Source organism: Rhipicephalus sanguineus, chromosome 7 (assembly GCF_013339695.2).
Source record: "Rhipicephalus sanguineus isolate Rsan-2018 chromosome 7, BIME_Rsan_1.4, whole genome shotgun sequence".
NCBI lineage: Eukaryota > Metazoa > Arthropoda > Arachnida > Ixodida > Ixodidae > Rhipicephalus > Rhipicephalus sanguineus.
In genome coordinates, this window is record NC_051182.1 from 70,270,368 (window position 1) to 70,558,725 (window position 288,358).

The 288,358-nt window shown below is 45.9% G+C and overlaps 8 protein-coding genes and 1 long non-coding RNA gene across 11 annotated transcripts; 5 read left to right on the plus strand and 4 right to left on the minus strand.

The window, feature by feature from the left end:
• Window positions 1-8,374: 8,374 nt before the first annotated feature.
• Window positions 8,375-32,589, minus strand: LOC119399522 (ras-related protein Rac1). Its single transcript, XM_037666330.2, has 5 exons — window positions 32,265-32,589; window positions 14,905-14,976; window positions 12,811-12,928; window positions 11,829-11,891; window positions 8,375-11,177 (listed from the first exon to the last, which is right to left on the minus strand). The coding sequence occupies exons 1-5, from the start codon at window positions 32,297-32,299 to the stop codon at window positions 10,887-10,889; spliced, it is 579 nt and encodes a 192-aa protein (XP_037522258.1). The 5' UTR covers window positions 32,300-32,589; the 3' UTR covers window positions 8,375-10,886.
• A 535-nt stretch (window positions 32,590-33,124) lies between these two features.
• On the plus strand, window positions 33,125-69,880 carry LOC119399523 (WD repeat-containing protein 13). Its single transcript, XM_037666332.2, has 14 exons — window positions 33,125-33,332; window positions 34,580-34,635; window positions 37,118-37,200; window positions 45,233-45,287; window positions 52,836-52,960; window positions 53,963-54,045; window positions 54,709-54,843; window positions 58,638-58,804; window positions 59,386-59,445; window positions 59,937-60,020; window positions 63,433-63,491; window positions 65,409-65,531; window positions 65,964-66,085; window positions 68,002-69,880. The coding sequence occupies exons 1-14, from the start codon at window positions 33,254-33,256 to the stop codon at window positions 68,181-68,183; spliced, it is 1,413 nt and encodes a 470-aa protein (XP_037522260.1). The 5' UTR covers window positions 33,125-33,253; the 3' UTR covers window positions 68,184-69,880.
• An 837-nt stretch (window positions 69,881-70,717) lies between these two features.
• LOC125759307 (uncharacterized) lies at window positions 70,718-73,597 on the plus strand. Its single transcript, XR_007416874.1, has 2 exons — window positions 70,718-72,239; window positions 72,405-73,597. It is a non-coding gene; the product is annotated as an uncharacterized LOC125759307 (long non-coding RNA).
• Window positions 73,598-78,356: 4,759 nt separating this feature from the next.
• On the minus strand, window positions 78,357-114,250 carry LOC119399524 (adenylosuccinate lyase). The gene is made up of 10 exons (XM_037666333.2): window positions 113,767-114,250; window positions 110,837-111,040; window positions 103,195-103,239; window positions 102,245-102,324; window positions 98,315-98,533; window positions 95,759-95,849; window positions 92,789-93,006; window positions 89,634-89,814; window positions 84,648-84,824; window positions 78,357-78,575 (listed from the first exon to the last, which is right to left on the minus strand). Exons 1-10 carry the CDS (start codon window positions 113,899-113,901, stop codon window positions 78,489-78,491), a joined length of 1,437 nt encoding a protein of 478 aa, XP_037522261.1. The 5' UTR covers window positions 113,902-114,250; the 3' UTR covers window positions 78,357-78,488.
• LOC125759308 (uncharacterized) lies at window positions 87,596-88,687 on the plus strand. The gene has a single exon (XM_049417744.1). It carries the CDS (start codon window positions 87,596-87,598, stop codon window positions 88,475-88,477), a length of 882 nt encoding a protein of 293 aa, XP_049273701.1. The 3' UTR covers window positions 88,478-88,687.
• Window positions 114,251-115,087: 837 nt separating the features above from the next.
• Window positions 115,088-152,972, plus strand: LOC119399525 (uncharacterized). 3 transcript variants are annotated; one of them, XR_007416875.1, is made up of 5 exons: window positions 115,521-115,664; window positions 119,027-119,107; window positions 122,144-122,174; window positions 134,275-134,745; window positions 152,958-152,972. XR_007416875.1 is itself a non-coding variant. In XM_037666338.2 (4 exons), exons 1-4 carry the CDS (start codon window positions 115,262-115,264, stop codon window positions 134,464-134,466), a joined length of 324 nt encoding a protein of 107 aa, XP_037522266.1. In that variant the 5' UTR covers window positions 115,088-115,261; the 3' UTR covers window positions 134,467-134,907. The 3 variants fall into 3 exon arrangements, 2 of the variants coding, with proteins under 2 accessions (XP_037522266.1, XP_037522265.1); XM_037666338.2 differs by lacking the exons at window positions 115,521-115,664; window positions 152,958-152,972 and adding an exon at window positions 115,088-115,281 and having other exon boundaries at window positions 134,275-134,907; XM_037666337.2 differs by lacking the exon at window positions 152,958-152,972 and having other exon boundaries at window positions 134,275-134,907.
• A 38,300-nt stretch (window positions 152,973-191,272) lies between these two features.
• LOC119398755 (uncharacterized) lies at window positions 191,273-192,067 on the plus strand. Its single transcript, XM_037665573.1, has one exon. The coding sequence runs from the start codon at window positions 191,273-191,275 to the stop codon at window positions 192,065-192,067; it is 795 nt and encodes a 264-aa protein (XP_037521501.1).
• A 36,143-nt stretch (window positions 192,068-228,210) lies between these two features.
• Window positions 228,211-229,887, minus strand: LOC125759117 (uncharacterized; the record flags this gene model as incomplete). The annotated part of the gene is made up of 2 exons (XM_049417414.1): window positions 228,211-228,239; window positions 229,005-229,887. Coding segments are annotated over 2 exons (912 nt in total), but the record flags the coding sequence as incomplete, so codon positions are not given.
• Window positions 229,888-245,480: 15,593 nt separating this feature from the next.
• LOC125759198 (uncharacterized) lies at window positions 245,481-247,073 on the minus strand. Its single transcript, XM_049417607.1, has 2 exons — window positions 246,697-247,073; window positions 245,481-246,275 (listed from the first exon to the last, which is right to left on the minus strand). The coding sequence occupies exons 1-2, from the start codon at window positions 246,926-246,928 to the stop codon at window positions 245,932-245,934; spliced, it is 576 nt and encodes a 191-aa protein (XP_049273564.1). The 5' UTR covers window positions 246,929-247,073; the 3' UTR covers window positions 245,481-245,931.
• Between the last annotated feature and the right edge of the window lie 41,285 nt (window positions 247,074-288,358).

A 288,358-nucleotide genomic window follows, 5' to 3' on the forward strand; every position in this document is an offset into this window, starting at 1 on the left:
AGTTTATCAAGGAATGAGGTATTTGCTTTATGACTGCACGATAACTTACCGTTTTGACGAACTTTTAATTCCCGTCTTGTCGCAGCCACACTGTCTGCAGGCTGTGTTACATACGCAAGTCTGGTACTGTGATTGTCTTTGGAATAGCCCAGTTATTACTTAGTGGTGTTTTAGTTATTTGACATATTTTACATCACTATGCTCACTATCTCTTAATGCGACACACTTCAGTGGCTCTGTATTTTATTTGGCGATACTGAACAAATCACTACAAGTATCTTGTATGTTTTCAGACAGATTTGGTTTGATGTAAACCAATGTTTTCTTTAACCTTTGGCCACAACGTGCTAGGCACTACCTCCATTTTTATTATTTCCCACCTTTACTGTTACTGAAACAATTTTGGTTTCATGTGACATTCTTTCAGCCCCGCATAGACAAAGCTTTCTGTATTTGCATTGTCAGACACTCTTGCTTAGGTACTGATGCGACATTATTCCTTGAGGCAACGTCCTTTAACTGTAGAAGTGGCTGCATAGTGTATATAGGAACATCGTTGTTTGTACAAAATGTTACCATTGCCATACTTTTAAGTAACTAACCATTCTCAGCAATATATGTAATTGTTGCAAGTGCTCTTAGGTACTTTCTTGCTGCCAAAACTTCATACTTGCTGTGCGATGGTTTCATCATGTCTTCATGAATCGTGGAAAAAACTTCAGCTCTGATTATGCCATGTATATGTGCAGCTGTTGGTCATTGTGCTAACTTGTTGAAGCAATTCATGAAATGTATTTTTAGCTGCTGCTACTTTCATTGGCGGCAGAGATGCAATACTCACTGAGAGACATTTCAATTTTTTATCTGTGCCTTAGAAAAGCTTTTAGTAGTTCATATGTCGTGTAGCGTTATTTTTTTTTGTGTGTGTTCTAAGTCATCGCAGCTGTGAAGTTCACTGTGTTCACTAGAGTAGAAATGATGAGATTAATAAAGTTTACACAAACTGCGCTTGCAATGTGTGCATGTTTTTCTTGTTATAACAATTATTATGGATTATAATTAGCTGCAGTGGTGAAAGACATGCACATTCTTAGAAAGTGATCGATTACGAATTTCCGCGCTTTTGGTTATCTTCAAAAAATTCACCGTAGTTTTGATTTCCTCTAGGCTTGTACATGTTTGAGACAATAAGTGACCGGTTGCAATTACTTCAGTCAGAAATGTTATTGTTTACAGTAGCCAGATGCTGTCTTATGGAGGTAGCTAATGAATTACTAATGTGCAGTAGATCGCCAAACCTGATGCACATGCCTGTCAATATAAGTGGACAGCACGCACCACCATTGTGTTTCATTTGACGCCGATTAACTCCAGAAAAGTAGTTCACGCCATGGTCTAACTCAAATGGAACTGCTTGCACCTGGAAATATCCTGCAATTTGGCAGTGCCACAAATCATGCCAGGAGCCTCGCATCCAAGGACAGTCTCTCTTAACTATTATGCTATTTCTGCAGGTCTTTAATGAATAAACCTCAACTGTGAAGTGAAGTGCTAATAAAAGAGAGACAAAAGTACAGTTGCAGTTTGATGGTGCCTTCTAGGAGTTCCTCGTAAAAGTTGCAGGCGTGCTTATGTATAGTCACGGCTTGCACTTTACGAACGTCGCAGGATTAGGGAATTTGTATAAAAGAGGTTGGGAGCTTTCAAATGGGAACGGGAAAGCGCAGCCATGGGCGGAAGCCGAATGTGGTGCATATAATACAGGCCCTGCGACTAGCCCTTAAGATGAAACGAATACAGAGCACAAGGTTTGACCACAGAGACGTGCGCATCCATCAAGCTGCCGCGTTGCATGGCTGTGGGTATGCTAGTGTCCACACCACATACAAATGCTAAAAACTGCATCCCCTGTTACAAGCTTGTCTTCTTAATAAACAGTTACATGTAACTTACCACAAAGGAGAGTCATTGAAGTATGACCGTTACTGAGTGAAAATGCAATTGATTAAAAGTACTGGATTGCACACAAGCTAGGGATTTCCGCCCTAAACTTTATCACTCTTCGGTGAGTTTATTTGTGTTGACGAACTTTCACCAGACATGCACTGAAGCCTAGCAGGGAGTGGTGGCACAAAATAAACTGCTGTTTGTGCAAAGTTCGCACACCCAGCATACCTGCAGTGTACTACATGGCTAGAACAAGTTAAATGGGTGAATAGGGATGTTAAGTGTTCGGCCTGATTGGGAAAGGGGGATGAAGAGTGCACATGTTCCCACCCTCGTCAATTGGCTCGTGTGGATCCTGCAATTCTGTCGCACTGAAGTTCGGAGCAGGCTTGGACTAAGGTATAAGCTCCTTTGACCGGCATTTCAATTTCTTCCAAAGACTGCCAAAAAAAATAAACGGTGACAAAAGAACTTTTTCTGCTGCTCAATGTTTGCAGAAACTTTGCACCGTTGCAGAATTGTGGATATTGCTAGGAGAAATTCCGTGAGACGTCTTTTCTTAGGAAACAACCTTCGAGTGTGGTGTATTTAACGACAGGCAGCGGTGATATTGTTTCATTTTTGCTTGCGGCAACACGTAAGCACACTGTGCGTACAAGCTCGCTCAGGGTGATCACTGATCACGCAAGTACATTGTGACGCTAAGATGGAAACCGGGCCGCAAAGTCGTAACAACCCAATTTCTAAGAATAAACGTGAATGGACAGTGTACAGTTGCCCAAATCTGTTGCGAGCGCGAGCGACTACTTTTCTGTGCGTTGGCGAGCATGAGAGAGCCAAGCTGCAAAAAAAAGGGTGAGGGTAAATGCCTGCTCACAAAGCACACTCAGCAGCGCCCATTTGTCAGCTGGGCTGTTCGTTCCCCATCTTAGCGCACTTCAGATAAACAGGCAGCATGAGAGGGTGAATGGTTTTGCTCGTATTTAATGTTCCACAGATGAATGTGGCAGCAAGCAATTGAGGCAATAAAATTTAAAGATACACCATATGCCCCACTCATGGGATAAGCTGAAGAACATGGTTTGTCTGACGTGTGCTAAATGGAGCGACGTCCTTAACGGAGCCCTGCAATGTTTCTTCGTCTGTCTTCTGTAGCACTGGAGTGTGTGTAGTGTTGAATACCGAGATGAATGCAATAAGAATGATCAAAACTGCTGCACGAGAACTCAAGTTTTCAAATTTCAAAACCCCAGCAGACTGAGAAAAAGCATTTCCTTTAGCATTTCACTTTGCCGCTGACATCAATGGCTGGTTCCTATTACTGCGCACCTCTTATAAATACATACTGGAAGTCTCGCCTCATGGTGGCTGTTGCGCAGCCCACCTAGAGCGGTTATACAATTGCTTTGCCAATTTGATACTCAAAAACAAATCCTTTTGTACTTGAGGAAGCATAAATAATTTTTGTAATTTTTAAAGCACAATAGTATGGCCCAGCTGGGACCATATTAATACAGTCAACCTTGTTGTACCTAAGTAGCATCAGGACCATAAGTTAGTTTGTTATATTCGATATTCGTTGTAATGGTAGAGATAGAAGTTGGCTTTAACAACGCAGCGATCTGGCTCACATAAATATCCAAAGTACAAAAACGCATTACTCAAGGCTTCAAATCCACTATAAACAAGGTAATCCTTACCCATCTCCTGTGGCATTCTAGGTACCACAACCACTCAAATGCACTTTTTTTCCACCCTGGATGACCAAAATTTTTAACCACAATTTGAACCAAATTTTTATGTTACAACCACATTTAAAAAAAGGGGTTGTGAATTGTTTTTCAATATTTATTTTCCTTTTAGGCAACCTTTCAAGTTTGAGCCTTGTGCAAACCAAATATTTTTTTTTGTTACAGCAGACATCACAGTGGCTTGTGTTCTTGGTTTATTACAAAAATATTAAATCTCACTGAAAATAAGTGTCACCAACCAAAGTTTATAGTTCGTCCGCTATGACCAATACTTTGCTATATCAGTGCTATACTGGCGTTCCGACTGTATTAGATGCGACTTGAGCCAAGCCAATCAAAATGCCCAGCCACTGTCATCATTGCACCGTGATGAAACGTCCCTTCAGGACACGAAAATAGCTGTCGTGCACCATTGTAGTCTGAAATCAAACAAAGTTGTTTCTTCGTTGAAATACAGTAAAACCTCGGTGATACGATCACGGCTCGTACGAATTTCGGGGTGATACGAATTTTTCTGTGGTCCCGGCCAGGGCCCATTAGCCTGCAAAGTATTGGAGTACGGTTGTTGCGAACCAATTTTCACCCGGCGACGTTTGATACGAACGTACGCTAGCGCACAGGTACGAGCAGGGGCTGCCCGCGCTGTCGCGAAAGACGCGGCAGTCGCGGCGGGTGCGGGCATGCGCGCTGCGCGACCGTCAGCGGTGCGTAGTTGCCTCAGAGATTGTGCGCTCGAATCTTGGAGGCCTTTATGCGCCTTCGCGTTTAGATTACAGGTGGCGTTGACGTCGTGTTTTCTTTTTTTTCCACCGCGTTGACGTGTGCGGCCGTGCTCGAGGCAGCAGCGTCTTTGTACTGTGTTAACACTTACCTGTCGCGTCGATGCAAGCCATGTCCTCGCAATCAGACGTTCTATGAAACAAGACTGAAAATTGGGCTGCGGGTTCATCATGAAGTCCCATGAAAGGTGGACGAAAACCCCAAGAGACGAAGCGGACGGTCTTGGCGAAGGAGCTAGGCCTCGCAGCGTACGCGCACACATGCCAACTCTCCGATTTCCGCGGGAGACTCCCGGATTTTGAGCAAGCCTCCCGATTGTGCGGGCACGGCTGTAAATCTCCCGTAACGCAGCCCCCCCCCCCCCCCCCCCCCACCACCACCACCACCGTCATAAGAAGGTAACAGCAACAAAGGACAGCGATTCTAAAATTTTACGCCCTTCATCTATCGCGTGCAAAGCGCTTCTTAAGGTCACTTTCGCCGCAATACTTTATTGTTATGCAGAAATGCGTAGTAAGATTACGAAGGGGCTACTATCGGTAACGGGTCAAAACACACCTGGTTCATTGATTACACACGCGCGCACGCACCGTATATTTACGAGTACTAGTATGGTCGTTGACGTCTGAAAACCTTACTGGCAATCATTCAGAGCTGTTCATGACGTCGGTGCGGCCCTGGGAAACACTAAATCAAAACGTATGCGAACTTTCTTTTGTCGCATACTAATTTTCCATGTTTTCTGGTGATACGAATTTCGGATGATACGAATATTTTTGGTAACCCCGCGAGATTCGTATCGCCGGGGTTTTACTGTAAAATGACAACTTTGGTTTCAACGTGGTCACTTGCTCAGCGATATCACTGCATTGCACAGTTCCAGAAGAAGCGATGAAAACGACGCTCTTAATTTGTGTTGCAGCACCCCTTTAACAAGGAACAACCTAGCAGACGGTGGGCCCAACTGAGTACGCTTTGTGGGCACGCGTTTACCCTCACCCTTTTTGCAACTTCATAATATCAAATGGTGCTGACAAAGAGAAAAGTCGGCACTTGCGCAGGGCGAATCAATAGCGAGTGCGTATATTTTGGCACGAAATCCACTGCATGAATACATATAAAAAAGATCAGCGCATGCTTTTACGTTAAGGGAGCACACATCACCACGATGAATGTAAAGGTACTGACAGAACTACTCGAAACAGCCAAGTGCACTGGCCGAGTGCGCCAGTGGAAAAAATAGTGCCATGATCTCTGCATGTGCTGCATCCCCTGCATGGAAGCCTCGGTCCCTAGTGCATAACGATGTAAAAGGCAGCGCTAGAATGAATACAAAAGGACGAGAAGAAGACAAAACATGCGCTGCATCGTTTTTCTTCTCGCCCTTATGTCTTTTGCATTCGTTCTAACGCTGCCTTTTACAACATTATAAAACCAAACCAGCTTGCCCACCTATCTGTTAGTCCCTAGTGCATCTGGGATGGCACTGCCTTGCGCCAAAAGGCAAAGATAAGGTGCTTCTTATTGCTAAGCAAAATGTCGGACCTTGCCAACGCCAGTTGCAGTCGCGCGCCATAAATATACTACCCAGTCAGGATAGTGTTGTCGAAAAGATAAAAGGTGTCCAAGCATCTCAAATGCGCATGTACACACAGCGTGTTATCACCACAACTGCGCAGCCTCCCTATCAAAACGCTAAGATGCACCTAATGCAAGCCTTTTGGCTCAAGGCAACGCCATTCCTGATGCACTACAGAACAAGACGTACGGCTATGTGTTCTCTGGTCTACATTGCTTACTAGAATGTTTCATGTCGGTGATTCGCTGCCCGGGTGACACGACCCAGTGAGGCAATTGCTCAGCCTTTAGTTGTGGCCCGCAAGGCTATTTTGTAATGAATTTTCCCTTGAATAAACCAAACCATACTGTATGGAGCGAGACTTGCTTGTTGGGGAGACTGTGCACGGGCAGGCCATTGCTGAATTCTTCCACTGCCATGCTCCACCGGCAAGTGGCCACTTTTCCAGTGCTATTCTGTGCGCACCCGTATGTATAACGCGACTCACATCGTCTCAGCCATCGCCATCTCTTGTGGGTCTTTAGTCAAAAATAAACCACCCCTTTAGCTCTCTTACCAAAATGCATAGCCTACTGATCCTGCAATTTCACTAATCAACTGCTTAAGTATTTAGTATTATGAATATCTTACGATTATCAATCAACAAATATACGAGACTGAGGGCACGTTCACACAGATGCCTAATTCATGCGACCGAATTGGTCACAAATGGCCCCTTTGGTCGAAACGTGACAATGTTCATGAAGTGTACCACTAACCAATTCTCCAGCTCTGCAACTGGAGTTACAAAGCTGCTGAACCAATCTGTGGCACAGGAACATGACGCCAGAGTCCAATTACCTTAATTATGATAATTAGCTTACTTGGCCTAATTTACATATTTGAGGCTTGGTATCGATTAGCTTGCATCCCAAGTCAGCCTAAGTTTAATTAGCCAATTAGCATTAACAAGGCTCATTTTTAGTTTTAACTAGGCTTAGCTCGGCTTATCTTGCCGAGCTCAACATGACAGCACACCATAATCTTAATTACGACTAATTAAGCTTAACTGTATTAGCTATAATTCTTAATTAGGATCGATTAGGGCTAATTAGGATGACAGCTTACTTATGCTTAGATAATTAGGTATTAGCATGCTCAACTAGGCTTAATCAGGCTTGGCTATGACTAACTTGGCTTAACTAGGCACAACTTGGCTTGATGTGGGCACACCGGCATGATAATTTCTTGTCTGCATCGCGAACAAGAGAAATGCCTGGCGTAACAGCCCTGGTGCAAAAGTACTAGCGCATATGCCCCACAGAAATTAGGCAAGCCCCACTACTTGCCACTGGTCCACTAAAAATGAAGGGACTGTCGGGACTCACCCAGTGATGAACACAGGGGTCACGTTTCAGCTTCACTGGCTAACCATGTGTATGGAGTGCTTAGGCGGTGACTTTTGTTTTGTCCACTTAACGCGCTTTGTTCAGATAACTAAGAGCTACGAGTATGGTGGGTTTCTCAGGAGTAAAGGACCCCTTGTTGGGTAGACAAAGCAGGTGCAGTGGGGTTCAAACAAGGCCTATGCTCATGTGCTACATCGTCTCCTGTGCTGCTGTTCCACGCCAGTAATGTTTGCACTAGCCAGCACTGTCAGCAGGGTGGGTCAAGCAGCCCTGCCAGTTCACCCACCCTGCTGACAGTGCAGACTATGAAAATAGTGAACCAGAACCCTGCGTTTTTTTAAACAAATAGTGCAGTTCACAGAACACTTATGCTGCACCGCAGAAATGAATATCTGGGTGCATGGTAAAAGAAAGGGCATGCAAACATGAACACAAGAAAGAAGACAAAACACCACACCACGGCATTTGTGGTGTCTTGATTTCCTTCTCGTGTCCGGGTTTGCATGCCCTTTCTTCTATCATGAACACGTAACAACTAACTCAGCCCTCTGATATTATCAGCTGGGTGCAGCATCTCATGAACTGCCTAATATATAAATTAATAATTATCAACGTCTGGGGTTTCACATGCCAAGACCACGATATCATTATGAGGCACACCATAGTGCAAGGCTCCGGAAATTTCGATCATCTGGTGTTCATTAACGTGCACCGACATTGCACTGTACACAGGTCTCTAGCATTTCGCCTCCACTGAAATGCGACCACCACAGCTAGGATCAAACCTGCGACCTTCAGGTGAACAGCTGAGCACAATAACCACTGCGCCACCACGGCGGACCACCAGATAGTATAAAGCTTTTCCTTAAATAGTGCATGATCAAGACTGTGGCGCCCCCCACCAAATAAAGAAAGACACTACACGTGACAATGTTTGATAAACAACCGTATAATTCGTTACAGTAACTGAACAATAGCGCAACATCTTGACAGGCCTTTCTTCACATGGTTTGTACAGCATTTCGTGTTGTCTTTGCTTGACAGAGCTGTTGGTACGTCAAGAACAAACGTTGCGGCACCTCACATGCGCTGCGAACTTTGGGCAATGCTCACCGCTTGCGCATTGAAAATAAAATTAATTCAGGAGCAGAGTGGAAATGATCAAATTGAAAAGAAAAAAAAAATAACATCACCAGCACAAAGCCACAGCCGAAAAATGTTAACATGTGCTTTTGCAAAGAGGTGGGAGATCTAAGAAAAATAAAATTGGATCCCTGCATTTCTACTGCAAATAGATGTCCTCGCGCCGCAGCACACCGACGCATTTACTGCATAATTGTCGTAAAAAAAAAAAAACAACAAAATAACATCCTGCTGTGAAATGCCGCGCAATGTTCTATTTACATTCAAAACAAAACTACCAACTGAGTTTTAATTATGAAATTCAGACGGGAGGCTAATTAAATCACTTCTAAACTGATCCTAAACATTTTTAAGTGACTGACGAAGCCTCCATGAAACAGAGGCCAGCGGTAGAATCAGGATAATTAAGAATGCTTGCACAGTCAAAAAAGGCAGTGACCGTGTACTCAAAAAGCCCCCCAAAAAAAAGATCGACCACAACACTGCTGGTTAAATAAAGGCACAAAAAAAATTCAACACTTTATATCAGTGAAATATCTTCCGAGTGAAATGCTGTTCCTAGTTTAAGCCTCGCGATTTCATTAGGCAGTAGCAAAGGTCCAAAGTATACAACATACTTCTTGCTGTCCTAAGCCTATATATGAAAATTGTTTCTTTTTTTTTGTACAAAGAAACCACGCTATACATGTAAGATGAGACAGGAGCACGTCCCTTCGAGAAACGGTGGGAGGGCGAAACAAATAAGGACAAAGAAAAAAAGCGAGTAGAGGCGTCATTTCTGACAGGATGAGAGTGCAAAAAACGCACGTGCAATTACAGTGATGAAACCCAACAACTGTCAGAAAAGTTCATTCCGATAGTCACAACAGCCTTGGCATCGCGCTGCAAAAAAAAACAATTCGGCACTGAGATGCAATGCAAGCGCCAGTCCCAACCGCGGGACGGCGCGGCGTCCATCCTTCAAAAACTTCTGCATCATACCTCGCGTCAGCCAGCGCCCGTTACAAAGCCACTCTATTTTGCCAAGCCAAGTCGCTAGAGTACCGGCTTGTACTTACGCCATCTGTCACATTTGGCAACTTGTCAGTCCGGAGAAAAAAACAAAAGAAAGGTCACGGTGCCCTTCATCAACTAGTTAGGCCTAACAGTGCGCTAACCCTAAATCGTGGCACGAAACAGAAATTGCACCGAACTGCACACAATTTCGTGTGTGCCGCACATTTGTCAGGCGATATGTTTCACCAACTCCCGCAGAACAGCAACTGCAGGCATGGCGGCGTCGCAATGCCACTCAACATCTGCCATTGATAGGCAAAGAATTAGCAGGCCCTCGATATTTTTAAGACCTTTTGCATATCTAAGCTGTCGTCTGCAGGCAGTGCCACCCATTCATTTCAAGTTTCCTGTCACAAACAGTGATTGGATGTAGGCAAAACTCACATCATCGTAAGTCTGATGCCAGGTTTCCAATGCTAAGAGGAGCCTTCTGCACTCTAGCTTGGCTAGTACATGCATAAAAAAGCAACCACACTTCAAGGATATAAAACAGACTGGTAGCATGACACAAGCTAGCCTGTCAACGGGTCAGACCAGCCGCTCACGGCATTAGTTGAGGTAAAGCTGTCATGGAGTTGATGTACGTACAAAGGCAAAAACAAAGCTACATTTATCTCGAAGGCTGCAGAAGACGAGCACAGATGAACTGAATGGGGCAAAAAACCCAGCCAGTGGTTTAAAGAGCAAGTGAGTAGGGTGCCTGCAACACCAGCATTTGGTGACAATGAGCCCTACAGAAGATAAACACGACCTAGAACGCTAATATAATTTATCTGCAAAAGCAAAAATCTCGACAACTGCGTGGTCGCTCACCACTAGGCTAAGTCTTAAAGCCTCAACGCGCTTTCTGTCAGCACTGCCTGCAGGCAACAAGAGTCAACGGCTTGGCAGCAGCAACAAGCTTCCTGCCCGTTAACTAAGCAAACGTTATCCGTTAAAAACCAAGTACATTCCTTAACTCCAGCTAAAAGAACAGCACACCATCAGCAAGCTACATCACCTGTGCACAACGGATGGGCATCAGCACTTAGTTCAGATGACCAGCACGGCTCTGATGAGCCAGTGCAGAGAAGAAAAAAAAAAAACTATGAGAAGGTCGCAATGTAGGCAAGTCGGGGAGAAGAAAACAAAGTCTAAACGGAGAGGTCGCTTGTGGGGGGGCGATGCCCCGCCATCGAGCGACGTCTAGACGAGCAGATTTGAGGAGGAAGAGCGGGAAGGGACGCGTGGAGAGAGAGAAACTCAGAGCAGTGAGCAGGGGCGCCGCTTCTTGGGCTTAGGCTGCGGGCAGAGCACCGCGCGGATGGCCTCGTCGAAGACGTTCTTCAGGCCCTTCTGGGTGAGGGCCGAGCACTCGAGGTACTTGACGGCGCCAATCTCCTTGGCCATGGCCAGCCCCTGCGGGTAGGTGATGGGGGCGAGCTTGCGGTCGCGCAGCTTCTCCACGGTGTCCTTGTCCTCCCGAAGGTCCAGCTTGGTGCCCACTAGGATGATGGGCGTGTTGGGGCAGTGGTGGCTCACCTCGGGATACCACTGTGCACGAGGCCGAGCAGCAGCGTTAGTTTTTTTTGCATGCGTAAGGCCTTCTAACGTTTTAATACACTTTAACCCTCTGTGGTCTGAAACCTTCACCAACCTTCTGTCCCTTCCTGTGTGAAACTAAAGAAAACAAAACTCAAGTAAAAGAAGTTTACTTACTCATTTAGAGACTACGCATAATGCAATAAGAAAATGCGTTCGTGAATCAAGCACGAAACAACTTGTCGAGCAGTGCCCGATCACAAGCAGCTACGCAGTCGTACTGCGTTGTCGGTAGTGGCCCGACAATGGACCGCAAAGGGTTAAAGGATTATTTCCCACCGAGATAAAACTGGAGGTCGCAGCACCGTCAGCGCATTACTGTGGATAAGAAGCTGGTCATGCCCACAGCAATGCACGCAGCACTGCGGCACTGTTCACAATTTGGGACTAATTTCGAGCCAAGAACCACACTGGAAAATGCCGTGGAATTATCACTGCCTCAAGCAATCAGATTTTCACATGAAAACTACCTAACTTTCCTGTTACACTTAATGTCCTCTTTGATAAATCCAGGTTTCAATGTATTTTGCTGAGTGTCTGCCCGAGTTCAAGGCTTTGTTTATCAGGTCAGAGTGGTGGGTTTCATGTAGACTACAGACTCACCTTTGCCCTGACGTTTTCGAAGGATGCTGGGTTCACCAGGGAGAAGCAGATGAGAAAGACATCCTGCAGAGGAAAAACAACAGTGGCAGTTGACGCAATTAACATCGCAGTTCACTTTCTTTAATATTGTTGCCAAAGCCCTTGAAAGAGGCACCACAGACAAGCTGTTAACTCTCACAGAGGCCCCTCTGTACACAGGGGGCCCTTAATAATTTACTGCATTGTGCACTAAATCGTCAAAAATGAAAAGGTTCATAGGTTATCAAGTTCTGAAGTTACGCAAGCAAGCAGAAATGCACTTTGTCCTATTCATCTTACCTTTGTAATCATAATACATTGCTGCAAAACATCCCTAAGCAGTAACATACACTAGAGGTAAAGTGCACTGTTAAGAACAACACTTCTCTTTTAATTTGCACATTCTGTCTGTCTGTCACAATTATCTCAATGCCTGCCATGTTTGTTGAACAGTCATGACTGTTTCAAACACCGTATCTCTTAGCACATCTTTCCACACAGACACCACTCTTTGTTTGTTTCTGTTAGCCATATAATGCATGCTTATGTATTTTTTGTTTCTATGTTTAAAGTCCAGCAAAGTATTTGTCATTTATAAGTGTCTATCTCTCACACTTCTACTACAATGTGTATATTTTTACATACAAAACAACCTTCCCTCTGGAATACTTTTTTGCAGGGCGTGAAGCTACGTTAAGTAAATTTAAAAAATACAATATTCTTTGTAGACCGCAGGCTAAGCAATCAAGCAGCAATAGAAGATAAACATCACGTAAAATTATGTGTCCCCATTCAAGTGTATATAAACACACTTGGCCCTGGTTTCACTTGTACGATAATATAACAATAAGAGCACAATTTAGATCTCGATATAGTTTTTAAAAAAGTAGGCTTCTGCTCTCGCCACAGTGCTGACAGAAGCAAAGCACCAACGAAAGCGAACGCATAAACTGGCGCCCCTTACCGTCTGAGGGTAGGAAAGTGGCCGAAGCCGGTCGTAGTCCTCCTGACCGGCCGTATCCCACAGGCCAAGGTTGATAGGCTTGCCATCGACCATAACATTGGCCGAGTAGTTGTCGAAACTGCGGAGGAGACATTTTATGAAAAAACACTGCGAAACACACTCTCAAGCTGATAGCTCCTACCAATTCTTTTTACTGAATTCTCACATTTATCTCACCCTACCTTGGTCACTAAGCTTGGCTGCCATAACATTACTAGCCTCCAGACATGATCCCTATATCTGGGGGATAACGTAGAGCTGATGCTGGTACCGCTTGAATGCATACATTTTCGCATGGTATAGCAAAAGGTGATGCCTTTTGCTATACCATGCTTTATTGTTGACTCATCCAAAATCTCGGCTTAAAAACAACCTAAAGGCTTTTTTTTTAAGTTATTGCACTAAGAGGCAATGCAAAAACCGGTGGAAAAACTTCGTGCACAACATTATAGGCCAATTACTGCAGTGCCGTTACTGGTTTTGCTTCATCGCAAGTAGTGTTTATATCATACCTTAGTATGATACAATGGAAATTTCAGGACACTGCAATAAGCCTGCAAGAGAGCTGCCAAATTTTGGAGGCCACGCCAAGGCAGAGCACTGTTCTGTCAAGATTTCGCATTGTGCTCCACTTGTAGCTTGTGGTAATGGTGGCATTTTTAACTTTTCTTCATTTTCTTATATTTTCTCCTCTCTCTCATCGCAGGTCTGTAGCTTCATTATGTCTTTTCCATAAAATTTACTACAACAACTATCTGAAAAACAAATTACTCGCAAGGCCCTCGTACATATCAGCTCGCATTGATCACCACAATAAAGTTGGGATTCCATCTTGTCACACTAAATGTTTTCATGACTCATTTGTACCCAGAACTTGTGTCAGTTGGAATGCCCTTGCCCATGACATTGCTGACATAGCAGATATTAATATGTTTCGTAAAACAATTGCTATCTTGTGAATATATTTATGCTTGTTGCTCTTTGTATAATTTTTTTCTCTTATTATCAAAATTGTTCTCGTGTATTCCCACTGCTATTTTTCTTTTTTTTGTCTTGTGAGTTTTCGCCAGCCACTTTGTATTTTTATTTTTTTTTGTTCCTTTATGATTTGCTGTTTGCTGTATTCTTTATGTATCCCCACTCCCCTCTGTAATGCCTTCGGGCCCTGAGGGTACAATAAATAAATAAATAAATAAATAAATAAAAGCATGTTAAGTTTCTGTTATGCATAAATTAATACTCCAAATGTATAATTTTACAGGCAAACTACTCTACGTTACACTATTTGAAACTAAGCTTTTCACGAAGCCTGAGATTTCGTTAAGGATGGCCATTAACAGTTTATGCTGGAGTCGCACACAGTACCCCCCTCACATGGTGCACCGTTGATCACAACCAAAGCTGCCTCACGCGAAAGAGGTATTAAGCGTGCATCAAGCTCGCAATAATACATTATAAGCCTTATAGGGCCATGCATCAAAAGACAAGCTCAGGAAACTACACAATACCCTCTGGCAAAACAATCCACGAATGACTGCACATCACACACTTCAATACAAGTTACTAAATCACCCTGTTTCCCAACTTTAGTGTAGACCGCTCAGCAATCCAATAGACCGATTTCCCAAAAAGTTTCAGTATGCGCCTGCAGCCGCAAAGCATGCAGGCAGTAGTGGCGCTTAGAGTCCTGAAAGGTAAGCGTGTTGTGTTTGTATTATGACAAACCCACCTATACCTTCAGATCAACAAGTGGTGAGGTAAGGATAAAAAAGATTCGACGCTAGAAGCAGGTCTGAGCAGACACACCATCCCAACATCCAGTCGAAACGACATTCTCTTCAGTGTTGCCTCAAGCCCACGTATACCAGGAAAGTGACAAGGCCTACAGTGATCATGTCACGTGTCGAGACGGCCACCATGTACATGCTGTAAGATTGTTCGCAGCCCATATGTAATGACCCTGTTGGCACGTGCACACATAGTACAACCAATAATTAGGTGGCAGTGCAATAATCATAGTTTAGAAGGCATTAATGAAAACGAAACGATACTCACACTGTGGGTATGTACTCGCCAGGGAAGGCATTGGTGGTATAGCTGATGAGGAGACAGGTTTTACCGACGGCACTGCACAGATAGAGAAAACAAGAGGCACCTTTTTCACACACTGCTCCACATTCATGAACCCACCTGCGAGGTGAATTCAAAGCACAGACGTGGCAAAGGGATGCTTAAACAGAACAGCTTCTGGTTTGCTGCCCAGAATGGAAGAAAGGAAAAGAAAGGCATCAAAAGGAAAGGGAAGACTTGACATGCAAGTATGAGAACAAGGAATCGTGACAGACAGTAAAGGATTTCTAATGGAAATGCTTTTCTTCAGCTGTGTGGGCAAATAAGCTGAGTCTGATGCCCAAGTCTTCAACAGTCAGCAGACAGCCTGAATGCATTAAGCCAGTAGATTGCAGCCATCTCAACGAGCGATCAGGGAAAGTGGTATACAAGATGGTCGTATTGTTTTGACGCAACCACACATCATACATGTGAGAATGCTCACGGTGTAATCATTAGTATCAAAATGACACTACTGCCTTTTGCAAAACAGTCAGCAACCCCGCCCCCCTTACTTGCCCCTTTAGGACAGTGTAGTAGAAATCCTGAATGGAACAAGTGAAACCAACATAAATGAAGGCAAGAAACGAGCAGAATCCTTATTCTAGATCTGTTCAAGCTGTTATATTATGAAACTGCAAGATTATGTCACTTAAGCACCGTGATTAACAAACATCACTGCCACGGATGGCCTCCTGCAGAAGGTGGCCATGTGAGTACTCTCTGCCATCACTCCATTGCCACAGAGCATACAAATAAGTTTGAAAACATGTACGCCTCCCAGTTCCAACAGAAAAGGCACTAAACGTCAGTAGTTAAAGGAAAATTATGGGCTGCACTTCCGATAGCACCCACCCACCACCGAGATAACTCACTTGCAAGGTTCAGAATAAACTCCCATACACTGATAACAAAGTGATGCTTATCCAACACAATGTCAGAATCTGAATGATGCAAAGCTTGTTTGAGCTGGTGAGGTAGCAGCAATACTGGATCCAACGCTCCCTGGCAAACAGATACGGCCACAAGGCCTTATCACCTGTAGCTGTCAGCCCTCTGCGTCGAGAGGATGAAGGCAATGAATGATGCTTATCAAGGATAAAATGTCGATGAGAGATGTGTGCTCATAAAGGTACGACATATATGCAAATGCATTCACAGCTTCTATGCCCATTGTATTACAATGGTATGCACTCATTCGAGGGATCGATAAAGAATGGGCATACAATTAGCAGCCAAAGTTTTCTATGAGAGATCATGCGGCAGCCAAAATGGCAAAGATTGAACCTTTTATTGGATGAACTCATGCCCAGCAAAACAAAACACTCGCAGTACAACGATGGCTGTGAGCAAAGTTGACGGTTGTCGAAATCTGATCTATGGATCTAACGCGTCAATAATTTGCACACGATTTATGGTGCATTACAGAATTATGCGTCACGCATGCAATCTGATTAGCATCAACAAAGTATTCTAGAAGACTCCGATACACCAATGCACGGCTTGTGCCAAGCGATAACACAAGTACGCAAGGCAGTATAGCCAAAGGCACATGCCTCACTGCAAAACTACACATTAACTGGATTTGAAGGATTAAGGAACCAGCAACAATCAGCATGGTTGATAGAAGTGCTACTACTTATTTACCCTGTCACACCTTCCGAGTCAGTTGGTGACACTGCGTGTAACTATTATCAGCTGTAGTTCAGAGCACGGTGCAACTTAGCCATGAAGCTTATTATATCTGTTTCATCAATTATGCCTCCTGGATGATTCTGCATGGAAATCTTCACGAGTGCTTTAGGATAAACAGCCACATTGTACTGAGACGAAACAGAAGCACATGCGAGCCTAGTTAACTGAGGTTACTTTTGAAATGCCGTGAACACGAACAAACTTTGCACCCAGTAACATCTGCAAGAGGCAGCAGAAAACAAAAAAGATGACACTCTCTGGAACGAATTCTAGATAGTCTACATTATCTAGCTAAAGCAAGAAACATTCAGAAATGTTTGTACGCATTGACAGCAATGGCCGGGGTGAACCTGCGTGGGCCCCCATCCACATTCCAAAATTTCTTCTGAAATGTAATGACCATGTCGCATACACTGAAAAAGGGCCATGAAAAATCCTGGTTACGTGAGGTGGCTTGGCAATGCCACAGTGAACATTAAATCTCTCGCACATCTGACGTGTCCCCATCGTTTCAATGCGCAGCTGTAGTGTGGGACTCTTATACGATGCCCAACTCTAAAAAGAACTAGAAAGGGTTCAAAAACAAATTGGCTTGGTTTGCCCATAGCTGATGCACTTGGCAGACATCCCCTTCGCTTCTTTTACAAAAAGCGGAACTCAAGAAACTAGAAAGAAACATGAAAAAGATTAATTTTTTATTTACTTTTCTCACTCTAAACCGGAATTATTAAGGCCTAGTTTATTAAACCAACATATCAATGTGATGTGCACTCATCTCATTCTAAGAAAGTTGCAAATCTTAGAAATCACGCTGATACACTCAAAAACTCATTATTCCCCAGAATGATCCATGAGTGCAACTGTCTATAATAGAGTAATTTAAAATGTAAAACAGCCTATTTTTAAATTCACTCGGGAAGTCGTTGTAACATGTATCTTTGTCTCTAGTAATGATTTCATAACTATGCATTGTACTGTAAATAGTGCAGTGTATTTTTTTGTTTATTTTTCGTGTGTGTGTGCGTTATCTGCTGTAACGTTACGATGCCTTTTCATACACTATTTGTTGGAGGTGTTTTAAAAGCGATAATTATGCATGTCCACTCCTGCTAAGGTAACCTTGGCAGGTCCAAATGTAAAATGACCAATTCCAATTCAGGTTAGCAGATCATTTCCACAAAACGGGAACCAATAAGCGCCAGTATTACGACACAAGAAAGTGCAGCAGAACTCACAGACAGAGGGCACAGAGAAACAAAGAAGGAACGGACATGCTCAGTATGGATACCGCGAGAGCCAAGACTTTCCCAAGGTGGAACAGATGTATGCCAATCCAGTACTGTGCACTTAACATGTGCCAGTGCGTCCATGCATCATGCATGCGCTGCTGCAATATTGCCGCGAGACACGACCACCCTGCTTCCACCGGAAGCCAGACACTCCCATGCCCTGCAGTCAAGCAAGACGTGCCACTCCACCCAGGAATGCCGAATGGCGTGCAATATAGGGCTGATTCGAGCCCACATCACAGATCCAAAACTGTTGCAGTGGTTCAGTGGCTTTAGCATGAGGATTTTGCCATTGTAAACAGAGAATAACAGGGTGTAAGTTCACGCACTCATGATCGTGCCTGCAAATTGTCAGAACGCTCGGTAGCATGAAAATGGGTCATGCGAAACCCCTTTCATCCTCTATCTTAAAGAGCCACGCCTTCAAAAAGAGAATCGAGGTAAAACACATGAACGCTTCTATGTTTAGGCACACTGACTGCCACATTAAATTTCTCAGACATAAGACATTTATGACTCTCGTTCGACCCACTGTGTTGTGTGATTTCGGTAGATCGTTAAATGCTGGAGACATCAAACTGCTCTGAATGTGCACTGCACTGAGCAATCGGACGAGAAATCAAAGCTCATGATGTGAATGCGATACAATCTTTCGCGAAAACTTGAAGCAATGAGCAACTGTCCATGGTGGCAGTGAGGCTCACCTGATGAAGATTTAAATTACTCCTTCCTCCTTCATTAACAAGCTAACTTTAGAAATTACTGCACTTCCCTGGAATGCACTTTACTAACCTTTTGTCTGAGCTAGCTGGGGAGACATTTAAGGCCCGAAGAAAACAGTACATGAAGAGGCACAATGGCATAATCCCTATATATGTGTGTGTTTCATCTTATAGTTCCGAGAAAAATTATACCAGTGTCTTACAAGCTTCAGTGAATACATAAGATTTTATGTTAGGGCCCGGTTAGGCGTGGTTTAAGCAAACCACATAACATGGTAGAATAACTAGCAGCAGTCTCCAGTTAAGCAGAAGACGACAAATGACCAAGTTACAGATTACAAGAAGCTACATGCGGAATTACTTTAGTAATCGATATCAGTATAACTGTGGTGGACTCTTTCCCGTTCTCTATCATCCAGCAGTTGCAATTGGCAGCACTATTCAGACCATGACAAAATTCCGAAAAAAAAAAAGAAACAAAAGGAACTAGAACAGAATCGCTATTATCGCCCAGGCCTTGCACTCAATCAGAACAACAGAGATTCATCTATGAGAATGTGCTTAACACATTCTCAAAGATGTGTGTGCTTATTAAGAGTTCACAGCTTGAGTCAGAAAACTAGAAGTCTGCAAACAAAATCTATGTCATAACCAACAGTGTCAAAATTGATTTTGTCCACACTTTATCTTACAATTACCCCATTTCAATTAAAAACTAGAGATAATACCCCCCTAACCTCTATGCTTTCCTGGGCGTCTAACATAAATGGGCCCCCAAATCGATTTACACCTCTTCTTTTGTTCATGCTGTTAACAGGTAATTTGAAACCACGAAGCTCTGAGATTGTGCAAACGGCATTTCTCGCATGACTGAGCTGCTGACACGACTCCACAGGATGAGGGTTCAACACAACACAAAAACAGCCTCGCTTGGAAAGATCCACTCTTCCAAGGGGCTCACACAAAGTAGCGAGCAAAGAAGATTTCTGTGTTGCAATGCCGAGTGGCAAGAGGTGCACGCTAACACAGCCCCGGCTTCCATGTTTGCTTTGCGTTCATCACTATCTGACGTTGGTGTGTGGAGTGTGCATACAGTCCTGAAGCTCCCTTTGAGGACGCTGTCACAAGCTTGACAAGTACTCCTCAAAGTGTGTAAAGAAGGCTGGATGTGAGTGTTCATCAATATTGATTCAACTAGAGGCAGCTCCCAAGTTTTGAGGCTAGCCTAAAGAAAATGTATCATGTTAGAACCACTCAAGCCTTCCTTCAATGCTCTTCCGGCGGTTGCTTGGCAAAAAACAAGCAAACAAAGCCAAATACTGCATTAAAAGCTTAGAGGATTTTACGGTATCCTGGGCTGCTGGCTCATTTTCCCATGCTTTGTGCCTATGCTAACCCCTCCCTGTTAAAGCTGAGGATGGTGTGTGCATTACCTGTGTACAACGGAACAAGCAAAAAAATAATAATAATAAATAAAATTTAAAAAATAAAAGAAAAGCCATACTTCTCACTGAATTCTACACACAACACAATGCATTATACTTTGACATGATTGGTAACAAAACTTTTTTGTATAATTTGAGAATCCTTATGGAAAAGCGTTGTCTTCAAGCTCAATGTTGAGCCTTCACGTTACATTAAAACAGGGGTGTATGAATATTCAAAATTTAAAACGCATAATGAATAGCCCATGCTAGTACGATTAGAGTATGCACTATTTCAAGTTATCGAATATTCATTTCTTTCGTAAATATAAGGAATTCAACACTTATAGGTGTCCTAAGGGAGACGGAGTGATGGACGTGAAAACCATCCTGAGTGATTATTCCGCAGGATAGTATTACTATATATATATTAACATTCATCAACCTACACACATGTAGGTATGTATACCATCACTATACATGTATGTGTTGATATATACACACCTGATTTTCTTTATATATCAAACAGACTTTGCGGAAGGCTAGTAGTTGTTGTCATTTAAGTTAAAGTAAAAATATTCTGTATTTCAAGCCCAAGTTTTTTAAAAATTCATTCGATTAAAATTTTCACCAGTCATGTACCTATAATTAAGACATCGTGCAATCATTATTTATTACAAAAACAACCAGCCTCAAGAAGATTCTGCCACAATTCACATTATGGGAAAGACACTGGAGGAATAACAAACCGATAGTATGCCTGTCTTTAAGGTCTTGCATTCTTTCTGGCTCCACAATGCCTCAGCTAGTTGTTAAAGTGGCCCATGCAATACTTGAGATATCTACCATTCATGTCCAGTACAATATTTCTCTTTGAAGAATCCTTTGAAGTTGCAGGAACAAAACCTGATGATACAAAAGCAACAGAAAAGCTGTACACTTGGCACAAGCACGTCAGTGAGGCCTTGCAATCCTTGCGCGTACATCATCACTTCTGAATGATTAATCGCTTACGATATACATACATGCTTTCAATTAGATGCCTAATAGTGGAAGTGCTATTTGTACTTCGGAACGGCTGCATTCTGTTGCAAGTAGTACCTCTGAAAGTAAAAAGCTGCCAATGAATGTCTGTGCTTATTTTTCATGCACGTTTGTTTTTGTATATGTGGTCCCCCCCCCCCCTTTCTTTCTGCTGAAGCAGAGTCCGTGCATAGCGCTATCTTCCGTCTCTTTCGGCTAACCCTTCTGACCTGCCCACCGAACCACTGTGCACAAACATGCAGTACATACGCGTAGCAAGAGGTTTACATGGCCGTCTTCTAAGTAAAACGTTTGCGAGTGAAGTCAAGCAACCACGGTGCTGGCCAGAGCCAACAGGCAAAAGCACTTGACCACTACGGGGAGAGGCCAGCAAACATCAGCTATGTTTCCTTTCATAGAGGGTCAGGACGAAAATAACACGCCAGGGGCCGTAGCCGACGCATATAACACGTCTTTGTTGATATAGTGAGGGCAAGCGAGCCCACTCCAAACAACGCATCCTGCCCATAGGCAACGCTAGCACATCCCTGTCCAGGCCATTCTGAGAGCGCGAATAAGAAATGGTTGTCTTGGCAGACCTCCTTGCTGACCAATGTCTTTCAGTGAAACACTGCTAGGTGGTACCTTCGTGCTGGAGACCTCAAAAGGTGCCTTCAGCAGTGGTGGGAAACAACTGTCTATTAACCTCGCTGAGAATTTTCATCAACCTACACTTTTATTAATGCAAAAGCCCTAGTTATATGGCTCATGAGGCAAAAAAATCTGACATCCACCATCAGGGTAGGCTCAGTCACATAATGGCATCAATGTGAACAGTACACTTAGTCAGGTGATGGTGTCATCATGGAAGATTTAATGAGTCTTGCGGGAGCATCAGTGTTCACCTATGGTCTCTTGTACGTATTTACTGTTTCAATCTGTCCATAAGTTCTGGCTCCACAGATTAGTACCACCAGATTGCATTAATGAGGTACTGTGTTTACCTCAATGGTATTGGTAAGGCTCCTGTCATTGCTTAGAAGTGCTTGCCCCTGTATCCACTACAACCCATTTAAATTAGCCTGGCTGCAGCTACTTCACCTAAGTAAACATTGAATGACTGGTTCATTCGTGATGTTTATTATCCCAACTGTGATTGTAAAGGAAGGCTTAGTTGGATGGCTCTGACATAATTCCTAGCACCAGGTGTACCTAAAACCTAAATCAGGATAAATGTAACCAGACATACACGCGAAAGCCAAGGGTCTCGTCTTGAAGCATGCAACAGTGTTACATCACAACGCACAGGCATGCTATTCTCGACACTTCCAAGGGACGGAAGAAAATAAGGTAAAGGGAAAGGGGGAAAGGCACCCAGCAGCTGCTGACATCCCCGTTATCGACCTGTCCCCCCCCCCACCTTGTGCCAACACAGATTGGCAGATACGTTCAGGAAGTTAACACAAGCAAAAGCACTCTCTGGCAGTGGCTGGGGGGAGGAGTGACGGAAGCTTACGCACCGGAGCCGCCCTTGGGTTAAATTTGGGAGACCCACTTCCGAAAGTAAAGGAAGACTTCGTGACACAGCCAGCAGCTGCGACACGACCCCAGAATGGGAGACAGATGGCGCTGGGAGGGGGGTTGCCGTGGCAGAAACCAGATTTAGAACTTTCGCGCTCAGCCACCCCGCTGTGTCTACGCAAAACCCCTCACTGCACTGCCGATGAAGCTGCTTTTTCTTTTTAGCCGGCGCACACGGAGAAAGGTAGATTCTAACACGTCTTGTAATGAGCGCTGCAATTATTGCTCGTTACAGGAGGAGCCCTCTTCACTCTTTACTCACTGCTCGCTAACAAGACAGTAGAGGGAACCAGGGCTGACAAGGAGAAGGGGTTCACCTACAACAGACAGATCACTCTTCCAGATTTTAATCCGTGTTGAAATCTGCGTTGACAAGTAACAATGTACTCCGTACCACAATCCATAACTGACATGGAAAACCTGGAGGCGTCCCAAACTATGCAAGTGAAGCTAGTCTGGTGGCCTACTTTAATAGTTATGTTGCATGACAAGCAATTTACCGCTGTCCCTGAAGTGGAAAGTGTACAAACGTTTGTATACTGTCAGTACTGACATATGGGGCAGAAACTTGAGAAGTTAAGAGACATGCTAAATGCAATAAGATGAAAAATGATAGGCATAACTTGAAGAGATCGGAAGACAGCAGAGCGGATTAGCAAAAAAATACAGGAGTAGTTAATATCAAAACCTTAATTATGATTACTGAAATACAAAAACGATGTGTACCATCGAGGAAGAACTTAAGACGGAACAGAAAAGAGTGTCACTAGCAGCCGTAGAAAAGGGCGCCAGTAGTGGGCCCTGCCCTCTGTTCCCCTCTTTCTAATACGCAGCCGTTGCTGCTAGTGACGCCCTTTTCTGTTCCGTCTTAAAGGGACACTAAAGAGAAAAAAAAGAATCGGTTAAGATCGATAAATTGTGCTCTGAGCACTCTAATGTCGTTAATTTCACCATCATAGGTTTATTAATAGAGGAGAAAATCAAGTTCAAGGTTTCATTTTTAATTTTCGCGCCGAAATCTCCCCGCATGACGTCATGGATTTCAATGTGTATTTATCGTATTTTGGCACCATTGGCTCAACAAAATTACCCCAAACTTGGTATGTTAAGTCTATGGCCCCCTCAGAGGACAATGTACTTCATTTTTAGCATTTAGGAACTACGTAGTCCCCAGTAGGCGCCATCAAAACATGTGACGTCCCGGCGAATGGTGCGGAAACGTCAAGGTGGCGACGCCACCCACTTTTTGGTTTTGCGCGTTTTCTCGCTTACCAAGCATCTTCTCGCAGCAAGCGTAGTGTTTTTGGTATCGTGAAAGAGCACTTTACTAATATGAGAAAAATCATTTTGTTCTTTAGAGTCCTTTAAATTCTTCCTCGATGGTATGCGTCTTTTTTGTATTTCAGTAAGCATGTACCAGCTAGCCCAACAAGTGTTACTAAGCTTAATTATGATTGTTGTCCAACATATGCCATGTTTTTTAGGTTGCAGGTTCGATAGCTGGCTACAGCGGCCACATTTTGATGGGGACGAAATGCAAGAACACCCATGTACTTAGATCCAGGCGCACGTTAAAGAACACCAAGTGGTCAAAATTATGCCACAGTCCCACCCACTACGGAAAGTCTCATAATCATAATCATACTGTAGTTTGGTGCATGAAACACTAGAAATTATTACTGAAGTACAGCAGAGCATTCCTGGCAAGTCTGCTAGGGGACCATGGAAAATGTGACATCTGAAGACGCTTGCAGTGACACTACTGATGAGACAAAAACATACTCTCATACAAGCCCTCAATTAATGCTAAAACGGAGCCAACGATTTTACGAAAACATGCTCAGTGAAGCTCATCATTGCTGCTTGGCATTTAACTAAAAATTACAGTTTTTGTGTATTACATGCCAATAATACAATATGGTTATGAGGAATGCCATAGTGAGGAAATCTGGGTTAATTTTGACCACATGCGGTCCTTTAGCAGGCACTTAAATCTAAGTACACGGGTGTTCTACATTTCACACCCATCAAACTGCAGCTGCTGTGGCTGGGAATTGAACCGGTACCCTTGCATTTAGCAGCACAATGCTAATAATAATAATAATATCTAGGGTTTTACGTCCCAAAACCACTATATGATTATGAGAGACGCCGTAGTGGAGGGCTCCGGAAATTTCGACCATCTGGTGTTCTTTAACGTGCACTTAAATCTGAGTACACGGGCCTCTACAGCAGCACAATGCTGCAGCTGCTAAATGCCACCATGGTAGGTGTCATTTAGCAGCCCTTGCAGCTATATAAGAGGCTAAGCAATTTTTCAGTGGCCATATCCATGAATCGCGCTAACTGAAGCTTGTAACTTTTGTCTTATATTCAATGACAGTTTATGTTCAAGCACTCACAGTCCTCTGTAAAGGGATACTAAAGGCAAATATTAAGTCAATGTGGATGGTTGAAATAGCATTCCAGGAACTGTATACGCTTGCTGCGTGCCAAGGCAATGCTTAAGTTTGAGGGAAAATCACATTTTAGTTGTACACATACTGTTAGTGCAATTTGAACCACCAGTCTCCAAGAACGGCCTTCAGATGTAACATTTGCCATTCCCGCACTGCCAGACAGCCAGCACTGCAGAGCGGTGGGCTTTGGCAGAGCACAGCTCAGTGGAAACAGAACTTACGTCTTTCTCGAGGGTGACATTAGGTTCTTTTTTGGTGTGAATAATACAGAAATGCAAGAGTTTATTTTATTCCATCTTGCAATGCAACAGAATGTTCCTTTTTTTTTGTCATCGGTAGTTTGAGTACTTGTGATCTGTACTGAGGCTCTACTACATCATTGGGCTTATGTTCCAGAATGTCCTACTGGTGGCGCAAATCATATCCTTCATTTACCTTAATTTCTCTATGACTAAAGTGCTACTGTGCACAATATTGACATTTTAGACATTGTCAGGCATTGACTTTACACTGTGACATGCAATGTTATTTGCCTTAAGTGTTACTTTAAGCTTCAGCGCTGCTTTGTATGTCAATGTGGCCACAAAAGGCACTGAAGGTCACAAGGCTGAACGCAAGCCTGAGGCGACCTTCATGCCCTTCTCTGCCAACTCTGGGCTTTCAAACTTGAGACGTGTCACGACAGCCGACAGGCAATGATTGAGAAACAGCAGCTGTGATCCCTCTACATAGCGTGGCTTTTGGCAAAAGTGTGTTTTCAGTGGCGACACGCAGTGGCCGAAGCTGGGAGCCAATGTGTACATCACTGCACCGGTGGTGCACAGGTCACTGTTTGTGGACAAAACAGGAAGTCAATAAACACGACCCGATGGGAACTAATGTGGACGGGTGCTTCGGATCCAGGAATACGTAACAAACGGGAGCATGTCACTGAGGTTTTAATGTGTGCCGAGAAGCTAACTTGCAGGTTTCACATGTCACCTATTTAGAAAGATAAAAAGTTGGGTAATGATTGATGGTTTGTAAACACTGGCACACAAAGCATGCACATGAGAGGTTGTCTGTTTCATTCTTCCTGTGATCAGTGCCTTATTAAACAATCAATGGATGCAGCCAGGTTACACTTTCTCCTTTGCCCAGCACTGAGCTGTGCCAGAGCTTCACAAGGGAGCAGTAGCTGTGCATGCTAGCCTCTGTAATGACGCAGCTCAGAGAAAGACAGTGACACATGTACACTGAAGAGCAGGCCTGAACGTGGTGGATGTCATTATCAGCTGCCACAGGAACAATGCCCAGCCCGGGCAGCTTACCACTCATGAAACAGGGAGAGAATGACCCATCATTTAATTGCTTTTGCCTCCCTACATGCCCATTCCAAATGCCCGTATGCAACGGCAGCATTTTCGCAGCAGGTGTTTCGCCACACAGTGCGGTCAATATGCCAAATTCCTGTGTGCGCAGATAAAACGGTATCACTCGATAGCTAGTGCGCGTGATATGAAGGATTATCTGATTTCCTCTGTCAGTTGTGCCAAGCAAGAGCGGAATAGATGTGATAAGCCCCAAATGCACACGCAATGCTCCAATAATGGTAGGATGTCACAAGGGACACTAAAGGCAAATAACAATTTATGTCAGTGTGAAAGCTCAATGTATGACAACTTCTAAAATGGCAATATTATCAACAGCAGTGCCCTACTTACCGAGAAATCAAGCTAAATGTATCACATGATGAGCGCCACGAGTGGGACATTTTCGAAGTGATCCCGATGACGTATGAGAGTCTGCCTACAATAAATCACTAGTAATCAAACTAGCAGCAATAAAAAAAGAACCTTCTGTGCATCAAAAGACGTAATAAAATGCTGTTTGTTCGTTTCCGTTTGATTCATGGAAAAAAGAACCATTCATGTGTACACCAACACATACCAGCCCCAATCATTTCACAGGTGCCAGATTGATTATAATAAGTGACAAAGGAGTTGAGTGGATGCTAGTACAAACAGGAGTAAGGACCACTTAAAGGTGAGTCACAGTGACTGTGATTTTGGTTCAGATCCATCGAACCAAGTGTGGCCGTGGGTGGCCAGTGGCAAGTGTAAAGGAGTGTTCAAGTGGAAGTGGCCATGACTTGATGGAGTGTCTGACGAATGTTGATGCAATAAGATGAAGTGAGTAACAGACAAAAATACAATGTGCCATCGGTCGTAAGTCTGTGTAGTTTTGTTACCCTTGTTTCGTATGACTTATCATGGGATTCTATGCCCCCAAGGGACACAACGAAGTGACCTGCTTTGACAAATGACACATCAGGTGCCACTCATGTCATTACAAAGGTGTTTTTAACAAATACAAGATTTGCCTGCTTATCAACTAGCCGCCTACATGTTTCAAGTTTTCAACAGAGAGCAGTGATGGAAGCGACATTTTGCTTTTTGTAGCAGAAAAATATGGTGCTTTAGAGCAGCCCTAAGTGTCTTTGGAGCAAAAGAAATGCTAGTTTGGAGCAGCTACTGGTGTTTTTGGAGCAGATTGCAAAATATTCCTAGCCCTCCTGGAGCCTAAAGCATCATTTAGGCATCTCATAAATATTAATATTTATTATTAAACATATTGCACATATAATAATCACTTCAAATTGCAAGAAACAAATGATTAAGCAGATGGATGGTCATTAAACAATAAGTAAGATGAGCTGCATATATTTAAAATACCAGTACTTGTGACAGAAATTATATAAAAGCAACAAAGCTGACCATCAAATTATAAAAGTAGCCACAATCACATGTAACTATTGCCAAAGCAGCAGTTTATAATTGGTATGACATCAAAGCAATATGTTATTTTCACATTTCACCAAAAGAGCCAGCACTGAAAACCTTAAAAAAGAAAACAGCTAAACGAACTATATACTTAAAGTGCCAGTTCTTGTGGCATAAATGAGGTCTAAGCTGATTGGAAATTTTGCGCGCAAAAACAAGACAATTCACCAGAACGAGAGAGACAGGATGGGCCGCTCGTTCTGGTGAATTGTCTTGTTTTTTTGCACAAAATTTCTCATCAGCTATGCAACATCTCGCCAAATTTCAAGTTTTGCTAAGCTGATAAACTGGTAAATGTAACCAGTTACACATCAAGGTCGTCACAGCGTAAGTTAGTAATCAGTATATCTCTAACACACTTTTCACCAAAATAGTCAGCTTGTCAGGTACAAATATAGAACTAAAGCAGACATATAGAGTGCCACTACTTGTGGCATTGTCAATATGCTAGTATGCAGGTAGTAAGCAAGATGCATACTAGCATATTAGGACGATAATATATACAGCTTGTTTTTGGTTTCATTAGGCTCGCTAGATGGTCACGTGGTTTAAAGGCCAACTCCGGCGATTTTTTGGCCATGTCAAAGTAATGGTGCTTTTATGTTCCTGAGACGCTCCTGTCACGGGCCCGATAGCAGAAATATTCGGCAAATTGGAGAATAATTTTAAATAAGCAAAAAAGCGCAACACCGAAACCGAAACCCAACCGAGTGTACTGTCTACGTATGACTAACATAGTATGACGTAGACGTTGTTACGGACGAACCGGAAGTCGTGCAAGGCATGCCGGTCACGTGGCGCGGAGTATGAAAACTGTGACAGCCGGGACGAGCAGGCGCACAGTGGAGAGGTGAGCACGCCGCGCATCAGCTCTAATGTCTGCAACTGACAGTGCCGCGTCTGATACGAACAGTGTCTCGGCCAGCACAGCAGACGCTCGCTGTGGCGGCCGAAGTTAGCGGTGCCCTCGGCTGCGTCACTTCCGCCGCCTTCCCAACATGATGATGATGATGATGGTGGTCTCGCCCTTTTTAATGGGTCGCCGTAGTTTGGTGTCCAAAACCGGCGTGACCGAGGAAAAACACACACACACACACACAAAAAAAAAAGGGTCGCTAAACTGGCTAACAAGCTGCCACTAAACACGTAGCGCCCCGCGCCGCCACCAGTACTCAAGGCGCCTCTTCGTCACTTCCACCACCTTCCGCAGCTCTCCGTCACAGAACACTAACGTCACAGAAGCAATGTTGTCAATAATTGTGGGAAGCCAGGAGGGCGTTTGCAGACAATCTTTAAAATTCATTTGCAAACAATCTGCGCATGTCTCAAGCCTGTAATTTGGCATAAATGACGGAAACGTGCAAAGGAACGTACCCAGTGAATTTCACTGAGATCCATCGACCTCGAAAAACCGCCGGAGTCGGCCTTTAAGTTCATTGTTTTTAGTTTCCCCAATGCCATTTTGGAGCATTTATTAACAAATATTACACTTTGGAGCAGCACTTCCATCACTGAGAGACAGACGGGAAAAAAATGTTATTGTACCTAAATGTTTGGGCCCTGAAGTTATACCTCCTTACATTCATCACCACCAAGGCAGACTGGAATCGGAAACCTATCAGGGGGGGCAATCTGCTAATCCCAGGGCTTTTATCGAAGGGCTGTGTTGCTGTATTGACATATTGCCTCTCATGTGTTGCATGGCTGAGCATACCCAAAAAGTGCATGCTATGGGGCTACACCATGTTTTGAAGCACCCGTAGCCTACGAAAATAGTTATCTACGAGAAGTGTACCAGTTTGTTCTTTCCTTATGATCACTGCTAGTCGTTTAGTTGGTTCGCATAACTTTAGATGAGCAGACGGGTCGATTCATTCCGTGGCGAATTGTGCCCTCCTCTACGCGCTCAGCGTGCGTTCCGGGCGTTTTCGCGTTTGCGGCAAGTCTTCCCCCTTTTTTTTTGTTATAGCGAACGTCGCGTGGGGCGCCTCCGGTTACAACATCCACGGTGTAGCTAGCGGTAGTAGCGCGTATCGTATCTCGTTTTTTTTTTCTTAGTTTTTCCTTTCCTTTCTCGGAAGGTGACAAACACTCCAACCCGAGAACTGCAGGTTTCCCAAGGGTGACAAGCCAGGGGAGGGAGGGAGGCGTTCTGTCACGGCTGATGAGCTGTCGAAACCCGATACCTCACAGCGCCAAGCAGAGAGATGGAGCAAACAAGTTGTAGAGAAAAAAAAGGAAAAAAAGAAAAGGGCCACACCACGTAAGCCACGGGAATGTGATCGGGAGAGCACAAAATCCGGCTTTACCGGCAGTTGGAACGCTGCCACAGTTTACTCCAGGTTTTTTTTTTTTTTTAATGCCCGTTTATTTTATCAGTTTCCTCCGGTGCTCTCGCGTTATCTTTTCACGCGCACAGGTGCACGGACCGGCCGATGATACGATAGAAATGACCGCAGGCGCGTCCGCTCGCTACGAGGTATCTGACCGATATTACGCCACGGCCGCGCAGTGTTTGTTCCTGGCTTTAATTAAGCTCGATCCTACTATACCTACCCACCTACCGATATCGATCACGCAATTCGCTAATGAATCACTGAGATCCCGTTCACGAAACCGCACGAAACCAAAGCCACCCTCCAAAGCACTCGAGGACCTTGCCTCTAAGCCATGTAGTTTGAAATTGTACTACGCGAATGAATATAAAAACCCGGCCCTGAGGCGTGTGTTGCAAGAACACTGCGCGCCGCTCTGTTTTTTATTAGTATTTTTCTTTTTTTTTTTACAACGCCGTCTTGTCAGCGTGGTCCGGCGTAGCACGAGCGCACAACACACACACGACCTCAGAAAAAAAGTGGGACAACGCAGTCGTCAGGGCGTATTTTTGCTGCTTCGCCTACACTGACACAGTGTCGTGCCTTTGTTGCCCTTTATTTTTCTTTTCTTTACGTCTGTTTTATTCAGACGCGTAGGCGCCGGCACGAAGGCGACGGCCGTCAGGAGATGAAGCAACAACGCACAAAAAGTCATCGTCGTATATACGACGGGCAGGAAAGAAGGTTTCTGACGCGGCCTGCTACCTACGTAATGACCTCGAAGGCTACAACACGCCAATGCGAACGCCCCGTTCCTAACACCCAAATTTGAGAGTCGACGAGATTGCCTTCCCATTCAGACGGTGTGTATGGAAATATGCCAGCTGTGAAATCTGAGTAGGCGTGGGGTTTTTTTCGGGACATCCGAAACAGCACCTTTTTGCCTTTAGGATGCGTTTTACGTCACAGAATAATTTAGCTATAGTTACGTCTAGCGTGTTAAATTGACGCACGCTACAACAGGCGTTGACTTTCGTGGCACATCTCAGCGGGCGAAAACGTTGCGATCGCCTCTAGTTTTTCTTTACTGGTTCGTCCAAATTTTTAAGATACCTTTTCGAGAGGGGGAAAGTTGGGACAGAATAACTGGCGCTCGTCCCGGAGGTCACAGAAACAAAAAGACGGACCGATGAGCAACCGTTCGCCAAGTAATCACTTCCTGAGCTGGGTTCCTGGGTCGCGGAGTTCCCCGTCATGACGTGTGTTCCGCGCACGGAGTTCCTTCCCGGCCTAGATCTTTATCTCGCGAAAAGGGCGACACGATGACGACCAACCGTCAAAAAAAGTCGCCCCCGCTTTCTTAAAGCCGCGCCGGCGACGATTCAATCAGAGCCAATGAAATGGGCGAGGCGTTGGATCTGTAGCGGTCGTACACTTCACACGTGATCTTCAGAACGGCAAAAGGAAAGCACCGTCAAACGGGGGGCTTCCCAACACAACGTGCTACCGCCTTTTGAAGCCTTTTTCCGCCGGCGTTTTCTTTCTGGTCTTTTTCTTTTTCTGCGGAGTCGAAAGAAATACCGACCGGCTTTTTGGCTGAGCCGGCGCTCAAGTTTGGGAAGCAAGGAAGATGAGATGAAAAGAGAAAAAACGGGTTTTTAGGCGCGCGTGCCCAAGTTTTTTTTGCACCAGCAGAGCGAACACTCGCGCAGGATCGCGCTACAAACGACAAAAAAAGCGCTCTCGCTCACGAGCCGTGATCGGTAAAGACACGAAGTTTTTGGGTGGGCACTGAGATGTTGATTCGCCCTCGCATGAAACGTCCACTCCACGATTGTAAGGTTGATCACGAGCACGCCAAACCGTTCAAACTACTTGAACATGAGGCGCGAGCCAGCGCGCGATGCGAAAAGAAGGCGTGGTGCTAGCAAAAACCTCGAGAGTGTGGAGGAGAAGGTTAGGGTAGTTTTACTCACCCGTCACCGACGACCACGCACTTGATCGCCTGCATTCTGTGAGTGTGTAGCGCAAACCCGCTCGATGGGTTAACAACTGTTCCGGGCCACTTTGCAAGCGAGTTCCCCTGCCGGCGACAGGAGGACGCGAAAAAGCACAATTCTTCGCGTCACCGAAGAAAACTCCACAGACACCACCACCGACACACCGTCGGAGCACTACACTGGCACGAGACGATCGGAATAAAACAACAAAAACCACCAAACACCGCCGCCACCAACCACACTTCACGAGCGGGCACACTCCCACAAGCTCTTCGCTCGCTGGGCGGTGGACAAAATGGCGGCCATACATAGAGATCAAAATGGCGGGTGGTGCAAAAATTTTTGTCCCCAGTATCTCCAGTTTGTGACGTCTTTTGGTACCTAGGAGAATTAAATTTGCAGCACTTGCAGCTTTTACACAGTAAAATTACTTCGGAATATTTATCATTAGCGTTGCAAAAGTTAATTTTGTGTAGAGAGCGCAAGAAAGGCTCCTGCTTTACAAATTTGCAGACGACATAGGGAAAAGAGGCGCGAGCCCAGCGCCCCACGTTTGACTTGTAGTTTGTAAAAAGCATAGCCACAACTCTACGCGTAAGCAACCAATTTTGTTTACTTAGCACAATATAAACCTCAATTACGCCTTTAAACAGCTGTAGCGCCATCTAGTGTAAATTGTAACAATTATATTTGCGTAGTTTTAACAAAATTTTACAATAAAACAACTATAGCTTTGTTGATAGATGTCAGCTACGTACTAACATTTGTGTTTAATTTTGCAACAAAAAACACACGAGTTGTTGCAAGTGAGGACGTGTGCTGATTGTTTAGTCCACGGACTCTGCCATCTATGGCGTCCGCCGTGGCTGCCAGTTTATTTATCCTTCGCACGTGAAATGTAAATAAGCAGGCGAGTTCCTTGAGAGCTGTACGGTCGCTCACAGCGTGTGGCGGTGGCGCAAGCGATGGCGACCGTCTGGCAGCAAGTGCTGGCCATCGATGCCCGCTACAACGCCTACAGGTCTCCGAACGACCCAAACTTTCGTGAGTTTCGGTTCACGTTTTTCGCGCCCTGCGTCGTATCTCATGGACAACCCGTTCCTCGGGGGTGGTTCGTTGAACTCGCGTCGCTGCTGTCGAGACGTGGTAGTTTCGCGGCACCCCTCACAGAATGAACAGCAGTTGACAGTTCCACGCAGTGGACAGTTCATGTTCCAATCTTTCATGAACGATGTCATCGCAGCCTCGATCGTCTTGACTGGTCACAGTTGAGGCTATCGGAAGGTTACACGACGACTTAATTGGTTAGCTATGCGTACGTAATTCACGCGCGCATGCCGAATTGCCGTAGTTCGTGTTTTGCGACTACAAATGCGCTCGATTGTGCCCGCGCTTGTGTAATCTGGTGAGATCGTAACATCTGATCACGCATCGCATATGTATTCATCGGACACTAAACTAAGTTGTCGCGCAATTTGTTTATATATTTATCCTTACAACTCTACAGGCCCTGGGTTGGCGCCCTTGCAGGATAAGCGTGAGGCAGTTCGTGTAACATATGCACTGGTACAAAAGAGCAACCATAATCAAACCGTGAACACTGTTTTAAAAAATTTCAAAAGGAATTGTTCACGCGGTGGCTAAGATTCAGTTGAATATATATAATTCAACTGGTCTTGTCTCTAAATTAAGCTAATTTTTGTAAGCATTTGTTTGAACCCACCCAGAATGGATGGCATAAGACATGCACGGAAAAGGCGTTATCCGCATGTTATTTATTTATTTATTTATTTAATACTGCCAGCTTGTTTTACAAGCCATAGGCAGGACTGGATTGTACAAAAGCAGACGTTGGGCAATCTGTGAGAACAATTCGAAAGAAATCTGTGAAATAAAACTGAAAACAGTGTTGAACACTCTTTACAGTATGTGAAACACAGGAAACAATAGAATCCAGTGAAATACACACAGTGATGCAGGTGAAAATACTGGCAAAAGAATACAAAGATCACAGAGGGAAATTTTGACAGTTTAGGACAAATAAAAATAACTACAAGGGAAAAAATCAAGAATGTGCAAAAGAGCGCATATTCACACAGTAGTCTGCTCGACAACGAAAAGAGGGGTGTAGAGGCTTTTCTTTCAATATCGCACGCCATCTGGAAAGCGACAGACGCTATGGGAAACACTTCCGGTCATAGATGAGCGAGAGCGTGCATGATTGACGACATGGTTGGGCTCTGCAGTACATTTTCGTGCCCTGCGGATGACAGTCCTGCTTTGCTTTGTAGGTACATTGTACATACGAAGGCGGAGCCAGCTGCTAAGGGAGTCTCAAAAGAATGAGGTAAGATAGGTTTGATGTCATGTGCATGTATGATAATGAGAACTTTATTTCGGTTTATATACGGTATAAATGAAGAAGGGCAGACAAAAGGTGGTGTACATACAACGCCTAGGGCCTACCCTTCCCATAAGGAAATATAAGTGAAAGACTTGTAAAATCGACATTATACCGCAACAACTCCAGCTGCAACCTCAAAATTACAGCTTAGTACTAACTTAACGAAAACCAGCCGATAATGAAGCCAAGGAAGAGACAAGGGAAGGTTAATTGTACTGTTTTAAGTGTATTGTACTAATTGGGATATAGATGGGAAGAAAGTGAAGTGGACGAGAAGACAACTTGCCACCGGCAGGGACCGAATCTGCAACCTGCCGGTGGCAAGTTGTCTTTTCGTCCAGTTTACTTTCTTCAAATCTGTGACACAATTGCTACAATACACTTAAAACAGTACAATTAACCTTCTCTTTTCTCTTCCTCGGCTTCGTTATCGGCTGGTTTTCATTAAGGTTGTGTCAAACAAAGAAACGAGCCCTCAAAAATTGCCTTTCATTCAAGCTTAGTACAAACTATTATACAACATACATAAGGGAATAGCTGAAAATACAACACGGACACTGCATGGAGCAAAGAAATGTAGATAATCCAGACTAGGAAATATTTCTCTTGAGCACTTTCGTGTACACGCTTCTTGAAACTATGTATACGGATGTGTGTTTGTGTGGCCATCCCTAAAATTGGTAATGACAACGTAGAAGCAGTGGATCTAATCTATTATGTCGGACAGGGCAAACAGAGCAGTAACTTTGGACTTACTTACCTAAGCCTTTGAGACGCTTTGTATACAATTGTATGCACCACTTGTTCTTGCTGTTTGTGTCAACTAGTGGCCAAGACCAAACACAATCAGTTATGGTCTGCATGAATTGAACCTCCTGCGTAATAAATATGTCTTCGTATAACTTCATTTTACAGTCTACTTTTTTTTTATATATTATCAATTTGCCAAAGGCACTACCAGTTTCGACGAGTCATTCAACGTGCTGCTCTCCACGAACCACATCAAAAGTAGAATTTTTCTTTGCTTGAAATGAATATAACTGGAAACGAAATTGGACTATATTTCTAGCCTGAGATGTCATTCTATTCATGTAAAAAAAAATATCGTCACGATAAGTAGATATTTAGTTGTGATAATTAAGATTAATTACTATGGAACAGAAAAATCAGTGTGTTATGATATTACCTTAGTTGCAGTAGAATATCGAGTGCCATGAACTAATGCCGTGTAAATATGATGAAACTGAAGTTTCTAAGCGAGCATCAAGGGTTTCTTCATCAGTTATCTTCATCCACCAATGCTGTGTTATTGCTGTTCTGTGTGTGCATCCCCTCCAGGTAACGGCCGTGCGATTGCACTCATTGAGATAACACCTAGCTTAGAACAAGTATTACCAATGACATTAACAAAAAGAAGTGAATTGTTCGAGGGGCTCGTTTTTTTGTTAGACACAACCAAAAGAATCCAACGACCATTAGGCCAAGGAAAGCGTGCAGGACATTTTTAATTTTTTTAAACTGGAGTGTAGTAATGATGGCATAAGTTGAAATGAACTAAAGTGGATGAAAAAGCGTCCTTTCCATCAGTGGGATCCAAACCCACAACCTTTCATCTACTTCAATTCATTTCCACTTGTGTCATAATTACTACAATATGCCTAAAGAAATAATTGTCCCCTATCATTTCCTATCAATTGACTTTTGGGTTCATTTGGGGATGAAATTATTATTTATCTTTATTAAAGCAAGTTGCACATAATTTGTGCTCTTGCAACTGGGCCTGCAGTGATGCGCTCAAAATGCTACTTAAAAAGAGATTTATCATTGAAAAAAATGCTATGTTTGCTCACGGAAGAATAATGTCAGTGAAGTGATATCCTCATGTTTCGTTGTGCCTTTTAGCAGTAATGATTGGCATCAGAAAAATCTCCCAGCATGACTGGGCAGTTGCCATAGCCAGTGTCCATGAAGTAGTGTATTTCATTATCTAAAGTATATATCTCAGATTTCAAGCATATGAAGCCCACATTTGTAGATGTGAAAAAAAAACTCTCCCACAAAAGAATTTCGTGTCACATTGCTTTGCTGATGAAAGTTACTAATGATGTTTACTATATGAGAGATGTGTTAAAACTCCCATTTCCATCGATGAATTTATTTGCTGCTTATAATAGACATGCTGTTTCCTTGTCTGATAGATGTGCAAATGGCAAAATAGGTTTCCTTCTGCAGCTGTGCTCTAGAAGCCACCACTTCCTGGCTTGGTTTGAATGTCGCGACTTGCGTTTGCATTTTTTTTTTGTTTTCCATTTGCATCTCTCGAGACGTTTGGGCGTGACGCCTCGAGCGAAGTGATGGATAGGCTCGCCTATTTACTACCTCTGTTCTTGTTTTTTATCTGACGACTCCCCGTCCGTGACTTCAGCAATGCGCCGCATTCCGCAAACAATACCTACGCCTCCGAAGCCAGCTGCTCTCTCAGCGGTATGGCGTGTCCGTCGAACAGTCGTAAGTAGCGCTTCCATTTTCACTTAGTTGCACCCGCATTGCACAAGTGTCGCTGTCCATTTGCAAAAAATATATATGTGTGTAAATGTTTTGCAAAGAGTGTGAGCCGAAAGTAGCTAATTTGCTCAGCCTTACCCTTTCTTCGGGCAAGAAACCGGAACACTACGAAGCTCCTAGTGAAGCGTTCGCATACTTCATTGTAGCTTCTGGTGAAAAGTATTGTCTGCGCCAGCTCAGCTGTGCAGTGGTTTGCACACATTCAAAGAGCTATGTATCGGCTCATTCAATCTCTTTCATTTGAAAGACCGTACTCCTGGGCATGTTAGCAAAGCATAGCAGTATTTTAGCACGCAATAGAACGACAAAAAATATGCTAAAATAACCAAGCATTGAATGTTAGTGTTGTGTCTGTGTCGTCATTTCGGTTCTATGCTCTTTCGTGTTGAATACTTTTATATTTGCTCGGGTGCCTTTGGCCCTCAGACTTATTTCCATCTCATCAATTCATTTCCATGCAAATTTGATGTCATTTAATCTTAAATCGCTCGCAGTGATTTGTGATTCCTTTTGCTGCCACTTGCTATTGCTACAATCACAACACTTCTCTCCACACTCAGATTAACCATTGTCGTTGAAAGCATCACTTTGTTGTGGAGTATACAGTCACGGGTGTTGGCAGGATCTTGTTTTGGGGGGTTGCAAAGTCGTGCTGCATCACAGCAGGCGCTAAGGGGGGACATGGCGTGTGGAGATATTTTCTGTATCTTATGTCCAAACCTGATGAAATTAAATAGACTTTTTTGGTTCTTCATGCTGATTTCAAATATACAACAATTTTTCATGTAAGCGAACTGGTTTACGAGATACACAAAGCTGCCTCTCTATTGTTTCCGGAGACAATAGGAAAAAAGCCGTTCAGCAGAAAGTGAATATTATCAGATAGCTAGATACTACTATATGCAATAAGTGCAACGCTGCAAACAGTTTTCTGATCGGATCATAACTAGTCATTCTGCAGAGGATCGAAATTCATTGTTTGTACCATGAGTACCGTAAAGAAAAAACAAAATCAATTTAAAAAAATCTATGAGCAGAAAATTTAAATTCTGCTCTCAGCACTTTGTGATACACAGCTTGGGCTTTATGTTAAAATGTAATTACAGCTCTAGCTGTTCTAGATCATGAGATATCACTCTGACAAGCTAAATAAATGATCCAAAAACATTTAACGTTCAGCTCGTACTCGTTGCACAGATCTAAACTGCAGATGAAATACTGATCTTATAAGACTTCTCTTAGGCTTTACATGCGAAATAATAGCTGTAAATGTTAATAATATAATTAAAAAAACACTTTTTTCTTTGATGATGTTTGGTCTCCACAAGCCATGTCCCCCCTAAGGGGGAGCACTGGTGTAACTTGGGTCGGGGGCAAGTGGCTGGAGGGGGATGGGGGGGGGGGCAAATGCCTCTTTTGCACCCCCCTGCGGACGCCCATGTCTACAGTTAGACTGCCATGCATTCTAATACAATTAGGAGGATTTAAGGGCTGGTTTTTCTTTGTTAGAAAGAGAACCAAAAGACAATCACTCCCAGGTTGAGATGCACATATATACCCGGCAAGGTGGACGGGAGGACGACCACCGCTGTAGCTCAGTTGGTAGAGCATCGGACACATTATTCAAAGTTTGCTGGTTCAGTTCCTGCCAGCAGCAAGTTGTCTTTTTGTCCACTTTAATTTCTTCTCATTTATATCATAATTATTACAAATAACGTCCCCTATACTATCCTTAGCATGATTGTCTGTTGGTTCTTATTGAGTCTACCTGAATGTTTTACGATATGAAAAGGCATGCATACAATTGGCATTGAAAGATCGCAGACTGAGCAACAGTTAGGCTGAATATTTTTGTAACTTGTAGCATGGACATGTTGCCTTTCATTTGTGTTTTCGAACATAACTTGTATGCACAACTAGCGCAGAGTTGTGCGCAGTGCTGTCTTAGCAGCTGCACGAATGATGTGGAATTGTAGCGGTGTTTGAAACTTGTAAATGTATTGCTTTGGTTTTGCATAAAAATGGTGCTCCAAGTGCACTTTTTTTTTATTACAAAGTGGAAACTGTAATGCCAATGAGCTTTTGCGGTTTCATTAAACCAAGAACCAAAACTGCGCTTTTACTGGTACACCTGACTTCAGGACAAAATTTTGTAATGGCAGCTTTTGCACAGTAATAAGTTGGAATATAAATATTGGTGCTTTAAAACTGATACAGTAACAGTGCTCCAGACTAAGTTTTCAAACAGTAAGCAGGAAGGAATGTTTCACTATGTAAACTTTCTAAGGCAGCACCTGAAGTGAAAATTTACTTTGATCAAAACTTGAATGAATGAATGAATGAATGAATGTTTATTCCAGTGAAATACAGGAAATGGGCCTCGAGCAAAAAGCTACAAGGGTAGCTTGAGAAGTGCACGAAATTTCGAAGTTTTAACTGTCTTTGACTGTTGAATTGAAAGCAGGGTCCCTTTAACCCATTAAGGCCCAAGCAAAATCTATTTGTTGAATTTAATTGAAATTTCGCGCACTTATATAACTACAGTAGACAACAACATCTGGCAATTTTCATAGAGTTACATCTATTCCTTCAGAAGTTATGATACTGTACTTTAGAAAGTACGCTGGGCTCTTGCGATAGCAATGCAAGCTGGCTCGGCACAAGAATAGCCAGCATGCCTGGCCCTTGTCATACTAATACCATAGTTGTTTTGGCACATGCAACTTGTCGAAGCAGCAACGCATCAGGCAAAGCGTTCCACCATACTTTTCGCAGCATCATTTCTATTTCTCACAGACAGTGCACTTCAACCATTTTTCAATCTTCTTGTGAAAATGCCCATATGGATGGAGGGGACTGGCAGGCACACTGGACACGGAAGACCTCTTGATAGTTCTATTGTGTACACGGCACAGGTAGTGTCTTGCAGGTATGCAGGTGAATGTCAGCAATCGACGCATAGAGGGTCTGCTAACCTCCAGTAGGTTGGCAGATCCTCTATGCTTTTAGTGCAGCATTGTTGATGATCTGTGTAAATGGGGCCTTCCATCACTTTTTCCCACGAATGAAAATTCTGTAGCTATACGCAGCTTGGTTGTGGAGGTGGATCTCTCGCATGCCAATATTTCTCTAGCTGCTGACAATGTTTCGTGATGGCACTATGTTTTTCTCTTTAGTTGATGATCATCTGCTTACAGAGCGTAGTGGCTCGACTGTGTCATAGTTCATCGTCATAGCAACTATGCTATTGTCTTTGCGCTTTACGAAAAGAAACTCGTTTTTCCGGATCAAAACAGAAGCAGTCTTCCCGATTTCTTTCGTTCCATCAGGCAGAAGGCATTCATTCGCACAGCCGCCTTCCCCCTCCTCCTCAGCCGCTTCGGAGTGACAATTACTTCACCAAGAGGCTCTTGTATATCCCTGCCGGCATCTGTTGCAGTCTCCCGAGTCTCAAATGACCGTAAAAACGGCATTCTTCCGAAGAAAATACCTGGTTCGATCTTTGAGGCAACCAACAACACAATGCACTTGTAAGCTCTCACAAAGGCCCAGTGTACTTTGCAAAGTACACCAACATTCGATTACCCCTCAGAGCAAAACTGTGCACTACAGCTGATTCTTGCGCTTCGCAGCGAATATATTGTTCTTTCTGAAGCCCAATCAATCTGTTTTTTCAATATATACAGTGTGAAAGCTTAAATTAATTGAGAAAACGTAGTAGACGTCACATGCATTCGACAGGCGCTCGTTTTCCAAAAGTTGAACAACTCGTAGCACAGAAAAAATTGACCTGAATCAATATGTTCGATTAGGAGTGTCTTGCTGCAACCTTTAGCGTCAGAAATGCTAATCAGAAAAATTATAATATTGGATAGTGTATTTGCTATTCCAAAAAAATGAAGTGTACTTTGTAAAGTACGCTGGGCGCTAATGGGAGTTTCTCTAGCTTTACTTCAGACATAAAATTAATTTAGACTCGTAGCATTCTTTCGAAATTATCCTCTCATTAACTTTGCAAGAAAGGTTGGTGATACCTGAACAAGATGTCATTTTTTCTTGAATTTCATCTTGAAATTTTCAAACCCTAGTGCGTACTCCATTAGGGAGTATTGTAATTCTCATAACTGACTATGACTGCCACTTGGACATCACAAATGACACGGTATTTTGACACCTTTACCAAACTACTTTGTGTGAAGACTGCTTTTAGAGTTTCCCGTGCTTAATGGAATGCAATGTGATTTTGCCCTTAGCGTGCATCTAAAGCTAGGCATTTTTGTAATTCACCCCTAGTAAAATGCAGCTACTCTTTAAAGTCAAGCCTGCAACCTTTTGCTGAGTACAAGAATGCTATTGGCCGCGAGATCGAGTGAAGTCGCCGCCTAGCGGCTTCTGGCTGAACCGCGCCTAGTGTGGATTGCTCCGTGCGTCGTCTGCTAGCCCCGTTGTGTTTACATATGCGCGTACGTCATGCAGATCCTCAAAAGGTGGTTTGTTCCGTTGCGTTAGTGAAACTTTAACCGCTCGTACGTATGCCTAACACGACGTAAAGAAGCATTTGGCCTTGATCGGCTGTATATGTACTGTAATAAGATCAGAGAGTGCACTTGTCGAGAGTACTGTGATTGGTCGTCGTACCCTCCGTTCACGAGTCATATCAGTGTAGGGGCCGCTCAGTGGTTCAAGCGCACTGCAAAGTGCACTTGGTGTTGCCCTAAAGATGAGAAGTATTAAATCTCATGTGAATATAGCCTTTTAGCAGCGCGGTGGTAAAAAAAGGCTCGCATGTACTTGAGCGTTGTGGTTAGGTGTTGTTTATACGTTACGCGACGAGCTTTAGTTGTGTGCGGTCCTGGTCTCGCTAGAGAGAAATATTTCTGTTAAGTCACGTCTGACACTTCGGTACTTAAATTGTCCCCTAAAAAGAACAGAAAATGAAATGACACGGAAATCGCGAAACTGAGTTGCCTTGCGCAATTTTAACTTGTGGCAAAATTTACACAAAAACACCCCTGTACTTAGATTAAGGTGCTCGTTAAAGAGCGCTGATGTTCAAAATTAATCCAAACGGCGTAGTTTACATTTATGTCGTAATAATGTCACGCGAAGCCACATCTTTTTTTCTTTACATTATCTTGAGCATTTGTGTTGCGTTGTTTAGATTGACGGAAGGCAGCGGACATTATTTGTATGAAAAAACGTACTTTGGTCCCGTGAAATAACCGGACCTTTGTTTCATTACTGTCGTGCAACTAATCAATCGAAGAAATTTCCGTGCTGTACAGTTGCCTTTGTGCACTGTTACTGGAATAAAAACAAGCGTGTGCATGTTAAACGTCTCCGTAGCGCTAAAGCGCGGTCAGCCACGTAGCTTTCCTCAGTAGACCTATGAACTGTACATTTCATGGAAAACTGAATAATAAATGCGAATGAATATTTGAGCATGCAGTGAAGTGCTATTTCAACTCATCGCTGGAATACGGGCTTTCTTTTTGTTGAGGGGCATCCAAATGAACAAGAAGTAGATAGTTCATTCAGTCGCGCTATACAGCAGTGCTTATTGGAACACAAGCTAAACATGTACAAGTAAAACAACAAGAAAACGTCACCCATTGCGAAAACGCCGACTGTCGCCGAAGGCGAGCAACCCGTTCGTTGGCAGAATGCGCTTCTCTCACAAGTAATTGTAACGTTCGGCGCGCTTCGTGCATTAATTCGGGAATGAAGAGCACACATATTACCACAAAGCTGCAGTTAACGCATTCTGTTTGCCGGAAATCGGGTCACATCACTCACACCGAAGCGCTTTTGTGCATGTTTGTATACGCGCCGACAACCACCTATCCACACTAGCGCGGCGACGGTGCTGCCACCTGTAGCCCGATCTCGCGGCGAATAGGGAACCCAAGCTCAAGTTTGCGGCGTGACGACAGCGCCGTGCCAGCCGCGCTGCGGCTCTGTCGGAAAACTCTGAACCTTCGCGCGGCCGACTCAGCCCCTTTCACGGTAGCGGTAGCGCACGTGCGCTCGCGTTCACTGTGGGGCCGTCAGCTGGGTACGTTGAATCGAGAGGCTTGCTGTGCGAAGCTGCGCATTTCCGCGATGGCAGAAGCCACCCCGCGGAAGCGCAAGCATGGTCCGAAGTATTGCGGTTTAGCGGCCAGCCACAACAGTGCAGACAGCACCAAGGCACGCGATTTACGTGTGAAACTGTATTGTTTCGTGTCGCACGAGAAATACAGGCGGCAAGCGTGGATAGCTGACAGCGCTGTCTCGCCTTCTATTTTGGTTGTCTGAGTTCATCGCTTTCGTTCGTTTCGACTACCTGAATCGGTAAGTAACGCGGCGCATGCACGCAGCGACTACAGTAATGATTACACGCTGTCTTCTCGCATTGTGAAAGTCCAGTTACGGTTGTAGGTGAAACAACTTTGTGTTTTGATTCCCCGTGTTCGTGAGACCTACCCGTCGTTGTTGAACGTTCACACTCGCGTTATACCGTTAGCGTTGCGCGGTTGGTCGAATTCAACTGAACTCGGCGCATTGTCAGAAGTTCGGCGCCTGCAATTCACGCGTCGGGAAGGCTGCTTTATCACGCCGGAACGGACGTCCGTGCATTTTCAGCAAGCTTTGACATCGTTCTGCAGGTTTGCTTTGTTTTTGTCACTTTAGTAGTGTGATATATATTTAAGCCGCTAAATACAACTGGCACTTAATACATGCTTTGCAATTGCAACCTTGAAGTAACCTTCTGTCACCTTCTGACTTCGTGCGATTTTGTAGCTGCGTTCGCGCAGCAGGTTTTATACGCCTGTCAAGTCGATATCATAAAAAGAGACTGCAAGCATGACACGAGAGCCGAAAAAACGAGGCGAGCAGTTCATCTTGCTTCACAGTGGTTGAAGCTCAGCTAGCTGCCTCGTGGCTTAATCGCCGGGTGATTCTCCAGCGGCACGGAGGACTTGACTCTAACCTTCTCAGGAAACAGGGCCATGGCCGTGTAATTTCTTTTTTTCGCACGCCGCAAACGTTTGTTCACGAAAGTACACGGCTGCTACTGTAAAGCATGCCATATCAAAACAACAATCATATGATTCGTAGTTCACACCGCAGAACATCGATAGCGTGTACGGCTTCATTTCGGAGTGCATGTGGACCATTATTCATCTTTAACGTGACAGAATGAGACTTACCTCGAGGTATACGTCCTACACGGTGTAATCGCGACTTGGGGAATGCATTTCGCTTTGAGTCGGGCGTCGTTGTCGTCGATCGTCTGCTCTTCACCGTTAAGGTGATTGACGAGCCTTTCTCCTTTTATCAAGTTCGCTTTTCGGAAGTGCCAGTCAAGCTTGAAGATCCTTTTGAAGCCGCACTGCACGCGGTACATTGTGAGACGCCGCAAGTGCAGCGCGAGAGCTCTGCACGTGCACGGAAGCGAGCGGCAACGCGGTGGAGAGAAGGGAAAACGCTCGCTACTGACACCCCAGTTTCTCTTTTTCTGCCAGAGATGGCGCTGCCTGTCAAGAGCAGCAGCGCCGCTAAGCGTTGCTTGGGAAGCCTATGGCAAATGACTTACCCCGAGATAAAATCACCATATTTACGTGTTTTTAACGTGATGCTTGATGTTTCAGTCTGCTCGCAAAAAGAAAAAAAAAATGAAAGCCTGGACATATCAGGAGTCCTTACAGAAGAAAAATGGTTATCTTTGTGAATGCAATATCAAAACCACACAAATGCGCTTATAGCGCAAGATGGCCGCTACACTCGCCTTCATCAGAGGTATACTGCCCATTGTTTCCGCCACCAATAGATTATAGATTATGGATTTGTCGATATCACACCACCTTGCAGCTTCGCAATTCACGAGCTCTTCTGCCAACAAAATAGCTTTCCGTCTGAAGCGGGCATCGTAGTGGGCGTGGTATTTCAGAAGCGTGGGCACTTGGCTTACCGGTGTGCTGTGTTGTCACAGGAGCAATCGGAGTCGGAGCATGGGTGGCCGGAGCAACAGTCGAGCAACACTTGAGGTAAGCCACCTTTTCTGTGGGCCTTCTGCATGTTCTTCGTCCCGTTTTTGTGCTGTTCCCCCCCTGCTTCTGCATGTATTATTATTATTATTATTATTATTATTATTAATATTATTATTATTATTATTATTATTATTATTATTATTATTATTAGTGCTATTGGTAGTAGTAGTAGTAGCAGTCGTAGTGCTGAGCTTTAGGAGTATAGTCCCCAAGTGTGTACCCAAAAGTCTAAGCTTCTTCATGCATCCCTCTTTTGCATTCTTTTGTTGGCCTGATTAATAGTGTCCTATTTAGGTTTCCTATTTTTAGTACTTGTTGTTTTCAGAACTTCCAGCTACTATTTTTTTGCAAAGGAGACGTGGAAACTGAAAATCTAAGCTCTCCAAATCGGTTTTGCCCTGGCTCTTAGTGGATAAATTGGATTGAAACCCTAACAATTGGCTCAGTTTTTCTCCCTAGGGAACGACTGCCCCTTCTTCTGTAGCCTTCATATGTCCCTTGACAAAAAAAGACAAATCACTGACAAAAATTTGAAGTACTAGGTATATGCACTCGTAGACACTGTAGTTCATATTCTCGCAGGATAGTCAGTTTGCACATTCTTGGGCAAGGAGTGAGATTGAATGACTCAGAATCACACAGCTAACCTTGCTGGTCAAACTTGTTTGCCCTCTCCGCAAAAACAGTGAACGCACACTTTGGCAGCAACAAGAGCAACTGTCAGTCACCAACTGGAAATGACACTGCTGACGCTTGGTTTCTTACATGATAGACCCCATCACAGATTTCATGTAAGCTGACAGCTCTTGTGACGGTCGCAGAAGCTGCTTCGTGCATCGAAATGGTCAGGAAGTCATGCCTGTCTGTGATGCAGGTTCTTCTTATTGTTGGTAATAGCTCTCTGTGGCTGAGCATTCGAGAGTTTTAATGAGGACAAGGCCGTTTGTTTAACAGAAACCACACAAAACTTTTAATAAACAAATAAAGCACAAATAAAGCGAACTATCTATCTAATATAAAATTAAACATTTTACAAAAAGGTCAGTGCACACAACAAAACACTCCTAACGACAAGCAAAATGAAAGTTTAGAGACTCAAACTAAGTCTTACAGTTCATCACGGACGAGCGGCGGAATAACTGGTGGTCAGTCTCACCATGTCGTTTATGCTGGCTGACGTTTGAGAAACCGGAACGCTGTGACTCCCACTTGTGGAGTGGACGCGGGCTGGCTGGCTGCGACGTGGAAAAGGTGGCTACTGGGCGACCCCTTGAGATGCCCGGAGGAGCAGGGCTAGGCGCCTGAACGCACAGCTCGGGCCCGTAGCCCAACTGCTGCTGCTTGCCTGTCGGAACCGAAGTCCGCTGGCCTTGAGGTAGTGTTTGAGTACCATGGTTAAGGTCTCCTCGCACAGGAGCGAGGCGGCAGGAGGCTCCGGCCAGTTGAAGCCCTGGAGGCTCGGGTCCGCAACCCGACTGCCCTTCTTCAGCGCCCGGTCCGGTGACAACCTTCTCTTCGCCACGTATCCTCGAACTCCTCTCGGAACCCTCTGAGGCCAGGCTTTTTCTGTCCTCAGGCACACTTGTCCACTCTTCATTGGATACTGCTGGATCTCGGTGTTGGCAAGTGATTGGCCCCTGAGATGATCCATGTTGTTTTCTTATTGGGTCACTTCTCCGTCGAACCCTTGCACCTTGCGCCCTCGTGAAGGTATTCGTCGTCCTTGTCTTCCATTCAGTGCTGTTCTAATCTCCGCGCGCGCACACCTTGTCGTCTTTCTTTTTATGAAGCGCACTTTTCAAAGGCGCACAATTCGAATGCGCACTTCACTCATCACACCGTCTTACCGCAGTTGCTTAGCACAACTGCAGCGTGACGGTTGTCCTGAGTGCATCCCTGTGTGCAGAGGAGGACATTGATGAGAAAAACACGTTTAAGCTGTTTGAGTTAAATAGCCTTCTAAATCCAGGATTTGGGAGGGGGGGGGGGATGACCTCTACCGCCCCCCCCCCCCCCCCTCTGGATCCACCACTGCATGAAACAGTACATTTAATGCCATTTACATTCGTTGGCTTCATTACGTGCTGGTTTTCATTAAGCTTGTGTCAAACAAAAGAAACGAGCCCTCAAAATTCCCTTCCTTCAGTGTATGTGATAGCAATTTGCCATTTCATCTCTATTTGTTTGAAAAAATTGGTGTTGGGCCTGAGGTTCTTTGCATGCACATTCTCCTAATACCAATCAGCGACTTGCTCAAACAACTCTTTCTGTATGCGACGAAATTCACGTATAAGCTTCACTTGTGGCTAAAGTTGTCAGATACTAATCTTAGGCCTCACTATGTTTTCTGTACAGCACGTGGATTGTTGTTAACAATTTTTTGTGGTGCAGTACAATTTTGTTGATGTGGTCCTTACAGGAACTTGAAAATAGAACATATCGTCGGAAAATTGTGTTATACAAGTTAAGCTATAAAAAATAGGAACACAGGCACACTCAGTGATGAACCCATTTGCAAACATTCATGTGGCATCGAATGGTACTGTTCCACATCACTCATTACGCAGAGCACATCTGCAGGTGTGTAACATGTATATACCATTAAAAGCTTATACCATTGTAAATACCATTAAAAGCTTACTGATGCAGGTGTATTAAGTCTCCTGTTTGAAAATGTTTATGTTAACTCTATGAAAATTATTTGCTCCTATCAACCATTGGCAGGGAAAAAAAAGCCATCTTCTGCACAATCATATCAACAAGATTCACTATGTGTTTTATGCTACTGAATAAACTCGCTTGCAAGTCAGTGTATTTGCTTTGTTCCTCATGTTGACCCGTTTTTTCATATCTTAAAGCAAATAGGCGCACTATGGGAACAAGGACAAAAGGAAGGAACCGACGACACAAAGCGCACACTCGCAACTGAAGGTTTATTGAAAGAGTACACATAAATAATGTTAAGGGGATACTCATCTCGTTTTGTTTTGTTTCGGCGAGGAAAATTGCACCACGTGCCCCTCTTTTTGTAACGTATTTATGTGTACTCTTTCAATAAACCTTCAGTTGCGAGTGTGCGCTTTGTGTCGTCGGTTCCTTCCTTTTGTCCTTGTTCCCATAGTGCGCCTATTTGCTTTAAGATATGAACCGTTACCAACTAGCCCAAATGGCTGTTTTGCTACAATATATGACCCGTTTTCTTTTCCTTTTCTGCACTAGAAGTCTCTTTCACATTGATTAATATATGTACCTGGTATCGTGATTTTCCGTTTGTTGTAGCACGATCTCGCAAGCAAATTTTGGTTCTCTGTCTGATAAAAAGTCGTGCGCACGATATGAGCAGCACACCCTGTATAATGCCGAGTCATCGTTGTTCATTTCTGCATGCCACGATGCATGTTGCATGTTTGATGTGCATGTTTTGATGACGTGCATGCTTCTGTCTGCTGTCTTTGTGCAGGAACTGAGTGTATCCAAAATTTCACTCAAGGCAAGTACTGCTGCCCTGTGGCTTTTGTTTGTGTTCTTTTCAGTCTAAAAAAACTTATGAAATCATTTTAAATGCATAAGCATTCCTACGTCGTCTTAATGAGACAACTGTTTGTCTGTCACATAAGACGATTGTCATTATACAAAAATAAAAGAAAATAAGCTTTCACTCAGATGCTTGGGTTTGAAACTGGGCCCTCGTGCTCGACAAGCGAGTTTCTTAAAGGGACACTAAAGGCAAATAACAATTTATGTCAGAGTAACAGCTCAATGTATGACAACATCTAAAACGGCAATATTATCAACAGCAGTGCCCTACTTACTGAGAAATTAAGCTAAATGTATCACACGATGAGCGCCACGAGTGGAACATTTTGGAAGTGACCCTGAGGACGTGTGAGAGTCTGAATACAATTAATCACTCGTAATCAAACTAGCTGCAATAAAAAAAGAACCTTCCGTTCATCAAGCGACGTAATAAAATGCTGCTCGTTCGTTTCTGTTTGATTCATGGAAAAAAGAACCTCTTATGCGTTGCCATGGGGAATGGCGCGCGTAGCTCAAAGATTCCGTTTTCACCAAACTGCAGTTCACCCGGCGCCCGGATTCGCTCACGCGGTCGAGTCTCAGTGGTAGTTTCGGTATCGCGTACTGCCGCGTGTATTTTGCACGCTCGTGAAAGCCGCTCTGACAGAAAGTTCGACAAAATACCGCATGCATGTGATGTTGCCAGATGCCTGAATGGTGCACGCCGCCAGTGCATGCCACCGCACAGTAAAGGCGGGCAACGTTGGGCACGGCAACAGTGATGTGCGAAATACCACTTTCAGGCGGGTGATTTGAAGTGCGCAAACGCGATGCGGAGCACTAAAACGTGATTTTATTTCAAAATAGGCACTTCCTTGGCATAAAAGTAGCAGTACGAGGTTTCTGGACCGCTATTATAACAATCAACGTCGACTTAATATTTGCCTTTAGTGTCCCTTTAAAGAGGCCCTGCAACGCTTTTTTGAGTAACCATCGAATGACTTCATTAAAGGAGTTTATTGCCTTATGAATCAACTTCTGCTAAAATTTTTACAATCGGTCAATTACAAGGAGTTACATGAAAGCTACTCGGGGGGGGGGGGGGATGAGTGGGGGGGGCAAGAAGATGTGTGCCTTCATCAGCGTGCGTCATGACCTTGAGCACTTTCTTTTCTCATTTTTTTCTTCCAATGTGCAGCTTACTTTCAGTGTGATCGCACGCATGTGCAGGCACGTGGCAGCGTCTCGCGGCGGGCACGGTCATTATGCAGCTCAGGATGCTCAAATCAGTCAGTGTTTGCAGATTTTTGGGTTCATGACGCGGTCATTTGGGTTTATGGCATGATTTGTCAAGAGAAGGGCTAGCAAATTTCGGCTGACTTTGAAAACTACTTGTAAAATCCAGGCCGCATGCTGCGCTATAACGTTTGTCTCGCATGTTCTCGGGAGCCTCAATAACCAATTAGCAGTATTTTCTGACCACGCTCGCAAAGTGTTGCGGGGCCCCTTTAACCACTACACTACACATCCACGCTTGCGAAAAAGGAACTTATGTGACCTACATGAATGCGTCATAGCCGCGGTGTAAAACAAACATAGCTAAATAACACTCTCTGTGAAGGTTTCGTTGAGTTTTCCTGGAAGTGGAATAAAAGCCACCTGCACAAATACATGTAAAGCCAACAGGGAAAACTGTACACACCAGGAAAATTCAAATTTTCGAAAGTTTCATGCCAAACACTCATTTCAGTTGTTGTGGGATGCGCACACCAGAGGACACGCCTGCATGTGATCTCTGCTAGAGAGATGAAAAGCTGATGAGTGCTAAAGAGAATATGGAAGACGTCATGCCGATATCGCCCGAAAACGGCGTCTTAGGGACGCTTACGCATCATTTGCACAACTCCCAAAGCAGATTCTGCATGAATTTTTTTTTCTTAACTGTGCTCTCTTAAAATGTGCAAGCTTGAGTGTTTGGTCCCTTTAGAGCGCAACAGATTCCTTCTTTATGGATAAATAAAGAACTGTAGCTGAGCCATGCCCTCTGGTATTTGTACAATGCCTGCACTGTTGCTTGAAAATACTTATCGCACAGCGGTCCACTGCACTAGCACCAGGTTTCTGAACAATTTATGCCTGTTGTTGCTAGAGCATGGACAACTTTCAGTGAATGCTATTGCCACTTTATGCTTGCTCCTTAGCATCTGCATGACAATTGTAAAGAAAGTTTACATGAACCTGGCCGTGCCCCACTGGGAACTACATTGAAACTTCTCTCTTCCCTAGCTTATAGTATGTTCTTGTTTGTTACATTTCTTTCCGGCTCTCGTACTCTGGAACGCCAGTCCCGATCATGTGTATTAGCTTGTCGTTCCCTGCATTTTCCTTCCTGAATGTGGCGCACAAAGGCTGCGACAGCAGCTGCATTGACGGCCGCATGTCACCGCTGATAACTGTCAAGGTGCCTGCCGTGTGGCACTGTCTTTAGCTGTAACAGCAGCTAGTGTGTTTTCTCTAACCTGCACTCATTCAGGCGAACTGCTGCTTTGGAACCTACAATTGTGTGCTTGTAAACTTTTTTAAAAGAGGAATTCGAAGAGTGTAATACTAGGCTTGTTGGTAAAGCACGCTTAAGATGCAGTAGCTGTGCAAAGACACTAGAGGAGGACGGAAGAGAGGACAGAACTTATTGTGTCACATGTAAAATAATCAAAGAAGGAAATGTATCTTGCTTAAAGGGACACTAAAGAGAAACAATGAATTGGTTTAGATTGATAAAGTGTGCTCGGAGAACTCTTGTGTAGTTTATTTCACCACCATATGTTTATTATTAGAGGAGAAAACCAAGTTCAAAGTTTCGTTTTTAAATTTAGCGCCGAACTTTGTAATTCGTGACGTAAAAGACTTCAAAGAGCATTTAACGTATTTTGGAGCCACTGGCTCGACGAAATTTCCACAAACTCGTTATGTCAAGTCTCTAGCCCCCTCAGAGGACAATGCACTTCGATTTAACCGATTAGGAACTACGCAGGCCCAATCAGGCGCCGTCAAAGATATGTGACGTCACGGCAAATGGTGCGGGAATTCCAAGGTGGCGTCGCCACCTGTATTTTCTTTTTGCGCGTTTTCTCGCTTATTAAGCGTCTTCGCGCCGAAAGCGTGGTGTTTTTGGTATCGTGGAAGACTACTTTACTAATGCGAGAAAAATCGTTTTGCTCTTTAGTGTCCCTTTAAAGGATAATTAAATAGGTACTCTCTCTGTTGCTCTGACTGATAAAGGGGAGAGATATTGTGGGCTTCCATAACATTGATTTTTTGTGCAATATCGCTGCTTTTTGTGTATGGCTGTTGTGTGGTTCTGTGTCACTGTGCATATGAGGAAGCTTTCTGAAAATAATTAAACGGTTGGAAGTGTACCTTCTACATTCTGCCATTGTATAGTACCTGGTTCCTGAATTCATTCTCTTTGTTTCTGTGTTCTTGCAAAAAAATTATCATCTAGACCCCATCACATAATACTCCTACTTGGAGCCCATGAGGTATTTGTAAATAAATAAAAAATTAAATCAATAAGCCCTCTGTTCTCTCTTCTGTCCTTTCTGATGCTCCTGCGTTGTTACTAAAGCTTAAATAAATAGAGCAAAAGCCCGCACGCCATGTGCCTTATATTCCTGCTATTGAAACAATAATCCATATTGTTGTCATAGGGTGTACTCAGCTATGTCACATTCTTTTCCTTGCACTTTTGCTCCCTAAAAATGTTTCCATGCACGAAAAGATTGTTCCCATGCACTTGGAGCCCTCCACTACAGCCTCCCTCATAATCATATCGTGGTTTTGGGATGCTAGACCCCAGATATTAATAATATTACGAAAAGATTGTTATATATAAGGCTTGACTAGCATTATTACCAAGTGTTCATTGTTGTTGTTGCTGCTACTTTTGTCATCATCTGCTGTTGTTTTTATGAGAAGTTTCTCAGAAAATAAGATCAGATGGACGGAAAAGTTTGCACTGTTCTCGTGCAGACTTCAGACTCATCGGAGAGCCGCCTGCAGGCAACTGGAGAACTCTCCCGCCGTGGCTCCTTCGGCAACCAGCGTTCTTTGACCAATGAAGGGCTGGTGCCTACATACGCTGCTGAAGCCAGTCGGTGAGCAATGTCGAAGAGGCATTGAACCGTCGCCAAAACTCTTTGGGAAAGAACTCGAAAGCGTGGGGTTCGTTGCTTTGAAGTAGATGGCGTCAAAACATTGTAGGAGTATTTTTAAGTGCGTGTCATACTTTCCAGGACCAACTTAAACCATATTCAATGTAGGCCATTGCACATTGCAATTCAGTAGTATGCAAGTCATTGGGAGAGCATTAACTCTTCGCAGTCCGTTGTCGGACCCCTCCCAACAACGCATCATGGCTGCTACGGTTCACTGTTGGGCACCACACGTTGCCTACACATCACTGAAACACTTAGGCACAATACACAATACCAACTGCTAAAGTAAACATTTGATTAGCTTTCTTGCACAGTGGTTTTTTTTCCTTTCACGGTAATTAAAACTGGCGAAATATTTTCAGACCAACTGCCATAAAGGAGGTGAAAGTTTTGGACCAGAAAGGGTTAGGAAGGTTCTTAATGCTCCCTAATGATGACCCTGCACTAGCTGTAATACTATGTACATTCAGTGTACCACTAATCACTGGTAGGGCAGTGTAAAAGGTATTACGCAAATCTCTGTGCTCTACAGTGATATTTATGTCAGGTTGACTTTTGTGACTCGTGACATGGGACGGTTTTTTTATTGCAGTGTTGTGATCACTGTTACAAAATCTCACCGTAATGAAATGAAGGTAGCACCAAACATTTTAACGTGTGAAGCAGTGCACTGAGACAAGACACAGCGAAGAAACGATTCAACAGGGCCAGGTGTCTTTTCTTCGTGCGCTGCTTCACATGCTAAAACGAACTGTCACCAACTCGCCCAGCTCCCAACTTTACTGAGCACGAAACAATGCACAAAAAATAAAGGTACAAGTGCTTGTAACCTGTCTTTTCATCTTTGGTGTTTTGCATTACCTTCATTTTACTATGGAACCATACGACTAGCCCCAATGCCAAATTTGCTGCGTTGTCATAACGCTGTGCAACACCACGCAGTGCCATCGTGGGCGGTACGAGCATCTCGGAGAATTACGCCTTTGCGGGTGTGCACCACATCTTCGACCAGCACCGAGATGCCGGTGCGTACAAGAGGCACCCCTGCCAGATCATGTCGCTTATAGAGGTCATGAAATGGCCGTCCTGCTAACCTGAGTTTGCCACTGTAATTGAGAGTCGAGGGCCCGATATGGTTACTGTTGTTAGATGAAAGAACTTGGCTCCAGGAAACCCTTTAACTGGAAGTTTCACTTTGAAGGACCAGCCTGTAAACTTCATTCTAAAAGACAAGGCGTGCAAATACAGACACGAGAAAGAAGACACGAGAAAGAAGTGACTAGGGGGGGGCGGCCGCCCCCCTAGTCACCTAAGAGGGGAGGGGGGGGCAAAATGTGCCCCATACAGTGACCCCCCTAGTCACTTAAGAGACCTAAGAAGGGGGGGGGGGGGGTCACAAAAGCTTCCTTGTACATTGACTTAGTTGGAGGGGGGGGAAGCGCTGCGATGAACCTTCGCCCCTCCTGATGGGGAACCCTGCGCACGCCTATGGCGAGAAACATACTCATTAAAACATACCTACTAATTCATTGCATAAAGTAAGACCATCAGTGAAATGCCTGATTCAGGTGACATAAGGTCTCCAGAAGCAATGCAGAAAAAAAATGATATGACATTGTTTAGGAATAATTTGCCTGTTAGTCTGCTACGGGTGCTGTGAACTCACCGTGCCTACCCTGTCCTTTCAGTAACCTCGGTGAGGTTTGCCAACAACGAGAAGTACCTGCTGGGCTGCTCGTCGGCCGACGGCAACCTGTCCATCTGTCGGCTGGACCCGCCCTGCGTGCTGTACATGCTCGAGGGACACCACGGCAAAGTGACCGGTGAGCCTGTCCACTGTGGCCCTTGTACAGGCTTTGAAAGATGATGTAACCATCCAAATGGAATTGAATGCAACAACGCCATTGCACCAAGCATTGGGTGTATGTTTCCACAGTGCAGCAAAAAATGTCAAAATTTGCACTGTGTTTCTTGTGTCATGCAGGTGAGCCCCATTTTCGGTACAAGCATTCATCATTGCTATCATTGTCAGCCTATTTTTATATCTCCATAGTAGGATTGAGGCCTCTCCCTATGATCCACAGTTTGCCCCTTATAGAGCTGATTTTTCATCAAGCAGCAAAAAAAAAGAAAAAAAAAGCAAAGGCTTGTTCATCATAGTGTCAAAAGCTGAAACTTGAAGGAAATTGATCCACGTTCTTATTGGTCCGCACTGCAGCGTAATTTTTCTTGTGGCACTATACTTGTCACTGGTACAGAGAGCGGGAACCACTGGTGGAAGAACGCTAACCTAAAGGCCTTTTGCTACAATGTTTTTGATAGCATTATCGTCACTTTCGGATGTTAAAACCAATCAATCAATCAGCCAATCAAGCTGAATGGAGCACTTTTGTTCTCTATCTACTCACCTCTACTGCAGGTTGTCGTAATGTGTATGTTCACTCTGTGCATCCTATGCACGAGTATATGCAAGCATAGAGTTTCCTACAATACTTACTAGAGGGAACTCTGGCACTAGTGTCTGTGAGAGCTGTAATGCATCGCGCTGCAGCCAGCATGGGAATCATGGGTAGTACACGGATTTGTCTAAACTTCGTTCTTTCGGCTCCGTTTGGCTCCGCGTCGCCTGCATCCGCTTTGTCGCAAAACGAAGTTCAGCAAAAATCAGCAGTTTCACTTCACCACTTTAACTTCTTTAGGCTCACCGATTCAAATCTGGTCACGAAGTTCACAACGATCCATTCTTTTATCTGAAAGAAAACCAAAACACAGCAATAAACAAAGCCACAAGTGCGTTCGAAGCCCACAAGCACGAAGACTAGGCAAATCCGTGTACTACCCATCATTCCCATGGTGGCTGAACGATCGCAGCGCCAGAGTTCCCTCTAGGTCATTTTAGGAAACTCTATGTATGCAAGCCCCACATCTCATACGTCTTTTATGCTTGAATATACATTAGCATGTGCACACTTTAGCATATTGGTTGCGCAGCTTAATGCATACAAAAGTAGGCAACATAATTGGAAATGCAGCGCATTTAGTGCCGCTATGCATGCGCTGTTAGGTTGCGTTAAGGCCACATAATGACTCCTATTCTGCAGTCACAGCGGTTGTCTCGTGTAGTAAATCAAAACAAAGCCTTGATTTTAACATGTTCCTTTCTGGAAAAAAATCTCTTGTTCTTTCTCAAAGGGGTAGTCAATATTGAAAGGCCAGAAAGTGCGTGAGAATTTACTTTTCAAAACCGGCATCTTCAGAATTATTTTTTTTTATTAATCTGCAATGTTGCTCAGTTCATTGATGATTTTGGCTGCAAATAGGTTATAGCATGCATGTCAGCAGGATATATGTGCAAATTTAGACATAAATGGCATTTTAAATGCGAATGCATTTCTTAGTCGGGGGTTGTCCTGCGTCCCTGGCCGGCGTGCGCACAGGTGTTATCTCTCCGCGCGCGCTCCTCCTCGCCCCTAGCAACAGCTGCGCCGCGCCTAGCAACCGGAGCAGGTGGTGAGCGGCGGAGGGTAAGGGAGAGGAGGAGCGCGCGGGCGTGTGATGGCGCTCGCATCGCGGAGCAGCGGAGGGTAAGGGAGAGGAGGAGTGAACCCGGTGAGGGCGCTCGCATCACGGAGCTCGCTCGGCGGAGAGAGAGCTTGGCGCTCCTCCTCTCCGTGCTCGGACCTATATATATCATGCAGGGAGCGCGTGCTTTGGTGTCTTGATAGCGATGGAAGTCGGTGAAGTCGAATCTTTCGCAGCAACGATACCACTAGGACGAAGTGTAACACAATGCAACTCGAGCATTACGCCTCTACGTGCACACTCTCATCTCTCTTCATTAATTAATCGCACGCTCATCGGGTGCACCCAAATGCATTCGCATTTCCTCACGATCCCCTTCAGGGAGGTGCGGCTTTTTTTTTCTATGATGCACTTTGGAAAAACCTTCACACAAAGGCACGTAGGCGAAAACAATCACAATGAATAGATCTTGAGAGTGTGTGTTAAACCATTCTGAGAGCAAATACATCGGTATTTTGCACCGTATACGACTGTATACAGTTTCTTCCTCTTTCTTCAAGCAAACAGTTTTTGGCCACTTTTCTTGTTTTGTCTACTGTGTGAGTGTATTTGGACCTAAGACAATAGCTGTTTGTTTTCATTTTTTTTTGCAGCGCAAGGCTAAATAAGCAGGGAAGTAAAATACTGAGAGCAGACTCTTTATTTACTGCTCTAAACATGCTTTACTTTTAAATGTGCCTCATTATTCATGTGCAAACAGTGCACTTCATTGTGCTATAAATTAAGAATTGTTTCTTTTTGAACGGGCTTATGGCACTGCACTCCTTTTGCATTCCAGTAACCATCCATATTGCCACGCACGCTTATTAGCTTGATTTTCATGTGATTGGGTTTCACCCACAAAAACTTCTGCATGTGTTACCAACACTTGGCACAGGTCGCGCTGGACTGGTTGGGAAACTTCGCAATTGTTTTGGACTGTTCTGATAAGGTTGTGCACGTGACGCAAGTAGTCGAGTTTATTCTGTAGCTAAAGTGAGCACCAGTGATAATGCTGAGATATTTGACCTTGCATGTGTAAAAGAGAACATGTTTCGCTGACGATTAGCTTTATCGACAACCAACAACTAGCCGTGCTCGCCGTTATCATCATATTGCGAGTGTTACTTGCTTTGCAGTGAGTGTTATTTGGTTTTGTCGGCACAAGTTCACCCAATAAAGAGCTTCATGCTTACCAGTCTGACTGCTTTCTACTTTAGCGTCACTACCACGTGAAAATACCTTCACATTTTTATGTTTAAAAGGTGTATTTTTGTTGTTTCAGCAGAACAACCTAAAATGTGATCACTTGTCATCTCAGGAATTGTTTCACATGTTTAACATGTAAATGGATAATTAAAGGAGTACTGACACGATTTTGAGACATCGCAAAAGGGACATCTTTTGCTTCGTTGGTATGCAGTGTCAACGCTGTCCACACACTAGAGTTGGAGAACATGTATAAAATATTTTAATTTGACTTCAAAGTTTTCGTCGCTGAGCATCTGCAAGCCAGCCCCACTGCAATGGACATTATCCCGACGAGTCAAGACAGTTCCCCCGAGTTTGCGAGTTCTGCGTCCTGCATGCAGCCTAAATCGCAGAAATCACTGTAGGGCCACTGGACGACAGTTCACTCATCATTGTTATGCGCACCACTGGCAGATGACGGATTTGCTGCTAGTACGTCGCGAGTTTCTGTATCTCCGTGACGTCACACTGCTATTAAACGACACTGAGAAGCCACCCCCTCGATATCGAAATCGAAAGTGTTTTTTTAAGGTGGTGATAAATAAAATATATACGATGCATTCCCAGGCACCACAATAGTTGTTTTAGGTTTCTCGACACCAGTATTTTTATTTAGAGCAACAATCCGAACATTTTTAAAATTCGTGTCAGTACTCCTTTACAGTCAGCTGGAAATATTGTAAAAATGTGTGCAGGTTCATCTAATTTGGTCAAGAGATAGTCTAAGTTGTCTTCATAGCTGATGTTCCTCCCTAAGTAAAAATATACATCAGCTGCCTACTGCTTGTTTTCCTTTACTGCACAGGTTTCGAGTGGTCCCTCTCCAACGACCTCTTGGTGTCAGGGTCCCTGGATGGCACGGTGCGGCTCTGGGACGCGAAAACGGGGAGCTGCGTGCGCACTGTGCCCGATCCGTCGGGGGCGGCCATCCTGTCATGCGTGTTCCAGCCAGCCAATAACAACATGGTGGTCGTATCCTTGGAGGAGCCTGCATTTTATTGAACTCACACCTGGACCGTGTAACACCTGCAATAATTTTTTCACTCATTCCTGCCACTTAAGAGCGTGAATATCTGCTAGCTTGCTCAGCTTCCACTTATCCTTTTGTTTTCGCCATCAAAATGGAAGTTTCATGTGCGTTTGATTTAGTTGTCTAACAAGGAAGCGAGCCCTGGATCAATCCCCCCCCCCCTCCCCGTTTCAGCCGCTGTGTAAGGCATACACAGCGGCTGAAACTCCGAAACTCTCTGGAACTCTCTGGAATTTGTCATGTGCTTCTGACAGACATGTTGGCAGTAGGCGGATGGCAGATGAAGGCTTGAGGAGGCATACCTTTTTGTTGTGTACGCACATGACCGCTAAAGGAAGCTGAGCAATTCAGTGGTAATGAAAGTCACTAGTGCAGTCAGTGGTCATCCGCCGTCCTCACTGCGCCCTTGGTGTTACTTCTTGACACACTTATTTCTATCTGTGAACTTGAACCTCTGTGAGGATCATTGCTTAAGTTGTGGCATGCAAGTTGTTGTCATCCTTGACACTGTGTGTCACGTCAGACGGGAAATGACAGGGGTCTTGTCCAGGTGCTCAACATTTCCACGGGCATCTACCTCAAGGTCAGTCTCTTAAAACTTGCAGATAACTAGCTGTAACAGCTTCTGTAACTACAGTGTTGACTGGAACACTGGACAGCGTGTCTTTACAAAATCAACGTGTTGGACAGAATCCCGTCTGGTCAGGAAAGAACATACCAACCACAAAGAAACACAGTGCTACCTAGGTAAAACGATTTTCACACAAAAGACATACTATTGGCTCCAGTTCAGGAGTCAGTACGTCATTTATGTGAAAATAATTTTTTCGTGGTCGGCACTAGGGACAAAACATCCCCCCCCCCCACTAGATCCACGTATGGTTGTTGCTCACAGTGATCACAATACCATATGCTTTAATGAAAAGCTATTGTGCACATTCTTTAAATAACTAAACTTTCAGTTAAACCAAACCTGTCTTTTCTATTTCGATTGTTGCTGTTAATGTGGAATTTTCATTAAAAGCATTTTTTTCCTCTGTGTTCTTGTCTTCCTCGTATGCATGCATCGCCCAGGGTGGCAGCAGCCAAACCACCGGCTGTGTCCTCTGCCTGACCTTTGAGCCAACAGGCAAGCTCCTCTGGGCCGGTGATGACCGGGTGAGGACACGATGATTGTTACTGAACAGCGCCACAGGAGCAGACACGAGAGAGGACACAAGGATGAGCACTGTGTCCTTGTGTTCTCTCCTGTGTGTGCTCCCGTAGCACTGTTAAGGAACGATAAGTTCGTACCAACTACCACCTCGCATGCAAGCCCTTTGAAATGATGACGATTGTCATGATGTATGGTGTTTTATGGCACACGGGCCGGCTATGAAAAAATACAGAAAAAACGCCAGGCCTGCGCGGAAAGCGCAGCACAGTCACAGCGAAAGCTCGAAGAGCGGCATTTCTAGAGCCCATTATAAACTCTCTTGTGGCTACTGATACAAGTACACTAGGAACGTACCCACTACGCCACAAATCATAATTTTTGTGAAGTTGGGAAGCACCCACCACAACATTACTCGTCATTCTGCGCAGAAGCGAGGTACCATTTGTAAGGCATTATGTGCTCTTTGTTGGTGCGACGGTTGATGACGATGAAGAATTATGGCTGATCCCTTTGTAATGGTTTCGAAGCTTTCAAAGACCGACTAGTTACGTAATTCGCATATGTGACGCCCGGTCGTTATTTAATTCTCCCGCCACACTTTATAACATACGCTGACGCGAGAAAGAGATAGAGAGAGGGAATTAACCTTGTTGAGACCCTGGGCTTCCTTGGCAACCAATAGAAGTGCACTTGTGAGGAACCCACTACGTTATAAATCATCATAATTTTTGTGAAGTCGGGAAGCAGCCATTATGCAATTTTTCTTCATTCTGCGCAGAATCGTAGTAACTGCTAAACACCTGTAAGGCATTATGTGCACTTTGTTAATGCTGTGCCTGATGACGACGAAGAATTATGGCAGAGCTTTGTAATGGGTTGGAAGCATTCAACAACCTACTCGTTGCGCAATTGGCATTGTGTGACGCCTGCTTACAGAACTCGCATTGTGTGACACTTGGTTATTTTACTCCTGTACCATGCTATATTGCATATGTTAATATGGTTCCTTCCCGACATGAAGCCTGTATAGGACCTTTTTGCAAAGCAGTTTCAAGCACCGGCATGGCTCTGAGGTTGAATACTGGGCTCCCACGCAGAGGGCCCAGGTTCGAACCTCGTTCCATCCTGGAAATTTTTTCTTATTTCGTTTTTTTTTTTCTTATTTCGAACGATAGTGGTTATGGACACCGGCGGCGGCGGCGGACAACTACGGCGCCAAAAACGGCCCTTGTTGTGATCTCATAACAGCTTTCGCTGTAAAAAGAACATGGCATTGCAGTGTCGAACGTTGGGTTCTGTAATACTGCCCAGCCTGGTGTATTCCTCTCAGAAGCTGCTCAAGAGTATGCTCTTTTTGCTCATTGCATTGTGCAATACAGTCAAAGCTGCATATATTTAGCCCACATATAACGAATTGTTGTGCATATTGAACAGTTGTAAAATCCCCATGAATATATTTTCGATATATAAAATAGTTTATATATTGGATTGCTTGTAATATATAAAACTCTTTCGTGATACACTTCACATTCAATATAACCATGTTTGACGTAAATGCAAGCTACTGAAGACGTTCTGCTGTTTTCGAACAACAAAGACTACTTTGCTGCAAAATCATCAACAGTATTCAAGAATTTTTGAATAAGCATTCTTTGCACCATGTGACTGTTTGATAATAAAGGACTATTGGGTGAAAAACAGTTGCTCTCTAAAAAGAAAACACTTCATTGCTAACAAGTTTTACCCAATTGAAATTTTGTCACAGTTTGTCTTCAAGCTATCTGAAAAATATGGAACATTGATTTGATACAAAAGCGCAGTCTATGGTTTAAACAAGTGTTTTTAAGAACTCTCAAAAATGTGTCGGTAGGGCTCTATGTTAGACTGGAAAATTTGCCTATGGCTTAAATAGGGAAGTTCTTCGAAGGGCAAATGGATTATTTGGATAGCTTTTCTGCTTTATTGGCCACACTGGATTCAGTGCTGAACTCCCTCCTGCTCCTGCAGGAAGTGTGAAGACCAAATTAAAATGGCCTTCAAAATGGTGGTTAAGCGGGTTTGTTGGTGCATACACATAGTTTTTCAAACAGCACAATAACGGGACACCGAGAATAGACCACGCAACACAGGCGCTGACTTCCAACAGCAAAATTGCCTGTTTACATGAACAAACACCGGGCCAGTGGAAACATCGCAAAACAAAATTGTTCAGAGGTTGTCTCAAATAATTGTTGGGGTTTTACGTTGCAAATAGTGACGCCGTAGTGGAGGACTCTGGAAATTTCGACCCCATGATGTCCTTTAACGTGCCCCTAAATCTAAGTACACGACCCTCAAGCATTTTGCCTCAATCGCAATGGGGCCGCCATGGCCAGGATTCGGATCCTGTGACCTTCGGGTCAGCAGTCAAGCACCATAACCACTAGACCGCCATGGCCACAAGTTGTCTCATTATTCAGCTGCTTTGTCAGCATGTGAACGTGGAAAAGTTTGCACAATTTTCATCGCAGTTATACACTGATAATTTAATATTCCATAGAACTATGCAGAGCATCTGATAAAGTTTATGACTTGTGTAATTGGCTTGGATATTACTGTTAAAGAAATGCTTATGAACTGACCTTTAAGCAATCCGCATTTACATATTTGTGGAAGTGAGCCCTTTGACTTTTAGAACCGTGTAGGATAACCGGTGGTCATTAAGGGTAACTGACTGGATTCCAAGAGATGGCAAACGCGTGAGGGGGAGACAGAAAATTAGGTGGGTAGATGAGATTAAGAAGTTTGCAGGTATAACGTGGCAGCAGAAAGCACAGGACCGGGTTGATTGGCGGTACATGGGAGAGGCCTTTGCCCTGCAGTGGGCATAGATAGGGTGATGATGATGATGATGCACCTTTTTGGCCACTGTGAGATTAGTTTGTTCTGATACATTCAAGACTTGTTATGGCAAATACAGAAACTGTACAATGAATTATATGATGTGTGCCAAATTAAATAAGACATCTCTTTTTTCTTCTCATAGCAGCATTTAATGAATGTTCTAGCACTCTGTAATCATGTTTGTGACCCAACTCTATCATGCGTGTTTACAAGCAGTTGTTTGGTACATAGTAGGTTCAGAAGCACTGGCTAAAATTGTGCACTGAGAAGCATTTGTAATTTATTTGCCAAGACACTGCATTTCCATTCATATATTATTTATTTATTTGCTCTAGCCACTCTCCTCTCTAAAGCCTTTGGTTCTATAGTCATAGCAGGTAAATATGCCTGGAATATGTACTGGATGTAACAAAAGTTTCTTTGCTTGGGAGGTTACTTTGCTATAATGAGTTTTGACCGTACTACATCATCTGAGAAAAAAGGAGGAAACAGAAACAAATATTCTTGCTGTGTGCTTTATGCGTGACGCAGGGCTACATTGTGTCCTACCTGTTTGACCTGCCCACTGGGAAGCTGACCAAGGGAAAGCGGTGAGTTGCGTGCCTACAACTTCGTTTGTTTATTAAGCGCATACGACACTTCTTTAGCTACTACTTCCCCGCCATGTGGACCAACCAACCGGTTGTCTAACCATGAGTGACGTCAGCACATTGCACGTCTAATAAAAAAAAAACTTCAAGGATGCTTGAGCTTCGTTTCAAGAGTAGAACGTGATAGCATAATCGGGACCCGTTAGCATAGCCTTCTCAATTGCTAGCTTGGCTTCGATTCTCGGTGGACACCTCAACCGTGCCACAAGGAAAAGAACGTCTGTGCAGGAGTAAACTGGCCGTCGCAAACTATCCTAGAATGCCTACTGCAAGTACAGTTGCGAATTGCCCACTACGACATAATTCTTCCTTCTGTGAGTTTACGAGGTACCCACTATGCATCTGTAAGGCAACGCGCACACCTGCACACATTGTCGATGCCGTTGCTGATAATGACGATTAATTATGCCTGTGTGCTTTGTAATTGGTGGGCCTTCAAACCAACCACTTGTTGTGCAATTCACAAGTTTTGACGCCTGGTGCGTTTCTGCGCTTCTGCCATGCAATATTACATGCGTTAAGAACACTGCTCCACTATATCACATTCATATGGTGTTCTTTTTTTTCCCGAAACAATTTAGAGCCCGGGCATGGCTCTGTGGTAGTACACCTTCTTGCCACGCGAAGTCCTGGGTTTGATTCCCACTCAAACCAAAGATTTTTATTATTTTATTTATTTGCATCTATCTCGAATTTTCGCTCACGGACAACGCTGATTTTTCGCTCACAACCAACAATGCCGACACTGCAGTTTCTGCGAAATGAGCTCTCCAACACTCTCATGCTGATAATTGCTGGGGTTTTATGTTCCAAAGCCACAATATGATTCTGAGGCATGCCATAGTGTGTAATTTGTGTAATTTCCAGCACCTGAGTTTTTTTGACGTGCACCTAAATATAAGTACACGGGTGCTCGTGCGCTTCATTCCCACTGAAATGCGGCTGCCACGGGTAGGATTTGAACTTGCAAGCTTAGCAGCGCGACATTTTACCTGCTGAGCTACTACGGCAGCACAGTGCTTATGTGCACTGGATAAACATAAATGAGAATAAGTAAATATGTTAAAAATGTTCCAATTGCTGAATTTAATCTCTCTATTTCTAATACCAGCATACGATGCTTTAATCACTACGCTATAGGCACATGCCTGGTTATGTGGAATAGAATGCATTTAAGAATGTCCCACATGCAAGCAAGCATGTACAGATAACTGGGCATGCTTTCGATAATGCTGACGGGGTGTCGTGAAGCTCTGAATAAATCGAATGTGGGTGCAGATAAGTACCTTCAGAAACGCTTCTCCACCGGTCATCAGTAAATGGTTTCTGCTATATCTTTTTGTTTGTTGATTTACATTGATTGATTGATTGATTGATTGATTGATTGATTGATTGATTGATTGATTGATTGATTGATTGATTGATTGATTGATTGATTGATTGAGTCTTCCGTCCCCCACTGCCTGGAAGTGTTGCTTATCATGCTACTACCACAATAGCTGGTGATCAGCTCACTATCTCCAAGCTGCATGTTACAAAATATCACAAGCTTGCCTCATTAGCTTGCTCCTCAGAGTACTTATGCAAGTATATGCACAAAATTTCTTTCCCATCTTTCAATCCCTTATCTCCTCACCGCCAAGAAGGGCAGCCAACCAAGATCTGATGCTTAATCTCGCAATTTTTCGGTGTTATTGTCATTTTTTTTATTTCTCTGAAAGCAAAATGACAATGTTCAGCATTTGTTGGCTTTGATTGTGCCTAGATGGCCATTGAATTTTGTTGGCTTTGCAGCAGTTGAGCCATTCAAATTGCAGAGCACTTTTGACAGTGCTGTTGACATCGTGACACCCGCAGGATGGTGGTGGCCGAAAACTGCCCAATCACTTGTCTGTCAGCACGTCAGTGGGCGAGCCGTGAAGCCAGGGACCCATCAGTGCTGGCCAACTGCGGCCTCATCAATGCCCTTCTCCTCTACAGGTTGGTGTAGACTCTCTGCACTGCATTTTCTGCACTGCCCTCTCTGTAGAGGGCAATGCAGAAAATAACTTGGCAGGAAGAGACCAATGACATCATCATCACTCCAGTATTTTGAGGGGTATCTTGTGCTGAAATATCACAGAAAACGGGCATTTATTGCATGGTCTATTCAGTAAAGCCTGCTAGCCAATTTACCTATTGGCAGTGGTTCTGATTTGATAAGGATTCATTCCTTCAAGATGTGATTGAACCTTTTTTCAAGGAGCTGGTTTTGTAACTTTTGTTGCTGTATGTGGATAAAATCATACCCATATGGGATAGATACACTGCAGGTTGCCTTGGCACGTGTTAAATTAGTGAAAGCCCTTGAATAGTTGGCTGACGAAAGAAAACGGAACACGGTTTTGATGTTTCACGTAAACTCATTCGCAGCGTGCAGGGCTCAGACGGTAGCCTGGCCCTCAAGCGCAAGTTCCACGTCAAACATCGCTGCCGCACCCCGGTGCGAAGCTCTTTCTGTCCAATCATGTCATTCCGCCAGGGTGCTTGCATCGGTGAGTTTGTTGCTTGTGCGCTCATCTACTGCCATTACAACACCATGTGGGTTAATTTATTCATGGGTTTAACGTCATAAAGCAACATTGTAAATGGGAAGGGATACTCCTGAATATAATCTACAGTACCATAATTCCTTTAATGTTTTTCAGAAAATAAGTACAAAGGAGTTTCTGCATTTTGTTCTCATTGAATTGTGGCTGCCATGGATGGGTACCTAGGGTACCTAAGCTGGGCACATTAATTTAAGTAATGCACCTAATTACTAAATGTAAGCTGGTCATGTTAAAAGGTAACATAATTATCTGTTACTCGAGGAATTCAGGTTTCATGTACACTAGAACCCCGCTGATACGTTTTTGAAGGGACCGTAGGAAATAAACGTAAGAAACGGGAAACGCAAGAGCCGAAAAACGGGAAAGACGACAAAATATTTAGTGGCACAGAATTTTATTTCATTGCTTACGCGTGAAAAAGCCGTGCAACGTTGCCTGGTGCGTTTACTCATGTCCGAACAACACGAAAAGTTTTTCGAGCACCTGCAGTCTCTCATCCTTTTCATAAATCTAGTGCCGCCACGGCCTACACCTGACAAGCGATCACCTACGGCGATACCTTCGCGAGATTGTCGCCGGTTGCGTCGGTGTCTCCGACTGATACTGTAGAACCATTGGCATAGTGTCGGACCACCGTGGCTTGTAGTAAACGGTCGAACGCCTTGTGAAAGTAGAACTACCCCCAAAAGCGGCTCCACCACTCAGCCACAGTCCAGTCGACAGATAGAAACACGGAGCTGGGGACGGCGTCATCCACAGAAATGTAATCAACGTATGTGATTTTTTTAGCACCAACAGCTGTAGGCGTGAAAAAACTAAGCATGCGCAAGCACGACCAGAGCGGCGAACCGTGCGCACGACCACGTGAACTCCGACCAGCTCGAACTCCTCCGACAAATAATACGATAATACGCCAACGCATGCGCCAACGCGATGGCAGAAGTAAATGCCAATCTCGAAGGCCTTGCTTTCGCAAGCAATTACGTCATAGACGCTATGTTTGCAATACAAATCTCAAAGGCTATGTTTTTGTTATAAATTAATGCCGATCTCGAAGGCCTTGCTTTCGCGAGCATTTACGTCATAGACGCCATCTTTGCGATACGGATCTCGAACGTTATGCTTTTGTTTGCGTCAACCGAAAGTATTTGTCACTTGCGCCTCTCATGCGGCTAATGTTACGGTCAAACTAGGCCAAGCTGCATGAAAAGTTACCATGGCCGCTCTCTTCGGTACTCACTCGGTCGCCTCGGAGCACACTTCGCGACGTATCATACGGGAACGGTCCCACAGTTACGACGTAACAGCGGGGTTCCCAATACATTGTACCCTATGGGAGCTGTGCTGGGACCGGCGGAAAACAATGTAACAGCCGGGAAAACGCATCAGAAAGGAACGTAACAGCGGGGTTCTACTGTAATCATCAGGTGGCTAGCTATCCAGTAAAGAAATAAACAGTGTTCTGGCAGTGCATGCTTAACATCTGACACACAGTAATTTATATGTTGCTTGCATCATTCGTCTAGAAGTAAAAATGTCACTCGATAAACAGCATTTGAAACACCGGACGTTTTAACTTAAAGAACATCGCCCCGCCACGGTGGTCTAGTGGTTATGGCGCTCGACTGCTGACCCGAAGGTCACGGGATCGAATCCCGGCCGCGGCGGCTGCATTTTCGATGGAGGCGAAAATGTTTGAGGCCCGTGTACTTAGATTTAGGTGCACGTTAAAGAACCCCAGGTGGTCAAAATTTCCGGAGCCCTCCACTGCGGCGTCTCTCATAATCATATGGTGGTTTTGGGACGTTAAACCCCAGATATTATTATTATTAACTTAAAGAACATGCAATTCCCCACAGTGACAGGCAGCGAAGACCAGTGTGTCAACTTCTTCGACGTGGAGCGTGCGAAGCCACTGCTCAATAAGCTCCAGGGCCACTCGGCAGCCGTCCTTGACGTCTGCTTCAACTACGACGAATCTCTGCTTGCTTCGAGCGACGCACAGGGGATGGTCATCCTCTGGAAGAGGTCATCGGCGTGACCTCTCCTTTTCTCATCGACAATGAGCTGCCTCAGTTGAAGAGGCTACAGCAACGATTCTCTGTTAAGTGTCACGCGGCTTCGTGAATAGCCGAGTTGAGTAGACTACCAGGGATGTGCAAACAGAACTCTATGGGCCGAGTACAACTGAAAGAAGCCTGCGCAATAATAACGCAGTGCAAGCGTATAACTATTGTGTGTGTACGCAAATTGGGTCTTTTAAATGGCATGGAACGAGCGACTTCACCGAAAGTGTAAAGCTCCAACTTCACTTGTCTGTACAGGCTGCATAATTCTCCTGTAAAACCAGCTTTTTTTGCATTAACCTGAAGCAAAAGTAGCCTGTGCTAACCGTGCCAGTAGCTGGAATACTGTATGTGCACGTTAAAGTGCGACTTGCTTCAGAGTGCTGCAGTGTTGTTGTCATTAGCAGATGAAGGCTTGTCTCTGTGCTTCCAGCACTTAATGCTGCTAAATGTTGCCACGAATAATGTTAAGCCTACTCTCTTGCCCTTCTTACTCGTGCCGTTCGCTTATGCTTCACTTAAAACTGCAAGTACTGCGGTGGTGCGGACACTTCGTGTCCTTGCTTGTCTTTGACCACTCAGGGTATACTAGGCGTTGTGACAACCTGAAACTTACGAGCTGACGGGAGCCATATTCTGATTCCCGTCCTGATAGACATTACCCATAGAGGTAGCCTTCATGGGTGCTACAGTACTACTTTCATAGATGCATCCACTCAGAGACAATCCCTGTAGAAGGAATTCCCCTTGAGGCGATCACCACAGAGGCAGTCCCGGTGGCGACAATCTGCATCAATCTTCATTACCTTGATCACACAGACACAAACTCCATAGACAACCATGCAGGGACAATCCAGGCAGAGAAGTTCTCCCGTGCACAATCTGTGTAGAGGCAGTTACTATGCAGCCAGTCCCGTGGTAGCACTCAGTGCAGAGGCAGCCTTAAGGCGTGATTCAGTTGGCTGGCACTGTAAAAGCATGGCTGTAGGGTTTGCTGTTCTCTGCAGAAAAAGCAACGACACCCGTTCACTGTACATCCTGAGAGCTTAGCCTTGCCACTTCCATTGTCTGCACTAACTTTTCTTCTAGCAGTTCTGTTAGCAGTGGTGGTGTTTGCATCATGATCGCACAGTCAAACCTCAACATAACAAATCCAGATATAACAAACTTTTGGTTATATGTAACTAGGCTTGTGCGAATAGTAAATTCTGGTTCAAAACGAATACAAAGCAAATAGTGATTTTGGTCGAATAATATTGAATCGAATTCGAATAGTATATATCACATGCTTTATTATAAAGAAAAATGAGCATATTTGTCATGACCCAACCAGCCTGCACAATGTTCTTTCTTTTTAAATTGTAACAAGGCATGTGCAAATGTCATACTTTTCGGTTCAAAGAAAGTGGAAGCAACTTTGAATAGTAGTAGCTAGATTTGACTTTCGGTAGAATGGAAGTGATAACCTGTAAAATATGTTATGTTTTAAAATTTACTATACATAGGGCATATGAGCCGGTATAACAAGCTTTTAAACTTAAAAAATGATTAATCAATGTGAGGGTAATATGTTCGTTTAACCTTGAAGTCGGGCTTTGCGGCAGTGCGAATTTTTCTTGGAAAGGTATTTTCACGGTATAGCACCCCTCCACTGCAGTGAAACCACCTTTACAGGGGGTTACATGTAGAGCACTGCACGGGCCCGGGCCGGCCCGAAAGCCCAGGCCATCCGATGCGTTTTCTGGCGGGCCCGGGCTGGGCTCGGGCTTGAAAGTGCGGGCCTGGGCCAGGCCCGGGCTTGAAGCCGTGGGCCCGGGCCGGGGCTTGAGGCTGCTGGCCAGGCCAGACTCGGGCCCGCTCATTCAAAGGCCTAAGTCGGGCCTTCGACCACACACGAACGTTATGCATTGTATGGTCTAAGGCATTCTGTGCCAAGATGAAGTCACGTGTGCAAAGAGCTGGCTCTTAAAAAGCTTAGCAAAGTAAACAGAAAAACAGTTGAAGTCCTACTTTTTTTTCTTTTCCACAAAAACGAGCATGGCTTCAGCGTGAGGAAAAATGAATTATACAAAAAACGGTACAATCACATACGGTAGCACATACGGTACAAGCACATGCGGTACAATCTGTAAGTAAACAAATATATTTGATGCTCGCGTCCTTCGTTGCGCCTACAGAGGCGTAGACCGCATTATATGTGGCTATCCTTCTGGTCGAATTGCTGATGTTAAGGCTTGTGTAAGCTTTAAATCACCTGGTCATGAACACGCGCGCCCTGGATAAGTTTAGTAATGAACACCCGGGCCCGGGCCAGGCCCGGTCTTGGAACCACGGGCCCGGGCAGGGCTCGGGCTGGGTTCATTCATGTACGCCCGGGCCCGGGCCGGGCTCGGGCTAGGTTCGGTCATGTACGCCCAGGCCCGGGCCGGGCCCGAGCTTGGAACCACGGGTCCGGGCTGGGCTCGGGCTTCATAAAGCGGGCCCGGGCCGGGCCCGGGCCGAAAAATCCGGCCCGTGCAGTGCTCTAGTTACATGCAGATATACAGATATACACCTATTATTATACACCTATGCAGATATACACCTATTCGTTCATTTCGAATAGTTCGAAATTTTCAATAATTTAAATTCGAATCAAAGCGAATTCGAATACTGTATTACTCATTCGAATATTCAAAGTGCTCGAATATTCGCACAAGCCTAGTTATAATGAAGTAAAGGAGTTGTATTGCCATCCGTACAGTGTCATGAATATACGTTTATTACAAATTTTCGGGTATAACGAATATATTTTCGTGTCAGATATGGCTTCGTTATAATGAGGTTTTACTGTACCATGCGTCATGACTGAATGCCATAAAATGCCTGAATGAAACGAGCTTGACAGGTAAGAACTGTTTGGAAGCAAGCACAGCGGTACTGCAATCAGTTTTGTGAGGTCATAGTTTTCGTGCATGTGTGGTTGAGTCCCCCTTCCAACAGTGCACATAACAGAATAATTGCAGACATGTTCATAAGAGAGGGAACAAGCTTTTAGCTTGAAACATATAGTTGCAAGCTCACTGTTTGTCCGTTCTTCTTCTTGGTCATGTGTGCTTGCTCTTTTTCTGTTCGCCTCAGTGTTCATTAGAAATCGAAGTGCCTTCACAGGTCTCAGCATGTCCTAGTGCATGTCACTACATCCCTGACATTATCAGCTCATGTGCTAGTTCTCCTAAGCACCAATTGAATCAGATTACCCACTTTAGCCAATCAGACCACACTACTTGGGGACTGCCTCTGTAGCGAATGGAATCGGAATGTGGTCTCAGTACAGTTGGCCACATCTGACCGCTGATGGCACCCAGACTTCTAGAGGCAATCAACCAGTGGATTGTTGCTGTAATATACATTTAAAAAAAGCATTCCATTGTACTGAATGTGGTAATGTTGATGGTTTGTCTGTTTTACTGTTATCATTATGCATAAACATTAGAGGACATTGTTTGATTCCAGTATTGTATTACACTAGCCATGGAGATTATGTACATATGACCTGCCAGGATGTATTACTGTTCACCAAATTGGCTTCAGTTGACTTTTGTGTAGAGGTTCACGCTGTTTGAACTTCAAGCTGCGTGGAAGTCAACAACAATTGACTGCCTTCTATTATATTCTAAAAGAACTACAGATTACTCCTAGAAAGTTTCAAGAAATTTACTGTCTATAACAGCTTGAATGGAAAAATGAGATATAGCTTGAAAATGTGATGTGCTAATGTACCAGTGCAGGGGTGTCATTGTGACATTCAAGAAACTGAACTTTGACCTTTGTTTACTCTTCCAATAGCCAACATGTCACTGCAAAGTTAAGAGTTTTCAAAGTGCACTTTGCAAGTCTTAACCGATTGTTTTTCTTTCTTTTCGAACAGTTCATTCAATGTTTTTTCTACCATTACACTTATGCTGTCTGTGATCGACAGTGTTACCTGCCTTGTTGCTGTGTTGTTTGTGAGCCCTAAACCACCCATGTGCTGAATGCTGATGCATGGTGTACCGTATTTATTCGAATCTAAGCCGATGTTTTTTTTTTTTTTTTTTCGAAAAAACAATGTGCAAAAGTTGGGGGGGGGGTTGGCTTAGATTCGAGTACAATGATTAAGCTTTATTTATTTTTTTTTTTCTGGCCTTGCGAATTTCGGGGGTAAATACGGTAAGTTGCACGGAAATCACTTCACCTCCAACTTGCTAGGTGCAAGTGCAAGCATTATTGTTGAAGGTATGACGTCGCTTTCGAGTTTGTTTGTGCATTCAAGATGAATTCACTTAAAAATCTTTTTGTAGTACTATTCCAATATTTTCAGGGTCCACATCAGGGGCATAGAACGTGTGCAGCAGACAAGACATATGCCCCTGCTGGAATAAACATTTTTTGAAGTTAGGGTCAAAAGAGTGTCATTCAGCTCACTTTTCATAACTTCATTAACTTCTTCTTTCATTCAGATTAATTCATAAGGTTGCAATTGAATGCTTTAATTTTAAATTACAAATGTTTTTTATTCATAATTTGATCACTCCATGACCCATTAGTTGAGGTGAAAGGAGTTCAGAAGAACTCATCAGTTTGTTTAAGCAGTGTTTAAACTTTTCAGAAATGTGTAAAAAGCTGCTAAAATTGCAGCACAATTCTATATACATGCGAAATTTGAGTGTAGAAGGAGAAAGCCCCCTTCTCCCCTTGTCTCTTGTTTGTGTAACAATTATCAACTGGGATGCTCTGGATTTGAATAACGAGTCTGTTTTCATAATGGTGCAACATATTTGTGAAAGTCTGAAATGCAGGAAGAGGGCATCTCAATTGGAATCTCAATGGAGCTTTTGTAATGAAGCCAATAGCTTTATATTTACTCACAGGGCCACTGTAATGTAGTGGTTTTTGTGTGGTCCACTTAATGTTGGGTAGTCATGCCCACGAGTGTATGTACAGTCATGAGCAATATGAACGGGAACGCTGAAATTGCGTTCGAGAGGCCATAGCGTCTAAACACAGGTGTCAAGCTCAATAGTGTTCATAGCAGTGAAACATTTTTAATCAAAAGGTGCCTCTTGCAATCAGTATGCCACATTCGCATCACAAATCATTACTTAAGCACGAACTTGGTGTTTCCTTTCATATTGCTCATGACTGTACAAGTGATACGAATGACTTGCCATCACTGGTGTGCAATCTTTGGGCTTGTGTGCAGTTTTTCAGATGCCGTTCTTGACGTCCAAGTTATGGTTTCTGACTTCTGTGATGTGTACATATATTACTAGATTATATGAGATGTGTACGTGCCTCCCTGTTGTAGTCGACAACATTCCGTCCGGATTTAGTAAATAAAAATATGTGCTATATGCTTAGCAGTCTATATATCTGCTTCTGTGCCATTACAAAATTTTCAGGTACCCTAAAATTGGTGTTGACTCCTGGGCTGTGTTCTGAGATGGCCACTTTTCAAGATATCATCATATCATCACTTTGAACGCGTGCTGATTGGCTGGTTGAGGAAAGGCAAGCGAGTAGTCGCTTCAATCATTGGAGAAGCAAGATTCTACGTTCCGCAAAGTGACACTGTCACTGAAAGTGATTGTCTCAGAATACAGCTCCTGGTGACACCATGGGTATATCAATACCAGTGAAACCTGCGGTATGTACCGTGTTTTCTTACATGTAACCCGCACGAAATATGCAGAAAATTTGGAGCTGAAATCTCAGTGCAAGTTAATCACAAATTTTGGTGCGCAAGTTATCTCCACGGCACTGCTTCACGGTAGTGCAATGAAGGCTGCCTCAAAGCAATGCGCGAGTTTTTTTTTTTTTCTGCACTTTGTAGTAGGGATATGTGGGTATAGATGATTTTACACAAGACATATGGGCGCAGTCACCTCAGGCTGTTAAATTAATGTTCTCTTATTTTTGTATCTTGCGACGTGAATTGATAGGGCCATGAAATGTCGGATGTGCCAACCCAACCGTTTTCATGCATACATGTCCATTGTAGCACTGTTCGTTTAGTTGTTAAAGATACAGAACAGCAAGTTTAACAGTCCAATATGGTGTCACAGAAACCCATCTGTAAAATAGTCTTATACGCAAGAAAATACGGTGGTATAAGTTCTGATACAAGGAGTTTACCTGTATCCTGCACAATAACATCATGTTGCTGTCTCATGCGCAGGTGACACCATTTGCTTTTACCTACCATTTTGGCTACCATTAATTTAGCATGACCTGACCAAAATAAAGAAGCTTTTAAAAGCGGAGCTGTTTAAGCCGAGCATCGATCCATGACGAGTAAACAGAAATGATCATCATCATGAATCGACTCAAGCTCTCTTCGTCCTCTTTGTTTTTTGCTTCACTCCCAGAACACGTGTGCCGATTTCTCCAGCGATGGATGCAATAATTCTGATGGGTGATATAACGCGTATACAGAGAAAAAGTAAGACAGAAAGAAAGAGGAACAAAAAAATTCTTGGCGAAAAAATTGGCCGCCATATCCCACCCTGTGAACGTGAACGTCCAGCAAAGCTGTGTCAAACACCACACATGCTGATGGGCGGGGGGGAGGGTATGTTTTATTATTACTTTAGAGTAATGGTAGTGATAATCACTTCGTGGTCACTGTGGTAGCCCGTGATTGGCTCCACAACCATTTGCAAGACTAATTTGTTCCTTTCATCGAGCATTGTATTCACGCTGTTCTTTTGGTGTCTTTAATTTACGTGGTCTACCCATGGCAGTCTGAGAATGAACTGAGTGAGTTGCTAGATGGTTCTCCCTTTTATATATGAAAGCGGCAAACACACACAGGGAGAAGGAAGGGCCGTTTGATGTCATTCGAAGCCGTCGTGTGAAGTGCAAAGCAGTTGCAACCTCATCTTTATTGGGAATGTGCGGGAGGGTGTTCCCGTTGTTCACAGGTGCCTTATCCATCATGCGGTTTTTATGCTTGTTTTGTGGTTTTCTTTATTCAAACGAATACTGAGCTCTACGCTGTGTGCCTGATTGCAAAGAAAGATATGCCGTTTGCCTTCAATTGTTAAAGGGCCCCTAAACCACCACCTAGAGGTCGAAATTTAGTTGTAACGTTGCAGTTGTGCACTAGTCTACAGCGAACGCGTTCGTCGGCTTGTCTGTCCACCTCTCCGAATGCCTTTCCTCAACATCCGAGGTGAAAACGCAAAGAGTGCATGCGTCTGCTAACAGAGGAGCAGCACGCGAGCACAAGCGTCTGTTGGTGGTTTAGGGTCTTGGCATTTTGTGCTTACATGGTTCTTGCCCCTTACAAGGCCACATGGTTCTTGCCCACGCGTTTTTCTGCCCGTGGAGGCAGAACTGTCGGGGGGGGGGGGTAGAGGTATACAGATTCGCTGTAAAAGATTTATTGGCAAGGCGGGATTCAAATCCACATACCCACAGTCCGAAGGCAAGCGTCCTAACCACTTGGCTATCCAGGCACGCTAGGAGAGCATAGCATAGACTTGTATAGTGTAGCATGGGTGTCGGAAAGGGAAGTGAGTGTGAGGAGGAGATATGTGAGGGTGAGAAGGGAATGTAGGAGGGGAGAGAGCAAAGCACAGCATAGAAAGAAAGAAATGGAGAGGAAGAAGAACAGAAAAAGAGAGAAATATATAGACAGAAATAGATTGAAAGAGGAAGCGATAAATAGTGAGAGAGAGAAAAAGAAAGGGAAGTGTGAGAAAGGAGGAGCGAGAAATAGAAATACATATATAGAGAAAGAAAGAAATAGAAATAAACAGACAAAAATGACAGAAAAAATAGAGAGGAAACAAAAAAGGAAAAAAAGATGAAAGAGAAAAATAAAGAGAAATAAAGAAGGCCACCCTGCTGCGCACTTCCTTCAGGCTTAATTGGCACCACTACTGCGAAGTTGCCTTAATTTATTTTTATTTCAAATCCTTATCTCTCATATGAGCAAGAGATTGGTTCTTTTGGCAGTCCATAATTCTCAAAACCCTGTGTCAACATGAGCTCAAAAGAATTTGAAGATTAGCTTTCCTTCTTCCATGTTTCCACAATATGCACAATTCGCACCCATCACATTGGGAAAAACCGAAGTGTTAACCAAATGCATTTTAGTTTTGAGACTAGTATTTTAGTCGTGCATAATTTTTGAAAGTTCATCCATTGCTCTTTCCTAGTGTACATGCAATTCTTCACCAAGTAGAGCTCTTATTTGTCTACTTTGGATCCTACTAAAACATGTCCTACAATACTGTTCACCTGAATCATCTGTTCCCCATTTGTCACAACCTCAGTAGAAAGAGAAATAAAGATAAAAAGAGCGAGAAAGAGAAAGAAATAGAAAGGAAGAGATAGAAAGAAACAGATACAAAACAGAGATACAAGAACCAAAGAGAAAGAGAAGAAAGAAAAAAATTATGACGAACAAAGAAGGCCACCCAGCTGTGCTCTTCCTTCAGGCATGGCACCACTAGTGCAAAGCTGCCATACCATAGGGAACGGGAAAGGCAACGGCGGCTGCGAGAAGAGTGCTAAGCGATGGAAGCCCTACACCAACGACGACGTGCCCGTAGATCTATGAGAGGTGCAAACGCTCGGTTATGGAGTTTGGACATCCGTGTCGTGACTAAGCTAGCTAATGCCTAGCAATCACCTACAGAAGCAACCAGATTAGACTTGACAATCATCCAGTTTCGCTGTTTCAAGTCTTGCACGACTTAGTGCAAGCTTCGCCGTTTTTTTAAGTCTTGAAAACTTCCCATCATAAGTTGGTTACATTTGTTCCACCAATTTTCACTCCTATATCCCAGTTTTAGAAATCACAGTTTTTGAGTACATATTCTCGGCGGCGGCGCCAGTGAAGGGGCACTGGGGGCGGCCACACCTGCCGAATTTTCACCTGCCCCCCTCCCGCCCTTACCCCCCCCCCACCCACACGAGCAAACAGTCAAAACACAATGCATAAGTTCCCGCATAAGTTACTGTCCATGGCAAACACGACTTGAGAGCAATGAAATGCTTTGCACCTGGCACGTCTAAGATTTTTTAATATTCTGCACCAATGATGGTGCGTTGCATGGACAGTAACAGATGCTCGCTCAACTTTTGTTCAAAGAAATATCACTCTTGTATCGACTTTTTCTGGGGCTTGAATACCAGGAACCCAAAAGCACAAAGGAATGTAACTTGAAAGGGTGTATGCTTGGGCGTATTGGTAATCTGTGTGAACTTTTTTAGCACAACAAAGAATTGGGTAATGAAAACGGACATGGACACAGCATTGAATCCATGTCATTCCGTTCAGTTTTGCCTTGTTTAAGTGCACAAAGAAAGGGCCGTCTAGCAGGTCCTCGGGGCGCTCGAAAGGCAGGGACCCAGCAAGCCGGCAACGGCAAGCGGAGACCTGCCCCGAGTAACGGCAACCCCGAAGACACGTAGGCCCTCGTCAGGGTGTGCAGGCGCCCAACTGCGGGCACAAATAAAGTTTGTTCCAATTCAATCCACTATTACGAAGAAATAATTGGCAGTAAGAGACAACAGAAGATAACAAATCAACAGCTGATATTGCAATGAAAAATCTTCACTATCCTTCAGATATTGAATGATGGTCTAAAGCACATTGAATGAACACATTTAATTTGTTAGCTGGTTGATTGAGTGGGAAGGGCTGAGTGTACAAAAACGTTAAGGCAGCTTTGCACTAGTGGTGCCAATCCTGAAGGAATTGGGGAGCTGGCCGGCTTTCCTTTTTCCTCTTTCTTTCTCTCTGTTGTTTCTATCACTTCTTTATGTCTATTTCTTTCTCACTCTTAGTATAATTTTCTATCTTTCTTCCCTTCCCTATCATTTCTCTCTACTTCTTTCCTTTCTCTGTACTCGTTCTCTCACCCACCAGGGTTATTGCATCCCACGCCGGACAAATCGGCGCGCGTGTTCTGGTAGCGAAGCAGAAGATGAAGGAGAGGACGAAGAGCGCGTGTCCTGGTTCATGATAATTTTTGTTCGCGACTAACGGGGCTTCTCCGACCTTAAACAGCTGCGCCATTAAAACGTATTCAGAACCAGAACAGCTCGTTCACATACATGACACCAGCCCACAAATGGCATGACGATGCTGAAGACAACACACACACAGAGGATTAACAAATGCAGTAGTATATTTATTTCTGGACGTGGAAAAATAGCTTTTTTTTTCGTTCGTAGACTGAACAGCGAATTTCTGCCTCGCGGCTAATGTAGCCTCGGTGTCGACAGCCTTGACGACTGCGTCATCACAGTTGGACGTTGGCTTCGACGTTCATCTGCGCCTTGTACGGCTCCAGGGCAGGAAACACCTCTTTCTCGACAAACTCCTTCACCTGCAAAGAACATCAAGCGTGTTTTTGCATTCACGGCATACGGAGGAGTCTTCCCATGCATAGCGTGCCACTGCATGTAACCTGCACCCCCAACTTGAACCAATCGAAAAAGTTACAATTGTGATGAGGTTTATTGATGTAATGAAGTCGGAACGAGGTCGCAACGAAAAAGGACCGTACGGTAACACGGTGCAAGGCTGGCAAAAACGCCAGGCCTGCGCTGAAACCGCAGCACAGTCACAGCGAAAGCTGGAAGAGCGGCGTTTCTAGAGCCCGTTAAGCTCTCTTGGGGCTACAATACAAGTACACTAGAAAGGTACCCACTGCGCCATAAATCACAATTTTTGTGAAGTTGGGAAGCACCTACTAAGCCATTATTCGTCATTCTGCGGAGAAGCGAGGCACCAGCTACACGTCTGTAAGGTATTATGTGCACTTTGTTGACGCGACGACTGATGACGATGAAGAATCATGGCTCAGCCCTTTGTAATGGGTTGGAATCTTTAAACGGCCCACCAGTTATGTAATTTGCATTGGGTGACGCCCGGTCGCTATTTCCCTCTCCCGTCATGCTGTATAACATACGTTGACGTGGGAGGGAGACGGGGGGGCGAAGAACTTTACTGAGATCCCGAGGAAATGGATCATGCGCTTATGGGCTTCCTTGGCAACCAATACAAGCGCACTTGCGAGGAACCCACTACGCCATAAATCATTGCAATTTTACTGAGACCCCAAGGAAGTGGATCATGCGCTTATGGGCTTCCTTGGCAACCAATACAAGTGCACTTGCGAGGAACCCACTACGCTATAAATCATTGTAATTTTTGAGAAGTAGGGCAGCCAGCACTTCGCCATTTTTCGTCATTCTACGGAGAGCGTTGGTACCTGCTAAACGCATGTAAGGCATTATGCGCACTTTGTTGATGCTGTGCATGATGACGATGAAGAATTATGGCAGAGCCCTTTGTAATGGGTTGGAAGCATTCAAAAAGCTACTCGTTGCGCAATTCGCATTGTGTGACGCCTGGTTACAGAATTCCCGTTGTGCGACGCTTGGTGCTTATTTTACTCTTCTACCACGCTATATTGCGTACGCTAATGTGGTTCCTTCCTGACATGAAGCCTGTATAGGACCTTTTTGCAAAGCAGATTCAAGCACCGGCATGGCTCAGAGGTTGAATACTGGGCTCCGACGCAGAGGGCCCAGGTTCGAACCTCGTTCCATCCTGGAATTTCTTTCTTATTTCGTTTTTTTTTCTTATTTCGAGCGATACTGGTTACAGACACCGGCGGCGGCGGCGGCGGACAACTACGGCGCCAAAAACGGCCGGTGAAATGATCTCATAACAGCTTTCGCTGTAAAACGGCACAGGCTCTCGCGCAATCAGAACGCGGGTCGTTTTCATCCTCTTTCACAGGCGCATACTCGTTCGTGCACCTGCTCCACTACAATAGCCCCGGGGTGAAGCATAGCCATCCTGGCGACTCGGGGAGTACGTAGAATGAGAGGGTCGTAGTAGGGCTTGAGACGGTCGACGTGTATGGTCTCGCGTCCTCGACAGCGCAACTCTGGCGATTGTGTGAGGGGCTCGACGACGTAGTTCACCGGCGAGGTGGCATGAATGACATGGTACGGACCATGGTACCGTGCCAGAAGTTTAGAGGAAAGGCCAGGGATGTGGGGGGGTACCCAAAGCCAAACAAGGGAGCCAGCAGGAAACGTAGGAGCTGGGTGATGAACCAACGAGGTCCAACGAAAAAGAACCGTATGGTAACACGGTGCAAGGCTGGCAAAAACGGCACAGGCTCTCGCGCAATCAGAACACGGGTCGTTTTCGTCCTCTTTCACAGGTGCATACTCGTTGGTGCATCTGCTCTACTACACAATATATATGTGCGTATTGGAGTAAAGCCACCTTCTCTGCATTGTAGCGAAGCCACCTTGTGGACTGAAATTCACACGTAACCCATGCCTCAACCTTAGCCCCGAATATTCTGAATTTTTTCTGTGCGAGTTACGCATGAAGAACGAAGGTTGTGGAATTTTGCACTGCATGGGTGTTACAGAGGAGACATGTATGGAGGCACAGAAAAACACAACAAGAACAGGTGGGCGCAATACCTGTTCTGGTTGTGTTTTTCAGTGTCTCCGTATGTGTCTCCTCTGTAACACCCACACAGCGCAAAATTCTACAACCTTTGTTCAACTTGTACCAACTGGCCCAAAAGAGTGCTTTACTGACACGTGAAGAAGCAATGTAACTCGGGGTGTCCTTAAAGAGGACCGCAACACTTTTCACAAAGGCCGCTGTATACGATATACTATGTACTTTTTTAGTGTGCCGGAGAACTAATTACAAAGGAAATTAGAGTAATGAACATGTGCAAACTCAACTTGACAGTTGCTGTCAACGGTGGTTGACGAAGCATCGCATGAATCATGGCATGAGATGCAATCGCACAGTGAGCTTAAGGGGCCCATGAATATGTAGGAGAATCTGACTGTGGCAAGCATTTCAACATACATGCATGCGGGAAATTCTTAATAAGGATGTTCTATTTCAGCTATCAGTGCATGCATCCATGGCATAACGGTTACAGTATCGGGGTCCAGTGCTGTAGTTTTTTTTTTTTTTCAAAACTGGGCCCTCTGACAATTTTAGTTATGCTCATTCATTTATTTAAACGGTGGTAAACTTCAATTTGGTCAAGTATCATAAATGTTGAAACAGTGTTTGCAATAGCACACCTTTTTTCGATGAGCATTCCATGACTAATATAATCGTATAAGGTTGATTCGAAGTCGTTTGAAGTCATTTTTCAACTCTGCTCAAAGTGCGTACTACTACATTGCAGTTGAAAATGAGTAAAAAATGTCTTTAGATTGAAAAACTGTGTAAACAAAACAAAAACAATGTTGATAAGCTACCACATTTACTCTAATGTAACAAGAGTTTCCTTTCCAGATTTTTGTGCTACCTAAAGCTGACCCTCATGTTACAATTGTGGTAATGTTACCATCGAGGAAATACAGTAATTAGCAAAACCATTACAGTCTTAACAATAACATGAATGAACTATACACACAAACTAATTAGCAATTCCTTAGAGTCTTCACGGCGATAACTTAAGTCAGTCAGATATAGTACACACATATATAGTTACGCTATGATCATCAGGACTGTAGGAGATTACTAATTAGTTTATGAACCTTGCTCTTTTATCAGCACAATCTAAAGTCATTTTTTATTCATTTTCACCTGAAATAAGATAATCTGAGACGCGTTAAGAAACAACTTCACATAAACCCAACGTGTTTTGTAGTCGTGAACGCTTTGCATTAAGAGAAGCAAAATAAGCGTAACTCAACTCATAAGCATTAAACCTAAGGGGCCCAGTGGCAGTGTAACGAAGCAGTCCAAATAATCGATCACGTGCAAATTATCACAGTCTGAAGTTGCAGTTGGCGAGCAGACATCATGACTGATAGCAAAGAGTGTTGGTGTGCAGTGGTGAAACATAAAAACCATATCAACTTCAGGTCACAGTACAGTGCTCCTGCACTTCCGTTGCCACCCCCTTCAGTTCATGTCGCATCGACGTAATGTTGGGTCATACACTTACGTTAGAGCCAACATTAACTTCAGTGGCAATATTCTTATGACATGATGTGGTTATCCCGAGAAACTGCGCATACCAGTTGTTCCTGTCATGTGGTTGTGACGGTGAAGAAGGCGACAGTCAGACTGGTAAATACGAAACCGTCTATAGGGCGAACTTCAGCTCACAGAAACAAAAGCTCTAAGTACCAGCAATGCTTGCTGTACACTGATAGCGGCGAGCACAGTAGTCAGTCGTCGACAATCTGATCGTTATTGAAACATGTTGGCTTTTGCGTATGCCAGAACGAATGTTCCAGTATTATCATTGGTGTTGCGCTAATCGAATTCCGGCAGCGGTGGCCCCATTTCGATGGAGGCAAAATGCTAGAGGCCCGTGTACTTAGATTTAGGTGCTCGTTAAGGAACACCAGATGTTTCAAATTTCCGGGGCCCTCTACTACGGTGTCCGTCATAACCATATCTTTGTTTTGGGAGGTTGAACGCCAGCAATTATTATTTTCAGAATAATCTCAAGCGATCGAATCATGCATGCAATCTTACAAGTACCACAAATTGCACTCACCTCAACACAGCAATATGCTAAAATTAATGTTTACTGGTAGAAGGACCCATTTGTTTTGATTATTCTGTATTTGATTAGTATTCATAAAATTTGATATTCACGCACCCACAATTCTGGCTAGTCAAATGTAACGTTAGTGACAGGCTACCAATACCGTATTATCTTACATATAAGCCGCCCCTGCATGTGACCTGTACCCACAACTAGTACAACCCACAGAAAAATTTTTTAAAAGGTCCCAGCATATAACCCACCCATTTCTGCCATGCAAATTAGTTTTACACCTTTATAAAAATGACCCCACCATCCGTGCTCGAAGATTTCAAAAACATTATTATCACTCGTTTTCAGTAACCAGCTTCACTCCCCCACCTCGCCCACTCTCAGTTTCGGCTCTCGCTGTCACTGCTACCTTTCTTGCACTGCCGCAAAGCATTGCCATAAGGCCACCTTGCACAGTGTACAGTAAAAGCTCGTTAATTCAACACCTGCTAATTAGGAAAAGCAGATAATTTGGACTTGTTCTCTGGTCCCGCCAAGCCTATGTGTTGTTTAATGGCATCAAACTCTCGTTAATTCAGTCATACTTGGCCGCAACCCGGTTACACATCGGATGATTTTTGGAGCGCGTTGAGCGCGGAGTGCCCGGCAACGCAAAGGAGCGAAAATGGCGTTTGTGGACAACCGAAACAAGGCGGCGCACTCTACATCACCATCGTCATCAGCACAAACTATACGGTAACACCGGTAACGACGTTCTGGGTTAATGTCGGGTTAGTACGTTTCGGGTTAGTTAGGACAGGGAGGTCTTGAGCCGCAGTGACATTGTAAACAAAGACGCAAGTGGGAAAAATTGCAGCTTGTACACTGCTCTCATGCAAAGTAAGCACAGGATTTACGTATTCATCAAGAAAATGAAAGTGTATTGACATAATAGACATTTGTTTATTGTTTTTTTTATACTTTCGATAATTCGGAATTCAGTTAATTCGGACATTTTTTTCGGTCCCATGAAATCCAAATGAATGAGCTTTTACTGCATTTGGCATATAACTTGCACCACAACTTAGAGGGGTCATGACCCACTTTGCCAAGTAATCACTGAATGAGTTCAGTGCCGGAGTTTATTGTCTCACGAATTGGTCGCCGTGAAAATTTCTCAAATCCGTCAAGAACTAGCGGCGTTACAGGGATTTGTCGCATGCTTTAAGCATTTTCTCTCTTCTCTCGTCATGACGAGCATGCTGGAAGATACACAGGGAGGGATGGCACAAGAGAAAAAAGTTATGTCAGTGTGTGTCATGACCTTGAGCACACGTGATGAAATGCGATCACTCTCTCCCACTGCGATTCAGGTGCGCGAGTGTGGCTACTGTGTAATGTTAGCACACTATATATGGAGCGCGATGCCGACAGGTGCTGGCACCCTGTGGCAGGAAGCAGACAAATGCCACTTTTGATTTATGTTGCATATTGGCCAACAGCATGCTATCTGTTGTTCAACGTCAAACAGCAGGTGCCCCGCCCACTGTAGAGTGTGAGGACGGGCCTCTGTATGGAGAGAGCACGCTTGAGAAAATGGTAACCTAGCACTCCTCTTCTAAACTCTCCTCTCCGTGCACGACTGCAAGGTTTGGCTGAGCTGTTCATAGCAGTGTCTGCTTTCCGCAGGATGTGCTTTCTCACCAAGCCCGAGGAGTGGTTCATGACCCCTTCAAGCTTAATATTTTCTGTATTTTTTGTGAGCAATATAAGCGAGGAAATACTGTAAATCTAAAACCTGCTCGCAACTCGTCTCGTCACCTTCATTTTCTCTAGTCGTCAACTCCAACTCATGCGGCACTGCAGGAGACGCCCGAGGAAGGTGCGCGTGACGCGACTCACCTGTTCGGGTGCCCTGCCGATGAACGACGAAGGGTGCAGCAGTGAATCGAGCTGCTGGTGGATCGGGGCAAAGTACGGGTCGTCCCGAATGCGTGCCACGAGGTCGTTGGCCAGGCCCTTCTCCTTGACCTGGGCGGCCGCCTCGTGCGACAGGACACGAATGCGCTCATGACAGTCCTACGAGGAAACAAGGTTTGTCAGCTCACTTCTGCACCCAGCAAATGACACCATGCGAACATCGGCGTGAAATCTGCAGCATGTGGGGGTGCTCGCACCCCTCTGTAATGTTATTGTTGCCTCGTGGCACCCGTGCATCTTGTGGGCCAACCTCACCGCAGGGCACTAATACACTCAAACCTCGATAAAACGAACATGGATATAACGAATTATCAGTTATAAAGAAGTAAATGAGGAATAGTCTTGTCAGAAATACAGTGTTGCGAGTAAACATTTATAACGAATTTTCGGATAACGAAGGTATTTTCGTGGCATATGTGACTTTGTTATAATGAGGTTTAAGTGTAGCGGCATGTTAGTGTAGTGCGAGCGATGGTGCTGTGTTCCCGCGGTGGTGCCACCTGGCGGCAAAGATTCCACGACCCGTGCCTATCGATTCCCTCCTGTGGTGGGTCGAACATCGGTGTTGCCACATTCACGATACATTGTGTGTTATGAATGAAAGAAGGGGGCATTTTAAGGGCTAAATGCATTATTCGAAGGTCGCAGGTTCGGTCCCTGCCGACGGCAAGTCATCTTTTCGTCCACTTTACTTGCTTCACATTTACGTCATAGTTACTACAAATAACATCCCCTATACTTTCCTTAACTTTTTTGTCTGTTAGTTCTAATGGATGTTGCGTCTAGCAAAGAAAAACGAGCCCTTAATATTCCTCTTCTTTCATTCATTCATAGCGAGGGTCTCGTTCTGGCAGACTTGATGCCCTCAGGTTGTATGCGAGAGAATATTGGTCAGCTGCCAGCTCGTAAAAAAGATCACGTGCTTCGTGACGCCATCAGACACAGAGAGAGTGTTCCACACTCGGCGTCATGGCTACTAGCGGCACTGACTGACACTCCTTGGTTTAAATGCACATATACACCCCATAAAGCGGACGGGAGGATGACCGCCACCATAGCTCAGTGGTACAACATTGGTCGCGTTATTCGAAGGTCGCAGGTTCGGTCCCTGCTGACAGCAAGTCATCTTTTCGTCTACTTTACTTTCTTCACATTTACATCATAATTACTACAAATAGCATCCCCTATACTTTCCTTGGCTTTCTTGTCTGTTAGTTCTAGTGAATGCTGTGTGTTTATGTTCTTTTTGTGTTTGTGTTATATTTGCATTTTAGTGTTTTATTTGTAGTGCCCCTGTAGTTAGTATTTGTTTGATTCGGCTGGCAGGCTCACTGTTCTGTAAAAGGTGCTAATAAATGTCCATGTGTTCTTTGCACTACAATGCGTACTGCGTGCGTGTCTTCCATGAATTGGGTGAGAGACCCCACAAGCATTTGAATGCTTAAGCATGTTGTTAGTAACATTACTGTTACCCTCACATAACATACCAGTTGCATACTGCTACGCATCTCTTAAAGATAGATTATCACCCTTATCAAGCTATCACTTCATGCAGGACGCGCAGTGTATGCCACACTTGACAAATGTGAATGACAGTCAGTTCTATAGCAAAAGAATGATGGCTAATCAGATTGAGCACATGTCATTAACAGTACTGGATACTGTGCTTATGTTACCACCGGCAATTAATCTGTAGTTTTATAGCGAGATATTTATATATATTAAAGGAAGAGTGTTCTCTTAAACAGGCACAGTATAGTGCTCAGCTAAGTGGCGCTTGGACAAGGCAGCTTCAGCTGATAACAGACCGACTGCAAACCACAAGATTATGGGTTTCTTCTTTCACAACGGCACGGAACTGGTACCAATGAGCTGTAGTACAATGCAATTAACACAACATATACAAAGCACATGGAACTGATCCGCCAGGTCAAGTTCAATGGCAGACTACCGCAGTGACCGCTGCTGTCGTACTAATGAAATAATTGCTCGTTTTTTGGAAGCGAGCGTGTCCCAATAAAGTGTCAGATTCTTAGCTCTGTTTTGGCGCTGTTTTGTTTTTCACCATCACCAGAACCCTTTAAAAAGGAATTCATTCTGGTGTTTTACATGCAGAAGCCCCAATGTGATTATGAGGCATGCCATAGTGTAAGACTCCAGATTAATTTGCCACCCAAGATCTTTCACCGCGCACCCAAGTCCAAGTACTTATGTTTTTAACAGTGGAGCGGTTCTAGGGCTGGGCATGACGACAGACGAGTGTCTGCCTATCATGCTCCGGTTCCCAGATACACCCATAGATGGCGTAACTGCCTTGGTCGCATAGAGTCACTGTATATGCTACCTTTAGGTAGCAGAGTAGCGCATCTGTCTTCCAAACGCCGCGAGCAACCATGCGTTGCGGAGAAGCTGACGCTCGGGCCAATTTTTGTATTTTTTGACGCCGACGCCGCAGTGAACTGGACTGACCCTTGTCATCGACAGTCAAGTTAATCACCGGTCTTCGACACGCCAAACATGTCAGTCGGCGACACAGTAGGCATGTCGCCTGCAAAAAAGAGAGTGAAGCTTCGCCGCATAGCTGCAGTTGCCAGCCAGACCTATGCGCAACTCTGCTACCTAAAGGTAGCATACCGTAAAATTCCGAGCAAGCGCCCCCCGCCTTAGTTTGGGCAACTTCAAATTGCCGCCCTTTTCCGAACAAGCGCCCCCCCCCCCCCCGTTCCGCCCACACAACGCTGGCGCCACCACACAACACTGGCATCTCTAGCCATCGCTCTAGCCGTAGCCGTAGGCATTAGGCTTGGTGTGTGTGAACGTGGTCACGTCGTACTCGTCAGTCGCCATTTGTTCATTGTGGTCAGCTGCCGATGATGCGTTCCTACACGGTTGCGAAGAAAATCGAGGTGGTGCAGTGGCATCGCCAAGCTGGACGAAATGTGCACGAGACTTCGCGGCACTTCAACATCGATCGGAAGCGGATCCGCGAGTGGGATGGAAAGTACGAACGCTTGCTGCAACAAAACTTCGGCAAGTCAAAGTTACGACGCAAGCTGAGCAACGGTGCTCCTGTGTTTAGTGAGGAGCTGGACGACGCCCTGTTCGAATTTTTTGAGCGCGAGCGAAGTGCTGGACGCGCTGTGAGTAACAGGCTGCTCGCAGAAGAGGCTTTGCGTATAGCCAGGAGCCTGCAGCTAGGAAACTTCCACGCTTCGACCCATTATATTGCCAGGTGGAAGCAGCGATTTAGCATCTCCATGCGACAGGCAACAAACGAAAGCCAGAAGACGCCAGATGACTACGCAGAAGCAGCACGTGCTTTTCGGTCATCCGTGAACGAGTTGCGATTGCGTCACGGCTACACACCATTTAATATGGCCAACATGGATCAGACAATGGTTCGCATGGACTGTCCGGCTTCCCGAACGAACAACAACATCGGGGAAAGTTCGGTACGGATCACCAATACTGGTTGTGCCCGGCGAGGTTTCACAGTTTCACTGACTGCCTGCGCATCGGGCCACAAACTCCCGGCCTTCGTCATTTTGAAGGAGCCGAGCGGCAAGATTCCGACCAAGGCTTTTATGAAACTTCGAGTGCCAGGTGGGTTTCTCTCTTTAATCGTGGGGCAGCGAGATTGCGCTAACCGCTTTTTTTTTTCTTGTAGCAAATGTCCGCGTGACTGCGTCCAAGAACGGGTGGATGTCCTCCGACAAGTTTCAGGAGTGGCTGTCGAGGGTTTGGGGCCCTAACACCGACGACGTGAGGCGGTTGCTGGTGCTGGACCAAGCGCCTATTCATAAGACGCAGGCAGCAAGGGATGCTTTGGACGAACGGGAGACGGACGTTGCATACGTTCCGGCTGGCTGCACGAGCATACTGCAGCCGGCGGACGTGTATTGGAACCGGCCGTTCAAAGCCAACCTTCGCAGGAGCTGGGAGGAGTTCATGCGTAGGGCTGAAAAAACACCGAAAGGAAATCTGCGGAAGCCGTCGCGTCAAGACGTCCTGGATTTCGTGGCTGCGGCATGGGAAGCTGTGTCAGAGGAAACCGTTGCCCAGAGCTTCAAGGGCTGCGGTATCTCTAACGCGCTGGATGGCTCAGAGGAAGGCTGTCTGCATGGCCGGCTGTCCGACGTTGGCGCCGTTCCCCCGGAACATCGCGATGGGCTGCAGGCCGAATGCTGCAGCCTATTTTTCGATACAGACTCTGAGGACTCCTTTGACGGATTTCAGAGTGATTTGGAATAAATTGTTTGATCATTCTGTGCATCGCTATGACCTGTGTTTGTCAATTTCATTAAAAGAAAAAAAAACTTCCGCCGCCATTTTGAATTTTGCAGAAAGTCCGAGCAAGCGCCCCCCACCTTTAACTTGGTTATTATCGCTAACTCCAGGGGGGGCGCTTGCTCGGAATTTTACGGTATACAGTGACTCTAGGTCGCAGACAAAGCAGTATCTGCACAGTGAAACAAGGAAGGGTGGCTCAAGCGTGAATAGGGCCTAAAGCCACTGTGGCAGGGGCAGGTGTGGCAGGGGTCGCGACACATCCTTTCCTATGCGTCTCTACTCTACAAATAACGGAATCACCGGCACCCACACAAAATCACAAAGCACGACAGAAAATCACAAGGGAAACACAGGAGCACCGCTGTTTCTGCAGATATCACACTGGGTGGAACTGGGGTAATTTTTTTTTTTTTCCATTTCATCCCCATACAAATGCAGCCGTCATGGTCGGGAATCGAAGCCGCACTCTCGTGCTTAGCAGGGAATTACCATAGCTACTAAATCATCACAACGAGTGGACTACAAAGTGACCGCATGAAAAACACGAAACAGTCTGAGGTCTTCGTTGGTGCCGGCGTAAAACATCATGTGAAGCTCTCGCACACAACCAGATCGTACCTGTCGGTTGCCGCCGGCCTTGACCATGGCCATGATGACGTTCTCGGTGGCCATGAAGGGCAGCTCTTGCCGGATGTGGGCCTTGATTACCTCGGGGTAGACAACCAGGCCCTCGCAGATGTTCTGCAGGGTGTTCAGCACCACGTCCGCCGTGAGGAAGGCCTCACCCAGGCTGATGCGCCTACAATAATGCAGGGAAGAGCGCTCACTCGAAATGCATGTGCTTCAACTGAAATAGGCTTTCTTTATTTGAATTTCAAATTAACGAGACAGGGACCGATGAAACCGCAATTTGAAATGGAATACCATCTAGCCCGTACTCGCACCTTCCTTTAATTGGAGCCTAGAAAAATAACCTTTCAAAGGGACATAAAGGGCAAATAGTTTAGTCGACATTGATTGTTGAAATAACGTTCCAGAAACCTGGTAGTGCTTGTTTCGTGCCAAGGAAATGCTTATTTTGAAAGAAAATCACACTTTAGTGGTCAGCACAGCGTTAGCGCACTTCAATTCTCCCGCCTGGAAAGGCCTCCTGACGTAGCGTTGAGAAGGCCTCCTCACCTTGCCTAACATTGCCCGCCTTTACTGCCTGGCAGCCGACGCTGCGGTTTCTGTTCTGAAAGGCACGTTACAAGCCTTGCCCAAGTTGTGGTTGATCTCGTAATCCTCCTCATGAAAGTGCAGCGAGCAAACACGCAGATTTCTTGGTTGTTTAGCACACTGTCGCAGAGGCACGGCACTCAGACACTTTGGCGTGGGTTTATTTGTGGCACCCATTTGAAAGTCATGTCGGTTTATTTGCTGCAGCTGCTGTTGCTCAAGTGGCACACACCATTCAGGCATCCGGCAACGTAACAGGGACGCGGCATTTTGTTGAACTTTCTGTTAGAGCTACTTTCATGAGCGTGCAAAACACACGCAATAGTACGCAATAATGAAATTACCTCTGAGAGGTGATCGACGCGAGCGTAGAGGAGCCCGGCGAAAACAGAACTTTTAAACCACCCGCGCCATTCTCCTTGGTAACGCCAAGTTATTTTTTCCATGAATGAAACAGAAACTCACAAGCAGCATTTTATTACGTCTTGTAATGTATGGAATGTTATTTTTTGTTACAAGTAGTTTGAGGACTAGCGACTGATTGTACTCGGGACTCTTGACGTCATCAGGCTCATTCCAAAAATGTCCCACTGTTGGCACATATTTACCTTAGTTTCTTGATTAGCAGAGCACTGCTGCTGATAATACTAATGACGTTTTAGGCGTTCTCAAACATTCACCTTTCACTCTGACATAAATGGTTATTTGCCTTTAGTGTCCCTTTAATGTCAGAGTGAAAGGTCAATGCTTGAGAATGTCTAAAATGTCAGTATTATACACAGTAGCACTTCAGTAATTGAAAAGGTAAATGTAGGACATGATTTGTGCCAACAGTGGAACATTACGGAACACAAGCGCTCATGACATAGTAGAGCCTCAGTGCAATTAATCACAAGCACTCAAACTGCCCATGACAGAAAAGAACATTTCAGGGCATTACAAGATGGAATAAAATTAAATTTTTGCATTTCAGTCTTGACATCACCCTTGAGAATGATGCATGTTTGGTTTTCACCAGGCTGTGCTCCGCTAAAGCCCCTTGCTCTGCTGCAGCACAGTGCCAGATGTCGGGCAGTGCAGGCATAGTGAATGTTGCACCTGAAGGCCATTCTTGGAGGCAGGCCATTTGAATTCTGTTAGTGGTATGCGGACAATTGAAACCTGACTTCCCTTCAAATTAAGCATTTCATTAGCATGAAGCAAGCACTGCGGTTTCTGAAATGCTATTTTAACAATCCACGTTGACTTATGGGGGACATGGGTCCTGCAAAACACTTTACATTCTTTATCAATTGAGATGAAACGTGCCAAGTTTATGTGTATTTTCGTGCAGATTTCAAATATGCAACTATTTTTATATTATAGTTAGTAGTATTTGAAATATCAAACATTTTATATGCTTTTTGAGGGCAAGGGTTTGTCTAAACTGAGAGTTACAAAGTAATTAAACATCAGAATGACCTGGAGTGAGTGAAAAACGCAAGAAAACAAGAATGGATGTTCTAAATCCATCTGAACAAAAGTTATGGGACGTTGAACATTCCACACAATTGAACATGCCAAATGAGTCAATGCGAAGCTGGTATTTCAGCCACGAATATTCAACATAGCACAACTTTTGTTCAAATGGGCTTAGAACATCCATTCTTGTTTTCTTGCACTCGGTACTCGTTCCAGGTCATTCTGATATGCTAAATAATTTGCAACGCTCTCAGTTTAGGCAAACTATGGCTCCCAAAATGGCACCTGGAATTTAATAACTACATACTGTACTAGGAAAAAAATTGCATATTTGAAATCGGCACACAAACATACATAAACAGAGAGTTTCATTTTAATCGGTAAAGAATTTATAAAACCTTTCAGGTGCAGTGTCCCCCCTTAAACTGATCATCACGAGTGCAACCATTCACTGACACATTATAAGCAAGAAAAAGTAGCAGTGGTATGGCAGGTCGAAGTACTTGGAGCAGAAAAGTATCTTGTTACAGTTACTGCCAATCAAAAAAAGTGCCGTGTTTGAACACAGTTAAACCAAGTTTTTCGAGTGATAGCACGGTTTTGCTTGGCACATACACTGCTCGATGTGGTCACCACTCTCAACGGAAATGCGCAGGTGCTGCTCACGCGAACAGTGCAAAGACGACGTGGATAAAGTAGACAAAGCACGTGCTCTTACATGACCTTAGCTGAACTTGAAGGTCAAAAGCATGCACAAAGCCGTTTTCTGGGTCTCTACCTGAAGGAGTAAAGCTCTGATATGTCACTATTTTACCATTACTGTAATAACAGTTCACCTCCACTTACTTTCACCCTCGCCCTCGTTTTGCGCTGCGGCGATATCAGCCTCGAAAATGATAACTTCAAGGGTGAGAGCAAGCAAGTGGGGACGATGCATGCGCGCATGAGCAGCCAAGCTCTCTCCCAATAACTCGAAAATAAGCCATGTTCGGCGCCACTGTACAACCTTGCAGAGAGCTCGGCCATGCGCTCGCATGATGTAGCTCATACTGAGCGCGATAGTACATGCACTACTGTGGAACACACGTACGCACCGGTTGGCGCTGTCATCGAGGGTGCGCTCCATCCACTGGGTGGCCTGCGTGGCAAGCGGGTCGGACACCAGTGCCATCAGGTGGCGTGACAGGGCGCAACACCGCTCGCTCCGCATGGGGTTGCGCTTGTACGGCATCGCGGACGAGCCGATCTGGGTCTTCTCGAAGGGCTCCTCCACTTCCTTCATGTGCGCCAGCAGCCGAAGGTCGGTGCAGATCTACGTGCAAGATGACACGGTGAGAAAGAGATGATCGCCAAAGTGAAACATTCTGTCAGTTAAGACTGATAAATTATTCAAGACAAGTCTACTGTCACTCATTCCACATTCATGGGTTCATCATTAGAAGACGCGGAAGGTTCAAAGTTTTACAGCAGAGCTGTTCATGGTGGAGATTCGCCTTGTGTCATAGATAGAAAATTATTGTCATCATGAACCGGCACGCGCTGAATGACCGCCCAAGCATTCTCTACCGATGGTTAACAAGAGAAGCTGAAACGTGCCCATCAGCTCTGCTGGGACTCAGTCTTGCGCGACTTAGTGCAAGCTGCACTTATCTTTATTAAAGTGAATGCCTTAGATGCCACATAAAACGCGAAAATTTATCGGCGGCGTCAACAGAGTAATGCAAAAAATGATCATCACGTGGTGACGTCACCATATGACGTCATCATGACATCACAGATCGCAAAAGTTTGTGACGCCATCATGACTTCACATGATGAAGTCATCACGTGCCATTGTCGCTTCGTCGAAGTTGTGGGAATCAAGCGTGCCCTCCCCTTTGGCGCCTCGTTCCCCAGCTAGCGCGTGTGTTGGCCCCGCGCGGCTCGAGCACCGGGGACCGCCGTTAATCAGCAGTATGGCGACCACGGCGGCAGCGCCAGGCCTCTTTGTCTGGTGCCAGCCATGCGTCGGATTCCCGGCGCACGGGCACGCGTCCGGGCATGCCTGGACATGCTCACACCACCAAGCTAGCTTACGTCACTGCGCAACGCCGTTCCCCATTGGCCGCCAGTGACAACCCCCTTCCCCGTTGAGCTCGCTTCTGTCTGGCGCGGGCTTGCCCGCGGGAGATGCTCTCAGGCTGGCATGAGAGGTTGACGCGCTGCTCTAGCAGGCGGCTTCTCGTTCGCGTGCTCGACTGCTGCCCTTTGTGTGATAGTCGTAGCGCCGCTGGCAAGCGTACTCGATCGGTCTTGCGGAGTGCCCCTTTACGGCCTGCAAGCCCGTGACTGTCGTACTGTGCTGCATCTTGGGTTAATAAACCCGTGTTGTTTGTTGACATCCTGCCTCGAGTGCCTTTTCTGCGCCGTGCCGGAGTCGACGAACCCGGCCGTAGCGTCTTTGTTCGCTGCGGCAGTGGAGAACGTCGCGTCCCTTCACGGTCGCCTCGTAGGGTAAGCTTTGTGCTAAACCTATCTCCACAAAGTCAGGCCAATCACAGAGGCAATGGAAAACCAGGTGCGTGCAGAAAGCTTGCAATGCCTCTGATCATGGCAGTGCAAAACCATGCTAGGTGCAGAAAGCTTCCACAGGGGGGCGGGAAAGAATCAATACATAGACTGAGAAGAAAAAGAAGATGGCCTTCACCTTCGAGCCATCTTAGACGATTACATAAAGGGACACTCTGAGTTCTTATTAGTGAATTTCATGCTGAAACACCAGTACTTGAATGTCAGGGTGACTTCACAGATTTCAAGGTCCTTTTTGTGTGTTTTGGCCACTATCTCAATAAGATTTCCTTTAACTTACTATGTTCAGTTTCTGCCTCCTTTAAAATGCAGTTCAATCTATCTTTATCAACAGATCATATGTAAACCGTCGAAATATATGACATATATAGATATAAAAATACTCGCACACTCTTTTGCACTGCTGCACAGCTACGCCAACCTCACGCCATCTCTTGCACCCCTGTGAAACTACATCGATACTGTGACATGCGCCAACAGGAGGAGCCCAATTCGAGATGATGTGAGAGCCATGTGGGGAAAGCAATATCAAATGACGCGAGGCAGTTGAGCGCCTCCACAATAACGTACATAAAGTGCTTGAGAGTATTCAAATTAATTTAGAAAAGTAATAATGTACTGAGACAAAGCAGAGTATGAGATCAAGTAATAGGACAGCTTCTGTGTGTCATACTACTCCGCGCATACACCTCTCAAAAGGAAGTGAGGTACATGTGCAAGCGTGAGTTATAAATACCAACTGAACAGTGTACTGAACAGTGGTATCTGTTCTTACCACCACACACTTATTTCATCGTACAATGTAATATTTTTTTCAACAATTGTGTGGAAAAAATGTACTGCACTAGAAGAGAAACTTGGGCTAGTTGGTGATTCAACATTGTGAAGGAAAAAACAGCAGCTGACTCGGTCACATGACCCTCCATATTGTCTGCTGCGCAGACGATATGGAGGGTCATGTGACCGAGTCAGCTGCTGTACATATGTGTGCGTGTGCTTTCCAATAAAGTTCAGTTGCGAGTTCAGCGCCTGTGTCGTGTTTTCTTCCTTAGTCCTCGTCCACTTGTAGAGCTGTTTTTTCCTTCACAATACGGAAAAAATGTTTCGATATAAATCTGTTTACAGCAAGCATGTTTTAAATGTACGTATCATGATCAGACATCATTTTTAGTATACTTACCTTTCCGTTTATGTATGCACGTGTATACGGTGTATATATATGTATGTCTTACGTTTACCAGTATTCTATGTCCTTAGTTGTTTTTTTTACTACTTTAAATATCCTTTGTTCATTAAGTACCCTATGTTGCCTAGAAATGTATGTGTACGCTGTATGCGTAATGTATGTGTATGTGATGCCTTGTGTATGGGCCCCCAGGCACCTTCAAGCTGCATTTCGCCGCTTTTCACCTGGGGTGACCCCCAACTTTATGTTGGAAATAAATTTTCTTGATTCCTGATATGAGTTAAACCTCTAAATTTTTGTGCACGCTTACCTTGTGAACCGAGGCACCGAGGCTGGCGAGTGCTGCGAGGCAGTCGATGTCGACCTTGCGAGTGTATGTCTGGCCGCAGATTATGTACGCCCTGGAAAGCATCGACAAATGTCAACAACATTCCAGCTAGGCTGCTCAAACCTCACCGTCAACGTTTGTGGCACAATTGGTAAATGAAAAAAAAGGTAAGCTATCAACAAAAACGGAGCCATTCCCTTCTGGTGCCTTCCTTCTTTTACCAAACGTTTATGTGGCTGCACGGCAAACAATTGGCCTGACACGACAGCTTGCTTGAACGTCACAAGATGTTATGCGCAACATTCCAATTGGTTACGAAAGCTGGCAGCAGGAACAGGCAACTACACGCAACTGAAGCACATAAGACTTTAAAAAAAGCCACATTGTTAGCCGCATTGTTGCTCTTTATTTCTGTCTCTCTCCTTTTTTTTTCCTTTTTTCAGCCCTTGTACCACTCTTATTGACAGAACAGTTGTATGCACGTAACAACTTCCGAGTAGCCGCATGAGTGTAACAGCCGACAAGAACGCGATAAGAAACGCAGAATCCAAGCTGCGTACGGCAACTAGCAGGCACCACTTGCCATCCCATGTCAGCTGCTTCTCTGAACCTTTGTGCTTTAAACTTTTCACTTCTTTGTTGAACTCGCAAAAATGTGTGGGGCCAGGGTAGTTGGTAGTACGGTTGAACCCCTCTACAAGATACGCGCACCCGAAAGCAGTTCTTGTCCCTTATGTGAGGGTTCTCTTATAAGCAGGGTACCACATTCTCAATTTCTGATGAAACTCTATTTCGATGTAGGTATACTGGTGTTTATTATACCCAATTCCCTGTCACACCGATGCCTCTTATAAAGCGTTTCAACTATGTTATGTGATGATGCATAGTGCGCAAAATCATGCAGAGGATGGTAAAGAATGAAAAAGCACCAAGAAACGACAGAGAGCTCGTCTCTGTCGTTCCTCGGTGTCCTTCATCTGCTTCCACTCCGTGCACATCATCATACGCCCTTATTCCTTTAATGTGTATTTGTGTTTCACCCACAAAAACTGTTAGCATCGCTCGGCGCAGGCCGCGTCACAATGTTGGGGAAGCTTCGCGATTGTTTCCGATTGTCCTGTTAAGATTATGCACAGGACGCGAGTAGTCAAGTTTATTTGGGAGCTTACGCGAGCAGCGGTGATCATGCTGGAAGGTTTGACCGTTGTATCAAAGACTATGCGTTTCGCTGATGATCAAAACCGACGGCCAACGATTGTGATCACCGCTATCAGTGCACAGCATGTAACTTTTAATTTCCTGGGCACATTTCGCACATAATGAGTTCAATCTTGAACAGCCTGACTGCCGCCTCCACCGTCACAACTCCGTGACAATTTACACTTAAGGGGAGATGCGAGTCGAAAAACGAGTTTTTTTCCAAAATTACATATTTTTTGTTTTTATTTGCTTGCACAAGTTTAGATTCTCTACTTTCACGACAAAAAAAACTGAAGATTGCAATGAAACTCGAAGTAGGTTAAAATCGCTTTTAAAGAGCACAAGGTGGCTACCAAAGAACTAAAAAGCACTCATTGTCTAGAGTCCCCTGGAAATTGTCACCTGGCTGCTTGCCATTGCATTTCGCATGAGGAGTTCACTAAAGCCACATGCTCAAAATAACCACGATTGCCAAGCTCTCATGATGGAATAAATCATCTTAAATAACATATTTTTGCACACAGATGAACTTTCACTTATACCTTTATAATGTGTTTTTTGCAAGATCCATTTTTGGGCAACTTCTTGAGCTTGGACGTCATGTTTTTGGTACTTCTGATAACGCGATCGAGATGAAATTTTGCCCACGTATTCCTTAACATGTGAAGGGTGCAAGTATCTCCTTTAAAACTTGATATCGCCTGTATAATTATTACGAACCTAAAGTAAGCAATTAGTATCAGCTGAGGATTCTAAGAATTCTCCCATTACAATTTTTCTTGACCATCAAAATATTTTATACGCGCTTTCCCGATAGTTATTTGCATGCTACAGTTAATGTGGAGCAATATGAGCCATTAATGGCTCAGAACCATAAAAGTTTAGTGGCATAAAAAGTTTGTTCAAAACGAACTACACTTTACACATTGTCATGGCACAAAACGAAAACTGTACGACTTACTTTATAATTACATATTTGAAATCAGCATAAAAGCCTATATATACAGCAAAAATTTCATTGGCCTGGGCTACAGATTAACGCAACTTTTTTTCCGAATCGCATCTCCCCTTAAACCTCATTATAACACAGTCGCATTTGATGCAAAAATAACTTAGTTATATCTGAAAATTTGTTATAAGTGTATATACGAACCACTGTATCTATCACCAAGGCTATTCTTCATTTACTTCGTTATAACCGGTAATTCGTTATATCCATGTTCATTATATTGAGGTTGAGCGCACTGACTTCAAGTGATAATTGATCTATGCTCTTTCCTGAATTTTTCTTTTTCTTTCCTACGTGGAGAGGAAGGCCAAGGGAATGCGCCAACGTACTTCTCAAATCCGGCCATCTTGGTGACGAGCCGGTCGAGTTCCTGCACCTTGGCGTGGTCGCCCTCAAAGAGCTGCAGGAAGCTCGCCTGGGTGCCCGTGGTGCCCTTGACGCCGCGGAACCGAAGGTCCGACTGCGCCCGCTTCAGGTTGCGCAGGTCCATCAGCAGGTCCTGCACCCACAGACACGCCCGCTTGCCCACTGTCGTCAGCTGCGCAGGCCTGCGTGTATGTCACAGACAAGAGAAACTTGAAATGCAACTCAAGTAGCACGGCATCTTATACCGGTGTCACAATCAGTTTTGATCGCTATCGGAACTGATCCAGATCGAATTTCTTGTAGCGATCGGCTCCTTTACGCAGTCTGCCAAAAGGAAGCCAATCACTGCTGACGAATTTGATCAAGATCGGGCTCAATTGTGATCAGCAGTGCACCGTGTGACACCGGTATTAGTAATATCCAATGTATACCATACATTTAATTTAGCAAACACACAACCTAACAATGTATAAGGTAGAGCTAGCTAGAGGGTTATACTTAACGGTGCTTACGTCACAAGGCTACAGGTGGACAAAGGAAGACACAAAGATATGGATAGCACCGACTTTGAAATGAATATTTAATCAATGAGACAACGCTTATACAGTTTTCTTTTTACCGAAACAGATTTTTATTAAAAACTAGAGCTGTGCGAATAGCAAAATTTTGGGTACGAAGCGAATTCGGATATTGAAGTGTGAGTGCGAATCAAATCGAATATTTTTCGAATATTTCTCGAATATTTCTAGAATATTTTTTTAATACTTCGAAGCGAAATTGCAGAAAAAAAAGAGAGGATTCCTAAGCATATTCTTATGAGATATCAACATGAAAGTGTTTCTTTTCGCTAGGTTGATGAAGCGCTGGCGGGGTGGTGTATCATAGTTGTCTTATCAAGAATGAGGCAATGTAGAGGCCGAATTGTATTTATGTACATGATTTGGTGCAACCAAAGTGTTGCCGACAACACTTTACACGTGATAGGTAAAGATGCCATTTCCTCAGCCTCTCCTCTTTCAACTTCTGTGGAAGCCCAACTGATGTGGCGGACAAGGGTGTGCTCCCTTCAAGTCCGGAGTTCCAAATCTGCCTCGTAGACGTCGATACACAAGGACATCTGAAATTTTGGATGCTAAAGAGCTTCTGCTTCTGATTTTTCGGACTTCCTGCCCAAATTTCAGGTCCAAAACAGCTTTAATTGAGCCCCCACCTCTGCCACATCTTTCATCTCCATGTTGAAACCAGCGTTTTCTTGAGTTAGTACATTTGCGACCGTAGAGTGTTTGAAAGGCAGCTTTGCCGCAATACCGAGGTGTGATGAGGTGGAGCATATTCTAGGGACCACTTCCAAAATCTAGGGACCACTTCCAATCGAACGTTGACTGTGTCTGGGCAAAGTTCCACCGTAACGGAGCTTGAAAGGCAGCTTTGCCGCAATACGAGAGTGTAATGAGGTGAAGCATATTGAAAACCTGAAGGGGTCACTTTCAATCGGACGTTGACTGTATTTGTTTTTGGGAAGTGCGAATAGTTCGAATAGTAAAATTCCAGTGCGAATCGAATCGAATAGCAAACACTATTCGAAAAATATTCGAAATTTCAAATATTCGCACACCCCTATTAAAAATATTAAAAACCTTTGACCACAAGGCACCTGTCATCTTCACAGGCGAGCTTTACAGTGATGTGGAAATATTTTGTCTGCGCTGAACCTGTGTCAAAAACACTATTTAGCCCAGTAATGCCCAAAGTATTTATCATATATATTACGTTGTTTTGACACCTACAAGCTCAGGTTTATATGAAATGCAAGTACAGCCTGTAAAGCAGTCATTTTTACAAGCTGGAGAGAGTTTTCAATTGTGGACAGCTCAGCAAACCAATTAGTGTTCAATTAAGTCGCCGACCGTTTATTCGGACGCCGAAAATTCGGACATGCTCGTTTAGTTAGTTTAATATTCAAGTTTCTTCCAAATAGCATTTCTATTTTTTCCTTTAAGAAATACACACACTGTGTCGATAAAAAAAAAAGGTGAACAAGAGGTTTCAAATGCTCTTGGTGAGAAAATTTGTTTGAGCATTACAGGGTTAAAAGGGATTTGTTAATTAACTTTATTATTATGGACTGAGGGCAGTCGTTTTTACCAAGTTGGAGGGCATCAGAGCTAATGGCATTCCCATTTTTTAAAAATTGAAAAAAAGAAAGTAATCGACGCTGGTACACGACTGTGAGCTATGCCTGGACAGCAGGACACCAATGCAGTGTCATGTTTACACGAACTGTAAATGCCAGCCTGACAAGTTCACCAGCAAGCACTGGCAGTTATTTTCGCATCTGTGTGAATCAGGCAGATACTGAAGATTCAACCACTATTTGTTAACCACCATTCGTTAAGATCAACATCAATGTTGGTGGAGTGCTGCAATAAATAAGAGACAGAGATCAGAAACTATCTTACATGTGAGGAGGCAGACAAAGCGACACGAAAAACTTGATAGTATCAGTGATCATTGTGATGCTTTGCCAATATCTGTATGCACTGAACGGCCAGTAAACAATCCCGTGGTCCAAAACATGTGATGGAGAGAAAACTGCATATTTGTACGACGCGAACATGCTGCCGCAAGAATAAGTTGAGTAATAAGGAAGTTGCAGGGTATAGAACAACCTGCTTCAGCCGGTTTCGGTTTCTTGCTCAGCCTTCCCACCCTTCTTGGCAGTGAAGAGGGGTAGGCCACGCCCTGACCACGCCCACCAAATCAATGTAACACAACGTCAACTATTACGTCGTCGGCGCACAGCCAATGACCGAGCAAGGCTTCCCCTACGTGTCGCTCGTGTCAGAACGGCACGGTGGAGAAGCGCGGTGCAAGGGGTGAGAGACACTGATGAGGTAAACAAATATGCCACGATGCATGCGCCCTTCCCCTAGCGGTAAAGTCGCAACGCGCCTATTGATCTCAGAGGCTTTCGTTTGGGTGATACCGCTTGTTCCGGTAGTCTCGGGGCTCTGCCAAAACGGCAGAGGGCAGCACAGGAAAATGAAAATGTGGACTGTGCAGCCAAAACTGCATCACCACAGGGCGAAAGCACCGTTTCGTAGTGCAAACGACCAATCGACGAAAACGGAACGTCTGCGAAGCGCTGCAATATTCGCAAAATGTGATTGCTGCAGCCATCTGCACGAATTAGCGAGCTTGTTTGGGAGGTGCAGCGAGAAGGTAGAAACCTGCTTACTGGCCCTTCATATATGTCACAGTGCTAGCACGCACTGAGAAATAACATAATAATTAAGAAGTGTTTGAACGGAGAACCTGTGATGTCTAGCTCTTCATCCTAAGTTGACTTGCCACAGTTGGCTTGCAAGATGCATTCAGGAGTGGCATTCTTTTTATACTAACTCATGCCTGACCTGTCAAATGCCAGTGCTGGCCTTTCACAAGTGCAGATGCTCACAAAAATTCATTTTACAGTACATCACTCCTTAGAAAACAAAATAGCTGGAATAACCACGTGCACACAGCGCTATCATGGCGTCGTCTGCTTCACATGCAGACGACGCTTTTACTACTGCCACAGGTGGCACTGTTTACCCAGACACTGCTGCGACGAAGGCTCTCTGGTACGCACTCTTTAAAAGCCAGCGAAAGAAAATTTTACTTTGCTTAAATAACCTATGAATGAGTAACATGCTTACTACTGAAGCGATCTGCACAAAGCCTGCAGGAGTGACAGTCTAACCTTATCATTAACAGCCTTTAAATAGCACCTAAAAAGACAACAAAGTTGCAGTCAATCTAGTAACAGACAACAGGTGAACCACTGGTGAAAATTCTTTTCGTTTTGGTGCAGGTTTGAAACAACATTGCTAAAAATCTACCACACCACTTACTGGAAGTGCGTGAACCCGAGCGTTGGAAGCATGGCGTACTCGGTCGCAAACTTCGACAACCGCTGGATGCAACGAGCAAGCTGGAAAAAAAAATTACGGGTTAGCAAGCACATATCAGAAGATTACTCTGCGAAAGCAATTTAAATTGAGAATGAATAAATGAGTCCCACAGAAATCTGCAATGTTGAGAAAGTTAATAGAACAACAGAATATTGCCTTTCTTTCCAAGGAAGCAGTACAGGACATATTGTTGAAGAGGGCCCTTGATCAACGCTGAACATCGAATATTTTCTGGCACGAGTAAGAAGAACAGAAAAAAAAAAAATACGAGCTATATTTTTTTGTTAGCTAGAACGAAACAAAACATACTTTATTTCCACGAAACAACTGCTTTAAATACTATTTTTTCCCTACAACTACTGTTGACTGGGATAATAATATTGACTAATAATAATGTAGCACAAGACTCATTTTTTCTCTGTTTGAAAAATACTTGCAGTAGTTCTTTGGTAGTGTCGATTACGTATATTTATTTGCTCCCTTTTTTGTACTTTGATCTTGTTAAATTCATATTATCAATCCGACAGAATTTCCTGCTTGAAATGTGTATTCTCTATTTTCTTTTTGGCCTGTTCCAGTATTTTGCATTCTACGTCTACTTTTCGCTTTCTAATTCATTTGCATTTTTTGTGTCATTAGTTTTATCATTTTACGTGTATTCATAATATTGTCCGTGTCATGTGAATATGTGAATATTATTGCGGCTTTTTAGAATACCATGTTTCATTTCACTCTCCGAGATTGCAGTATCTATAAATAAATAAATAAATAAATAAATAAATAAATAAATAAATAAATAAATAAAAAACTGTACACTACTACCCCTGCATTCATGAATAGAGTCTACAACATATGCAATTCTAGTAGTACCACATGTCGCACTCACTCACCTTGGGCATGAGGATTCCAAAGGCCTCCTTGAGCAGGATCAAATCCTGTGAAAGAGGTGAGCACCAGTTACCAATATGTCAGGCGACGAAAGACCACGGTCACAGCTTTCTAGAAATGAATAAATTCGTTCTAAGCACACATGTATTCTCTTGCAGGAGAGGAAACTTAAGGGGAGACACTGGTCTCGAAACGAAAAGTTTTATTATTGGAGATATTGTAATGAAATTGGGTGTGTATATGTATTTCTTCCTCCTGTTTTCAAAAATATAATTAGTTTTCATGTACTTCAATTAGTTATCAAATTGTGAGAGCATAAGTGAAATCTAATTAGGTAATTTCTTACGGGTCATTAAGACACTTTCCCTCAGTATTTTTAGGTTCTGTTTAAGATGCAGCTGTAGCCAAAGACCTGCCATGTGGAGCTATGCTATTTATATTGTCACTGAGATATATCATCATATAAGAACTTTCAATTGTATTGACATTGTGTAATCTTGAAATGCAATTAGCTCACATTATTGTTCACAAAATTTCATATGTTCATCTTAGCCACAAAAAAATAGCATAGCTCCACAGTCCTATTTCTTACGAATTCAACGGTATAAAATTTATCAAAATTACCTTACAAAAACATAATGAAAAGATCCGTAAGGCTGGTCAAGTTGGCAAAAAATGTGAAGCTGAGAAAATCGCGTTTGAAGATTGACACGCACTGTATAAATTTCTAAAAGGAACCTTTAACCATAAATTTTATTCACATGTTCCCCATCTGTTTCCCTTCAAAACAAAACAGAAAGTGTCTTGTTCCACCCAAGGAATCATATCTAAAAAAATTTTCCAATGTGCAAAGCATGATCAAAACCCCACCATGACAAGCGGCTGGGGGGTTCTGGAAAAGCCATGGGGTATGAGGCTCAAGCGACTGGCTGCTCATGTCTTTTCAGTCTTTAGGAAGAACCTTCTAGATGTTAGGCAGCATGTTACCCTGGGTAATAGGTTGCTATGCTTGAGAGAATACCTTCAAAGTAGTCCAGGACTGTAATCTTCAGTTGCACCCGTTTTGTGTCTCCTTGCAAGAGTCTTTTTTGTGTTGGTGCTCTTCAGATGAGTTGCATTTGCCTTGCGTAAACGCAGAGAGTCTTTTTCTAGGCTGTGGTCCCAGGGCACAGCCGAGACAAAAGTTTGAGTAAACAACATGGTCAATTACAAGGCCAGTGTAGAGCTCAATGATGCAGCCCACACCTATGTGTGAGCTCCGACCTCGCGTCATCCATGAGCCGTCGAACACAACATCGATGTTCCCTATGGGGTTCAGGAAGTCTGTATACAGCTCTTTTATTACTGCCACACTAGCAGCTTCACTTTCAGTCGCTGTGTTTTCGCAGGCTTTCACTAAACTTTTTAGGTGTCCCTGAAACGTCTTGTGGTGCAAGCCTCGGTGCGAAAGGTTCATACACGCACAAAAGTCCGAAAGGGCAGTAACACCTTTGCCTATCATCTGTATCCCCTTCATGGCCCTCATGTTGACTTCGAAGGGAGTGATGGTGGCAGTTCCGCTCACTCCCGGAGAAGAAAATTGCTTCTTCTCGAAATCACAACTGCTGCAAGAAAAAATAAGCTTTACCGCAAGGCCGTACTCCTTGTCCGTTGCCTTCCTCACGCTGAGACTTTTTGCGTCGCATTTGTCGCACTTCGCTTGTGCAAAAAAGTTATTCAAAACTTTCATATCGACGAGCAAAAAATCGGTCCCGGCGTCACCGGTCTGGCACTCCGCGCTTACTCCAAGAAGGTCGAACTTGCGCTGGGTAGCCGACTTTCCAGACAGAACGGTCTTCGTTTGCGCCGATCTCTCAACTCGCTGCGCCTGCTCCGCCGTTGAGTAGTACGCGGCATCAACCCGAAGTGTTTCGCTAGTCGAACTTGGTCCCACGGTGTCGTCAGTTGAAGTTCCCGGCAGGTCCAAAGGGTCCGGCCGCGACTCCAACTCCGCTGCCGACGGTGCACTTGTAGCCGGCGCCTTCTTGTTCCAAGCCCGTTTTTTACGGCTTCCAAAAGCTCGTTGCGTCGATGGTTTCAGACGAGAGTCTCCAGGCATCTCGATCGCGTGGAAAAACTACCGGCACAAAGTAGAGACACGGTCCGTCGAGAAACACGCACGATCGCAAAAGCAGGCGCACACAAACGGACAGCCACGGCGGAGAACCAAACACAAAGAAAAAAAAAATGACGTGTCGGTCGCGCCAGCCAATGGGAGACTCGGAAAGGCGCGCTTGAAAAGCGCGCCGCGTGAGAGCCAATCAGTGGCCTGGAAACGACCTTCAGAAAACCCGCGACGGCGGCCGTTCTGCTTGAGCGACGCCATTTTGAGATGGCGCAAAATGTGCACAAAGAAAACAGCTTCAAATCTAGCCCAAGATGGCGGCGCTCGGCCCGCTGTACAGTGTACTAGAAGGGGGCAGTGGGCTCACTGCCGTATCCCTGCGCCGCACCGCCATGGCCCTCTCCGCGTCGACAGCCTGGGCGCCCGCCAGGGGCGCTGCCGCCAGTTTCTCCTGAAAACTTCTCTTGCGGGGAGCGAAGCGCGTCCCCTGGTCGGGGTTACGCTGGTTACGATGTAGTTCCGGGGGGATCAACAAACGCGGAGTTGAAGGCGGTAAGAGGGCCACCACAATGACACTTAAAAGAGTCCACAAAAAAAATGGAGGGAGGAGGGGGTCGAGCATTTTATTCTTCTTTTAAGCTGATTCCCCCAGCTGCAGCGCATGTTCACGCCATTCATTCGTTTGAAGGACCTTTGTCGATCGGCACCACGCGTGCCGCTTTGCTGCACTTATGTATGCTTGTTTTTCTGAAGGATCGGCATTTGTGTCCGTCCGCAAACTGCAACTGTCTCAAAAGACGGTCCACCGCTGCATCTGAACGGGAGGGACGCGCTACAGCCTCCGGCGGTCGTGCACATGGGGCATGCAGCGTACGTGCAGAGAAACTGCTGGGGCAGCGTTTGACAACAAAAACAGCTGGACCCAACGAAGCTAGGAGTCACCGCGTAGTCAAGGGCGGTAACAATAAAAGCAAAAAAAAAAAAAAAAACCGGAGGGTGGTGGCAGCAAAACCTCGTGTACAGAAACTCGTGTACAGAAAAAGGAGATGTAGGGGAGACTGAAGTAGCTGTCATTAGGAAGCGGGAGACCCGTAGGGATTGGGCTCCTTTTGGGATGCGAATCACTACGTTTATGTCTTGGGCTTCCTAAATTTGTTGCGAATAATATTTTATACAAAGAAGCGCGCCTGCCTTCTCTTCTTACACGCTTTCATATCCTGACAGTACGTACCTTCCTAAAGATATATGCATCACCCCTGAGGAGGTCGCAGTATGTTTTTATTAATCAGCCGATGTCATTCTTTAACCATCAGTGGTCTATATTACGGTGTCCACAAGTCAATTTCGCACAAAAACTCTTGGCAACATTACAAGTGAACCTTCGGGAAGTACTTGTGTCGAACAGATCTGTGCACCCAATTAAAATACAATTCGATGACATATTTCCTAAGAAATGCAAAGACTTACCTAATAGATACATAAAGGCCATTTTGGAAGACCATTTGTCAAAATTAGATACAAACATCGTAATAGCTACTGATGCTTCAGTTTGTGAAGAAAAGGCAGGAGTGGGAATTACATCATTATCTTTGGATTGGTCTTTCTCAATTCGTTTGCCTGATTTTACACCTATTTATCAAGCGGAATTACTTGCAATCATCCTAGCTTTACGTAAATTACCCTTATCTATAACAGAAGTAGTCATTTTAATAGACTGTCTGTCTGTTTGTTCTTCATTGACGGCACCTAACATGTCATGTACCTTAGAAGTATTTTATTCTCTTGTCCCAAGACATTTACGTTTTATTCGCTTGGTGTGGGTACCAGGTCACAAAGGTTTAACCCTCAATGAATGTGCGGACGCGCTTGCAGTTGCATCACGCGATGGTCCCGTAATTTCTATTTTACCGACGTTGTCCTTTGTCTCTTCGGCGCGATTTGAAAAGTTTGCCACGTCGGTTGACATTGGTAAATCTCCTTTGTCAACATCCGAATTCCTTCACCTTGACTTTTCGTGGAAAAATCGATGGTGCTCCAGCAGAAGGGCAGAAATATCTATCACCAGACTACGATGCCGAGTTCCCCCACTGAACTTTTACCTGCACAGGTCTGGTCTGTCTCAGACACATTTATGCCACCACTGCAACGAGAGTGAATCTCTGCACCATTTCTTTATAACATGCAGATTGTACAAAAATCAAAGAAAAAGACTGCTAGAGGAACCCCTCCGAAGGATGGGATTAAATTTATCCCTTCCGATGGTTCTTTCCTTTGGGGCAATTGAATTGGGCCACAGCCACAGGAACGTTTTCGAAGCCGTATGCGATTTTCTACGGGAGACAAAGCGAATTGCTTATTAGGTTATTTAATTTCATTTTATTTTTCATTCATACTGGCTTCAAAAAAAAAAAAAGAAATATATATATATATTTCTAATGTTTTTCTAGCCTTGAATATTAGTGTGAGTTTTTCCCTACATATCCTTTTTACAAACATATTTGAAATGTAAAACAATTGTATCTCAAAAATAAGGTGCCGCCCGTTTCATGGCCGATCCCCCACAGTGGGTTGCGCCAGGTTGCGAAGGTCCAACCAACCAACCAACGTCGTCGTCGGCTGTTTATTGGTCGTGACCATTTCTGCATTGTTAATCATGTCAAGCATTTGCGCATACATAGGCAGGGGTTTGTGTAAACAAAATCAGATCAGAGGTCTATCAGGCCAGGAGGAGGAGCAAATCTGCCTGCTCATTGCCGGGTATGCGGCTGTTCTCCTGATCTGAAAGGCACGCAAATTATTGGTAAGGGAACCACGCAATTAATACGAACGTTAAGTGATTGAAGCGCAAATCTGGAAACACATGGTTCGAACAAATGCATTAGTGTATCTGTCACTATCAAAGAAAGAGGTTGCTTATTTTAAAAAAATGTGGTTGTCATTCTCTCTTATTGTGAATCACGCGTGTTTTATGTACGACGCATGCGCGCTTTTTGGCTTATCAGGGAACGTTATGTGGTTTCATTAAACCTGTTGCTAGTTCCAGCGAGTGTCTTCTCTTCTTGTGTAGGCGTCCGTAAGCTGGTTTTTTCGTTTCTTCAAGTATGTATACCAACAAACCCAGCAACAGATTCTCCTATTACACAGACCAGCACATATATGCGAATAAAAAAAAAAAAGAAAAAAAAAGTGAAGCGTTGTTGTGGGGCTCGAAAGGCGAGAGTGAAGTCGCTATGATCGTTACAGTGGCGAAAGGGCATTGAAAATCGTATCGATCAGCAGGACAAAAAAAAAAAAAAAACTTCAACCCCCCAACTACACGCCCTATCTGTTACTGCAGCGGCTATGTGGAGGAGCATTCATCTATGCAATAGCCGCTTTAAACATCGCCCACTTTTCGTAAATCAGTCACAACGACAGCAATTTATTCCACAACTCACAGAAAAGTTGCATCAAAAAGCTCCGTGAGTTGCGCACCGTAACTTTTACTTTTCTTGCGCGCAGAACAGCAACGCGCGCTAGCCGCGCCCAGCAATCCGCCGGAAAGTTTCAGGTGACGCTGCGAGCCGCGCCGCCTGTCGGCGGCGACATGAAGTGCGTCACGCTCCGCTGCTCAGTGAGCGCACTACAAACTTCTAGAACACTGTAGCCCGCTGCAACGCTCATGGCGCGCGCGGGAAGTTCGAACAAATTTCGTCCTTTTGGGGACATTTTAGTGCTGCCGGGGTGCTTTGAAAGCCGATTTTATCGCGTTTCCCGACCGAATTTAGCGTTAGCAATTTGAGAGTAGGTGCTCAGAAGTACAAACGCCTCGAAAATAAGCTTTGCGAAAAATCGATTTTTTGACCATTTTTGACCGTTCCAAGACCCGCGTCTCCCCTTAAAAAGCGCCTGATAGGTCCCACCCCATACAAGCAGGCCTAGCATCACAGAGTCGATAGCAGTATATAACATCACGAATGAAGATGACCTAATGAGATCATCTGAAACACATGCTAAAGACACACATACAATAACAGCATTTACACTGAACATAAATATTGGTTTCTGTTAAAAAGCAATCCCTCTGCAGGGCACCTCTGGTATTCTTTAAAATAAGCACAACCATAAATGGAACTTTGTTTTAATAGCATCAAACTGGCCCCTCGTTCAAGTTATTCGCAATATTCATCAACATTACGATTGCTCTTGTAAACTACGCTTGCAAATACTACACAAGAGTAGTTACATATATGACGTTGTGCGAGCTTTTAAGATTAAGTTTTTAAAATCCAGCAAACACGTCATTGAAAGGGAGGCGGGCAGGAATAGGATGCATTCATTTTTAAGATTGCTCTCAGTACTGACCTACAGTGATGTGGTGAGATGTACAACATGCCATTAATGATTTGCCTCTAGGAGCAACACTCGTGCAAACTTGAAATGCCACAGACAAGCAGCCGAGTGTCTTCAAATCGTCATGACTTTTTTTTTTGGCCAACTCTCCTTCCGTCAGTTTTATTTGCTTCCAGAAATAGTCTGCAAAAACTTGCATTTTAAGCAAGTGCTCTACAGCATCCATAGCTCACAATCAAAATTATTCCAAGAACAGGATGGCGTCACGCAAAACTATCTTGCTAAAAATGTATTTTTCCTAAAGCCTCACGAAACGTTCACAAAATCGTGGAATCAGAGCGAATCTATAAACTGTACTAAACATTCAGTATGGTTCGCAAATACGTAGTTAGCACATCGTTCATGTTGAAACATTAGCAGTAGCGAAAGAACTGTACAAAAGAAAAAAAAAAGAAAAATACAGTACGCATGGGCACTGACCTGATTTACGTACTTTCAAAGCACAGCTGTAAGTTTGAAAGCCATCTGGCGTTTTGTCACCGGAAAGAATGCAGCTGGGAATCAAGTCTGCATCGTTGCACTCAGCACATGGAGTGCGGCCCCCTTCCAATACTTCTCTCCATGACAATATATTGATTACATAAATATCATGGTTATCCATTACTAGTTATTATTATGGGGTGTGCGAATGTTTGAGACCTCCAATATTCTATTTGATTTGCAAAGCATTTTTGCTATTCGAAATATTTGAACACCACTAAACTTCATAAAAAGTAATAAGATCAGCGTAAGGAATTACATACCTGTGCTAAATTTAGCAAAATTTCATGCGCAAATAGCCAAATTAATTTCATTCGTCACATTGCTCCACTCCACCAACTAATTGTGCTTTTGCAAATGTTGTGCCAGTATTCAAGTGGAGTGGCCAGAGCATGACACTGTGCATGAGGATGAGCACGTTGTCACAATAGAGTGCCAAAATTATGCTCAATGAAACCACTGAAATAAGTGGGAAGCCATTGCAAAATTAAGAAGAAATGCCTAAAAAGTAAGGAAACCCAGCATTATTCTGGGCTATTCTAACACAAAGCACCTGCAGTGAAATTCATGCTGATCGGTTGTCATTGCTCCTCCTGACTGAGAAAGCATGCTTGAGGATTAAACTATGACGACAAGATTAAAAACATCAGCAATAGGGTGTCACTGACCGTGTTGTCACCGACGTAGCAGGAGGTGGCCCCCAGGTGGATGATGGGTGCCGCCTTGGGACACTGCTTGGCAAAGATGTGCACGTGGGCCATCACGTCGTGGCGCGTCAGGCGCTCCTCGTCGGCCGCTGCCGCAAAGTCGATCTTGTCTACGTGGTCCTGCATCTCCTTGATCTGCTCGTCCGTGATGGGGAGACCCAGGGACTGCACACAAGCAAGCAAGCAATCAATCGAATGACTGATTGGCTGTTTGATCGACCAATTCGTAGCTTTCCAGACTCTAAATTTCCTCAGGCACTTATCTGCCGTGTCTTGTTCTTCAATGCAATAGATTTCGTTTTCCGGGGATTTCGACTGTAGTTGTAAGCTTCTGCTGTTGTCTGTCTGTTACAGCAGCATTTATGTTTCATAGTTGTCATGCATCGTATTACACATGATCACGGCATACCATAAATATGTTTGTCTCACATTTTTTATGACCTTACATATCCCATACTTGAGTGTTGTCCATCCTGCTATGATAAGTATGAGACAGGCAGTACTACTAAATAAAATAATAAGTCACAGATCAAGATTATCCTTGTGATGTGATGTGTTGTCATGAGTTTTGTAACTAAGATTCACAATAAGACATACTAGACAAGGACAACAGAGCATCATGTATATTGCGACTCAAGTGTTTCTAGTATGTAAGTTGCTGTCAAGACAAAAGCTTGGGAAGTCTGAGACCAAGACAGAGAAAAACCAAAGAGAATCTTCCAAAAACAAACAAACAGCCACCGCAGTGTTACAGTGGTTACAATGCTCAGCTGCTGAAACGAAGGTCATGGGTTTGATCCCCAGCCACAGCGGTCACATGTTTTATGTTAGGTTAGGTTGGCTAAGGTATACGCAGGTGTGCATAAATTTAGAAGCACGTTGAAGAACACCAGACAGTCAAAATTTTGGCACATAAAACCCCAGGATTATTATTTAAAAAAAACACAATGAAAAACAGCCTACACAGTGTACATGGTTAGCCATTGCCGGACATTGTCCCCTGTGCCTATTTAGTAATGCAGACATTAGCTAGTTCAACATTATAGCAACAGTACTGGATGCCAGAACATCAACTTGAGTAGCAGGTGTAAAACGAGCAGTTAGCATTTTCGAATGAGCCCTTCTAACTATAAACAGTAATTAAATGTTGGCTAACCATAGAGTCAGCCATGTCATGAGTCTTCATAGAAGAAACTGTATAAATAGTTTAAAACACATGCACGCGCAAATTGTTGGCTGCGGGCATTACGTGAAAGAATGAAGTATGCATTCGCCATTGCTTCCTGCTGAACGCTGCACCACTTTCAGCGAAAATCATTGTCCCGCTCAGCAGTGGCTGATACATTTAAGCAAAACAGACAATTAGGTTGGGCTGCTATAATACAAGAAATAGAAATATATAAGAAATATAGGTCTACGTTAGACTAGCAAAGAATCTAGTATGCTGGAGCTTAATTTTAGTTCTTTTTTTGTCCACCCATATAAAAACAAAATGAAGTTTAACGGTTTGACACGCCAAAAGCACGATATGACGGACTCCGGACTAGTTTCTGCCACACGGGGTTCTTTAAAATGCATCTATATATAAGTCTACAGTCCATCAAAATGAGGCCATTAACAATAACTAGGGATCAAACCCGTGCCCTCATGATAAGCAGTATGATACGTTACACGCTATGTGCTACAGCAACAGGTGATGTTGTAGTTGAACTTTACGGCGAGTGCATTTGATTGACTGTCACATGGGCAGCCTTGATCCTGAGAGGTTTTGCAGGGAACATTTGGTGAGTCATCTAACTGAAAATGCTCATTGTCAATTGTGTAGTTGTAAGCTGTGTATGTGACAAGCACCTGTGATGCACTTGATCGGCTTTGCAATGAGTTCGTTTATCGCTCAAGCATGTTTGAGCGTGTCTGTGTAAGAATGTGGGCATTAAAAGAAATTTATTCTCTACGGCTGGGTGCGCTTTTCGTAGCTATAAAACGAAAAGTTCACTGTCGATATGAGTCTTTTAATGTTGCTAGTGTAATGCATGATGTCAAGGCATGTTTCAGTTTTCTCTTGATTCCATGGTTTTTCAGTGAAACCTTTAAACCTTAGCCTTTAAGTTTGAGCAAAATAGCGAACATTTGTACACTCCCAGATAAAAAAAGTTCCATTTCGTGCTGGATTATTGAACATTTCCAGCCGAAAGATTTCCAGTTCGATGATTCAGCTATACAGCACTATAATTCAGCTCGAAGTCGATGAATATCCAGCTGGAATATGGGGAAATTCCAGCTGGAAACTGACTATGTAACAGCTGGATATTCGTCCGCTTTGAGCTGAATTATCAAACTATGTCTTTCCAGCTGGAACGATTTCCGGTTCGATAATCCGGCTGGAAATGGGACTTCTTTTGTCTGGGGGCTTCAGCGGAAAGGTTTTACAAAGTTCGCTAAATTTAAAGCATTAAATTAAGCTCTTGCTGAAAGAGTACTGATCCAGCTTGCCTGCCACGAGCCCAATTATTGATTTGATCACAAGGGACGCCGAAGTTGAGGGCTCTGAAAATTTCGACCACCTGGGGTTCTTTAACATGCACCTAAACCTAAGGAAACGGGCTTCGAGCAGTTTCTCTTCCATCGAAATGTGGCCGCCGTGGCCGGGATTCGACCCCGCGACCTTCGGGCCAGCACGTCGAGCACCATAACCACTAGTCATCCAGCTTAATGAAGACAACACCGCTTTGCAGCGCGCAATCTTATCGGTCTGTCTAGACGGGAAGCAGAAAATCCGTCTGCTCACGCAGAGTTCGTCTGCTACGGGACGCCGGTTGCCCCACGATTAGCGGTGTTTACCGCTGGCTACTTGTTGGATGGTTACACCAAGAGGCATTTGTGGGGTTTACCTTTTCGGCGGTAGCCAGGTAGATCCACAACTTCCTCCAAGTCGAGAACTTCTTCTGGTCGCTCCACACGAAAGACATCTCCGGGCTGGCATAGCGCGAGGACAGCGGAGTCTGGTACTTGGTGTACGCGCTCATGATGGCACGGGGGTGCTTAGGAAAGGCTCGAACTACGCGAATAAACTTTCTGTGGGGTAGGGCAAGACGCTTAGCGGTGAAGCGGCGACCGCTCTTCTTCGCCGCAACTTCGCGTGACGACCTTTCCGCGGCGTCGCACGCCTTCTTCGTCTTCCTCCTCGCCGCTCGGTATCTTATCGCAGCTGCGACATCGCGAGTGTTCCGACGGGTCTGACCACTCCGCTGCTACACAATCGTCAGATTTATTGCCGCCGGCACCCGCCGCTGTAGTAGCACCTTCGTGCGTCTGTAGCGGCCTTCGGCTATGTGCCGCTGTAATTACAATTTAATCAACTACGCTAGCCCGCTATGAGCGGTTTATGCACGACACATGGGTGTGTGGGAGCGCCCGTGCCGCACGGCGCACGAATATTTAAATGATAACATCTGTGCTAAACAGCTGGACGTATCGCACGTCCTGTTACGCATGTGTTACGCGTGCTATGGCTTTTTTTTTTTTTTAATTCATAGAAGATGGCGGCTATGACGTATTTGTGGTGTGCGGCGCTGAGTGCCATGCTGAGTGCACATAGAGTTCATGAAACTCTATGTGAGTGCAGTACACAAAAGCATAGCCTTTGAGATGTGCACCTAATACTCAAAATTCAACCATCGCCAGGGGACCTTCTTGACGGTTTTGTTCATGGTTTCGTTGCACACTAAAATTAAGTTACTAGACTAACCTACTCTAGTAACGTTGATTCGGCGTGCACAAAAATTAACAGCCGATTAGTGTGTTTGTATGATGACGCTGAAAACGAAACTAAGTGCCACACGCGGGCACTTTCGATTGCGATTGAGCTCCGAGCAGGATCGTAGTTCTCTACTGAGAACTGAGATTGACACCCATACGCATCCTGCCTGAATATTTCCGGTGGCGCACACCAGGACACAAGGTTATGGCCACCATAACATGGTTATAACATGGTCACACTGAATAGCGATCGGACCTGATCCGGGTCGAGTTTCTTGATCGTGGTTGGCGTAAGCTGCAGAAGGGAGCCTATCAACTGTTGAGAAATTTGATCGGACTTAACCACGATCAGCAGTGCACCGTGTGACACTGGTATAAGCATATCGCGATCGAAATTGCGCTGTGAGACAGCTGTGCCTGTGAGATGTAAATTTCCACATTGCTGCGGCGATGTCGGCGGCATCCGCCGCCAGAGCGCCGCGCGCGTTTCCTGTCCATTCCGAGCCGTCCAACATGGCGGAGCTCGATTAGTTTCGAAGTGGGAGTTGTCGCAGAGACGTTGCAGTTCGCCGTCTTGCGCGGGCACTCAGTCTTGTGGCGGCCGTTCAAGCCTCGCTGCCGGTCGACATGACGCTGACAGAAGGCTCGTAAGTCACGACGTCTTCGCGTTAGCGCTGTCTTCCTATCCAAACCCCTCAAGGATGCGCCATTCCTTCTTTTAGTGCTCATTTTGGGGATCGTTGCACCTCGCGCGTACGGGCCATGCAGGGCTTCTATTCCCATACGGCGCTCTCGACTTTTGCCTTGGCGCTTTTGAAGAAAGAGACAGCGCAGGAAAAACGAAAACGGACTTCGACCAGGCGCGATACGGCTGCTCCCTGCATGCACGCATCACCTACGTCATCGGGCCCTCCCCTCCACTTGTCACCATGGGCCGTCTTAGCTGATGCGCCGCTGTTTTGATGCTGACAGCTTGTTCGGGAGCACTGTCGCCGTCGCGGCGACCTTGCGTGTTGCGCCAGGAAATGTCGTGAGTGAAAACCTAACACCATTTCCAACTGACGGCGAGTGCGGTCGGTGTTGGAATCGATGGCATTATTTTCTTGCTTTTGTTGAGGTTACCCTAGATTTGCGCGCTCGTAGGTTTCGAGGGCCACGCGACAGCTACGTTCGGAATTTTGTTTTCGCGTGTTTGTACTACCCCGGTGACTTCCCTAAGGCTAGCCGAGCCGCTCAGAGGATTTGTGTGCCGTGAACATCGCGTGTCTTGTGCGCTGCCCAGATAGGGATGTGAAATGGCGGCACCCCGTTGTAAAGTACCGCGTCACTCCTGTAAACTATTCGGCTCAGTTCCTTTCGTCTGTGTCAACGCGCGTCGCGGAGTTTACTGCAGGCGTTTGCCGAAGGTCAGCTAACCTTCCGGCATTTCCCGAACTGGAAACTTTACTTCGTCACCAGTAACTCTGCTGCAGATGGGATAGTCTCCCGAAATTGCCTTTTTGGGGAAACGAGGAAGCGAAATGCAGCAATTGCGTGCGAGATAAACATTAGTGCGTCGATCGGTATACATGTAGTATGCTCTCGTGTTAAATATCGCGGCATCCTCGAAGTTTCGTCGTGCGATAGCTCGCCGAACAAAGGACTACCTTGATGGTGATGACATCAACACCGATAAGGGGTAGTAGTCGGGTCTACTACTTTCCCAGTTACAAAGAGTTTTGTGCTGTCTCTAAGGCTGCATGCCTAAAGACGGCAACAAACGTCTGATATGACTGGCGCAAACAGGCTTGCCATTAATATATGCGTTAGTGATGAGTTCGTGTGCATCTGTGAAAAAAAGATGAGCCTTGTGTGCAATGTGATAGACAAAGACGTGCAAACAGTTCTTGTTCCACTTGCTTACAAACCTGCTTGCAGAGTGGCAGTGGATTTTGGTTTCTTGTGTATGCTGCTTGCATCCCATGGCCTAAAATTATGCACGTAATATCTACTGCACTGACTCAGCTTGCTGATAGGCTTTGCAAAGCTGCTGTTGTGTTAATCCTTGACAATCATGTCAGCAGAATTGTAAGTGAAGGAATTTTACTAAAGTATCAACGAGATTCAAAACATTTAAGGGCCATTAAAGAGCTGTATTAGGAAATTAGGTTTTCTGCAGTGACAATGAAAGCCACCTTTTGTAACACAGTTGATAAGCCATAAAAGATACAGAAATGAAACACACCTGGCAACACACCCTTGAAGCTGCGTCACCAGCTCACCATGATGTTATGATTTTGATGTCATGACATCAGTGTGCTGGTACATTAGCATGCTGGCATATCAGTGCTGGAGAGTAATTGATCAGCCAGGTCATTTAGTGTTTTCAATTTAATTTACTCCTTCAAAACCTTTAATTATTTTGCACTGTAAGAGGTTTCATTTTAATGAAATGAGATTACTTGAAAAGGAGCAAACTTCAAAATTTTCTTCTTTCATGCTGAAGCCCCCAGCTTTGGCATATCGGTGTGAGGACGCTGATATCAAAGCATTTTCTCATACTTGCCATTTGTAGCTTGTTAAAAATTCATAATACAAGCGTAGTGTGTGGCTGTTTTAGAATACAATTTCAAGCTTTCTTTACTGTAAAGGATAAACGGAAAAGAAACTTGAAAACATGGAATTGGGCCTCCTTCCATATATTATCACTATACTGTATAATCTTTGTACCAGTTACAATAAAATTGATTGTGATTCTGAAAATTCGTGACACTGCTGGGTGTTGATGCTGAAAAATCAAGGGGATTGCACTACTCACTTTTCGTTTCATGACATTTCTTAGTGCTTTGTATAATCATAATTTACTTATACAGCTGAACCTTTCTCATTAAAAGAAATGGTTCTGCGACTCAATCAGCATGTTTGTTGGCATTGTTAGTGTTACCATTTTATCATTGTGCATAGATGGCTGTCACTGTGTGTTAGGCACTCGTGGAAGCTTTATGAGATTTGTCCTGTAGAGGAATGTTTCATGATGAAAGAAATAAACTGGCATTAGCGGGAGTTGGAACATATCTCAGTTGCTTAGCTATATATCAGGGAGTAAAACATGTTGCAGATGTAGATGTGTGAAAGTAGAAACTCTTGCAAAAAGTTTAGTGGCAGAAGTCTGCTTAGTTTTTGTAAAACATTTGTAACAAGTTAAGGTGATGGAATATATTAGGCTCAATTAGATTCGTACATTGCTCATCCAGAAGTCAGTTGTTTTGTGTTTGCCACCAAATAGTTTTGAAAGCTTAAAAGATAAGTCACCGAAGGTGCTGCTGCTCGATTTGAATCACTGGTGCCAAAATGGAAGAATCGACATAATCGTTGTGTGAACACAGTCTTCTGTACCTTTTTCGTATCGGTCATTACTAATGTCATATGAGAGGCACAGTAGTTCAGATTCGCTTGCGCCACTCAGATTTTTCTTTTTTGGCATTTTCTCATTTTCAAAAGCTCTGCTGTTGACTTAAATGGATAACACACGTGGTGACTCTATTCCTTCACTGCATGGACCTCACGTGAAGCTACCCAGAAATGTGCCTTTGTTCCTTGAGGCACGCACGTGTGCAGGAACAGTCAAAAGTGTATGGGACGCAGGTCCCGCGAAAATGCGTAATATCAGCTCGATTTTAGAATACAGCCATTAAACGATAATGTACTCGTCACTGACATTATGGATAGCACTTTTTCAAAACTATACCACCTGCCTGCATGCCATAAGATTTTTAGACTGCTAGTACCCCTACCTAGTTAGTTGTTGATAATATTGTTGATTGGATTCACGCATTTCCAGGACTTGGCATCTGCTAATTGAAAGACCGTGTATTTCATTAATGGCGGGATAGGTTTTGTGTCATGGAGGGACGCAGCCAGTACTTTGGGGGTTTCAAGACCTCCATGTGTGGATGTGTCTGTGTGGATGTGTCTGTCTTGTCTGCGGGCCACAGCAGGTGTATAAAGGCTTCATGGCAAGGTTGTTGACCCCCACCCCCCCTTCATGCTTGCCAGTGGCCGCTAGAAAGGCAGTAATGCCTCGTACATTTAGCCAAATACGATCCGGAAGGATTGCATAGTAAGGCGCTTGAAGTGGAGAAAGAAGCCAGCAGATTGCATGTTCAAGAACTCAAAATGGGCTTCAATTTTGCTGCCACCCCTGTTTCTTGCGTACATAGGCCACCTTCATCCGTTAATCGAATTTAATTTGATTTGCATGAATAAATAACATGGGAAATCCTAAACAAGATTTTTTACCAGAAACCACAGGCTAGTGACGGTTCCACACAAGAAAGTATGCGTGACATTCCGAGTCTTAAGATGCAGTGGACAGTCGGTGACGTTTTTCTCGTCAATGTTTCCTTCTTCCAGCCGCAAGCGTCCCCGCCCATGCAACGACGAGAGCTGCGAGTTCATGCCCATATCAAAGAAGATAAACAACCTCAGGATACGGTAGGAATTTTCTGTTTGTCTTTTCTTTTTTCCTTGTGTGGCATACAAATGTGTGTGTTACAGTGTGATGACCATGGTGGTCTTCAGCATCTGTCTGAAACCATGCTTTTACCACACTGAGGTAGCTTAGCGCGTTGCTAAGCCCAGGTGCGAGTTCGATTCTTGGCTATGGTGGCCACATTTTCATGAGTGTGAAATGCAAAGAATTCTTGTTTACTTAGATTTATGTGCATGTTAAAGAACCCCAGATAGTTGAAATTAATGCAGAGTCCCCCATTAAGACATCATACCTCATAGTCACATCGTGGTATTTGCTCTTAAAACCCCAGCAATTTATTATGAATATGGAAACTACGCTTTGCTTGAAATCTTGCTGTCATCATTGTCTTTGTTGTGAGTTTCTGTTGGGTACTAACCAACAGCTTCAAGCATTTTCGGAATGCAAGGGTTTCAAAATCTAATAAATTTGGCATCTTGTAGCATAAGATGACAAGAGCGTGGCTGCACTCATGTAAAACAAATGAGCCGAAACAGATAACCACGTCTGTTTTGCCTTAAATCAAATCTCTGAATGCCTCATGCGAGCATTTTCGCCTTTTTATGTCTATTGAAAAGATATGCAGACTTTCGCAAAGCACCCACTGTGCGTCTATCTGTAAGGCAATACACAAACTTACGCAGCTGCATACGTTGTTAATGCTGTGGCTGATGGTGATCATTACTGCTTAGCCCTCTGTAATGTGTGGTAAACTTTACACCATGCTCGTTACACAGTTCGCATGGCATGACTGTATTCTTCTGCCCGACAATATTACGACTGTACAGGGTCTTTTTTCAAAGTGCGTTCAAGCACTGGTGGTGCTCTGTGGTAGAACGTGTAACTGCAATGCAGAATGGCTGAGTTCAATTCTGGCTCGAACCTATTTTTTATCTAATTTTTTGAAGTCCTATGGGTTTTAATACTGCATGCTGTGCTTTTCAGGGCCATTGTCTGATCAGGCACTTGGGGGTTTCACCTTAGTAATCATAATAATGCCATTGCTGTGTACAGTCGAATATATTCATTCATGTTGACACTTTTTGCTGTGAGATTTTGGCTTAGTCTACAAGTTGATTTCCAAGGATTAGTCATAAATCCGTAATTTGAAATGGGACCGTACAGTGAACTGTTTCATTGTTCCTTACAAAAAGCTGATTCATTATTCTGTCAATATTCTATTACAGCGAAAGCTGTTATGAAACCACAACAACAGCCAATTTTGGTGCCGTAGTTGTCCGCTGCCGCCGATTTTCTTAACCGCTATCGCGTGAATAAGAAAAAATGAAATGAGAAAAAATTTTCAGGATTGGATGGGATTTGAACCCGGGTCCTCTGCGTGGCAGTCACGTGTTCTACCACAGAGCCACACCGGCGCTTCTAACACCTTTGCAAGAAAACCCTATAAGGTGTCATGTCGGGCAAGGAGTTGCGTTAACATATGTAATATAGCATCGTAGAAGAGCAGAATAACAACCAGGCATCACACAAAGCAAATTGCTCAAAGAAAGGGCCGTTGAATTCTTCCAACCCACTACAAAAGGCTCAGCCATAATTCATCATCATCAGCTACAGCACGAAGTGCACATAACGCCTTACAGATCTGTAGAGCGGGCACCACGCTTCTCCACAGAAGGATGAATAATGGCACAGTGGGTGCTTCCCACTTCATGAAAATTGTGACGATTTATGGAGTAGTGGGTACCTTGCAAGTGTACTTGTATTAGTTGCCCCAAGAGAGTTTACAACGGGCTCTAGAAAGGCCACTCCTCTAGCTTTCGTTGTGACTGTGCTGCGTCTTCCGTGCAGGCCTGGCAATTTTTTTTCCATTAATATTCTATGCGATTTATTACAACAAAAAGCAAATACAAAATGTAAAATTATTTAAATTCTCAATTCTGTGTTAAAACACCAATTTACCTTTAGATTATTGTGTGCAGTAGTATTAGACATGTACTGCCTGCATGTTAGGAAAACCGAGCTACATTCAGTGCACATCCTGTTTGCTTCAGGTTTTACGCTTGAATTTTATACACCACAAGTGTCAGACTAAGCAAAAAAAAAAACAACTCGTGTCTCTGGTAAAAAAGATCTCTCACATCTGCTGCGTTGACTGTGAGCGGCAATAGCCGACACTTCCGGGGCAATCATTAACAATGTTCTTTTATTTGTTTATAAGTCTGCTAGCTCCCTAAACATTTTTCTGAAACCCCCCTTTGCCCAATGACTTTTTCAGGCCTGCAAGATACCTTGAATTAATTGATAAATAAAGGTACCTTTCCTACAGAAAATACTTTCAGAAGTGTAAGGGAGGGCAGTTGGCACAACAGCTCAATTGTAGAGTTATTTCTACATTTGTTAGAAATGTAGAAATAAGCAGACAAAACCATGTTTGGCGTGGTTTTGTCTGCTACTTTCATTTTCCTTTTCATCGCTATTCCTACATTCGAGATTTTCTTTTTCGTGTAGTAGCTTGTTTCCTCCATGCTTTTCCTGTTCCCACTAGTTATAACTAAATCCCTTGGTTCCCTTTTCTTTGCTCATCCAAACACCTACTGTGGTACTTATGGCCTACATGACGTTGATTCGAAGAGGGTTGCAACATGAGCTTGTTGGATACTCATATGAAAGGCTTTTGGTGTAGCGCGAAAGGAAACACGGACATGAGAAGGCACATAGGAACACCACACAGCGCTTCGAAAACTTGCTTTGTACTTTGCTACACTCTTGAGTGCATTGCAGTGTTTTGTGTTGCGACACCTTGCTGCAACCATGACCGGAAGGGCATCCTGAGCTCCATGTACATGCATTTTCCTTCTGCAAAGTTTCTCAAAACACATGTCAATAGTACAATAACAAAAACAAAAAGAACTGCAAGATCAGTTTAGTATGGTAGTGTACTCTCAAAACTATTTATCGTCTAATGAAAAGTTGCAAAAAGTATCAAACCATGCTAACCGCACAATGTTAACACCATCTCTTCTGGCCTGTTGTTCTAGGGTCAACTCCCATGACACGGTGGACGAAGACGTAAGTCAACTTATTTGCATATTTGTGTAATGTCAGAGAAATGAGCTTGGCCTTTATGAGGGATGATTGCAACTTGCACTCTGCTATTAATGATAAAATGGTTATGCTGAATATTGAAAACGGCCATGCTACAAGGTGTAGTCGAAGCATGTTTTGGCTTCAGGTTTGTCTTATGATTTGGCCTGATTGAATGCAAAGGGCATAGGTTCATGCTAGTTGCCACAAATGTGTCGTGGCTATATTCGGATAGCTGGATTTCCAGCAGCATACGAGCGAACAACCCCTTCTGGCATAAAGCAACACCTCCTAATCCACAATGTGAACAGAAGCTGTGCCGCTAGAGGATAGTGCAGGAGCGGAAGTGCTGTACCAGATCAACTGTTGTCTACCCTATGCATAGCGTAAGCTGTTCACTGTCAACATAGACAAAATGTTCTACAGGACACTCATTAGCAACAGCTGCAGTCTTCGTTAAAGGGGTCCTGCAACACTTTTCCAAGTAATCGTCGAACGGCTTCATTAAAAACCTTATTGCCTCACGAATTGGCTGCCACAAAAATTTTTAGACTCCTTCAAGTACAAACAGAGTTGCAAGGATTTGTCACATGCATCAAGCGCTTTCCCCTTTTGTACTAGCGAGCACGCTGAAAGCTACGCAGGGAGGGGGATTGCGAGTGGTTGTTTCCTCTATCGTCAAACTAGGTTGCTTATCTAGTGCGGTGATGGATGAAGGAGCTGGGAGGAGTGTAAAAATCAGTCAGAAAAGCTCGATTCACTTTGGAAAACTCGCTGGTGGCTGCGATCTTGTTCTTGTCAACGTCAACTGAGGCGACATTTTTCGTGAGGCTTGGAGCAGCCACAGCATTAGGCGTGCTGAAACATTTTGGCTCCGATCATCTGTAAAGCAGTGAAATCACAACATTCGCGCTCTGTAACCGTGTTTATGTGTAACATGTAAGTGACTTGATATATGCTTTACTGACTCGTATTTAGATTGGCCAATGCTGTGTTCTCAAGGCATACCAATCCCCCGTATGCACGTTGGACCGCCGAAGCATTTACCTGTCCACTGCGCAGTACGATCCTGGCAGTAAAGAGCTTTAGTTTGTCTGTAGACTTCTTAATGTTTGCGGATATGTGACCGGAGCTGTTGACGGCTGCAGCAGTAGCAATAGCCACAGAGCTGGTAGCGACATCTTGAGGCGTTTTGTCCAAGTACAATAATTTTCTTTTTCTGTTTTCTCAGTTGTGTTTGTGTTCTTGTCGATAAAAAAAAAACAATGAGAATACGGTGAGTTGCCTGTTATTTCACTGCCAATGCTTTACACAGAGTCAGTAAGTGGGTAAGTCGCTGCAATGTTATGCTTCTAGGTCTCTGGTTAAGCTCTGCATCATCAGGTGTCGCTACCAGTGTTGTCCATCTCGTGTATGCCTCCAGTAATCCAACCAGAACTCGTGACATACATTGTTTACAATAGGGCCCCACTCAATGACCTCGTCACTTTTTGCTTCTATTTCCGATTTGGCACAATCACGAACTTCAAAACTCAATTAAAATACTTTTTAGGCTGCATTTGTGGCTGATATTGTACAGATGGCACCTATATGTTCCCATTTGTGTGATGTAACAGTCAAATTGTGTCCGAATTTTTGTGTCGCCACTTCTTTAAGCTCGAGGATGTGGGTATGATTGCTGGCCGTGGCCATATTTAAACGGGTGAAATGCTAAAATGCCTGTTTACTTAGACATAAGCACACGCTAAAGAATTCCAGGTGGTCATAATCAATTCAGTCTTCCAGTACTGTGTGCCTGATAATCATGTCGTGAATATTGCGCGCAAAACTCCAGAATTTTGTTTTTGACTCGCTTTCGTTGCTTCAATCATATGTTTCCACTTTCTTTGTTGACTTGCTACGTTGCACTTGAGTGCATGCGTGTCAGAGAGATTTAAGGGGAGACTCTGGTCTTCTAAAAAAAACTTCTGTTTATTGTCATATTCAAATGAAATTTTCAGGCAATGTATATTTTAACCTGCTATAAACAGATATGCAATCCATTTTTTTCTTAGCTCAAGTAGTTTTTGAGATATTAAATAAATAATGAATGATCAAATTGCCCAATTGTTCTGCAATTTAATCATTGAATATCCTAGAAAACTTGATATGGCCATATTCTAGAACAATCAAGGATCACAACTAAACCATTACTGTAATTTTAGCTATATTTTTATGAAAGTTATTGCCATCTGTAATGTAATGGTTGGGAACATGAAAATTTTAATCAGTTTTATCAGCATATAAAAAATTTTCTCTTGACCAAGTCTATAATTTAGTAGTATTATTGTGTATAGGAACTCATAAGCTTTCAATTGCAACAAGAATCATTCAAATCTGATCACAAGATCAAAAGATACTGTGGGCAACAGTATAGCACATAGGCGAAAAACGGATTTTGAGAAAACTCAGAAAGAAGTTTGAAGACTTGGTATAGGTTTCTTCTTGCCACTAAAAAGCAACAGATGGAAGTCCTTTTCGCTCTAGAAGCCACCAGGCACATAATCACTATCATTTTCTTTCACACGCCTCCTCTTCATGGCATTCCTGAAGTTTTCTGCTCTGGTATGCTTCTTGTCACATGCCGCTAGCCGCCGCTGGTCCTTTTCTAGACACCTTTCAACATCTATGCTCCTTGACTCAAATGCAGCTCCTTCAAAATGGCCTCAGAGGCACGTTTCTTTCCGGCATTGAACCGGGCGACTGTTTCCGCAACAGCAGTTTCGACTGTGAAGAGCGAGGCGTGTTTGGTTTTTGGCACAAGCGACCAGATTACTGAATGGAGGCTCTCATTTGAATTCTGAGTTTTGCCTCGTTGACAGCGCTCCAACAGCTTCCGATCAGAGAGGCGAGTGTACACTGGGAGGAGGGCTTCAGCAACGTATTCAGGGAGGTTGTACCGGTGCTTGGGAGGAGCCTGCTGCCTTGCCACTGCCTTGTTGTGTGCACACCATGATTCATCGCCTTTTGGGCACCGTGAATGAGCACCGTGAAGTCACATGATAGTACGTGGCAAGGACAGCATTCTCCATCTCATCAATGTTTCCCTGGTGTGCCTTGAGTGCCCAGCCATAATAATTCGTAAGCTTTGTAACAAGCTCAGCAGTGAGCTTGCCTTTGCCACCGAGGCTTGGCCGACCTTCCCCTTTGCTCTTCTGCAAGAGGTTTCTCAGTGCAGCACCCATTCGTTTATGAATGTGATTAACACAATCCTCCTTTTCGATGGGCACAAAGCCATACACTTTCTCCTCCTGAAGGCTGTTGAAAGCGCGGCTATCTCCGTCACACAACATCGTTGTGTAACGCAGTCCATGTTTTTCAAGGGACCGGCCAAACAGAATTTTGGCAGCCTCCACCTCCATTTGGCCAGGCTTGCTCGAAGAGTTTTTTTGGCACTTATGACGAGCTCGCCACTCACTGTATCGTGGGTCACCGTCCTTGGGGCCGATTTCGCAACCCAAACAGAAGTTCGATAGAACTTTGAAGTCCAGCACGTATCCCGAAAAGAGTTCGATCACAGTTCCCACACAAATGTGTGACAGGTGTCCACGAGTGAGCCAAGTCCCGTCAAATGAAACTGCGATATTGCCGGGGTTCCCGAAGTTCAGTTCGTAATAGATGGCCTTCACAGCTGTCGCGCACTCACTCATGACGCCCGCGGATGCGTTCACGGCGGCAGGGTTCATCTTTGTTTTTACGTAGTTTTGGTAGGTTTTGTTGTGCATACCGCGACGAGAAACGGTCAGCGCCGAGAAAATGTCGTTTAGCACGGTCTGCCCATTTCCCGTGCTCATAACTGCCCGAGCAGCAAGCACATTCACTTCGAATGGGTTGCAGGTCGCATTCCCCCCTGCTCTCGGCGAGCTCCATCCGGTGCTGACATCTCCACAGAAACGTTCAAAGGGCCGGAGCAGAATTCGCATTTCGCGCACCGAAGCAGTTTGTTCAGCAGCGGTAGGCTTAGCAGCGTAAACTCGGTGCCGCACCCCGCCGCTTCCGGGGAATCTCCGATAAGCGACTGCTTTCGGCGCGTAGCTGATAATGAAGAAAGCTTCTGGCGTTGCGCTTCCGCGCTATGCTCAATCGCCACTTTCTCAGCTTCTGAAACAAGGAGCGTGTCAACGCGCATTGTCCTCGACGTGTCGTCGGCCACAGGCATCGCTTGCGCGGCTGCAGCTTCGGTGGATGTCGTACACCCGCTGGCGCATGTCGCAGAGCTCGTCGCCGTCGATCCACTCGATGCTGCTTTAGGTATCCGAGACCGACGCTTGCGTTTTTTGCCGTAGGCATGAGCCGTCGCGAACTTGCGTCGCCCGCCAGCCATCGTCGCGTCCGAACAATTTTTGACAAGGCGTCTCGCATTGTCGGGCACATGGAGGAAGGAAAACTCAGGAGAGGCCCTATCGTATCCCAATGCATTGCGAAAAGTGTGGCGGAAGTGACGTCAGATTTATGGGGCAAACAAACCGGTATGGGGCAAACAAAACAGCAGACGCCCCGCGGCGTGCTCTCCGCGGTGGTTCGCTTCTGCTCAGATTTGTAGTCCCGGCGTAAACTTAGCGCGTATTGTGCGGTTTGCACGTAGTAAAACGTTGCAAGCAGACGTTTACCAGGCTGTTCGTGCGTGGCAGGCCCGAGCGAGCGTTTTTGTGCAACAGTAGAGAAAGTACCGGTACGTGCCGTAATCAAAAACATTCAGCCCCTGCATCATTGTATTCGAACTCACCTAGCAGTGACTTACGCGTCCTACTGGGCGTTAGATCTCTCTTTTCCGTTCTCTTAGCCCGATTGCCCGATTAGCGGTTGCGGCGCAACGCCAACCTATAGTTGACGTAACTTCACGTCGAAAAGAGGACACCGCTGAATTGTATAGGCGATCGTGCACGTAAAGTTTGTAATTCCAGTGCGCACACAACACAAGCACGCAGCGAGCGCACACCGAACAATACATACATCACGTAGTCCGATAATAACAACAAAAGTTTATTGCCCTTTCGTTGAACGACACAGCCTCTAAAACGTACGATGCCTTCAGCGCATGTTATGTACGGCGCGTCAGACGCCAAAAACAAAAGTTCACATGAGTTCTGAGTAGACAGAATGAGTAACAAGCAACAGAGCGCACATCCGAGAGCTTCGCACGCAAATACCATGCCTTAGTGATCAGCAATGAAGCGAACGTATACGTACACATGAAAAGTGACACCCGGTACTGTCCGCGTGCACGCGATTTGCACCGGGTATACGCAACAGCTGGGCATTGCGTAGCTTCCCTAAAGAACACTCACAAAGAGCAGCATGCGTGAATCGACTACACCGCTCGCACGGCAAAAAACAAACAAACAAAAAGGCTGCAAAGTTTCGCGATGAGCGCATGCGCTTGCAAACATCGAGACGGAAGTCGCGAAATGTTTCGCTGCGCCTTCGCTAGGAGGCAATGCGGGTGTTTGCGATGTGGAGGCTTCACGAGTGTGACGTCAGGGCCTCTCCTTATGCCATCTTCGACAAATCGCACCGGTGCGCACCGGGGCACCCAGGCGCTACGACGATTGGACGAAACGGCGCACCAGGGCGCCCCGGTGCGCACCAGTGCGATTTGTCGAAGATGTCATTAGTTTTTCCTTCCTCCATGGTCGGGCAGACGAAACTCCGGTCGTCCAATCAGAGAGCAGGATTCACCCCACGTGGTACAAACGCGCCAATGCCGTGCGAGTATTTTCTTTTTTTCGTTGGCGTGCAGCTCCATAGTCGCCAGACCTAGAGGTGTTTTCTCGCTAAAAACGGAATGTAGAAGAATTCAGCTCTCGAATGATTCCAAAATGGCCGCGCTGCGGCCAACGGTTACCGCAGGCGACGGCATTGAATTTGCCTGTTTTCGGGGGGCGTTTTCGAGCGAAAGCGATCATAAAGCTCTCTTTAGAGCGCAATAACAAAATAAATACTCGGCGGAACGCGTTAATATCGCAGCAATAGATTCTTTAGGGCGTCTAGATTGCGAAAAAAAATATTTCAAAAAGTCGATTTTTTGGCGATTTTTTGTTCTAGAAGACCCGTGTCTCCCCTTGATTTCACAAAAGCGTTATTCTTATTAAAATCCTGAGTGTCACTTTGGGATGTTAAACCCCAGAAGTCAGTCAATCAATATACCTCCAGCCTAGCAGTCTTTGAAAGCGCGGACTATGCAAAACATGGAAAGGGAAAGTGGAGGCTAGGCAAGCCACCATTGGAAAAATGGGAACTTGCAGCAAGGCAAATTGTTGCTTCGATCCCCACCACCTGCTAGGCTGAGCAGCAGCTGGGGAGACGTGCCGTCAGCGAAGCCACATTTGTCATGCATGCCTCAGGCACAGCTGCCATGGTAGGTTGTGGGCTCGTTTCTCCATCCGGTCTTGGAAGGTTGTATCAGACATCTGCTGTTCATCATAGAAGATAGCTCGGCATTGCAGTTGAGGGGAAACGTGGGTCTTGAAAAATTTTATTAGTTGGGTTAACTGAATGAAATTTAATAGGGATGTTCAGTTTTTTCTGCAGATTTCAAATCTTCAAGTAGATATTTATTATCTGCGTTAGAACAAAAGAGATATGCAATTTTTGAAAGCACATTTCTTACGGTGCTTTTTGGCAACTTTGCCCTGTCAAACACAAAAACAAATTATTTGGCAAGACTGCCAGAGAGCTGGTCAAGCCGATGTTAATTTGGTTGTTTTCATTGAACTTCAAATGCGAAATAAACAGATGCAAATATGAGCGCAAATATACCTTGTAGCTATAATCATTTCAGAGGCCTTTTTTTCTGCAGCTGGCTTCACTTTCATCTCTTTGTGGGTTCTTTTTATTTCGTTTTGAAGCATCTGTTTGTCTTTACATGAATAAAGTGGAAATGCCTACAGTTTGATCTTTAAAAAAGTCATGGGACAGCTCCAGCAATTGAGTGCTGTACCATCCCATGTCCTCAACTGCTGTAGCAGTTCAGTGTTGTAAAGGCGCAGGTTAAAAAATAAGCAGATCCCTTTCCTCAGTCTTAAGGAGCATGTCTGGCGGAAGTTTCAACTGTGAGAATGCCTCATCAGAGGCTGTCTTGCAAAGAGCGTCTTGTTTTCATTCACTTTTTTGAAATGAAGCATCACAACACTTCCATACCCAGAACATTGAGCTAGCCAGTAGGAATTCGTAGTTGTCGCTTAACCTTAACGCTTGCAAATGCCAACAGAAGCGAACCGGACAACGTAAATGCCGTCTTATGGTTGATGCTTGGCATGTTAACATTATTGTATGTGCACGCATGACTCAGCATTTGATTACCTTGTGTAAAGAAGGAATGACGTGCTTAAGCTGTTTCATAGCTCTTGCATAGACCGCCATGTGTGCCATGTTAACAGCTGTTGCTGCCATTTCTGAGTATGCATAGGTTAGTTTTGCATGTACAGGGTCGACCACATCCAAGCTGAACACCTCATTAGTATTCAAACCGGTAAAACTAGAACGTTTCTTATACTTCACAAGTGCAATGCCCGTTATAGAACGTCTAATCATGGTGTCGACAAACACAGTAATGATTTTCCGAATTATGTGTTAAACAACAGCTTCAATGAGGTCTTGAATACTAATGAGGTGTTCAGCTTAAATGTGGACGACTCTGTACCTTCTCCTTTGACGTGCGACCTCTCGGTCGATAGTTTGCATTTGTGTTGTTTGGCTCTCTTGCGTCTGTGTTTGCATTATGTTTCTCCACAGGGATGTACTATTGAGATAAAAATAAATGCAAACAGTGTTGCATACCTGCCAACTCTCCCGAATTGTCCGGGAGACTCCCAAATTTGGACCTAATCTCCCGATTGTACGAATGTCATGTTGAATCTCCCGAAAAGTGGCCACCACAGCAGAGGCGGGTTTTTTTTTTTCTCTCTTTTTTTAAAATCATGCGCGCACGTCAGCCTTTCCTGCTGTGGCGGTGCTGCGGAAAAGCACTCGCGACCACACTTCTATTTCATTGTGACCATATCGTAGAGTACCGCTGAGTACATTCTAGGCACTGTGCATCTGGGCGAAGGCTGGCCGGCTGGCCGTGAGAAGCGCTCGCCACCGTACCGAAAGAAGGCGAGGGAAAAGGTACAGTCTCAGTGGAAAAAGATTGCCAAAAGTGCACAGCGGCCGGAGCCGCGGCACTGCACAAGCGCTCCGATAACGAGACTGTCGAGCACATTCCATTTTCCAGAGGAGGGGTGGCCGGCAGACCGGCGGTAAGTAAGCGGCCCCCATTGTGCTTTGCACTCTCGATATCGGCGTGCTTGGGAGAAACAGCGCCGCGTGTCGCAATCTTGCCGCTCCGGCCACTGTTCAGTTCATTTGCGGCAATCGTTTTCGTTAAGCCTAGCCAGAACTTTTGCGTCTCCATCTTGGCCCCTGCATTTTGTACGCTACGCCCTCTGCCGTGGGGGTCGCGTGTTTCCAGAGTTCAGTTAGAAGGTCGATGACGGCGTCAAAATCAAAGTACTTGCAAATGTTTCTGGACTCATACACAGCTGGGTTTCCGTGCTTTGTGACTTCGCGGAGAGGTGACAAGTACGGATTCTGTACCACGTGAGCCTGTGAACTGCCTTGGTGCCTTCACAAGTAAAAAAGTTGCTTCAAGCAGCTCAAAACAAACATCCTTATTCCTTTCTGATGTCAGCAGTCTCCAGTCTCAGTAATTTCCGCTATGCAAAAAAAAAAAGACCCCCCCCCCCCCCCCGCTGCGGTCTCCCGAATTTTCATGCTGTGAGGTTGGCAGGTACGCGCTCTACTGTTCACATGTGTTTTCAAGCACTCGTAACCTACGTAGTAATCCAGACATTAGAGTCATCCATGATGCAATCAAGGGTGACTCTTAACATCTTTTTATTGCCGCCAAGGAAGGGCACGATCAAAACAAATGCAAACAGCAGAGCACCAACATGCTGCACTGTTCGAATTTCTTTTGATCGCCTCGGCTCATAGCATGTATGTATGCCTTGTGTGTGTGTGTTCGTTTGTGGGTCGAATACCCAACACCTGTGTTGGGTATTGGACCCTCCCCTCCCCCCCTTGTATTTGCTTCCACCGGATGCAGTAAGAAAAGTGATCTCTGAGATCTGTATTTTTTCCTAGACCTTTTCCAGCCACATTCTATAAGGTGTCCAATTTTTTTTTTTGCTGAAAATATACAGCAATAAAAACAAAATAATTAGATAAAGAAAAGTAAAACACTTGCAGCTTATACACTTCCAGTGTTCCTTTCACGTCTACATTCTACCATCGCTCTCTGTGTGCTTACGGTTTCCACTTGTAAATATGACATGGAAACTTTGAAAAGACTGAAAAATTTTAGCATCAAACTCAATTCAGCGATCAAAATAAGGAGCTAATCTAATTGTTGACTTTTTAAAATCCCGAGTGCGCTGCACTCTGCATGGGTTTCAACATTATGTGTTCTTACACACGTTAAAGGGGAACTCCAGCGGTTTTTCATCATTGTCCACTGATCTGAATGAAATCTTCAACATGTTTTCTCTTCAATGCTCTGGCGATCTGTGTGAAATGACATGACTGCAAGTTTGGTTTTTCTGAAAATGAATTTGAAAGATTCGTAGCCAATTCCTGAGTCAGGCATTTTAATGCAGGCCACCCTGTATTTGTTGACGTTTGTTTCCTACCCCATCTTGAGCGGTGAAGACCAGGAGCGTCTGTTGTCATTCACTCTTCTGGAAAAGTGGCTGTGTACTGTTCAGTGTGTCAACTCATCCCCCAGTAAAAACGCTTCTATGTGTTGACACTGCGTCAAGGTATTATGGGACATCATTGTAGGCATTGCACATAGCAGCCACCGGTTTTGGTTTCTTACATACTTTTTGGTTATTCAAAGTTAGACGGGTCTCTACGCAAATTGAACCACCCTAGCTGTTACAGGACTGTCAATAGCATTTAAAAACAGCAATGTCGTAATATTGTCAGAAATACACTGGAGTTTGTTGTCTACCATCCAGCAGTAGCCTAGAGTTAGAGCACCCACCTCGTATGCATGGTGTACTTACTCGGATTGACTTCTGGTGCTGCTAGGAACGCACTAGTTTTTTCTAACTGTTCTAGAGCTGTCCCTCAGCCGGGTGTTTGGCTACTTGCGGGGGTTTCCCCATCTTGAAAGGGGACCTTTTAAAAAACTGTGAGGTCTCAAAGTGCCACTTGTCTTTAGTGCTGATGCTAGCAAGTGCCCATGCAGTCTCTTTAGCTGAGTACTTTTTAAAGTATTGGTGGTCTGGTTGACACTAAGTACTGGCTTGAAAAGGTGTTGTCCCTTGGACTCTGTTGGTGTGAGGAGGTTAGGGAAATTTGAATTCAGCTGCTAGGGTCCAGTAACTGAATGGGGCTCCTGCAGCATAATCTCGAGGGTATGAGGTCATCCCAGGCTTGCTACAAAATGCAGCGGCATTTGTAGCAAGCCTGTAGCCTGGCCGTATCGACTGCAGGAACATTACGTGTAGACCCTAGTTTTGCCCTTTTGTGACCTGCTTCATATTAAACAGTTCATGGCGAATAAGCATTAAACGGATGATTTTACGTCATGGTGTATCTTTCCAACCTCTGTTACTCATCTGGAACATGCTACGAGGGAGTTCCAAAGACGTGGCTACACCGCATAACTGTTACAGCCGTGAGTCCAAACGAGGATAGGGTTTTCCTGTATGATCCCTCTAAGTCGAAATAGCTCGTCAGCCCAGCACTTCATTGTTTGCGTGAAGTTTAGCGTGAGGCAAGGTGTGTGACCGGAAAAGTTGGTATTTGATTGCATAAACAGAGTGGAAAGGACACAAAAAACAAGGGACTGATGACGATTGGCATTTGTCCCTGGCTTCGCGCAGAGGCTTTTGGTGTCATCACGTGTGCGATATCTTTAATTTTAACACAAAAGTGTTTTATGCCGGGGTCCACCAGGACTTCAGTGACGTATTTCCGTCACGGAAATGACGTCGAAAAAATTTACACGATCAGATGGCAAAGAAAAAAAGTTCCGTCAACGGGCATCGAACCCACGACCGCTCGGTCCGCAACAACAGATGCCGGGCACGCTATCCACTGCGCCGCGGTCACAGACTCTAGAGGCTTTACAAATGCGCCTTTTATATCTACCACTCTCCCGGTCGGCGGGGTGGTGTTGCCCTCTGGGAGCGGTAAAGTAATTCGACCTTACTGTAGCCTCCGCGATTAGCATCTGCAACGCATTACACGTCTGTCCCATTTGGCGCGTTTTCAATAGAAGTTCAATTTTGTCAATGCCTTAACACACCGCGAGGTGGCGATCTTAGCCCAAGCGTCGTAGAAGCGTCGGCCTCGCTCATAGCATCACGCTAATCCAAACCAAAAATAGCTCTGCGACGCGCGCCTGCCTCACCTGGCTGTAACACTGCGTTCCCCGCTCACGCGCTCGCCCCGAGAAAAATCGCGGCTGGGCTACCGGGGCGGCACGACGCGCTTTGCGTTCCCCTCTAGTCTGGCCGTGGTTTCAATCACATTTTAAGATGCCGCGGGATGGCGACCAAGTTTCGCGTCCAATATGCGATGCTCTTCTGGCTATGACACCTCGTTCTCTGATTACGCTTTCACCGTTAACTACTACAGCTACCACAAGGGTTTGTTTAATCATTTAACATGGACGTTAGTCGTCGGGATGGAGATGTACCACCAATCATCAAAGTGGGTGCATCCACGTTAAACGGTGCCATAGCTGCCAGACATCAATATACATTGTGCAAACTCTCTTGTATCACTGTACAGTAAACATTTAGTTACTTTTGTAAGGGCACGCTTTACTTTTGTGTTATTCCGATTCCTATGACGGAAGGATCAACCATGTTTTTTTTTTTATGTTCCTTACAATGAAAGTTACTTGGCAGCACCAGTGCTCATCAGTCCCTTGTTTTTTGTGTCCTTTCCGCGCTGTTTAAGCAATCTTAGCGTGAGAATTGTTTTTTGTGCCTCCCATTTGACATTGCAGTCCCATGATACCAAACATGTGCCCACTTTCCTTTGACAGACGAGCTCTTCGGGTGGCTCCTGCCCCGACCATGCCCAGCTGGCATCCATGGTTGCCAACGGCATCGACAACCCACACTACGGAGCCATCAACCGGCTCCTCTACGAAGCGCACATGCAGAGGCAGCAGCGATTGCTCGGCGCCTCCCATCAGCGACTCCCAGAGCACTGTCCCGGACCGAGCCAACTGTGACCGCTTCGGCGGTGCCTTCAGCGGACGACTACGGACGACCACGAACGCTTAGGGTTTTAGAGCTGCCGACGGCAGCTGTTTTACCGTGACAACGCAGCGCTGTTTATGTAAGGATGTGATCGCGGACGAGTCGCAGTGCAAGATGCGCACGCCCCGTTCGACGTCTGCAAGCCGGCCACCTCTGCACATCCCTGCAACCATTTGTGCCGTTCTTGTAAACGTGACGTGAGCAGTTGTACTGGCTGCTTCATTCCAAGGGTGTTTCCCATCTGCAATTGCGTCGCAGCTCTCGGGTGATTTTTTTTTTCCTTCTTTTTTTTCACTCTCTCTCCTTTTTCCCCCACCCGTCGCTGCTGCAAGTGAATCCAAGCTACACGGCAGACCTGCCTCATCGCATCGCCTGTGTTCATTAACGAAAAATTGGACAGTGCTAGTAATACACATCATGGTGTTATGTCTGCCTGCACAGCAATTTCAGTCATCTTTCACTGGTAGTAGAAAGGTCTGAGAAGACTGCGCCAAAGCTAGTGACTGTGGGTGTGATATGTGTGACTAGTTCTCTGCTTTTGCCGAAAAGCTGCTCGCCGTCATTTCGGTTTGAGTGAGCGACGTCACCGTGTATGTTCGTTGCACGACTTGAAAGCTCCGTGAGCAAGCTTACGACTCGCGTAGTTTGGAACGGCATTTCCATTGAAGGAATTTCGCCTCGTCGTCCTCAAACGTCGTGTATAGCCAAGCATTCTGAAAACGTTTTGAAATGTGCCGTGGCTACAGAATTTACAGAGACTTTATGCATGAAGAGATGTGTGCCAGAGTTGCAGCGTCCATAACTTAATGGCACCATGTTTACTGGGGTCATTGGACGGTTATGTAGGGATTGCAATGGTTCCACCTCTTAAAAAGTATCTTTGCAGCCTGTGTCATTATAAGCCAGTGATGGTGTATTACCGTAAAGCACAACTAAAAAAATTGTACTGCCCATTCAAGCCAGAGTGTGCTATAATTCTTTGATTTGGTAGTGCATGTGCTTCGCCAGAGGCAACCGGTATATTCAAAGGCAGTGTTCCTGTTAAGGGAGTCCTCAACTTGTTTTGCATTAAAGTTGACAGATTCTCATTTGATTTGAATGCCTAAATTAAGCCTTGTATCACAATCTATGAGGAACAATTATGAGTGTTTCGTTATAGCGTTATGAGGGCCTTTATTCCTAATGAAGTTGTTTTTAATTGAGTAGTGTGTTGCCTGCCTGCTAATATCCTTTTCATGAGCCTTCACACCTGCGTAGTGCCATACAGGCAATTATCTCCTGCAATGGTGTGTGCATGTTGCCAGGGTGTGTAAATTCTGTGATAGAACCACTCTGTAGCATTTGTTGCGATGTCGCATTCATGAATAAAATTATTCATTGACACAGGTCAGTCCAGCTAAATTGTCACAGGTCAGTCCAGCTATTCATTGCCAATGAATAAAATTATTTATTGACACAAGCAGATCAGTCCAGCTAAATTTAAACAAATTAGGTCCACAGCATGGGCAGACCTTAAGGAAATGGGAATTCTTTAGCTCCTAAATTTTTCATAGGGTGATAAAAAAAAGCAGGGTTGTATTGTTGAAAGTGCAGACTGTTCAGTTGATGTGAGAAAAGCTGCTGCTTGGTGTGAACTAGGGGTGTGCGAATATTAGAAAATTTCGAATAACGAATTGAATAGCATTCTATTCGATTCGGTACTAGAATCGAATAGTATGTATTCGAAATAACGAATATTTTTCTAATAGTTTTCGACTAATCAGCACCAATGGAAGAACCCGAAAAGAACAAGCCTTTAGAACAGCTAAAGCTAATTTTTGTTCTTTTAATCACTAAATTGCCAATGTGCATGCAGCTGAAGCTTTTACAGGACTACTGGCACTATAGTTATTACCAGATGAAGGCGATTTTTCTGAAAACTCCACTTATACTCAGTTTTCACTGTGCTGCAGCTGCGTCACATTAAACAGTTCCTGTCTTCATCTAGTAATAACTGAAGGTGGTGACTACGACTGCATTCAGCTTCATGAATAAAAGACTCAAGTGTTGTGTTTGCATAAATTGCTCTTCCGCTTTCAACACCGTTTACACTCTTTCGGTGCCGAGGCCCATGTTGTGATGACAGGTTTATCCGTTTGATTACATCTTTAGCTGTATTCGTTGTGTTCGCTTCAAAATTGTTTAGTCGTTATGTCTCAGTTTTATTTAAATGCAGGTGACCGGTTATCAACTTGATTATTGTAGTTACCACTGTATTTCAACCTACTGGTGCAAAATATTTCGAAGGCCCTGGTCGTTGCTGTATGCGAGCTCACCTCAGTTTTCATAGCTGTGGTATTTTGAGTCGGTTAAATGTAACCGTAATGTTCTGTGGTGAAAGTTTTTGAATATTTGGTTCAAATGAAATGTTTGTGGAGTTTTAAGACTTATTATAGCAAAGTAGTTCTGCAGAATCCCGGGAGCAAGGTGGCGGAAGGTTTAAGAACTAGGGGTGTGCGAATATTCGAAATTTCGAATATTTTTCGAATAGTGTTTGCTATTCGATTCGATTCGCACTGAAATTTTACTATTCGAACTATTCGAACTTCCCATAGACAAATGCAGTCAACGTCCGGTTGAAAGTGACCCCTTCAGATTTTCAATATGCTTCACCTCATTACACTCTCGTAGTGTGGCAAAGCTGCCTTTCAAACTCCGTTACGGTCGAACTTGGCCAAGAGACAGTCAACGTCCGTTTGGAAGTGGTCCCTAGATTTTTAATATGCTTCACCTCATCACACCCCCGTATTGCGGCAAAGCTGCCTTTCAAGGTCCGTTACGGTCGAACTTAGCCAAGAGACAGTCAACATCCGATTGGAAGTGGTCCCTAGATTTTCAGCATGCTTCACCTCATCACACCCCCGTATTACGGCAAAGCTGCCTTTCAAGGTCCGTTACGGTCGAACCTAGCCAAGAGTCGGTCAACGTCCGTTTGGAAGTGGACCCTAGATTTTCAATATGCCTCACCTCATCACACCCCCGTATTGCGGCAAAGCTGCCTTTCAAGCTCCGCTACGGTCGCAAATGTATCAACTCAAGAAAACGCTGGTTCCAATATGGAGATGAAAGATGTGGCAGAATTGGGGGCTCAATTAATGCTGTTTTGGACCTGAAATTTGGGCAGGAAGTCCGAAAAATCGGACGCCGAAGCTTTTTAGCATCCAAAATTTCAGATGTTCTTATATATCGACGTCTACGAGGCAGATTTGGAACTCCGGACTTGAAGGGAGCACACCCTTGTCTGCCACATCAGTTGGCCTTCCACAGAAGTTGAAAGAGGAGGAGAGGCTGAGGAAATGGCATCTCTGCCTATCACGTGTAAAGTGTTGTCGGCAACACTTTGGTTGCACCAAATCGTGTACGTAAATACAATTCGGCCTCTACACTGCCTCATTCTTGATAAGAAAGACAACTATGAAATATGACCCCACCAGCGCTTCATCAACCTAGCGAAAAGAAACACTTTCATGTTGCTATCTCACAAGAACATACTTAGGGATTCTCTGCAACTTTTTCTGTAATTTCACTTCGAATTATTCGAAAAATGTTTGAGAAATATTCGAAAATTATTCGAAATTATTCGATTCGATTCGCACTCAATCTTTATTATTCGAATTCGCTTCGCACCCAAAGTTTTGCTATTCGCACAGCTCTATTAAGAACCCTTCCGCCAGCAACTAAGAAGCTTTGAGAAATCCGTGTGGATTTCTTTGTGGCTTCGTGCTACAAACGGGTGGTTGTCAATTTCCCTTTCTTGAGTTCTAAGACTTTTCAAAATGCTTGTCCTACTATTCGAAGAGTATTCGATTAGTATTTGATTCGGAATATTCGATTCGTATTCGATTTGGTTCCAAAATTCACTATTCGCACACCCCTAGTGTGAACGTATTTATTGAGCAGCTACCCCTTTGGTGTTACTGTTTAAATAGGGTGCATTTCTTACCAAAAAAGGTTCATTTCCTCGCAGCTTTGCCATGTAAACGTTGAAAGATTCGAATGCAACGTTGGCTGCACGTGCTTTTGCAGAGTGCTTCTGGGAACTAAATACTTGGACTATGAGAGATTGCAGAAATTTCACTTTCCTTTCCGCAAGACCAGCAGTCTTCCGGAGGAGGGTAGACCTTTTGAGGGTAAAACACTACAGATCCCTTAAAGAAGGCAAAACTTTAGAAGCATTGTTAGATCGTGTCAAGTTTGTGGGCATAAGTGTTGTGAAATACTGTGGTGTTTAGACACTGCAGAAGTCTCCATTAAGAAGGCATTGGTGCCCTCTGCATTATGCTAAGCTGCAGTATTTCTGCACTAGGCAAGGACTCGTTAATGTCTGTTTCTGTATCTTCATTACCAGTTGGATTTAAATCCATCACGCCAATGTACCCCACCAAGACAAAGCCCCACACGTCGTCTGTACTCGTGGCTAGTGGTTGGATAAATGTAGCATGCATGGATGCTTGCTACAAAAATATCAGTGTATGTACAAATGTTTCAGGCACACAAGTAGTCATTTTGCCTCAACTTTCTTGTCACACATGTTTGAGCAAAATACTATAGGATATCGAATTCAGTGTAAAGGTGTGCTTTCTGAGGTGGCAGTTATGAAGAATAGAGATGCTTAAATTTTCTCAAACAGCCACGTCTGCAGTGTGTATAGTGCAGCTAAGGAAAAAAAATTGCCCGCGTATCTGCGTGCTTCGCTGCAAATGCCGTCTAAAGACGATAGAGGAGGCGCTGCGTGAGGTATGGACGCCATCTGACAATACGTTGGGAAACATGAGCTTGTGCAGAGGGTTTCCTTCCTCCGTGGCAGAGGGCATTCGTCGGCGCGCATAGCATGGCATTTTCAGCGCAGCTTAAGAAACTAGGTTCTTTAGAATGATGTATCTATGTATTTTCTATTAAGGGAATTCACACCACCTAATAAATATCTGGTGACGTTGCGCCTCAGATATGCGTAATACTTACTTTTTGATCGACAGCGTTCACAAGTATGAACAGCCGTACCAGTTCAAGATGGGTGGGCGGTAAGCAAGTGGTTCAACTTTGGCCGGGTGGCTGAATCGGGTGACAGACAGACAAACATAAAGACAGACAGACAGACAGACCAAAATTTCTGCGTTTAGGTTCCCCAAGAAAGACTATCGTCTTTAAAAATGCATTCGGAAACATCTGCCAGGTATTGTCTTCTCCTCCCCAACATTGTGCTTTGCAGTGGAGTTCACCTTGTATTTTTTATTCTCCCAAGCTAGCTGGCGTGACCTTTGTTTTGTTGGTGTTTCAACGCTGTGAGTGCACACGTGTCTTCTTATCCCCCCTCGCTCTAATTGCACTGGAGTAATCGGTGTGGCATCTTTTGGCAGGCTCGTCTTCGCTTACTCCTCTTCATGTGATTTCGTTTGTGTAGTAACTGTGATAGTTTCACACTCTTTGCTTGATTGCATGGTGTATGAGCTGCACCTTGAAGGCTTCAAGGGATTTGGCACTCTATTGGTCCGTGCACCAAAGCCATCATACTTGGCCATGCAAGCATTTAGCCATGTGAGCAGCCAAGGCCGAGGCGAGATGCCATTATAAATGATATGAAAGAGTGAAAGAGAACAGTGACGGCACTACAAAGTCGTGACAATAGCACTGTCCAACACACCAACAATGCCAGTAAACAGTCGCAGTGGGTCATTCAGTTTTGTTTAAAAAAGAAACGGCAGCAACACCTTCCTATTTACTAGCGTTCAAGTCTGCGCAAGCCGGTGCCTTAGAATTATGTTTGGCCCACAGGTCCAAGCTGGCATGCTAGGTTGATTGGTGTTCTGCATTTGTCAACAGTAGGTCTGACCACTGTGGCCATGGTTGCCGTTGTACTTTTCCAGCCTGTTGTCACAATTTCGCGTCGTACCTAAACTGATACCGTGAATACATGGGAGAAATTTTGGACGTCGTGTGGGGCCACCTCACAAAAACCCATCAGCATGTCACCATTTCTGACATGAGGAAAAAAAATTGGGCACGGTGCTTCCGAGGAGCTTGAACACTTTAAAAAGATTTTGTGGTTACATCCATTTCAGGTATACAAATTGAAATTGCGAACTCTTATATGTTGGTCGTCATAATACAGTGCAAAGACATCGACTAGCCCACCAACAAGTCTTCTCGAATGTTTTGCAGACTGCCATAAAATGATAGACTCACCTGCCAGGTCTGAATCTATTTAGTGCAGAAACATGCAAACATGGACATTGTTTTGTGCTGGAAGCATGGTTTCGTTAGTGGTTTTTTTTTTTAATATAGCATGCAAGTTGCACCTGGGGTAGCAACGTGCTAGACTGGTTGTGGATGTCCTTTGCTCACATGCAAGCATTTCTAACTTTGACTGCTTTTCTTTAAAGGGGCCCTGCAACACTTTTGATGGGCAGAAAACACTGCCCATCAGTAGTCGAGGCTCCCAAGGACACGCGAACCAAACACCATAGCACAGCATGCAGCCTGGAATTCACAATTCTCAAAATCGGCTAGAAATCGTTCACTATTCTCTGGACAGATGATTCTAAAAAACCAAATGACTGTGACATAAACCCATGGCCGTTGGCTGATTTGAGCATCATGAGCTGCATAGTTACTGTGGCCGCTACGTACCCGCGCGTGCTCTCGCTATCACACTGCATGTTCTAAAAAAAAAAAGAAAAAGTCCTCAAGGACATGATGTGTGCTGACGAAGGGACGTGTCTTCTTGCCTCCCTTGTCACCCCCCTCCCTGTGTAGCTTTCAGCCCACTCGCTGGTATGAAAGGAGAGAGGAAGGGCTTGAACCATGTGACAAATCCCTGTAACTCTGCTCGTACTTGACTGATTCTAAAAAGTTTAGCTGCAGTCAATTAGTGAGGCAATAAGCTCTTTTAGTGAAGCCATTCGACGATTACTTGGAAAAGTGTTGCAGGGCCCCTTTAAAGGGAAGCTTGTGAGCCTGAAGTAATGGCTCTAATCCAGGAGCCTGCGGTTCTTGTATGTCTGAAAAGTGGTGCTGCTGTGTCATTTCCTTGTGCAATTTGAGATTGCCATTTCTGATTGCTGTGTTGCAGAACTGATTGCATGCGTCAAGCAGCACAAATGTACACAGCCTGCCCAATTAACCTTGTTGAACTTCATATGGTATGGAGTGCAGAGGGTAGGCTCTGTGCTCCATACCTTCGAGGTTCAATCTACCAATGTTTCTCTTCATGTCCGTTTGAATGAAACGACTGTGTCCTTTGTGCTGCAGTTGTGCACAGACACAACACTGAGTATCTATTCATAAGCAGAAGTTGAGAAAGGTAACTGATATACAGTCGCCCTTTTAGTGCATATTGTTCGGATAGATTTAAATCAACGTGTACGGTAACCGACTGGCGACACTTGAAGCCAGAAGTCTATGGCATTGTCTTGATTCACTGACACACCTCTGTGCATGAGCACAGCTGTGGCACATGCTCATGCGAACGCACGCCTGCCGTGCTTTTTACATGGTTTGCGCATGCAGTCGTGCTTCGATTCATGGCTCATGTTTAGCACTTAGCAACAAGCTGTAGCTCGAAGAGCAATACAGCCCTCTGACTCTACACAGTTCTGCACTGCGAGACCACATTCCTGTGATACTCTGCTCACGAACCACCATGGCTGTCGTGTGGACTGTACAAGAAAGAACGATGTGCCCATGCTAGGTTTTTCACCGATGTGCTGTAATGGCTAAAGGTAGCGCTTCGGCATGGCAGAGTTGCTCTGATGCAAGCCGAGAAAACACCTGCCGTCACATTATATACACACCTTCGTGTACGTGAAAGATGGAACGCTTATTGCTTTGTTACCTTGGGACAATGACCTTGTCTGAGAAAGCCTTATATGCAAGATGTTTCAAGTGAACACTTGTCTAGTGGCTTGCGTTTTCATGGACATGGCTCATTGCACACCCATTCTGTTGTTGGATGTGTCCGGGTTATGCAGTGCTGATTGCAGATGCCTCTCCTCGCCACATTCCAAAGTTGCATTTTATGCTGCCTTGCCATCTTTTGAAGCAAGGCGAGTGTACATAGCAAGAATACTGATTACTAAACTAGGTGACACTTAAAGACGGCCTGGTTTCTTTTGTTCTCTTTAGAACACTATTTATTGACGATGTGTACAGTGCCACTTGTGTTGTGAATACACAAACGGTTCTGTTGTAGTTGTAAAATAAAGTTCATGCACAACTAAGTCCTCGCATTTTGTGGCTTGCCCACGGGTGAGATCGGCAGGCGGTGCATGTGGCATGCCGGAATTTGCACTGGCTCCACTTGCTTATGATATTTGCTTAGTTTCAAGCAGGTAGGTATTTTTTTTTACATATATGTTTGTCTGTGACTTGTGCTTAGAGCATTCAGTGGTGCAAAATTGTGGTACACAGGCTATAGTGATGCAGAACTATCGGTGAATTGACTATCGATAGCATCGATAGTTTTGGTTTTTTAACTACCGATATTGTAAACAAACTATCGATAGTGCAATCGGCAGTACCATCGTTAATATTACTACAGTGATATTACTGCCACGTGCAGGGGCGTAGCCAGAAATTTTTTTCGGGGGGGGGGGGGGGGGTTCAACCATACTTTTGTATGTTCGTGCGTGCGTTTGTATGTGTGCGTGTATATTTACGCAAGCAAAATTGAAAATTTTCGGGGGGGGGGATTGAACCCCCCCACCCCCCCCCCCTTCGCTACGCCCCTGGCCACGTGTGTTTATTGCTTTGTTTTGATGTATTCGGGTTTCACCCACAAAGACTTGGCAATGTTTCACGCAGACCCTGCCGCAGTGTTTTGATAAGCTTCGCGACTGTTTGAGATTATTCTGTTAAGATTACGCGTCGGACGCGAATAGTCAAGCTTATTCAGAGCTCCGCGAGCACCAGTGATAACGCTGGAAGGTTCGATGTATAGAAGACGACCCATTCCACCGATAATCAGATTACTCGATGGCCGACGACTGTCCTCGCCGCTATTAGTGCGCAGCGTTTATCGCTTGGATTTTTAGTTTTGACTTTCTGGGCACAATTTCGCACAGATAAAGAGCTCCGTATGTGCGCCATTCTTCACCGTCGCAACCACGTGACAATAATGATGCTGATGCTGGCCGGCCATGCATATTGCCAAAATATTTTCGATAGCCTACTGTTTCGATTAATTTATGAGCCATTTTTGGCGAGGGAAATGAATTATTTCCGCCGTGAAAATGGTGGAAAGTGTCCATCAATAAATTCATATCCAAAAGCAACCATTTATACCTTACAATTGACAATTAAACTTAGTTGTCGGTATCTTCTTTATTTTAAAATCATAAAATGCAATATAAATTTGAAGCCGCGCAGTTCCATCACATGTAACGGCTTCCTTTCAGCTACAGCTGAACAGTTTGACTTTATTATACAGTACGTGTGACTTTATGATCACGTGTCAGCAAAGCACTCTGGTGAAGAACACAAGCATGTCAACTTGCCCTTCAGCCTACTCCTCCAGCTCCAGTACTATGTACCACGCGCGCGGGGAACCTGCATTAAGTTAGCGCTGCTGACCTTGTACTATCGATAGTACCGTCGATATTACTATCGATAGCGCTATCGATAGCATTTTTTTACCATCGATAGTTCGATAGTGACTCAGCTATCGATAGTACCATCGATAGTTCTGCATCACAACAGCCCAATGGTACAAAAGTGCTCGGTACAACGTAGGCCCAAGGTCACTGGCCAACCTCGGCCATAGGTCACCTGCCGACGTCGGCCCACATTTGGGGTTTGACACTCGCCTCACGTTGGCCGATGTTATGGCCACCGTCTTAGGGCCGATTTAAATGGCCAACGCCAGCCACTCCAGGGCCACGTTTGGCCCTGTGAAAATTAGCACATCGCCAGGTGCCAGCCACCATAGTATCAAGCTAGGGCCGGTGATATGTGAGTGAATGGCCAGTTGCCATCAGGGGCGTAGCCAGAAATTTTTTTCGGGGGGGGGGGGGGGGGGGTTCAACCATACTTTTGTATGTTCGTGCGTGCGTTTGTATGTGTGCGTGTATATATACGCAAGCAAAATTGAAAATTTTCGGGGGGGGGGGGGGTTGAACCCCCCCCCCCGAAAATTTGCTTGTGTTTGAACCCCCCAAACCCCCCCCCCCCTTCGCTACGCCCCTGGTTGCCAGCCACTGTGGGTCCACGCGTGGCCCGGTGCTTATTCGCGTATACGGCCAGCTGTAAGCCACGTGGGACCCAGGTTGGCCGAGGAGTATATTTTAGCCTTGATTTTTCGCGATGCCACATTTTTGTACTAGGAGGGAAGCCCCGTCTTGCACAGCAGTGTAAAGTCGACAGACACAAGTACAAAATTCAGGAAACTCTTTTGATCATTTATTGAAAACTTTTACACATCAAAACAGTGCAGAAACACAGAGTGAAGTAAGATTGTCTGTATAGGAACACCAATACGGTTCACCACATCATACATGGACGTGAAATTTTTACGGCACAAGAAAGTTTGCACAAGTCTGTTGCACAAGAAGATTTACGGCGCGTAAACTTTCACGTTGATACATGCGAGCTCGCTGCCTGCGCCGCCTCTGCGTTCTGCCATCTTCTCAGTTTATGCAATGTCAGGCAATGCTTTTTCAGGGAAGCCCACGTTGGAAAGGCAATCAATTGGCTCATCTCTTCAACAGGTCTCAAAACTTCGGTCGGGACTTTCATGCTTTATTTGCGTCCCATATTTTCTTCACTTAGTGTAGTGTTCCAACTTCCAGCGATGATTTCGTGTGTGTGTCACGTAATTGTTATTTCACGTATTTGTCACGTAATATGTTGTTTGAGAGTGAATAGCGATGTTGTGTTCTTTTCTTGCGTTGCGGCAGAGTGTGATTTGCTTGTGTTTAGTTTGAGCATTCCTTTGTTTGTGATAACTGATTTCGGGGCGCGTGATTTGATTTTGTTAAAGCGAGTATTTGTTTTGACGTCGCCTTCCGTCCGATGCCCCTGGCCCGCAGTCGATCAGGCGTGGACCTTTCGCCGGTCAGCCTGTCGAACAACCCGTAAACGCACGTGGGTGGTATTGTTGTCGCCGCATATCCCTTCCGGAACGAATAGAGCATATAATTCAATTGACAACATATAAAATTAATTTCGATTTTATATGTTGTCAATTGAATTATCAGCACTATTCTTCAAGAAATTGTAATGGTAAGGCTAGCAGCTAACTATTTTGGATCCGATCTCGCGTAACTCCTCAAAACGTTGGTGTAAGGAGTACGGCCGCTTGAGGGTGCGCAGCTGTTTTCGGGCTGTCTGTCGTCTCAGCGCGAAATAATTGGCGCCGTTTGCGGGCCTTTTGCTGTTGTCTGCCGAGATAGCGCGCGCACCAGCGCTAGCGCCCGCGCCCTTACGATCAAAGTTCGCAGTTGCTGCTCGAGCGACGCAGCCGACCCCTCCCAACCCCCCCTCCCCTCGACTCCCTTCATGCTCCTTCGCCCGACGAAAGACGGGCGAGGCGTTTACTCTAGGTCCATTCGTTTCACCTGCACTTCGTGAACCGTTCACGGTGGCGCTGCACTCCGGCATTCGTTCCACGAGTTCAACATGGCGGCGTCAGCACCGCGGTATTCGTTTCGAAAAAGTGCAGCCGTCGTACAAGACCAGTTCACGAATTCCCTGCACTTACTCGTGAGGTAGTGCCGAGTCCGTGCAGCACAAGATGGCTGTAACCGCAGCAGACGACGCAGCCGACTGCATTCGTGGCTATTTTAACGGCGCCCAACGAATACTTCAGTGAATATTTTCCGGTAGTTTGAAATGCCAGGCAGCGTAAGCGGCGGCCACTTTTACGAATCACAACCTCCACAATTCGCGAGACTGCCGACCGTAGCAGAGGGCTTGCACGACATCTGCACTCTCGTAGTCGTTTCGGCATCTCGTTGCTGCTGCACTTTCTGAAACGTTCCCTGCACGACGACGGCACTCTGACGTCACCACCATGAACCAGTTCAGATAGTGCAGGGTGAATCGAATGGACCTTCTCTGCTTGAGGAGCAATCGACGGCAGACTTCGCACGCCGTTCATATTATCGCATGCGCCCTACGGTCGACGGAGATGGCCGGCTCGTTTCATCTCTGCTTCAGCCGCGTTCGGTCCCAGCGCTTACATGCTTTTACTCGCACGTAGAGCACACGATGTGAGGGGCGATGCTATCACTTTGGACGTTATACGGAAAATGACGGCGACGGCAAAAAACCCTCTATAGTGACCATATAATTTCTATCGCAATAAAAGTGTACATTTCAGTTCTCTCGTCTTCACTTTTGTACATGTTAGCAGTCGTGTTTTGTCAATGCGAGCATTAAAAAAAAATTTCCTCAAGTGTTGCCAGGTTTAGCCATGCAGCGCATCACTTATCTCTATTTTCCTCTTGGTTCTCATGTAGGCTCAGGCGCTTTAACGACAGGAACATAAGGTTTTTTTAAAAATTTATTTTTATATAGTCTCAACTGGTTTAGAATGAAGGTACGTAGCTTTTAATTCAGTGCTGGGCAGTATCGAAGATACATGTATCTCAGGTACTATCTTAGATACTCTTTGGGCATCTTGTACCTGTATCGCGATACGTCTCGCAAAACGAGTATCTGTATCTGTATTTCCCATAAATTCAATGATGTATACTGCTATACGATACTGCTATCGCAACACGACCGTGCGGAACAATTATCGCTGACTGAACTCCGCTTTTCAAGCTGGTACTGGCGTCACTAAGCCACCTGAACAAAGCTAAGGGTAGCGACATAATAGGAGGATGGATGGATGGATGCTATGAGCGTCCCCTTTATAACGGGGCGGTGACATGTCTGCCACCAGGCTCGAAGGCGAAAAAAAAAGAGAAAGAAGAAAAAAAACTTCCTTGTTTCATATTGTCCTAACGCCTTATCTACATTGATTAAATCTATGTTATTATACCAAAAAATATAAATTCACGGTCCATCACTCTGCCTCTTAAGGCAGAATGACCTTTTTTTTTCCCATTTATTTATTTTTGTACTTTATCTCTACTTTTCTGCCACCAATACTGTAACCGTCTCTTACTTATTTCTATCGCGGACGTGTTCAGCTTTCCATTGTTGTCCCTAAAACCCAAGGCTTCATGTAGACTCGTGCCCACACGTATACCTGGGTGAATATCGCCACATTCAATCAGTACATGTTCCATCGTTTCCTTAGTTCCCCCGCAGCATGTACATTGTTCTTCTTCGTTACTGAATCTCGCTTTATAACTACGCGTTCTAAGGCAGCCCGACCTTGCTTCAAACAGTAAAGCGCTTACCCTTGAATTATCATAAAACCTTTCCCTCCTTATTTCGTTTTTTCCTAATTCAGATTTTCCTAATTCAGCGCCACCTGTCGGCAGCAACGAGAAGCATTTCTCAGCCGCCATTAGTAGGTCGCGCGCCGTCAGAGCAGTCAGAGTACATGCGCGCGCGCTTCAGATTGAACGCTCGCGTGCGATCCTGTTTGCGCAAATAGTTGCCGTTTCCGATAGAACGGGATCAGCGCAATGCCAGCCCATTGCTGTGTACCGCAGTGCACGCAAAGAGGATTTCGAGACGAGGATGGGTCGAAGGTAAGCAGAAGCGCGCTTACCCGCGGCTTTGTTTACAATCGGTGCGCGGCTGATGCCTACCTTTTCTTGCAGGTCTCGTTTTTTTTATTTTCCGAAGGATACGGACTGGAGGAAAAGGTGGATTATAGCTATTAAGCGTGACGAAGGCCCTTTCTTCACCGTGACGAAGTTCACAAAAGTTTGTTCAAGGCATTTTACTGAAGCAAACTACTTGCCAAACGTCGCCGGAAACCGTCGTTTCTTGAAGCAAGACGCCGTGCCCAGCATCTTCGCGTTTAGTGCTCCGAGGCCTCCACCAAGAAAAAAGCCAAGAAATCGAGAACCACTTAACCTCGTCAGCGCTACAGTGCCTTCCGAAGGCGGGCGATCGACTAGCGCGGATGTGAGCGACGTAGACATCTGCTCTCCTACATCGGTGACGAGCAGCATCGATGGCGTGGTGTGTGGTTGTGCGTGCTCGCTAAAGATTTCCGACCTCACCGAACAACTCGACGTATATGACGGCGCGTGTCCGTGCGTTAGAGTCGGAAGTAAAGAAAAAAGCCGAAGAAGTGGAGCTCAATAAAAGTTCGTTGTACAAAGCAGAGCGAGCGCTCGACATTGCTGCACAAGAGCGTAGCCAGCTGGAGAAGCGCGCGAGCCGAAAGTTTTCCGTTGAGTGCTTTCGGGATAGCCCTGATGACATGATGTTCTATACAGGCCTTCCAGACTACAAAGCTTTCATGGAACTTTTTGAGTTCCTTGACCCAGGAGAAAACTGCGAAAATATTAAGGCATGGTCAAGAAATTATGCTGACTGCCGTACCAATGCAGGAAGGCCTCACCTGCTGCCCGCCAGAGAGCAACTTTTCTTAGTACTTGTAAGGCTTCGCCTCGGACTTTTCGAGAAGGATCTTGCCTACAGGTTTTTAATTTCTCTGCCAACGGTATCCAGGCTGAGTACAACTTGGATCAGCTTTATATACCTACAGATAGGCCAGCTTAATCTTTGGTGGACAAGGGATGAAGTTAATGAAGCCATGACGTTTCGATCGAGGCGGTTTGGACGTAGCTTTCCACAGCAAACTTGTGACTTCGTTCATCGTTGTGCTTCGCTAACCTTTTTGAGGCGCTGTAGGCTTCCACTTTTTCTTCCGTAAGAGTCTCCGGAATAACTGCGAGACTTTTGGACCACGACATCACCACCAAAACAGTAAGCGAGACGCTGCAGTGTGGGCTCTCCGACACTGCCCAAGCAACTGCCTGAAATGACGCCCTACTAATGGCGGACGGCAAAAAAATCAGTGTGGCCAGACTGAATTAGGAAAATCTCCTATTTTATCTTTCCGCCAGAGCCCTCTAGTGAGGGCAGGTGATGAGGTCTGCGCGCCCCTATTGGTGGAACAGAGTCCCGTGGCAGCACTCGCGCAGTCTCGACACATATACAAGCGCGCGAACGTCTACACCCAGCGCACGTATGTAGCTTTTGTTTTCTGGATTTTTTTTTTGTTTTAGTTGTGTCAGTTCCATTGACACTTGCTCTTAGCCACGGTACTGTGCCACGTACTTCAATGAGTGCAGCGTCTATCACGCAAATTCTTATGTCGCTTTCGTGTCGTTATTGAAGATTCTCTTGCGTGCATGGTGCTTCGTTATGAAATCTGAAGCACGTAAGAACGGAGTTGCTTTGCGTCTCATTACTTTCACAAACCAGCGATTTGAAGAACTTCGTGGGTGTAAGTTTGCCTTACATGCGATGACATTGGCTTATATGCAAATAAGGTTCGATGAACTATATAGCTCCACCGATACCGATGCTCGATCTGTTAGAACAATCCTTCACCTAACAAAAGATATCTCGATGTACCTTATCTCTTTCTTTCTGCTATCTTTATTCGAAAGAATTTTTGAAATCACAATTTGATGCTTAGCACAAATGCTTTCTTAGCTGTCTTTCGCATTCCATACATTACCTAGGTCTATTGTTTTTTCCGTTGTTGTCGCTGCAATATATCTTTTGTAACGTGCTGCCAAAATAAGCTCTCTGCTTTATTGTTACTTTGAAATGTCTACGTTATTTCTACTACTGTTTACACATTTATACTTCACTTGAGATTACTGTTCTGCCAAGAAGATTTTGAAAACAAATATATAGTTATGTGGGCGTGCCTTGAGTATACAGTAATATAATAATGTTTGAGATGTAATGTCCCAGAACCGCGATATTATTATGAGAGATGCCGTATAGTGGAGGCCTCCGGAAATTTCGACCACCTGGGGTAAATACACGGGTCTCAAGCATTTTCGCCTCCATCGAAAATGCGTCCGCGGCGGCCAGGATTCGATCCTGTGACCTTCGGGTCAGCAATCGAGCACCATAACCACTAGACCACCGTGGTGGGTCTCGAGTGTATAAAGTACCAAACATTCTGCTTACCCCTTAATAAAATAGTGAAATTGAGTTTGCATTACAGTAATGGAAATTATTAGGAGCCATCTTAAAGGTATTAGATGGGGGGACTCGAGAAACATGCTCCGTTTTTTTCATGAGCGTCCCAACGAGTATTTTCAGGTAATTTTCCATAGGTAATGAAAGTTCTCTTGTCTTACCTTAACAGGTAAGACGATGCTTCATCCTAAATTGTCATAGCTATTAGGGGTCCCGCCTGTATCGGGTCCCTATACTTATTCACTGTGAATGTTTGATACAGAACCCCATGTCTATTTTACTTTTTCTTTTCTTTTTCAGGTCTCCCTCAATTTTTTCACTATTGCTAATCGCCAGACAATCGGAGTTGTAAGTTGCAATATCGCGAATAGCGGCGGTGTCATGCGACGCTTTGTGCTACTGTACTGCCACGCGCTCTTATTTCTATATTTTGGTGTGATTGGGTTTAGCTAGCAAATAACTGCTAGCACCACTCGGCTTAAGCTGCGCCACAATGTTTCGCAAGCTTCGCGATTTCGCCCAATTGTTCTATTAAAAGTACGCGCAGGAAGCGAGTATTCTAGTTTATTCGGGAGCTTGCGCGAGCGCCAGTGATAACGCTGGAAGATGTGATCCCTGATGTATGAAAAAGGACGCATTCCGCCGATGATCAAATTACCGACGACCGATGACTGTGATCGCCGCTATCAGCGTGCAGCGTGCTTTGCTTGTACTTTCAGTTACTTAGTTTTCTTTGCAAAACTTAGCTCAGTACAGAGTTTCGTCTCTACAATATGACTGTCGCCTTCCTAATGACAATACGTCTTCCTGGTTGCATATGTTCCTTTGTTGAAGAATATTTGTTCAAAAATTGCACGTTAGTGAGTATATCGATAACGAGCGTTTTACATCAGCAGATACGTAGAAAAGGAACAGCCACTGCAGTTTTATGTCCCCTACGAATACACTATGCGTCACAAGAAAATGTCGCTACCAGCTTTGTTGCTGCTGTACACCTGTCCGGTGATCCGGTATTGCGTAGCAGTGGTTTACGGACAAGGTAAAACTCCATGCCGGTATTTGCACCATCGTGCGAAGGCTTCTTATTGAAGTTCTTGGGATTAGATGGCAACCCGCTAGCTGGTCCGCAAGCTAAGCAGCGACTCCCATCAACTACAAAAAGACAAGCCAGAAGCGCTGTTAGCGAAGTGTCTAAAGAGATGCCCTGTTAAAGGAGCACTGACACAAAAATTTTGCACCTTGTTCTTTTCTTGTTGCAATAGATAGCTTATGATCCACTTATCACGGCTGCCAACCTCGTTTGCGCGAGTGCGCGACGGTTATTTATTTAGAGACGTTTTTAGAGCGCCCAGTCGCAGTTTCGGTTTCAAAGAGCACCGAGCTAGGCAGCACTACTAGCACTACTTCCGGAGGACGGGTAACCACCATGGAGAAAGGAATACTAAGGAGAGGCCCTGACGTCACATTCGTGAAGCCTCCACAACGCAAACACCCGCATCGCCTCCTAGCGAAGGAGTAGCGAAAGATTTCGCGATTTCCGTCGCGACGTTTGCAAGCGCATGCGCGCATCGCGAAACTTTGCAGCCTTCTTTTGTTTGTTTTTTTTTTTTTCACCGTGCAAGCGGCGTAGTCGATTCACGCGTGCTGCTCCTGTGTGTTCGTTAGGAAAGCTACGCAATGCCCAGCTGTTGCGCATGTACCCTCTGCAAATCGCGTGCACTGCGGACAGTACCGGTTGTCACTTTCCATGTGTACGTATACGTTCGCTTCATTAATTACTATGGTATTTGCATGCGGAGCTCTCGGATGTGCGCTCTGTTGCTCTTTACTCGTTGTGTCAACTCGGAACACACGTGAAATTTTGTTTTTGTCGTCTGACGCGCCGTACATACCATGCGCTGAAGGCATCGTACGTTTTAGAGGCTGTGTCGTTGAAACGAAAGGACAATAAACTTTTGTTGTCGTTATCGGACTACGTGATGTATGTATTGTGCGGTGTGCGCTCGCTGCGTGCTTGTGCTGTGTGCGCACTGTGTGTGCACTTTACGTGCACGATCGTGTATACAATACAGCGGTGCCCTCTTTTCGACGTGAAGTTACGTCAACTATAGGTTGGCGTTGCGCCGAATAGCTACTGCGCTCACTCCATGTACACGAGCAAAGAACCGCTAATCGGGCAATAGATCTGGAAATCGGGCTACGAGAAAGGAATAGAAAGGCCTAATGCCCAGTAGAACGCGTCAGTCACTGCTAGGTGAGTTCGAATACGATGAGGCAGGGGCAGAATGTTTTTGATTACGGCACGTACCGGTACTTTCTGTACTGTTGCACAAAAGCGCTCCACGAAGAATTTCAGCACGCAGCGCTCGGGCCTGCCACGCACGAACAGCCTGGTAAACGTCTGCTCGCAACGTTTTACTGCGTGCGAACCGCACAATACGCGCTAAGTTTACACCGGGACTACAAATCCGAGCAGAAGCGAACCACCGCGGAGAGCACGCCGCAGGGGCGTCTGCTGTTTTGTTTGCCCCATACCGGTTTGTTTGCCCCATAAATCTGACGTCACTTCCGCCACACTTTTCGCAATGCATTGGGATACGATAGGGCCTCTCCTTAGTTTTTCCTTCCTCCATGGTAACCACAGCTGGCCACGTGACCACGCAAAACTGTGGCGTAGGCTACGCGCGAGAGTGGGTGCGGCGGGCGCCGCACTTACGGTTCGTCTGCTACGCCGGTTCGTCTGACGCGGGACGCTTCGAGCTGCTCGCTTTCTGATCCGCGTTTTTCACGCTAGAAGTGCGGACGTCGTCCGTGTCGTTGCCAGGCATGGTTCGAGCAGTCAATAGAGCGTTTTAGTCTGTCCGGCATTAAAAAAGGCGTCGCGTAAAACCAAATAAAGTGTCCCCAAGATGGCACTAGGTCAAGTGGCGCCAGCTATGGAGGATTAGAAACAACTAACAAACGCGTAATCTATGTCCTCTGAGCATTCGGAAGCGCCCATTTCGACTCGTTAACCCTACAGCATCAATTATTTCACTATGGCTCTCATAAACGGCGCCGAATCGGGACGAATACATTGCTGTCGTAGCTTAAGGACATGAATCTAAAGCAAATGGAAGCATTAGTTCGGAGCTTCCACGCTACAGAGCGCACGGCGGCCACTTGATAGATTCGAAGTGGACGACAACCGCTTTTGGTAGTGCGGCCATGTTTTTAGGAGGCGCGAATGCCTCGCCGGAGAAGCTTGCCGTGCACGTTGGACAGCTCTCGCGCGTGCGGCGACGGCCGATGTTCTGCGGCACCACGCTGTTGCGGCATGCTTGCCGCTAGCGTGAGCGGGCCATAACATCTGCCAAATGGCACGACGAGCGAACAGCGGAAGGGAGCGCAACCAGCACACGCAAAGCCGCAGGCACGGAGGAAGAAATGGCAGGTAGCACAAGCAGCACAAGCGCACAAGCGCAAGGGCACAACCAGCAACCAGCCAACACAAACTCGTGACGTAGGTTTGTTTACATATCCGCCGCGTTGATGTCGGCTTCGCGAGGTGCTCGCATCTCGCTCAGTCGCGCGGCATGCACTTTAAAATTGATTTTAAATATGTTCTAGGCTATATTGGCCCTTGATATTTCGTAGACGTTGTGTATGGCTCCACATACATCTATTTCACTCATTATCTCGCCTTCGAAATTTTGTGTTAGTGCCCCTTAAGCAGCTTATAAAAAAACCCTGGTTAGTTCTTTCGGAATTGAACTAATGTACTTTGAGCAAGAAAGAAAAAATTTGAGATGCTAACGGACATTTCATTCAAATGAAATAAAACTGGTCACAGTTAAGAAATTTCAAGCAGACATTCTTGTGCATTGGCGTTTGCTGCTACATCATGTGGATAATATCAAATTTGCGAATGTATGGAAGCATCTTAAGGTACAATAGGCAAGTATCGTATCGGATACATTTATTGCAGTAGTATCTTGCATCTGTACCTCAAATACTTCTTGTCTGAGTATCTTGTATCGTATCGCGATACAATTTCAAAGTATCTTTGCCCAGCTCTGGCTTTTATTAGCCCATCTCTAGGCTTTAGTTGCCCATTCAGCTGCGGTGTTTCGTACCAGGATTTGAACAGGTCGAGTCGCAACAACCCGTGTCACTCGTATGACCCTTCGTGAGGGCATCTACACGGACGAGTTGCCGGATCTCTTAAGTTTCAAGGAGTAGAAGTTTTAGGTGCCAGGCAGATCACGAAGCTGTCTGCGCTGTCGAATGAAAGGGCATATCTGCCGTGATTGTCGAACGCCGCGATGCACCAAAGGTAGCGCTATCGGTCACGAACGGCAAGATCGTGTGCGCACTTATGCCACAGCGATAGGCGCCACGCCGAAACTTCGATCAGGATCTCCATGATTTAATGTAGAAGAAGCGGAAGAGGCGGCTTCGTAGTCTACCAAAAAAATTATCGAAGGAAACCAGGGCACTAGTAGTTGCGCAGCGGGAACGCCAGCTGCGCCACAGGAGGCAGGAAACCGACGCCCGGAAAAGGAGAGTGATGAACCTGAGGCCACTGCGCCTTCGGAGGAGCCGCCGGCTGCGCGTTCGACGGCGCGTTCGCGGGCTGCACGTCGGGAGGCGTCGGTTGAAGAAGGCGAAAACGCAAAGGTGGAAGGCATGTAGTAAGTCAGTAGACGCGACCGAACAAAGAAAAGAGACGGATAAGATTGAGGAGGCCTGCTTTGGTGGAAGAAGAGAAAGACCTTATTTATTTCAAGAGGGAAGAGTGCGCTGGTGGTGGGAGCCTACCCGGCGCAGGTCTCCGCTTCTTGGTCCAATCCAGGATCTGGTCCTGGACCTCGGGCGCCGAGCTGCACACGGTATGCGGCCTCCCACTGCTTTTTACTATCAGTGTTTAGTGAGTTAGGTGGTGGGTGGGCGCGAGACGCAGGCAGTATCAGCTGAAGCGTCTGGCGCATGAACTGGACCTGGACGTGCTCGGAGTCCAAGAAACGAAGGCGGAGAGTGAGAGCCATATTGACGGCATGCAGAGCCATGTATACTGACGGCTTGCTTGCACCTTTCCGTACCTATTGCACCGTGTGCGTCAGTCACGCGATTGGAACTTCCGCAGACTTTTATTCACATACCCTAAAGGCCCTTGCCGGGCATTACATAGGGGGATTTACAGTAAACGGGGTGGGAGCGAGGTTACATTTGAATAGAAATACACTTGTTAACACCAGACTAAGCGAGGCAAATAATAATGAACACTTCGCACACAAAATAATTTACAAGGTTTAGACATACAGGTTAAAATAAACTTTTTTCTTTCCCTTTTTTATACAATATTAACCGAACTTTTCAACATTTCTACAAACGCGTCGTGGTTTTTTATAGACACAACATCGTGTGGTAGATCATTCCAATGACTTGTGTGCCCAAGTGCGTGTTGTGTACTGAAGCGCACCCCACCGGCGCTAGCGGGTGCAGAGATCGCCTGAGAAAGGTGAAACGCCCGCCCATTCACAAGGAATTCCCGGGGCCTCAGGATCGGCTTTATGATGGGACGACCTAGACGAAAAACACAGTTGCACATGTTCAAAAATATAATTTCACAAAGTGTTCGACCTACTAATAGCGCTCGAAAACTAAGAGACGGGCGCTTCATGCGGTCTCTATCTTTTCACCGTTGCTAATCTGTCATTCCAAATGTCCCAGCTTTCTGCTAATGCGCGCCGGCCATCGGACAAGCGACGCGCGAGGCTGCCGATAAAAAGTATTTTATCGTATACGCCAAGAAAAAAATTTGCTCGTCTCTAAACGAACGTCGTACACCCCTCTCTTCATTTCTGCGACGCATTTTCCGAATATTTCCGACGGACCGACGGCACTGATCGAGGAGTTCTTCTCTAACGCAATAAACGTGATTAGCGGCGTACAAGTCGCCACTCCGAAGCGAACTACTTCGTTTGAAGTATTCCTGAACATTTGCTATTCGTCCGTAGCCGCAAAAAAGCAAGCGGGGATCGTATTGCGTTTCCACTTTCACGCACCGACGTTGACTGGACACTACTTCGAGCTACGCGCCGGGAAGGGAACAGGGACAAAATGCGCGAAGTGGCCACATTGGCTCTGCTCACTCGGAGAGCGGTGATGCCATCAATTGAGCGCACGAGGCTTATAGGCACAGCTCGAGCTGTATTTTCTGTTATTCAATGGTTTTAATAAGGTTTTGCTGTAGTTTTGCTAGGTTATGCTATATCAAGTTTTGCTAAGTTCGGGAAGTCGTATAGCTTTCACGCTCTATTCAACGGTCATGCTATATAAAGCTAGATAATGTAAATGCTAACTAAATTCCCGCTTGTTCCGCCTGTATTCCGGCTGCTGTATCTTCTTTCGAGATACCATCCTCGGGTCGTCAACGCCATTTTGCTTCCTCATTAGTCCGGTATTCCGGATTCGCTTTCCGTAGACTCTTGTTTTCCGACGTGGCTTGGAGACGCCGATTTCTTTGCGCAGCTTCTTCCTCGGGAGTGCATACTTTCTTGGGTCTATCGTCGGCGATTCCAAGCTTGAACCCGCCACACGGAGTCAGAGACAAGCGGTGACATCACGATCATTTGATGCATAGTGGGCACACACCCCGGCCGCAACCAATCACACCGACCCTCCTCCCGCGCTTTTGTTGGCGTGGTTACACGACTAGCTATCGGCGGAGTAAATCAAATGGTGCGCAGTGACGTCACGGGTGAGTGCAAGGGCGGGCGTTGCATCGCTAGGCGCTGCTCGGCGGCGGTGGTACGTGATGTCACACCAGCTGCACCCGGTTCACATGGCGACGCGCAGCGATGTCATCGCTAGCCGAGGGGGTTGTCGGATTCAGCAGAATGTGCGCCCGGCTCAAGGTGGGGTGAGACTTCGTTTGGTCAAAAAACTCAATTTCGGGATTTTGCAGTCATCTCATAGAGAATTTCTTCAACCTTCAGGAAATTTATCACACTCGGGTACTCGCCGTTTCTAAAGTAATTTTTGGTCCCTTTTCTTCGACACGACGACAGGAAATGTGGGTGTGCCCGCACGTAATCTATGCGTTTTTCTGAAAACAACATTTCCGGAGTTTCTGTACCTTTTTCTCCGGAACTATTCGGCATAGAGAAACAAAAATTCTCCTGCGCGTCTTCAACTAGTGGTGTACATAATTGGAACTAAAATAAGTTGCCTAGGTGCTCTCGTATTTTTTAGTACGAAAAAAAGAACCTCTTCATTAGTGGCAATTGTCATACACTAACAAACGAGAAAAAACATACCAAACCTAGTTTTTGTTGTACGCTCACAATTTTAGTTCCACTTCTGTAAAGCACGGGTAGCTACCCTCGTGCAAAATTGCAATGTTCTCAAAATAGTAGATATTAAGAAAAAAGTGCATATTTCGAAATAATATTAAACAAAAATAAAGAACATTAAATACAACTTAAAACACATTTTGAGCTCCAATGCAACCAGCTTCTATATTTTAAATTCATTACAAGTTTTATAACCATGGCTTTTATTACCAGTGCTGTACAGCCAAAATTGGAAACTAACTTTCAAAATCTCGCCCCACCTTCAAGGGGTATTCACACGAGGGAGAAATCGGCGGTTGGGAGACGGGGACCTTTTCCCCGACAGGCCAAACGATCCCCCGGCGGTGGGGGATATGGCTGAATTTCGTGCTCTTGTTTGGCCACATTGTTGCTCTTGGTCCTGCAGAGAGCCACAGTGGGTGTCCAGTCTGCAGCTGTGTGGTCGTCTGCAGCACGTCGTTAGCAGCTCGTCAAACGGATGGTACAAGCCACCAGAGTAGTCTAGTAACACTGGTCTCCCTCTCCGTTCGCCTCATTCGTGTGAGTGGGGGACATTTGTAGAGACTTCTCCTCGCGAGCTGACGTCACTAGGCTCCGCCTTTATCCCCCGAGGATTTGTCTCCCGTCTGAATACCTTTTTAGCCCCGTTGTAATTGACGAGCTCTCAGTACGCGCCAGCTCAGCGTAGACGCAAGGTTATGTGCCGTGCCAAGGTAATTCGCCCAAATGTAAGCAATGATTGTTTATTTAGAAGAAACTTGAAAGTGACATACCAATAACTAACTTGACGCAAAAATGATAATATATAAGCAACCAACAAGCTATTTAGGACTAACCAAGCCGTGGTCAAGCATAGCGTCCTTGTCTGCGGCGGTGGGAGGCGATACGCTCTGACCAGTTGTACCGCCGGTGCGTCCTTGTCCCAAGTTGGCTTAAGGTTGAGTAGGCGGGATGCGGGTTCTACAAACGTGAAGGATAACGTTACTTGTTACACATGAATTTTGATATTATACCACATCAATAACATCATTTGTAAGGTGTCCTCACTGGGCAGTGGATTTCACTAGGATGTAAGAGATCCTAGTGAAACTTACTAGGATGTAAGAGATCCAGCGTATCCTCCGTATTCGTACGAGATATACGCAGCTGGTGTAGGGGTTGGGATTAGGCCACTAATTGGGTTTCGTCTACCCTGTCGTAGCCGTGTAACGACATGTGCACGGCCTGCTTGAGGGGTTGTAGAAATGTGGTTAGGAGCAATGCTGGACTTCGCACCATAGGGAGACCTATGGGGGCCCGCAACATGAGCGCATTTACAAATGCGTTGTGATCTCCTTCGTCATGAGCATTCCCTGCACTCAAGTGATCATAGACCGGCGTTATGAAGCGATCGCATTCTTTTACAACTTCCGAATAGTGCCACCGGGCGAAATACCGCTATAGTAACGCCACACGTTACGTCGAACGAAATATACAAATGTAGCGGAATAACTGTCTATCTTTCAGGAATAATGTTCGACTGAACCGTTTTATAAGAGATTTTTCAGATCCTTTAAATTAAGTCACATATTCGATATCCTGAACAAGTGTTGCCTTCTTAGGTCTTGTATTTCAAATATTTCTTGCCCGACTACCTTGTATCCTATTGCGATTCAAGTTCAAATACTTTTGCCCAGCCCTGCCCTGCACGTACGTGTAAAATACTCGAGTGACGTCATAGTGGCTTTTCCAATCACCAAAAAGCTCGGTCGAATAACGCTGAAGACTAAGACTATTAAAAAAGCGCCGAATGTCCAGTTGATTCTTATGTCGGAAACGAAACAACAGTATTATAATTATGCTCAAACGATGCCTGTTTCTTAGCCAGGTACGTCACTTTTGTAATGCGATTATGTACGCTCACATTATATGTTTCAGGTTCCCCGCCACGGTGGTCAAGTGGTTGTGGCGCTTGTCTGCTGACCCGAAGGTCGCGGGATCGAATCCCGGCCACGGTGGCTGCATTTTCGATGGAGACGGCCCGCGTACTTAAATTTAGGTGCACGTTAAAGAACCCCGGGTGTTCGAAATTTCTGGAGCCATCCACTACGGCGTCCCTCATAATCATATCGTGGTTTTGAGACGTTACACACCAGTTAGAAAAAAATATATTTCAGGTGCTGTTTCTGGCCAACGTAATAAATTTTCTTTTAGGGGCGAAGCACCTTAAGACCTCACAATGTCCGTCCGTCCGCCGTAGTCTACAGTCGAAGCGCAGGTGCAAAACAGCTGTGCATAAACCGTCTACAGAGCGAGCATAGCGCGCATATGGTTTACACATAGACCGTGCTAGGCACGGCGCCGCTCGAAAGCTGCTCGAAAACAAGCGCATCGATTAACAGGCGACAACATGCGCAAAATCGTCTGCAGAGCGCGTAGCGCGCACGTGGTCCCAAAATAGACCGTTCTCGGGCGCGGCGCCGCGCGACCTGGTCTTTGCTATCTTCAGGCTAGATCCGGTCGAAGAACCATTGGCGCTACATTTCACGGACCACAAAGCAGTAATAATGAAGGCACAACGGAATCCACAACTCAACACGAATACGAGTTATGACTAATAAAACACATTGTATATAACTGTACACACGTGTTGTCACTCATTTACATGCGCGAGTGGGCAATGTCACGGGAGATTCACGAGTACCGAACGATCCCCAGTGCTTCGCCCAATCATCATCATTCACTTCGTGGATATTTTATCGCTTTGCTGTGTTTCTTTAACCCTCCAGTGTGTTGCTTGAAGGATATTTTATTTATGAAATGCGAAGCATCTCTTAGCGAACCTCAGGCACTTTGGGCGTTTCTATCTACGTGTATGACGTGTATGACGTGTATTTATTAAATGCGAAGCATTTCTTAGCGAACCTCAGGCACTTTGGGCGTTTCTATCTACGTGTATGACGTGTTGCTTGAAGGATATTTTATTTATTAAATGCGAAGCATTTCTTAGCGAACCTCAGGCACTTTGGGCGTTTCTATCTACGTGTATGACGTGTATGACGTGTATTTATTAAATGCGAAGCATTTCTTAGCGAACCTCAGACACTTTGGGCGTTTCTATCTACGTGTATGACGTGTTGCTTGAAAAATATTTTATTTATTAAATGCGAAGCATTTCTTAGCGAACCTCAGGCACTTTGGGCGTTTCTATCTACGTGTATGACGTGTATGACGTGTATTTATTAAATGCGAAGCATTTCTTAGCGAAACTCAGGCACTTTGGGCGTTTCTATCTACGTGTATGACGAACACGATTCACTGGTCACGACATGAATAACGTAAAATACCTGTCGCGTACGTCATGAAACCCTTTCTCTCAGTCACGTGTGGCACATACCCTGTCACAAACGATCGCGTTATAAAGCGCGCGCGAGGCCGCTTTCAAACTGCTACGAGACAGAACGGCGCGAATCGCGCGCCCAAGAAGCGCGAAAGACGAAAAAACAAGCATCAAAAGACGCCGGCGCGCCGCATCCTCCTCACCCACTCGAGCCAGACGCCGTAAACACGATCGAACGCCTGGCAAGGCCTGGATCTTTCTAGAAGGAGAGGGTGACGCATCCGCGAGCGATGCCGTCGCGATTCGAACATACGAGAAAGCTCTCGCCCTTTCCCCAGGCTTAGCTGTACTGCACGCAGAAGAAACATCCCGACGCTTCTAGAACCCAGGGGAGAAGGGATAAAAGCGTGCAATCGACGGCAGTGCAGGCAGAGTAGTCAGTGAGAGAATCGAGACAGGAGTGAGTCAGTCGGCCCGGTGATGGTGAAGTTACGCTAAGTGTGGCTCCGTTAGCCAAAGAAGACGTGTTTATGATGGTGTGCGGTCAATCGCTCGTGGATCTGGAAGAATCCGATGACGACGCCGTGTGAGCCGTGACAAGTCACGACGACGGTCGAGCTACGACGATCAACGCTGGAGCTGGCGTGAGTGTTTCCTTGAAGAGAAGCATTCGTTTACCGTCCAAGTATTGTGGACTGGATACGCCACTATCTATTCAGGACTTTAACGGTCATCGAATAGTTTAATGCATGTGATTGCATTGGCTGCGTGTGATCTGTTTGTTTAGCTCCCGTTGTGTAAACACCATCTGAGTTATATTGTGAAGTTGTAACTGGTACCAGCCGAGTGTGCACGTGTTGTGTTATTTGTATTGCCTTAACCGAGAATAGATTTCGTTTTCGTTTGTGTTATCGACTCTCGGCTCTGACTCGGTCTTTGGACCACAACCGGCGTTCGCTGGCGCGCCAAAGGACCAACTCTAAATTGTCCGCGCTTTCGTGGTGCGTTTTCGGAGGGCCTTGACGCCAGCCCTTAGAATCCGCCCGGCGATTGCCGTCCCGATTAACGGGATCAGGGACATACCCGCATACCAGAGTTCATGTCATGCGGGTATGTGCCATAGGTGATACAAAGTCTCAACCACGGTGTAAGAATGTACTCAGGTGATGACACTCTTCCCCCAACGCATGGGAAACCGCAATCCGCGCGCGTCCAGATAATGTTCTGGTTCTTATCAGATTACTTGCAGAGGGCGCTACGAAAAGCGGGGCAGTAGGGTGCCTTGATGCCCGCGCGCTCCGCTGAGGGTGAGGACAGGCGCGTCGTCTGCTACGACGGCCGCCATTGCGAATCCCGCCGCCGCTCGGCAGCATGCGAAACGCGCTACACAAAGCGCTTGCGGTGCGCGGATACGTCCCGAAATAAGTGCACGCTAGTGAGCTTTCTCTTTTTCTTTTCTTTTTTGAGGCTTGGGCAGCTTTTATTGCTGTTTTTGCCTAAATGTTTATTAAGGAAGCATGTAATTCATGTAAGCTGACGGCCTGTGCATGTGTTATGCGCTAGAGGTAGACGTAGACTCCGTTATGTTGAAAACCAATCCTCTTCCTTACGTCGGAAACGACAAAGTCTAAAGCCTTATTTAATTTTCTCGTAAGCTCTGCATTCCAAATACACAAACAATCGTTTAAAGTATTTGTATACATGTCAGCAGCAGCAGCAGTATATGTATCTGAACACACACAATTTAGTGTTGCGAAGCTACCTAAGCGCGATTAAGGTGGCTCATTTTGCTAAGTTTGCAAACAATTTACTCGTTTATTATAAATGGCAGCATACATATTATACACAGAATAAAGGGCCGAGGGGAAGTATGGTGCGATTATCCTGCTAAAATGAAACGAAAGCTTCTTTATCATTATTGTTTCTTGCTCACAATCTGTAGCCGCTACTGTATCGGCACTCGAGTTGCACCTTGAGTCCTTATCAAAACGATGAATACGTTGTTGAGTAGTATGCCGTAAAACTTTGCATGCGCGCAGTATCAGTGCGTTTTTCCTTCTTCTTTTTGTATCTGCAGTTTCTTTTTCTGTATCTGCAGGTTTTCTCGCATGCCCAATTGCATGCACATAATATTGAGTGTTTCCAATACTGTTTTACACTTTGTGCGGCAGATGCACGGCGTCGGTTATTTGTCTCTTTTATTAATAATAATATCTAGGGTTTTACTTGCCAGAACCATGATATGATTATGAGGCACACCGTAGTGGAGGGCTCCATGAATTTTGACCATCTGGTGTTCTTTAACCTGCACTGACATCGCACAGTACACGGGCCTCTAGCATTTCGCCTCGACCTAAATTGACTTTCGGGTCAGCAGCCGAGCTCCGTCACCACCATACCACCGTGGCGGTCGTATTTTTAAAGCGAAAGCCTTAAATGCATCATCAAACGCGAAATTTGACCGTCGGCGTCCAGCGTCTACGGCGTCAGCATACCAAGACGTTGAGGACGAGGGACGAAAAAATCGTCACGTGATGACGTCACCATAGACGTCATCATGGCTTCACAAATTTTGGCGTGACGTCATATGATGCCGTTATCACATGACATCGTAGCTTGGTCAAAAGTGGGCAGATCACGGAGGCAGTGCAAAACCAGGTGAGGTGCCTCCGATCTTGGAGGCAATGCAAAACCGCGCTTTGTGCGCAAAAAACTGAGAAGATGGCTTTCGCTTTCGAGCCGTCTTAAGCGTACGCATAAGGGAGCCTGTGAGTTTTTATTTCATTAACTGGTTTTCCATGACGTACTCACTGTACAACTTGACTTTGTTTCTCGTATTTTTTACTGACATAGCGTGTCTACTGTACACAATGCTTCCCCGTCTTGTTGTTGTTTTCATGCGTCTTCTTTGTATAGACGTTTCGCGAGAACTGTTTGTATGCGCATTCCTGTATGAGCCTTCAGGGCTTACATTATTAATAAATAAATTATGCTTGCTGAAAGAAATAAGATACTGAATGTGTATGTGTGTGTGTGTGTGTGTGTGTGTGTGCGCGCGCGCGCGCGCGTTAATATCCAGTGTACAGGCCATTTATTTGTGCGCATTAATGCTGCGCTGACAGAAGCAATTACAGAAATAAAACGCAAATCACACAATAAAACACAACTGCCACTAGTCGATTCACAGTGATCGTAAATGATTAAAAAAACAGAAACTGCGTAATTATTTAAGACAGGACGAAAATGCAACCTTGAAACACAGAAACAGGGAAGGACAAGAATCATTTAACTGGACACATACATAAATGGGAATCAGACCAGCACAGAAGGCGTACTTGAAACACGGAAAGGAATATAAAAAACAAGAACCGCCGTGGTTTTTACTATGGTGCTTGACTGGTGACCCGAAGGTTGCGGGATCGAATCCCGGCCGCAGCGGCCCCATTTCGATGGAGGTGAAGTGACAGAGGCCCGCGTACTTAGATTTAGGTGCACGTTAAAGAACAACAGACGGTCAAAATTTCGGGAGCCTTTTACTATATACGGCGCCTCTCATAATCATATCGGGGTTCTTGGGACGTAAATTCTCACAAATAATTATTATTAGGAAAAAAGAAGGATCTGATCTGCAGACAAACACGCACAATATATTCCATGATACATTTCAAATCACAAAAGTAGCGAAAGCAAAAATCAAAGGCAGATACAGGACCAACCAAGTGCAGTAAAGAATGTTTGGGAAGAAAAATGCAGGATTCATGCACACGTGAACCAAAGCATTTTAAGCATGTAGCTGATATCAATGTGTCCATATATTACGCAAGGTTAACACCGGCAGGTTACCCTTGCATGTGCATTCGAAATACCGGCCGGAAACTTACGCTGCAAGTGCATAATGTGTTCTTCGGATGCCGCTTGTCACGTTTGATTTTTGCTGTCCAAAGAAACCTCGTATCTTCTAAAACGATACAGCTCCCAGCGTTTCTGGAATGATTGCTGCACTGCGGCACGCAACACTCGGCCATGGTGACGGTAGCGAGCGCATAAAACTGGAGGGAAACGAGCACCGACCTAAAAAGAGCACGCGCGCCACGCACAAGTGACCAGGCGGGGGATTCAAAATGGCGGCCACGCTGCCGCCAAGGCCGCGGAGGCGGCACCTGCCCTTTCAAAAGCTGACACCACTCTAAGCGGGGGCGCGCGCATCGAGGCACTCTACGGGGCAGTCGTCTCCATAGCGACGCGCATGCTGCTGATAACGTGCATTTTTTGTGCCATTTTGCTGGATAATGTGCATCCGCCAAGCGGCGTCGAGGGGCGAAATCGAGAGAGCAACAGGAGAGGGAACGGCGAGAGCGGCGGCGATGACGCAGCACCACCGTGATTCGGCTACTCGCGGGCGCTCTCCGCCTCAAGCCATTAGATGGCGCACCGCTCAACGGACCGACGACCGAACATTTTCTGGCCGCTTAGGCGCGCGCAGTGTCAACACCTGAATATTCTTACACCGTGGTCTCAACCAACACAGTAACCGCGAACACACACAATGACACGCGAGGAAAGTGATAATAATTCTTGGGGTTTTACATCGCAAAACCACGATATGATTATGAGAGACGCCGTAGCGAAGGGCTCCGGAATTTTGACCATTTGGTATTCTTTAACGTGCACCGAGATTGCACAGTAAATGGGCATCTAACATTTTGCTTCCATCGAAATGCGACCGCCGCGGCCGGGATCGAACCCGCGACCTTCGAGTCACCAGCCGAACATCGTAACCGCTACACTACTGCGGCGGACGTAAGGAAAGTGAGGAAGCTGAAGACAGCACACCACTGGAAGATACTCAACTACCATGCACTCGTTCACGTGGTCCGCAAAGTGGACACCGCCGATTACGCAAAAACCGGGGTCAATGCTTCCTACAATAAATCTGTCGAGAGAACCAGACTTCTTAACATTACCGGTGGCTTCAACATTGATTTATCAAGAGCCAACAACGCGTGGTCTTTATACTGCGTGAAAGACGGCTTGAATGTGGACAGGGTATCAAAAGACCTCGCTGCCATGTGCAGGACAAGAAGCGTCATAGATCATTTCATCGTAAGAGGCATCCAGGATTTCCACCAGCTGTGCTATACCTCGCACTTCATAGCACTTAGACCCCTCGTAGCCGCGATCACGAACGGATCCGATTAACAAGTCCGGTCCAGCTGCTGGTTCTCACTGATCGCGGTGATGATTACCTTGTTCAAGAACTGTCAAGAACCCCTTCTACACATACACACGGGTTCGTGAAACGTGCGTGAGTTCTGCGTCATAACGGACAAGTATAAGCATAACAACTGTAACGCAACTGTAAGAACTGCAACTGTGACTGTAACGTACGTGCAGTGCGCCTGCGCGTGCCACTCGGGTGTGTGTATATCCAGGAGAACTTTCCTGAATGAAGCTTAGTTGGGAGTAACGCCTGTGTGTGCATTTGTATTTCTTCTTTGTGCTCTTTGGATTCGCGCTATCCAGTATCGAAAATATAAGAACTACATATCAGCTAACAGCGTCTGGTGTTGGTAACACCCATGTTGCTGTAGGCATCGTTACGCAACTGTAAACAACTGGTTATATAATACGTATGCGACTCTTCAGCATGTGGGTGTGTGTATGGCACTTCCACATTTCTCTCACGTCATTCCGTAACGTTTCGCTCAGTACGAAAAATGACGCCACCGTCACCATCCCGCGCATGCTTCGCATAACATCAATTCCCCCTGTACGTGGGATCTGCCGAATTTTTGTGCAAGTTGATATAAACTGCCGCGCTAAGAAAATGAAGACATTTGAAACTAGCATATATCATTTCAGGACTCTGCTAGTTTAACTTTTCCTTCACCTTCTAGTTTACTCGACACTGAGGGAGCAGCAGCTAACTTGATTACACAAGTTATCATCATCATTTTCATCCTATTTAAGTTCACCGCAGGACGAAGGCCTCCCCCATCTTGTGCGATCTGATTCCATGTCACCCATGCGAACTCTTATCTTGGTCGCTAGATCTAACTCGCTTCTTTCCTCGACTGCGTTTTCCATCGCTTGGAAACCATTCCGTTGCTCTTACTGACCACCGGTTGTTCAAAATTTCGAAGTTTTGTTTATTACTCGCATAGAACATTCTGCTACCACGAATAAATCATGTTCAAGGTCAAGTCCTTGACCTATTACTTAAAGTAATGCATTTAGCAGTTTTGTAGTATATGCACTGAGCCGTGTAGTGCCATGAGACTCTGCATGAGTCTCATGGCACTATAGTTACACGTAAGAAAAGAAATTCGGCAGATCCCACGCCTTGTGGGAATCGGTTTCATGCGAAGCAGTCAGTGAGTAGTTCTATGCTCCATTTTTCGGCATTGAGCCAAGCGTTACGAGGTTGATGGACGTGTTTTTGTAAGTGTAGTAGTTGTGTGCACATCGTGGGCTTACCAAGAACGTCGTCAACACTGGCGTTTAAAGGGTAACTTATAACCTGACGTAACGTCAGCACTCACGTTAGGGCACATACGTCAGTAAACGAAGTACACTTTACGGTGCGGTGATGTGAATATCATTCGTAACCTTCGCTAGCGTATTACTCCGGGGTCGAGCAACGCTTGCATATAGCTTGCTGAATCATATAGGAATAGAAATGCAATGTTTATTAGACTGCTATAAAAGTGGAGCCAACACTGGAACCCCAACCGTTAACCTGACATGACGCCTGTATCGTTTTCTAGGCATGGCGTGGCTCTGTGGCAGAATACCTGACTTCCACGCAGAATGCTTTGGTTCGATTCCGGCTGGGATCCTAATTTTTATTCTTTGTATTCGTCAGGTCAACTCTGTCGATGTCGGTTTTTCTTAACGCTCTAGCATCTGTGTAGATATAAACTGTTAATAAACTGTGGCGCATATCCGTACACCGCGGCCCGTGGTAAACGGGTATGTGCCACACGTGTCTGGAGGAAAGGGTTTGACGACGTATGTGGCAATATTTTCACGTTTTTCATGTCATGAGAAGACAGTCATATTCGTGAAATCCGCTTACCCTCCCATGCCAGTTTTGGTCTACACCCAGTTAAGGAGGCGATCACGAGAGCACCCAGACGTAGGCGGCTAGATGGATAGATAGATACGTAGATAGAAACGCTCAAAGTGCCTAGGGTTCGCTGAGAAATGCTGCAGATTTAATAATGTATTGCAGTCATATTTTGATGTCTGTATATCCTTAATAATGTAACCATACTATGCAAAATAAAGATTTCATTTGATTGATTGATTGAATTCATGCAATAATCGGGTTTCTATTGTATGTACGTCACGCGGTGACGTTTCATGTATAAATCGTATTTTGCTATGTCATTTCTTGGTCTCCTCAGGTAAAGTGATAAATTCAGCAGTATTGTAGCATACGCGCACAGGGCAAGGTAGTTACTTGCGTAAGTAATGCCTCGGTGTCATTTATTTATTTTCATCACGGAAACGCATCTTTTCAGAACTTGTGTGGATTGCTCGCATACGGCAGTGTATACCTGCATGCATAAATCGTGTTTTGAGGTCATTTTTTAAACTTATTACTTAAAGTGAGGCGTTGAGCAGCTTTGTACTATTATATTCGCTCAAGCAGTGTAGTGCAATGAGTCAGTGATGTTTTCCACTCATTCCTTGCACCTCCTCGTTTGATGTAATGCATTCAGCAGTTCTTTATTATGCGCACAGCGTTGTGCAGTGACACGTCAAAGTCATATGTCGCGGTCAGATTTTTATACCATCCCTTTAATTCATGCATTCAGCCGATTTCTAATGCATGTACTGTACAGGTGGTCAGAAGTTCCCAGGCCGCAAACCCGGCCGAGGAGCGGCAGCTCGCTGCTATCGGGGCGCTGCCCTCGCAATCACGCCTTGGCGCACGCTGGCGTCGAGCGTGTGCGTGAAGGGAGGAAGGGGGGGGGGGTATGCATCGCTCTCCCTTTCATGCTCTCCTTGATAAGAAAGCGACGTACAAACTTGGTGCGTCATGTTCCCTCACTGTCCGCTCTTCCAGGGCCGTACCCAGAAATTTTTTTCGGGGGGTGTTTGTGTGTAGAACGGCTAACTTTGGCAACTAGTGGTTGCTGTAAAGGCGTGCAAGTATTTTAGTATCATTCGAAAGGTTAAAACATGCAAAAATTTCGGGGGGTGTGAGAACCCCCTCAACCCCCCCCCCCCCCTTAGTTACGGCCCTGCGCTCTTCGATGTTTTACTACTGTGCAGCGTGTAGCGCGAGGCGGCAGTCTTCCGGAAAACTGACGCATCATGACTGCGGCCACATTTAGCTAGGCACCATATACATTACCGTGGTTTTGGGCTTCCTGGAAAACAATTTCGTGCGTTTAACACCTTGCTCTTGGCGCAGCATAGCCCAAGTAGCTTTTGCGCCAATAAAACCAAAACAAACAAACATAAACGCCGGCTGAATTCTCTGCCTTTCAATAAAGAGCTCTCTCTCTCTCGGCGGGTCCTTGACCCGAAGCACCGCCGCTGCCTGCTGACTGCACGGGTCTCGCTCCCTTCCACTGTTTGCCCCTGCAGCCGGCGCTGGTCCATTGTTTCAATTTCAATTCAATTTTATTTCATCTCATGGATGAGGGCAGGCTCGGAAGTGACGTTTGCCACTTGAGGAGAACCCAAGCCTCCCCAATACATGGCAAGCAATGAGGGCATGGGTGGACATAGACCATGAAACACAGGCCATGAACATAGGCAATGAACATAGACAATGAAATGTTTGGCGCAGTACGAGTGAATAGGAGCACGTACAGCAATGCTATGGACAGAGACTACAGGTAAGCAGTTTCTTACTCCACAAATTCCGATGTAATGTGACGGAATACAAAATACTATACATATGACAACAATGCTATGCGCAGAAATTGCATATATATATATATATATATATATATATATATATATATATATATATATATATATATATATATATATATATATATATATGTATATCAGGCCCGTAGCCAGGAATTTTTTTCGGGGGGGGGGGCCCACTTGTAAAAGTCTGGACTATTTTAGAAAAAACGTCATTTTCATTATTTATTTTCGGTAAAACACCATGTACCATAAAAATTTCGGGAAGGCCCCCCCCCCCCCTGGCTACGGGCCTGATATATATATATATATATATATATATGAGTCAGAAGGAGGACTCACGCACGATGGTGGGCCAGCCGAAACGTTAATAAAACTACATTTCGTACGTGAGTCCTTCTCACTCATCTATCGTACCGGACCCATCGATCTTCATACCCAAAGTATATATATATATATATATATATATATATATATATATATATATAGTTACGTGGTCGTGACGCTGACGAAGGAGACAGCAGCCGGCGTGTTCAAGATGAAACTGCTTATTTGGCCGAACTTGTGGCCGGGAAATGAAAAGTCAAACTACAGCAATACACGCTGTACACTGATAGCGGTGAACAGGGCGTCGACCGTCGAAAAATTGACAAGCGGTGAAGCGCATCGGTATTTATACATGTGCCGTCGAATATTCCAGCGTTATCGCTGGTTGCTGCGCAAACTCTAGAATGAGCTCGAGTGTTTGCGTCTTGCGCGCAATCTTAACAAAGCGATCTACAATAATCGGGAAGCTTCTCGAACAATGAGGCGCGGTTTGCGCTGAGCGTTGCTGACAGTCTTTGTGGGCGAAAACCGAATACAGCAAAAGTGATAATAAAAAACGCACGTGGCAATGCCCCCCTCTGAAAAAGCATCGTCCCGATGCTTAAACAGAACACGGGAGGGGGGGGGGTGGCCAATGCACGCAGCAATAAATAACAACAATAAAGCAAAAAAGTACAATAATAAAGCAAAAGTACAGTCCTCAGATTGACTAACGCGCGTAATATGGCTTGAGGCGCACGACATGGACGACTTCAGGTCGCGCACGGCGCCGCTGAGAGTTCGTAATGCCGTCAGGGAAAACCTCGTAGTCGAGTGCGCCGAGGCGTCGAAGTATCCTGTACGGTACGAAGTATCGTCGAAAAAGCTTCTCACTAAGTCCCCGTCGGCGTATTGGCGTCCATACCCATACACGGTCACCGGGTTGGTATTCCATGTGGCGTCGTCGAAGGTTGTAGCGGCGGCTGTCAGTCGTCTGCTGGTTCCTAATCCGTAGGCGGGCGAGCTGTCGTGCTTCTTCGGCGCGCTGTAGGTAGGTGGTCACGTCGATGTTTTCCTCGTCGGTCACGTATTGTAACATGACGTCGAGCGTCGTTGCCGGGTTCCGTCCGTAGACCAACTTGTATGGCGTCATCTTCGTCGTTTCTTGTACGGCCGTGCTGTACGCGAAGGTCACATACGGAAGGATGGCGTCCCATGTTTTGTGTTCGACGTCGACGTACATGGACAGCATGTCGGCGATGGTCTTATTTAGACGCTCGGTGAGGCCGTTGGTCTGTGGGTGGTACGCGGTGGTCCGGCGGTGGCTTGTGTGGCTGTATTCCGAGATCGCCTGAGTTAGGTCAGCCGTAAACGCCGTACCTCTGTCGGTGATGAGAAACTTTGGGGCGCCGTGTCGAAGCACGATACTCTCAAAGAAGAGCTTGGCTATCTCAGCGGCACTGCCTTTGGGCAGGGCTTTTGTTTCGGCGTAGCGGGTGAGGTAGTCGGTAGCCACGACGATCCATTTATTTCCACAAGTCGACGTTGGGCACGGCCCCAGGAGGTCCATCCTGATCTGCTGGAATGGTCACCGAGGAGGCATGATCGGCTGAAGGAAGCCTGCTGGTCTTGTGGGCGGTGTCTTCCGTCGCTGACAGCGAGTGACGTCGGCAGCAAGGCGCGGCCAGTAGTACTTTTCCTGTACTCGTGCGAGCGTGCGGGAAAGTCCGAGGGGTCCAGCCGTCGGGTCGTCGTGCAGGACATGCAAAATTTCTGGTCGCAGTCCCGAACGTACGACGATAAGATAGCTGGCTCGGGCCGGAGAGAAGTTCTTTACGAGGACGTTGTTTTTCAAGGAAAATGATGCCAATCCTCGCCTGAATACTTTTGGGACAACGATGGTCCTGCCCTCCAGGTATTCCACTAGACCCTTCAGTTCCGGGTCGGCTCTTTGGCTTTCGGCGACGTCGTCGGTACTTATGGCTCCCAAGAAGCTGTTATCATCCTGGTCGTCGGGCGGTGGTGGGTTGACGGGGGCACGAGACAAGCAGTCGGCGTCGGAGTGTTTCCTTCCGGACTTGTACACGACGGTAATGTCGAATTCTTGAAGTCCTAGGCTCCACCGTACGAGGCGACCTGAAGGGTCCTTCAAGTTAGCTAGCCAACACAAGGCGTGATGGTCGCTCACAGCTTTGAATGACCCGCCATAGAGGTAGGGGCGAAACTTTGACGTAGCCCAGATGATGGCGAGGCACTCCTTTTCTGTTGTGGAATAGTTGGCCTCTGATTTAGACAGGGACAGACTAGCACAACTGATAACCCTTTCCAGTCCGTCCGTCCGCTGCACAAGGACGGCGCCGAGTCCTACGCTGCTTGCATCGGTGTGAATCTCCGTATCGGCGTATTCGTCGAAATGCGCAAGTATCGGAGGCGTCTGCAGGCGTCGTTTCAGTTCGTGAAATGCTTCTACTTGCGCTGTTTGCCACCTGAATTCGACGTCGGTCCTCGTGAGCTGCGTTAGTGGCTAGGCGATCCGTGAAAAGTCTTTGACAAAGCGTCTGTAATAGGAGCACAAGCCGAGAAATCGGCGCACGGCCTTCTTGTCGGTGGGTGGCGGGAAAGCGGCGATGGCAGCTGTTTTCTGCGGGTCTGGGCGCACTACAGTCTCGCTGATCACGTGACCCAAAAAGAAGAGGTCCTCGTACGCGAAGCGGCACTTTTCTGGCTTCAGGGTGAGCCCGGAGTTCTTGATTGCTTGAAGTACGGATTCAAGGCGCTGCAGGTATTCGTAGAAGTTCGAGGAAAACACAACGACGTCGTCCAAGTAAACAAGGCAAGTTAGCCATTTCAAGCGAGCTAATACGGTATCCATGACTTGTTGGAAAGTCGCAGGTGCCGAGCAAAGACAGAAGGGCATGACCTTGAACTCGAACAGGCCGTCCGGTGTTATGAAGACAGTCTTTTCTCGGTCTCTCTCGTCGACTTCGATTTGCCAGTAGCCGGTCTTGAGGTCCATTGAAGAAAAGTACTTCGCGTTGTGGAGTCGACCTAGGGCATCGTCTATACGTGGGAGAGGGTACACGTCCTTTTTCGTGATTTTGTTCAGGCGACGATAATCGACGCAGAAATGTAGGGTCCCATCCTTCTTCCTCACTAACACCACAGGTGACGCCCACGGACTCTTGGACGGCTGGATGATGTCGTTGCGTAGCATTTCGTCGACCTGTTTCTTGACGGCCTCGCGTTCTCGTGTCGAAACTCGGTACGGGCTCTGACGGATTGGTCGGGCGCTTTCTTCTGTCATGATGTGATGTTTCGCGACTGGGGTATGTCGAATTCTTGACGACGACGAGAAGCAGTCCTTGTATTGCAGGACCAGGCTTTTGAGCTGGTCTTGCTTGACCTTCGGAAGGCTCGGGTTGATGTCGAAATCTGGTTCGGGACCTCGATTCGTCGAAGCAGGTTCGGCAGCATCGAAGAGGGCGAAAGCATTGCTGGCGGCCACGCATTCGTCGATGTAGGCGACCGTCGTACCAATGTTGAGGTGCCTATATTCGTGGCTGAAGTTTGTCAGCACTACCTTTGCTTTACCGTCACGCAGCTCGGCTATACCTCGTGCGAAGCAAATTTGACGGTTCAGGAGTAGGTGCTGATCGCCCTCGATGACGCATTCAAGGTTCGCAGGTTTTTCGGTGCCGACGAAAATAATGACCCTGGAGCGCGGCGGAACGGTCACCTGCTCTTCTATCACATTCAATGCATGGTTCCCTGGTGTCGCCTGGGGCGGCAGCGCTTTGTCTGAGGTTAGTGTTATCAACTCAGACCTCAGGTCGATGACGGCGCCGTGGTCACTTAGGAAGTCCATTCCAAGTATCACATCCCTGGAGCAGTTTTGTAGGATTACAACGCTCGCAGGATAAGTGCGGTTATTGATGGTGACTCTCGCCGTGCAGACACCAATCGGCAAATGGCAGCGGCGGTACGTGTGGCCGGCTTCCCCGCAGTGGTAGCAGAGCGGGCGTTTGTCAGGGGCGCGCCAAACGTCGGTCTTCCTCGGCGTGTATCGCTGGCGTGTATCGCTGGCCGGCTGGCGGGCGATATGACGTCGGTGGTGGCGGCGGTGGTGCCTCGCGGCGGAACTGCTGGGCCGGCGCGGCGTCCTGACGTCGGCGAGGATGGGGGGCGTTGCGTCGGGCTGCAGCAGCATAGCTCATTGCTTGCAGGTGCGGCGGTGCCGGCTGAGGAACACCCAGTGACTGTTGGATTTCCTCGCGTACAACATCCGCAATCGACGTCACTTCGGGCTGTGCAAAAGGTGCGAGCTTTCGCAGCTCCTCTCGCACGATGGCTCGGATCGTTTCGCGCAAGTCGTCGGAGCCGAGGGCATGAACAGCTGCGCTGTCGTGGAATGCGCGGCGATTGTACTGCCGAGTGCGCATATCCAGCGTTTTCTCGATGGTTATCGCCTCCGAGAGGAATTCTTAGATGGTCTTGGGTGGGTTCCGCATCAGCCCAGCGAAGAGCTCCTGCTTGACTCCTCGCATGAGAAGGCGAACTTTTTTCTCTTCGGGCATGGTAGGGTCTGCGTGGCGGAACAGCCTGGTGATCTCTTCCGTGAAGAGCGCCACGTTTTCGTTCGGCATCTGCACGCGGGTCTCGAGCAGAGCCTCAGCCCTCTCTTTGCGGACGACGCTCGTGAATGTGGTGAGGAACCTGTCGCGAAAAATGTCCCACGTTGTCAGGCTCCGCTCTTGGTTCTCGAACCAGGTCCGAGCGGCGTCTTCCAAAGCGAAATAGACATGCCTTAGCTTGTCTTTCTGGTCCAGGCATTGAAAACGGCGACTCGGTCGTAGGCTTCGAGCCAGCTTTCCGCGTCTTCGAACGACGATCCGCGGAAGGTTGGCGGCTCTTTGGGCATGCGGAGAAGGATCGGTGCGGGCGGCACAGCGTCCGTCATCGTCGCTGTGGTCGAGGTCAGGGTCTTTGTTTGCCGGGTCTTTCAGGTAGAGGCCCGTGCTCTGGCCTTGTTGCGTGCGGCTTGCTCGCTGCTCAGCCTTGGCGTCGACGTCTTCTTTGCGACTCGGGCTTAGTTCACGGCTTGACGGGGGCGTCCGAAACATGGACGAACAGCACCTCCACCAGATGTCACGTGGTCGTGACGCTGACGAAGGAGACAGCAGCCGGCGCGTTCAAGATGAAACTGTTTATTTGGCCGAACTTGTGGCCGGGAAATGAAAAGTCAAACTACAGCATTGCACACTGTACACTGATAGCGGTGGACAGGGCGTCGACCGTCGAAAAACTGACAAGCGGTGAAGCGCGTCGGTATTTATACATGTGCCGTCGAATATTCCAGCGTTATCGCTGGTTGCCGCGCAAACTCTAGAATGAGCTCGAGTGTTCGCGTCTTGCGCGCAATCTTAACAAAGCGTTCTACAATAATCGGGCAGCTTCTCGAACAATGAGGCGCGGTTTGCGCTGAGCGTTGCTAACCAACTTTGTGGGCGAAAACCGAATAGAGCAAAAGTGATAATAAGAAACGCACGTGGCAATATATATATATATATATATATATATATATATATATATATATAACTGTCGTACGACATGCCGGAAGTGACCAACCTTGACGTGCTTGGGGCTAGATAAACTGAATAAGAGGCTGGGTCCGAGCTAGTTGGTACACTGACATTATGAAACTGTTAAGCGCACAAAGACGGGAACAAGAAGACGACACACAGAGCGCTACTTCCAACTGATGTTTATTGCAACACAAAAACGCCATATATGTAGTCTCTTCACTCAGAAAAGGCTACTGCGCATGTTTGAGAGCTGAGCTATCAGCTTCTCTCTTATTCCTATACTCTCCTCTCCTAACGATAACAGGCTTTGTTAGCGCGCGCATGGTAACTGGGCGGTACAGAAAGAGCACTTGAATCACACCAGGCATTTCTTTAACAAGAATCATAAAGGCAAAACCAACAGGGTGAAAAGGTGACGTACCAAAAATGAACAAGGATATTACAAATGCTGGCCAGCATAAATGAACAGGAATGAAAAACAAATGCGGCTAAACAATGGAAGTCGTCAAAAGGTAAAAACGGTATGAAAACAGAAGTCGTGAGAAGGTAAAACAGCATAAAAAGAGGTAAAAAGATAAAAGGACCTTAAGGCTAGAGTCACCCTTAAAAACTATCTTCACGCAGCGGCTGTTCCCGAGGCGGCATACTTGCGTGATGATCACTCCCTCATATGCCGGTATATATTATATATGTGTATATATATATATATATATATATATATATATATATATATATATATATATATATATATATATATATATATATATATATATATATATATATATATATATATATATATATATATTGCCACGTGCGTTTCTTATTATCACTTTTGCTCTATTCGGTTTTCGCCCACAAAGTTGGTCAGCAACGCTCAGCGCAAACCGCGCCTCATTGTTCGAGAAGCTTTCCGATTATTGTTGATCGCTTGGTTAAGATATATATATATATATATATATATATATATATATATATATATATATATATATATATATATATATATATATATATATATATACATATATACATATACATATATATATATATATATATATATATATATATATATATATATATATATGTACCGTTCCATTAATGACTGAACCACCGTTTTCACGATAACAGCACTTCCCTATTGTCACGTGCACTGCGTTTTTCAACGATTAATTTTGCCTGAAGTAATTTATTTCGCAACAAACCAACAGTAAAACACATTTGTCGCCCAAGATTTGTTCCACTGAATGCAAGGTTCCAATGTTGCTGGTGGCGAGTAGGGTACGGAATAGCATGTGTTTCCCGTACAAAGATACCTAAGAAGGCACGATTGTTATGTAAAAGAGATTGCTTATATCTTATTGCTAGGGAATGCTTCTAAAGTTTGTGAATTAGGAAAAATTAAAGCGCTTAAACAGTTCATCAATGTATGCACAGTAGTCGATAATTGCTATGAACCTGACCGCCTTTTTTTTGTAGTCTGTATATTTTACCTATGTTGGTTGCTGTCGTACATTTCCTTACAAGAAGACAATAATTTACATGTGACAAGAACAAGTTGTTTTAAAGTTAGCTTAACAGAAACTGGAAGAAATTAACGCGTTCGTGCAAGTATGCCAGCGCATTTTGATAGGTTTGTAATTATAGATTATTAATCTGAGGATCCCAAGACATTGTGCAATTAAAAAGTACTCCTAAAGTTTTAACGGTTTCTACAATTTCAATAGCTGCGCTACCTATACGTAATCTATTGTCTCAGGAAATCTGTCTCCGCCAGTGAAAACCTACAGCTTTTGTTTTTGTTGTAATAATGAGTAATGAATTTCGTGCACTCCGTGAGTTGAAGCTTTTTAACGTAATATTTATAAGTGTGCTCATGGGCATTCATATCGTTACCTGTAAAGAAAGGCTAGTGTCATCCGCGTATATTATGTAATTAGGTTTACCACTGGTCTTTTCAATGTCATTTATGTATGGGTTAAAAAGCAGCGGTCCTAAAATGCTACCTTGCGGAACCCCAGTGGTTATTGCCTAGAGAGATGAAAATGAATCGTTAATTTCTACACCTTGCGAGTGGTACTTAAATTAAGACACCAAAAGGGAAAGTGGAATGCCGCAAATACCATATATTTCTAAATTTTCAAATAAAGTACGATGACAGAGACGGTCGAAGGCCTTGGAAAAATCTATGAAGACACCAATGCAAAGTTCTTTATTCTCAAACGATTTAAGAAATATTTCTTTCTGAGCTTGTAATGCAGTCTCTGTCGACCTGCCCTTCATAAAACCATGTTGAAATTGAGATATTATGTTAAACTTCACAAAAATATTCATGAGTCTTTTAAAAATTATTTTCTCCAAGCCCTTTGAAAACATGGGTAATACAGAAATAGGCCGGCAGTTCGTAAGATCATTCTTATCTCCTTTCTTCTTTGACTCGGGCGCACTCCAGACCCGGGCCTACTGAAGGCTGTCGGGGACGTGTTCGTGCCACATCTACTGTGCCACCCGCCCCTGTGCGACCATGCCCGACTCATCACTACCGTCATCGTGAGGCGCAACCAAGCGACTCATCGACCAATCGACAGCCTTCGACCGCCACACGCTGAAACCTTACAAACATTGCGTAGTACAATGGGGGACTACTCAATGTGTCAGAACTTCGATTCAAGAACGTGTGTCGTGTTTGGAGTCATGGCTTATCTTTGCTGAGCAAATTTAACGCGCCAACTTCATCACCGTTATTTGTTGCATAAAAGCATTATCACTCTAGTTGCAAATGGCCTCGTTCGTGTCGGCAACGTATTTTTAAGTGGCCGTGATCTCGAACTTTTTCTCACAGGCATGAACGGACAGCCAAAGGCAGGCTAGCAATTGAGAATGCGATGCGCATGGGGCTCGATTACGCTCGCGTTCTACTCTTCAAAACGAAGTTCAAGCGTCCTCCAAGCTTTTAAATCTTTGGCACTTCGAGCGTTTCTATCTATCTATCTATCTATCTATCTATCTATCTATCTATCTATCTATCTATCTATCTATCTATCTATCTATCTATCTATCTATCTATCTATCTATCTATCTATCTATCTATCTATCTATCTATCTATCTATCTATCTATCTATCTATCTATCTATCTATCTATCTATCTATCTATCTATCTATCTATCTATCTATCTATCTATCTATCTATCTATCTATCTATCTATCTATCTATCTATCCGCCTACGTCTAGGTGTTCTCATGATTGCAACCTTAGCTTGGTCTAGACCAAAATTGGCATGTGAGGGTAAGAAGATTTGACCAATATGACTGTCAAGTCATGATATGAATAACGTGAAAATTCTGTCGCCTAGGTCGTCAAACCCTTTCCTCTAGACACGTGCGGCACGTACCCGTTTACCACGGGCCGCGGTGTACGGGTATGCGCCACAGGTGATTGGCAGTTTATATCTACCCAGGAACGTGGAGAACAGACATTGGTAACTTAAGTACGAGAGCGTTAAGAAAAACCGACATCGGCAGCGTTGACCCGACGAATGGAAAGTATGAAAATTAGGATCCCAGCAGGAATCGAACTCAAGCATTCTGCGTGGCTATGAGCTATTCTACCACAGAGCCACGCCAGGTCTATAAAGTGATTTGGAAAAACAGCCTATGCAGGCGTAATGTCGGTGCAACGTCATTTATGGTTATGGTGCTGGCTATCTAATTTTGCAAGAAAGCAAGAAACACTACATGTTACTCGTACGATGTGTACTCCTACGATACAGGCGTCATATCAGATTAACGTCGGTGGTTCCTGTGTTGGCTCTGCTTTTGTAGCATTTTAATAAGCACTGCATGTGTATTCCTATGATTCACCAAGCTATATTGAAGCATTGCTCTACACCGGAGGAATACATTAACGAAAGTTACGCAGATATTCACATCATCACACCGTAAAGTGCACTTAGTCCGCCAGAACGACGCAGTGTCCTGTTCATTTCTTACAAGGCTGGAAGATGGCCTCATGCTGACCGAGGATGATGCCAGATTGATTGACAGCCGCTTTGTAGACTAGGCCACGTAGGCCACATACGCCCAGGTAGTCTACGAATACAAGCGCCATCCTCTGATGTTGGTCTACGTAGCATTATCCAGGCCTACAAGCCTCGACGGCCTATATCGACAGACAATTGGTCGAAGAAATGACCGAGGCATTCACAATTTCCAACACCTCATACTCCACTACACATGGACCCCTCCTCACAGTCATGACCAGCTGCTGGTGCTCACTGATCACGGTGATGTTGACCTTGTTCAAGAACTGTCTGGAACCTCTTCCACACATACACATCGGTTCATGAAACGTCCGTCATAAGGGACAAGCATAAGCCCTACATATCAGCTTACCGCTTCTGGCGTTGGTAATATCCACGTTGCCGTTGGCAGCGTTACCCAACTGTAAATTACTGGTTATATAACACATGTGCGGCTATTCAACATATATGTTTGCGAATAAAATTTATACAAATCGTTAGCGTCATTTTGTAACGTTTCGCTCAGTAAAAAAAATTACGCCACAGTCACCTTCCCACCGCATGCTTCGCATAACATCGACTCCCACGGTACGTGGGATCTTCCGCATTTTTTCGGTATATCGCTCTCAAAAGCTGTATACAGTCGTCGCCTATGCCCATTCCTTTCAATATATCCCACAAAATTTCCTGATTAACGTTGTCGTACGCCCCAGTGGTGTCTAGAAAAGCCACGTACAAGGGCCTGTTTTCTATTTTAGATATTTCTATACACTGAGAAAGAACAAATGCATTATCGTCTAACTGCCTGTCGACTCGAAATCCATCCTGAAGTTCTTCCAAAATATCGTTGCGTTCTGCGCACGTTTTTACTTTTAAATTTACTGCCTGCGTCGCCAACCTGTATAGTACCGATGTAATGGTTAGCGCCCTATACGGGCGAATGTTATCCTTTTCCTCCTTGCCTTGAAAAAGTACATTCTACTTTTTCGCCAACTGTCCGGCCTCTCCTGTGAGCATTTTCATACGGCTGTCAACAATGCTTCTTTAGTGTTATGTCCTTGTTAGATAATGAGGCTGACGGAAAGCCTATCTAAACCCGGGGCAGTGTGCTTTAGAAATTTTCCTTCGGCCATTTTCCAGTCGAAATTCTCAAGCATTAGCTCTTCCTCGGTTGTGCTCTCCGTCATACTTTTACTCACCGAGGTAATCCCCTGGACGCTCTTTTTAAACGAATCGGCTGTTACCATTCGGATGTAACCTAGAACTTCGTACCCTTCCAATCTATTTCCTCCTTCTTCTACAATATGTTATTGCATTGTGACAGACTTCCTACCTAGCGCTTTTATCCTAGGCGCGGCCTTTTTTTTTCGTGAATCTCTGTCAGCCAGCGTTCACGTTCACCTTTAATTTTTGCCTCGACCAATGTCTGTACAATAGATTTTTTCTCTAAATATATACCCAGGGACACTTAAAGCCCCTGAAACTTCGTAAAGTAGCGACACTCTCGTCCTCCGCTCTCGTTCCTCCTCGGTCTCCTCTCCTTCGCACCTTTTCGCTTGCTCGTTCATTCAGCGGTATAGTTCGTATGTCTGATACATCTATCTATAAGGCGCACTTGCGCAATACGGTTCGTGCGTTTAATCACTTAACGAAGCAACCCACGCCGTCCAAATATATCAACTATAGTTGATGTACGCCTTCTCGCGCATTATTAATGCGAGACCTTTAGATGCCTCAACAAACGCAAAAACTCACCATTGACGACGTCGGCGTCCCGTGTCGGCGGCGTCAACACGAGTGTTTCAAGATATCACCCCGCCAAGACGTCGCCAAATGACGTCATCATGAAGTCACAGATCACCAAAACTGGTGACGTCATGTCAACGTCGCATGACGTCACATAAGGTGACGTCACACGATGACATCAGATGACATCGTCGCCTTGCATTGCCTCCGTGATCGTTGGGCCGATGACGGAGGCAATGCAGAACCAGGTGAGGTGTAGAACGTTTTTGGAGCGGTGCGGGGTAGGATCACTACGTCTACTGAAGAACAAGAAACTGGTTCTCGCGTTCAGTCGGCTTAGGCGAACGCATAAGGGACCGTGTGTGTCTTGCCTAAGCGCCTGATGTCCAGGACTAGTTGATCTTGCGCGCGCGGTGACTTCAGGACCTGCAGTGCGTCTCGTGAGTTGAAGCTTACCAATGAAAAAACTACCTTACTAATGAAAATACTAAATTTACCAATGAAAGGTAAGCACATGCTCTCGGCACATATTGTATACCCTATGCTGCACTACACAGAGCTGTCATGGGCCAGCGTTACGCTCGTTTAGATAATTTTAAAATAAGCTTTCGAAAGGCAAAAGGTGCAGTTAATAAATGTGCATAAGCCACCGGAGAGCAATTATATTCTCTAGAAGAAGATACACGGAACTCTCACTCGGTGCTCTTTTATGGAATTTTTTTTCACTGCTGCGATTTTCCCGAATTCTATTTGCGAAAAGGAGTAACCGGTACTATATATAAGTGTCCCTGGATATATATTTAGAGAAAAAATCTATTGTACAGACATTGGTCGAGGCAAAAATTAAAGGTGAACGTGAACGCTGGCTGACAGAGATTCACGAAAAAAAAAAGGCCGCGCCTAGGATAAAAGCGCTAGGTAGGAAGTCTGTCACAATGCAATAACATATTGTAGAAGAAGGAGGAAATAGATTGGAAGGGTACGAAGTTCTAGGTTACACCCGAATGGTAACAGCCGATTCGTTTAAAAAGAGCGTCCAGGGGATTACCTCGGTGAGTAAAAGTATGACGGAGAGCACAACCGAGGAAGAGCTAATGCTTGAGAATTTCGACTGGAAAATGGCCGAAGGAAAATTTGTAAAGCACACTGGCCCGGGTTTAGATGGGCTTTCCGTCAGCCTCATTATCTAACAAGGACATAACACTAAAGAAGCATTGTTGACAGCGGTATGAAAATGCTCACAGGAGAGGCCGGACAGTTGGCGAAAAAGTAGAATGTACTTTTTCAAGGCAAGGAAGAAAAGGATAACATTCGCCCGTATAGACCGCTAACCATTACATCGGTACTATACAGGTTGGCGACGCAGGCAGTAAATTTAAAAGTAGAAACGTGCGCAGAACGCAACGATATTTTGGAAGAACTTCAGGATGGATTTCGAGTCGACAGGCAGTTAGACGATAATGCATTTGTTCTTTCTCAGTGTATAGAAATATCTAAAATAGAAAAAAAGGCCCTTGTACGTGGCTTTTCTAGACATCACTGGGGTGTACGACAACTTTAATCAGGAAATTTTGTGGGATATATTGAAAGGAATGGGTATAGGCGACGACTGTATACAGCTTTTGAGAGCGATATACCGAAAAAATGCGGAAGATCCCACGTACCGTGGGAGTCGATGTTATGCGAAGCATGCGGCGGGAAGGTGACTGTGGGGTAATTTTTTTACTGAGCGAAACGTTGCAAAATGACGCTAACGATTTGTATAAATTTTATTCGCCAACATATATGTTGAATAGCCGCACATGTGTTATATAACCAGTAATTTACAGTTGGGTAACGCTGCCAACGTCAACGTGGATATTACCAACGCCAGAAGCGGTAAGCTGATATATAGAGCTTATGCTTGTCCCTTATGATGGAGAACGCACGCACGTTTCATGAACCGATGTGTATGTGTGGAAGAAGTTCCAGACAGTTCTTGGAACAAGGTCAACATCACCGTGATCAGTGAGCACCAGCAGCTGGTCATGACTTGTTATCGGATCGTGATAGCGGTGAGGAGGGGTCCATGTGTAGTGAAGTATGAGGTGTTGGAAATTGTGAATGCCTCGGTCATTTCTTCGACCGGTTGTCTGTCGATATAGGCCGTCGGGGCTGGTAGGCCTGGATAGTGCTACGTAGACCAACATCAGAGGATGGCGCTTGTTGTATTCGTAGACTACCTGGGCGTATGTGGCCTACGTGGCCTAGTCTACAAAGCGGCTTTCAATCAATATGGCATCATCCTCGGTCAGCATGAGGCCATCTCCCAGCCTCGTAAGAAATGAACAGGACACTGCGTCGTTCTGGCGGACTAAGTGCACTTTACGGTGCGATGATGTGAATATCTGCGTAACTTTCGTTATTGTATTCCTCCGGTGTCGAGCAATGCTTCAATATAGCTTGCTGAATCATAGCAATACAAATGCAGTGCTTATTAGAATGCTATAGAAGCAGAGCCAACACAGGAACCACCGACGTTAATCTGATCTGACTCCTGTATCGCAGGAGTACACATCGTAGGAGTAAGATGTAGTGTTTCTTGCTTTCTTGCAAAATTAGATAGCCAGCACCATAACCACAATTGACGTTGCACCGAAATTACGCCTGCATAGGCTGTTTTTCCAAACCAGTTTATTGACCTGGCGTGGCTCTGGTAGAATAGCTGACTGCCACGCAGAATGCTTGGGTTCGATTCCTGCTGGGATCCTAATTTTCATACTTTCCATTCGTCGGGTCAACGCTGCCGATGTCGGTTTTTCTTAACGCTCTCGTACTTAAGTTACCAAGGTCTGTTCTCCACGTTCCTGGGTAGATATAAACTGTCAATCACCTGTGGCGCATACCCGTACACCGCGGCCCGTGGTAAACGGGTACGTGCCACACGTGTCTAGAGGAAAGGGTTTGACGACGTAGGCGACAGGGTTTTCACGTTATTCATGTCATGAACGGACAGTCATATTGGTCAAATCCTCTTACCCTCACATGCCAATTTTGGTCTAGACCAAGCTAAGGGGGCAATCATGAAAACACCCAGACGTAGGCGGCTAGATAGATAGATAGATAGATAGATAGATAGATAGATAGATAGATAGATAGATAGATAGATAGATAGATAGATAGATAGATAGATAGATAGATAGATAGATAGATAGATAGAAGCGCTCAAAGTGCCAAAGGTTCGCTAAGAAATGCTTCGCATTTAAAAATACAGTTTGCATAGAATGTGAAAGGATGAGTAGCAAAGAGGACGTTGAGACTAACAAGGGGCTGAGAGTAGGGATGCCCTTTATCCCCGTTGTTAACCATGCTAATCATGTTGAGCATGGAAAGAGTGCTTGAAGGTAGCAGCATTGCTTTCAATCTGTCATACAGACAGCGTGGCGTGATGATTGAGCAGATGCTTCCAGGATTATTTTATGCTGGCGACATTGGCTTATTTGCGGACAGTCGAGATGATATACAGCGGCTGGCGGATATATTCAGAAGGGAAGGTGAAGCTCTAGGACTGGGATTTAGTGTAACAAAATGTAGATTGATGGTATTCAATGATCCCAATGATCAGGCGGTGTCCATAACACGACCAAGAAATGCCGATGGCAAGCGAATACACGTACCTCGGAGTATGGGTAAATGAGGGCAATAGATACATGAAGGCACAGTAAAAATACTCGGCAGCAAAGGGAAAGAGGAATGCTGCAATAATGAAGCATGGAGCGTTATGGGCATACAATAGAAAGGATGTGCTTCGAGGTCTGTGGAAAGGTGCAATCGTTCCGGGGCTTACTTTTGGGAATGCGGAGGTGTGCATGAGATTTGAGGTACAATCAGTAATGGATGCGAATCAAAGGACTGTGGGACGCCTCGCGCTGGGCGCTCACGGGAAGACAACAAATGAGAGAGAAGAAATATTAGACAAGAAAAGGCAGGGAGGTTAAACAGTTTAGCAAAACCGGTTTGCTGCCCTACACATGGGAACAGGGTGGGGACATGGGGACGATAAAGGAGGATTTAAATGGCGGTATGAGATGGGCAAGTTTTGAGGCGAGGGAAGCTCAGACCAAATGAGGTTCGAAGAGACGCTAAGGAATATGAAGGAGAGTAGATGGGCAGAGAAGGTATTCTGGTATTTGTATAGGAAGAGCGTGGACACACAGTGAATAAAAAAAAACAAGGAGGCTCAAGAATAAATATACGGCTGTAAGCGATATTCGCAATGCCCATAGACTGTCGCGCCACCGAGCGGAATTCAGGAGCGTCCTCTCGAGGAGGGTTAGTAGACGACAAAATGGCGGCACTATGCAGTCACTCCCTTGTTCGGCTGTGCTAGCCTCAGCGTTAACGCGTTGGCAAGAAAGGAACACTACGACTTTGCATGTTCCCTGCATCAGTGAACAAACCGGGCCCTCCGTGACACGAGAAATCTGATTCGTTCATGCGAGACGCGAAGTTTTCGTGAAAATACGTGGCAACTCGCGCTTTCAATGCTAGCCCACAGTGTACACATACTATCAGCTTCGCGAGGCTTTCTGTAGCCACGTAGGTAAGTTAAATGTTATCGTCTTACATATTCAGTTGAAGCTCACTCTGTTTTACTTGCATATATAATTGGTCAGTGTTTCTTGTAGTGCATGGGTCCCATAACACTGTACGCGGGAGGGAGGTCGCGCGGGCTCGAGATGTGCTCTTGTATAACTGAGCGATCTCAAGTTGGCGATACATTAAAATAGGGCCTCTATGCTTTGTCAGCAAAGCGCTGTTACGAATCGTGCGAGCGACGTTTCAATCATTCGAGGAAGCGTCTGCTCGACGCCTTTCGTGGAGCGACCGCTTTCCATCCACGCCGTCCTTCGCCAGTGTGTTGGGTTTCATAGCCACCGCTGCGCCGCTTGTTTTTGTACGTTTGTTGATAGGTGGCAGCACACTGCAAGCGATGTGCTTGTTGTCCGGTCTGAGAGCAAAATGGCAAAACGTTCTCCGCGCCCAGACGTCTCTCTAATTGTAAACGTGGAAACGCGGAGTGGTCGAAGTCGTTCGGCGGAGGAAATTCTTCAGATTGCTTTCAGCAGTGATGTTGAAAGAAGCCATCTTGACGACGAGGATTTTTCACTGGACGTAGAAGACTGTGAAAGCACCGAGAGTGATAGCGACGATGAACCGCCAGCTGCTAACTCACGACGAGCGAGTTGCACTTCACGTCCCCTCGTGCGTTAATGTTCCTTCACGCTCGTAACTCGTAAGTCACTTTGATTGTATTTAATTTATAATATCCTTGAGCGAGATCAAAATAAAAGCATAGTACCTCTTGTGCATTGCATGCATCACAATTATTTTGGATATTATGGAGCGCCGCATGCCGCCAACACGCTCGAGCTCGACCAGCGAAGCGAAATGGTTGGAGCGATGGAACGTGCAATCACGGCCACAATCCACGCCTCTCGGCGAACTTCTTCGACGTTGCGAAAAGCATACGTGTGCATTCTTTTCGATATTCATGTTTCGATCGTGCTGATCGAACCTGCAACATGCGAGTGAAGTACACACGGCTAGTCTCAGCATGGCTGTGCCACAAGCGCTACTGAATGGCATGTTAAATGCTTGTGTTCCGTTGAAGACGTAACTCCGCGTTTCCGACTGCGCAAGTAATGACGAAGGGGTATTATCTCAGAACACTTTTATGTTTGCAAGCCATCATCACGCACAGCAGCGATGGCGCTACTCGCTGGCGGCCTACTACTGCGGCAAATCCGTCAGGCAGGCTCGGTACGTACTACCTCGGAGTGCCGTTTAGCTCATACGTCAATTCTAGTTCATACAGGTTTATGTAGCACGCACAGGATTTCGCAAAGCATCGTTATGCACGGTAACGGAGCTGAAATATAACCTTTCACTTCGCAGCAAATAATTAGGTGGCGAGTACTTAGCACTTTCCATGGTTTGGGAAAGTATTTTAGTCTCATATCCATTTCAGCGCAGCTCATCACTTCATCCGGTGAAAGTGGCATGGTCCGTACGTCCGCACGTCCTATCTGTTCCTATGCTAACAAACGGGTCGACCCTCCTCCTGGCGCCATCTTGAAAAGCACGGCGCGCCACCTATAGTTCGTGGGCATTGCGAATGGCAACAAACAGCGTTAAGCGAAAAGTCAGAGATGCGGAGAGCATTTACTGGATGGCAACGATGGACAAAAAACGGCTCTGAGTAATTACCGAAAGAGCAAAAAGGAAATGAGGAGGGAGGCATTGTACGATAATTCGAGGGGAAGCGCCTTGCTGTTTGAAGCGAGGTCGGGTTGCCTTAGAACGCGTAGTTATAAAGCGAGATTCAGTAGCGAAGAAGAACAATGCACATGTTGTGGGGAAAATAAGGAAACGACGGAGCGTGTTCTGATTGAATGTGGAGATATCCACCCAGGTGTACGTTTGGGCACGAGCCTACATGAAGCTTTGGGTCTTAGGGACAACAATTGAAAGCTGAACACGCGTGCGATAGAAATAAGAGACGGTTAGAGAGTATTGGTGGCAGAAAACTACAGAGAAAGGTGAAATATTAAATTGTGGGGAAAATAGGGACATTGTGCCGTAAGGGACCGAGAGTGGGGCTGTGTATTTACGTTTTTTTCTATAGTAACATAGATTTAATCGAAGTAGACAATGCATTGTGCCAACGTAAACAAAAAAAGAGAAAAATGTTTTTTTTCTTTTTTATTTTTTTGTCGAGCCTAGTGGCACACTTCTCACCACCCCGTTATAAAGGGGACGCTCACAGCATCCATCCATCTATTCCTGAAAGCTGGATCTGGTACGTGTCGTCAGACCAGCTGCGCCCGGTTGCCATGGCGGCGCGTAGTGATGTCATCCCTAGGCGAGGGGGTTTTCTGAATCAGCAGACGCAACACGCCCGTCCTGAACAGCCCCGCTGTAATAGAAGAGCTCTCAGTACGCGCCAGCTCAGCGTAGACGCAACGTTATGTGGCGTGCCAAGGTAATTATCCCGAATGCACGCAATGAATCTTTATTTAGGCAAAACTTGAAAGTGACACACCATTAACAAACTTCGCGCGAAAATGAAGTTATATAAGCAACCAACAAGCTATCTAGGACTAACCAAGCCGTGGTCAACCATAGCGTCCTTGTCTGCGGCGCTGGGAGGCGATACGCTGTGACCAGTTGTACCGCCGGTGCGTGCTTGTGTCCCAAGTTGTCTGGAAGTGAAGTAGGCAGGATACGGGATCTACAAATGTGTTGGATAACAGCACGTGAGATACGTGGCTGATAAGGAAACATATCAATATCATTAAATTTGTTGTCTCACTGGGCAGTGCGGATTTCGGATCACTAGGTCATACGAGATCCAGCGTATACTCTGTATACGTATGGGGATATATGCAGCTGGTGTAGGGGTCGGTATTGGGTTCCTGATTGGGTTTGGTCTTCCCTTTCATTTCCGTGTAACGACATGTGCATGGCCTACTTGAGGGGCTGTAAAATTTGGTTAGGAGCAATGCTGGCCTTCGCCTCCTAGGCCCCCCCGTAGCGCAAGCGCATTTGCAAATGTTTTGTCACCTCTTTCGTCACTAGCATTCCCTGCACTAAAATGATCGTCGACCAGTGTTATGAAGCGATCGTATTCTTCTACATCTTCCGAAGAGTGCCACCGGGCAAAAGACAGCCATAGTAACGCAACACGTTACATCCAACTAAATATACAAACGTAGTCGGGCATGCTACTTATCTCAATCTGTGCTTCAACCTTTGCCATCATCCTTTGCCGAGAACGAACAATAGCCAGCAGAAATTTGCAATGTAGCGGAATAACTGTCTAACTTTCAGGAATAACGTTCAATTGAACCGTTCTATAAGAACATATTCAGATCCTTCAATTGAAGTCACAGAATACTCGATATCCTGAACAAGTGTTGCCGTCTTAGCTCTTATATTTCAAACATTTCTTGCCAGACTACCTTGTATCCTATCGAGATTCAAGTTCAAAGTACCTTTACCCAGCCCTGCCATGCACGTACGTGTAAAATACTCCAGCGACGTCATAATGGACTGTCCAATCATCAAAAGGCTCGGTCGAATAAAGTTGAAGACCAAGCGCCTAATGGCGCTTAAAAGGCGCCCAATGTCCACTTGGTTCTTAAGTGGGTAACGAAAGAGCAGTACAGCCGAACCCACTTATAACAATACCCAAGTGCCACGGAAATGTCATTGTTATAACCGATAATTGCTATAAGCGGGTTACCCGAGTCATAGATGCCCGGCTGTTAGAGCAATGTCTCTTTTTTATATGTTGGCACAGCACTAGCTTTTCGCAAGCTTGCAACATGTTCTTTCTTGCCTTAGTTTTTGCACACTGCAATGCTGTTATTGTTTGCTTTCCTCATTTGTGGTGAGAACAGCGGTTCAAAATAATTAGTACCCCCGGTGCCATTTGATGCCTGCTTTTCTCATGTGCTGGCAATATAAAAATATAATGCCCACCAATTTTAATAGCAAATACTCTGATTTCCTAAGAGAACGTGTCATCATCACTTGTTTTGTGAACCTACATTTTTCACCTACTATATGTGCATATATAATCATTCCAGGTGTCGCGCACCTTCTCTGTGAGTGCACCCGCTTCAACTCCGAAAGAACGGCCCTCTCAGCCGTATTAGGCCAGCTGGACAACCGCCCTCTCACGGAGAACAAAATCCTAGGGCCCTGGCCTACCCGGTCTTCAGCACGAGCCGCTCTGAGGGCGTTGTTGCGATTTCTCCACGCAACCGGACTCAATGTCAAACTGTGACTTCTGGAAGAAAATGGTGCTGTGTAGTACTTGGACTGCGGTTATGACTTCGTTTTGTTTTGTTGTATTTTGTCGCGTGCTGTCGTCACAAACTCTTCTTCTCTTTCCTTCTTTTACATCCCCTTTCCCCTTTCCACGTGCAGGGTAGCAAACCGGAGACTGCTTCTGGTTAACCTCCCTGTCTTTCTTTTCTCCCTCTTCTCTCTCTCTCTCATTCCAGGTGTAATCCTCGTTTCATTGCTGCATGCATGTATTAAATGATCGTGTGACTGAGAATAGTGAAACATTTATAGCAACCGCGCCGAGCGAGCGTGCTCGGTGCTCGGAATCCACGTTCGCATCGTGTTGTTTACTGTGCGGGCACGGGGTGTGGCCTGGGAACTTGAGTTACGGCGGCCGGGTCGGCCGGGTGTTGTAAACACAGCCGCCGGGCCGAAGCTACGCCAGTCGCCCCGTCGCTGCTGCCTCGTTCACCTCGCAGCGCTTTTGCTTAAATATACGAGTTCTTATTGTAGACGTGCCTTTGTCTTTCTTTATTTGTGAACACGCAATATCATCACGCAACCAACGCTCCGGACGTCTACAAATTGGTGACCACGGACTATCGAAATTTTTACAATTATTTTCCTGGCTGTGACGACAATGGAAACAACCGGCGACTCCAGACAAGCATCCCCCGACCCTGCAGCGACGCAAGCAGTCTCCGCCGTCTCTTTTCGGCTTCCGCAATTCTGGCCTGCTGATCCGTCTCTCTGGCTGGCGCAAGTAAACAGCCAGTTTGTCACAGCCCGGGTAACGGCTCAGACATCAAAATTCCACCACGTGGTGTCTGCGCTTCCACCGGAGATCGTAAGCGAAATCAGAGACCTCATTCTGGCCCCACCGGAGACGAACCCCTACGAGAAGTTGTCGGCCGAGCTCCTGAAACGCACATCGTCTTCAGAGAGGCAGCGTCTCCAACAACTGCTTGCTGCTGAAGAACTAGGCGACCGTAAGCCTTCACAGCTTTTGCGCCGTCTTCAGCAGCATCTTGGTGACAAGGCCACCTCGTTCGATCAGGACCTGCTACGAGAGCTCTTCCTACAGCGCCTGCCTTCGACCGTCCGCATGGTGCTCGCCGCTGCAGCGGACTTGTCGCTGGAAAAGCTCGCGCAGCTTGCCGACTCCGTGATGGAATTCGACTCCCCAACTATGTCAGTGATCGCGACCACTTCCACAACAAGTGAGGCATCTCGGCCTTCGCCACCAGACCTGCAAGCCCTACGCGACGACTTTCGCAGCCAGATCGAACAGCTATCCGCTCAGATAGCTACCCTGTCTGCGCGCTCTCCATCCTCGTCACGACGCCGCTCCTCTTCCCGCCGGCGCTCCTCATCACAGTCTCCGCATCCCGGCGAGTGTTGGTATCACCGGACCTTCGGTGCAGCCGCCCGATAGTGCTCATCCCCCTGCACGTTCTCGGGAAACGCTCCGACTCACCACTAGAAGCGGCGAGTGGTGGCGGTCCAGCAAGCAGCCGCTTGTTCTTCGTTTCGGACAAGGCCTCTGGGCTCCGTTTCCTCGTGGACACGGGAGCCGAAGTTAGCGTTGTTCCACCCTCACCTGCATTCCCGAAGAGTCGCCGATCTGCACTTACGCTGCAAGCCGCCAACAAGACCACCATCATGACTTACGGTGAGCGCGCGCTCACGCTGAACATTGGACTCCGTCGCGTTTTCCGTTGGGTTTTCCTCGTAGCGGACGTTTCTTACCCAATTCTCGGAGCGGACTTCCTTCGTCATTTCGACCTGCTCGTGGACATCTCCCGCAAGCGCCTTGTCGATGCTAAGACACTACTAACGGTGCAAGGCATAGCGTCAACAACAGGCATCACCGCAGTTATCAACAAGCCACCTTCGTCGGTGTACGAACAGTTACTCGACGACTTTCCAAGCTTGCTTCGCCCGTCCAATTTTGTGCGCCCTGTCAAGCACGATGTTACCCACCACATTGTTACCTCAGGGCCACCTGTCCATGGTCGTTCACGACGCCTCGCACCAGATCGACTCAAGGTTGCCCGAGCCGAATTTGATCACATGCTCGAGCTTGGCATTGTGCAACCGTCATCAAGTCCTTGGGCTTCTCCGCTGCACATGGTGCCCAAGAAGTCCCCAGGTGACTGGCGACCCTGCGGCGACTACCGCGCTTTGAACAACGCCACCGTTCCTGATCGCTACCCACTGCCTAACATCGCCGACTTCACAGCACCACTGCATGGAGCAACCATCTTTTCGAAAATTGACCTGGTCAAGGCGTATCATCAGATACCTGTCGAACCCTCGGACATTCCCAAGACTGCTGTCATAACACCTTTCGGCCTTTTTGAATACCTGAGGATGCCCTTCGGGCTCCGTAACACCGCTCAAACATTCCAGCGGTTTGTAGACACAGTCACCCGAGGCCTGCCGTTCTGCTTTGCGTACATCGATGATTTCCTCATCTTTAGCCGCAACGCTGACGAACACCTTTCCCATCTTCGACAGCTCTTCGAACGCCTTGCCGAGTACGGCCTCATCGTCAACAAAACCAAGTGTACGTTCGGCGTGCCTGAACTTGACTTTCTCGGACACCACGTTGATTGTCATGGAATCCGGCCACTCCCTTCCAAAGTGCAAGTTGTTCGAGACTTCCCAAAGCCAACTTCTTTGCGTCAACTGCGCGAGTTCCTGGGACTGATCAATTTCTATCGGCGTTTCATTCCCCGCTGTGCTGACCTGATTAGACCCCTTACTGACCTGCTTCAGGGTAAGAAGAAGTGTACTCACATTACATGGTCTGAGAATGCATCAAGCTCCTTTGAAGCAGTTAAGACAGAGCTCGCAGCCGCAACCCTGCTTGTTCACCCAACACCAGACGCTCCACTCTGCCTCATGACCGACGCGTCGGATGTGGCAGTTGGAGCCGCCTTACAACAGTTCGTTGACGGATCGTGGCAGCCGTTGGCATTCTTCTCGCGCAAGTTGTCACCCACAGAAAGCCACTACAGCACTTTCGGACGTGAACTCCTTGCTGCTTATATGGGTGTGCGCCACTTCAGGCATTTCCTTGAAGCCCGATGTTTTTTCATCGCCACGGATCACAAGCCGTTGACGTTTGCCATCAAGTCGGCAAGCAGCAAATTTTCGCCCCGTGAGAGTCGTCACCTCGCTTACATCGCGGAATTCACAACCGATCTCAGGCATGTGCAGGGATCTGCGAATGCTGCAGCCGATGCGCTTTCTCGCCTGACAGCTTCCGTATCTTGCGTCGCAGCGCCGGCAACTGTCGATTTCAGCGCCCTAGCGTCAGCGCAAGCACAGGATGAAGAACTCGCTAAACTTCGCCTATCCCCTGGGACACTCAGGTTTCGTGAAGTTACCCTTCCGTCCTGCACCGTTCCTATCTTGTGTGACATGTCTACCGGCAACCCTCGACCAGTTGTTCCGAGCGATTTCCGTCGCGCTGTTTTTGACTCCTTTCATACCCTTTCTCATCCTGGCATCCGCGCTACTCAACACCTTATCACCCAGCGTTTTGTCTGGCCGGGAATTAACAAAGACGTTCGTGCTTGGACCCGTAGTTGTTTGGAGTGCCAGCAGTCCAAGGTTTATCGTCATACGTGCTCTCCGTACGGCACCTTCACACCGCCTTCAGAACGCTTCGATAAAGTTCATCTGGACATCCTTGGACCATGGCCTCCATCGGATGGAAACACCTACCTGCTGACATGCATTGACCGTTTTACTCGGTGGCCAGAGGCGTTTCTCATTCCCGGCATAAGAAGCGAAACAATCGCTAAAGCTTTTGTATCGGGATGGGTGTCACGCTTTGGCGTTCCCTCTACAATCACCACCGATCGCGGTAGACAGTTCGAGTCTGCTCTTTTCAAGAAGCTCATGGTTTTGCTGGGAAGTTCGCGGATTCGCACAACAGCATACCACCCCATCGCTAACGGCATGGTCGAGCGTTTTCATCGGACACTGAAAGCATCCTTGAAGGCGCAACCCAACACGGTCAACTGGACAGTTTCACTGCCACTTGTTTTGCTTAGCCTTATGACGACGTTAAAGCACCTGCCGACCTGACCTATGGTTCACCGCTCCGCCTTCCTGGATGAATCAACCACTTCGCCTTGCCCTGATCCAACCGAGTATGTGGTGCAGCTGCGCTCAGCTATGCGCAGTCTTTCTGCCCCACAACCTCGCGTAAAACACCGTGTTCCTACCTACATCTCTCTTGACTTGGAAACGGCGACACACGTGTTTGTGCGCCGCGACGCAGTCCGAAAGTCTTTGCAGCGCCCTTACGATGGACCTTACCGCGTCATCAAGCGCCATGAGAAGCTCTACACGCTTGATTTGAACGGTCGTCATGATACCGTGTCTATCGACCGCCTTAAAGCAGCCATCGTCGAGGACCCACTGCCCCGTGGTATTCCAGATTGCGCCACACCTTCCGCCTCCGTTTCCACCACTTCATCGCACTCTTCACCCCCTCCCACCGCTGCAACCAGGGAGCGTCGCTCTGTATCGTTCAGGCTCCCTCCTTTCAGCGGGCTCCGTGCTCGGCGCTCGGAATCCACGTTCGCATCGTGTTGTTTACTGTGCGGGCACGGAGTGTGGCCTGGGAACTCGAGTTACGGTGGCCGGGTCGGCCGGGTGTTGTAAACACAGCCGCCGGGCCGAAGCTGCGCCAGTCGCCCCTTCGCTGCTGCCTCGTTCACCTCGCAGCGCTTTTGCTTAAATATACGAGTTCGTATTGTAGACGTGCATTTGTCTTTCTTTACTTGTGAACACGCAATATCATCACGCAACCAACGCTTCGGACGTCTACACATTCTTTTTTCGCCCCAAGCAGACTGCTCCCTTGTAACTGTTGTAACTTTGCCTTTTCCCGCTCTCCCTATTCTTCCTCGCTCCGGGTGGTCGCAACACCAAAGCAGTCTTCCGTAGATAACGAACGTGACATTGGCAGATTGAAGACACTGAGGGGCGGCGACTCGCGGGAGAGGAGAGGGAGAGGGGGCTCCCCTTTTGGGGTGCGACTCGTGAGAGTGAGGATTGTACGGGCCAGTTGCAAACAGCGGACCAAACCGACAGGCTGGGTTTTTCACTTTAACGGTGCCCCGCCTTTTTGTATTCCTCGGCGAAGCAGTTTTTAGAGTGCGTTTTGCCTTTGTTACTGTTTATATTAATAAACAGTTTACATTCAACGAAGACGTGCAACGACTGTTTTTATGCGACAAGTGTTGGTGCCGAAACCCGGGAATGGACTAAACATCTATCGACCAGCATCGACTGTTCCTGGCAACGATTCTTCAGACAACGATTCCTCGGACTATGGAGATCCTGAAGAAAAAGAGGAAAGTGATCAGGTCGCAAGTGACGCGCTTCACCAACGACGCAGACAAGATCCTGAGCAGCACTTCTGCCATCGACCTCGAAGAGGTGAGTGTTCTCATATAACGTCTGCGAATAGCCGAGCGGCAACTGAAGGACGCAGACAATGCGATAGAGCCTCACCTCAGAGAGGAAGACGCAGAAGCCGAATTCTAAACTGTTCTCGAATACAGTGATAAGGTAGCGGCGTACGTCGGGCGACTTGAATATCGAAGGAAATGTGCCCAAAAGGAACCGACGACTCAGGAGACCTCAGCCGTTCGAAATCAAAGAACGAAGCTTCCCAAGTTGGAATTATTGAAGTTCGACGGCAGGAGGAGGAACTGGCACCCGTTTTGGGAGCAATATGATATTGCCATTAACAAGAACCCCGAACTGAGCAACACCTACAGATTCAATTACTTGAAATCGCTGCTCACTGGGGAAGCTGCCGCAGCGATTGCCGGTCTTCAGGCAACTTCGCAGTGCTACGCAGACGCCATCGACATCCTTCAGAAGCGCTTCGGGGACTCCTCCGCCTTAGTGCAAAATCACATGCAAGGCCTGATTGACATATGTCCGGTGAATTCCGCAAGAAATGTGCGCGATTTGCGGCGTATGCTTGATTCCATCCAAGTGCACATTCGTGGTTTAAAGGCCTTGGGTGTTGGAGAGGAGTCGTACGAGGCCATGCTGTACCCGGTGCTCCTGCGAGCACTGCCAAGGGAGTTGGTGCTCAACTACCATCGAGCACGGACGGAGGAGGGAGAGAGAGATGGCGCTGCCTCAGCTACGTCGTCGCCTTCGGGATCATCGCATCAACCGACGCTCCGTCATCTGCTCCGTTTCTTCGAGCTTGAGCTACAGAGCCGAGAACGCACCCAGGAGGACCGGCCGGACGAAGCAAGCGGTAAGCCACCTCTAAAATCATACATGAAGACCCGGCAACGGTATGACGCCCGCACTTTGTCGGCGGCCGCATTGCATGGTCTGACATCGAGCATCGAATGCAAGCTGTGCAATTCACGAACGCACGATAGCCAAGAGTGTAACGCCACTTTAGACTTGAAGGAGAAGAAGGCCATCCTCACGGCGAAGGGCAGATGTTTTCGTTGCACGAAGCATGGACATCTTTCAAAGAAGTGCAAAGTAAAAGTAAGATGTAAGAACTGCCAACGAAGGTATGCAACAACCATGTGTGACCCTGCATTTAACAATGTCGCGCAGTCAAGGCATTCGGAACAAACGAGCGCAGGGAACATCACATTGCATGCCTCGGAAGCTGGAAGGGTTCCATCAAACCGAACCGTCTTGATGCCCACCGTAACGGCCGTGGTCAAGGGAACGAAGAGGAAACGCGGCTCGAGGGTACTATTTGACAGCGGTAGCCAGCGGACATTTATTACCGAAGCATGCTCCAGAACACTCGGATGCAAACTGCTGGGTACCGAAATACTCTCTGTCGGCGTTCTAGGCGGAACCCACAGCCAACGCACTTTCCGCAGAGTTGAAGTGTGCCTGGTCAGTGCTGATGACGGTAGAGTGCTCAAGATCGAAGCACTCGAAACGCCTTCAATATGCCAGCAGTTAATTCCTTGCCCCACCGACGAAGTGAAGACAATTCTTCTCGAGCTTTCATTGCCAGTGGGTGACCTTTCCCAACAGAGTGTAAGTCCTACCATCGATGTGTTCATTGGCTCCGACCATTATTGGAACTTCCTCACTTGGAAGGTGAAAAGGCTCACAGCGCTTTGACAGCGTTCGAGACGGGTTTCGGATGGGCAGTACAAGGGAAAACATCAGGGGCGTAGCCAGAAATTATTTCGGGGGGGGGGGGGTTCAACCATACTTTATGTATGTTCGTGCGTGCGTTTGTATGTGCGCGTGTATATATACGCAAGCAAAACTGAAAAATTTCGGGGGGGTTTGAACCCCCCCAACCCCCCCCCCCCTTGGCTACGCCCCTGGAAAATATCGACTGCCTGCAACGGAATTAACTGCTCTCAGGCGATCGTATTGAGGACGACTGTTACAGATCAAGAAACAGCGCCGATCTTGAAGGCATTTTGGGAGCTAGAGAGTATTGGAGTGTCCGACCTTCCAGAAACAGCAGCGGATGAGTGCCTAATGAAGGAATTTTCGGGCAATATAAAAGAAGTGAGCGGACGCTACGAAATCCGACTACCATGGAAAAACGAGGTTGAACTTGCAGACAACCGCGCTGTAGCAGAGAGACGCTTCCGTCAGTTGACAAAACGGCTGGTAAAGGCACCTAGCTTACTGCAAGAATACGACAATGAAGTGAGACGGTTACTGGCTGAAGGCGTAGCCGAAAGTGTGCGCGACGAAACCCATAACGACGGCCAGCGCATTTTTTACATGCCACATCAGCCAGTACTCCGCGAAAGCAGTACGACTACGAAGCTGCGGATCGTTTTTGACGCGTCTTCGCGCAGCGTGGGAGCGAAATCTCTCAACGAAAATTTGGAAAGCGGGCCTAACCTAAATCCTGACCTCCTACGACTGCTGCTGAACTTTCGACGCCACAGGGTCGCTCTCGTTAGTGACGTGCAAAAGGCATTTCTGCAAATTGCAGTCAATTCCAGTGACCGAGATGCATTAAGGTTTCTGTGGTTCAGCGAAAAACCTGACATTAGCAGGCCACTTCCCGAAGTAGAAGTTTTTAGGATGGCAAGAGTCCCATTCGGGACAACATCGAGCCCTTTCCTTTTAGCCGCAACGCTTCAACATCATTTCGCAACGATGAAACATGATCTTCCCGAAACAGTGGCCATTCTGCAGCAGTCTATTTACGTGGACGACCTGCTGTGTGGAGCAGAAAATGAAGAGGAAGCCACGAAGATCTACGAAGAGGCTAATTTCATCTTTGAAAAGGCGTCCATGCGCCTCCACAAGTGGGCGTCCAATAGCTACCAGCTGAGGACAATATTCGCTTATGAGGACCCCACCGCCGAAAGACCGCTGGGGCAAACGACAAACCCACTGAAGGTGCTTGGTCTCGCGTGGGAGCCGATTGGAGATTATTTAATTCTTCTCCCAGACTCTGTGATCGAATTCTCGAAGGTGCAAGCAAACACGAAACGCTTTGTACTGCAAACTACGGCATGCCTTTATGACCCTCTGGGATTTCTTTCTCCATATACGGTGAGAGCAAAGGCTCTCTTTCAAGAAATCTGGAAAGAAAACTTGTCATGGGATCAACCACTGCCAGAACACCTCCTCAACGACTGGGCGAACTGGTGCGAAGAGCTCATGTGTGTCCGTCAGATCAAGATACCTCGAACATATGACGCTAACATCGATGGGAAGCCGGCGCGTCGTACTCTGCATATTTTTGCAGACGCTAGCCCAAAGGCCTATGGCGCTGCCGTCTATCTCTGCACCGAGGATGACACAGGAGCACGCAGCTGTACACTTGTATTAGCGAAATGTCGAGTCGCTCCGCTCAAACAGATAACCCTGGCAAGACTGGAGCTCATGGCATCATTGGTTGCATCACGACTCTACCAGTTTGTGAGAACGAATCTCGACTTCCCAGTTGACGATTTCTACCTGTGGACAGATTCCACGATCGCTCTAAACTGGGTCCGGGGTGAAGCGTCACGGTGGAAAGAATTTGTCCGAAATCGGGTTTTGGAAATTCCACAAAACACTGAGATTTCCGCCTGGCGACATTGCCCCGAAAAGGAGAACCCAGCAGGTCTCTTGATTAGGGGACTTTCAGGCCAAAGTCTGACGTCCAACACACTGTGGTGGAATGGACCGTTGTGGCTGCCACAGGCAGCAGAAACGTGGCCGATCGAACCGCAAGCTACTCACTTCACTCCGGAAGAATCTGAACAACGAAAACAGGTTGAAGTGCTTGCTACGAGCATCAACAAGGACGATTTGCTAGATCTTACAAGACTGAGTTCTGCTGCAAAGGTGGAGCGAGTGACAAGCTGGATTTTCCGATTCATAAGGAACATTAAAACGAAGGAAAGGACCTCGGGGCCACTGACAGCAGCAGAGATTGGTCGTGCCCACGTCTACTGGTTAAAAAGGGCGCAACGCTCGGCATTTTCTTCTGAACTTGATTGCTGCGCAAGTGGACGAACATTACCTCGAAACTCCCCTTTGAAGGACTTCAAGCTCTGGACCGACGACAGAGGTCTTTTGAGGATACGCGGGGCGGCTCTGTTCGTCGAACATGACAGAAGACGAAAGACACCCAGTCCTGCTCCCAAAACGACATCACTACACGCAACTGAGAGTGCAACGGGCCCACCGACAGCTTCTTCACTCAGGCGCCAGAGACACTCTCGTGCAACTGCGCGAAAAGTACTGGATTGTGCGCGGACGCCAGTTAGTGAGAAGTGTTGTGCAGTCATGTGTTGTGTGCAAACGTTTCAGTGCGATGAGCATGGATTCAGTGACAGGATTCTTCCACCTGACCGAACTACTAAGGCGGAGCCCTTTGAAGTGACCGGTGTTGACTTTGCCGGCCCCCTCTATGTCAAGGAGAGGGCAGTGCAAGTGAAAGCGTACATTGTACTTTTCACGTGCGCGGTGACCAGAGCAGTTCATCTTGAACTCGTGTTGGACATGACAACTGAGAGTTTCTTGAGTGCCTTCCGTCGATTTGTGGCGCGTAGAGGGCTGTGCAAAATAGTTTACTCCGATAACGCCCTAGCTTTCAAACGCGCGTCGAAAGAACTCGCTGTTATTTGGAAGACCCTGCGGCACCCTGACACATTGGCTTATTTCGCCCATTGTAACAGAGTGGAGATTCATTGTCGAGCATGCCCCATGGTGGGGAGGCTTCTACGAGCGACTGGTTCGCAGTGTAAAAACGGCGCTCAAGAAAGTAATTGGACGCCGATGTCTCGGCTTCATTGAGCTGTCGACCGTACTAACAGCAGTGGAGGCGGTCATAAATTCTAGGCCCCTCATCCACGTGCACGACGACCCCAACGAGCCCCCCCTCCCTTACACCGGCCAGCTTCCTGACCGGGAAGCGGCTAACTGCTTTGCCAGCGGCTGGTGACCGAGCGCTCGAACCAGACGCCAATTCTTTGCGAGCGCTGTGGAAAAACAGAAAGCGGATGCTCAACGCATTCTGGCAGGTCTGGCACAGCGAATATCTGAAACAGCTGCGCTCGGCGTATGCAACGAAGCAGGCAAAGGGGAAGGAGCCGAGGGTCGGAGACGTCGTGCTCGTACAAGAGAATCTCCCGCGCTTACTTAGGAGAGCCGGTGTCATTGTTTCGCTGTTTCCCGGCCAAGACGGGGCGATACGATCTTGTGAAGTCAGGACGCCGCAGGGCAAGCATGTAAGGCGCCCCGTAGAGCGACTGTACCCGCTGGAAATGTCGGAACAGTAGAATAAGCAAGCCCATTCGGCGGGGCAGTGTTGTAACTTTGCCTTTTCCCGCTCTCCCTCTTCTTCCTCGCTCCGGGTGGTCGCAACACCAAAGCAGTGTTCCGTAGATAACGAAAGAGACATTGGCAGATTGATGACACTGAGGGGCGGCGACTCGCGGGAGAGGAGAGGGAGAGGGGGCTCCCCTTTTGGGGTGCGACTCGTGAGAGTGAGGATTGTACGGGCCAGTTGCAAACAGAGGACCAAACCGACAGGCTGGGTTTTTCACTTTAACGGTGCCCAGCCTTTTTGTATTCCTCGCGAAGCAGTTTTTAGAGTGCGTTTTGCCTTTGTTACTGTTTATATTAATAAACAGTTTACATTCAACGAAGACGTGCAACGACTGTTTTTATGCGACAGTAACCCTTACTATAACCAGTGAAATTGGCGCAGAAAATAAAACATGTTCTTACTGTAATTTTTGTTTTCCTGTTGTATTGTCTGTGGTGCTCTTCTTCAGATGAAGTTGTATCGCAGCTTGTGGCAGCTGTTAGGACTGTTTGTCCCAGTAATGGTGAATTATGACAATTTTTTGTAGCAAACAGCGCATGTAACGTGTGCAGCCATGATCATAATAGCACTCTGAGCGCATTCCATCCCTAACGACAGAGTGATAGCATGTTGCTCTGCCATGACATATAAACTTTTTTTTTTGCATTGACAGGAGCTTGGCAATGCAGATTGCTGTAGGTGACATCGGAAACAGAATTTGTGCATTCAGATAAATACTCACCATGCCGGCAACTGCTGAGGAGGGATATGCTTTATTGATGTGAAAGCATCTAACAGCCTAAGAAGCGAAAGTGCAGCATGACCATCTGATGAAACCAAAACCGATATGACCAGGTGGGGATCTATTTGAAGTGTCATCACGTAAGGCTGCACTGCCTTTGGAACCTGTCCACATTTTTCTGCGAGCATGATGCCGCGAAGAGTTCTGGCCAACAATAGCCTAACATGATGAGATGAGGTGACATCATAGTCGCATGATGTCACCTGCGATGACGTCGTCACCTAAGGCTGCACAGAATTTGGGATCCATGCACATTTTTCTGTGAACATCATGGTGCGAAAATTCCTCACCAACTAGAGGCTCCCAGCTTCATATAAAACGCATGTGTTAAATGCACGTAGCTGTCCAGCCAGTTATGTTTTTTATGGTATCGACACGTGGTCGTGGGCTTGAAGAAAGCAGTCGGCAGGTTCAAGACGAAACTTTTTATTTGTGCGAACTTGTGCCCAAGAAACGAAAATTTCTGCAGATCCCACGCCTTGTGGGGAATCGCTTTCAGGCGAAGCAATGAGCGAGTAGTTGTCTATGCTGCATTTCTGACATGCTTTTGTAAGCGTAATGGTTGTGTGCACATCGTAGTTGTACCAGGCACGTCTACTACACTGGCGTTTAAAGGGTAACTGATGGTCTGACGTAAGGTCAGCACTCACTTTATAGCACAGACGTCAGCATTATCGAAGCGAAGAGCATTTTACGGTGCGATGATGCGAATATCATACGTAACTTTCATTAGCGTAACCCTTCGGGATATAGCAACGCTTCAATATAGCTTGCAGGATCATAGAAGTACAAGTGTAATGTATTATAGACCTCTATAAAAGCGGAGCCAACACTGGAATAACAACTGACCTTAACCGTGCATGACGCCTGTATCATAGGAGAAGATATGTAATGTTTATTGCTTTGTTATAAAATTAGATTGCCAGCACTGCAACTACTATTGACGTTGCACCGACATTACGCCTGCATAAGGCCTTTTTCCAAAGCAGTTTCAAAATATGTTGTGGCTCTGTGCCAGAATATCTGACTGCCACGCAAAATGCTTGGGTTCGATTCCTGCTGGGATCCTGATTTTTATTCTTTGCATTCACCAATGCAAAGAATAATAGCACACAATAGCACCCGGTCAATGTCAGTTTTTCTTTGCGCTCTCGAATTTAACTTACCAATGTCTGTTCTCGTCGTTCCTGAGAAGATACAAACTATCAATCGCCTGTGGCGCATACCCGCTTACCGTGGCTCATGGTATGCGGGCATGTGCCACGCGTGCCTCGAGGGAAGGGTTTGGCGACGTGCGCGACAGGATCTTCACGTTATTCATGTCATGATCAGACATTCATAATCGTCAGGTCCTCTTACCCTCCCATACCAATTTTGGTCTACACCAAGCTAAGGAGGCGACCACAATAGCACCCGGACATAGATAGATAGATAGATAGATAGATAGATAGATAGATAGATAGATAGATAGAAACGCTCAGAGCGACTGGGATACGCTAAGAAATGCTTGGCATTTAAAAGTCAGACTACAACAGTAAACGCTGTACACTGGTAGCGGCGAACAGAGCGTCGGCCGTCGATAAACTGAACTGCGGTAAGACGCGTCGGCATTTGTACAAGCGGCATCAAACATTCGAGCATTATCGCTGGGGGCCGCGTTAGTTCCAGAATAATCTCAACTGTTCGCATTTACGTGCTCAAGCCTATAAGATTCTAAATTATCTGGAAGGTTCCCAGACCCTAGGGCGCGTCTTGCGCAAGGCAGCGGCAGCGTGTGCAACGCACTATAGTTACATAAAAATAACAAAAGAAGCGCGCGTGGCATTACCCCCCTCTGAAAAAGCATCGTCCCGATGCTTGTAACGGAACGTGGAAGGGGAAAGAAAGTGCATACACAAATAAAATACAATGATCAAGCAAAAAAAACATGGCTGATCCCTCCGTCATAGGAATCGGTATAACACAAAAGTAGAACGTGTCGTTAGAGAAGTAGTTGATTGTTTATAGTGAATTGGTATATTAGAGCTTGTACAATGTCTATTCGTGTTTGGCAGCTATAGCATCGTTTGACGTGGATGCACCCATGTTGACGCCATAGGCGTATCTACCGTGGGGGGGGGGGAGCAAGGGGGGCGCTAGCCCCCCCACTGAGAAATGTTGGGGGGGCGGAGCCCCCCCACTTTCGACAGCGATTATTGTCGGCTGCAGACTGGGAAACTAACAAGTCAGGCAAAGTTTTACTTGAACGCAGCAATAACGTAATTTTGTAATAAAATTTGTCCTACGATTCTGCTGTGACGACTGTCCTCTGTGTGGTATGACCAATCACTGTAGGCTACCTGCGGTGTGGGATGCCTATTCCACGCTTGTGCGTCTTGCGCTCGAGCATTGCAGAGAAGGCTATCGCTCAGAAGGGGCTCTATAACATTACAGCAATCTGTCATGATTTCATTTAGTCCTGCCTGGCCTGAAATTTAAGTAATCCGCGACGCAGACATGGGTGGGAACCAGTAAACGTTTTATAGTCCGATCAAACGCTCTCCTTTTTTAGGAAATTCAGTTTCTTTGAAGAAGAATAGCATCGCCACTGCTCCATATTCAAGCTGCTGTGAGTTCATAAGTGTGCAGAAGTGTCCAGTATTTTAGTTGTGCCTAGCCGGGACAGCTAAAATAGATTCCCATTTTAGTCTCCGATTAGCCTGCTTCACTTGGCTTATCATATGGTAGCCTGCAGCGATCGTGGCCGCTTGTAACAAGGCAGTGGACTCGAGCACGTTGAGAAGCTCAGCTTTCAAGTTTGCCCCGTTACTTGATGTACCTCACCAGGGAGATGATCAGCGTTCACAGTTTTCGGGACTTACCCCCGTATTCAGAAACGATCCTTGACTTGAACTTGACTTGCCACCGCCTCAAGGCAGCGCGTTTGAAACGCGTTTGTGCTGCCTTGGCACCGCCTAAAGGCAGCGCGTTCCAAACGCGTTGAAGGCGCGTTTGGAACGCGCTGGAACGTACTTCTTAAGAAGGACTTTATATTAGAGGGCTCTAACAGTAAAGAAATAGGCAGTCAGCTTATCCTGAAGACTTCTGCAAAGTACCTTGCTTTGTCAGCCACATGTTTTGTTTATGAAGTGAGAATAAGGTACTAGAGTCCATAGCAAGTTCTTCATACTCATCGTATCTACACAAGTATGATCGTTGTCGTTTAAAAAATTTACTGGCAATAATTCAGAGCTGTTCATGACATCGCTGCGGCCCTGAGAAACACTGAATCAAAACGTATGGCAACTTTCTTTTGTCGCATACTAATTTTCTATGTTTTCTGGTGATACGAATTTCGGATGATACGAATATTTTTGGTGACCCCGCGAGATTCGTATCACCGATGTTTCACTGTATTTCCTTTCTTCCTTTCTATGTCCGGCTTTCTCTTTCTTTCCATCCCTTTATTTCGGTCTCTCGCTCTCTCTGCACATGTTCTCTCGGCCATCCGAGTTATTGCATCTCACGCAGCAAAACTCGCGGCAGCGGGGGAGCGCGCGAGGACCACGTGTTAGGGGAGATGAAGAAGACGTCGAAGAGAGCGCGCACCGGCTTGGTGATGATAGTTTATTGCTGCACCAGAGAAATTGCGGCCAGCTACAACATCTTAACACTGTTAATAACTTTCCAATCGCTAGTCTGCGTCCGTCTCACGTTCCTCCCTCGTCCCTGGTGCCTTCCATCGTTGCAGTGAATTCTCAACTCGCCCAGCGCTCAGTTCTTCTAAGTCATATTTCATTTCCTGCCGACTTCAACCGCCGACTTCTTCGCCAAATCCAACTAGTGGGTGGGAGGCAGTCGAGAAAGACGTAGAAGACACTGACCGGCCAAACCCCGAGCTTGGCTGGTGACAGATCTTCATCACGTACGATCATTTTTTTTTCTGACTCTTCGCCTTCAACAAAATGTCGCCGGACTTGCTGTTCTCTCTCGCTCTGTTTTTGTTTGCTCACGTACGAGCTGCCTGGATGTTCTGGATGACTGCGAGGGTGAGTGTCTATTATCCCCGTTCGTCGCAACCACTGAAGCGTGCACCGTTCCTGCACATGCAGGGCTAGCTCTCGCAAACATCCACAGCTGGTTGTAGCACACGCTAGTTTGTTGTCTATGGGACAATTTCGTGCATATTTAACTCAGGTGCGAGTTGAGCGTCCTTGGCGTCTGCACTCGCCTTCGTCGATATAGTTTCATCGCCGAGATTTCGCTCTACAAAACAAACTGCAACCTTTATCGGCAGCAACGGTCGTACGCTTTGACGCTTTCTCGTGGTTCCTTTACTGTAATCACAGCGCGGATTTTGAGAAAAAATCTTTACGTTTTTATTCTTCGGTGTTGTACTTCCTCTCAATCGTTTGTTGCAGGGTACCCCGCCGAGACGGGTGTGTCGAGGTGGCCTTGCTTTATGTGCTGCGATTTGAAGGTGCCACTATTTGCTTCTTTTTTGTTGCACAGGAGGCGCAGAAAGGCCTTCCCACCATCTCGGAATCGATGGCGGAGGACATCGAATCGTGGCTGGTGGCGACTGTGCCTGCATCGGTGGCAAGGCTCGCCATGGCGTATTACCTCGCATACCACTTACTGCGCCGTGCCCGCCCACGGCTGCGCTACCAGGAAGCCGCCACGGCGACGATGGTGTCGTTCGCGGGAGCCACGGTTGCCGCGGCGGCTCTCCCTCTGATAGTGTGGTACGACAGCAAGCAGCATCCAGACGAGCACTTCGCATATGTTGCGGTATTCTTGATCGCCACCGCTGTGTTCAGGCATCAAGCCTACTCGGCATATCTCATCAACTACCCTGTCCACGTAAGATCTTTTAGCAATTATTCTTGCCACCACGGTACGGGTGACCGTCACCCGTACCGTGGTGCCCGTACCGTGTAGTACGCATTGCGTACTACAATTCCATGGCGCACAACTCTCTAACTAATTACGAACAAAGCTTTTCAGGTAGGGCTACGTGAATATTGGAAACCTGGAATATGCGTACAACCTTGCGATCTTTTCGTAATCGTTTCGAGTCGCGCGAAACTTTTATTATTCGAAATATTCGAGCCACCAAATTATTGAAATGTATTCAGAACTTATATCATTTATGAAGTTGCAGAGTGATTCAACTGCTCATAGAGCGGCGCTGTAGTAGCTCACTTGTTTCGCCTTTGGTCGATTCCACGAAAGATCACAAAACGTGGTATATTTGATGTCTCCGTTTTTCTTGATAATTTTTTATACCACGCCCGTGTGACCGAATAGTGCGAAATCACAATTTGGTTTCAAATACAAAAATTTTGAACAAATGAAAAATCGACAAGCGTCGCCGGGTGACGACAGCCATTTTACAGAGTCCGTTTTTGTATATTCGCGACAATGCTAGCAAAGTGGCAAGCTAAAGATTACAAGTATCTTTCTTCGTATCACAAATAGGAGTAATTGAGAAGTTGATCATATCATATTATCGAATTCTGAGCAAGTTATGTATTTTTAAAATTTTTCTAAAAACGCCGCGTTTTTTAAAAATCCGTTGAATTCGGGATGCAATTGCTGCATATGTGGACGCCTAAGCTTGTTCATATTTACAGCACGGATAGGCCTTCATGTGAATACTAAGCATATACATTGGAATTTGTCTACTAATTTTTAAGGTAATGAATGTTGTTGCTCGAAACGTTAAAAAAGAAACTGCTGGTCAATTGAAAATCTATAATAAAAAAACGTCTCATCTTGGTAAAAATTATTCGCATTGATCTCAGAGGACGCAGAATGATATTCCAGTAAAAAATGCTGCATTAAATTTATCAGAACAAAACTACAATTTTTAAAAAAAGTAAAGTGGACGAAAAGATAACTTGCCGCCGGCAGGGACCGGTCCCTGCCGACGGCAAGTTATCTTTTCGTCCGCTTTACTTTCTTCACACTTATATTCTAAATACTGCAGATAACACCCCCTATACTTTCCTTGGGGTTATTGTCTGTTAGTTCTCATTAATATTGTGTCTAACAAAGATAAACGAGGCCTTATTAGGAGTCATGTCCTTTCCTTTATCCCAGTGCTGTATCATTCGCGGAATATGGGTGCTTCACGGCATATCCCACGCAAGCTATGACACATTGGTTCGCTCGGTATAGACATTGCACGCAGTAAAAATAAAGACAGTAGATACGGGAATTAGCGTTAGATGTTTCCTATTACAATGTAAAAAACGAAAGACGGTGCGAGAGACAATGGTCGATAGTTTTGTGTTTCGTAAAAATCACCAAGAAACTTGCGCAGCAAGGTAAAGGCGTAAGGCACAAATGACATTGTGAAGGACAATAAGTAAAACCTAGGCTTCTTGGTGATAGTTCATTTTTGAACAGTTTAGAGCAATAAACAGATCAGCATAAAAAAAAAGCGCTCGTGTCGTTACCTTCTTGGATCTCCGTCTTCGTCTGTTTAGCGCTGTAACCTTTTAAAAAATCGTAAATGACATTTCTTTTGCGTATGAAAGTAGAGCTCATGTATGCGTCAGCCATTGAGCGTTAGCGGTCGCGAAACTGAGCGGCCTCGTTCTCGACTGCTGGCCCGAAAGAGGCGGGTTCGACCCCGGCCGCGGCTGTCGCGTTACGTGCGATGTGCAATTTCAGCGCAATTGAAGAGACCCAGGTGGCTGAATTTATCTGCGGCCCTCTCCACAATGGCGTCCAGTCATTGCCTGAGTTGCTATGGGACGTTACACACCACAAGCGAACCAACCAAAAAAGGAGGGTCATCATATAATTTCTCGCTTCACTGTCACGGCTGTAAATGCGCATCAAGATATGATGAATAAGCCAGAATATGAGCAATAAGATCGTACAACTTAAGCTTCTAATGCCGGCTACGCTTACAATACGCCATAAGCGTGCTGCTTCCCCTAACATCCGTGGCTTCCATGTGCATTTATTTATTTATTTATTTATAGCGCCCTCACGGTATTAAATACATTGTAGAGTGTGTGGCGTGCTACTCATACCATCGTTTCAGGCAGCGCATTTAAACCTGATGAATTCTTTTGTTCCACAAGAACAAAGCTAAACGGAAAAGCAAACACGCGACGTTTAATTTATAACGAGAATAAATATGTTTCTTCTCTAAACATGGAGGCTGACGATAGACGGCGCTGTGCGCATAAACGCACAGCTGCGTTTCGTACGTGCGACAATTGATGTCATTCTACAACAGCACTTCTTTCACTTGTGCCTATTCCTATCTATGTGGTCTCCTAGTGCACGAGGCACAAATACGCATACGTTGAGGTGAATTTGGTAGACATGTGTGAGGCAGAAATGCTGGCAGGCTTATGTAACTGCTGCGCTATTGTTAATTTCGCAGAATGACATCCGTGGACAGGTACTTGATTGGGCCCTCTTCACGGAACCTTTGGCACCGGTTCTGGGGGCCATTGTCTTTCTGCTGCACCTGCTCTCTGAACAGACGCTGTGTAAGTGACGTCGTACGCCATTACATTCTTTTGCACTAACATGAAGTGAATTAATTCAATTACTTGAGGCTTCAAATTCAACCCCGCTGTCCCTGGGCAGGTAAATACAGTAAGAAAAATGGGGTATTGAGGAATCGTAGCACTGTGCACGGAAACGCATGCTTCAACTTAGTCCATGTGATGATAGCAAATGCTTGCAACTCAACCATTATTTCAACACTTGCAACAAGATCTGTGCCTGATGGCTAGCCAGAACATGAATAAATTAGGCTACATTGCGTGAACTCTTAGCGGGGACACGAGTGCGCAATCGCCGTTGTCTATAGCACCGTTTCTTCAATTAGCCGTTGGCGTGTTTCAGTAGAGCGCTGGAAATATCGGTCATGGAGGAAACAATTTCAGATAACTTTCGAGTCAATAAAACTAAGGTAACGTGAGCTCCAAAGCTATGTGCACGGCTAACGTTAATGCACACTATGCCATCACTCATCGATCTTGACGTATATTGAAACCCTGTGCAGCAACTTGCAAACCAGGGCGCGCGCATCTGAATGAGCCTCATGGTGAGCTTGTGCAGCTGCCATGACAACACTGACAAAATAAAAGAAAGATGTGAAAGTAGCAGCGGTCCTAATGGTTAAAATGGCGCTGTATTATGTAGCTTATCAGTGTGCACAACTCAACGACAACGCATCACATTCTAAACACCACTCAAAGAGTGGACGAACACATGCGATAACCCGTACAAGAGGATCAGTGCTTGTATATGTCATCTTATGTGTTTTTCTGTGTTTAATGCGCTCTTTGGACGATCGTCAATAACCGACTAGCCCGAATTACTGCGATTTTTGTGAAGTTCTCCGTGCGTGCTGTCTATCAGTTCTGCCCTGACGTGGCAGAGGAACGGATGGACAGTATTCTAGTCGGAGTCGGCATAGATTGCTGACGCATCTCATATGTGTTTGTTTTTTTTGTGCAGGTACCACGGTAGCTGTCGTGGAAGTTCTACTGGCACTGCTGGATGTCGTCTGCATCGGCCTTTTCACAACACTGGTGCCGTAAGGTGAGTATGTAATCTTCAAAGTAAACAAGTTGATTCCAATACTGTGGAGGTCTGAAGTTGATAATTAGCAATCAGAAGTCTTAGGTTATTTAGACTAAATGATCCAAAATGAGAATGGCTCCTTATAATCCAAAGTAATAATTAACAAGCGACATTTATACAGATACGAATCTTCTTATATTTGGTATAAATAATAAAAGGTACTAATTATTTAGAAGATTATTTAAAACTTATGGGTGAAAGTGTTCAATATAGAAGGTTGGGTATAATATACATGTTTACGAATAGTATTACAATGTACGCAATTGATTCTAGGTGATTGTCGCATGTAACTACCAGTCGTGATTGTTAGCGCTAATTAGTAATCAAGTGTATGAAAGAGATGGCAATTGTAGTATGGAATTATTAATACATGCACTTATAGGTCTATAGGAAAGGGGTAAATGATAATTAAATATTCGGAGGATCGAGTTGTAATATTTCACATGAAAGAGGAAGCGAAGACAACAAAGATACAAGTTACTAATTAGTGACTAGTAATCAAAAGTGACAATGACCTCCAAGGATTCATAGTGACGTGCTTCTCAGCAATATTAAGAAAATTTGCACCTTGACGATATGAGTAATCTCTTGTTATAATTAATTCACCAAGTTTGAGCTTGTAATAGAAAGTCTTCAGTATAAAATTATATGTACATTAAATGTATAGGGTATTCAATGAATGACATTCTGTCTCCGCGAGTGAAAAAGTACAGCTTTTGTTTTTGTTGTAATAATGAGCAATGAATTTCGTTCACTCCGTGAGTTGAAGCTTTTTAACGTAATGTTTATAAGTGTGGTCATGGAATTCATATCGTTACCTGTAAAGAAAGGCTAGTGTAATCCGCGTATATTATGTAATTAGGTTTACCACTATTCTTTTGAATGCCATTTTTGTATGGGTTAAAAAGCAGTGGTTCTAAAATGGTATCTTGCGGAACCCCAGTGGTTATTGCCTAGAGAGATGAAAATGAATCGTTAATTTCTACACATTGTGAGTGGTACTTAAATTAAGATATCAAGAGGGAAAGTGGAATGCCGCAAATACCATACATTTCTAAATTTTCAAATAAAGTACGATGACAGAGACGGTCGAAGGCCTTGGAAAAATCTATGAAGACACCAATGCAAAGTTCTTTATTCTCAAACGATTTAAGAAATATTTCTTTCTGAGCTTATAATGCAGTCTCTGTCGACCTGCCCGTCATAAAAGCATGTTGAAATTGAGATATTATGTTAAACTTCACAAAAAAATTCATGAGTCTTTTAAAAATAATTTTCTCCAAGCCCTTTGAAAACTAGGGTAATACAGAAATAGGCCGGCAGTTCGTATGATCATTCTTATCTCCTTTCTTCTTTGACCCGGGCGCACTCCAGACCCGGGCCTGCTGAAGGCTGTGGGGGACGTGTTCGTGCCACATCTACTGTGCCACCCGCCCCTGTGCGACCATGCCCGAGGTGCAACCAAGCGACTCATCGACCAATCGACAACCTTCGACCGCCACACGCTGAAACCTTACAAACATTGCGTAGTAGAATGGGGGACTACTCAACGTGTCAGAACTTCGATTCAAGAACGTGTGTCGTGTTTGGAGTCTTGGTTTGTCTTCGCTGAGCAAATTGAACGCGCTAACTTCATCACCATTATTTGTTGCATAAAAGCATTATCACTCCAGTTGCAAATGGCCTCGTTCGTCTCGGCAACGTATTTTTAAGTGGCCGTGATCTCGAACTTTTTCTCACAGGCATGAACGGAGAGCCGAAGGCAGGCTAGCAATTGAGAATGCGATGCGCATGGGGCTCGATTACGCTCGCGTTCTACTCTTCAAAACGAAGTTCAAGCGTCCTCCAAGCTTTTAAATGCGAAGCATTTTTTCGCGAACCTTTGGCACTTTGAGCGTTTCTATCTATCTATCTATCTATCTATCTATCTATCTATCTATCTATCTAGCCGCCTACGTCTAGGTGTTCTCATGATTGCAACCTTAGCTTGGTCTAGACCAAAATTGGCATGTGAGGGTAAGAGGATTTGACCAATATGACTGTCGGTTCATGATATGAATAACGTGAAAATTCTGTCGCCTACGTCGTCAAACCCTTTCCTCTAGACACGTGTGGCACGTACCCGTTTATCACGGGCCGCGGTGTACGGGTATGCGCCACAGGTGATTGGCAGTTTATATCTACCCAGGAACGTGGAGAACAGATATTGGTAACTTTATTTAAGTACGAGTGCGTTAAGAAAAACCGACATCGGCAGCGTTGACCCGACGAATGGAAAGTATGAAAATTAGGATCCCAGCAGGAATCGAACCCAAGCATTCTGCATGGCTATCAGCTATTCTACCACAGAGCCACGCCAGGTATGTAAACTGGTTTGGAAAAACAGCCTATGCAGGCGTAATGTCGGTGCAACGTCAAATGTGGTTATGGTGCTGGCTATCTAATTTTGCAAGAAAGCAAGAAACACTACATGTTGCTCCTACGATGTGTACTCCTACGATACAGGCGTCATATCAGATTAACGTCGGTGGTTCCTGTGTTGGCTCTGCTTTAATAGCATTCTGATAAGCACTGCATGTGTATTCCTATGATTCAGCAAGCTATATTGAAGCATTGCTCGACACCGGAGGAATACATTAACGAAAGTTACGCAGATATTCACATCATCGCTCCGTAAAGTGCACTTAGTCCGTCAGAACGACGCAGTGTCCTGTTCATTTCTTACGAGGCTGGGAGATGGCCTCATGCTGACCGAGGATGATGCCAGATTGATTGACAGCCGCTTTGTAGACTAGGCCACGTAGGCCACATACGCCCAGGTAGTCTACGAATACAACAAGCGCCATCCTCTGATGTTGGTCTACGTAGCACTATCCAGGCCTACCAGCCTCGACGGCCTATATCGACAGACAACTGGTCGAAGAAATGGCCGAGGCATTCACGATTTCCAACACCTCATACTCCACTACACATATGGACCCCTCCTCACCGCTCGCACGATCCGATAACAAGTCATGACCAGCTGCTGGTGCTCACTGATCACGGTGATGTTGACCTTGTTCAAGAACTGTCTGGAACCTCTTCCACACATACACATCGGTTCGTGAAACGTGCGTGCGTTCTCCATCATAAGGGACAAGCATAAGCCCTACATATCAGCTTACCGCTTCTGGCGTTGGTAATATCCACGTTGCCGTTGGCAGCGTTACCCGCCTGTAAATTACTGGTTATATAAGACATATGTGGCTATTCAACATATATGTTTGCGAATAAAATTTATACAAATCGTTAGCGCCATTTTGTAACGTTTAGCTCAGTAAAAAAATTCCAGGCCTGCGCTGAAACCGCAGCACAGTCACAGCGAAAGCTGGTATAGCGGCGTTTATAGAGCCCGTTAAGCTCTCTTGGGGCTACAATACAAGTACACTAGAAAGTTACCCACTACGCCATAAACCACAATTTTTGTGATGTTGGGAAGCACCTACTAAGCCATTATTCGTCATTCTGCGGAGAAGCGAGGCACCAGCTACACGTCTGTAAGGCATTATGTGCACTTTGTTGACGCGACGACTGATGACGATGAAGAAATATGACTCAGCCCTTTGTAATGGGTTGAAATCGTTAAACGGCCCACCAGTTATGTTTTTGCATTGGGTGACGCCCGGTCGCTATTTTCCTCTCCCGTCATGCTCTATAACATACGTTCACGTGGGAAGGAGGCGGGGGGGGGCGAAGAACTTTACTGAGACACCTATAAAATGGATCATGCACTTCTGGGCTTTCTTGGCAACCAATACAAGTGCACTTGCGAGGAACCCACTACGCTATAAATCATTGTAATTTTTGAGAAGTAGGGCAGCAGGCACTGTGCCATTTTTCGTCATTCTACGGAGAGCGTTGGTACCTGCTAAACGCATGTAAAGCATTATGCGCACTTTGTTGATGCTGTGCCTGATGACGGTGAAGAATTATGGCAGAGCCCTTTGTAATGGGTTGGAAGCATTCAACAACCTAGTCGTAGCGCAATTAGCATTGTGTGACGCCTGGTGACAGAATTCGCGTTGTGCGACGCTTGGTGCTTATTTTACTCTTCACACGCTATATTCCGTATGCTAATGCGATTCCTTCCCGACATGAAGCCTGTATAGGACCTTTTTGCAAAGCTGTTTCAAGCACCGGCATGGCTCAGAGGTTGAATACTGGGCTCCCACGCAGAGGGCCCAGGTTCGAACCTCGTTCCAGCCTGGAATTTTTTTCTTATTTCGTTTTTTTTATTTCGAGCGATACTGGTTACGGACACCGGCGGCGGCGGCGGCGGCGGCGGACAACTACGGCGCCAAAAACGGCCGGTGAAATGATCTCATAACAGCTTTCGCTGTAAAAAATTACGCCACAGTCACCTTCCCGCCGCATGCTTCGCATAATATCGACTCCCACGGTACGTGGGATCTGCCGCATTTTTTTGGTATATCGCTCTCAAAAGCTGTATACAGTCGTCGCCTATGCCCATTCCTTTCAATATGTCCCACAGAATTTCCTGATTAACGTTGTCGTACGCCCCAGTGATGTCTAGAAAAGCCACGTACAAGGGCCTGTTTTCTATTTTAGATATTTCTATACACTGAGCAAGAACAAATGTATTATCGTCTAACTGCCTGTCAACTCGAAATCCATTTTGAAGTTCTTCCAAAATATCGTTGCGTTCTGCGCACGTTTCTACTTTTAAATTTACTGCCTGTGTCGCCAACCTGTATAGTACCGATGTAATGGTTAGCGGTCTGTACGGGCGAATGTTATCCTTTTCTTCCTTGCCTTGATAGATTAAGTTCATTCTACTTTTTCGCCAACTGTCCGGCCTCTCCTGTAAGCATTTTTCTACGGCTTTAAACAGCGCTTCTTTAGAGTTATGTCCTTGTTAGATAATGAGGCTGACGGAAAGCCCATCTAAACCCGGGGCAGTGTGCTTTAGAAATTTTCCTTCGGCCATTTTCCAGTCAAAATTCTCAAGCATTAGCTCTTCCTCGGTTGTGCTCTCCGTCATACTTTACTCACCGAGGTGAGTAAAATCCCCTGGACGCTCTTTTTAAACGAATCGGCTGTTACCTTTCGGATGTAACCTAGAACTTCGCACCCTTCCAATCTATTTCCTCCTTCTTCTACAATATGTTATTGCATTGTGACAGACTTCCTACCTAGCGCTTTTATCCTAGGCGCGGCCTTTTTTTTTTTCGTGAATCTCTGTCAGCCAGCGTTCACGTTCACCTTTAATTTTTGCCTCGAACAATGTCTGTAGAATAGATTTTTCTCTAAATATATATCCAGGGACACTTAAAGGCCCTAAAACTTCGTGAAGTAGCGACACTCTCCTCCTCCGCTCTCGTTCCTCCTCGGTCTCCTCTCTTTCGCACCCACTTTTCGCTTGCTCGTTCATTCAGCGGTATAGTTCGTATGTCAGATACATCTGTCTATAAGGCGCACTTGCGCAATACGATTCGTGCGTTTAATCACTTAACGAAGCAACCCACGCCGTCCAAATATATCAACTATAGTTGATGTACGCCTTCTCGCGCATTATTAATGCGAGACCTTTAGATGCCTCAACAAACGCAAAAACTCACCATTGACGACGTCGGCGTCCCGTGTCGGCGGCGTCAACACGAGTGATCCAAGATATCACCCCGCCAAGACGTCACCAAATGACGTCATCATGAAGTCACAGATCGCCAAAACTGGTGACGTCATGTCAACGTCGCATGACGTCACATAAGGTGACGTCACACGATGACATCAGATGACATCGTCGCTTTGCATTGCCTCCGTTATCGTTGGGCCGATGACGGAGGCAATGCAGAACCAGGTGAGGTGTAGCACGTTTTTGGAGCGGTGCGGGGTAGGATCACTACGTCTACTGAAGAACAAGAAACTGGTTCTCGCGTTCAGTCGGCTTAGGCGAACGCATAAGGGACCGTGTGTGTCTTGCCTAAGCGCCTGATGTCCAGGACTAGTTGATCTTGCGCGCGCGGCGAATTCAGGACCTGCAGTGCGTCTCGTGAGTTGAAGTTTACCAATGAAAAAACTACCTTACTAATGAAAATACTAAATTTACCAATGAAAGGTAAGCACATGCTCTCGGCACATATTGTATACTCTATGCTGCACTACACAGAGCTGTCATGGGCCAGCGTTACGCTCGTTTAGATAATTTTAGAATAAGCTTTCGAAAGGCAAAAGGTGCAGTTAATAAATGTGCATAAGCCACCGGAGAGAAATTTTATTCTTTAGAAGAAGATACATGGAACCCTCACTTGGTGCTCTTTTGTAGAATTTTTTTCGCTGCTGTGATTTTCCCGAATTCTGAGAACGCAAGGTGGCGTCGACGCGCGTGGACGTGTTTCTTCGGCTCCGTGAGTTTTTGGGTGTAACTCCCATCTTTCTTGTGATATCCTTGTGATATTTTTGCACGAGATGTGGGAAGCTTTCTCCTACGTTTTGAGACATTTTTTGCAAAGATTTGTGCACTAGAACGCGTTTTATTGACTTCTGTGGTTCCGCGCCTACGAGAGCTTGGTGGCTCTCCGACGCCGTAGGCGTTGCACGGCTCGTGCGTCATGAGCCAGGTTGAGGTGGTAGAAAGGGAGGACCTTTCCCCGGAGGAGATGCTCAAATGGCGACAAACGCACATCTACGACGCCGCATATCAAGACTCACTTCGTAAGGACGCCATCGCTGCCACTGCCAAAGCTGCTGTATGGCAACAAATGATCTCCAAGAAAAACAAAGTGAGACCTCCCAAGCTACCCGAAGGTTCCTACAAGGCTATTTTTCGCATTCGCGGAGGTTTCAACGCCTCCCGCTTCAGTCACTTCCAACTTTCTAAGCTACTCTTTACGGCTGCCGGTCTTCCAGCCACCATGGAGCTGCGTCAGGACGTCGTTACGATCAACCCCACCACCAACACAGTTACCCTCAGTACGGAGAGCTATGACCGCCTGACGTAATATCTCGCCATAATGTCGCTCATGGTCAACTGCCAAGAGCACGAAGTCGCCTCCTACAGCGTTCCAAACTCCGAGACATGCAAAGGCATCATCTACATCGACAGGGTATGCCTGGGAGAAGTTATCTACGAAAAAGATATTCTTGCTATATTTCGTGAGTGCAACCCAAAAATGCATTTTCTGGAAGCCAGACGGATGGGGAAAACTTCTGACGCAGTCCTCGTGACTTTTTTGGGAACGAAGGTTCCTTTTTGGGTCAAGTATGAAATGGCAATGCTCCGGTGCAAGCCTTTCCGACAAAGGATAGAAGCCTGCACTCGCTGTTGGACTGTTGGACATCGGCCAGATGTGTGCCCTACGCATAAAGAGGAGACATGCCGTAAATGTGGAACTCTGGATCCTCCGCCTGACCATGTGTGCATTCCGAAGTGCGTGCTGTGCAGTGGAAGCCATGAGACTGGATCCATTCAGTGTGCACTACGGTATAAGCCCAAAACACCACCCCCCAAAGTCGACAAGACGCCTCCTTCACCCAAGACCAAACCACCTCTTCCAACCAAGAAGCAGGGACCTCCTTCTAAGGAGAAGCAAGAGGACGACTGGCCCTCCTTGCCAGCTGCTCCCCCCAGCAACAAACCAAGCCCTCCTCAGGTAGGCTGGCTCTCAGTAGCTTCCCACAGCTCACTTAACGCTAAACTTCCCGATGCCCCCATCTATGCCCTCCTACAACAGATTAAGGAAGAAAATCGTGCCCTGCGTAAACAGATTCACGACCTCCAAACCCCTTCGCTCTGCACAAACGCTCCTCTCTCCACAACCGTTCCGGCTCCTCAATCCGCTACTGATAAACAACCCAATATAACAACTCCCTCGATCCGCGAGAATGACGATCAGTCCACAACCATGGACACTTCTCCTCCTCCCACTATTGGCAACTCCACAAAGCGCAAATCTAGCGATGATGGTAGAGATGCTTGGGAAGAACACGATAAGCTGAGTCGTAAAATGGCAGCACACATTCGCAATTCTAACAATCGCTTTGAGGCCGTTGAAAAACGCATGGATTCCGTAGAAGCTAAGCTTGAGTCCCTTACCTCTATAGTTCATGACCTCAGCACCCATATAAGCGCCAAATTTAGCCAGTTTGACGAGAGATTTAACCACGTTGATGATCGATTCAGTCAAATTATTGAAAGACTTGACCGATTGCATGGCCGCGTCCCCTAAGCGCTCCGAAATAGTTGTGTGGCAGTGGAACTGCAGGGGCTTTTCGAAAAAGAAAGCTAGTCTGCAACAATACATAGCAAATCTCACACAACCACCTGCAGTCATTGCTCTACAGGAAACGCATGGTCGTATTAAATTACCTGGTTACAATACATTCCAATGCACAAGATGCGAACGTCCCAATACCGCAATTCTAGCCCAAAAACACTTAACCGTTACTTGTACTTATTTTGATGGTATCGACATTAATCATGACTTCGTAGAAATACTTCCTAAAAAGACCAGGTCGGCTCTCATTTACCTCCTTAATATTTACACCAGTCCGAACTCGAAACAACACAGGTTTACCGTCCTTTTTGCTCGTGCTAAACAGGAAGCCCGGAGAAATGCGCTCCTCATTGTTGGCGATTTCAATTCTCCAAATCAGCTATGGGGTCACACAACATCCACACCTAAAGGACGAGCTTTGTGGACCCATATACAAGATCACCAACTCACCCTGCACAATGACTTTGACATACCTACCCGCTTAGGAAATAGCGTCTCCAAAGAGACATCACCAGACCTCACCCTCACCTCTCGGGATAACTTAGCTAAATGGGAAAACCTTCAAATCAATTTCGGTAGTGATCACTACGTCATTCAGACCTCTTTTACTTTCTTTCACAAACCCTTTAACACCCAACCTCCCAAACTTACGGATTGGGACAAATTTCGGCAAACTCGCGCGAATAATGCTCCCGGTTCTATAGATGATTTACAAAAGTGGATCAGCCAACTCCAAGCAAACGTTGACAAACACACAAGAACTATGCCATTCGATACCCCGTTCCGAACAGTTGATGCCAAACTGTTCCACATGTGGGAAGCGAAGGAATCGCTATTAAAACGCTGGAAAAGACACCGTCACAACCGCAGGCTTCGCATCCGTGTAGCTAGACTCGATCACGACATACATGCATATGCGACCCAACTAGTCAATCAACAATCGGGTCAAATGTGCGAGAGCATGCACGATAATCTCAGTAGTAAGAAGACTTGGCAATTGCTGAGACATTTGCTCGACCCATCGACATCGCGCGCTCATCACAGTCATTACATCACTCGTTTATTGCACCAACACAATGATAACATTCCCCATCTTTTTCAAGAGCTTGCACAATTGCACCTCCCCCTCACTACAACTCACGAGCAATTAGACTATAAAGGCGAGGTCAATGAACTTCTCGACGCCCCAATAACGGAGACAGAAGTTCGACATGCCCTATTTTCCCTTAAAACTACATCTGCCCCGGGTATCGATAATGTAACTAATTACTTCGAAATCTGGACGACAAATCGATCTCCGCCCTTAGAGATTACTATAATCACTGCTTCAATAACAGCTCCCTTCCGAGCTCATGGAAAGCCGCCAGGGTAATCTTTATTCCTAAACCTAATAAGCCCTCAGACTAGTGATGCAGAACTATCGGTAAATTGACTATCGATAGTATCTATAGTGTAAACAAACTATCGATAGTACTACTATCGATAAACTATCGATAGTCGAATCGGTAGTACCATCGGTAATATTACTAGCGATACTACTGCCACGCGTGTTTATTGCTTTGCTTTGATGTATTCGGGTTTCACCCACACACTGTTAACTGTGTTGTTGGCTGTGTTGTTTAACATTTTAAAATTACGCGCCGGACGCGAATATTCAGGTTTATTCGAGAGCTTACGCGAGCACCAGCGATAACGCTGGAAGATTTGATGACTGATGTAAAAAGACGAAGCGTTCCACCGGTTATCAGATTACTCGACGGCCGGCGACTGTTCTCGCCGCAATCAGTGCGCAGCGTGTATCGCTGCTATTCTGAGTATTGATTTTCTGGGCACAAGTTCGACCGAAAGAAGAGCGTCGTATTTCCCAGTCTTGGGGTGCTATTCTGGACTTCCGCCATTTTCTGTCAAATTTGACGTAGGCGTGACGTGTACACAATGATGACGCAAACGCATGAAATGCTTGCGAAACGTGACGTGAAGGGGACATAAGATGCAAAGAAACGTGCAATTAACTAGTATTTTGTATCTGAAATTGTTAATGCAACAACAAAAAAATAAAAGGAAAGTGAAGCGTTTAGTTTTAAAGTTGTGAAGCAGACTATAACGTCTGCAATTTAGCGCCATATTTGGAGATGAGCGACAAAGCCGTGGTAACTTTTTTAGCCAATAAGCGAGCCAGCCAAGCCAGCGTCGACATTGCCGACATCGTTATTTCGCTGGTTGTTTTGTGTAGGTGTTCTGTGGTTATGTCGGCAGATCGAGAACAGCGGGCGGCGATGTTGCATTTTTTTACCGATCGTCCCCGTATGGGGAGGGTGGTTTGCGACTTACTACCGGAGGTACGATGGGAGCTGTGACAGACGATGACAGAGCGCCTTTACCGCCTGGGCCCCAGCAGCAGGCCGCCGCCGGAGTGGCGGCAGCTCGAGCTCGAGGCGCGGAATGACGGTGCAGTCAGGTAAGCTTGCGTTTCATTCGGGTGGTGTTGACGTTTCAGCTATGCACATGCTTATTGCAGGAGAACAGGCGGAGGGCCGTTCGATTTGGCGACGCACGTTTCGGTGGACGACGCCCGCATCGTTACAAGTATGCGCGTCGACCCCGTCTTGGGCTGCGGTGGCCCTTCGTTCCCAGGGCCCGCGGCGTCCAGAAGTGCTGCCGATAGTATAGAGATAAGGAGCTGCACAGCATTGCAAGTATTAATAATGCCCCTTCTGTTCCTTCTGTCTTTTTTGTTGCGGTGGCTGTTTCGCGTCTAGTTTATCTTGAGTAATGTGCTAACTATCCCAACAGCCAGCTGAGTTATTTATAACGTCTCCGATGCGCGAAGTATCTTCCTGAACTGTCGTGATCATTAAGATGGTGCTATATGTTTTGCTGAGGATGCGTAAGAACTACTGTAAGTAAAAGTTACAATCATGTAAATATACATAAGCAGAAGCAATAAGAGTTAAATTTCAGGACCTCACGGTACGCGCGATCAATTGAATCTGAAAGATAAAGTCTAGCCGAATCTCAATCCACAGAAGTGATGCACCTCCGAAGGTGTTAACTGTGGAAGGTACTCCCACGTTGCTTACAACATACGGATAAGAAGTGCATAATGGCCACAGATAAAGAAGAGGAATTGTAGTATTTCATGCAGTTGATGTTACATTGGACTGGCAACACTAAGAAGTGCACAAACTGCATTCAAAGAGATGTCTTTTATGCAGATGTGCTGGTTTCAAAACTGGCTGGTATAATATTAGAGGCATCCTTTGTTGTTGTTGGCAGCAGTGAATGATAAGACAATGATGTAAGCAATGAGACAACTTGACTGCTTTTTATTATTGCAAGGATGATGAATTGACAGAAGAAGATCAGTTGACTCACAATACATTCTGAAATATCATGTATTACGCTCGCATGTAAACTTTTATAGTCCACCAGAGAAACCACGACAGAAAGTAGCTACACAGTGCTGTGCCCACGTTGCCCCTTTCGGTACTGGTTCGTTTTGTGCCTATAAGCGTTTACATAGATTACCAACGACAGCAAGCTTGTGCTCTTGAATGTACGAGTGGCTAATACATGAATAGAGCTTTTGTACACACCTGCCAGACTCGTACAGTCATCACATGGGTTCGCATTGTGAATAAAGCGCTGAAAACAATGCTCTGGAATGGCATTCAATGTTGCATGCACTGCTGCAAAATAACACAGGCTGTTTACAGAGTCACTATGGTCTCAACAAACTAGTCCTGCTATGATTTGCGGCAGAAGCTGAGCATGCTTTTGCCTAACTGCATGGTACAATTAGCATGCTCTCAATGAATGAACACAATGAAGCTTTTGTCAGAATACAATTCCTGCAAGAACACAAGTACAGGGGATAGGTATAGGATCGAATACAATGCAAGAGCTTCTTGTGTTTCACGTTTCTGTGCACATCTCGCAGGAATGTAAACCCCATTACATCGAGTCGTGCCCAGCTGTGAACCACTACAGAGCTTGATTCTGCCTTTGCCTAACCGCCTGGTACATGTCTACTGCAGCCGTATCGTCGCTATTGTTGTTGTAAGGTCCACATATTCTCATTCGAGTTCTTCAGTGCAAGGGATGTCGTCTGGCTCAGGCAGCTGCTGCCAAACACCGAGGTTGCGAAGCACGACACAAACTGCGATGATCTTCGACGTGAAGAGTGGGCCATAGCACAGTGTTCTGTACCTCTGCAAGCACCGAAAGTGGGCTTTGAGGACTCCAGTGCACAGTTATACGACGCACCGCAGTGAAGAGTGAGTGTGGTGGAATCGGGCACCAGAGGATTCCGCAGGATGTGCTCCAGGGATGGGGTTAAGCAGCCAAGGTTGAAGCGAGTATGCACTATCACCTGTGGAGGACAGTGTTCCAATTAGCATAATATGAATGTATACATGAATATGTACTATTCCTTTCTCACTTCTTTTAACTTATTCGAAGACATCGTGTCACTGATATGCACTGCTTTCCTTTTTTTTACAGCTAGACATATTCACAGAATTGCTTGTCTGGTTAGGTTACATTTGAAATGCTTTTGAAATGCTCCAACGAAAAAATGGCTTTATCAACTCAATTCCTTCGTCACGAGGAATGACAACGAAGCTACTGAACTGCAGCCCTTAATTTCTTTCATAGAGAAGAAGGGACGAGTGACAGAAGGCGCATCTTCTTTGGTGGTAAGGGTGTTGTGCATTCTTTTGATTGCATGGGACTGATGTGCGGCTGCAGACGGTCAGCGCACTCAAGGCTTGGTTTCCCTTAGTTTTTTTTTGTGCTTAGGCCGTCAATGAAACGTGACAGCAGGTTTCTTTTGCAACCGCTTGCGTTGTTTTTAGTGCTTTTTATGAACCATGACTGAAATACCTTTGAGTTGTCAGTTGACTTATTTTACTGCTATATAGCACATGGCTGTGCTTGCTTATTTGTATTTTTTATACAAGTTGTCCTTTCTACACATAAATGTATTCATGAATGTACAACATCTATGGCAGTTGTATTTGATGTATTCTTTTTTTTAACATAGCCTCAGAGTGTAGCATTTTTTGTATCATCGCATGCTTACTATTCATTATTTCACCACTTTATAATAAAGGATCATACAATCTCTTCATGAAAGTTTATTTCATGCTTGACCTTTCTATTGCACTAGTAGTCTATCCCATGACCATAGAAAGACAAGTTGCAATTATACACTGAGAGCAAGTCGGATTATTGTGTGCCGCCTCGGGTCTCAGTATGACTTGTTTTCTCAAATGTGTGTATGAGAATTTTCATTCAAGGAAACACGAGTGCCACTAAAGTAGGTAGTGTTCGACCAAGGTAGCTGCCAGTAATAACACACGGGGCAGAAATTTGGACAAAGAGACTTGAGTAGTTAAGAACCATGCAGCGTGTAATAAAATTACCATGAATAATGTTTTTGCTACACTAAGACACCGCACAAGCATTCTCACGCTTGCATACCAAGCAGCTATTCACCAACCTGGCCACGGCCTCCACTGCCCAGTCCTGGCTCACGGTGGATGTCTTCCACATAAAGGCGTCGTGCACGGGCCCCGAGTGCTAGGGCAGTCATCGGCAGGGTTGGTCACATGCCTGCAGAGTGTTGTTTGCATTGGAACGAAGTCGGCAACAGCAATGCAACCAGCTACATGCAGAACAACTGTAACTGTGTGGTCCAACGCACTTAATTCTCTCGAGTTGCTTTCGGAGCGCAGCTTCGACAGCTGTATCTTTCATTTCATATGTGGCAGTTACTGCATGTCTGCATATCACTATTTATGAAATTAGCGCAATCAGCACGTTTGATTTCCTTTCATGCATTATTTTTCTTAAAAGCTGCCACGATCAAATATGAAGCTCGATGAACTTTTTAGGGTGTCACGTCACCCCTGCCAAAACGAAATAGTGACGGAAAATCCGTTTACCGCGACTACTGCGTTCTTTTCTATCACTGCAGTTGGAGCCACGGCAAATATCGTTAAAATACTGGAGAGTCGCGAAAAGCTGTCTTTCACGTTCCTGCTTTGCATTCTGCTAACAGCATGCGGGAGATTGAATAAGATGAAATTTGTTCTCACCACCATGACGCTGAGGGCGTAAAAGTTCTTGCGGCAAAAGTAAGCAGCCTTGTTGCCATCGTCCTTTTCATACGGCGCACTTATGCACACGAACGTGTCGTCGACCACCTCAACGCAGCCTTCAAATCTTGCATCTATGTGGACAAAGCCTTCCTTTTGGCAGGGAGGGCGATCCACTCATTGCCGAGGCGCTCGACGATCGCTTCCATGACAGCATGAATCGTGAGACCCACACTGGACTAGCTCGTCGCCACGTCCTCGTTGTTCGCGATCTCGTCGTGGTAACTGCCGGTGGCGAACAAACGAAGGGCGCAAAGCACTTGTAGCTCAACAAAAACAACAACAACGGTCGGGGCTGTTCTCGTGTCCGTACGCCGCCTCTCCAGGTCCTGGCGAAGCTCCCCGCGCAGCCATCGCACAGTGTCCTTCGTCAGCCGGCGCCACAGTTGAAATAATTGATCGGTCATCACAAAAGCATCGCGGTACTCGCGATGCTTCCTGCAGCTCCAGCCACTACACGACCAAGGGCAGCGCCATTTTTCTTCGCTTATCTAGCGTTCTCTTGTGGCGAGAACCGCAACTTCGAACAAGCCAAATTAAACAATAACCTTTTATTTTAACAAGCAAGCTTCATGTACAACACTTTATAATATTACTAACCGAAAACGTGCTTGTAAAGTAACTCACGGAATGACATCTACACATACGTATGTGAGGCTGCACATCGAACAAGCAACTCAATTTGCAACAATATGGCGGCCAATTTTGGGCACTTCATCGTTCTCGCATTTTAAGCTGCAAATTTGGCAGGATGCAACGTCACGCAACGTCAATTTGACGCTACAAAAAGTGAGATCCTGTGACGCAATGGGCGCCATCAGTGCAATGTCCAATCGTGTTGCAGACATGGCGGTTCTTCGTCAAGCGAGCAGTAGTTTCGATAAACCGCAAGTTGACCGTAGGCACAGCTCAGTACCATATTTCGGTTTCGTTGTTTCACCCAAACCTTTATTTCTACATGACAGAGTACGGCGAAGCGTTGCTTCGGAAAAAAATTACTATTTTTTGGCACGTTACGTCATCGCGGATTCCTGTGTCGTAACGCCATTGCAGCGCCACAATGCGAACGACTTCGCGTGACCAATCAAATCATCAACATGGCGGAATTTGACAACATGGCGGAATTTGACAATGTCCAGAATAGCACCCTTGCTGCAGAATTCTTCACTGTCAAAACCACGTGACAAACTATCCATAGTGGTGCGAATAACGATGGTGTTGCTGGCTGGCCAAATTGCCAAAATATTCGCGATAACCTATATCAGATTCGCTTAATTTATGAGGAAATTTTTATAGAGCGAAATTATTTGCGCAGTGAAAATGGCGGCATATTTCCATCAATAAATTAATATTTAAAAGCAACCAGTTACATCTTACAGTTAACAAACTTCGTTCTTGGTAATTTTTTTATTTTGAAATCTTCAAATGCAATATAAAACTCAAGCCGCGCAGTTCTACCCCATGTAACGGCTTCCTTTCCGCTACAGCCTGCTCCTCCGGCTCCACTATGTACAACGCGCGCGGGGAACCAAATTTACTAGATGCGAAGCAGCTTTTGCTCGGGGCTGTGTCCGTAGGTCCGTAGTTTTATTTATTTATTTACAGATTACCTACATCGCCATATAGGCATTACGTAGGGGGGGGGGGGGGGAACAAAAACATAACCAGAATAAAGGAACACTTGCAGGGATATATACACACATATAGAAATATCAACAAAACATTATCAGGAGTAACATGAGTATAGATCACCAAATACAATTTAGAGACATGTAGTACATACATTTGTTGTTGCAAGAACAATTTCACAACATGGAAAAAAATAAATCATTATCTGTTATATTTACTAAGTCGTCTGTTAAACTGTTCCAATCTCTTATTGTTTTAGGAAAGAACGAGTAGAAAAAAGTGTTGGATCTGCATTTAAAGGTAGAAATCTTTTTGCTATTATCACAGCGAGTGGATGTGTAGGATGGTTCAACAAGGTAGCTATGACGATTAATACCTGTGTTAGAGTTATAGATCTGGTGCAACAGCTTAAGCCGTAGTTTCTGTCTACGTACACGGAGCAGATCCCATCCCAAGGTGGCCTTCATTTGAGAAACACTGGCGTAGGGGCTGTAATTATTTAAAACAAACCTTGCCGCTTGGTTCTGAAGTTTTTCAAGTCTATTTATAAGATAGTCTTGGTGGGGGTCCCATATTACGCATGCATAGTCAAGTATGGATCTGACTTGCAAAAAATATAAAGTTTCCTTGATTTCGCGCGTCGCCTGTTTGAAATTCCTGCGGATAAAGTGAAGCATCTTGCTAGCTTTTGCTATGGCCGTGTCAATATGTTTGTTCCATGTAAACGATTCGGTAAAGTAAACGCCGAGGTACTTATAATCGCTGTGTATGTTGATAGGGACGTCATAGATGTTATATCGATGCTCTGATTTGGATGTCTTCCTTGAGAAGCTCACGCTGCAACACTTTTTTATATTCAAATGCATGTTCCACTTTTTACACCAGTCCGCTATGTGATCTAGGTCAGTTTGTAAAGTGTGTATATCATTTTCAGTCGCAATTTCTCTGTATATGACACAGTCGTCAGCAAATAATTTTATGGGAGATCTAATGTTTTCAACTATGTTGTTTATGTAGATTAGGAACAATAAGGGCCCTAAAACGCTTCCTTGGGGAACTCCCGAAGTCACTGCTATTGACGAAGATTTGACATTATTTAGGACGACGGACTGGGTTCTACCATTTAAGTAATTTCGTGTCCATGTTTGAACATTTTTATTTATGTTTAATGCAGCAAGCCTTACATCCAAGAGCTTATGCGACACAGTATCGAATGCTTTTTGGAAATCTATAAAAACAGCGTCTACCCGACTACCGTTATCAATGGCTTTGGATACGAAATGCTGAAATTCTATTAGTTGGGTGTTACAGGAATAACCTTTCCGGAAACCGTGCTGGGAGGGAGTAAAGAAAGCGTCTGAATCAAGGAATTTAAATATGTTTGAATGTAAAATGTGTTCAAAGATTTTGCAACATATCGACGTTAAAGAGATTGGCCTGTAATTTTCTCTCAGTTTTCTGTCTCCAGTTTTAAAAACGGGTGTAACGTTTGCCGTTTTCCAATCCTGAGGGATAAGACCAGTTTCAAGGGAGAGTTTATAGATGATACTTAAATACGGAGCAATGATGTCATGACACTCTTTGAGGACTACTGGGGATAGTCCATCAGGTCCAATGGCTTTTGTTGCGTCTAAGCGGCGTAATAATGAATCGACGCCACTAACATCAATTTCAATGTCAGACATCATATTGCTCTGGACGGTATTGTTTAGAAGCGTTGTCTGCTCGGTAGTTTCATGCGAAAAGACTGATTGAAAATATTGATTAAAGCATTCCGCCCTCTGGAAGTCTGACGTCACGGTTTCGCCGTCGACACTTAAAGGTGGTATAGATACATCTTCTTTTCGGTTCTGCTTTACATATTTCCAGAATGACTTCGGGTTTTGCTTTAAGTCATTGCCTAATTTAACAAAAAATGAATCTTTCGCCGATTTAATTGTTACTTTTAATAAATTATTTATTCCCTCTAAGCGCTTTTGGTTTACCAGACTGGAGTTAGCAGAAAATATTTTATACGCGCGTTTAGCTTTCCTAATAAGTTTGCGTATTTCTGTGTTAAACCAAGGTTTATGCGTTTTTTTTTTTACGCAAGTACCTACATGGAACGTGACTTTCGACCAATCTGAGTATTTTGTCGCGGAACGTTGACCACAGAGCCAACGGACAGCGTGCTTTTGACATATGCTGAAAAGTAGGGAAGAAGTTTTCTAGTTCATTTCTAATAGCAGCGTAATCTCCTCTGTCGTAGCTGAACACTTTTCTTCGTGGAGTTTGTGATGCCCGTACACGCTGTACGCCAAGCTCTGCGACAACGGCCCTGTGATCGCTAATACCTGGGCAAACAGTAATCCCCGATACTAAGTTTGGTTCATTGCAAAGCACCAGGTCTAAAATTGAGTTTTCTCGTGTAGGTTCCAGCACGTACTGCTGCAAACCATACAATCCGAGCAGTTCTTCAAACTCTGAGTAGATACGGGAGCCATCACCAGCTACGCGTCCAGCAGTCCAATTGAAGTTCGGCAAGTTAAAATCTCCACCGAGAAATACGCTGTTAGGCATAAAAGATAGCGCATCAGACAGAAAACCGAATGATTCACTTCTGCCCGGTGGGCGATAGTATGTCCCAAACGCGACATTGTTTCCCTTGGGTAAATTCACGAGGCACCAGACAGATTCAGAGTTGTTTTCAAAAAGAATTTCAGTGCTTGGCAATGTATTTGATATTAAAAGAAACACTCCCCCGCCATGCCCATGTCTATCTTTCCGATAGACAGTAAAACCTGGCGGAAAAATTTCCACATTACACACAGAGTCATCCAACCATGATTCAGTGCCCATTACAATTTGAGGCTTAATGGTTGCTACCAAGGACATGAAACTATCGACTTTGTTCTTTATACTGCGACAGTTTACTAGCAGAACAGAAAGCCGTTCAGGCAGTGAACAGCAGAGTGTGTTGTCATTGAGGGAAACAGAATTTATTGTAGGTCATTTGCCTCTATCCATTTGCGCATGCGCCCTTAGTGGGACTGGCGTCTGCGTGTCGCTATCCCAGACAAATGTTTGCCCATTGATAATCAGTTTATCATAACTCAGACGTACACGATTTTCTTTGCAGTCTCTTTTATCTTTCGCATAGTTCCACAGCTGTCGCCTTTTTTCTTGCACGGCCTGGCTAAAATCCTCGGAAATACTGTACGAAGTACCTTTTAGTTTGAAAGCTGAGTTATATTGGCTGAAAGCTGAAAGTTATATTGGCGACCGTCCGCTTTCTACCACCTAGCATAGCCATCTGAGCGCTTGCTTGCCCCAAGGAGAAGTCTTCCTCCTCTTCTTCTTCGACCGCCTTGACGATGATATGTGCAGAGCACTTTAGGGGCCCGGGTTGCCGTATGCTGTCCTAGCTTGGCGTAACGCATACAAAACCATGCGTGCTGGCAAGCGATAGCGCGTTCGGGCCCGTGTATTGGGCTATGTAAGACGCTGTGGCCTCTTCCCCTTACATTCTCCCAGCAATCATGTGATGGCGTCGGGGAACGAGATTCTGCGATGAACCCGCGTGGCGTACTTCAACAAGAGTTCGGGACGAGCAACAGCAACAGCAACAACAGTGATTTCATGGTGTGCTCCACTTGCAAGGACGCGTTAACATCGGGCAAGGTGCCCGTGATGAACGGAACTTTAAGTAGACCCATGCGCTGCTTCGCATCCCCACATGGTTCCCTTTAGTGGGAGATGATGTTTTTTTCTGCAATGAGTTCGCGCTGTTGATTTTAAACTATCGATAGTACTTACTATCGATAGCACTATCGATAGTATCTATAACTATCGATAGTTCGATAGTGGCTCAACTATCGATACTATCGATAGTACCATCGATAGTTCTGCATCACTACCTCAGACATAGCTAACCTTAGACCAATTTCCCTAACGTCATGTCTGGGCAAAACTCTCGAACATGTCATTCTTAATCGCTTAAATAAGTACACAGAAGACAATCGGTTATTCCCACCAGAGATGATTGGCTTTCGCCAATCGCTCTCTTGCCAAGATGCCATGCTGAGGCTCAAACATGACATCCTTACTCCCAGTGGTAATAAAGATACCCAAGCCATCCTGGGGCTCGACCTTCGCGGTGCGTTCAACAATATAGATCATGGCTATATCTTACGCGAATTAGACAAGATTAACTGTGGCAAGAAAATGTATGACTATATCCGTGAATTCCTTACCAACCGCACGGCTATCATTAGTCTCAATGACCAAAATTCGCCCCCAATCACCCTAGGTAGCTTTGGCACACCTCAGGGATCTGTCCTCTCACCGTTCCTCTTTAACATAGCCATGAGGTCTATTTCTGAGTCGCTGGCCCACATACCGGATATTCAATATTCTTTATATGCAGATGACATTACCATATGGATGAAGGGTGGATCCGATGGCTACATTCAAGAGACCTTAGAAGAGCTACGACAGCTGGGCTTATGAACCTCGAGTGCTCACCAGCTAAATCTGAGCTGTTACTTATCTCAGCTAATAAGCGCGACAGACCCAGCATTCAGATAAACCTGAATGGGAAGCAAGTTCCCATTGTAGACAAAATACGTGTACTAGGCATACACATTCAATCTAACAAACTGAACACTTACACACTTCAAACGGTTGCTGCGAGCGTTGACCACACAACACGGCTTATAGGAAGGGTCTCGAATAAGCACGGTGGTCTTCGCGAAGCAGATTCTGCGAGCTTACACTTCAAACGGTTGCTGCGAGCGTTGACCACACAACACGGCTTATAGGAAGGGTCTCGAATAAGCACGGTGGTCTTCGCGAAGCAGATTCTGCGAGCTCTGCGACTTCTGCGAAGAAGTCTTCTGCGAAGAAGACTTCTGCGAAGAAGACTTGCAGAAGAGACTTGTACAAGCATTTGCCATCAGTAAAATCACATTCTCCCTCCCTTATCTTCACCTCACAAGGCCTGAGGAAGATAAGGTTAATTCACTAATACGCAAGCTATACAACTTTGCCCTTGGAGTGCCAAGTACAGCCTCTACTGAGAAACTTTTGGCTACAGGCACCTTGAATACCTTTAGTGAGCTCGCAGAAGCCCACCTGACAGCTTAGTACCAACGCTTATCAAACACCCACACTGGTAGACATATTTTGAACTCCCTAAATACTATCCCAGCACCGATGACCAAAGAGAAGTTTAATATTCCCCATCAGATTCATGAGAATTTTGATATCCCTCCTCTCCCTAAAAATATGCATCCTGTTCATCACGAGCATAGAAGGCAACAACGGCTCGAGCTAAATCTCTACAGAAAAAGTTCCTTAACTCCAAAGATGTGGTCTATGTCGACGCCGCAGAGTATCCGTGTGGACAGAAATTCGCTTTATCAGTTGTTAACTCCACTGGCAGTGTTGTAATGGCAGCATCCATTCGAGCCTCGTCTTCAGAGGAAGCGGAGGAGGCCGCGGTGGCACTCGCTGCAACAACTGCTAATTCGTCTCTCATTGTAAGTGACTCAAAAACTGCCATATACAACTTCGGAGCGGGTAGGGTTTGTAGGACAGCCCTAGCCATTCTCTCTCGTAATCCGCCATCCCAACTTGTTACATTAATCTGGACACCAGCTCACGCAGGCCTAATTGGTAATGAGGCGGCTCATGCAAGCGCTCGAGCTTTCACGATACGAGCGCAGGCTAGGCTAGAGTACGCTTCAGAAACCAATAATCTTCCTCCTGCATTTACCTCTAAGGACAGATTGGTTACGTACCACGACATTTGCGGACATTACCGCCTAGGTCGCCAAACCCTCCCGCCTTTACTACGTCGGTCCTCACGCAGCCGCGAGGTTCTATGGCGTAGACTACAAACCCGCACTTTTCTTTCCCCTATCTTACGCCACAAAATGTACCCCGGGATGTACCCTAATTCGCACTGCAAGTTTTGTTCTGTCAGGCGAGCGGACCTTAACCACATTATGTGGCAATGCAAACGTCACTCCCCTCCCCAGGGCCTTCGTAAACAATTAAGTAGTCAGGAGCTGTGGGAGGCTGCCATGCACAGCTACAACCCCGCACTTCAGGAGGCTATCCTGAGGTGGGCTGAGGTGGTAGAGGAGGCCTACCGCGAGTAGGATCCCTCGCCTTCATCTCGCAGCCCCTTTCCCTTAAGATGGGATAAATAAAGTTATTTCTCTCTCTCTCTCTCCCGAATTCTATTTACGAAAAGGAGTAACCGGTACTATATAAAAGCGCTAACATCTCCTAAGCATAAACTAATTAAAAAATATTGACAGCTAGACGGCTGGTGCGAATACAGCGCGCTGCCTGACAAGCCAGCGCTATCTCCGCGAAAGGGCGTCTGCTACGCAGGCGCAAAGTAGGTGGCGCCACGTTCGAAAAGTGGGTGCGAAGAAGAGGAGACCGAGGAGGAACGAGTGCGGAGGAGGAGAGTGTCGCTACTTTACGAAGTTTTAGGGGCTTTAAGTGTCCCTGGATATATATTTAGAGAAAAAATCTATTGTACAGACATTGGTCGAGGCAAAAATTAAAGGTGAACGTGAACGCTGGCTGACAGAGATTCACGAAAAAAAAGGCCGCGCCTAGGATAAAAGCGCTAGGTAGGAAGTCTGTCACAATGCAATAACATATTGTAGAAGAAGGAGGAAATAGATTGGAAGGGTACGAAGTTCTAGGTTACATCCGAAAGGTAACAGCCGATTCGTTTAAAAAGAGCGTCCAGGGGATTACCTCGGTGAGTAAAAGTATGACGGAGAGCACAACCGAGGAAGAGCTAATGCTTGAGAATTTTGACTGGAAAATGGCCGAAGGAAAATTTCTAAAGCACACTGCCCGGGGTTTAGATGGGCTTTCCGTCAGCCTCATTATCTAACAAGGACATAACACTAAATAAGCATTGTTGACAGCCGTATAAAAATGCTTACAGGAGAGGCCGGACAGTTGGCGAAAAAGTAGAATGGACTTAATCTATCAAGGCAAGGAAGAAAAGGATAACATTCGCCCGTGTAGACCGCTAACCATCACATCGGTACTATACAGGTTGGCGACGCAGGCAGTAAATTTAAAAGTAGAAATGTGCGCAGTGCGCAACGATATTTTGGAAGAACTTCAGGATGGATTTCGAGTCGACAGGCAGTTAGACGATAATGCATTTGTTCTTGCTCAGTGTATAGAAATATCTAAAATAGAAAACAGGCCCTTGTACGTGGCTTTTCTAGACATCACTGGGGCATACGACAACGTTAATCAGGAAATTTTGTGGGATATATTGAAAGGAATGGGCATAGGCGACGACTGTATACAGCTTTTGAGAGCGATATACCGAAAAAATGCGGAAGATCCCACGTACCGTGGGAGTCGATGTTATGCGAAGCATGCGGCTGGAAGGTGACTGTGGCGTAATTTTTTTTTACTGAACGAAACGTTACAATATGACGCTAACGATTTGTATAAATTTTATTCGCAAACATATATGTTGAATAGCCGCACATGTGTTATATAACCAGTAATTTACAGTTGGGTAACGCTGCCAACGGCAACGTGGAGATTACCAACGCCAGAAGCGGTAAGCTGATATGTAGGGCTTATGCTTGTCCCTTATGATGGAGAACGCACGCACGTTTCACGAACCGATGTGTATGTGTGGAAGAGGTTCCAGACAGTTCTTGAACAAGGTCAACATCACCGTGATCAGTGAGCACCAGATAGATAGATAGATAGATAGATAGATAGATAGATAGATATATAGATAGATAGATAGATAGATAGATAGATAGATAGATAGATAGATAGATAGATAGATAGATAGATAGATAGATAGATACGCTCAAAGTCGCAGAAGTTCACTAAGAAATGCTTCGCATTTAAAAAATACTCCGGAGGCGCCGCGCAATAACTCCGGCCAGCCGGAGTGAAAGTTTTACTCCGGAAGTCCGGAGTATAAAAAACTCCCAATAGGGGGGTCGCTAGAAGACAAGCATTTTACTCCCACCTGGGAGTAATTTTTTTTTACAGTGTAGCGAAACCACCCCCCCACCCCCCATTGGAAGTTTTTATGCTCCGGACTTCGGGAGTAAATCTTTTACTCCGGCTAGCTGGAGTTATTGCGTGGCGCCTCCGGAGCATTTCTTGCTGCTCTTTCACTCCGGCTGGCCGGAGTTATTGCGTGACATCTTCGGAGTATTTTTCACTGTTCTTTCACCCCGGCTGGCCGGGTTTTTGCGTGGGACCTCCGGAGTATTTTTTGCTGTCCTTTCACTCCGGCTGGCTGGAGTGACTGCGTGGCACCTTCGGAGTATTTTTCGCTGTTCTTTCACTCCGGCTATGCGGAGTTTTTTCGTGCCACCTCCGGAGTATTTTACGAATTTCTTTACTGCGTCCGGACGTAATTTCAGTGAGATGCATCGGGAGTATTTATTCACAATAAGCTGCAGTTTTCGCTGCATGATCCAGCATTTGAGAAAGCAATACAAAAAGAAACAAAGATGCAAAAAGCCACCAAAAAGCAAAGTAGAAATCAGATCGAGTGAAATCAACAGCACTCAAGTTTTAAGCGCAGCATGTCGAAATGAAGCCTAGAATGCTGCAAAGAATGCACAACAAACGAAGGAAGCGTTGTCGGCGGAAACCATCCACGACCGACCATCCATCATATCCATTGACGAGGCAAGGGTTCAGCTGATTTCTTCCTGCATAATTTAGCACAGAAGTAGTATGTGAGAACTGTAAATCATGCCACAAACACGAAAACTGAGGACGCTGAAGTCACAGATGCTCACTGAATCCCATACAGGGCGCAAGTCCATGAGAACACCCAGGTTCTTACAGCATAGTCAATACTAAAATTAACGACACAGTTTTACAGAGCAGCACTAAATAAACGGACCACACAAAGAACGTTATATCACAGTCAATATCAAGAAGCACATCCCATGTACTCTGGCGTCAGCCAGCCGCTCTGTGATAAAAACACACCTCCGCGCCGCGAAGTGCAAAACGCGCGAAACTTTCCCATATATTTCTAAATCGATACCTCTACTTCAGCTCAATCTTTCAAAACTATTTTTTCCCACTAAAATTGGCGAATTTCGGTACTCTCGACGAAAGTATCACGAATACCTCTCCCGATTAACTTGCTATTTTATAAAATATCATTTTATATTAGGCGCTTCAGTTTGTGTGTTTACGGCCGCTCCATAAGAAAAGCGTTCCTCTATTCTGCTTCGCAAAACAGGCTTCGGGGCAAGTTGGCGTTGTACCTTTCTTACTGTATTTGCTGCGCCCGCTCTGTCATGACACTTTTCGTCACGGACATTTTTCCTAATAGTTATTGCGTGAGCATCTATAGTTTCCAAACGTACAGCCTCAAGCACAAATAAAAAAATTACTCCCACTTAACACAACAAATTATCAATAAAAGGTACAAACATTACGCCACTGATGCCAATTGCAATTTCAGTACATAATGACAGAAATTAGGTAATGTCGAGCAGTCTAGTCAACACACAAATCCTTGCAACGTCAGGCAGGAGGTCACGGATGGTGTTGCACGCCGAGGCGTCACGATGTGTGCACCAGGATTCGAGGAATTTCCTTTTTCCCTGTATTGTTCACGGGCCAGCGTCGTTGCATTGTCCAAGTCCAAACTATGTGCCGTCTTCCGGCACTGTTCGTCAGAGAGAGATAAAGAGAAATGTTTTATTCACAGAGACACTCTACTTGAAGGTGAACATCTTCAAAGTTTTAACTATCTGGTCGGGGAGATAAACTGAGGTTTAATAGTGCCTCCAAAGCCCCGCCAAAAAGAAAAAAAAAACTACATACATGGCCTTGGCAGCAGGGCGGAAAGGAGAAAAATAAAAGCCGCCGCGCGACTGTACCCTCCCACCACAGCAAGACGGAAACGACGGCCAAATTCTCAAGAAGGTGCCCTCTCTTCCTCCTTCATTTTCTTTCATGTACCATTTCATTCTCCTCGCCCCAACGACGCTAAGCCGTGCTCTCTAATGCGTTGCAAAAATCTGTACCAAACACCTTTCTCTAGCTCAATTCGCTAAATATAGAAGAAAGTATTACTGATTTCAGTTTTTCATGTTCTATTAGCTCAGTATACATGAATAATAAAGATTATTAACACGTAATGATAGACCTCGACCTGGCGTATATTAACATCAAAAGCGGACAAACATCACCTTTTATTTATACTAACCAGACCAAAAATATCTCTTTACCAATTAGGTTTACTTATCACTTATGAACTCTTCATTGAATTAACGCACAAGTACGATGTTTTCCGGCAATGCATATCGCTAAGGTCACTCCGCGCTCGAAATATTACAGAGCTGTGTTCAAAGTTACCGCACTTACCCATATTCAAAAAGACATCTGGTCCAAACAACGCGTTTTCGAAATTTCCGCTGGATTTTTTACTGCCATTCTGTAATGCCAACCTAGTCTTGGTAACGTCTTTAGTTATCAACATAACGGTAGCCAATTTTAGCACTTGCGCCACACCCGCGACCGTCCGCTCGTTCGCCACTCGCGAGATCACAACGTGTTTAGGAGAACTTTTTGTTGAGCAAGTTGGTATTCGCAATGCCCACGAACTATAGGTGGCGCGCCGTGCTTTTCAAGATGGCGCCAGGAGGAGGGTCAACCCTACAGTGTTCTAGAAGTCCGTTTGTTAGCATAGGAACAGATAGTACGTGCGGACCAGGGGCGTAGCCAAGGGGGGGGTTGGGGGGGTTCAAACCCCCCCCGAAATTTTTCAGTTTTGCTTGCGTATATAGGCACGCACACATACAAACGCACGCACGAACATAGATAAAGTATGGTTGAACCCCCCCCGAAAAAAATTTCTGGCTACGCCCCTGGTGCGGACTATACCGTGCCACTTTCACCGGATGAAGTCATGAGCTGCGCTGGAATGGATATGAGACTAAAATACTTTCCCAAACCATGGAAAGTGCTAAGTACTCGCCACCTAATTATTTGCTGCGAAGTGAAAGGTTATATTTCAGCTCCGTTACCGTGCATAACGATGCTTTGCGAAATCCTATGCGTGCTACATAAACCTGTATGAACTAGAATTGACGTATGAGCTGAACGGCACTCCGAGGTAGTACGTACCGAGCCTGCCTGACGGATATGCCGCAGTAGTAGGCCACCAGCGAGTAGCGCCATCGCTACTGCGCGTGATGATGGCTTGCAAACATAAAAGTGTTCTGTGATAATACCCCGTAGTCATTACTTGCGCAGTCGGAAACGCGGAGTTACGTCTTCAACGAAACACAAGCATTTAACATGCCATTCAGTAGCGCTTGTGTCACAGCGATCAAAACATGAATATCGAAAAGAATGCACAGGTATGCTTTTCGCAACGTCGAAGAAGTTCGCCGAGAGGCGTGGATTGTGGCCGTGACTGCACGTTCCATCGCTCTAACCATTTCGCTTCGTTTGTCGAGCTCGAGCGTGTTGGCGGCATGCGGCGCTCCATAATATCCACAATAATTGTGATACATGCAATGCACAAGAGGAACTATGCTTTTATTTCGATCTCGCTCAAGGATATTATACATCAAATACAATCAAATTGACTTACGAGCGTGAAAGAACATTAACGCACGAGGGGACGTGAAGTGCAACTCGCTCCTCGTGAGTTAGCAGCTGGTGGTTCATCGTCGCTGTCACTCTCGGTGGTTTCACAGTCTTCTACGTCCAGTGAAAAATCCTCATCGTCAAGATGGTTTCTTTCAACATCACTGCTGAAAGCAATCTGAAGAATTTCCTCCGCCGAACGACTTCGACCACTCCGCGTCACCACGTTTACAATTAGAGAGACGTCTGGGCGCGGAGAACGTTTTGCTCTCAGACCGGTCAACAAGCAAATCGCTTGCAGTGTGCTGCCACCTATCAACAAACGTACAAAAACAAGCGGCGCAGCGGTGGATATGAAACCCAACACACTGGCGAAGGACGGCGTGGATGGAAAGCGTTCGCTACACGAAAGGCGTCGAGCAGACGCATCCTTGAATGATTGAAACGTCGCTCGCACGATTCGTAACAGCGCTTTGCTGACAAAGGATAGAGGCCCTATTTTAATGTATCGCCAACTTGAGATCGCTCAGTTATACATGAGCACTTCGCGAGCCCGCGCGACCTCCCTCGCGCGTACAGTGTTATGGGACTCATGCACTACAAGAAACACTGACCAATTATATATGCAAGTAAAACAGGGTGAGCTTCAACTGAATATGTCAGACGATAACATTTAACTTGCCTACGTGGCTACAGAAAGCCTCGCGAAGCTGATAGTATGTGTACACTGTGGGTTAGCATTGAAAGCGCGAGTTGCGACGTAATTTCACGAAAACTTCGCGTCTCGCAAGAACGAATCAGATTTCTCGTGTCACGGAGGGCCCGGTTTGTTCGCTGATGCAGGGAACATGCAAAGTCGTAGTGTTCCTTTCTTGCCAACGCGTTAACACTGAGGCTAGCACAGCCGAACAAGGGAGCGACTGCATAGTGCCGCCATTTTGTCGTCTACTAACCCTCCTCGAGAGGACGCTCCTGAATTCCGCTCGGTGGCGCGACAGTCTATGGGCATTGCAAATACGTTCATAATTAATATTTAAGGCGCAAAGTAGGACATACGTCTCGTCCCGTGTCCTTTCTTGTGTATGTACTGCTTTGCACCTTAAAAATCAATTATGAACACAACGTGTTGCTTGCTCCACGGCACCATCACGCGATTAGGGTCCTGCAACATGCTGCTGTCGATGACAGCCTTCGTTGACCCTTGTAGTCGCTTGTAATGTCCGCAAGGTGCACGGAATGATTTCCTTTTTTTCCGAACACGGCCGAAGGCTTCGCACAATCCATGCTGCACTTCGATTCGAGTGGCTTGGCCTGTACCATGTCGGTTGTTATAAAAGGGTTGGATTTCAATACCTCGATGACGCTAGTTTTCAAATGATACAAGAAGTTAATTTAAATATTTGCAACAGTTACAGAGCTAAAAAAGGATCCATCATATATCGCTGCTTGAACGTATCTCCTTCACTCTTCCGCCGCCGACTCCCAATATCCCAATTTTTCTCAAAATCGATGCTCTGATTACCGTAGGGAAGGACAAGAAAACGTCACAGCTATACTGTTACCGTTAAAAAAGGTATCAGTTTCTGGTTTGATTTCGCGCTATTCGGTCATATGGGCATGGTGTACATAATTATCAATAAAATCGGAGACATCACATACACCACACTTTGTGATCTCTCGTGGAATCGACCATAGGCCAAACAGGTGAGTTACTACAGCGTCGCCCTATGAGCAGTTTAATTACTTTAACTACAGAAATGCTATACGTTCTGAATACATTTTAATAATTTGCACGAAGTGATCACAAAAAGATTGTAAGGGTCTACAAATATTCCAGGTTTCAAATATTCACGTAGGCTACATGAAAACCTTTGTACATAATTAGTTCGAGAGTTGTGCGCCATGAAGTTGTACGCAATGCCAGTATTGTAGAGCGTACGAGGCATAAGGACATATTGGGTGACAGTTACTCGTACTGTGGTGGCAACAATATTGCTAAAAGATCTTACGTGATTCAATAAATTGGCGAGGAAGGCGGCGTAGGCTTGGTGCCTGAATACACATTCCAGTGAGGTAGGCTGCAACGTAGCCGAAGAGCTCCACGTGGTGCTTGTGGCAGTCATACCAAGAGATCACAAGAAGGGCAGCAGATGCAATGGTGGCCCTGGCGAAAGAAAACATGGTCGCCGCGGATGCTATCAGGTAGTGAGGGCGGGGGCGAGAAGCCGAAGAAGCACGGTGGCAATGTACTTCGCCATGAAGAAACTTGCGAACGATGCCGCGACCGTTGTTTCCAGCCGCGCCTCGGGGTCGTCGGCCATTGACTCAGACATAAAGCAAGGCCACCTCGACACACCCGTTTCGGCTGGGTGCCTTGTAAGAAACGACTGAGAGAAAGTACAGCACAGAAGAATAAGAACATCAGGGTTTTTCTGAAAATTCCTGCTGTGACTACAGCAATGAACGACAAGAAAATGTGACATCGTACGACCGTTATTGTTGATAAAGGTTGCAGTTTCTGGCTTGATTTCGCGTTTTTCGGTCATATGGGCATGGTGTACAAAATTATGAATAAAATTGGAGATATAACATATACCACGTTTTGTGATCTCTCGTGGAATTGACCATAGGCCAAACAGGTGAGTCACTACAGCGCCGCCCTATGAGCAGTTTAATTACTCTGTAACTACACAAATGCTATACGTTCTGATTACATTTTTATAATTTAGTGGCCCGAATATTTGGAATAGTAAAATTGTCGTATGACTCGAAGCGATTACGGAAATATCGTAAGAGTCTACCGATATTCTAGGTTTCAAATATTCACGTAGACCTACATGAAAACCTTTGTTCGTATATAGTTCCAGAGTTGTGCGTCATGAAGTTGTATGCAATGCCTGTATTGTAGAGCTTTCGAAGCATAAGGAAATATTGGGTGACGGTTACTCGTACCGCGCTGGCAAGAATAATGCTAAAAGATCTTACGTGATTCAAGTAGTTCACGAGGAATGCGGCGTAGGCTTGGTGCCTGAATACACACGTTCCAGTGAGGTTGGCTGCCACGTAGCCGAAGAGCTCCAGGTGGTGCTTGTGGCAGTCATACCAAGAGATCATACAAAGGGCAGCAGATGCAATGGTGGCCGTGGCGAAAGAAAACGTGGTCGCCGTCGCTGCTATCAGGAACTGAGGGCAGAGGCGGGCGCGCCGAAGAAACTGGGTGGCAATGTACTTCGCCAAGAAGACCCTTGCGAATGATGGCGCGACCGTCGTTTCCAGCCGCACCTCGGCGTCGTCGGCCACTGACTTTGAGATGGTTGTAAGACCGCTCAGGGACTCCTGTGCAAAAAAAGAATAGACGCAAACTGTGGCTCCTTCAATCGCAGCACATCGAGCAAGGCCACTTCGACACACCGGTTTCGGCTGGGTGGCTTGCAACAAACGATTGAGGGAAAGTACAACACAGAAGAATAAAAACGGAAAGATTTGTCTGAAAATTCATGCTGTGACTAAAGTAATGAGCGACAAGAAAATGCCGCAGCGTACGACCGTTACAGCTGATAAAGTTTCCAGTTTGTGGTTGGATTTCGCGCTATTCGGTCATATGGGCAGGGTGTACAAAAGTATGAAAAAAATTGGAGATATAACATATACCACGGTGCGTGATCTCTCGTGGAATCGACCATAGACGAAACAGGTAAGTACTACAGCGCCGCCCTATGAGCAGTTTAATTACTCCGTGACTACACAAATGCTATACGTTCTGAATACAATTCAATAGCTCGGGGCCCCGAATATTTCGAATATTAAGGGTTGTACGGCAGGAAGCGATTGCGAAGAGATCGTAAGGGTGTACGAATATTGCAGTTTTCAAATATTCACGTAGCCCTACCTGAAAACCTTTGCTCGTAATTAGTTAAGAAAGTTGTGCGCCATGAAGTTGTACGCTACGCCAGTATTGTAGAGCGTACGAAGCTCAATGATGACATATTGTGTAACGGTCACCCGTACCGTGATGGCAACAATTAACTGCTAAAACATCTTACGTCAAGCGGGTAGTTGACGAGAAATGCGGAGGATGCTTGGTGCCTGAATGCAGACGTTCCGATGAGTTACACTGCCACGTAGCCGAAGAGCTCCAGGTGGTGCTTGTAGGAGTCATACCAAGAGATCATACAAAGGGCAGCAGATGCAATGGTGGCCGTGGCGAAAATAAAACGTGGTCGCCGTCGCTGCTATCAGGAGCTGAGGGCAGAGGCGGGCGCGCCGAAGAAACTCGGTGGCTATGTACTTCGCCATGAAGACTCTCGCGAATGATGGCGCGACCGTCGTTTCCAAGGCATCTCGGCGTCGTCGGCCCCTGACTGAAAGATGGTTGTAAGACCGCTCAGGGTCTCCTGTGCGAAAAAAGAAAAGACGACAACTGTGGCTCCTTCAATCGCAGCACATAAAGCAAGGCCACCTCGACAGACCCGCTTCGGCTGGGTGCCTTGCAACAAACGACTGAGAGAAAGTACAGCACAGAAGAATAGGAACATCAAGGTTTTGCTGAAAATTCATGCTGTGACTAAAGTAATGAGCGACAAGAAAATGCCCCAGCGTAGGACCGTTGCTGTTGATAAAGGTTACAGTTTCTGGTTTGATTTCGCGCTTTTCGGTCATATGGGCAGGCTGTACAAATGCATGAATAAAATTGGAGATATAACATATACCACGTTTCGTGATCTCTCGTGGAATCGACCATAGACGAAACAGGTGAGTTACTACAGCGCCGCCCTATGAGCAGTTTAATTACTCCGTGACTACACAAATGCTATACACCAGAGCACGCCTGTCTCGCACCCAGGCTGCTGGCGAGCCGAGCGGATACTCTCGCACCCAGACGCCGGGCTGACCGGGCTGCCGAGGAGCGCGCGGGCTGCACCAAGTCAACAGGGCAAGCTGTAGTTCTGAGGCTTTAAAGTGCGAAAAAGTACCAGTTCACGCTGCTTCAGCGTATAAGAGCTCGTCTGGGCACTACTGCGTCGTCTTTGGATGCCAAAACAAGCTGCGCAACAAGAGGATATTAGCGTTGTCTGCGACGATTACGACGCGCCACGGAAATAGTGCCGGTGCGGTGTTTTCATCTTCTCCGCGAGTGGATAACTGTGATTGAAGCAAAAAAACTAGGAGCCGAGTGAAAATGCGCGAGTAAGTACACTAACTGCGTGTATTCTGCAGTGTGATGCCCACATATTTCATTTTGTTAACCTAAACCTAATTTGCGTGACACGCAGCTGGGTTGAAGGCAGGCGCGAGCTTTGCGTGAGGGTGCACTTCATACCTTCGAGCGTTTCCTTTGGCGAAAATGCAGTGCAAGGTAGTGCTTTCAAGCACAAGCAATCAGCATGCTTTGCCACTTTCAACGTAGTATTAAGCTTTAGTGCTTTTGATGGCATCCACGCCTTCGAGATTTCGTCTTCAAAAGATAATAAATGGCACGGTGCTCGTCAACAGCTGGCCAGAATTTCGTGCTCCCATTTCAGTGTTTGATGTCCCCAAATTTATTTGGACACGAGGCATCCAGCTGCACATAATACATATATTGGAACGTAAGTAAACAGTACTCGCGCCAGTGTCCTTTACGTCGCAGGCGTAGCTAACCGGCTTAACTAAGAGCAGCACAGTTTCGCTTGTAAAGCACCATCGTTACAAGAACAAAATCGCGCAGGTAGCTTCCAAAAGGGATCGCTGAACGATACTGCAGGCTATACTCTCTGATAGCACGCTTTTGTGAGCAAGACGCTTTATTGTAAGAGCGCTCTTGAAAAAATAATTACGTTCCGCGAAACTACCCGTAAAGCGTACTGTAATTATTACGCGATGCATGCTGAAATGATGAGCTTTCACAAAACTTTGTGCACAACTTGAAATATGGGGCAACAAAACATCGTTTCACTCTTTCGCGAGCTGCACTGCAATTACGATTCACGCGTACTACACTCTTAATCAAGTCCTGGCTAACGCATGCCTTTTAGGCGGGACGCTTCAAAACTCAGGAAAACTCCCGGCTATAGTAGGCCTTCGAAAAGGAGTTAGCCGTGACAAGTGTATATAAAAAACGTGCACCCTTCACCGCCGCCTTATAGACGGCCTGCAGTCGCAGTGGCGCGTCGGCGGGGCCGCGTACACGAGAATCCTGGCTACAGCTGAACGTATGCTCCCGCGTGTTATAACTTGTCGGCGCAAGCGTCGGTGTGTGCGCGTGCGCCGACAGCGTCAGCCGCAAAGGCGAGCTATGTTGCGAGGAGGTATACGCATGGAGCTAACTACGCACTCTCTCTTGCGTGCGTGAAAGAGAATAGGGGCCGCTACGCTGGCTACGCTCTCCGTTGCACTCCGCTTCTGCTGTTTTTGCACCGAGAAAAGAAAGGAAGGAGGTAAAAACGAGAGTTCGAAGATGTTGTGGATATTGTGCGATGGGAAGGGGGTTGCGTTTTTGGCGCGAAATGGGTTAGTTTTAGCGCATTCCACGACAGCGGCGGGTGTTTGATAGGTTGGTGTGGTTCGTTGAGCGTGCCGCGTGAACCGGTACTCGGCCGCCATGGAAAATTTCTCTTATCTCAATATTAAGGGGGTGTTGCGAACACATAGCGACATCCCCTTGCACGTGAAATGGCTACACGCAAGCTGTTGACGCAGGATTACACGACGCTCTCGCGCCATCTCTGTCTAGCTGGTGCGCTCACTGCGGACACAGCCCGGCGCATCATACCCGCCTGGGTAAGTGTTCTTCTTTCTTCACATACATGTTCGTGCTGTTAGCGTTCACATTGTTGCACGCTTGCGCTGATATATATGAATGACGTATAGAACTGCCAGAATATTATTTTGACGGCTTTTGAAATAACTATACGAGTATGCTTACGAGTAACTATGCGAGTATATACGAGTAGTTTGTTGTAATCGTCATCCGTCTCTATACATAGTTTTCATGTGACGTCACACCGTCGTCTGCTGGCGGTGTCCGCCATGTTGGAGAACAGCGACAAACGCGCGCGAGCATGCCCAAGCGTGCGCACGAGTGTTCATCGCTGTCTTCCTGCAGTCTGTCGGCGTGGTAGTCATTGATTTTGCTACTTGCGAGCTATCGAGTGTTTGAATGATGGCGCCTGTCAGGCGGAAGGAATTCTGCCCGTCATATTTTGCCGAGCTGGTGGGTCCGATGCGTGCACGTTATGAAGCGAAGATCAGCATGTGCGATGGAGTTGACCCCTACACGTTGTGCGCCGGTACTGACACGACGACGGACGTGGAGCTGCTACCGGTTACGACGCATGCCGACATCGTGAACTATTTGGTGCTGTGGACGAACCACGTATCGCTCACCGAAATGAAAGCTTACATGTCACTTGAGGCTCACAACTACTTCACCAGTGGCCGTGTGAGCGGCGTGACAGCAAAGCGGCTGCCCTCCAAGCGCGTCATCGTGTTGAGCGAGGTAAAGTAATTCAGCAGGCGCCTCTTCACTGAAGTGATCGTCTGCATCGACCATTTCAGGCGAAGGATGGTCAACCTCTGCCGGCTGAATGTTAGCTGCGTTCGCGGCTGTGGCCACCTTTCTTTTCTTTTTTTTTTTGCCAGCCGATTTTTGGCGCGCTTGTACCGAGAAGTAGAGTTAACGCCCGGTGCTGTGCGGTTGCTGTATCCCAAGTGTTGGCTCGGCACCCAATCCGGGTTTGTGTTGTCCATTAGACTCGCTGGCTGTCCTGCAAATTACAAAACATCAACAGTGAAAACCTGGCGCGCTGTTGCATGTGAAATTGCGACTTCCGCGCGAAAACGGTCTCGTTACAAGCTGTTACGAACAGCGCAAAATTACAGAAGGCACTCGCGATCATTAGCCCGATGTGAACGGCATTTTCAATGCACGGTACAAACAACACGCATCGAGCACGTTAAACTCAGCAGTTTGGTGCAGACAGTGACATTTTAACTAGATTGCAGTACGCGCGGATCGCAGTCGAAGGTGCCCGTTAAGCAGCAGAAGATCCGGAACGGGCTCGAACGCGACCCGGAGAGCTTCTGCGAGGTTTAAACCGCTGCACACACAGCGACGACTGGGTTGCAGGCGATTGTAAGCGGTGGCGTTAATTTTTTGAAGTTTTCGCTTCATCCTGTTTTGCTTACCTGAGATGAAACGCCGACCGCATACACGGATGTAATCCAGGTTCTTGAGGCCCTTTCTGTTGATGCGAGCGAGCCAGAGACGACGACGCTGCTCCGACAACACTTTCGTGCGGTCGCATTGCCGAGTTATCACTTTCGGCAATCGGTAGAGCCCGGTTCTTGGCTCCAGGTCCATTTTCTGTGCGGCAGACGTGCTTCTCGCACTGCAGCCAGTCATCGCACACATCGGCATTGCGACGCCGCGCTGTTACTGAACCCGCACAACGCGAAAATATCGGACCTGCACACGCACCCAACGATAACACCGCGCTAGCAGTTCACCATCATGGCGGCCACCTATCCCACAAGCCCCAGTTGTGACGTCCGTGAAAACTATGTATAGTCGCGCACGTGTTGTCGTGCTGGTCGCATTTATTATGAACTCTCATACAGTTCAGACAATTTCGTCGCTCTTGACAGGTGTCAGTGAGATAATCAGTTAATCACTTCGTGTTGCTTGACAAGCTGTATACTTTTAGCTCTCGCGTGGCTTCTTATCCCTCGGCTAGCAACTGTTCTCTCTATTTATAGTCAATGATACAATGCGGCAATAAAAGCAAGCATATATTTGCTAGCAGTTGAATGATGTTAGGATCTGCTTTCATGGTAGGTCGTTATACTGCGTATTTATATTTCTTTTTTTACCTTTGGGAAGCGGAAAAACTTTTCCACAATCAAAAAGTAATAAAACTGCACTTACGAGTGCCGAAGACGTTAGTACCGTTTCATGGGATCAGGCGCTCATAGATACGACTCGCGGCATGTCTTGTTTTTAGGAGGCAAAATCAGCAATTTGACTTTCTGAATAGCGACAGTCTTTAAAACGCGTTTTGCTGCCTAATTTCTAACATGTTTAAAAGACAGCCTCATTCATGTTCGTGAATACATGTGCGTACCTACTGTGCCCCTTCACTTTTTTCCGTGGTTTTCGGTCACATTTGCCCATTGGTCTTATGCAGTGCCAAGTCAGTGGCAAGTACATCAGTGCATCATGCACCGGCTGTGGTGCCTGTGCAAACTACAGATCTCGATGAAGGTAAACTAATGCATCATATGTAATTTAGACGTTAGCTAGTTGATGGCATTATTGTTCTCTTATCCATCATTTCATGCGATGCAACAGCGATATATAACCGTGGTTGTATAAAAGTAGTGTCGTTTTCGTTGGCAGCTTATTATTTATGTTGGATTGCTCATTGTTAATGTTATTACTGAGAAGTGAAGTGCATACAGTAGTCGTAATAAGGGATATAATTATTGTTCATCCTCGTGATAGTCTACACAGACATTTAATACGTTTGCAGGTGGCAAGACCTTCTGACACAAGAGCCAGGCGCAGTTTTATCGAGCAACTGGTCAGGAGCTCACACCTTGCAGGGTCTCCAGCAGCAGCCGCAGCAACACCGGACGTGGTGTTATTTACAATGCCGTAACTGAGCATACGATCTTTCTTTCTGTGTTTTTTATACATTTTATTTTTTTCCGTTTCACACCCATCTAAATATCGCCGCCGCAGCCGAGCATTGACCCGCCGCAGTGAATTAATTTTTAATCGTGCATTGGCTGCTACCATTCAAATATTCGCCGTGACTGGCATTCACCTGGTATTGAAAAAAATTCGTTTGCAATATTGTGCTATTGCAATATTGTGCAACCAAATTTCAAGCCAAGCTTGCCTGCCACTTTATTTACTTAACGCATGGATCGCGAGTCTATTGAAAAACTGCTTTCCTTGGACGTGATTCTCATCAAATGGTGACTGTGCTGTGGTTTTCACTTGCAGCCGACATTCGAAACAGAGCTTCACTTTTAAGAAAAACTGGAAGTTTCATGGAGAAGTTCAACAAGGTCATAGCCGGTCACATGTGCAATGCCCGCATGTATTTCGTGGAGATGAGTATTTCTGAGGGAATCATGCTAAGCTTTCTCTCCTAACTGTAGTAAGTTTATGGTTAAAACACTATTAGAAAGCTTCATTAGCAACTTCTGAAAACACTTCCATATTTGTAACTTCTGTGACGCTGTCTACACAAAATTCGACAAGGTGTATAACAGATTGAAAACGTCCGTTTACCAGGTAGATGTTTTTGTGTGATGGGCGAAAACACCAGGTGATCTAAGAACATCACGTCGCATGTGTGCTCTGCTTTTCTTTTTTTTTTTCTGTCAGGATGACATGCCAGCAGCCCGCCCATCGCCTGACCACAGAATTTGGAGGCAGTACGACGACAAGGCGTTCTACGATCAAGTGCAAGGGAATGTGAAACTTTCGGTTGGCACACTTCTAGAGAAAGCTCTTATTTGGTGCTTGACGATGTACTATATTAAGTACCTCACATACCCAACTGGGTATGCTCAATACTTCGTCTTGTGCAAGGTATAATGAACCCAGTTGTTTCCCAGGTGTTTTGCCGGCGAGAAGCTGCTGAAGACATATGAAAAGATCAAAGGTATTCGTTAAGCACCAGAATATATTTGTCCTAAAAAAACATTGGCTGGCACGTTTATCGTTTCCTTGAGCGCTGAGCATTGCTTTTAGCGCTGTTTGTATTTTTTTTACAATAAATGCTTATTTTTACACGTGAGCAGTACCTGTTTCTCGCATGCTTATACACGCTAGACACAGCAGGTACTGTTGAACTATGAAGCTGGTATGGTCCGTCAAGTCATTCTCAACCGAAATGATTCCGCTGAACGGTACATTTATGGGGAACGCGGTGCGTCCATGCTTTAACCGCCGCTACAGAAAAAAAAAAGAAAAACGATGCGAATTTTTATACGCATGTCTATACACACTGCATGCTTAGAGTTTCCAAGCTCACTGTTAATGGTTAATCAAGGGGCAACTGAGCGCAGAAACGCTCCTATGCGATGTAATCGGCTCACGTTAAAAAAATCCCAAGTGGTTAAAATTAAGCAGTATTAGCATACGGTACCCAGCGCTTCGTGTACACAATTTCTTGTGTTTCTTGCCACTGCGCATCTCTCAAAGACTAAACACTGGTATACGCACGTTACTTTCCGAATCACAATGCTAAAACTCTGTTAGCCAACAATCAACCCCTACACGGCGTGCCACTTGACGTCAAGGGAGTCCGCATTAGGGATATATACCGCAACCCGACTGCTTTCTTCGTTCTTGTGCTTGCCACAAACACACAAAAAGAGTAATGAAGACGATGGATAGGATCAATGCGGGATCAGTGAAGAGACCTTCGTCCTCAAGTGGACATAAAGTAGGCTAGTAATGATGAAAAACAAAATGCTTCCAAATGCTCGAATCGTTTGCCGTGAAATCTATATATCTAATTTAATGTTCTACTATTAGTAACGGCATGCTGTCGATATCAAGTGCGGGCAGTAGAGCTTTCACGAGGTGTTCTAGATTTCGCAAAACCCTTCACCCTTTGCTCCTAAATCCGCGGTAGGCAATGTCTAAGTCTGGAAAACAATATTTGCGTAATTAACTTACCATCCTCTGGAACGTACATATGTGCCAGCGCGAAGTGCGAACGCCTGTGGGTGTACCTCGTAATAACATCGCCGCATTGGCTAAAAAAGTTCAGAATTCGTTAAACACCCTCATGTTCGACAAATGGCCACTCTACGTTAACTTTCTTACGATAATATGTCATAATTTAGCAGTTTCAGTTCCTCGCAACGACTGCCACAGTGAGGCGCAACCACTTTGTATGTGCGCAATAAAAAAAAATCTGCGCATAGCTCTGCAACACTAGAACCTATTACTCGATGGTGTCAAATTCATTTTCCATTAATGCACCACTGTACTATGTTCTGGATTTCTGCTGTACGCAACACCTCTCAGTAATCCGCACATAAAAAATAAGTGCGTGTATACGTAAAACACTCCAGAAGGCTATCCCACGCACTCTAGCACAACAAACTAACATTCCCCAGTCGCGTGCGCATGCAAATATAGCTGTGTGGATGTAGCTCGTAAATGTTTCCGTGTTCAGCCGTATTAATCACGGCGAGACTTGTCAAAAATTTATCAAAAGGTGAAACTTGTACGCAGTTAGGCACTGCATGCCCGTGAAAGTGACTTTCGCACCAATACTATACTAAGTGCATTGCATGGACTCGCGCGCTTCCAGAAAATGTTTCAGTAAACTTATGTGAAAAATAAAGCATCATCCAGTGTGATTTTAGCGAAATCTCGGCTTTGAGACGAGAATGAAGGTGTTTAAATAGCGCGGCGAGACCGCTATATCAGCGTGAATCTAGAAGTTCTCAAAAATATGGCCACTGATGGAGTCGTAACAGAACGCCACAAATACTTCTGCGATAAGTGCTGCCGGATATAAGATCCAGTCCATGTTAGCATCATATTCCTGCCTGTGCACTGCGCGCCTGAGAACGACGAACGGCGAGCCGCGTCTCCAACGTGCACAGCCCAATTCACGAGTCACGTACGTCGCAAGAGTGGCGTCCAACATAAACGACATTTCCTCCGGGGCGCAGTCCGCCGAGCGACTGCGAAGCTGCATGCATTCAGCGCCAGCTCCTCGCTTCCATGGTAGACACAAGTGTCGGCCACATTTTTCATTCAAGCTAAAATAATGTCTACTGGAATAGTGTCATTCACTTGAGGGGAAGCGACGTGCACTATCCAACGTTTAGAGCCAAGATGAGTTCCTTTACAAGTGAAGTTCATCGGCAGTGCGTGCACGGCGTACCGCACCTGCTCGGGCGTGTTCGCATATTGTATATATGGCTGACAATACTACGATTATCAGCGCATGTTCATCTCAGTGTGTAATTATTACGGGGAGAGGGTCGAGCGAACGACGGTAACAGGTAAAACATCCTGGCATATGAGCGTGAGCGGTTTGTTCTGAAGCACGGTCGACTACGGCTTCGAAATAAACTGAATATGCTTAGTGACGATATCGGCTACCGGCCTGGTAACCGTCGGCGGTGAAGCGGCCAGCGACGTTACTGAGAACACGGCGATTCTCCGTCGGTAATCGGCTACGTCGCTGTGCGGTTGCCGCGGATGGATTCCGAGCACACGTTCCACGGCAAGCGAATCTTGACGTTGAAAACTCGTTCATTCCACGAAAGGCAACAGGCTGACGGGCAACATGAATAGAACTCGGATATTGTGCATGCCAAAATTTTTCATGTAACTGAGGCGCCAGTGCCAAATGTATATGCGGAACAGTTTTATCGTTTGTACCAAGCGCGCAAGTTCGCTTCAAGCATGCTCCCAGAAATAACTTGAGTGACCTCCTATATATTTTCACGAATGTCACTAAAAAAATGTCTCCTTACGTATGAGTGAACGCTGCATGTATAATAACGACCTCCACTGCACTAATACGCCAGATCGTGTAGCGACACATTGGTGCATATAAACCCCCGTTCTTTTGCAGCTCTCGCCGTGGCGTGATGTGGTGTAGTGGTTAGCGTACGCGCTTGCTGATCGAGTGTTCGCGAGTTCGAATCCGCGTGTGTTTATTGTGAATTTTTCTGTGGTTTACTTCTGATTGTAATGTGTGTGTATGGATTATGTATGTCATAAAACATGTGTGTAAGTCTCCAAATTCCCCAAGTAGAGCTTAAAAGGTGACCTGAAATCAATTTTTTTTTTCACCGCTTCGTACACCGCCTATAGCTAGGACGCGCCGCAGCTGGGGCGCACCGTAGGTAGGACTCCCCGTAGCCAGGACACCTGGTCACGTGGAACGAGGAGATGTCTATAGGCGGCCTTAAACTAGCCGGGATTCGAGACGAAAAATCTCCGGTCTATATTGAGTCCCGCCTATGAGATGAGCCACTGAGAAAGCTACTACGCCGAGGGACGGCTACGGGCGGCGCCGCCTGCAGGTTGTGCCGGCTAAACAAACAGCCTATAGGCGTTACATTTTTCGTCTCGTTTCCGGGCTATACACTGCCACTTTAAGCAGGACATGATTAAGAGTGTATAACCAATAGACCACTGCGGTGGGTCACGTGATGTGACGGTGCCGAAGGCCGCAGCAAGCCTGGGAAATACGTAACACACTATTTGGGCGAACTTGTGCTCGGCAAATGTAAAGTCAAAGTACACGCAATTAACGCTGTACACTGATAGCGTCGAGAACAGTCGTGAGCCGTTGAGCAATCTGATCAGGAGTAAAGCGTGACGGGAACCTTCGCGCTGGAATGTTCGATGTCACATCTTATATTTATGGCATCGAAGGTTCCAGCGTTATTGTTGGTGGTCGTGTTGGTTTAAGAATAAACTCTACTCTTCGCGTCGGGCTATCGGCGTCCAGAACCAGGCACGGTTGCCGGGCTGGTATTCCACGAAGCATCGTCGAAGACTGTAACGGCGGCTGTCGTTCGTTTTCTGATTCTTGATGCGTAGGCGAGCGATCTGTGGGGCTTCTCTGGCGCACTGAATGCATAGCGCGACTCGGTTCTCCTTGTCACGGACGGTCGGCAGTATGGCGTCAATCGTCGTCGAGGGGCTCCATCCGTAAACTAGCTTGAACGGCGCCATTTGCGTTGCCGTGTTCGAAGTAAAGTTTATGTACGGAAGGATGGCGTCCGATGTGTTGTGTTCGACGTCGACGTACATTGCCAGCATGTCGGCGAGGGTTTTATTTAGCCGCTTGGTGAGGCCATTCGTCCGTGGGTGGTAGGCTGTTGTCCGTCGGTGACGTCTTGCGGTATTTCAAGATCGCTTGCGCTTGGTCCGCCGTAAAAGCCGTCCCTCTGTTGGTGATGAGCAATTCTGGAGCGCCGTGACACAGCAGGGCGTTCTCAACCAATAATTGCGCTACTTCGGGGGCAGTACCTTTAGTCAGAGCCATGGATTTGGCGTAGAGGGTCAGATAGTTCGTATAGCTGCGACAATCCACTTATCACCGGAAGTTGACGTCGGAAATGGGCCTAGCAGTCCATCTCGATAGGCTGGTATGGTCGTTGAGTTGGTTCATCGAAAAAGGCGGAATTATGATGTCCAAATCCTTGACACAGCAGGAGAAGAAGAAGACGGAGACCGTTGCTAGAAAGGGACGGATGGAGGCAGTACGTCGCAAGCCAGAGGAGCTCGCCGGGTCTTTGTTCCGAAGCACAGCCGCCGCCTGCTGACTGCAGAGGCCTCGCTCCCTGCCGCTGTTTGCCCCTGCAGCCGGCGCCAGTCCGTTTCAATTCAATTCAACTTAATCCAATTTCAGTTTCAATTCCATTTTGTTTCATCTAATGAAGGAGGGCAGGCTCGGGAGAAAAGTGACGCCTGCCACTTGAGGAAAATCCGAGCCTTCCTAATACACGGCAAGCAACGAGAACATTAGTGAACATTGTGGGAATTCAGGCGTCCGCAACCAGTTGCTCGACGTCATCTTCCCTTGGAGAATTCTCGTGTCCCTCTCCTCTCGACCGGACGGGTGGCAGCTGGTCATAAATCGCCGTCACTTTGCTGCCACCCCGCCCTCGAAGGTTAAGCACGGTGTCCCATTGGCCCAGTTTTGGCGGGATTTGGACCTGGCTCGCGCTCGCTTAGACGCGGGGGCGCGCGCCGAGGTTCGGGGAGACCACTTGGGGACCTCGAAGGGTGCGTACGCGTTTTGGCTGCTCCGGCCAGCGGCGATCCTTTGTTCTTTGTTCTTCGTCGCCGGCCGGCGGTTACGTCGTTTTGTCGGGGCCCCGGCCTCAGCGGGCGCGCGCTACCCTCCGCGGTCTCGAAGTCCCGAGGCAGCGCCTCGCGATCGTGCACTACGTTTCTTTCAAGTGTTGCTTTGTCTATTCCGTTTCTTCTGCTGTGGGGTGCGCGATCGCGGGAGCGCTGGCCGAAGGGTAGGTCGGCTCTCCAAACCTGGTTCTTTGTTTGCTTGTTTTATAGGTGTGCCGTTCGCGGCCACATTTGGTAACTTGTATTAGCTAATTGGTGTCATGTGTAATTATGTCATTCGCAATTGATTCTTGTGTAAAACAATTGATCTCTTTGTAGTCCCAGTAATAAACCACTAATTTGGAGAGTGTCGCCTAGGGTCTCCCTCGCTGCGCGCGACGGCTCGCCGTCCCTTTGCGGTGACGGGCCGAGTTCTCGCGCGCAGCAGTTCGAACGGTACACGGGCGCGGGACGAACGAGGACGCGGCAGCCGGCATGAAGCTCCCAGTGCTCGAACCCGCGGTGGTGTTTGGCGCGTTCGGCTAAAGAGTATATTTCAGCGAGGGCCGTGCGCGCCGGGAGCGACGACAACACCACATCTGGCGCCCAACGTGGGGCCAGGGGCTTAATAAGCCTCTGGTCGCTGTAAAACCGAGCTTTTACGCAGAGTGGGGTTGTCGCGTCAAGTTCAGTGCGTCCGTGTACATTCGTATCTCTTTCATCATCTTTCTCTGTTCATTCATCCGCCGTTTTTCTTTAGAGTTGCCTGAGTTATGAATCGTGCAAGCGTAAATTACCCTAGGCCTGGTCTCTGTTGAGGTAACGTGGCACGGAAAGAGGCAAGTGCCACTTTTCAAGAAGTGTTGGGCACCCGCTTCAAAGCTTCTGTTGCGAAGCGCGGACGAGGAAAGGAGTGCTGCAAGTCGCCGCCAAGATACAACATTCGTTCTTGGCGGCGGGAGTTCGTTGGATAACCGGAGATCCTCGTCATGCCGTTCCGGGGAGACTTACCCCCCTGCTCTGCCTTTGATTCAGCGATTCGGTGAATCCGACGGATTTTCTCCGAACCCGTTCGCGTTTCTCCCCGTGTTGCTGCTGGTCACGATTTCGGCACATGCCAGCAAAAGGGCGCAAATGGCGAACAACCGCCGAGCGGACAAAGACGGGTCATAAAACGAGCCCGGTCCGCGAACAGGCGAGCGCCTCAGGCACCCCCGTCGCGTGCGCAGAAGGGGACGCGTCCCCGCAACCCCGTGGCGATGACGGGAAGGCCGTCCTGACGGAAAGCCGGCTGGGGGGAGACAAGACGAACCATCCCCATCTGGGCTCTGGAGTTGTCTCTTTTTGTTTTTGTAGTGGCCCGAAGAGCTGCGAACGGACCGCGGAGTAACCCAGTTGTATATATTTGTAAATAGTTTCTTCGTTTGTCGCTGGTGATGCGACGGCCTCCGGGAGGCGATGCGCCGGGACGTGCTGGTATTGCACGGGCGCGGGCGCTGTAACGTTGCTGGTATTGCAACGAGCGCGTGGGGTCCGAAGCAGCGCCGGGCGCTGCTGCCCCAAAAGGGTAGGGGGGAAGGGTTCACTTCGCATGGTCCAGACGAGCTCGGCCCAAGCTCGCATGCCACCTCTTTTACCGCTTTCGACGACTGAGGCGTGTAAATAGATTGGCAACCCCCGGCGCAGAGGTACGAGGTCTCGCTCCACTGCATTTGTTATATTTCATTGCCCAGTCTTCAGAGTGGTAATGCTTACATTAAGGTTAATTCGCTCTGAGATTCGGCGCGCGGCATGGTGTGAATGTTCGACTATTGCCGTCCCTTCCGCGTCTGTCCATTTTGTAGACAGCACGTCATGGACGTCCATTTCGGTCGGTGTCGCGAATGGGCAGTGTGCGTCCGTGGGAGGATTATCCGCTAGTGTCGAGGTCATACGTCAACGCGCTAGTGAAGGCCACGCTTACTATCCGGATGTACTGATCAGACGGAGAAACAATGACAGGAGACCGGCCGTACAGATGTTATGCATGTTAATTTGATTTACGGTGGTAAATAAGGACTCCTCGATGAAGCTTTCGTTCGCTTCATCAGGTTATGGATTTCGATATTCGGCTAGAGAATTCCTTGCAGGCAACTTCTCTTTCCTTGGCTTTTCCTATTCTTTGCCCTTCAGATGTGCAGTGTTTAGGCTCTTTTGAACGCCCAACTATTGCTTTTACGATGTGTTTATTTGAATATGTTACGCTATTTTATATTTTTTGTAGTTCTTTTGTGTATGGTGTTGTGCTCCGTGAGTGTTTCCTGTGTGTTTTCCGCCGCGTTATGCCAACGTGTGAAGTCGGCGTGGCCAGAGATACAGCGGCAGCGACAACCACAGCGAGGTAGCGGATCGGGCTGCGGTTGCGGCGCATGTAGCAGTCAGGGCGTGGCGGCCGGCGACCGACGCCTGGTTGCGGTCCGTGAGGACGGGCCTGAGACGAGCGGCACCATTCATCTAAGAGACTTTTCGCGATCGTTCTGACTTTTATGTCTTGTTCAGCGTTTGTACTGTTGCCTATTACTACCTCGGCGGATGTTTAATCTCGTATTTTTTCGTTTCGAGTGCTAAGTTTTTAATTGTGGTTTCTGTGAACGTCGGATGTACGCGTTTCGATAAGGTGTTGATATTTTAATTGGTAGAGCTTTAGAGCTGGTGTTTGTCTTCTTTCTGAGGATTTTCACCGCGTGTTAATTTAATTGAACGCCCCGGTGTCGTGCCGTTGGGACATTGTTGCGTACGTTTTTCTGGCCGACCCAGGAGCTCCAGTTAGTAGGGGGCATTTAAGGAGGGAGGGATGTGGGAATTCAGGCGTCCGCAACCAGTTGCTCGACGCCATCTTCCCTTGGAGAATTCTCGTGTCCCTCTCCTCTCGACCGGACGGGTGGCAGCTGGTCATAAATCGCCGTCACTTTGCTGCCACCCCGCCCTCGAAGGTTAAACACGGTGTCCCATTGGCCCAGTTTTGGCGGGATTCAGACCTGGCTCGCGCTCGCCTAGACGCGGGGGCGCGCGCCGAGGTTCGGGGAGACCACTTGGGGACCTCGAAAGGTGCGTACGCGTTTTGGCCGCTCCGGCCGGCGGCGATCCTTCGTTCTTCGTCGCCGGCCGGCGGTTACGTCGTTTTGTCGGGGCCCCGGCCTCAGCGGGCGCGCGCTACCCTCCGCGGTCTCGAAGTCCCGAGGCAGCGCCTCGCGATCGTGCACTACGTTTCTTTCAAGTGTTGCTTTGTCTATTCCGTTTCTTCTGCTCTGGGGTGCGCGATCGCGGGAGCGCTGGCCGAAGGGTAGGTCGGCTCTCCAAACCTGGTTCTTTGTTTACTTGTTTTATAGGTGTGCCATTCGCGGCCACATTTGGTAACTTGTATTAGCTAATTGGTGTCATGTGTAATTATGTAATTTGCGATTGATTCTCGTGTAAAACAATTGATCTCTAGTCCCAGTAATGAACCACTAATTTGGAGAGTGTCGCCTAGGGTCTCTCTCGCTGCGCGCGACGGCTCGCCGTCCCTTTGCGGTGACGGGCCGAGTTCTCGCGCGCAGCACTTCGAACGGTACACGGGCGCGGGACGAACGAGGACGCGGCAGCCTGCATGAAGCTCCCAGTGCTCGAACCCGCGGTGGTGTTTGGCGCGTACGGCTAAAGAGTATATTTCAGCGAGGACCGTGCGCGCCGGGAGCGACGACAACACCACAACATAGACCATGAAACACGGGCCATGAACATAGGCAATCAACATAGTCAATGTTTGGCGCAGTACAAGTGGAAAGATGCACGTACAGTAATGCTATGCACAGAGACTAACATATACGTAAGCAGTTTCTTACTGCACAAATCCTGAAGTACAATGCAAATTGTGACGGAATACAAAATACTTTACATATGGCAACAATGCTATGCACAGAAATTGCACATATATATATATATATATATATATATATATATATATATATATATATATATATATATATATATATATATATATATATATATATATATATATATATATATATATATATATACATACATATATATACATATATATATATATATATATATATATATATATATATATATATATATATATATATATATATATATATATATATATATATATATATATATATATATATATATATATATATATAAATGTATATATGTACAGTTCCATTAATGACTGAACCACCATTCTCTCGATTTTCACGATAACAGCACTTCCCTAATGTCACGTGCACTGTGCTTTTCAACGATCATTTTTGGCTGAAGTAATTTATTTAATAACAAAGGATCAGTAAAACACATTTGTCACCCAAAATTTGTTCTACAGAATGAAAGGTTCCAGTGTTGTTGGTGACGAGTAGGGTACGGAATATCATGTGTTTCCAGTACAAAATATATATAAGAAGGCACGATTCTTATGTAAAAGAGATTGCTTATACTTTATTGCTAGGAAATGCTCTTAAAGTTTGTGAATTGGGACAATATTAAGGCGCTTAAACAGTTCATCAGCATGTGCATAGTAGTCGACCTTTGCTATAAACCTGATCTCTTTTTTTGTAGTCTGTATATTTTACTTATGTTGGTTGCTGTCGTACTTGCCTATACCAGAGGACAATAATTTACGTGTGACAAAAACAAGCTGTTATAAGGTGTTATCTTAACAGAAACTGGAAGAAAAGAACGCATTCGTGCAAGTATACCCACACATTTTGATAGGTTGGTAATTAGATTATTAATCTGAGGATCCCAGGACATTTGCAACTAAGAAGCACTCCTAAAGTTTTAACGGTTCCTACAATTTCAATAGCCGCGCTACGTATACGTAATCTACTGTCTAAGGAAATCTGTCTCCGCGAGTGAAAAACTGCAGGTTTTGTTTTTGTTGCATTAGTGAATTTCGTTCACTCCATTAGTGTAAGCTTTTTAACGTAATATTTATAACTGTGGTCATGACATTCATATCAATACCTCGAAATAAAAGGCTAGTGTCATCCGCGTATATTATGTATTTAGGTTTACCACTGATCTTGGCAATGCCATTTATGTATAGGTTAAAAAGAAGCGGTCCTAAAATGCTACCTTGCGGAACCCCTGTAGTTATTGCCTGGAGAGAAGAAAAGGAATCGTTAATTTCCACGCATTGCGAGCGGCACTTACAGTAAGATTTCAAGAGGGAAAGTGGAATGCCGCGAATACCACACATTTCTAATTTTTCAAATAAAGTATGATGACAGAGACGGTCGAAGGCCTTGGAAAGATCTATGAAGACACCAATGCAAAGTCCTTTATTCTCAAACAATTGAAGGATTATTTCTTTCTGAGCTTGTAAAGCAGTCTCCGTCGACCTGCCCTTCATAAACCCATGCTGATATTGAGATATTATGTTAAACTTCATCCAAAAATTCATGAGTCTTTTAAAAATAATTTACTCCAAGCCCTTTGAAAATATGGGTAATATAGAACAGAAATAGGCCGGTAGTTCTTGAGATCATTCTTGTCTCCTTTCTTCTTTGACTCGTGCCAAACCTACTGTGCCACCTGCTCCTGTGCGACCATGCCCGACTCATCACTACCGTCAGCGTGAGGCGCAACCAAGCGACTCGTCAACCAATCGACAGCCTTCGACCGACCGCCCCCCCCCCCCCCATTGCGCAGTACAATGGGGGACTACGCAATGTGCCAGAACTTCGACCGAAGGATGTGTGTCGTGTTTGGAGTCTTGGCTTGTCTTCGCTGAGCAAATTTAACGCGCTAACTTCATCACAATTATTTGTTACATAAAAGCATTATCACTCCAGTTGCAAATAGCCTCGTTCGTCTCGGCAACACATATATACTTGAGTTGCCGTGATCTCAAATCTTTCCTCACAGGCATGAACCGAGAATCAAAGGCAGGCTAGCAGTCGTGAATGCGATGCGCATGGGGCCCGATTACGCTATCGCGTTCTACTCTTCGAAACGAAGTTCAAGCGTCCTCCCAGTTTTTTAATCGCTCAGGAGGCTCCGAAAATTTTATGTAGAATAGCAAGTAAGCATTACTATTAAAATAATCTGACTAATACATGATAAGAAAGGAGGGACATAACTTGCATACCTGCTCGTTCTCGTTGTAGAGCTTTAAGGCTGTTGCCTTCACCACTTTCAGGCACAATCGGAGCGTTCTCAAACGACCACCCGAATGCGCCGTAAGTCAAAGGTGGGCCGATCAGAGGTGTAGAAAGCAGTCAATGTCTCCGATCCTGAAGGCAGTGCGAAACCGCGTTAGGTGCAAAAATATTCTATTTTTTTTGAAGTGGGGAGGGGGGTGGATGAGCATGAATACATGGCCTGAGAAGAAAAAGAGAAAGACCGCCTGGAGAATCGGCTGAAAGACGCCGCCTGCTGTGGTGTTGTTGGCTGAGTATTGAGTGCTTTTAGCTTTTGTGTCCCTAGTCGATTATCTGCTTTTGATTTTATCTCAATCTTCGGTGCCGATGTCGACTAATTCTCCTGGTCAGGCGCGATCCGCCTAGTCAGCGTCACTGCCGTCTAATGACTTACCGTTAGACTTGTTTTTCCGCAGTGGTGTCAGCAGCATTCCTGTTGCACTGGTGCCCACAAATGGAGGTTTCATCAGGCTCACTAACCCCCAGGCTGTCCAGAAGGAGCTTAAAGCCACGTCAAACCATTTTCAGACCATCACCGACGTGCGCCAATTCGGGCGAGGAGGCATAGTGTGTAGGTCACCAGACCAGACCTGTGTGCAGGATCTGCTTAAGTGCACCTCGTTTGCTTCAACCCCGGTGAGTGCTTTTATTCCGCCTCACCTTGCGTGTACTAAGGGCCTCGTACGGGGCGTCGACTCCAAGTTAAGTCCAGCCGAGACACTAGACAGCTTTCTGGAGCAGGCGTCATTTCCGTTTACCAATGTAATCGCATTATTAACAACGAGAGGATCCCAACTGAATCTGTCATTGCGACATTTGTGGGCACAACATGCCCGTCCGAAATAAAGTTATGGCCTCTCATCTTTCGCGTAGAGCCCCTCGCTTCTCGTCCAATTCAGTGTAAAAACTGCTGGAGGATCGTCCACAGTGCGGGAGGATGCAAATCAAACCTTCGTTGCCGTGCCTGCGGAGAGAGCCATTCTTCAAGCGACTGCTCCGCAACATCAGAAAAGTGTTGTCTCTGTGGAGGGAGTCACTCTGCAGACTACTCCGACTGCTCTGCTCGTGCTCAGGAAGTACACATACTAGAAATTATTGACCGCCGCCGCTGTTCGCGAAGGGAAGCTGTTGATATGGTTAAAGACGGGGCCTTCGGATATTCTGGTGTTGCAGCACGACACACTTCAAATCTAGATTCTAATCTATCGCAGGCAATTGAATCTGCTGTGGAGAAGGCAATGACTAAGGCTATGGATAAAGTCAACTGTCACCATTGACACCGCTGAACTACATAGGCTAGTGCTGGACAAAAATTCTGCATCTGCAGATAAGGCTAAGCAGTCTGTATCGCAAGTGCAATCAGACCGTTCTACGCCTCAGCCAAGCACCAGTGATGCCACAGACATGGAAATTGATGCTCGAGCTCATAAACGTGCAAGATCCCCTATTTCTGCTGCTCTCAAGTCAAAAACTAAAAAGACTGAATCGTTGCTTACGAATAAAGATAACGGCAAGGAAGCGGCAAGCGCCTCTGCGGTGCGCTCACCACCATTGGTCAGTTAAGGGTACTTCAGTGGAACTGCCGATCTATATTCTCAGCCTCAACCGACTTAAATTACCTTTGTAATCAACTTAACCCTGATATTGTAATTCTCTAAGAAACCTGGCTTACACCGGATAAAAATTTCTATCTCGCAGGTTTTCGTTCTTTTCGATTAGATCGTCAAACACGTGGCGGTAGTTTAATGATTCTGGTATCAAGTAAAATATGTCATAGGGCGCAAATTTCTTTCAGAATGTTGGACTCTGATTGTGAAATTATAGCATTAGATTTGTGTCTTCCAGGCTACCACCCTTTTTCGATCGTAAATTGTTATTTCCCCACCGGTGTACAAAGTACGAGCCACCTCGACAACGTTTTGACAGCCTGTAGAAAGGAAATTGTACTAACAGGAGACTTCAATTCACATCATTTGTCTTGGGGGCTTAAAACAGATTTGTGTGGGAGGCGACTGTGGGAGTGGACCATTGACAAAAATCTTTCGTGTATGAATAAAGGGCAGGTAACATTTGTTCGAGGTCAGACTCGCTCAGTGTTAGATTTAACATTCTGCACAAAAGCGATCAATATTTTATCATGGTCCGTGGTTGACTCGGCAACTAACAGCGATCACCTTCCCGTTGTGTTTGATATTACTTGCCCAATAATAACTTTAGATCAGCCAACACGCATATATGTCAATCACAAGAAATTTCAAAGCTGTCTGCGTTCTGCTCTTTTAAAACTTCAGAATGCCAGTGGTCAGGAAATTGCGTCTAAGATCGGCTCAATACTAGACGGATCTCGGAAAAACTCCGAATTCGTTATCCCATCGAGTAAACGATCCTCTTCTCGTTGGTGGAATGATGAATGTACGCGCGATTACAGAAGACGAAAAGCTGCCTGGAAAAAGCTCCTACATAATCAATACCCAACAAATTGGAAAGACTATCAGTTTCTCGCTGGCGTATTTAAGCGCACTGTTAACCGCGCAAAAGAAGAATATGACATTAGACGTTACGATTACCTTTCCAAGGCAAAAAATAAGCGTGCTTTGTTTGCGTACCTTCGAACAAGAAAAGTACTGCCAACGCCTTTAACATTAGAATCTTGTATCTTGACGCCGCAAGAAATGAGCACTTCACTGGAAGAGATAGCCAAAGGTTTAGAAGGTCGCTTTACCACTAATCTATCGGCTATTCGCAACATGTCGGTATCTTCGCATGATTTTCCGGCAATTTCTTTATATGAATTGACTCAGACTGTATTATGTCTACCGAACACTGCTCCTGGACCAGATGGAATTACGAATTCAATGCTAAAAGTTTTACTTCAGGAATCGCCTAACGTTCTTTTAGAACTTGTGAATTATTCCTTAAAGAATGCATGGATACCCTTGGAGTGGAAAATTGCTAAAATTATATTGCTGCATAAGAAACAAGATGGAGGGTATATTTTGGATAACGTAAGGCCAATCGCCTTGACGTCAAATCTAGTGAAATTAATTGAGAGAATTATCCATACTCGAATCAATGATTTTATTGAAGAGAGATCAATTCTAAGTCCCTGTCAAATCGGGTTCAGGGCTGGGTGTTCAATTTGGAATGCCCATGTTGATTTAGAAAGTCGTATACACTTAGCACGACTACGTAATGAATATGCGGCTTTAGTTACTTTAGACATCGCTAAAGCATATGATACTGTAGAACATGGTATTTTATTGGATCGATTGGAATATCTCAATTTTCCGGCATACATAGTAGCGTGGATTCGGAAATTCCTTGTGGACAGAAAATATCATTGTTTTAAAAGCGGTTTTTCATCGACAACCCATACACAAACGAGAGGAGTACCGCAAGGCTCAGTGCTTTCCCCGGTGCTATTTAATATACTGTGAGCGCAGTCACTGATTCTTCTTTGTCAACTGGACATATCATCATAATTTGTACAACTTCCTCATCTGTAGATATCATCATCAGGGTGTGTCAGCTCGAGCCTGACTCGAATAAAGCGCTTCCTCATAAGTGGTGGACGGTGCTTTTCGGTCCCCCTGTCCTCTCGCTCAATCTCGCTGGAGCTCCGCTCGGGTCGTCGTGTACTACCACCTGCCATGCCCGCTCACGAAAATCCTGGTACGTCCGACGCCATCGGCCCACTACAGCCTCGGCCTTCAGCCTCCGCTCTGGCCAATAACAGCCGCCAGCGTGATCCGCCGGTCTTCTCTGGTCTACGAGGGGATGACGTCGAAGACTGGCTACAAAACTTCGACCTTGTCAGCGACTTGAACAGGTGGGTCAACCCTCAGAAGTTGCGGAACGTCCCCTTCTACCTTTGTGATGTCGCCAAAACCTGGTTTTGGAACCATCAACCCGATCTTCCCGACTGGGACATGTTCACGCAGCAGCTTCGTCAGATTTTCGGTGCCCCCACAGTTCGTGCTGAGGCAGCGAAGAAGAAGCTGGCTGAGCGCATTCAACTGCCCGGTGAATCGTACACCTTACACTGAGGATGTCCTTGCATTGTGCAAGCGTGTTAACTCCGCCATGTCCCAGACCGATCACATACGCCATATTATTAAAGGCATAAACACCGTCGCCTTTAACGCCCTTCCTATGCAAAATCCTGCTACCACTCAAGACGTCATCACCATTTGCCAGCGACTTGACGAACTCCAGTCTCTTCGCCTATGCTACGACACCTCGCACGTTCGTCTTCCTGCGGCCCTGGACTTACGTTCGCTGATCCACGACATCGTTCGTGAGGAGCTTCATGGGCGTTGCTCTTCCTGCGCTCCGCAATCTCCTCTACCTTCAGCTCCAGCCAACTTGCGGGACATCATTAAGCAAGAGATAGCGGCCGCATCACGTCTACCGTGTTCCGACGGTCCCTGCGCGCGTCAGGTGCCAACGTACGCCGATGTTGCGGCGCTCTCTGCAGCCACCCCCGTCCCTCCGCCTACCCCAGGAGACCATGTACCTGTGGCTTCGTTGTCACCACCGATGCGTCTACAGCCTTATTATACCGCACTACGACCTCCTCGACCCATCTGTTATTATTGTGGCTACCGAGGACACATCTCTCGATTTTGCAGACGGCGCCAACAGGACGAGCAACGTGGCTACGGTCCCGAGGAACGCACGGGCGTCCGTCCAACCACGAGCTACCAACGAACGCCTTACCGCTCTTCCTTCCGCCGTTCACCCTCTCCTCCTTACAGTGTTGACATGTCTGGGAATTGTCGTGAGTCTCACCGCCGGTCACCATCTCCACGTCGCCGTTCAGTGTCGCCTCTGCGACCCGCCTCCCAATTCTCGAACGCCCACTCGGAAAACTCCCCGATGCAGTTTTAGGAGGGGAAACTGCATCCACCGGACAGCCAACAATTCCTCCAGAGCGACCATCGAACTTATTGTGTACGTGTCGAAGCTCTTGTGGATACCGGCGCTGCTATTTCGATTATTCGCGCTGACTTTTGTTCTCGCCTCCGAAAAGTGACCACGCCTTACTGCGGCCCATCTCTCCGTGCAGCGACGAACGCCATCATTCGCCCACTGGCACAGTGTACGGTTCGTGTTTGCATCGATGGTATTCGTCATCATATAGTATTTGCTGTTTTGCGTGAGTGCACCCACGCACTCATATTGGGGTGGGAATTCTTGTGTTCTGCATCCGCTTCTATATCTTGTCGTCAGCGCCTCATACAGCTCAGTGCCACTGACTCTTCTTTGTCTGAACACGAGGGGCGCATTCGCCTCGTCACCACCTCAGATTATGTATTTTGGCCATCTAGAGAAGAAATAATCAGCGTTAATTCCAACAACATTGTGGATGGTGACGTGCTCGTGCTACCTTATGGTCATACCCTACATCGAGGCATTCTCATTATTCCAGGGCTTATTCGCTTCTCTCACGGGTCTGCCTTGCTTACTGCCCTCAATCAAACCCCCGAGCCCTTAATGCTGCCCTGTGGATCAACAGTCACTTGCGCGGTTGACCTTCATCCCGTTGCAGTTGTTGCCCTTCCGCGTCAAGAAGAACTACAAGGGTCAAGCTCGCCGCCACTGAGCCCTTCTACACCTTTGTCGACAACCATAAGCCCTGACCTGACAGCAGCCCAGAGTCAAGATTTACTCACCTTATTGAACCGGCATCGTTCTCTGTTCGACATTAATTCACCCGCCCTTGGTATGACCACTGCCGCTACTCACCGCATTCAGACTGACGGCTCTCGTATTATTCACCGGCGCCCGTATCGCGTGTCTCTGAGAGAGCGCAAGATCGTCGAGGAAAATGTCTCAGACATGCTTCGACGGAATATCATACGTCCTTCCTCGAGCCCCTGGTCGTCCCCAGTTGTTTTAGTGCAAAAGAAAGATGGAACAGTACGTTTTTGCGTCGATTACCGTGCGCTGAACAAGATAACGCGCAAAGATGTTTACCCCCTGCCACGGATCGACGACGCACTGGATTCGTTGCATGGCGCCGAGTATTTTTCTAGCCTTGACCCGGCAAATACCGATGTCCGAATCTGACAAAGAGAAGACCGCTTTTTCAACCCCAGATGGGCTGTGTGAATTTAATGTAATGCCTTTCGGACTTTGTAATGCGCCCGCTACCTTCGAACGCATGATCGACAGCGTACTGCGCGGTCTGAAGTGGAAAACCTGCTTATGTTATCTCGACGACATAGTAGTGTTTTCGTCCACGTTCCCGCAACATCTACAACGTCTCGAAGAAGTCCTCGCCTGCCTTGCAAAAGCTGGCCTGCAGCTGAATACAAAAAAATGTAGCTTCGCCAGCAAGACCATCAAGGTTCTCGGGCACTTAGTCAGCAAAGAAGGGATTCGGCCGGACCCTGAGAAGCTTGCTGCTGTCCTTGAGTTTCCCCGTCCGCTGCGTCAAAAGGACCTGCGCAGTTTTCTCCGCTTGGCATCGTACTTCCGGCGCTTCATACGCGACTTCGCAGAGCTTGCGTCTCCGCTCCATCAACTGCTCGCAAGTAACGCGCCCTTCGTTTGGTGCGAAAGCTGTGAAAGGGCTTTCTTGGCGTTGAAGCAAGCCCTGACATCCGACCCGGTACTGTGCCACTTCGATCCAGGCGCACCAACCATCCTCCACACTGACGCTAGCGGTCATGGTCTCGGTGCCGTTCTCCTGCAACGGGACACCAACGAGCGCGAACGAGTCGTCGCTTACGCCAGTCGTGCTCTGACTACTGCAGAGAAGAATTACACAATAACAGGGCAAGAGTGCCTTGCTGTTGTTTGGGCAGTACAAAAATTTCGCCCATATCTCCATGGCCGCCACTTTACAGTCGTTACCGACCATAACGCACTGTGCTGGCTTTCGTCCCTAAAGAACTTGTCAGGTCGCCTTGGTCGCTGGGTGCTTCGCTTGCAAGAGTACGATTTCGATGTAGCCTACAGACCTGGAAAGAAGCACCAAGACGCTGATGCTCTCTCTCGCTGCCCTCTTCCCAGCCGTGATAACTCACCATCGCCATCTTCCACCGAGACTGCTCTACCCATCTCAGCGCTCAGTTGGCTAAGATCCGGCAGCCCATCTGTCCTTGTGTCGCATCAACGCGTCGACCCTTACTGCAGCTCTATTCTAGCACGCATGGAAGGTACTTCTACTCCACCGAACGCCTGACTGCGTCGACAACTTAACCAATTCAAGATACACAGTGGTGCTTTACATCGCTACGTTTATCACGTCGATGGAAACAAATGGGTCCCAGTTATACCACGTTCTCTACAACGTGAGATTCTTCATACATTTCATGATGATCCCACCGCCGGTCATCTCGGCTACCACAAAACGTTCGAGAAAATACGAAGTCGCTGCACCTGGCCTGGCCTCTCTTCAGCAGTTGCCAAATATGTTGCATCGTGCGTCCACTGTCAAAGCCGCAAGCGACCCACCACAGCTCCTTCTGGTCTCCTGCAACCTCTTCCTTGTCCCGCTTTGCCTTTCGAAGTCGTCGGGATAGACTTGTACGGCCCCCTTCCCGTGACCTCCAATGGCTATCGTTGGATTGTGACGGCTGTTGACCATTTAACCCGCTACGCGGAAACAGCATCGCTACAAGCTGGGACTGCCACTGAAGTCGCCGATTTTTTTCTCCGAAACATATTTTTACGCCATGGAGCTCCACGCGTGCTGCTCAGTGACCGCGGCAAAGTCTTCCTTTCTTCTATTGTTGCTGAGGTTCTGCTCGCCGCCAACACCATTCACAAGACCACTTCTACTTACCACCCGCAAACCAACGGCTTGACAGACGCTTTCATCGCACCCTCTCGGACATGATTGCCATGTACATCAACCCCGACCACACGAACTGGGATTCAATTCTGCCGTTCGTGACGTTCGCCTATAATACGGCTACGCAACGCGCCACCGGCTTTTCTCCCTTTTTCCTGGTTGTCACGACTCGGGGCCGAAGCACAAGCTTCTCCCAAGATGTGGCATGGGGGTTGGGCCTCTGGTGTATGGCTTGCGCCAATCGCCGGTATGAAAGAGTCAAGGCCCTTCTCCAATCAAATAATACAAAAAAACTTTAATAATGAGTTGAAACAAAGAAAAAGATATTCCCAATCGAACAGAACAGTTATCTAGAATACACGGGTGAACTAATTGTACATTCCACAATTATTCAGATAAGTGCAGCATGCATGAAAATTCAAATATGTCAAGACACTGAGCAGTATCAAATGAATTACCAACAGCAAGAGCCGAGCAAATAATTAGAGTCCGCAGTCCACTAAGTTCAAGCGAATGACATACGTAACCGGGCGCAGCAGAGTCCTTCAACACCGGCGCCGTTCATGAGCGACCGTCGAAGCTGGCGAGATGGGTCAGCGGCGGCTCGACGATGACCGGGGGTGATGGGTAACTGCGTTGTGTCCCGGGAGTTGCCCAGCGTGGATCTCTTCTCCGGCGCAGAGCAGACTGATGAAGCATAGGATGGGGCCGTTTTTTATACGTTTCTCCGGCCGCCGGTCCCAGCTTCTAGTGTAGTGTCGATGCATCCTTGAAACGGTCACGTAGGCACTGGTTGCTACCGGGCATGGTTCACACTTCACTTTCGGTGTCCTTCACGGGCGAACCAGTAGCTCACAGACAAAACACCAGTCATGCGGTCGCCTAGGCACACGGTCTAAGACGTAGCACGGGTACAACGTCCCGTGATTCAGATTCCGCTGTCGGTGACTGTTACGGCAAGCCGTTTAAGAATAGACAAAACAAACGCACATGATCTGCAACGTGGCTCGAACACAACGTCCGGTGGCTCAGACATAACACAAACAAAAGCACATGATCTGACACGTAATTCGGATGCACGTCTTAAGGCTCTGGCTCTGCTGGCGGTGACTTTCACGGCAACCAGTTCCATACTAGACAAAACAAAATCACGCCACGTAGCTCAGATGTTCGCCTTACGGCTCATGCTCTGCTGGCAGTGGCCTTCACGGCAAGCAGTCAAAACAAAAATAGACACAATAGAAATAGACAAAACAAAGACACATGATCAGGAGCAGCTCGGATGCTCGTCTTACGGCCCACGCTAACACACACTAAGCGGTGCGCGTACGCTTACGGCACACCATTCTTAGCGAAGAATTAGAGCCTTTTCGCCTTGGGCGTAAGTGACAAAAAAAAAGAAACCCTTTTCATAGCGTACGTTAGGACATTATGCGCAGGCAATGTTAATCATATGCGACTTTTGTGACACTGGTCCATGGCCGTTCACCGAGTTTCGCTCTGGACGTCTCGTTCCTTTCGGCTCCTGCAACCTCAGCAAGTCCTTTATCCGAACAATTTCTGTCTCGCCTTGCACACTGCCGTCACCTCGCCCGAATTAACACCGGCATCTCCCAGGAAGCTCGGAAGTCTCGCTACGACTCGACTCACCGTGCTGTCGCCTTCACCCCTGGCGACGAAGTTCTTCTTTGGACTCCGGTGGGCGTTCCCGGCTTATGCGAAAAATTCATCAGTCGCTTTATTGGACCTTACACGGTGATTGAGCAAACATCCCCCGTTAATTACCGTGTCTCACCGCTTAGACCTCCCTCCGATCACCGTTGCCGTGGGACAGAAATCGTGCATGTTTCTCGGTTGAAGCCGTATACACGACGTACCTCTTAATGCTGTCGCGCGGCCAGGCGGCCGCTTCCAGCGCGAGAGGGAATTAGTGTGAGCGCAGTCACTGATTCTTCTTTGTCAACTGGACATATCATCATCATTTGTACAACTTCCTCATCTGTAGATATCATCATCAGGGTGTGTTAGCTCGAGCTCTACTCGAATAAAGCGCTTCCTCATAATACTGATGAGCACCATTCCACGACACGAGGAAATAACAACTTATGTGTATACTGACGACATCGCGTTCTTTGCAACGGCAGATAATATCCAGACATTATATGAACGGATGCAGACTTACCTTAATACCCTGGAAATCTGGCTCGATCACAATCACTTTTTGCTTAATCCGAGTAAATGTGCCCTTCTTGTTTTTCCACTGCAATGCCCTGTGCACATCTCACTGAGTTACCATTATGAAGACATACCACAGGTGGAGTCTATTAAGTACCTTGGGGTAATTTATGATCAATCCCTTAACTGGCTACCCCACATCGAATATACAGCTGGAAAAGGTTCACATGCTGTTGGCATGTTGCGTAGGCTAAGCAACTACCGCACAGGTTTGAGAAGAGACACACTATTAATGATCTATCGCATGTACGTTCGCCCTATCTTGGAATTTGGCTGCGTACTATTCTCTGGTGCCCCAGCCTATAAGATACGGCCTTTAATTCTTTTGGAAAGGGAAGCGCTGCGCTTATGCCTCGGCCTTCCTAAAACTGTTTCTAACAATGTTATGTATCTAGAATCGAGGGTTCCTTCTCTTTCGTGCCGGTTTCGCCTTCTGACTGTTCAGACATTCTTAAGAATTTACGAGTCACCACTACGACAATCAGAAACAGCTTTTATTTCCAATCCGGAATTATTTTTTGGGGCTAGATGGCCGCGATTTCACACACCCCAAATTATATTTGCGCAACGTTTACTGGACCCTTTGAACGTACATATCTGCGATATAACTCCGCCTCGTGATAATTCGTACCCTGTGGATATTCAATTTGATGATATTTTTCCTAATAATGCAAAATTACTCCCCTATCATACTTTAGACGGTTTATTACAAGAACACCTGCAGAGCATTAGCACTAACATTATTATTGCTACAGATGCATCACAGTGTGACGAAAAATCAGGTGTTGGTATATTTAGCCCGAATTTGGGCTGGTCTTATTCCCTTCGACTACCCGACTTCATACCCGTTTTTGTGGCTGAATTTCTGGCAGTAGTGCTGGCATTGCGCAAGTTAAACTCGACAATTACATCTGCCGTTATAATCACAGATTCCCTATCTCTCTGTGCTGCACTTTCTGCTGGGGTTGACTCCCACGTAATAAAGGCGTTTCGTGCACTGGTACCCGTGCTTTTGAGAAAAGTTCGCTTAGTTTGGGTTCCTGGACATAAAGGGTTGCTCCTAAATGAAATTGCCGATTCCTTAGCGAAGTCGTCGATTAATGGACCGATTTTACCTTCTTTTCCAACATCCGCTTGTGTGACGGCTGCGCGATTTCGCAGGCGTAGCATTATGGAAGTTTTTGCAGACACAGCACTCACAAGTTCCACAGAATATCGGCACTTATTATATCCCTGGCGGAGGTCATTTTGTCAAACCCGTAAACTGGAAGTGTCAATTACGAGGCTACGATGTCGTGTACCGAGGCTAAATTTCTACCAACACAGGTCTGCTTAGGCACCTTCTCCACTGTGCGCATTCTGTGGTGAGCTGGAAACAATTGATCATTTCTTTCTGACCTGCAGGCGATATACTACAGCACGAAAAACCCATTTGGAAAGACCTTTACGGGCTATTGGAATGAATTTATCTGTGCCTGCGCTCTTGTCTTTTGGAGCCTCTATTTCTGGGTTCTCCAATGCGAAGGTTTGCGTGGCTGTTAGGGATTACCTCAATGAAACCAATCGGTTAACTAGATAATCTATATTATTATTCTTCTGTGTCAACACATGTATATATTTAAAAAATTCGGGCATTGATTTATTTTATTTCATTATTGTTATTTATTTATTTTTTATATTTGATCAAGTGTTAAAATTTCCTATCAAATTTATAATTTTTCTATTCTGTAACCTCCCCTCTAAAGAATTATAACATTTATAAAACCACTCAAGTCTTGGCCAATCCCCCACAGTGGGTGTGAGCCAAAGTTGCAGGTCAACAAGAACAAGAACAAGAGTCGTCATGGCCGAATGTACAAGAGACCCTGTGATTTTCCTTATGGTTAATGCTGCAAGGATCACCCCGCATTAGCAACACGGTTAGTCCTCACACAAACTTTGCCCATGATATGGATGTACGGGATAACAGCCGTTTTCCTTCGTTCACCTGACTGAGGCTCGACGCTTCGAATACCATCACTTGACTTACTGCGCAGCTTTTATGAGACTGAGACAAGAAGGTTGTTAGAAGAGTGGCTTGTTGGACGAGTTGGTTCAGCATATTATCTTCAGATCTGGTGAGACACGCGTAGTGAGGCCCTCTATCGTGTTGCATGCCCCCGAAGTAGATTTCTTGAGCGCCAGCCACTAAATAAAATCTCGTTCGTTCCTATTTAGATTTTGACCTCGTGAATCTTTTGGACGAGTATACATATGTGTGTGTTTTTCAATAAAACTCAGCGTTGTGTCGTGTGGTCCTTTCTTTGTTCCTGTTTTTTGCTCTAAAGTCTACTAAGAAGGTTGATACCCGGCCGCCTTTAACCGCGCATTAGTGAAAGAGTGGGTGTCTAGGTAGTATTTTAATAGCGAAGCTGTTCTAGCTCGGCTTAAAATTTCATGACCCGAAATTATCATCCTGAACTAGCACGCGCTGTCTTCGTCCTCTTCTTCCCCTCATCTTCTGCTTCTCTTCCTGAACACGTGTGCCGATTTGTGCGGCGAGGGAAAAACACAAATCGAAGGTAAGGTGTGGGGGTGAGGAAGAGGGCGAAGAAAGAGAGAGAGAAAGTAACGGAGAGACAGACAGAAATGAAGGAAGAGAAAATCTTGACGAAGAAAGATTCCTCAAGAGAAGGCGGGTTTTGAACCCGCGAACCCACGATCCGAAGGTGAGCGTCTTCACCACTCGGCTATACAGGTACGCTGACTGAACATAGCATAGCCTTGTATAGTATGGTATAACAAAGGGGTAGAAAAGGGAGGCGAGGGCGAGGAGGAAAGAGAGCAAAACATAGCATGTAAAGAATGAGAAATAGAGAGGGAGAAATGCCGAAAGAGAAAGAGAGAGAATCAAGGAAAGAGAAAAAAATAAATCGAGGGAGAGAAAGAGGAAGCAAGGTACAAATAGAGAGATGGAGACAAAGGTAGGAAAAAAAGAGAAAGAGAGATAGAGAAAGAAAGTGAAGGAAATAGGAAGAAAAAAGGGAGAGATAAAGGAATAAAGAGAAATAAACAGAGACAAAAAGACAGAAAAACAGAGAGAAGAGAGAAAAAGAAAGAGAGCGAGAAATAAAGAGAAAAGTAAAGAGAAACGAAGAAGGCCTCCCAGCTTTATAGAGAAATAGAGAAACAGGTTGCCCAGCGAGTGGCGACGGGCCCGCGCTTCGATGTGCCAAACTATGCGCGACTTTGATTTTACTGCGCTGACGGGTCCTCTCACTTTTACGATATCACTATGCTTGCGGGCCCTATCACCGTAGTCACTGCTTTATGGAGACGGGGCCCGTCACTATTGGCCGCGAGATCGAGCAGAGTCGCCGCCTGGCGGCTACTGGCTGAAGCGCGCCTAGTGTGGATTGCTCCCTGCGTCGTCTGCTAGCCACGTCGTGTTTGCATGTGCGCTTACGTCCTGCACGTTCTCAAAGGGCGGTTTGTTCTGTTATGTTGGCGCGAGTTAAACTGCTCATACGTATACCTAACATGGTGTACAGAAGCAAATGGGCTTGCTCGGCTGCTTGCGCATTGTAATAAGTTTAGTGAGTGCGATTTTCGAGAGGGATGTGTATTGGTGTCGTACCCATAAGCGTGCGCAGGGTTCCCCTTCAGGGGGGACGAAGGTTCGTCGCAGCGCCCCCTCCCTATTATGTCAATGTATGCGGCTGCCTTTGCACCCCTCTTCTCGCCCCCCCTACAATGTATAGGGCTGACCTTGCGCCCCCCCTTCTCGCCCCCTTGCCCCCCCCCCCTGCGCACGCATATGGTCGTACCCTTCGTTCGCCAGAATCATTTCAGTGTTGGTGCCGCTTTCTGGTTTAAGCACGTCGTAAAGTGCGCTTGGCATAGTCCCAAACATGAGGAGCGTTAAATATTGTGTGAATGCCGCGTTTTAGCGACTCGGTGGTAAACAAAAGTGAGGCTCATGCACCTTCGCGTTGTCGTTAGGTGTATAACTGCGGCACTGTAGTTCATGATGAGCTTTAGTTGTGCTTAAGATGTCCTTCTATTGTACGGTCGTGGTCCAACTATAGCGAAATATTTCTATCACGTGAAGTCTGACATTTCGGTACTCAAACTGCCCCCTAAAAAAAAGACAATGGAATGACACAGCAGGGATAAAACGGAGTTCCCGCGCTCAATTTTAACTTTGGGCGAAATTTATGCAGAAACACCCGTGTGTTTAGATTTAGGTACGCTTTGAAGAACCCAGATGTTGAAAATTAATCCCGACGGCGTGCCTTACATTTTTGTCGTATAATGTCACGCGAAACCTCATCCTTTTTTTTTACATTATATTGAGCGTTTGCGTGGAGTTGTCATAAATTGATGGAAGGCCGCGGACATTAGTTCGAGAAAAAAAAAACCCTCATTCCATAAAATAACTGGACCTTTGTTGCATCACTGTCGTGCACGTAATCAATGGATGAAAACTCTGTGTTAAACACACTTACATGCGTATGCGTATTCGCGCGAACAGTACTATTGAACTCGTATGGCACAGGAATATGGGCTGGTATACAAGGAAGAAGAAGTAAACACTTAAGTAGTTCAGGCGTGCTACAGCAGTGCGTAGTACACAGAACACAAGGTAAACGCGTATAGAGAAAACAACAAAAAACGTCGTATAGTGCGTAAGCGCAGACTGTCATCCAGGGCGAGCATACCTTTCATCGGCAGATTGCGCTTCTCTCACTATTAATAGTAACGTTGTATGACCTTCGTGCATCGATTCAACAATGAAGAGCGTATATTGGCCTCGAGGAGTTACGGAGTCGCGCTCTATCGGACGCGCCTCGATTGCGTGCTAGGCAGGATACCGTCGGCGCGCTCCCCATAGGTTTTGCTGCCGGCGCTCTATAAAAACACCTCGCGGAAGCCCTCCAGGGTATTTCTGTAAGTACTTTCGAAATGAACTGTGTTCTTTACTGTCAAAATAATCATTTTCGACGAATTGAAAGCACAAGATGGTCTACAGTCGCTGTCTCTTTGCAGAAAACCGAGCACCCGCTTCACGCTGTCACCGCGTTGGAGGCCCCTGAACCGGCTTCTTGCGTGAAAGGTAGTCTGTCGCTGAGTGCAAACTATGTGAAATATCTCGTTATAGTAGACTGCCTGTATAACCAAGCGGAGCATAACAGAAAGAAGCCTCAAGCCAACGATCGCACGGGTTCACGACGACTGACGGTGCCTCTGCATATATGAGCGTCTGCATGTATGTTCGTACTGATGGTTTCGCTTTTGATACGAGCGCGTTTTGGCACCGCGCTTTGAACTTTAGGACGCAAAATATGAGAATTTGTGAGTAAACAAACAACTACTGTTGCGCGGACGCTATCAGAGCAGTTAAAAAAAAAAATTTCCTTACAACAGCGGCTTCGGTGCGCATGGCAACTTTGTGATCTGCCGTCCCGACGATTCAGTGTTTTTTTTTTTTTCGGTCTAAACACGTGTACGTTTCAATGTCATTTGAGAAGTTGTCTCGCACTGCCTATTGATCGGTCTTCTCAGCGGGCAGATGCCGCTGCTTCTGTTTCTTTATTCAGCGCATTCGTTTCGTTTGGTGCTCACACAAAACGTGAGCAAATGCGACGCCTTTATTTAATGCTCCTTAACAGTGAACTTGCCGCTCTCTGTCATCAACAAATTCATAGACCGAAGCTTCACCACTTCGAGATTGCTGGTGGAAGGAGAACCAGTCTACGAGACCGAGCATGTAGTAGCATGCGACGCCTAGGAAAAGAAAGAAAATACAGTAACGTTTGCCGGACTTGTTCTGCAAACGTCGGCTGTGAACTAGGACCCACATGAACTTGAAATAGCGGTGAAAAAAATAGAAGTTATTGCCGCAACCAGCAGCTGCAAAACAGGATAGTAATTATTTGGCGTGTATCCCAGCAATTTTGGCAGCAGTGTCGTGTCTAACGCCAACAGGGTGGCACCTTTCCCACGTAAATAAATGAGGCTCCAAGAAAATACATGGGGTTGGCCGGCCGGCCGATCATCGGTGGGCCGATCACGGAGGCAATGCAAAATTTATGTAGCTTATGAAGCAATGCATGCCTCATCAAATGGGAAGTTTGCTCGTCGGCGTCCCGCGTCGGCGGCGTCAACACGAGTGATGCAAAAAATAATCGTCACGGGATGGTGTCACCATATGACGTCATTATGACGTCACAGATCGCCAAAATATGTAGCGTCATTATGACGTCACAAAATGTGACGTCACATGATGACGTATTCACACGTCATGGTCGCTTGGCGTTGCCTCCGTGATCGGTCACGGAGGCCGTGCAAAACCGCGTTAGGTGCATGGCACGTTTAGAGGGGTGCGCGGGAGAATCAGTACATCGACTGACAAGAAGATGATGGCTTTCGCCTTCTAGTCATCTTTAACGAATGCATAAGGGACCCATTACGTTTTTAAATTCAACGTATCTAAACAATGACTTGCGCATCTACAGCCGATTTTGTGGACGCTGAGCACGGGGCCGACGATCAAGAGGTCGCGTTGGAGGGTTCTGATATGGCATCGCACGTGGTAAAAGGGAGCGCTTTTACCATCCTGTGGCATATAAGCATCATTTGCCGGTGGGAAGCGCGCGTGAGCCATCGTCTCAGTGCGCGCTGTCTGCTACTCACCGAACATCGCAGGCCCGACGCAGCAACGAAAGTCTTCGTCGCGGAAGTGCTTGTGGCACACAAGACTCGTAGCGGAGGGCTACTTGCCGGTTCTTAGCTTTACAACCCATGCTTCACGCTGTTTCTTGTCCCGCGGTTACCAGTGCAGGCTGACAGTGGGCTACTTTGCGTAAGCGGGCCACTGCGGCACCGTGCGGTAGAGCCCCATGTTCGTCGCCTTCGGAGGCAGCCATTCTATTACAATGGTTTTAATTGAGTAGAAAATGAGAGAAAACTTTCGTATTTGAACAGGCCGCAGCGCATGTGGGACTTGAAACTTGTTTTCAAAGCACGCGGCAGTGCGCCACAAGCAGCCGACGCGGCCGCTGAGACCACGTGATCCTGCCAAGCACGTCACGCCGACGGTGGCGCCGGTGTTTCCAGTGGTGGGCCTCGAGGCCAATATTACCAGTAAGCTGCAATCAACGCATTTTATTCGCCGACAATCGGCTCGAACAGCTCACAACGAAGCGCCGCTGTGTGCATTTGTATACGCGCCGCCCACCGCCTCTCCACACTAATGCGGCGACGGTGCTGCCTCCTATAGGTCGATCTCGCGGCGAATAGCAGCACCGCTATTGGCCTCGAGATCTTGGAGTGGCGCCCTCTCGCGTGTGACGTCAGAGCGGGGACTCCGCTCTCAACCGCGCTGCAGCAGCCGCTGCTTCTATGCGGATCGTCTGCTTCAGGCGGGAACTTTGTCGAACGAACAGCCTCGCGACGGTCAACTAACGCCTGCAACGAATGTTTTCGAGTGTAATCTTGAACTTGCTTTTGTTGCGGCCCAATCGACAGGGCCAAGAAATCCCCCGGATGGCCGACGAGTGCGCCGATGCCACCGACCGCATTGCTGGTAAGAAAGTGAAACTATGTGTGAGTGTTCTCGCTCGTTATCTTGTTTCCTCCGTCCGATACTAATTAGTTTGGGTGTTTCTTTCGATATTTCAGAAAGCGTGGGCCGTTCTCCAGCATCTACAAGTATGTAGATAAAGCTTGTGAAAGGTCGCGGTGCCTCATCGAGGGCGAGGCGGTGTACGACGCAGGCCACGTTGTTGAATGCGCAGTCGAGTACGTCAACGGAGATCGCATCACCGTCGCAGCTCTCGTCCTGCAAACAAGTGCTCAAGTGCCGCCTTGTTGCACAACCCCCTGCCGATGGCCATGATCGCAGTTTGTCCCGTAGTGTTGGTTTAGTGAGAACGATATTACGTCGTAGTTCATATTAATACCGCACAGGGCCGTCGCATGGGTATTAGAATATAACAAATAGTTAATCGCTGATTATACCACGCACAGGGCCACAGAGATTAACGTGGCAAAGGCAAGGTGGGTCCAGTTTCACGCCACGCAGCCTAACGAAAAGCTTAAAGAGCTCCGCTTTAAAAAAAAGTGTTTGCACTGCCTCAGGTGAAAACTTTTAGAGAATTTGCATAGCGGCAACAACAGGTTTCGCTTATGACTTTACGATAAGCAGTCCGCTAGGCGCGCGCTTGCCTTCATAAGTAAAATACGTATGTACACCATCCAAATGCAGCCGTACTCTCAGATATCCTGCGCCGCTCAGCTGAGCTCACGAGGCGCGCTTACGTGCGAAGCGATTCGGAGGCCGCGTCGTCGGCTCCTTGTCTACTTCGCGGCAGGTTGTGGGACGGCACCGCACCTGGTGTAAGTCGCCTATGCTTATAGCCTGCGTGCAATAAACGGCTTAAGTATTGGCGAGGCGCTTAAACACGGTCACCAGCTTACCAAAGAGTGGCACGTACGGTGGGTAGCAGAAGTCACATGTCCGCGAAGTGCTTGCTGCACAAGTTCGATGGAGGCATGGGGCGCACTCCCATTCTGAGCTTGACGATCCACTCCTTCTTCAGCTTCGGGTCCTTAGGTTAGTTCTGAAAGCTAACGCCTTTTTCACGAGCGGACGAAGTGCACTGAGGCACAAAGCAGTACTTCACCATTGCGCAGCATTCGCCGCGGAGACAAGCGGCCGCAGTTCTAAGAAACAAAGAGCTGTAGTTCTAAATGAACGTTAAAAGCGGTCCCACGCAGTGCTGGGCAGTATCGAAGATACATGTATCTTAGATACTATCTTAGATACTCTTTGGGTATCTTGTATCTGTATCGCGATACGTCTCGCAAAACAAGTATCTGTATCTGTATTTCCGATACATTCGATAATGTATCGTGTATCTTAAGATACAAGATACTGCTATCGCAACACAACTGTGCGAAATAATAATCGCTGGCCACACCCAGCTCCTCAAGCTGGTACTGGCGCCACTATGCCATCTGAATAAAACTAAAGGCAGTGATGAAATTTTCTTTCCGCCAGTGCCCTCCAGTGAGGACAGAATATGAAGTCTGCGTGTCCCTTATTGGTGGAGCAGAGTCACGTGGCAGCGCTCGCGCAGTCTCGACAGAAACAAGCGCGCGGACGTCTACGCCCATCTCGCGTACCTTCTGTTTTCTCAATCTTTTTTTTTTCTTTTTATTTGCGCCAATGCCGTGACACTTGCTCTTAGCCACTGTACATGCGCCGCGAACTCCACTGCGTGCGGCGTCTATCGCGCAAATTCTGATGTTGCTAAAGTATCCTTATTGAAGATTCTCTTGCGTCTTGCTTTGTAACGAAATCTGACGCCTACAAGGATGGGATTGCTTTGCGTCTCGTGGCTTTTACATATCAGCGATTTGAAGGATCTCGGAGATATATGTTTGACTTACATGCAATGAATCAACTTACATGCAAATGAACTTACATGCAAATAAGATTCTAACAACTTTAGCACCACTGATACTGATGCTAAATATAATAGAGCGAGCGTTTCGTTTTACCTAAAAGAAGATATCTGGGCCTACCGTATTTTTTCTTCCTGCTGTCTTTATTCAAAGGATTTATGAAATCGTAATTTGAATGTTAGCAGAAGTGCTTTATTAGCTGTCCTTTTACATCCCATACGTTAGCTAGATCTCTGTACTGTTTTTTACGGTCTGCTCACTGCAGTATATCTTTTGTAACGGGCTATCAAAATAAGATCTCTGCTTTATTCGTTTGACAGTCTACATTATTTCTACTACTGCTTACACATTCACACGTTGCCAAGGCGATTTTGAAAACATATATAATCATGTGGGCGCGCTTTGAGTATACAGTACAAAACATTCTGCTTACCGCTCAGTAAAATAGCGAAATTGAGTTTGCGTTATAAAAGAGGAAATTATTAGGAGCCATCTTGAAGATGTTAGGAAGGGGGTTCAAGAAACGCTGTTATACCGAATGCTCTGTTTTTCTGATGAGCGTCCTAATGACCCGTTTCAGGCAATTTTCCACAGGCACTGAATTTTCTATTGTCTCACCTTAACAGGTGAGTTGACGACACTTCTTGCTTAATTGTCATAGCTATTAAAGGGGTCATGAACCAGTTTTCCAAGTAATGATCTAATGACCTCCGTATCAGAGTTTACTGCCTCCCGAATCGATTGCCGCAAAAATGTCTCGAATCCGTCAAGAATTAGCGGAGTTACGGGGGCTTGGCGCACGCTCTCAGCGCTTTCTCTCTTTTCTCGTGCCGACGAGCGCACTGGAAGCTACACAGGGAGGGATGGCACGGGGTAAAAAAGTTACGTCAGCGCGCGTCATGAAACGCGATCGCTCTCCCGCTGTGATTCGCGTGCGCGAGTGCGGCTACCGTGTACTGAGGAGTGCGGCGCCGGTAAGTGGCGGCGCCCCGTGGCAAGAAGCGCACGCCGCTCTCGATTTATGTCGGCTATCGGCCAATGAGGATGCTATGTCTTTTGCGACGTGAACAGGCAGATCGCGACGTCAACGGGCAGACGCCCCGCCCACCGACGAGAGTGAGAACCAGCCTCTGTTTGAAAAGAGGGCGCCTGAGAAAACAGCAACTTCGCGTTCCGCTTGTAGCCTTTACACGGCGCGCACGACTGCAATATTTGGCTGAGCAGTTCATAGCCGTGTCAGCTTTCCGCAGGATGTGTTTTTTCAACAAATCCAAGGGGTGCTTCATGACCCCTTTAAGGGCACCGTCTGTATCGTCTTTCTGTACTGATTCAGTGTGAATGTTTGATACGGAACCGTCTCTCTATTTTACCTATATTTGTTTTCCTGTTTTAGGCCTTCCTGAATTTTTGACTATTACTAATCGCCATGTGATCAGAACTATAAGTGGCAATAGCGCGAAGAGCGGCGGTATCCCGCGACGCTTTGTGCAACTAAACAATACGTCTGAGACTTTTCTGGATTGCACATGTTTTCTCGTTGAAGAAAAATTGTTAAAAGATTGTACTTTAGTGACTATGTCAACAAAGAATCCTTTACGCCAGCAGATAAGTACAATATGAAAATCCATTGCAGTTTTACATCCTCTACGTATATACCAGGGGTCTCAAACTCGCCGTATAGCCAGCGGGCCGCAGTCACTAAATGCAGTCCCGCAAGAGCCAGGGCAGTAAAGTGAAGGTTGAAGGGGTGGGGGGAGAAGTGGCTTGAACAAGACGACAGCAACGTTGCCACTTGAAAGGAAGCCTTTCCCATATCTCATATATAGGTCATTTCTGAAAGGTCTTTGCAGTCAGGATTCGAGAAACATCGATACCGTTCTACAGACTTACTGAAATCGGGACGCGGCTTCTGAAATATCGAGTTTTTGTTAATAATAATAATAATAATAATAATAATAATAATAATAATAATAATAATAATATCTGGGGATTAACGTCCCAGAACCACTATATGATTACGAGGGACGTAGTAGTGGATTGCTCCGGAAATTTGGACCGTCTGCTGTGGTTTAACGTGCACTGACATCGCACAGTTACACGGTCCTCTAGCATTTCGCCTTCATCGAAATGCGACCGCTTCGGCAGGGATTGAACGGAGTTTTTATTCCACGGTTATGTTTCAACACATGGTGACCACATGTCCTCACAAAAAGAATGATTGAGACCAGTCATGTCAGTGTAGCTCATGTAAATACTTATAAACAAAATAAAAACGAATGGGACGAAGACGGTCATATGTGCGGGCCGGGCCGCGTGCTTGAGACCCGTGGTATACACAATGAGTCAAGAAAAGAAAATTCGCTACCAGCGTTCTTGCTGCTCTGCACCTGTCCAGTGATTCGGTATTGCGCCAACGGTCTTTTACGGACAAGGCAAAAGTCCACACAGGTATTTGCACCATCGTGCGAAGGATTCTTATTGAAGTTCTTGTGATTAGATGGCAACCCGTTAGCTGGTCGGCAAGCACAGCAGCGACTCCCATCGATTGCAAACATTACAAGCAAGAAGCACTGTCAGCCAAGTGTATAAAGAGATGTGCTGTTAAGAAGCTAAAACAAACGCCAATAATTTATTTCGGAAGGAAACTAATGGAATTTGTGGTAGAAGGGCAATTTTTTGTGATACTAACAGACATTTCGCTCGTGTTCTTTTTATTTATTTATTTTTTCAAACCACTAAGAAACGGAACCTGATACCTTTTCATCATCTGGACTCACCTGAATAAATTCATAATTACATTCTCACTATTTCGTAAACAACATTTTCATTTTAGAGCCGTTTGTTTGTTTGCCTTCCTTCGTTTGAGATTTTCAATTGTGCCTTGTACGTGTGTTTCTTATGTTGTACCCTGCCCCTCCTGCTTGGGCCACATGGCCTACAGTAATAAATGAAACGAAATGGGTCACAGTTAAGAAATTTTCAAGGAGACATTTTTGTGCATAGGCGTTTGCTGCTACATTATATGGACTTATAAAAACAAATTTGCGAATGTATCGAAGTATCTTAAGATACAATTGCCAAGTATCGTATCGGATACAATTTTTCTGGCAGTATCTTGTATCTGTATCTGAAATACTTCTTGCCTGAGTATCTTGTATCGTATCGCGATACAATTTCAAAGTATCTTTGCCCAGCCCTGGTCCCACGGTTGTTCGAACAGCATCAGTAGCCCCATACGCAAGATAACCAATTGAACTGCTTTTTTTGTTAAGATTTACCACAAAGGTGGTTTCGGTCGCACACCAGCCCAATTATCGCACACCATTCCATCGGTCGCACACCAGGCCAATTATGACGGTCCACCTTACTGTTATGATTACACTGTAATTAAACTACGGTGACAGGGCCCCCTAACTTTTACGATAGTACTGCGCTGACGGGCCCCGTCACCGTAGTTAGTGCCAATTGGGTTACTTGGGGCATTTGTTCCAAAAAACGCACTGACTCAAAATGATGAACGAAAGGAACGAGGTAACAATGCATGCTTACATAGCAAACCACTTTTTCCAGTACTCATGTGTTTCGTCTCTTTTGCACTTTAACCCATATGTGCCCAGTGTCATACACCTAGGACGCTTCTCTGATGCACTCTAACAACGCTATTTCTTTAGCTGATGACTAGAGCCACGTAAAGCACATCAAGCAGGCCTCATTCTCAACGTGTGCAAGCCTAGACATGGCTTGCTTTTCATGCTGTCACGTGCGGACCGCTTTCTCCGGGCACGCGTGCTTTGTGTAAAAGACGTCATGGAGAGGAAGAAGGGCAATGTCGGTGTGCACGTGAAGTGTTTCAAGGCTTACCACACCCGCACCGAGCACCCCTAATGCCCAGTGACCTATATGAATAGGACGGCTTTAAAAACAGACAGTGTTGCGTTTACCTGGCAGTAAATAAAGCACTTCTGCTTTCCTTTGAGGGTAGAAGTACACTTTTTGTGAAAAAAAAATTTGTTTCGTCATTTTTTCTGAGTTTGGGCACATATGCATGGGTTAAGTCAGGCGCGTTATTAGAAAAACAAGGTTCTCGTTGTTGCTGAAATATGCAATTGAACCTCGATCCTTTGTAGTCATCACAAAAGTAATGCTTGGTTCCTAGTAACTGTGAATTTCTCTAGGTCCTTCCAGTATTGACTAATTTTTCGTGTTACCTTAAAAAATCTTTCAAGAAACATTTTTCGGGCTCAGGGCGCGCAAGCGCTCATGGGAAAAGAATGCACGCCGCAAAGGTGACCGCGACGAGCGCGCAAGCCTCACGTTTTAGCTGTTCACGTGCGTCGTGCCAGCATATCTCAGATGAAGTGAATTCGGCAAGGTGCAACATATTACTCTGTAAATCAATCGTGAACTTGTGAGTCTATGTGCGACAGTCCCTACGATTTCCACTTGTAGTGTTTCCGCGTGTAACAAACTATCTGAGCTGCTTCGAAGCGTCCTTAAAATAATTTTTAGGGGTGTCAGTATGCCCTACGGCTTAACTTAAATAAAGAGACACATCCCAGTTTCCCAGATAAAATCTAGGAGCGGTATATGCAAGCCGCAGATGCGTTTGGAATCAACGTCCACTGACACTGTGGACGAGAACAAGGTGACATTCTAAAGAGTACGCGAGACAGTATATAGTCGGCGTTTAGTAAGGTAAGGTATACACTGATTAGACAGAGCGCGCTTCGCTCGTATTATACATGTAACAAATCGTAGGCTTTCATCACCCTTCGCTCACACAGACTGCAGTTGCTGCATTTTAGAAACACCAGTTGTGTCTTCGCTTGCTGGCTCGCATGTGAACGTAGATATGTATAGGAAAGTAGATATGCATAGTCGTGAACATTAGGAGACGGTTGGTTGGTTGGTTGCAAAACTTTATTGAGGTCCTGGAAGGCGCGCGTTAGCGCGCAGCGGCGACTCGCACGTCGGGACCGTCAGGCCAAGCCTGCCGGCAGCTCCGCGGGCCTGCTGGACGGCCCAGAGCTGGTCAGCCAGGAGGGAGCTGCGGAGGGCCGCCCACCTGGCCGAAGCAGTATCGGGGTTAGTGTGCGTTGCCTTGCACTCCCAGAGCATATGTGCTAGTGTGGCCACGTCCCCGTATGCGGGACCCTAAAATTATCTAGTAAAGGCGATAGCGGCTAAACGCAGTAAGCAAGTGCAAAAAGTGTTCATGTGACCAAATTCTCAAGCGAAAAGATATCTATGGCAGTTTAGTACGTCACACTCGTATCAGTGCATTACAGGCAATAGTTTAATAAACATGATTTCGGTATTCCAGCTCATATTGCGCACGACATAATGTCTTGATGGTATCGGCACGCGATGACGCACATGTCGGTTAGCTGCTACATCCGATATTCTTCCGCTCGGTAACACCGTATTGAGGTACTATGGTAATACCTACACTGTGTTACTCCTTTCACTATGTAACCCTGATAGAATCATCTCTGACCACTAATGATCAGTAACTATCTTTAAAGATAATTGTGTGTTATCTCACTAGTAGGATCTTAAGGTCATTCATTGAATACCCTATACATTTATTGTACATATCCTCTTATACTGAAGACTTTCTATTACAAGCTCAAACTCGGTGAATTATAACAATAGATTACTTATATCATGAAGGTGCAAATTTTCTTAATATTGCTGAGAAGCACGTCGCTATGAATTCTTGGGGGTCATTGTCACTTTTGATTACTAGTCACTAATTAGTAACATATCTTTGTTCACTTCGCTTCCTCTTTCATGTGAAAGATTACACCTCGTTCCTCCGAATATTTAATTATCATTTACCCTTTCCTATAGAACTATAAGTGCAATTATTAATAATTGCATACTACAATTGCCATCTCTTTCGTACACCTAATAATTAACGCTAACAATCACGACTGGTAGTTACATGCGACAATCACATAGAATCAATTGCGTACATTGCAATACTATCCGTAAACATGTATATTATGCCTTACCTTCTGTATTGACCACTTTCACCCATAAGTTTTAAATAATCTTCTAAATTAATTAGTACCTTTGATTATTTATACCAAATATAGGAAGATTCGTATCTGTATAAATGTTGCTTATTAATTATTACTTCGGATTATAAGGTGCCATTCTCATTTTTGATCATTTAGTCTAAATAGCCTAAGACTTCTGATTGCTAATTATCAACTTCAGGCCTCCACAGTATTGGAATCGACTTGTTTATTTTACACATTCACAGGTTACACATTCTCTTCCTAAGGCACCAGTGTGGTCAGCAGGCTGATGCACACTAGATCCAGGACGGCCAGAATGATTTCGGCTATGGCGACCTCGCTGCCTGCACAAAAAAAAAAACACATATGAGATGCGCCAGCAATCTGCGCCGACTCCGACTAGAATATTGTCCATCCGTCCCTCTGCCAGGTCAGGGCAGAACTGATCGAGTTGTGCACACTGATAAGTTACATAATACAGCGCTATTTTGACCATTGGGACCGCTGCTACTTTCACATCCTTCTTTTGTTTTGTCAGTGTTGTCATGGCAGCTGCACAAGCTCACCGAGGCTCATTTAAGATGCGCGCGCCCTGGTTTGCAAGTTGCTGCACAGGGTTTCAATATACGTCAAGATCGATGAGTGATGGCATAGTGTGCATTAACGTTAGCCGTGCACATAGCTTTGGAGCTCACGTTACCTTAGTTTTATTGACTCTAAAGTTATCTGAAATTGTTTCCTCCATGACCGATATTTTCGAGCGCTCTACTAAAACACGCCAACGGCTAATTGAAGAAACGGTGCTATAGACAACGGCGATTGCGCACTAGTGTCCCCGCTACGAGTTCACGCAATGTAGCCCAATTTATTCATGTTCTGGCTAGCCATCAGGCACAGATCTCGTTGCAAGTGTTGAAATAATGGTTGAGTTGCAAGCATTTGCTATCATCACATGGACTAAGTTGAAGCATGCGTTTCCGTGCACAGTGCTACGATTCCTCAATACCCCATTTTTCTTACTGTATTTACCTGCCCAGGGACAGCGGGGTCGAATTTGAAGCCTCAAGTAATTGAATTAATTCACTTCATGTCAGTGCAAAAGAATGTAATGGCGTACGACGTCACTTACATAGCGTCTGTTCGGAGAGCAAGTGCAGGAGAAAGACAACTCCCCCCACGACAGGCGCCAGCGGCTCCGTGAAGAGCGCCCAGTCCAGAATTTGTCCACGGATGTCGTCCTGCGGCATTAACAATAGCGCAGCAGTTACATAAGCCTGCCAGCATTTCTGCCTCACACATGTCTACGAAATTCACCTCAACGTATGCGTATTTGTGCCTCGTGCACTAGGAGACCACATAGATAGGAATAGGCACAAGTGAAAGAAGTGCTCTTGTAGAATGATATCGATGCTGGCACGTACGAAACGCAGTTGTGCGTTTGTGCGCACAGCGCCGTCTATCGTCAGCCTCCATGTTTAGAGAAGAAACATATTTATTCTCGTTATAAATTAAACGTCGCTTGTTTGTTTTTCCGTTTAGCTTTGTTCTTGTGGAACAAAAGAATTCATCAGGTTTAATGCGCTGCCTGAAACGATGGTATGAGAAGCACGCCACCCACCCTACAATGTATTTATACCGTGAGGGCGCTATAAATAAATAAATAAATAAATAAATAAATAAATGAAATGCACATGGAAGCAACGGATGTTAGGGGAAGCAGCACGCTTATGGCGTATTGTAAGCGTAGCCGGCATTAGAAGCTTAAGTTGTACGATCTTATTGCTCATATTCTGGCTTATTCATCATATCTTGATGCGGATTTACAGTCGTGACAGTGAAGCGAGAAATTATATGATGACCCTCCTTTTTGGTTGGTTGGCTTGTGGTGTTTAACGTCCCATAGCAACTCAGGCAATGACTAGACGCCATTGTGGAGAGGGCTGCAGATAAATTTAGCCACCTGGGTCTCTTCAATTGCGCTGAAATTGCACATCACACGTAACGCGACAGCCGCGGCCGGGATCGAACCCGCCTCTTTCGGACCCGCAGCCGAGAAGGAGGCCGCTTATTTTCGCGACCGCTAATGCTAAATGACTGATGCACACATGAGCTCTACTTTAATACGCAAAAGAAATGTCATTTACAATTTCTTGACAGGTTACAGCGCTAAACAGACGAAGACGGAGATCCAAGAAGGTAACGACACGAGCGCATTTTTGTTATGCTGATCTGTTTAATGCTCTAAACTGTTCAAAAATGAACTATCACCAAGAAGCCTAGGTTTTACTTATTGTCCTTCACAATG

Bases quoted from the DNA above. Each gene is read 5' to 3' on its own strand.
- LOC119399522 (XM_037666330.2), bottom strand. From the start codon at position 32,299: ATGCAGGCGATCAAGTGCGTGGTCGTCGGTGACGG. The intron at 14,977-32,264 runs GTGAGTAAAACT...CTATCTGTGCAG, and splicing joins TGCGTGGTCGTCGGTGACGG to TGCCGTCGGTAAAACCTGTC. The intron at 11,892-12,810 runs GTAAGGGGCGCC...TTTCCTCTGCAG, and splicing joins CACTTTCCTACCCTCAGACG to GATGTCTTTCTCATCTGCTT.
- LOC119398755 (XM_037665573.1), top strand. From the start codon at position 191,273: ATGGAAACAACCGGCGACTCCAGACAAGCATCCCCCGACCCTGCAGCG.
- LOC125759198 (XM_049417607.1), bottom strand. From the start codon at position 246,928: ATGCCGATGTGTGCGATGACTGGCTGCAGTGCGAGAAGCACGTCTGCC. The intron at 246,276-246,696 runs GTAAGCAAAACA...TGTAATTTGCAG, and splicing joins CGGTCGGCGTTTCATCTCAG to GACAGCCAGCGAGTCTAATG.
- LOC119399524 (XM_037666333.2), bottom strand. From the start codon at position 113,901: ATGAGCGCGTACACCAAGTACCAGACTCCGCTGTCCTCGCGCTATGCC. The intron at 111,041-113,766 runs GTAAACCCCACA...GCTTGTGTGCAG, and splicing joins ACCTGGCTACCGCCGAAAAG to TCCCTGGGTCTCCCCATCAC. The intron at 103,240-110,836 runs GTCAGTGACACC...CCTCTTTCACAG, and splicing joins GCTACGTCGGTGACAACACG to GATTTGATCCTGCTCAAGGA.
- LOC119399523 (XM_037666332.2), top strand. From the start codon at position 33,254: ATGGCGACCGTCTGGCAGCAAGTGCTGGCCATCGATGCCCGCTACAAC. The intron at 34,636-37,117 runs GTAAGATAGGTT...CCGTGACTTCAG, and splicing joins GGGAGTCTCAAAAGAATGAG to CAATGCGCCGCATTCCGCAA. The intron at 63,492-65,408 runs GTGAGTTGCGTG...TGACACCCGCAG, and splicing joins AAGCTGACCAAGGGAAAGCG to GATGGTGGTGGCCGAAAACT.
- LOC119399525 (XM_037666337.2), top strand. From the start codon at position 115,597: ATGCTGACAGCTTGTTCGGGAGCACTGTCGCCGTCGCGGCGACCTTGC. The intron at 115,665-119,026 runs GTGAGTGAAAAC...TCCTTCTTCCAG, and splicing joins GTGTTGCGCCAGGAAATGTC to CCGCAAGCGTCCCCGCCCAT. The intron at 122,175-134,274 runs GTAAGTCAACTT...TTCCTTTGACAG, and splicing joins ATGACACGGTGGACGAAGAC to ACGAGCTCTTCGGGTGGCTC.
- LOC125759308 (XM_049417744.1), top strand. From the start codon at position 87,596: ATGATGCGTTCCTACACGGTTGCGAAGAAAATCGAGGTGGTGCAGTGG.